General features: G+C 33.8%; 21 protein-coding genes, 2 long non-coding RNA genes and 5 pseudogenes across 36 annotated transcripts; 7 read left to right on the top strand and 21 right to left on the bottom strand.

Annotated features, from left to right (window-relative positions):
* Nucleotides 1–4712: 4712 nt before the first annotated feature.
* Nucleotides 4713–8618, bottom strand: LOC144555039 (disease resistance protein RPP13-like). Its single transcript, XM_078303239.1, has 3 exons — nt 7938–8618; nt 6657–7424; nt 4713–6068 (listed from the first exon to the last, which is right to left on the bottom strand). The coding sequence occupies exons 1-3, from the start codon at nt 8552–8554 to the stop codon at nt 4877–4879; spliced, it is 2577 nt and encodes an 858-aa protein (XP_078159365.1). The 5' UTR covers nt 8555–8618; the 3' UTR covers nt 4713–4876.
* A 1869-nt stretch (nt 8619–10487) lies between these two features.
* Nucleotides 10488–15606, bottom strand: LOC144556146 (uncharacterized). Its single transcript, XM_078304636.1, has 9 exons — nt 15427–15606; nt 14809–15064; nt 13981–14232; nt 13599–13714; nt 12953–13017; nt 12590–12831; nt 11745–11895; nt 11149–11189; nt 10488–10774 (listed from the first exon to the last, which is right to left on the bottom strand). The coding sequence occupies exons 1-9, from the start codon at nt 15529–15531 to the stop codon at nt 10653–10655; spliced, it is 1350 nt and encodes a 449-aa protein (XP_078160762.1). The 5' UTR covers nt 15532–15606; the 3' UTR covers nt 10488–10652.
* Nucleotides 15607–16816: 1210 nt separating this feature from the next.
* LOC144555270 (putative disease resistance RPP13-like protein 3) lies at nt 16817–20549 on the bottom strand. The gene is made up of 3 exons (XM_078303548.1): nt 20201–20549; nt 18721–19400; nt 16817–18143 (listed from the first exon to the last, which is right to left on the bottom strand). The coding sequence occupies exons 1-3, from the start codon at nt 20507–20509 to the stop codon at nt 16949–16951; spliced, it is 2184 nt and encodes a 727-aa protein (XP_078159674.1). The 5' UTR covers nt 20510–20549; the 3' UTR covers nt 16817–16948.
* On the bottom strand, nt 19424–20166 carry LOC144555848 (uncharacterized). Its single transcript, XR_013512139.1, has 2 exons — nt 19992–20166; nt 19424–19476 (listed from the first exon to the last, which is right to left on the bottom strand). It is a non-coding gene; the product is annotated as an uncharacterized LOC144555848 (long non-coding RNA).
* An 8349-nt stretch (nt 20550–28898) lies between the features above and the next one.
* Nucleotides 28899–32947, bottom strand: LOC144555124 (putative disease resistance protein At1g50180; annotated as a pseudogene). The gene is made up of 3 exons (XR_013511982.1): nt 32294–32947; nt 30853–31621; nt 28899–30273 (listed from the first exon to the last, which is right to left on the bottom strand). The product of XR_013511982.1 is annotated as a putative disease resistance protein At1g50180 (transcript).
* A 13622-nt stretch (nt 32948–46569) lies between these two features.
* LOC144556089 (uncharacterized) lies at nt 46570–48069 on the top strand. Of its 2 annotated transcripts, XM_078304585.1 has the most exons (5): nt 46570–46747; nt 47111–47226; nt 47305–47530; nt 47684–47863; nt 47958–48069. In XM_078304585.1, the coding sequence occupies exons 2-4, from the start codon at nt 47158–47160 to the stop codon at nt 47689–47691; spliced, it is 303 nt and encodes a 100-aa protein (XP_078160711.1). In that variant the 5' UTR covers nt 46570–46747; nt 47111–47157; the 3' UTR covers nt 47692–47863; nt 47958–48069. The 2 variants fall into 2 exon arrangements, 1 of the variants encoding a protein (XP_078160711.1); XR_013512208.1 differs by lacking the exons at nt 46570–46747; nt 47111–47226; nt 47305–47530 and adding an exon at nt 47559–47618.
* Nucleotides 48070–55277: 7208 nt separating this feature from the next.
* On the bottom strand, nt 55278–59587 carry LOC144555114 (disease resistance protein RPP13-like). Its single transcript, XM_078303337.1, has 3 exons — nt 58283–59587; nt 57231–57995; nt 55278–56627 (listed from the first exon to the last, which is right to left on the bottom strand). Exons 1-3 carry the CDS (start codon nt 58909–58911, stop codon nt 55436–55438), a joined length of 2586 nt encoding a protein of 861 aa, XP_078159463.1. The 5' UTR covers nt 58912–59587; the 3' UTR covers nt 55278–55435.
* A 1746-nt stretch (nt 59588–61333) lies between these two features.
* Nucleotides 61334–64674, bottom strand: LOC144555269 (uncharacterized; annotated as a pseudogene). The gene is made up of 6 exons (XR_013512007.1): nt 64563–64674; nt 63939–64196; nt 63065–63297; nt 62704–62817; nt 62058–62122; nt 61334–61936 (listed from the first exon to the last, which is right to left on the bottom strand). The product of XR_013512007.1 is annotated as an uncharacterized LOC144555269 (transcript).
* Nucleotides 64675–65501: 827 nt separating this feature from the next.
* Nucleotides 65502–68552, bottom strand: LOC144555268 (putative disease resistance RPP13-like protein 3; annotated as a pseudogene). Its single transcript, XR_013512005.1, has 3 exons — nt 67924–68552; nt 66864–67636; nt 65502–66287 (listed from the first exon to the last, which is right to left on the bottom strand). The product of XR_013512005.1 is annotated as a putative disease resistance RPP13-like protein 3 (transcript).
* Nucleotides 68553–75792: 7240 nt separating this feature from the next.
* LOC144556145 (uncharacterized) lies at nt 75793–81255 on the bottom strand. The gene is made up of 9 exons (XM_078304635.1): nt 81132–81255; nt 80514–80769; nt 79667–79918; nt 79264–79379; nt 78614–78678; nt 78251–78492; nt 77416–77566; nt 76832–76872; nt 75793–76457 (listed from the first exon to the last, which is right to left on the bottom strand). The coding sequence occupies exons 1-9, from the start codon at nt 81234–81236 to the stop codon at nt 76336–76338; spliced, it is 1350 nt and encodes a 449-aa protein (XP_078160761.1). The 5' UTR covers nt 81237–81255; the 3' UTR covers nt 75793–76335.
* An 8290-nt stretch (nt 81256–89545) lies between these two features.
* Nucleotides 89546–93443, bottom strand: LOC144555267 (putative disease resistance RPP13-like protein 3). The gene is made up of 3 exons (XM_078303547.1): nt 92726–93443; nt 91475–92242; nt 89546–90746 (listed from the first exon to the last, which is right to left on the bottom strand). Exons 1-3 carry the CDS (start codon nt 93331–93333, stop codon nt 89546–89548), a joined length of 2577 nt encoding a protein of 858 aa, XP_078159673.1. The 5' UTR covers nt 93334–93443.
* An 8118-nt stretch (nt 93444–101561) lies between these two features.
* Nucleotides 101562–105240, bottom strand: LOC144555266 (disease resistance protein RPP13-like). Its single transcript, XM_078303546.1, has 3 exons — nt 104384–105240; nt 103328–104092; nt 101562–102747 (listed from the first exon to the last, which is right to left on the bottom strand). Exons 1-3 carry the CDS (start codon nt 105010–105012, stop codon nt 101562–101564), a joined length of 2580 nt encoding a protein of 859 aa, XP_078159672.1. The 5' UTR covers nt 105013–105240.
* Nucleotides 105241–108909: 3669 nt separating this feature from the next.
* Nucleotides 108910–112491, bottom strand: LOC144555265 (uncharacterized; annotated as a pseudogene). Its single transcript, XR_013512003.1, has 5 exons — nt 112137–112491; nt 111511–111770; nt 110636–110868; nt 110210–110322; nt 108910–109507 (listed from the first exon to the last, which is right to left on the bottom strand). The product of XR_013512003.1 is annotated as an uncharacterized LOC144555265 (transcript).
* An 859-nt stretch (nt 112492–113350) lies between these two features.
* Nucleotides 113351–117974, bottom strand: LOC144555803 (toMV susceptible protein tm-2-like). Of its 3 annotated transcripts, none has more exons than XM_078304233.1 (3): nt 117435–117974; nt 115354–116121; nt 113351–114776 (listed from the first exon to the last, which is right to left on the bottom strand). In XM_078304233.1, the coding sequence occupies exons 2-3, from the start codon at nt 115860–115862 to the stop codon at nt 114473–114475; spliced, it is 813 nt and encodes a 270-aa protein (XP_078160359.1). In that variant the 5' UTR covers nt 115863–116121; nt 117435–117974; the 3' UTR covers nt 113351–114472. The 3 variants fall into 2 exon arrangements, with proteins under 3 accessions (XP_078160359.1, XP_078160360.1, XP_078160358.1); XM_078304232.1 differs by lacking the exon at nt 117435–117974 and having other exon boundaries at nt 115354–116205.
* Nucleotides 117975–127994: 10020 nt separating this feature from the next.
* LOC144555264 (putative disease resistance RPP13-like protein 3) lies at nt 127995–137983 on the bottom strand. The gene is made up of 4 exons (XM_078303545.1): nt 137327–137983; nt 136110–136877; nt 134644–135518; nt 127995–128317 (listed from the first exon to the last, which is right to left on the bottom strand). The coding sequence occupies exons 1-4, from the start codon at nt 137941–137943 to the stop codon at nt 127995–127997; spliced, it is 2583 nt and encodes an 860-aa protein (XP_078159671.1). The 5' UTR covers nt 137944–137983.
* A 1953-nt stretch (nt 137984–139936) lies between these two features.
* LOC144555263 (uncharacterized) lies at nt 139937–231672 on the bottom strand. The gene is made up of 3 exons (XM_078303544.1): nt 231552–231672; nt 140201–140403; nt 139937–140119 (listed from the first exon to the last, which is right to left on the bottom strand). The coding sequence occupies exons 1-3, from the start codon at nt 231670–231672 to the stop codon at nt 139982–139984; spliced, it is 462 nt and encodes a 153-aa protein (XP_078159670.1). The 3' UTR covers nt 139937–139981.
* LOC144555183 (uncharacterized) lies at nt 140465–141289 on the bottom strand. The gene is made up of 3 exons (XM_078303427.1): nt 140924–141289; nt 140708–140815; nt 140465–140623 (listed from the first exon to the last, which is right to left on the bottom strand). The coding sequence occupies exons 1-3, from the start codon at nt 141287–141289 to the stop codon at nt 140465–140467; spliced, it is 633 nt and encodes a 210-aa protein (XP_078159553.1).
* On the bottom strand, nt 150584–152595 carry LOC144556150 (uncharacterized). Its single transcript, XR_013512219.1, has 4 exons — nt 152217–152595; nt 151347–151428; nt 151205–151256; nt 150584–150885 (listed from the first exon to the last, which is right to left on the bottom strand). It is a non-coding gene; the product is annotated as an uncharacterized LOC144556150 (long non-coding RNA).
* On the bottom strand, nt 159200–164414 carry LOC144556059 (uncharacterized). Of its 2 annotated transcripts, none has more exons than XM_078304551.1 (9): nt 164227–164414; nt 163610–163865; nt 162764–163015; nt 162380–162495; nt 161716–161780; nt 161353–161594; nt 160507–160657; nt 159916–159956; nt 159200–159545 (listed from the first exon to the last, which is right to left on the bottom strand). In XM_078304551.1, exons 1-9 carry the CDS (start codon nt 164329–164331, stop codon nt 159424–159426), a joined length of 1350 nt encoding a protein of 449 aa, XP_078160677.1. In that variant the 5' UTR covers nt 164332–164414; the 3' UTR covers nt 159200–159423. The 2 variants fall into 2 exon arrangements, with proteins under 2 accessions (XP_078160677.1, XP_078160676.1); XM_078304550.1 differs by having other exon boundaries at nt 159242–159545; nt 159916–159994.
* On the top strand, nt 172972–175493 carry LOC144556015 (uncharacterized). The gene has a single exon (XM_078304484.1). The coding sequence runs from the start codon at nt 173006–173008 to the stop codon at nt 175223–175225; it is 2220 nt and encodes a 739-aa protein (XP_078160610.1). The 5' UTR covers nt 172972–173005; the 3' UTR covers nt 175226–175493.
* Nucleotides 180244–182114, top strand: LOC144555802 (uncharacterized). Its single transcript, XM_078304231.1, has 3 exons — nt 180244–180446; nt 180817–181098; nt 181196–182114. The coding sequence occupies exons 1-3, from the start codon at nt 180273–180275 to the stop codon at nt 181817–181819; spliced, it is 1080 nt and encodes a 359-aa protein (XP_078160357.1). The 5' UTR covers nt 180244–180272; the 3' UTR covers nt 181820–182114.
* On the top strand, nt 196044–200550 carry LOC144555182 (protein RAE1-like; annotated as a pseudogene).
* Nucleotides 201603–203436, top strand: LOC144555785 (uncharacterized). Its single transcript, XM_078304213.1, has 3 exons — nt 201603–201810; nt 202215–202496; nt 202622–203436. The coding sequence occupies exons 1-3, from the start codon at nt 201649–201651 to the stop codon at nt 203237–203239; spliced, it is 1062 nt and encodes a 353-aa protein (XP_078160339.1). The 5' UTR covers nt 201603–201648; the 3' UTR covers nt 203240–203436.
* On the bottom strand, nt 207389–210909 carry LOC144555605 (uncharacterized). Of its 6 annotated transcripts, none has more exons than XM_078303996.1 (9): nt 210804–210909; nt 210357–210497; nt 209941–210005; nt 209474–209527; nt 208804–209055; nt 208534–208596; nt 208257–208325; nt 208105–208150; nt 207389–207665 (listed from the first exon to the last, which is right to left on the bottom strand). In XM_078303996.1, the coding sequence occupies exons 1-9, from the start codon at nt 210835–210837 to the stop codon at nt 207595–207597; spliced, it is 795 nt and encodes a 264-aa protein (XP_078160122.1). In that variant the 5' UTR covers nt 210838–210909; the 3' UTR covers nt 207389–207594. The 6 variants fall into 6 exon arrangements, with proteins under 6 accessions (XP_078160122.1, XP_078160123.1, XP_078160124.1 ...); XM_078303997.1 differs by having other exon boundaries at nt 209941–210002; XM_078303998.1 differs by having other exon boundaries at nt 209941–209999.
* On the top strand, nt 211389–212883 carry LOC144556087 (small ribosomal subunit protein eS21-like). Its single transcript, XM_078304584.1, has 4 exons — nt 211389–211449; nt 211797–211890; nt 212172–212304; nt 212627–212883. Exons 2-4 carry the CDS (start codon nt 211841–211843, stop codon nt 212690–212692), a joined length of 249 nt encoding a protein of 82 aa, XP_078160710.1. The 5' UTR covers nt 211389–211449; nt 211797–211840; the 3' UTR covers nt 212693–212883.
* A 23754-nt stretch (nt 231673–255426) lies between the features above and the next one.
* LOC144556130 (uncharacterized) lies at nt 255427–256355 on the bottom strand. The gene has a single exon (XM_078304620.1). The coding sequence runs from the start codon at nt 256304–256306 to the stop codon at nt 255539–255541; it is 768 nt and encodes a 255-aa protein (XP_078160746.1). The 5' UTR covers nt 256307–256355; the 3' UTR covers nt 255427–255538.
* A 4728-nt stretch (nt 256356–261083) lies between these two features.
* Nucleotides 261084–262514, top strand: LOC144555255 (uncharacterized). The gene has a single exon (XM_078303533.1). The coding sequence runs from the start codon at nt 261084–261086 to the stop codon at nt 262512–262514; it is 1431 nt and encodes a 476-aa protein (XP_078159659.1).
* Nucleotides 262515–280267: 17753 nt separating this feature from the next.
* On the bottom strand, nt 280268–281993 carry LOC144555253 (uncharacterized). Its single transcript, XM_078303521.1, has 3 exons — nt 281862–281993; nt 281180–281461; nt 280268–281082 (listed from the first exon to the last, which is right to left on the bottom strand). The coding sequence occupies exons 1-3, from the start codon at nt 281991–281993 to the stop codon at nt 280459–280461; spliced, it is 1038 nt and encodes a 345-aa protein (XP_078159647.1). The 3' UTR covers nt 280268–280458.
* Nucleotides 281994–288358: the final 6365 nt, after the last annotated feature.

The following is a 288358-nucleotide window of genomic DNA, read 5'->3' as shown; positions in this document are numbered from 1 at the left end:
CTTTCTCAAAAAAATGGTGGATGTCAACTTCACATCCTTCACAAAATGTCAAGAAAGCCTGTTGCAAAATTATCAAAGGGAAAATTTAAATTCAAAAAAGAGCGCGCCTTTACTATTTCTCAATCCACGGCCCAGTTCGGCCCATTTTAATTTTCCCAAGCCTTTGTTTCGGCAATGGAATCGGGTTGTCTGATGGTCTAATGGCAGGTTAGAATGGTCTAGCGGTTTGAAAGAACTAGCCGGTCCAGGACCGGATCAGACCACTGTGGAACCGATCCGTACTGAGTTGAACCCTGATTAATATCCGGTTCCGCTCGGACCGAGGATAAAGAGGGTCCAAATCTGTGCTAGGACCATGGTCTAGATTCACATGCATGGTCCGGTCTGATCCGAGTTCACATCTGGTTCCGCTTCGGTCTGTACTGGTCAACAAATATGTTATTTTATTTTATTTTATTTTAAAGAAAATGTTAAATTGTTAAAAAAAACACCAATTTTGACTACGGTCTGGTCCGATTTTGCTCTGGCTTAGCACAGTTTTGACCATAGGCTAGCACAGTTTTGCATGGTTTAGGCACAGTTAGGTCCGGGTTTAATTGACACGAATCTTAAAGCATTCCTTGAATTTTTGTAAGAGGGGGATTTAAAAAAGGATCAAAAAGCTAGTCGGTACGAATTATATATTTCTGAGCATATCGTGGAATAATGTAACACATTCACTAGCTAGTTGAACTAAATTTGTTTTAATTTTTTTCCTTTTTTTGCTTCAAACAAAACATTTACACTCCTTTTTGCTTCATAAGGAATTCATAAGAATGTACTGAATATTACAAACAATAAAATATTATTAAAAAAATAAACAGGGCAGGGGGGAAGGAAAAGTATGTAGTTGCGGATAGATTTGGCTATTTAACAACTAATAAATACTATCAATATTTCTGAACAGTCACATGTTGTAGCTCAGGAGGTAACTGCAACTTTAAATTCTTCGGATATATTTCGAGGTACGTAAGCATTGGCATGACCCCCTTTTCCACCACCAAATCCCCCAACCAACAATCATGCACTTTCAAGTATTGTAGGACTGGGAATCCTTCTGAACAGATTGCTGAAACCTTCCAGTCCGCCTCCATATATCACATGTTGTAAGGAAAGTTTCTTTAGGTTCTTCAACTTTCCAAGCTCCAGCATAGGATTTTGCCGAAAGTGACACCAGCAAAGTGTCAATTTAATGAGACGTGGTGGAAACAAGCTAGCATCTAAGGTGGTAGTCTCGGACCACCTTCCCCTCAAGTCCAGAGAACGTAAATTCTGATAGTTTGGGAGAGCTTTTGGGTATACAATCTCCATTGGGTATACAATCTCCATTGGGAGAAAAATACTATTATATTGATTCAACATTTGCAAGTACTCTTTTCATACTATCATATTAAAAAATAATAACTCTAAATTATTAGTTATCTAAATTAAAAAATACTATCATATTGATTCAACATTTGCAAGTACTCTTTTCATACTACAGATTTTTTTTTTCTCATTAAAGTCTTCAATAATATTTTGTGGAACTTGGGTAGTATTATTTTCAGAATTTGATTCTTGATTGTTTGGAGTACTCATGGTGTAACAAAAAAATATTAAAAAGTTTTTTTTTTTTGTTAATAGCTTTTGAATTCAGGAGGATGGAGAGAAATAACTTTTGAAAATAAAAATATTGAAGAAGAGATATAATTTTTAAAAAATAAAATATTGGAGATGACGATTTCCTTTTCTATAGTTCAAAAAATATATGAATGAAATACTAATAATTTGTAGAAATGACATATCAATGAGAGCATAAATTTTCATTATTATGCATAGAATATTAAGGCAAATATTGAAAGATGTATTCATAGCAATAAATTTTATTTAAAAAATTAATGCGGCTGTTACGGAAGGAATAAGTTTGACATTCATCTGTGTTTATAAACATAGCGAATATGTGACTGCATTATATTTTCTCACATTGAAGTCATGGAAAAGTACTGGACTCACCACGGCTTATGAAAAAATTAATACGTAAAGTTGCATTTTTATATATTAATATTTATTAATATATGTTTTATTGGGTATTTATATGGGTATTGGGTCGGGTTCGGTTATGGGTTGAATAATTAAATAAAATCCATATCCTACCCATTACAGTATCGATTTTGGTTCGGATCCATATCGAATATTAAATTATTAATTTCGTAATCGTATTCATAATTTAACCGATTATATTTTTTAAACCATACTCTATCCAAATTAATTGGATTTGGATCGGTTTTGGATCGGATCTGGTTCGGTTCCATATCGGGTAAAGTAGCACCTCTACTTGGCGGTACCCTATCCGTCCGACGACCGTATACCGTTATTTACAACACTGGTACAAATTATCAATATTTTTGACTCTTTATGGCTATTTTTTCTATCAACATAGTTTCAAGTATATACGATATATTTTTTAAAACAATTGCACAGAAGGCCATAGCACCTAAACATTACTCGTAATATAATATAAAACACATATTAATATGGAGAACAAGATGAACGGTTCGGATAGACCGTTTGAATTTTGAAAACTCGAATATTGAGTCGTAGCACTGTAGGTCTCTATGCAACCCATAGCACCTTAGCCTTAACCTATAAGGCATATGAGCATTCAATACAGATTTACCTTTTATTCTAATAGAGAATTTTTTTTATTGAAGAAATCACTCTCTAACTGTTTTTGTAACTTTCATTTCAGTTACTTTAACTATTTTTAGTAATAATTATTAACGTAATCGCTTAAAACAATTACAAATTAATTACATGAGTGTAGCAAAATTAACTTAATTTCTACCTTATACTTGACAGCGGTTCTTAAGCCCATAAACTCTCTTCATTTTAATGGCGTTTCTTTCATTTGAAAAGAAAAAAAAAACAGAGAGAGAAGAGAATAAAAAATGGGATTAATCGATAGAACCAGTCCACCTTACAAAAATGTATCAAGGAGACACGTCATCATCAGTGGGGTCCAGGCGTTGTGATAACCACTCATCTATCATTTACAAAATTAAAGAAATACAAATAAATTAATTAAGACCTGAATCCAACTTGTAGATGGTAACTGCATAATGCCTTCATGTAAAATTTTAAAAACAAAGATAATAAAAGATACTATGAATAAAGAGGAGGGTTAAAATGCACCCTCTTTTTGTGCTCCTAACGTGCACCCTCTCCTCATATCTTCATTTTCAAAGTTCAAATAGTTGATTCGAACATTCCAACGTGTTCTTCATATTAAAATGTGCTTGGAAACCAAATTTTACATTTTTTGAAATTTTTTTACTATTTTTTCAGAATTTTTTAAAATCATCACTTTGCTGAATTTTTTATTATTGTTTAGTTTAATCAAAAATTCTTGAAAAATAGTAAAACATTTCTAAAAAATGTAAAATTTGGTCTCTAAGCACATTTTAATATGAAGAACACGTTGGAAGGATCGAATCAACTATTTGAACTTTGAAAATGAAGATACGAGGGGAGAGTGCACGTTAGGAGCACAAAAAGGAGGGTGCATTTTAACCCTCCTCATGAATAAAATAGAAAAATCTAATAAAACAAAAATAGTGTAGAAAAGTTGCATATTTAGCATAAAAATCTACAATGTTACACCAAAATTGGTATTAGGGGCAGAACTGGAAAATTTAGATTGGAAAGTTAAAATCTACAATGTTACATCATTTGAGTGAGGGGATTATTTATTTAATGGTTTCCAATTATTTATTTATGGGGGGACCACTCAATAATTTCCATTTAATCATGGGGGGATGGGGGGACCGCCCACCCCCCATTTATCTCTGCAATAATTTCCAACTAGGGACCGCGTAATAACTCTCATCCCCCATTTAATGGATTAATTGATTTATTCTTTCATAAATAGATATCTTTGCATATGGATTAATATTTGCAAATTCAACATAAATACTTTGATGCTTCAAATTAAACACTAACAATTTATTTATGATTGAGCGGTCCCTCCATCATTATTTTTGAAAGTTTTTACGGGGATAAATGGGGGGTGGGGGGTGCGGGGTTAATTATCTGCTTCCTATATTAAAATGTACATGTAGACCACATTTTATATTTTTTAGAATGTTTTTAATATTACTTTTGATAGGTTGAAAATTATTGTTTTAATTTGGATGGTCCATAATTTTAAAATTAAGTGATTTTTTACTTAAATAAAAAATAGTAAAATAATTCTTATAACAGTAAAATTTGATTTTCAAGTAAATTTTCACATGTAGGTCATATTAAATAGGATACGACTTTAAAAATATAAATACTAGTTCATAGCATAGACAGTTATATAATATACATTACCATATATAGCCTCACTTGAAAAGATAATTATCTAATCAAAGACTTATCAGCTCATTGTAAGAATTCATATCACCTAAGGTACTTCACTGTTTTAAGATTGAATCCGGCCCATACATCCTATATTGACACGAATCTTAAAGCATTCCTTGAATTATTGTAAGAGGGGATTTCAAAAAGGATCAAATTAACAGCTACCGGCAATAATATATTTCTGAGCATATCGTGGAATAATGTAACACATTCATATAGAGCATTAATTGCCCCCACCCTAACTGGAATTAATAATATAACACATTCATAATGTAACACATTCACTAGCTAGTCAAACGAAACATTTACACTCCTTTTTGCTCCATAAGGAATTCATAAGAAATGTACTGAATATTACAAACAGTAAAATATTATTAAAAAAACAAAAAACAAACAGGGCAGGGGGGAAGAAAAAGTATGTAGTTGCGGATAGATTTGGCTATTTAACTATTAAATACTAATAATATGATTCCTGAACAGTCACATGTTGTAGCTCAGGAGGTAACTGCAACTTTACATTCGGATGTATTTTGAGGTACGTAAGCATTGGCATGACCCCTTTTTCCACCACCAAATCCTCCAACTCATCATCAGCCACTTTCAAGTATTGTAGGACTGGGAATCCTTCTGAACAGATTGCTGAAAACTTCGAGTGTATCACCACAAATCGTAAGGAAAGTTTCTTTAGGTTCTTCAACTTTCCAAGCTCCGGCATAGGATTTTTCCGAAAGCTACAATTACAAAGTGTCAATTTAATGAGACGTGGTGGAAACAAGCTAGCATCTAAGGTGGCGGTCTCGGGCCACCCTCCATCCAAGTGCAGAGAACGTAAATTCTGATAGTTTGGGAGAGCTTTTGGGTATACAATCTCCATTGGGATATCTATGATAAACTTGGATAGTTTGATTGCTAGGGAGACCAAAGATGGCAGTTTTCCAAGTAGATTAGTCATTGCCGCCGAATCTTCTAACATATAATAAACACCTAACTTACGCAGGTTGTTTAAAAGGATCAATTTTGTATCTAATGATCTCGGAATCGATACCCATTTCATGGTTTGGAGATTTCTTAGGTCAACAGTTGAGTTTGGTAGTTCGAGATCACCCAGACCAAACTGCACATGCCTCAATGTACTAGATGTCCATGACAAATTAGGGTTTACAATACGAGTTTCACTAGAATATAAGGTTTCGAGAGTCTTCATACGATGAAAGGAAAATAAGGAAAAATTGAAGTAGCATCTTCTAAATCGCAAGTATTTTAAATGAATCAATTTCTCAATTTCCTTGGCTAGGACACCACCAAAGTCCTTGACATCTACAAGGTCTAAAACTTTAAGTAGCCTGAAATTAGAGAACTTGGGCATCTGGATTTTTGTAAAATAGCCTAACCCAAACAGTAGTAAAGAACGGGTATTTGGACCTAAATATTCCATGAGTTGCGGATTTTTCTGTTGTGGTTGAACAAGATATTGAAGCAAAGCACGTCGCATTTCTCTATTGGGCTGGTTGACATCTGATGCTTGTGCAAAAACCATAAGAAAGTTTTGTTGCCTGGCTTCATGCATTGCCAAGTCGCGGAGAAGATCATGCACTCTAAACCTCTTGATCAAACCATATGTGGATCGCCTTGATACTTGAATCATACACCTGAATTAATTTTGGTTTATAAACAAGTTAGAAAACTACTGAAAGTATTGCAACCATAATAAAGGTTTATATATCCTAACCAGATTGTACCATTAATACCAAAATAAAAGATATGATTAATTTTGGTTGACGCAGATTATTAAGATGCACTGAATTTAAAAAAAAATTAATGGAATTATAAATTATGCTCCAGATTTGGAGAGAAATATTTGATTCTACATATATGTTGGTTAAAAATTTGGAATTACATTAAAAATTCGAACTATATTTTTATAATCTAAATTCCTCATGAAAAGTTATAATTGTGTATCCTCCAATCTCCTAAATATCAAATTTCGATTATATTCTTAATCAGGGCCATTTTTTAGTATCAAATTTTATTTACAATTTCCTTTGTAAACTAAGAATACCTAATTTAGAAAGACCTTTTTTCAACATATTTAAAAAAAAAAGATGGATAACACTTGGTAGAAGGTATTTGAAAGACGAAATTAATTATAACAGTACAAATTATAAAATTAGGAGGAGGTATGATACTTGTAATAACATCAGAAGAAATTAAAAAAAAAAAAAAAAAAAACATACTACCTTTCAAAAAGTTCGTCGAGGTACCTCTTAGCCGTTTCCTCTTTTGTTGCCGTTTCTTTGCATGGTATGAACGCCTCAGCTATCCACATTCTGATGAGATCTGTTGCAGAGATCTCATAGTCTTCGGGAAAAATAGCAAGATACATAAAGCATGCCTTGAGATAATAAGGCATATCCTGGTAACTCATGACCAGGACATCCATGCAACCCTTGCAATCTGAATACCAATCAAATGTACGCAACACTCTCTCCCACTCAAGATAGTCTCCTCTTTTCTTTAAAAGGACACCACCAAGTACTATCAAAGCCAGTGGTAAGCCCTTACATTTCTTTGATAGTTGGTTTGCAAGGTCAAGGAGATTGCTAGGACATTCTTCGTCAGGTTTTTTAATGGGGAGAGCCTTTTTGAGAAGGAGATCAAGGCTTTTCTTACTATCTAAGAAGTAGAGTTCATATGGTGGTATTTGAGAGTCTGCTGATTCCGCAACATCGATAATTCTGCTTGTCATGAGAACCCGACTTCCATTGTTGACATCAGGCAATATATCTTTCAGTTGAATCCACAGATCTTCCTTCCACACATCATCTAGAATAATCAGATACCTTCTATCATTTAAGAAACTTTTGAGCATGTGGATTAAATCTCCCAAACCTTGGTTCTCGGGTATAGAATTTTCCAGCTTCAGAAGCATCTTAGTCACCAGATCAATTAGACTGTATTGCTGAGAGATTGATAGCATTATATGGTAGTCGAACTTTTCCTTCGCGCTGGATATAAAAGCCAAAAAGAAATACTATTAGATTGATTTCTAGCACTATTTTTGAACAAATAGTCATCGCTGCAATCATGTATTACTTAGATCTCAGTAACTATTGAGCAATAAATTAATGAAGAAGGTGACGGTTCCATCCAAATATCCAATCATTATCTACATAAATCCACCTACTTATTTCGTATAAATGACTATATCTAATTTGTTTTTCCAAACCACTATATATAACATGTCATTCGCACAACTATTAATTTTTGTACATATCTATATCGATCGTTTAACATCGATCATTGTTGTTATCAGTTCTTTAATTACTATAAACAAACAGATAATCATTATTAAGAACTAAATCATGAGACTGTAGCATTGTAGACATCTAGCAGCGGTCAAAATGATAATGTTGATAATAGCAGCAGCAGCAGCTCTTACTTATTGAAGTCGTTATTATTGCAATAATTTTCTCATTAAAAGATTAAACCATAGTTAAAAAAAGAAAATCTGCTCTTACCTTCGGTATACCATATGTGCAAGAGTAGTCTTTCCTAAACCGCCGGGACCTACTATAGTTATGACGGCGCGCCTAGGTGTTTCCTCAGCGAGCATCAGCTGCAGAATTTTCTTCTTGTCGGCCTCCATGCCTACAACTTCAGTATCGTCTACTTCTTGATATGTCTCTCTTCGAAAAGGCGATATGGTTTCCTCTCCCACAATGTCTTGCACAGCTACGATTCCGTAGTCGTCCCTGCTCTTAGAGATTCGATCGAGTTCGTTTTGAATGTTATCAAGATCAGTGCCAAGCTTGTGGAGGGTTTTTACCTTAATGGTTTTATGGAACATCTTCTTGATCTTATTGAGGTGCTTTACGCGACGATCTTCAACTTCGACAAGGAACGTGTCGGTTGCATCCTCGATGCGGTAGGCCACATCACGGAGCTCATTCAGCCAATTTTGCACCCTCGTATCTCCTTTGTGTTTCGTGTCTGCATCTTTCAGACAGCTCTGGATTCGGATCAGCTCTTTCTGCATCATTTGAACTTTACCTCCAACCCCACCCAAATGCTTCAGTTCATTCGCCGCGAAATTGGCAAGCTTTTCTACCACAAATTTCACAACTGCCTCTGCCATTTCTCTCTCTCTCTCTCTCTTTTGAAGTGTTTACCAGTAGTGTGTTATAAAGAGGATTGTATTAATTGGCGAGTGCAAAGATGGTCTGATTATATAGGCGTGCAGGCCAGAAAGCAAACTGAGATGCTTAGTCTAATTGCAATAATAAATTTGATTATTTATCTTTTTTTTCTTTTTTTATGTTTTGTTCCTTTTGTCTTTAGGTGAATGAAATTGCGTGGAAGCAACCAAAATTTAGAAAGACCTTTGCAGTTGTACTTTTTTTTTTTTTAATGTTTTGTTCCTTTCGTCTTTAGGTGAATGAAATTGCGTGGAAGCAACCAAAATTTAGAAATGTGTAAAGAATAAAGAACAGACTCGTGTTGAAATCTGAGGAGGTAAGGTAAGCTCCTGGAAGTGGCGTGGATAAGACTTTGTACAGTAGTCAATGTTTTTTGACGAGAGTGGATATTACTTTTGTGGAGGGGGGTCATTCTGTCTCTATGGTTTGCTTTTCTTTTGGAAAAATTTTAAGAGTCACATTCATTGGTAATTTGGTACTGTAGCCTCCCACTACTATTCATTCATGGACAGGTACTGAAATGAACTAGGATGATTGAAGGAAGTTGCAATAATTGGAGATTAAGGAATTACTACATCAATAATCTCCACTATAATTTATTACCATTAGAGATTTGTCTTCAAGTACTAACAATTGAACCCAGAGTTTCTCTTTCAGTTGAAGAGGGCACATATTTAACATTTCACAAACCAATAGATTATAAAACCAGACTTTATAATATATTAACTGAGTATGCCAAAAAAAAACAATTAACACCAAAGATTCATCACCTGAAACTTAACTTCATGAGTACATTACAAAGGTCAACAATATAAAACCCAAATTCATTATAATACCATTCAAACCTACACATCATCATAATACCATTCAAACCTACAAATATAAGTCTACCAAAATATATATGCACGTACCCACATCGATCTATACCCGTTTTATTATTACAGCGGAAAATATTGCATGCTTTGAAATTCTTCAAACACCAACTCAACCCCAAATCCCCACCCCAAAAATAACCCAACTGAAGCCCAATTGTTTTTTGCTATTTTCTTGAATTTTTTAAAATCGTATTTTAACATGCGGTCAAGCACATGCAGTTTTGAATATACAAAATTTCATGCAGTCAAGTTCATGCAGTTTTAAATATACAAGCACATATACGGTCCATACGGACTTGAAAAAAGCCTAAAATTCATTCTGCGGTGGAGGAGATTAGAATCTATAACCTTTACAATGTGGTAAAGAGCACAAATCACTAGACTAAACAAGTCTTTAGATATAAATTAGTTTTATTTTATCTATATTTCTTTAACAAAGCATAGTAAAACCGCATATGTACTTCCGCATACAAATCCGCATATGCGGTATGCAGTGGCCTTCTGCATGCATGAACAAAACCGCATTTTAAAACACTGGTGATAACCACTCATTCATCATTTTAAAAATTAAAGAAATACAAATAAATTAAGACCTGAATCCAACTTGTAGATGGTAACTGCATAATGCCTCCATGTAAAATTTTAAAAACAAAGATAATTAAAGATGCTATGAATAAAAAAGAAAATCTAATAACACAAGAACAGTGTAGAAGAGTTACACATTTAGCATAAAAATCTACAATGTAACACCAAAATTGGTATCAGGGGTAGAACTGGAAAATTTAGATTGGAAAGCTAAAATGTAAAGCGTATAATGTGCGGCAACTGAGATTTAAACTCAAGTCTTTACGGTCACAAAATAGAGTTCTAACCACTAAATTACAACCTCACATTTAGTATTTTATAAGAGAGCTAACCCATAAAAACACCGTTATTTTTTTTAATTATAAACGATAAAATTGCTAATTTGTATTTATAAGGTAGGTATTTACCAGTAGAAAACATAAAAGGGATAATTTCAATTAAAAAAGGAAGGTATTTACCAGTGGGCCCTGCTTAAAATTTTGAGGTTGGAGTTTCATTAAAAGATAGAATAACAGATTTTGATCATCTTAACTGGGAAGTTCGATTAACATGTTGCTACTCGAGAGAAAATTGTTAGTCAAAAACTCGGAGTTGATTGCACGAATAATTCCTCATCGTCTTCATCCTCGTCATCATCCTCGGGCCCCACCCAGTTGCTTCGATGGTGTTGCGAATGATGGTTGCTTCCAAACACCATAACTAATAGTTTAAATTGAGAGAAAAAAATGTAAATAGTGATTCCAAAAATTGTAGGAAGTAAACAAAGATGTAGTAAACCTATATTTTATTTTACTCTGGTTTAGATAGAACCTTCTACAAATAAGAACTAACACAATATTTAGACGTAGTTGAAAAAAAATAAACATTTCTCATGTTTCCAAATGTTGAACCATTACAAGATTGGTTTATTGAAATCGTGCCAAGCCAATTTAGACAATCTGGTCTCATTTTCTTAAAATTAGCATTGGTTTGACCGTTGGCTGTTATGTGCTGATAACTGCAAAAATGTTGGTTTAGACACAAACATGAGAAATGTTGAGGTCTAGTTTCAAAATTAATGGTATAAATCAAACCTTGTGGCTCAACCGCCGTATCGGTTTCCATTCTTTGTTGTCTGCCAAATTTCTGTGAAGGAAAGCATCTCTCTTTTTTCTTTTGGAATTTAGACAAATCCATTCTTTAGAGCTAAAAAATAAAAATAAAAATAAGAGTAGGGTTAAAATGCCCCATTGTTTTCATGCCCCAATAATATCTCACATTCTTATCTCCGTTTTCAAAGTCCAAACAGTCGATCCGAACCGCTTACCATGATCTCATATTAAAATGTCAAAATGTCCTTAGAGACCAAATTTTATATTTTTTTGGAAATCTTTTACTATTTTTTAGATAGATACAAAATCACTGTTTTTGGATGGTCTAGAATCTTCTGACTAACAATGATTTTGTCCCTATCCAAAAAAATAGTAAAAAAAAAAAATCCAAAAAGATATAAAATTTGTTTTTCAAGCACATTTTAATATGGAGGTCATGTTAAGCGGTTCGGATCGACTGTTTGGACATTGAAAACGGAGATAAGGATGTGAGGCATAATTCAGACACAAAAACAATGGAACATTTTAACCCCCCTCTTAAATAAAATATAGTAAGATAGCAACAAGTAGAAGGATACGCATTGTCTGTGTTTTGTGGGCCCGAAGCCATTGGAAGAGCATTTACATTAAGATCTCTAATGAGGTGTTGTGAAGTAAAAATAGGGTTCCCCTGTTGCTCTTGTTGGACCTGGTTTTCTCTACTAACTTGAGAGTTTCTTGCACCAGTACCTATAATAGAAGAGAGAGGAAAAAAAATAACTGCCGGCATGAAGAGCCCCGCAAAATTACCGTGGCATTGGTACAGTATGGTACGGCAGTGACATAAACTACCATCTAAAGTCTAAACTGATCAGTAAAGAGTAGTGCAATCTCATGGTGCAAAATATTGAGAGCTAAGCGTATTACCTGACAGATTACGTTTGTAATTATTGCCAACAAACCTGATTGGCAGTACAATACACAGTGGCACTATGGTAATTATTGCAATCTAAACCATTGTTCTTTGCTATTGATTCATGTCTCTGCTTTTTTAAGTCCAAATAGTCAACCGAACTGCTCACCATAATCTCTATGTGATAATGTACTGAGAAACAAAATTTTACATTTTTTAGAATTTTTTTACTATTCTTTTAAATAGGTAGAAATGCACTACTTTTGGATTGTTCCGAATCTTTAGATCAGGTAATTTTTTACTCATCTAAAAAAATTGCAAAAAATGTAAAATTTAGTCTCCAAGTACATTTTGATATGAAGATCATGTTGAGCGGTTTTGATCGACTGTTTGAACTTTGTAATGTGAGATATAGATCCATATCACAGACCGTTCTGCGCTTTGCAAAGTACAGTGGTGTTACTCAAGGCACTGAACTAGGTATAGAGAACAACAGCATATGTTAAAGCAACACTGGTACAACATACGTACCAGAAAGATCTGACCAGATCTTAGTATGGGCAGAGGCATTCTCAACTCCAGTCGGTGTATGAGCTGGCTCACCGGGCTCCTTCTGCGGGGCCCAAGCAGCCTCATCTGTCGGTACACTGTGCTGATCTCTGTTGACCCCTTCAGTGAGTTGCGACACCAGCATAGTGGCAAGAACAAGGCCGGCATCAAAATCTGAACTCGATCCGTCATCTAGTCCAAATCGAGGTGCCATGAGTACTGGTCTGACAAGATGGAAAAATTAATGTTTTGGGTAAGTTGAAATATTAATTCAAATACTCTTGCAAAATTTAGAGATTAACACAGGAGGAGAAAGAATCCAAAAGCTGATACAAGAAAACTAACTCGCCGGCTTTCTCAAAAAAAAGGTGGATGTCAACCTCACATCCTTCACAAAATGCCAAGAAAGCCTGTTGTAAAATTATCAAAGGGGAAATTTTAAATTCAAAATAATTAGAAGTTACATAAATTGATTCCATAGGCACTGTACATATATTGTGTGGTCCCAGAGTTTTGTGGAGTAGTAACTAAATATTGCAATTTGTGTTTTCTTTTTGTCAAATAATGCACAGAAATCCCAGCTAAGGCTGTTGTTGGGATTATTTAAAATTTAAGAAATGAAACGAGGTTTCTATGAATTTTAAAATGACAGCAAAGACAGACTTGATAAAAAACCGCAATGTTTAATTACCAATTTGAATTTTAAACTTCAAAAATAAGGAGGACGATACTTTAGGACACCTACCGCCCCCCACCCCCCAAATTTGTGACACCTCAGGTAACAGAATATATTTCTGTTCGGATCTGTACCGTCCAATCAGAACCTGCGCGACTATTAAAGCGGCCCCGTGCGTTTCACCTTGGGCCGAATTGGCCCAGATTCCGATCAGACGGCCGTGATCCAAACACAGAAATATTCTGTTTCCTCAGAGGATATGGATCCCCCCCCTCACACACACACACACTGAAACAAAAAGAAAAGAGCTCTAACTTTCAGTTCTTTGACCCCAAAGGTGACATCAACCGGGTTGCCTCTATGCGAGTATTGCAAAAACTCCTCTGCAGGGTCTATCCACAGCTGTGTGTGCAACTTAGCATCATTATTATCTGTCATGTAAAAGTTACATTATAAATGTCATGATTACTTGAAACAATTTGTGCTAGAAATCTGAATAGAAAATTTAAACTGTGAAAATTGGTTTTTGTTCGTGCAAGGATAGAACTGCAGCACGGGCCTCAATTGATTTTTAACTGAAGACCATTCAAAAGTAGTGGTTGATCTGTATCTAAAAAAATAGTAAAAAAGTTCTAAAAAAAAATGTAAGATTTAGTTTGCAAGTACATTTTCATATGGAAGGAGAGAGAAAGAGAACCTTGAGCAGGATCAATATAACTACGGAACTCCACGGCCTTGCCACCGATATCTCTAGTCACATCTGGGGTCCCAGTTGCAGGCTCAGTGGCAATTATAGTAATTTCATGTAATGAAGACTGAAAATTGGAGAGAAGGCGAGATAAATCCCTTGGCCGGACCACCAGACTACTGGGAAAGTGGGACCGGTCCAATGACAAATGTTGAATCTCGGGTTCTGAATTGCAAGTGATCCAGTATATCTTCTTCAAACCTGTTTGTTAGGATTCAAATTAAAGGTTTTAATGTTTCCTCTGGGTGCATATGCAAAATTACAAAGTAGTTCCAGTATGTTATCACGTCTTAGATAACATCAGATAAATTTCATGCATGTAATTGATGAACAACGACTGTTTGGTTATTTGCAAAAGAATATTTCACTGTTGATATTAAGTCAAAAGATATAACCAATTTGTTCCTGATATACTGATGATAGGTACGCCATAACTCTGAAATAAGGACATCTAAAGTTATTTGCTTAATTTTAGTTTACTTGGACTAACAAAAAAGAGTGCCACAATTAATAAACATAAATTGTCAACAGTCAACAATAAAAACAATAATCTTTATCCGAGTGAGGCTATGGTACTATGCATACTACGGATCAATATTTTTGTTTTCAAAGTCCAAATATTTTAGTAGGTATGAAACGTTTCGTCGTGATTTTCATATGAGCATGTAATTGCAGACTAAATTTTACATTTTTTAGACTTTGTTTTTACTATTTTTTGAGATATCTCCATTTTCAAATAAGATTGAAAATGGAAAGAAGAAAGAGACAGTTGATCACCATGGAGACAATGGAGAGAGAACTGAATCTTGGCTGCATCAAAGGACGGAAGGGTCACAGCTAGACTGTCAACCGATGTGGGTGGGGTGCGAAGCACAGATATTACCGCCTTGAGAAGAATGCTACATTGCAGAGGATCAGGTGAGGAATCTGACGCACCACTCGAAGAAGAAACTGTGTATATGTCAAAGAAAGACGGGGTGAAAGAAATCGACTGGTATGCGGATCTCGATGCATTCAATGTGTGGAGCTCCAGCTGTCGGAAGAAGAGTGTGTATGAGATTCCGGTACTAAACCCATCTCAAAATGTCTTGATGTACATTTAATTTCTTTACTTTTTTGAAATATTTGTAGTGGTTCGGTTTGTGTTCATCTTAGACTTCAATTGAATCCAAAGTGCCTCTATAACAGTGCTAATTTCAAGTAACCGACTTAGCCAAGTTATCACTTACCAGTATTCCAGCAATGAAGTATTATTTTTTTCTCTCACTTTGCTAATTCTCGCTCAAACATCTTTGGAAACAAATCAACAATACCTAATCATCATATATCCCTTGAGGACCAAAATTTTGAAATGGGGAAAAGGAAAAGGTCTCAAAGAGGAAGAGAGAGGAGAACCTTGGAAGGGGAGGCCTGGAGAACGAGTTCAGAGCCGATGCGTGCTAGGCACGTGATGCAGCGGTTGAAGGTCTTGAGAGCGCTTCCACTGATGGACAGCTCCATTGCTGGAGTGGAGAGAGCGGCACCTGCGACGAGGCGGGGAAGAAAGAGCGCGCCTTTACTATTTCTCAATCCACGGCCCAGTTCGGCCCATTTTAATTTTCCCAAGCCTTTGTTTCGGCAATGGAATCGGGTTGTCTGATGGTCTAATGGCAGGTTAGAATGGTCTAGTGGTTTGAAAAAACTAGCTGGTCTAGGACCGGACCGGACCACCGTGTAACCGATCCGTACTGAGTCGAACCGTGGTCAATATCCGACTTGGCCCGGACTGACGATAAAGAGGGTCCAAATCTGTGCTAGAACCATGGTCTAGATTCACATGGTCCGTCCGGTTCAAGTTCATTTCTAGCTCTGTTCCAGTCAATGGATTTGTTATTTTATTAAAAAAAGGTTAAATTGTTAAAAAAAAAAGCAGTTTTGACTACGGTCTGGTCTGGGTTTAATTAGCACAGTTATAGTCCGACTGGTCCGGTCCAAGAATTTAGAACTGCCCGGATTAGTCCTCAGTCTGGACCGGTCTAGATTTTAACCATAATTTGAGTCAGTACGAATCGGTTCCACAGGTGGTCTGCTTTGGTTCTAGACCGGCCGGTTTTTTTCAAAACACTAGTTCAAATAGTTAATTTCAACTATTAAACTTAGACCACATTTTATATTTTTTAGAATATTTTTAATATTATTTTTGATAGGTTGAAAATTATTGTTTTAATTTGGATGGTCCATAATTTTAAAATTAAGTACTTCTAAAAAATAGGAAAAGAGTTCTTATAACTGCAAATTTGATTTGCAAGTAGATTTTCACATGTAGGTCATATTAAATAGTATATATCAACTGTTTAGACTTTAAAAATATAAATACATTACCATAGCTTACCATAGCCTCACTTGAAAAGATAATTATCTAATCAAAAGACTTATCAGCTCATTGTAAGAATTCATATCACCTAAGGCACTTCACTGTTTTAAGATTGAATCCGGCCCATACTTCCTATATTGACACGAATCTTAAAGCATTACTTGAATTTTTGTAAGAGGGGAATTTCAAAAAGGATCAAACAGCTACTGGCAATTAATCAATATATACTCAGGACGAATTATATTTCTGAGCATATCATGGAATAATGTAACACATTCATATAGAGCATTAATTGCCCCCACCCTAACTGGCATTAATAATATAACACATTCATAATGTAACACATTCACTAGCTAGTTGAACTAAATTTGTTTTAATTTTTTTTTCCTTTTTTGCTTCAAACGAAACATTAATTTACACTCCTTTTTCCTCCATAAGGAATTCATAAGAAATGTACTGAATATTACAAACAATAAAATATTATTAAAGAAAAAAAATAAACAGGGCAGGGGGGAAGGAAAAGTATGTAGTTGCGGATAGATTTGGCTATTTAACTATTAATTACTAATAATATGATTCCAGCTGAACAGTCACATGTTGTAGCTCAGGAGGTAACTGCAACTTTACATTCGGACTTATTTTGAGGTACGTAAGCATTGGCATGATCCCCTTTTCCACCACCAAATCCTCCAACCAACTGTCAACCACTTTCAAGTATTGTAGGACTGGGAATTCTTCTGAACAGATTGCTGAAAACTGCGCGACCTTCTCCATCGCATCTTGCAAGGAAAGTTTCTTTAGGTTCTTCAACTTTCCAAGCTCCGGCATAGGATTTTGCCGAAAGTAGCACTTGCAAAGTGTCAATTTAATGAGACGTGGTGGAAACAAGCTAGCATCTAAGGTGGTAGTCTTGGACCACCATCCATGCAAGTATAGAGAACGTAAATTCTGATAGTTTGGGAGAGCTTTTGGGTATACAATTTCCATTGGGAGATTACTGAAAAACTCTACTTTGATCGCTAGGGAGACCAAAGATGGCAGTTTTCCAAATAGATTAGTCATTCCCACCCAATCTTCAAACTCATAATAAACACCTAACTTACGCAGGTTGTTTAAAAGGATCAATTTTGTATCTAATGATCTCGGAATCGATACCCATTTCAAGGTTTGGAGGTTTCTTAGGTCAACAGTTGAGTTTGGTAGTTCGAGAACATACAGATCACACCGCACATGCCTCAATGTACCAGATGTCCATGAGAAATTAGGGTTTCCAATACCAGTTTGTCTAAAATCTAAGGTTTCGAGAGTCTTCATACGATGAAAGGAAAATGAAGAAAAATTGATGTGGCATCTTCTAAATCGCATGTATTTTAAATGAATCAATTTCTCAAATTCCTTGGCTAGGTCACCACCATCGTTCTTGACATTTACAAGGTCTAAAACTTTAAGTAGCCTGAAATTAGAGAAGTTGGGCATCTGGGTTTCACTAAAATAGCCTAACCCAAACAGTAGTAAAGAACGAGTATTTGGACCTAAATATTCCAGGAATTGCGGATTTTTCTGTTGTGGTTGAACATGGTATTGAAGCGAAGCACGTCGGATTTCTCTGTTGGGCTGGTTGACATCTGGTGCTTGTGCGAAAACCGTAAGAAAGTTTTGTTGCCTGGCTTCATGCATTGCCAAGTCGCGAAGAAGATCATGCACTCTAAACCTCTTGATCAAACCATATGTGGATCGCCTTGATACTTGAATCATACTCCTGAATTAATTAATTTTGGTTTATAAACAAGTTAGAAAACTACTGAAAGTATTCCAACCATAATAAAGGTTTATATATCCTAACCAGATAGTATCATTAATACCAAAATAAAAGATATGATTAATTTTGGTTGATGCAGATTATTAAGATGCACTGAATTAAAAAAAAAAAAGTTAATGGAATTATAAATTATGCTCCAGATTTGGAGAGAAATATTTGATTCTACATATATGTTGGTTAAAAATTTGGAATTACATTAAAAATTCGAACTATATTTTTATAATCCAAATTCCTCATGAAAAGTTATAATTGTGTATCCTCCAATCTCCTAAATATCAAATTTCGATTATATTCTTAATCAGGACCGTTTTTTAGTATCAAATTTTATTTACAGTTTCCTTTGTAAACTAAGAATACCTAATTTAGAAAGACCTTTTTTCAACATATTTTAAAAAAAGATGGATAACACTTGGTAGAAGGTATTTGAAAGACGAAATTAATTATAACAGTACATATTATATATAAAATTAGGAGGTATGATACTTGTAATAACATCAGAAGAAAAAAAAAATACTACCTTTCAAAAAGTTCGTCGAGGTACCTCTTAGCCGTTTCCTCTTTTGTTGCCGTTTCTTTGCATGGTATGAACCCCTCAGCTATCCACATTCTGATGAGATCTGTTGCAGAGATCTCATAATCTTCAGGAAAAATAGCAAGATACATAAAGCATGCCTTGAGATAATAAGGCATATCCTTGTAACTCATAGCCAGGACATCCATGCAATCCTTGCAATCTGAATCCAAATCAAATGTATGCAACACTCTCTCCCACTCAAGATAGTCTCCTCTTTTTTTAAAAAGGAGACCACCAAGTACTATCAAAGCCAGAGGTAAGCCCTTACATTTCTCTGATAGTTGGTTTGCAAGGTTAAGGAATTCTTCGTCAGGTCTTTGATTGGGGAGAGCCTTTTTCAGAAGGAGATCTAGGCTTTTCTTACCATCTAAGAACTTGAGTTCGTATGGTTCTATTTGAGAGTCTGCTGCTTTAGCAACATCGAGTTTTCTGCTTGTCATCAGTACCCGACTTCCATTATTGTCATCAGGCAATATATGTTTTAGTTTAATCCACAGATCTTCCGTCCACACATCATCTAGAACAATCAGATACCTTCTACCAATTAAAGAACTTTTGAGCGTGCTGATTAAATCTTCCAAACGTTGGTTCTCGGGTATAGATTTCTCCAGCTTCAGAAGCATCTTAGTCACCACATCAATTAGACTGTATTGCTGAGAGATTGATAGCATTATATGGTAGTCGAACTTCTCCTTCGCGCTGGATATAAAAGCCAAAAAGAAATACTTTTAGATTGATTTCTAGCACTATTTTTGAACAAATAGTCATCGCTGCAGTCATGTATTACTGAGATCTCAGTAACTATTGAGCAATAAATTAATGGAGAAGGTGACGGTTCCATCCAATCATTATGTACATAAATCGACCTACTTAATTATTTCTTAGAAATGACTATATCTAATTTGTTTTTCCAAATCACTATATATATGTCATTCGCGCCATTATTAATTTTTGTACATATCTATATCGATTGTTTAACATCGATCATTGTTGCTATCAGTTCTTTAATTACTATAAACAAATAGATAATCATTATTAACAAATAAATCATGAGACAGTAGCATTGTAGACATCTAGATTGTAGACATCTAGCAGCGGTCAAAATGATAATGTTGATACAATTCTAACTCTTACTTATTGAAGTCGTTATTATTGCAATAATTTATCTCATTAAAAGCTTAAAACATAGTTGAAAAAAGAAAATCTGCTCTTACCTTCGGTATACCATATGTGCAAGAGTAGTCTTTCCTAAACCGCCGGCACCTACTATAGTTATGACGGCGCGCCTAGGTGGATCCTCAGCGAGCATCAGCTGCAGAATTTTCTTCTTGTCGGCCTCCATGCCTACAACTTCAGTATCGTCTACTTCTTGATATGTCTCTCTTCGAAAAGGCGATATGGTTTCCTGACTTTCCTCTCTCACAATGTCTTGCACTACGATTCCGTAGTCGTTCCTGCTCTTAAAGATTCGATCGAGTTCGTTCTGAATGTTATCAAGATCAGTGCCAAGCTTGTGGAGGGTTTTTACCTTAATGGTATTATGGAACATCTTATTGAGGAACTTTTGGCGACGATCTTCAACTTCGACAAGGAACGTGTCGGTTGCATCCTCGATGCGGTAGGCCACATCACGGAGCTCATTCAGCCAATTTTGCACTCCCGCATCTCCTTTGTGTTTCGCGTCTGCATCTTTCAGACAGCTCTGGATTCGGATCAGCTCTGTCTGCATCATTTGAACTTTATCCCCAACCCCACCCAAATGCTTCAGTTCGTTCGCCACAAAATTGGCCATGAAATTGGCAAGTTTTTTTTACCAAAAATTCCACAACTGTCTCTGCCATTTTTCTCTCTCGCTCTCTCTTTTGAAGTGTTTACCAGTAGTGTGTTATAAAGAGGATTGTATTAATTGGAGAGTACAAAGATGGTCTGATTATATAGGCGTGCAGGCCAGAAAGCAAACTGAGATGCTTAGTCTAATTGCAATAATAAATTTGATTAACTTCTGATGATTATTTTGCAGTTGTACTTATTTTTTTTTATTTTTTTTTGTCTTTAGGTGAATGAAATTGCGTGGAAGCAACCAAAATATATAATTTATTAAATTTGTTTTATTGTTCAGACATTGACTTTGTAGTTAATATTGTATAGACAACAGCTGCATGCAATTTCTTTATATGGTTTTCTAATAATATATTAGCGGAGGATATCTACCTCTTGCCTCTTGGCTTCTCTGAAAGCCAAGATCTCACTTTTGTATATATTTGCCATCTCTGAAAGAAAGGACCTCACTTTTAGTTCACTTTTAAATTTTCTTATGCAGTTCGATATCATTGAACGTTATTAATTTTTTTTTTCTGTTTTTATTTTATTTTAAATAGATATACCTTTAGTTTAAACTTAAATATATGATCGATAAAAATGGCCATAACTCAATAAGACGTGAGAACTCTATATACAAAATGGATTATAATGATCGATAAAAATGGATTCTTATTTTTCCCTATTTTTCAAATAGAGGAAGCACATTTATGGGATCTAAATTTAACAAAGTCAATGATTCTTGCTTTCAATTCAGATCTAGCGCAATAGCTGACCTTATGGAATGTGATCTACAGACTACAGTGTCTGTTTTAATCTTACATAAATTATATTCACATGCAACAACGCTGATGGTTTGTTATTTTCTATTCTTGGTTAGTACAGATGAACAGCTGGCCGTGCATATATACGATCTGAACTTGATTAAATCAATTAAATTAAATAAATTAAACGAGTGGACCTCGATATATATTAGCTATTCTTGGTTAGTACAGATGAACAGCTGGCCGGGTTTTGACTAATGAATCATGCATGTACACAAAATAATATGAATGCATCTCGGAAAGAGTAGAGAGTATTGGTCACAAAAGTGTACAAGGATTGAATTCAGAGCGGCTACAATTAATGCTAGTTTGTATTTGTTAGCAGAAACGAATACAAATACAGATAGTAAATAACTGTGAATTTTAAAATCAAATTCGTCTCAGAAGGAAACGAGTATGGAGCAAATAATCCACAAATATATATTTGAATAAGAATATATGAAATGAATAATTATCCAATTGTATATATGAACTTTAAGCTACAAATATTAATTAATAAAATTCAAATAAGAAAATGAATAAATAATTAATTATGTGTTATGTATTTTTTTTTAAAAAAGAAATATTGTTGTTTGGATGTATTAGTTCCACAAGGAGGGAATTATTGAGGGAGATAGTATATAAGTGAGCGGAGAGAGTTTTGTTTGGATATATGAAGGAGAATATAAGAGTAGAACAAGGGTGTTCTTAAATTTATCAAATTTCTCTGTGAAGTGAACACTTAAATTTATTGGATTTAAACAATGAATTTAAATAGTTGAAACTCATCTATCTTACGAGTGATGTGTGTACATACAAAAAAATTAATTTTTTGAATTAATTTAATATAGAGTCAAGTTGTCAAAATTAGAAGGTTTATAATAAATTAATTTTACTGATTTCATTTTTCGATGTTTTTTATCACTTGATTCTATACACAATTAGATTTTTGCATATAGACATATCACTCATAAGGTAGATGAGTTTGAACAGTTTGCGTTCATAGTTTGAAGTCAATCCGATAGATTTCAGAATTGAGTTCACAAAAAAATTTGGTGAACTTAAAAACACCGTAGTTCTACTCGGAGAATAAAACTACGGAAAATAAATGGTGGCTGTGGCTTAGAAAATGGGATGAAACCATTGATTTGATAAATTGATAAAATTGTCCAATACAGATCACTTCTGTTAAAGTTGTTTATATTAACCTTATTATTACCAAAATTACAAAATCAAATTAATGAAATATAAATTAATAAGTTATCTATTAAATACACAGTAGTAAATATTGCTTTCAGTATTCCTTTGTTTTTACCAGTGTTCTAAATAGCACGATATAACAATGCAATAGCAGCGCTATAGCGTTTTCGGACCTTAAACGCTACGCTATAGGATAAAAGTGCACTATTTCAACTACGACCGCTATAGCGGTAATAGCAGTCCGCTATCTGCGCTACAAGCTACGCGCTATAGCGCACGCTATGCTACATAAGCTTTTATATAAAGTCCTAAACTGAAAATTAATTTTAAAGATTAATTTTTTCAAGGTTCAATTAATTTTACTTTTAAATATAAAAAGATAGTTTATTCCATGATGTCTTTGGTTTTTTAATAGAAAAAATATATAACTTATACCATGATGCTTAAGTTATTTTGAATGAAAAAAGATAGATAGTTTATGATGTTATTAGAAATATTATGAATAATCATTTGGACTTTGTACTGGTTCAATATAAATATTCTAATTTCTTAATTAATTTTGTATTACTTATTAATCTATGAGACTTTATATAATGTTGATAATTAGTAGAAATATAAAATATAATTTTTAAACAAAAAACGCTATGTAGAATAGCTTTTGCTATAGCTACACTATTCGCAATAGTTTTTTTTTAGCTTTTCCGCTTTGATGCGATAATCGCTATTTAAAACATTGATTTTTACATCTACTACAAGAAAATGCTGTATAATTTATTTTTAAAAGAAATTAAAAAATATATATATACCTCTAGTTTAAGCTTGATTAAATACATGATCAATAAAAATGGTCATAACTGAATAAGACGGGGGAAAGCTGCATTCCATCTGAAAGCAGATGCACGATACACTTGTCGATTATTATTTTTAATTTTTATATAGGAGACAGTATATTAATGATAGGACCTAGATATGACAAAGTCAATGGTTATTAATTACTTATTAAGTGGTTTAATTCAAAAGAAGGGGAAGATTATTTCCCCTATCCAACTACTCTTTTGGTTAATAATTAATTTCCTATATATTCTTGTTTGGTACACATGAGCAGCTGGATATACGGATATATATATGTGATCTGAACCTGACTAAATCAACCGACTAAACAAATCAAGTGAGTACAATGCAAAAATAGTAAAATATTTTTACTTTTTTCGCATTAATTAATTTATATGAAATTTTTCTTTGAGCGAAAAAAATTAGTCAAGTCATGCCTTTTGTTATCTGCATATATATATATATATATATATATATATATATATATATATATATATATATATATATATATATATATATATATATATATATATAGAGTAAAGCTAGCGTGTGACATGCTCACCAAGAAAGTTTGGTGAGCATAACTCCAAAAGTATATCGGATCGACGTTAAATGTCAAATCCAAACCGTTGAAATCCATGTACTTCATGAGTGATGCATATACATGCAAAATTTTGAAAGTTTCAAGTTTATTTGCTACACGATCAAGTGGTCAAAGAAATGAACATTTTATTATAAGTTATTTTATATATTCAATTTTTATTATTTTTTTGACCACTTGACCGTGTAGCAAATAAACTTGAAACTTTCAAAATTTTGCATGTATATGCATCACTCATGAAGTACATGGATTTCAACGGTTTGAATTTGGCATTTGACGTCGATCCGATATACTTTTGGAGTTATGCTCACCAAACTTTCTTGGTGAGCATGTCACACGCTAGCTTTACTCTATATATATATATATATAGTAGAACTAGGGTGTTCTTAAGTTCACCAAAGTGTTTGGTGAGCTTAACTCTAAAACTCATCAAATTGGTTTCAAATGACGAATCCGAACCGTTGAAATCTGTCTACTTTATGAGTGATTCGTCTACATTTGAAAATTTTAAATATTTGAATTAATTTAGTATAAAGTCAAGCGGTCAAAAAAGTTTCAAAAAACGAATCACTAAAATTAATTTATTAACCTTCTAATTTTGACCGATTGACTTTATACTAAATTAATTGTACCTATCTAAGAAAATACTGTTTTTAGATGGTTCAAATTTACTAATTTTGTACCTATCTAAGAAAATAGTAAAAAAATTTCTAAAAATATAAAATTTGGTCTCCAAATATATTTCAGTATGGAGGTTAGGTTGAGCGGTTCGGATCGACTGTTTGCACTTTAAAAATAATGAAGAGAGATAGAGGCATGATGGAGATACAAAAACATGGAGGCATTTGAATCCTCCTCTAAAAAAAATATATGTGATCAGGCCATCAGGGCGATGATTAAGCAAAAAAAAAAAACCAGAGAGAGAGGAAAGATGGATGGCAAAATTGATATTACAATGAAATCACCAGGGCATGTGTATAGGCCTTATCATTGGCAGCTAAGGAATTACGAAATATTTCCAAGATTAAATGCTTACGATCTGCAACCCGGTACACAAAAAAAAATAGTGTATCAATTATTAATTTGTTCTTATATTTAATGAACAAAATTATTAAACGTTTCTGTTGGAAACACCTAAGCTTTTTAATTTAAATACTTCTGCTTTCGCAATTTGCCAAATTCAAAGTCCAAATGACCGATCCAAGCACATATTAATATGGAGAACAAGATGAACGGCTTGGATCGGTCATTTGGACTTTGAATCGGTGATTTATGGTCCAATGCACAACGGTGCCTATGCATTGCAATGCACCATAGCCCATCTCTCTCTCTATATATATATATATAAATTATACTATTCATCTTATTCATAAATAATAAAATATATCATGCTACATAACACAATAAAAATAATAACTCTAAATTATAAGTTATCTATCTAAATTAAAAAATACTATCATATTGATTCAACATTTACAAGTACTCTTTTCATACTACAGATTTTTTTTTTCTCATTAAAGTCTTCAATAATATTTTGTGGAACTTGGGTTGTATTATTTTCAGAATTTGATTCTTGATTGTTTGGAGTACTCATGGTGTAACAAAAAAATATTAAAAAGTTTTTTTTTTATTTTTTGTTAATAGCTTTTGAATTCAGGAGGATGGAGAGAAATAACTTTTGAAAATAAAAATATTAAAGAAGAGATATAATTTTAAAAAAATAAAATATTAGAGATGGCGATTTTCTTTTCCATGGTTCAAAAAATCTATGAATGAAATACTAATAATTTGTAGAAATGGCATATCAATGAGAGCATAAAGTTTCATTATGCATAGAATATTAAGGCAAATATTGAAAGATGTATTCATAGCAATAAATTTTATTTAAAAAATTAATGCGGCTGTTACGAAAGGAATAAGTTTGACATCCATCTGTGTTTATAAACATAGCGAATATGTGACTGCATTATATTTTCTCACATTGAAGTCGTGTAAAAGTACTGGGTTCACCACGGCTTATGAAAAAATTAATACGTAAAGTTGCATTTTTATATATTAATAGTTATTAATATATGTTTTATTGGGTATTTATATGGGTATTGGGTCGGGTTCGGTTATGGGTTGAATAATTAAATAAAATCCATATCCTACCCATTACAGTATCGGTTTTGGTTCGGATCCAGATCGAATATTAAATTATTAATTTTGTAATCGTACTCATAATTTAACCGATTGTATTTTTTAAACCATACTCTATCCAAATTAATTGGATTTGGGTCGGTTCCGGATCGGATCTGGTTCGGTTCCATATCGGGTAAAGTAGCACCTCTACTTGGCGGTACCCTGTCCGTCCGACGACCGTATACCGTTATTTACAACACTAGTACATCTTTATATAAAAAAAATATATAATTTTAGATTTTTTTTTTTACTTGATTAGATAGTAGAACTGCATTGCTCCTCTCCAATTTGCACTAAATTAATGAATTCGAAGGTCTTATATGAATTTTTAATGGAGCAGTTGAACCAGTTCGAATCAACTTGAATTGGAAGGATATTGTAGGAAATAAACAGTTTACTGGACAGTCCGATGTAAATTGATTGGTCCAAAATTATCTGAAGCATAAAACACATACTATCTATTTTACTTTTTCAGATGTATCATAATTTTTAATTTAGATTTTTTTAAAAATAAATTATTTTCTAACTATTTTTATTGATTCTCGTTCTCGTCGCTCTCTCCTCCGTAATAATTGTTGACGTGATTATAAAAAATAATTAAAAAATAATTTCACAAATTTTAGAATTTAAACTTAACTAAATATATATTTTGTGCTTGACAGTTCTTAATTTTATTGAGGTCAACTCTCAATAAAAAATATATGTGATCAGGCCATCAGGGCGATGATTAAGCAAAAAAAAAACACAGAGAGAAAAGATGGAGGGTAAAATTGATATTACAATGAAATCACCAGGGCAAGTGTATTTGCCTTATCATTGGCAGCTAAGGAATCACTAAATATTTCCAAGATTAAATGCTTACGATCTGCAACCCGGTACACACAAAAAATAGTGGATCAATTATTAATTTGTGCTTATATTTAATGAACAAAATTATTAAATGTTTTTGTTGGAAACACCTAAGCTTTTTAATTTAAATATTTCTGCTTTCGCAATTTTCTGTTGGAAAGCACTAATGATATCTTAACCGGTCATAGACAATTGATTAATGCTCCTGACGTCATAGCCCCACTGTTTGTTTAGCATAGTTAAAGATGTAATTTTTTATAATATTTTATAAATATATTGGTGGTCTATCTTTCACACTTTTTTCAACCTATGATTTGGAGGAAATAAATCAGCTGTTATTCCAAGAGAACAACAGAAATCTGTTATTCCGATCTCAACCGTTAATTTTTTTTATGCGTGAATTTTAATGAAGAATTTTTTCTTATATGATCTCGATGAAAATCAACGGTTGAGATATGAATAACTGTTATTACCTTAGAATAATAGTCTGATTTATTTAATTATTTTCTGATTCGGAAGGCACAAGAGGGAAATGCAATAAAACAAACTAATATATTTTTCAGTGAACGGCCCAGTTCGGCCCATTTTAGTTTTCCCATGCCTTTGTTTCGGCAATGGAATCGCGTTGTCTGATGGTCTAATGGCAGGTTAGAATGGTTTGAAAAAACTGGCCAGTCCAGGACCGGACCACCGTGGAACTGATCCGTACTGAGTCGAACCGTGGTCAATATCTGGCCCGGCCCCGACCGAGGATAAAGAGGGCCCAAATCTGTGCTAGAACCATGGTCTAGATTTAAATAGTTCGGTCCGGTCCAAGTTCATGTCTGATTCTGTTCTGGTATGTACAGGTCAACAAATATGTTATTTTATTTCAAAAAAATGGTTAAATTGTTAAAAAAAAACCAGCAGTTTTGACTACGGTCCGGTCCAGTTTTGCTCTGGTTAGCACAGTTTTGACCACGTGCTAGCACAGTTTTGCTCGGTTTAGGCACAGTCCGATCCGGATTTAATTAGCACAGTTATAGTCCGGCTGGTCCGGTCTAGAAATTTAGAACTGCCCGTGTTCGTCCTTAGTCCAGGCCGGTCTAGATTTTAACCATGATCTGAGTCGGTACGAAACGGTTCCACGGGTGGTCCAATTTGATTCTAGACCGGCCGGTTTTTTACAAAACTCTAGTTCAAATAGTTAATTCCAACTATTAAACTTAGATCTTTATATTAAAATGTACATGTAGACCACATTTTATATTTTTTAAATGTTTTTAATATTATTTTTGATAGGTTCAAAATTATTGTTTTAATTTGGATGGTCCATAATTTTAAAATTAAGTGATTTTTTACTTAAATAAAAAAATATTAAAATAATTCTTATAACTGTAAAATTTGATTTTCAAGTAGATTTTCACATGTAGGTCATATTAAATAGTAGAGGAATTAAAAAATATAAATACTAGTTCATAGCATAGACAGTTATATAATATACATTACCATAGCCTCACTTGAAAAGATAAATTTTCTAATCAAATTAAGACTTATCAGCTCATTGTAAGAATTCATATCACCTAAGGTACTGCACTGTTTTAAGATTGAATCTGGCCCATACTTCCTATATTGACACGAATCTTAAAGCATTCCTTGAATTTTTGTAAGAGGGGATTTCAAAAAGGATCAAACAGCTACTGGCAATCAATATATTTCTGAGCATATCGTGGAATAATGTAACACATTCATATAGAGCATTGCCCCCACCCTAACGTGGAATTAATAATATAACACATTCATAATGTAACACATTCACTAGCTAGTTGAACTAAATTTGTTTTAATTTTTTTTCCTTTTTGCTTCAAACGAAACATTTACACTCCTTTTTGCTCCATAAGGAATTCATAAGAAATGTACTGAATATTACAAACAATAAAATATTATTAAAAAAATAAAAAATAAATAGGGCAGGAGGAGGGAAAAGTATCTAGTTGCGGATAGATTTGGCTATTTAACTATTAAATACTAAAAATATTATTTCCGAACAGTCGTCTGATGTTGTAGCTCAGCAGGTAACTGCAACTTTAAATTCTTCGGATATATTTTGAGGTACGTAAGCATTGGCATGACCCTCTTTTCCACCACCAAATCCTCGAACTTATCATCAAGCACTTTCAAGTATTGTAGAACTGGGAATCCTTCTGAACAGATTGCTGAAACCTTCGAGTCCATCTCCATCACATCTTCTAAGGAAAGTTTCTTTAGGTTCTTCAACTTTCCAAGCTCCGGCATAGGATTTTGCCGAAAGTGACACATGCGAAGTGTCAATTTAATGAGACGTGGCGGAAACAAGCTAGCATCTAAGGTGGTAGTCTCGGACCACCTTCCATCCAAGTCCAGAGAACGTAAATTCTGATAGTTTGGGAGAGCTTTTGGGTATACAATCTCCATTGGGAAATCCATGACAGAATTGTATTGTTTGGTCTCTAGGGAGACCAAAGATGGCAGTTTTCCAAGTAGATTAGTCATTCCTACCCAATCTTCATGCTTATTATAATAAACACCTAACTTACGCAGGTTGTTTAAAAGGATCAATTTTGTATCTAATGTTCTCGGAATCATACCCATTTCAAGGTTTGGAGGTTTCTTAGGTCAACAGTTGAGTTTGGTAGTACGAAAACACCCTGATGACACTGCACATGCCTCAATGTACCAGATGTCCATGGCAAATTACGGTCTCGAATATCAGTTCCTCTAAAATCTAAGGTTTCGAGAGTCTTCATACGATGAAAGGAAAATGAGGAATGATAATTGATGTGGCATCTTCTAAATCGCAAGTATTTTAAATGAATCAATTTCTCAATTTCCTTGGCTACGTCACCACCAGAGTTCTCAACATCTACAAGGTCTAAAACTTTAAGTAGCCTGAAATTAGAGAAGTTGGGCATCTGGGCATTTGTAAAATCGTCTAACCCAGACAGTAGGAAAGAACGAGTATTTGGACCTAAATATTCCATGAATTGTGGATTTTTCTGTTGTGGTTGAACATGGTATTGAAGCGAAGCACGTCGGATTTCTCTGTTGGGCTGGTTGACATCTGATGCTGGTGCAAAAATCGTAAGAAAGTTTTGTTGCCTGGCTTCATGCATTGCCAAGTCGCGGAGTAGATCATGCACTCTAAACCTCTTGATCAAACCATATGGGGATCGCCTTGATACTTGAATCATACTCCTGAATTAATTTTGGTTTATAAACAAGTTAGAAAAATACGGAAAGTATTGCAACTATAATAAAGATTTATATATCCTAACGAGATAGTATCATTAATACCAAAAATAAAATATATGATTAATTTTGGTTGATGCAGATTATTAAGATGCACTGAAATTAAAAAAAAAAGTTAATGGAATTATAAATTATGCTCAAGATTTGAAGAGAAATATTTGATTCTACATATATGTTGGTTGAAAATTTGGAATTACATTAAAAATTCGAACTATATTTTTATAATCCAAATTCCTCATGAAAAGTTATAATTGTGTATCCTCCAATCTCCTAAACATCAAATTTCGTTTATATTCTTAATCAGAGCCATTTTTTATTATCAAATTTTATTTACAGTTTCCTTTGTAAACTAAAAAACCTTATTTAGAAAGACCTTTTTTCAATATATTTTATAAAAAGATGGATAACACTTGGTAGAAGGTATTTGAAAGACAAAATTAATTATAACAGTACAAATTATAAAATTAGGAGGAGGTTTGATACTTGTAATAACATCAGAAGAAATTAAAAAAAAAAAAATACAACCTTTCAAAAAGTTCGTCGAGGTATCTCTCAGCCATTTCCTCTTTTGTTGCCGTTTCTTTGCATGGTATGAACCCCTCAGCTATCCACATTCTGATGAGAGGTGTTGCAGGGATCTCATAGTCTTCGGGGAAAAATAGCAAGATACATAAAGCATGCCTTGAGATAATAAGGCATATCCTGGTAACTCATGGCCAGGACGTCCATGCAACCCTTGCAATCTAAATACCAATCAAATGTACGCAACACTCTCTCCCACTCAAGATAGACTCCTCTTTTTTTTAAAAGGACACCACCAAGTACTATCAAAGCCAAAGGTAAGCCCTTACATTTATGTGATAGTTGGTTTGCAAGGTCAAGGAGGTTTCTAGGACATTCTTCGTCAGGTTTTTGATTGGGGAGAGCCTTTTTGAGAAGGAGATCAAGGCTTTTCTTACTATCTAACAAGTAGAGTTCGTATGGTGGTATTTGAGAGTCTGCTGATTTAGCAACATCGAGATTTCTGCTTGTCATCAGAACCCGACTTCCATTGTTGACATCAGGCAATATATCTTTCAGTTGAATCCAGAGATCTTCCTTCCACACATCATCTAGAATAATCAGATACCTTCTATCATTTAAAAAACTTTTGAGCGTGCGGATTAAATCTCCCAAACCTTGGTTCTCGGGTATATAATATTTCAGCTCCAGAAGCATCTTAGTCACCAGATCAATTAGACTGTATTGCTGAGAGATTGATAGCATTATATGGTAGTCAAACTTTTCCTTCGCGCTGGATATAAAAGCCAAACAAAAATACTATTAGATTGATTTCTAGCACTATTTTTGAACAAATAGTCATCGCTGCAATCATGTATTACTGAGATCTCAGTAACTATTGAGCAACAAATTAATGGAGAAGGTGACGGTTCCATCCAATCATTATCTACATAAATCCACCTACTTATTTTTTTGAAATGAAATGACTATATCTAATTTGTTTTTTCCAAACCACTATATATATGCCATTCGCACAACTATATCGATCGTTTAACATCGATCATTGTTGTTATCAGTTCTTTAATTACTATAAACAAATAGATAATCATTATTAACAAATAAATCATGAGACAGTAGGATTGTAAACATCTAGCAGCAGTCAAAATGATAATGTTGATAGTAGTAGTAGTAATAATAATAATAATAATAATAATAATAATAATAATAATAATAATAAAAATAATAATAATAATAATAATAATAATATTCTTATTATTTGAATTGAGCAGTCAGACTCAGAATTAACTATTAAATCTTAAAATCGTCATTTATAACAATTATAATGCCAATTGATCGGTGCAAATATATCACAATTCGAACTCTCACTTAATGAAGTCGTTATTATTGCAATAATTTTCTCATTAAAAGATTAAACCATAGTTAAAAAAAGAAAATCTGCTCTTACCTTCGGTATACCATATGTGCAAGAGTAGTCTTTCCTAAACCGCCGGGACCTACTATAGTTATGACGGCGCGCCTAGGTGTTTCCTCAGCGAGCATCAGCTGCAGAATTTTCTTCTTGTCGGCCTCCATGCCTACAACTTCAGTATCGTCTACTTCTTGATATGTCTCTCTTCGAAAAGGCGATATGGTTTCCTCTCCCACAATGTCTTGCACAGCTACGATTCCGTAGTCGTCCCTGCTCTTAGAGATTCGATCGAGTTCGTTTTGAATGTTATCAAGATCGGTGCCAAGCTTGTGGAGGGTTTTTACCTTAATGGTTTTATGGAACATCTTCTTGATCTTATTGAGGTGCTTTACGCGACGATCTTCAACTTCGACAAGGAACGTGTCGGTTGCATCCTCGATGCGGTAGGCCACATCACGGAGCTCATTCAGCCAATTTTGCACCCTCGCATCTCCTTTGTGTTTCATGTCTGCATCTTTCAGACAGCTCTGGATTCGGATCAGCTCTTTCTGCATCATTTGAACTTTACCCCCAACCCCACCCAAATGCTTCAGTTCGTTCGCCACGAAATTGGCAAGCTTGTCTACAACAAATTGCACAACTGCCTCTGCCATTTTTCTCTCTCGCTCTCTCTTTTGAAGTGTTTACCAGTAGTGTGTTACAAAGGGGATTGTATATATTAATTTGCGAGTGCAAAGATGGTTTGATTATATAGGCGTGCAGGCCAGAAAGCAAACTGAGATGCTTAGTCTAATTGCAATAATAAATTTGATTAACTTCTGATGCTTATTTTGCAGTTGTACTTTATTTTTATTTTTTTTAATGTTTTGTTCCTTTTTGTCTTTAGGCGAATGAAATTACGTGGAAGCAACCAAAATTTAGAAAGACCTTTGCTAACAATTGACGTGGCTGAAAAGGACTTCTCTTTTTTAAATAGTATGAAAATGAGAAATGTGTAAAGAGTAAAGAGCAGACTCGTGTTGAGATCTGAGGAGGTAAGGTAAGCTCCTGGAAGTGGCGTGATAGGACTTTGTACAGTAGTCAATGTTTTTTGACGAGAGTAGATACTACTTTCGGTGGAGTGGGGTTATTCTGTCTCTATGTTTTGCTTTTCTTTTGGAAAATTTTTAAGAGTCACATGCATTGGTACTGTAGCCCCCCCACTGTTAAGGAAGGTCATTAATTTGACCTATATGGCAGCGCATTATACAGAGGCGCTATATTATTAGTTTCCTTATTTGTTAGATTGATTTGTTTTCTATTTATATAGATTAAGATATTATAAAATAGAAAGAAAATAGAAAAGGCAAGAGATGATTTATTTCCTTCTAGGATAGGCGTGCCCAGTGTTTTAAAATGTGGTTTTGTTCATGCATGCGGAAGGCCACTGCATACCGCATATGCGGATTTTCATGCGGATTTATATATGCGGATTTTAAAATAAAAATCCACGTATATATATATATATATATATATATATATATATATATAGAGATAGTGTGTGACTAATGTGCATTTATATATATATATATACATAGTCCAAATTTAAAATTTCAAAATCCAAAATGTCGATCCGAACCGTTCATCTTGTTCTCCATATTAATATGTGCTTGGAGACCAAATTTTATATTTTTCTGAATTTTTTTACTATTTATTAAGCCACTTTGAAAATTGCTGATCCAACGGTGGCTGCTGATCCGCATGGGAGGACTGCATGGCCGCATATTTGGACCGCATGGCCGCATTTTAATCCGCATATGCATTTTTTTATTCCGCATGGCCGCATATTCGGACCGCATATGCGGCCGCATGCTCAAAACCGCATGGGATGACTGCATGGCCGTTCTGAGCGCAGCTGCCGACCGCATACGCATATGCGGCCCATGCGGCCGCATTTTAAAACACTGGGCGTGCCTAATACATTTCTTGTATTCGGCTATATAGCCAGCAGCTTATTGATGTAATAATTAATTCAAGTTTATATGAAATAAAAAATAAGGGAGGGTTTGTGGGAGTGTGGTGTTGTATTTATTTTTTGTACACCCACTACTATTCATTCATGTACGGGTACTGAAATGAACTAGGATGATTAAAGAAGTTGCAATAATTGGAGATTAAGGAATTACTTTTACATCAATAATCTCCACTATAATTTATTACCATTACCATTAGAGATTTGTCCTCAAGTACTAACAATTGAACCCAGAGTTTCTCTTTCAACTGAAGAGGGCACATAATTAACATTTCACAAACCAATAGATTATAAAACCAGACTTTACAATATATTAATGAGTATGCCAAAAAAAAAAAAAAATTAACACCAAAGATTCATCACCTGAAACTTAACTTCATGAGTACATTACAAAGGCCAACAATATGTATAAAACCCAAATTCATTATAATACCATTCAAACCTACACATATAAGTCTACCAAAATATATAGAGTTTGGCTAATATAACATTAGTGTCATTTTGACCTATATAACACCAACTTTAAAACCTATCAAATCGACTTCGAACGACTAATCCAAACCGTTCAAACCGATTTACATTACGAGTGATGCGTTTACATACAATTTTTTTTATATTTTCGAGTTATTTTAATATCAAATCAAGCGGTAAAAATATTTTAAAATGGATGTATTAAAATTAACTTAAAAACTCACACTTTTGACCGCTTGACTTGATATCAAATAAACTTAAAAACTTATAAATTTTGTAACACTATAAGAAATATTATAAAAAAAATATATATATATATAATGGTATAATTATAAATTTTTGCATTTAAAACTACATAAAGAAATTTCTATAAATAAAACATACATATATAAATATATATATATATATATATATATAAGTTTTTATAATTTTATATATATATATAATTGAGTGAATATATATATATGTTAATAATCAAATTGGAAGGTCTAAGAGGTATTAAAAATGAATAGAAGGTTTTATGTGCAAGATAAACACCTTTTGTAATAATAGAAACTTAGAGGGGCTAATATGCAAAATACCCAAAACCTTGTCATAACCTCCCTCATGGTACCATTCGGTACCATTGTGTACCGTGAGAAACAGAAAAGAAAGAGAGGGGAGCGGGTGAGACGCAAGGGAAAGGAAGAGAGAAAGGGAGAGAAGGAAAATCGCGTGATCGATCGAGCCGTCCGTAGATTCGAGATCAGAACGAAGCCCTCTACGCAATAAAGCAATTAATTTGGTATAAATCTCTAGTTCTCAAATTCTATTTGGAACCCTAGATTTCGAGTTAAATTGCAATTCTTTCGTTTAAAGTTCGTATTTGAGTTTTGATTCGAGATTTCATGTAATTAACCTCATTCCTTGAACAATTGAGTTGAATTTATGAATTTGGGTTTAAGGTTTTTGAAACTAGGGTTTATATTTTGGAAATATTATAAGGGTTGAAAGTATAAAAGTTATGCAAATATTTAAGTTCTTTCGATTGAAACCCGAATTGCTATTTAAAACTAATTACCGAATATGTGTCGAACCTTCGAACTTTGAGTTATGAAATTAGAATTTGATATTAACTTGAATGGTTGTATGGTGTCGAAAACTTGAATGAACCAAGTAGATATACACTTTAAACTGCACCAAAGCATAGCAACCATAAGTCGTAACCGAGCATCGATCGAAACAAGTTCTAACTAAACAATTGAATTCTGCATGTGAATTGCGGGCCGCAATAGAAAGCCCTGCGGGCCGCAACATGATTTGGTACTTAACCAATTCTTTAGCTGTGATGGCTGCGGGCCGCAACAACACCATTACGGGCCGCAATTACTGTGCAGATTTGTAATAATTGAGTATTTTTAAACCTAATCGAAGGGGTATCGAATCGTAATTATATAATGTCAATTATATAGCAATTATAAGCTAATTAAACCCTAATGGTATATATTCTAAATAGAATCGATAAGGCAACAGCGTACGGAACCTCGAGGAGTTTAAGACGTAAGGTTTACTTAAGAACAGCGTACTCAGGTGCGGGATTTCTGGACTTGTCTGATGTTTTATTTTCAGAATTAAATTGTAATTCTATTGACATGTTGAATATTCTTGTTGATTGCATTATATGAATTGTGCATTTGCATTTCATGCCCTAATATTATCGAACTCGAATTTTGGTAAGTTGATTGACTTGCATATTGGTATTGAATACATTTGTGTCGATCTATTATGATCTGATTGTAGATGAAAAGTCACTGGAATTGGAAATGAGATGAAATGGTATGTTATGGATCACCAAAGTGTGACCAATTTGCAAAACCTGGTGCACGGGTTTTGGGAGGATTCTAAAGCTTTAGTCTCTGAGGCTCGTGTAAGTCCCCAGACCGGTTGGGGCAGGAGCAGTATGAAACTAGTTGTGAATGGTAGTAATATGAGTGACTAGTGTGAGATGTCGTATGCATAATTTGATAAGATATGCGTTTGAATGTTCGGTTGAGATTATGATTCTTAATGAATTTTCTGAATATGATCTGTAACTAAAAATTTAGGAAATGTTTAAGCCAAGCACTACCGATGGGTGTCATATACTGTTCAGTAGGGTGGCCTTCGGTAGGTGTCTGGAACCCTACCGTTGTCGACGGGTTTGCGGTACAGCTGGGTGGTACATCGGTAAGTGCTACCAGACTTATTGAAATAATTAAGCCCAATTGTTGTTGATTTGAAATTCGATTTAATACTCTTGTGTTGTAATTCATTCGATTATCTGCTGTCAGGTATGCATTCATGTTTATATAATGTTATACATGTACAATGCGTTGTTGATAATTTCTTTTTGAAAATAAAGTTTAATTGCAAGTCCAGGGGTTCGTATGTGGCAAATTATCGCACTGAGATTTTATTCTCACACCCGTTGGGTTATCCTTTTCAGGTTCTGATGTAGCAGGGAGCGGTGAGGCACGACAGTCTTAGGCCTCGGTATTTGTCCTTCTACCAGAGTTTCTATGATACCTGTTAGATTTTGTTTTTTTGTGGTTGTGATATGTTATCTACGTATATGTGCATATACGTAGTTTTTGTACGATGTGATGTATATTGGTGTCTTTTGAACTGAATCAGGAGTTATGTTTATATTTGTTTTCTCAGAATTGTGTTGAATTGTTTAATTGCTTGTTGAATGGGGTTATATATTTGGGATTTATGGGAATTGAGTAAATGAATCGTAATTGCCTTGTAGGCATACGGGAAACTGTATGTTTACGGCAGGGACCCTGTCGCATTTTTGTACAGGTTGGCTACGGGGTGTGACAAATTTTACATGTAAACGCACAACTAATGAAGTATATCGGTTTGAACGGTTTGGATTCACCATTTGAATTCGATTGGATAGGTTTTGGAGTTGGTGTTATATAGACTGAAATAACACTGATGTTATATTAGCCATACTCTTGATATGCACGTACCCACATCTATACCCGTTTTATTATTACAGCGGAAAATATTGCATGCTTTGAAATTCTTCAAACACCAACTCAACCCCAAATCCCCACCCCGAAAATAACCCAACTAAAGCCCAATTGTTTTTTGCTATTTTCTTGAATTTTTTAAAATCGTTATTTTAACATGGTAAGAAAATTAGTAAAAAATTATTGAAAACAACGATTTCAGAAAATTTTAACAAACAAGAAAAAAAAATTTCAATAAATTTAAAATTTGGTTCCAAGCACATTTTAATTTGGATCCATTTCGTGTAGTAGAATATGATAATATGTCCCCTTTCTAACAGAGGAGCGTTTGTTTTAATTTTTCAGTTTTAGTCTCATCCAACGAAATTTTCTTGCACGAATCTTGAAGTCTATTTGACAGTTGAAAAGTGCATACCACCGAATGACACTATAAGCATAGTACCGTAGCCCAATTCTACACACACACAGAAAGAGAGAGAGAGTTCGGCGATTGTGCTTCACGAAATAAAATGAGTATTTTACTTCACACTTATATTTTGCGGTTTTAAAGTGCAAACAGTACGTCGATTCGAGGTTCAAGCTGATCTTCATAATAAATTGTGCTTGGATATTAAATTTTACATTTTTTTTATTTTTTTACTATTTGCGTTGAATTTTTTAAAATCATTCATTTTTAATGGTCTACGATTTTATGAAAATTAGTGATTTTTAAAAAAATTTAAATTTGGTCTCCAAGCACATTTTAATATGGAGATCATGTTGAAAGATTTAGATCATTTTTTTGGACTTTAGAATTGAAAATATGAGCATGAAGTAAAATCCGATTTTTTTTATTAATTAAAAATAAAGATAGAAAATATCGCGAAAAAAATATATTTTGTAGAAAAATCGAAATCTGTGAAAGACTTGACAATACAGTAGTCAATGCTTACTTAAATTCAACTTTTTCTTTTTCAGTGGAGTGGGGTCGCTATGTCTATATGTTGTGGTTCTTTCCTTTTGGAGGAATTGTAAGAGACATGCATTGGTACTGTGTGTCTGTAGCTACCACTACTCTTCCTTCATGTGCGTGTACAGAAATGAACTAGGATGAAGGTGCAATAATTGGAGATTGTGTTATGCATATGGGAATTACTTTTACTGCAATAATCTCAACTAGCTATAATATGTTACCATTAGAGATTTAGCTTGATATCCTAACGATTGTACTGAAAGTTTCTCTTTCAGTTGAAGAGGGCACATAATTATAATTAGCATTTCACAAGCCAATAGATTATAAAGCTACAGTTTACAATATAAACTGAGTATGCCCCAAAAACAATTAACACCAAAGATTCATCACCCGAAACTTAACTTCACGAGCACATTAAAAGGCCAAGAATATAAATTTGTTTTTTGCTTATTGATAAATTAATAATCAAAAAAATATAAAATCTATTGTTTCAAATATTAATGTGCTATTGATCACGTGAAGTTAAGTTTTGCATGTATATGCATTTCAAGAAATGAATGTTTTATAAATAAATTTAAGTTATTTTATATATTCAATTTTTTTTTTTTGATTATTTGATCGTGTAGCAAATAAATTCGAAACTTTTAAAATTTTGCATGTATATACATCACTCATGAAGTACAATGAATTTCAACAGTTTGGATTCGGCATTTAACGTTGATCCGATATACTTTTGGAGTTATGCTCACCAAACTTTCTTGGTGAGCATGTCACACCCTAACTTTACTCAAATCTCAATTTTGGATCCTTTAAATTGTCTTTTGCTTATTGTCACATGATGGTACCATAATGGACGTAGAAGGACAATTTTGTGCTGAAAAAGATTGCAGGCAGCGATAACTGATTTATAATATGCTTTCAAAATTTTACATTTAGCTACGGGTAACTGATCTATAATATACTTTCAAGATTATACATTTAGTTGTTAAATTAATTTTTTAATAGAATTCTTTCTCTCTTGTTTATATAGTCGCCTTAATTTGTGTATTGATTTTGAGAAAATAAAATGGAGTTCATATTAATGTTTGGTTGAGGAGGTTGCGTCTTCATTGCTCCTTAATTATCTAGTCCTTCGTACTTCTTTCACCTATCATATTAATGTGCTATTGATCACGTGGGTCCGTCCCCACTGCTCCTTATTTAATCCCTTGTATGTATTAATTTCACCTACCATATTAATGTGCTATTGGTCTCATGGGTCCACCATGTGTTATATACACCCCAAGGTCCCAACAGAATTTTTTTTTTTTTTTTGAATAAAAGTAATTTAGCTTGGCAAGATTTATGGTTGGATAACTGTACATTGGTCACTAGATTTCCTGCATTATATAGAGTTTGTATTAACAAAAATATTACCTTAGCTGACATCATATATTCTCAAGAGCAATGTGTTAGATTTAAAGGTGTTATAATAAGAGTCAAGGAACAAGAATGGGGTATCATGTTTCACATAATTAGCCACATTTCTTTTACACATTTGCCTGATAAACTAGCCTGAAGATGAAAAAATACAGGGAAGCATTCAATCAAATCTTTATATCAAATACTCAATCATCCTGGTGTAATACTCCCCTACCCTATGCTATGGTGGAGCCTCCCAATTATGGGTGCACAAAATGCTTATGACTCGAAACTCAGTTCAGAATCAGTTCGGATTCAACACACTATAACTCGAGTTAAAACTAACTCGATTCAAAATTAACTCGAGTTTACTGACTCGGTTGATTTATGAGTCGATTCCAAGTTACCTGAATGGTGTAGAATTTTTTAGATTAAGTGATTTTCTACATATCTAAAAAAATAGTAAATTTTTTTCAAAAAATGTAAAATTTGGTCTGCAAACACATATTAATATGGAAAACAAGATGAACGGTTCAGATCGATAGTTAGGATGGATTTGGCTACAGTGCTATGGGTTGCATAGAGGCATAGAGGGCTACGTACGGTGCTACGGCTCAATATTCAAGTTTTCAAAATCCTAACGGTCGATTTGAACCGTTCATCTTGTTCTCTATATTAATATGTGTTTGGAGACCAAATTTTACATTTTTTTTAAATTATTTACTATTTTTTTTAGATATGTAGAAAATCAAATATCTGAATGGTGCAGAATTTTTTAGATCAAGTGATGTTCTACCTATCTAAAAAAATAGTAAATTTTTTTCAAAAAATGTAAAATTTGGTCTCCAAACACATATTAATATGGAGAATAACAAGATGAACGGTTCGGATCGACAGTTAGGATTTTAAAAACTCAAATATTAAGCCATAGCACCGTAGCCCTCTATGCAACCCATAGCACCGTAGCCAAATCCTTTACTTTAAGCCAAGTAGCAAGGCATATATAAATGTTGCCTATTTTTCTCAAATGGTCCTGTTGGTGTCTGGTATATATTTAATATAATTAAATCGTATGCAAATTGAAATTTATTACAAATATTTAACCACGAATTTTAAACTTTCCCGCTAACGAAATATTGTTACATCATATCATAATGTCTTGTTTTGTCATAAGTTACTTCTCAAAAAGAAAATTTCCTAATATAACTATTATTCCCTCATTTTATAACACGTTTCACCTTTCAAATTAAGAAAAATTATACTCACGAAAAAAAACAAACAAACTAAACGATCAAATTTATTGAATAATACCGAATTTCAGATCATAATACAACGAAACAACGACACTAATCTACTTGGAAAAAAATATAAAAAAAGAGAGAAAATATCCCTCTCTCAAATTTAGATACTCTAAAATAACTAAAAAAAATAAGTTTAAACTGTTTCTTAGAGCATCTCATAAATTATAAATTTCGAATCCGGTGTAACAATTTTTAATTTAATTTTACGAAGGTACACAATTTCTTAAATTAAAATGATTTCTTATTACGGGTGTAACAATTTTTAATTTAATTTTATGAAGGTGCACGATTTCTTAAATTAGAAATATTTCTTATTAAGAAATCGATTCCTAACTACTAGCGTGTCACAAATTATTATTATTTTTTAAATTATCGAAGGGGTTGCGAAGTCGTGAATAGAGCTTGAATTCTCTATCTTTGAGTAGCCATAGTTTTAGGTCATCTTTTCTAACCAGTTGTGCTACCACCCTATCTAACAATTTTTAATTCTTATTCACTAAAATCTCATTCGCAATTTCTTAACAAAATAACAAAATTAGAATAAATTAAAAGAAATTTCATATATGAAACAATTTACAAATTATTTCTATTATTTCCTAAACAGTTGTAATTAATTATTAAGTAATTTATGAAATATAAATGCTTCTATAAATCAGTACTAATTTTAAAACTGCTCATAAAATTCAATGAAATTCGTTATATATATTTGTTCGATTCGATTCCGAAGAAAAAAATTGAGTTGTTCAGAGAATTCGGGGCTCCTCTGGTAGCAAGGCATATTTACTTCTTCAAAATTTAGTTAATAGTTTAAAAAGATGAGCCGGCTCGCGAGCTCACAAGCCGAACCTAGTCGAGCCAACTATTTATATGAGTCTAGTCGATTTTTTTTTCCCGAACCTAGTCGAGCCAACTATTTATATAAATCTAGTCGATTTTTTTTTCTTTCAAAATTGAGCTGAGTCGGGTTTGAGCTTTTTTCAATTCCCATTCTGATTTGTTATGAAATATTAAGCCGCTCAACTCATTAATTTGCGAGCTGGCTCGACTCATTTAGCAGCCCTACTTTCACGTGGGTCCATCCACACTGCTCCTTATTTAATCCCTTGTACGTATTTCACCTACCATATTAATGTGTTGTTTTATCACATGGGCCCACCATGTGTTATATTATACATCCCCGAACATAATTCATGAATTCAGATCCGGAAGACTTGACTTGGGTTCACCATATGTTCTATACACCCCTAATGCCCCAACAGAATTCATGGATTCGGATCCAGTGGACTTGACTTGAGTCCAGCATGTGTTATATACACCCCCAACAGAAAATCATGGATTCAGATCCAGTAGAGTACCCTATGATGTGAAATAATGTGTGGGCCCACCATGTGTTTTATACAACCCCCAACATAATTCTAGTGACAACATAATTTGTTTAAATACGAAATGCAAAGTGCATGGGGTTACAATTTATTCATAATATTTCAATACAGTTGCGAAGTGCATGAAGTTATCTTTTATGAAATCATAATTGGTCCCTATTAACTGCCATTCTTCAGTGTTTTTTGTACATACTCAAAAGATATTTAGAATTTTGTTTCTAATATTGTTCTAAAAATGTAATAATTCATTTCGATGTCACTAGAATTTATTGGAATTAGCCAAATCTCTTGACTCGTTTTTGTTTGTCACTTAAACTAGATGCTTCATGTTGCGGCTACGCCGCAACCGTTCTGAAGCAGTTGTGTGTCGATATTAGTTTGATAGTGCTGGTGTTGTTAATGTAGGAGCACAGATAAACAGATATGTAGATTAGAAGTAGTCACATAATTTCCATCCAGCAATAATCACTACTACAAAAAGGTTAATTACTAACATGTTATTAGCCACGGTTCCGAATTTTTTTTAATGAACCGTGGGTAAACAAGGAATTGAGATGGTCGGAGGACATATATACACGGTTGGACCGTGGTTGTTGTGGTTCAAAAAACTTTACCGTGAGTAAAGAATGAGGATTCTATTTACCAACGGCTTAATTGGATGAACCGTGGGTAATGAGGTGTGAGTAGAAAAAAGTTATGCATTCAACCATAACATGGATCGGTGAGTAAAAGGGGTGTGAGTAAAGGGGTGTGAGAAAAAGTTTGAGCCGTGGGTAAAGAATCAAATAAAATTTTGGTTCCGGCTGTAGGTCAAAAATAAAATTTCTTATTTAAAAAAAATATGATTATGATCTAATTGGACAAGTAAAATGAGCTGTCACCAAATCTAAGCTACATGTGTCACAGCTTTATTCAGACTTAGGTGATTATGTGCTAAATTTTAAAAAATAAAATACAATATATATGATTCATTCGTATATATCATGTCATGTGACATAAATAAAAGAAATTAATGACTTTGATATTATAGCAAACAAATAAATAGAATAATTTTCAAAACTAATAAATTAAGAAAAAAATTACAAAATGGGTCTTGGCCCATTTCAGTAAGAAAATATTTATCTAAAGATATATTTTTTTTGGATATGTCAGATTTTTTTTTTGTATTTTGGTTATTTGCCTATTTTATGTAATTATTTTTTGTAATATGACAAAGTTAATTTTGAAACAAGTTGCAATTTTTCACCGCTCTCATACTTTTTATAGCATTTTTATAAAACAAAAACTTTAAAAAAATAATGAATTGAAAAAGGTTCCCATTTTTAACATATAAAATCCTATATAATTAGAGGGAATGATCAAGTTGTCTTCTATTAATTGGTGATACATAGAGTAAATTTGTGAAAAAAGGTGATTCTCATTATTGTCAAGAAAACTACCATTATATTTCACGGTGAGTTCTTCAATAATTTTTATTATTTTAGCTTTTTAATTGGTAATACACAGTAAATTTGTAAAAAAAAAAAGAGTAATTCTCATTAAAAAAAAAACTACCATTATATTTCAAGGGTGAGTTATTCAATAGTTTTTAGTGTTTTAATTTTTAGTCGAAATTTTTTGTATCCTCCATTTAAAACTTGTTATTTCTAATTAAATTGTTATGTATTTGTAACTTTGATTTTTTCATCAATAATTTTTTTAATATGCACAAAAAAATATATTTTTACATATTTTTTTTAGAAAATTCATGCCTTCCAGTTCTCAAAATAAATAAAATAAGAAACAAAAAATATATAAATTTGTGCAGACGTCTAATGAGAAGAAGAAAATAAATATATCGTTATTTTGAAAATGTGACAAATTAATTTTACAAATATAATATATCATTAATTTTGAAAAATATAATATGTTGTTAATTTTGGAAATGTTACAAGTTAATTTTAGAAATAATATATATATTTATAATTCTAGGAAATATAATATATATATATATATATATATATATATATATATATATATGAGGTGGGCTACGGTGAGTTGCGAAGTAAAACGCGTTTCTACTTCACGCCGTATTTTTATTGTGAAAGTCCAAACGACCGATCCGAACCGTTAGATGTTTAATCCATATTGAAATGTGCTTGGAGACCAAATTTTACATTTTTTGGAATTTTTTTACTATTTATTAAGTATTTTTGAAAATTGCTGTTTTGCTGTGAACAGTAAAAAACAGTAAAATTTTCTGGATCATCAGATCAGCGACTTTCAAAATTGCTTAATAAATAGTAAACAAATTCCAAAAAATGTAAAATTTGGTCTCCAAGCACATTTCAATATGGAGAACAAGATGAACGGTTCGGATCGACGTTTTGAACTTAAAAATCGCAAAATATGATCGTGAAGTAAAATAGTCGCTTTACTTCGCAACTCACTGTAGCCCATCTCTATATATATATATAATTTTTTTTTGTATTTTGGTTCTTGGCCCATTTTATGTAATTATTTATGTAATATGACAAAGTTAATTTTGGAAAGAAGTTACTATTTTTCACCCTCTCATATTATGTTATAGTTTTTTTTATAAAAATTTCCAAAAAAATAAATAATTGAAAAAAGGTTTCCATTTTTAACATTGGAGTTGAAAATGTAGTAGATAAAGAAGACTACGATCATTTTGACGAACTACCCCCATTTTCTATTGGCATACAATCTGACCAACGTTCAAGTGATGATACTAACGAAACAATTTACATGAGATCTGATCACGCAGAAGGAATATGGGTTGATCAATGATCGTGCTTGATGAAGCTTGATAGGTACATTTAATAATAATTTTTATTATAAAATTCAAATATATTTTTAATTTATGAATTTACAATGATTATTTGTTATTGTGTTTTTCAATGCAGACCGAAGAATATAAGCCGCAAAGTATTGTACGTTCAATAAGTGTTAATTCATTTTTCATGTGTTAGACAAGAAAATTTAAAATATAATTTTAAACTCTAATATGTAAATTCAAAAGTGATTTATACTTCTCATTTTATATTTCTTGTAATTTACATTTATCATAATTAAGAAAAATTCAAATTTTCTCCATTTAATACACTTTCATTTTCATATATTTTTTCAATAGTTTCATCTTTAAATAAAAATCAATTGTATTGCGAACAAAATATTACTTTTTTTTTTTCTTAAAATATTACTTTTTGTATAATGGATTGAAACACATGCATAATCGTGTATAGTGACAAACAAATAATTCGGCTATGGTTTGGCGGGGTAAAAAATTTTGTGATTCAGGAATAATTCAGGTATAATTCGGGAATGATTTGGTACCACAAGGAAGCAAAAAAAAAAAACCCAAATAAAACCCCCAAAAAAATATTTCGCATTTTATTGACGAATAATCGTAATTCACGTTTTATCGTGTTTCGTGTTTTTATTCGCCAATAAAACATATTATACGTTTTTTTAAGTGCTATTGAAAATTTGGTTCAAAAATATAAAAAATAAATAAATACAAATAATTTGTCAATATATCGAACCATATTAATATAACTATGTGATTGTATAAAATTTATTTGTTATATAAATGAACCAAATATGCAAATCCGGTTCTATATATGGTCCCTTCGTTTCATATGAATTATTTTATGGTTGATACAGATTTATTGTGAACAAAAAATAAATGCCATTGGTGTAATAGCTGAACACTTTAAATACTTCATTCACTTCACAATGTTTCACAAAATTCTCTTTTCATTTCCCTCTCTCTCCACGCTCTCCACGCAAAAACTGAAAACGAGAGGGTTTTTCAAAATTGATTTCTTTGCCGCTCCACCGCTCAGCAACTTCGGTGTCTCTCTGCGATCAGCGCAAATCGATCCGCCTCCTCACTCTTTGGTACTTAGCAACTTCGCCCCAGCACTCTCCTTCCGCCGCTCAGCGTAAGGCTGCCCCCGTCTCTCTCTTGGTGAGTACCGATTATTTTGTGTTTTCATTCAATAACTGTCTATGTCTGAAGGTTTTAATTTAGATGAAATTCTTGTGTCATTCATTGATTATATGAAAGGTGATTCTTGTTTATTTAGTGTGTGGTAATTCATATTTAGTTGTGTCCTTAAGGTGTTCGATAAAATTCCACAAAGAATAGTTCTGTTATTTTCATGGGGACCTGACACAAATTCCTTCCAGTATATACTTGATTGAGTGCTGGTCAGTATTTAGGCTTGCCGTTATTATTTTTATGGGTTAATTTTCTATGTATCATTCAACTCTAGTTGATTTTTCTTATTTTGTATAATTGGGCACTTATCTCTGTTGATCAAATGTGAAGGTACAAGTGGATTTGGTGATATTCCTCTCCCCGTCCAGAATGATGAAATGCACTATCTTAAGGATGCATTAAACAGTTTTACTCAATGGTCCAAGATTGGAGCTATTTTGGACAAGGTAAAATATGTACAATTCTTACTATCTACTTTTATTTTATATTTCTCATTTTTAAAATATGTACATTTATTAAAGCAGATAGGTACGAATGATCAAGGCAAAACTAAGGCTATCAAAGTAGGCAGAGGAAAAAGAATCAGCAATGATGAGAGGCCAACCTCACATGATCGACCTCTTGTCGAGGAAGATAAATGTACCTTTCTGTCATCCAACTTGAAAACACTTCACACTTGTTTGATGAAGTTACCTGAAGATCGGAGGTCCTTTGTTGTTGAAGTTCCGCAAGGAGAATTATACCATGACGGTGGGCCAATTCTAGTTAATTACAATGGCATCAATCTTTTTCTAACATGTGGATGGCTCGATATCTCGATTCTGACTGTTTTCACAATGTAAGTTTGTTAAGTTGTTGTCAAGCATTTTTCTCTATTTTAATTAATTATCTAATCATTTGCAGGCACTTAAGCAAGTTGTGTTCAACAATGGAACAAAACTTTTGTGCTTTTCTGGATCCCGGACGCATTAATGAGGTCTCTCTTGATATGGCGCCCAAACAAGCAATAGATTAGATGTGTGGTGCCCTCCTTCAATCCCAAGCCCAAGGGAAGCCATTTGTCCTCGCACCACTCTTTCAAGAGTCAGTTGATTAGACTTATATATATTACTTCAACTTTTTTATATTTAATTAATCTTATTTGTTGATTATATATTAAAATTATTTAAAACTACAGTAAACACTGGATCTTCTTCTTCTTTTGTCCTTGTAAAAATAGTGTGTTTATGATGGATCCAAACCAGCCAACAGATAAAACATATTATAAGATCATGAAGTATTACAAGCAGTAAGCAATCATTCCTCGCAAGGCATCAAAAAACATTTCCAAATAATGTATGTTAGTTCTATTATACATTATTTTATCTAAGGGCATGCAGTGGCCTTGCTGTTGCACAATATCTCTCTTTAGTTCATACTTAGGTTTTCCAAGAAAATTATGGGATTTTTCTAAATTACTTGAGTTCATTTAACATTTTATAATTTTGCATGCAGTTTCTCTAACCAGGTGTTGTGCCTCTTCCGATGGATCAGCTCCATGAAATAAGAGGCATGTGGGCTAGAGTACTTCATGGATGAGCACTTCAAGTGATTAGTTGTAAATAGTTAATTCTAGTTATAGTTCTAAATACTTTGTAATTCTTACTGTTTAACTGTGTCTAGTTTAGGTATGTGGGTTATATAATGTAGGGCAGTGTTGATGGAAGTGCAATTATGATGTGATCTTGATAATTGTCTAACTCTAAATAGTATTATGTAGTGATATTTTGTTCAAATGGTGTGATTTTTGGTATTTGCATTTGTTACTAAATATTGATATTGTTAGTCATGAAAAATGGATATTAATATTAAAACTAAATTTGAGCTAAAAGAACAACCACTATTAAGGGTGTGGCTAAAAGGGTGAAATGAGTTAGAAATGAATTAGTCGTGGGTGAAGGGTGTGGCTAAAAGGGTGTAAGGGTATAGCTAAAATGGTGAAAAAAGTTAGCTGTGGGTGAAGGGTGAAATGAAACGCTAATCAGGTTGGAGAAAGGGTGTGGCTAAAAGGTGAAATGAGTTAACTGTGAATAAATGGTGTGGCTAAAAAGGTGAAATGAAACGCTAATTCGTGGGTAATCAGATTGGAGCGCTAATCTTGTCACGGTTCGGCAACCGTGGTTGTAAACCTTCACTTTTACAAACGCCCACATTACTCACGGTAGAGAATCCGTGAGTAATTTTAATTTTTGACCGTGGTTAATTTGTTATTCTGTACTAGTGAATCAAAAGAAAAATCACAGGAGAAAATTGTGTGTATTTCTGTATTGATGGCACATGTTTGAGTTATATTTAAAAAGAATGGAATTTTTTCTTAGAAAGATGTGGGATCTATTTACATATTCTTTTGAAAAAGAGCATTATTGCTCATCCCTTCCATCTGCAATCCTTGCCACATTTTAACCATATTGAAATGCAATTTTTTCTTAAAAAAAAAAAAAATGCAATTTTGGTGTTTAAGATTGCTAGTATTGACTGAGCAAAATGGCTTTGCTTTTGACTTAGTTTATATTCAGAGGTGTTCATTAAATTTTTTCAAAGTTGGCATCTGTAGCTTCTTTGCATTTAGCAACCGGATCTGCGAAAATAATTTTGCAAGAAAAATATTTGCGAAAGAATGCAAAATTATATGAAATTGAGAATGAAGTAATTAGTTAACAAATAATAATATTTTGGCTTATCCAAAGCGACTTTACCCCAATACAAGATAAATCTCAATATAATAATATTTTGGCTACGTTTCAAATATTTTTTCAATTATGAGCTTTACTTCGAGTGAAATAAAATTTTCAAGTATTTGAAAACTAGGATGCTACAATTTCATGACATGGAAATCAAAATTGCTATTAGAAAAAAGATACTTTCTTTCAAATTAAATAATTCACCACGTGTTTGAAAACTAGAATGTTACAACATTGACAGCATATATCCTGACAATGACCGGATGTGTTTATTATTTTTTTTTCTAGTTTAAATTCTGTATGCATAATTTGATTTTTTTTTTTTTTTGTGAATTGAAATCATAAATCAACAAATGTCAAAAAAAGAAAAATAATAATAGGACTCGACCTAACTCAGTCTTAGTCGAACTTGAATTGGCCTGAAAATCGGATAACTCAGACTAGTCAAACATTATTCAACCGAGTTTTAATGAAAAAATCGTATAGGCGCAAGATCAGGTGATTTTCTACTTATCTAAAAAAAGTCGCAAAAAATGTAAAATTTAGTCTCCAAGTACATTTTGATATGAAGATCATGTTAAGCGGTTTGGATCGACTCTTTGAACTTTGTAAAGAGAGATATAGATCCATAGCACAGACAGTTCTGCGCTTTGCAAAGTACTGTGGCGTTACTCAAGGCACTGAACTAGGTACAGCGAACAACATCATATGTTAAAGCAACACTGGTACAACATACGTACCAGAAAGATCTGACCAGATCTTAGTATGGGCGGAGGCATTCTCAACTCCAGTCGGTGTATGAGCTGGTTCACTGGGCTCTTTCTGTGGGGCCCGAGCAGCCTCATCTGTCGGTAAACTGTGCTGATCTCTGTTGACCCCTTCAGTGAGTTGCGACACTAGCATAGTGGCAAGAACAAGGCCAGCATCAAAATTCGAATTCGACCCATCATCTATATTCCAAATGGAGGTGCCATGAGTTGAAATATTAATTCAAATACTCTTGCAAAGTTTAGAGATTAATAAAGAAGGAAAAAGAAACCAAAAGCTGATCGAGAAAACTAACTCGCCGGCTTTCTCAAAAAAATGGTGGATGTCAACTTCACATCCTTCACAAAATGTCAAGAAAGCCTGTTGCAAAATTATCAAAGGGAAAATTTAAATTCAAAAAAGAGCGCGCCTTTACTATTTCTCAATCCACGGCCCAGTTCGGCCCATTTTAATTTTCCCAAGCCTTTGTTTCGGCAATGGAATCGGGTTGTCTGATGGTCTAATGGCAGGTTAGAATGGTCTAGCGGTTTGAAAGAACTAGCCGGTCCAGGACCGGATCAGACCACTGTGGAACCGATCCGTACTGAGTTGAACCCTGATTAATATCCGGTTCCGCTCGGACCGAGGATAAAGAGGGTCCAAATCTGTGCTAGGACCATGGTCTAGATTCACATGCATGGTCCGGTCTGATCCGAGTTCACATCTGGTTCCGCTTCGGTCTGTACTGGTCAACAAATCTGTTATTTTATTTTATTTTATTTTAAAGAAAAGGTTAAATTGTTAAAAAAAACACCAATTTTGACTACGGTCTGGTCCGATTTTGCTCTGGCTTAGCACAGTTTTGACCATAGGCTAGCACAGTTTTGCATGGTTTAGGCACAGTTAGGTCCGGGTTTAATTGACACGAATCTTAAAGCATTCCTTGAATTTTTGTAAGAGGGGGATTTAAAAAAGGATCAAAAAGCTAGTCGGTACGAATTATATATTTCTGAGCATATCGTGGAATAATGTAACACATTCACTAGCTAGTTGAACTAAATTTGTTTTAATTTTTTTCCTTTTTTTGCTTCAAACAAAACATTTACACTCCTTTTTGCTTCATAAGGAATTCATAAGAATGTACTGAATATTACAAACAATAAAATATTATTAAAGAAAAAAAATAAACAGGGCAGGGGGGAAGGAAAAGTATGTAGTTGCGGATAGATTTGGCTATTTAACAACTAATAAATACTATCAATATTTCTGAACAGTCACATGTTGTAGCTCAGGAGGTAACTGCAACTTTAAATTCTTCGGATATATTTCGAGGTACGTAAGCATTGGCATGACCCCCTTTTCCACCACCAAATCCCCCAACCAACAATCATGCACTTTCAAGTATTGTAGGACTGGGAATCCTTCTGAACAGATTGCTGAAACCTTCCAGTCCGCCTCCATATATATCACATGTTGTAAGGAAAGTTTCTTTAGGTTCTTCAACTTTCCAAGCTCCAGCATAGGATTTTGCCGAAAGTGACACCAGCAAAGTGTCAATTTAATGAGACGTGGTGGAAACAAGCTAGCATCTAAGGTGGTAGTCTCGGACCACCTTCCCCTCAAGTCCAGAGAACGTAAATTCTGATAGTTTGGGAGAGCTTTTGGGTATACAATCTCCATTGGGAGAAAAATACTATCATATTGATTCAACATTTGCAAGTACTCTTTTCATACTATCATATTAAAAAATAATAACTCTAAATTATTAGTTATCTAAATTAAAAAATACTATCATATTGATTCAACATTTGCAAGTACTCTTTTCATACTACAGATTTTTTTTTTCTCATTAAAGTCTTCAATAATATTTTGTGGAACTTGGGTAGTATTATTTTCAGAATTTGATTCTTGATTGTTTGGAGTACTCATGGTGTAACAAAAAAATATTAAATTTTTTTTTTTTTTGTTAATAGCTTTTGAATTCAGGAGGATGGAGAGAAATAACTTTTGAAAATAAAAATATTGAAGAAGAGATATAATTTTTAAAAAATAAAATATTGGAGATGACGATTTTCTTTTCTATAGTTCAAAAAATCTATGAATGAAATACTAATAATTTGTAGAAATGGCATATCAATGAGAGCATAAATTTTCATTATTATGCATAGAATATTAAGGCAAATATTGAAAGATGTATTCATAGCAATAAATTTTATTTAAAAAATTAATGCGGCTGTTACGGAAGGAATAAGTTTGACATTCATCTGTGTTTATAAACATAGCGAATATGTGACTGCATTATATTTTCTCACATTGAAGTCATGGAAAAGTACTGGACTCACCACGGCTTGTGAAAAAATTAATAGGTAAAGTTGCATTTTTATATATTAATATTTATTAATATATGTTTTATTGGGTATTTATATGGGTATTGGGTCGGGTTCGGTTATGGGTTGAATAATTAAATAAAATCCATATCCTACCCATTACAGTATCGGTTTTGGTTCGGATCCAGATCGAATATTAAATTATTAATTTTGTAATCGTACTCATAATTTAACCGATTGTATTTTTTAAACCATACTCTATCCAAATTAATTGGATTTGGGTCGGTTCCGGATCGGATTTGGTTCGGTTCCATATCGGGTAAAGTAGCACCTCTACTTGGTGGTACCCTGTCCGTCCGACGACGGTATACCGTTATTTACAACACTGGTACAAATTATCAATATTTTTGACTCTTTATGGCTATTTTTTCTATCAACATAGTTTCAAGTATATACGATATATTTTTTAAAACAATTGCACAGAAGGCCATAGCACCTAAACATTACTCGTAATATAATATAAAACACATATTAATATGGAGAACAAGATGAACGGTTCGGATAGACCGTTTGAATTTTGAAAACTCGAATATTGAGCCGTAGCACTGTAGATCTCTATGCAACCCATAGCACTTTAGCCTTACCCTATAAGGCATACGAGCATTCAATACAGATTTACCTTTTATTCTAATAGAGAATTTGTTTTATTGAAGAAATCACTCTCTAACTGTTTTTGTAACTTTCATTTCAGTTACTTTAACTATTTTTAGTAATAATTATTAACGTAATCGCTTAAAACAATTACAAATTAATTACATGAGTGTAGCAAAATTAACTTAATTTCTACCTTATACTTGACAGCGGTTCTTAAGCCCATAAACTCTCTTCATTTTAATGGCGTTTCTTTCATTTGAAAAGAAAAAAAAAACAGAGAGAGAAGAGAATAAAAAATGGGATTAATCGATAGAACCAGTCCACCTTACAAAAATGTATCAAGGAGACACGTCATCATCAGTGGGGTCCAGGCGTTGTGATAACCACTCATCTATCATTTACAAAATTAAAGAAATACAAATAAATTAATTAAGACCTGAATCCAACTTGTAGATGGTAACTGCATAATGCCTTCATGTAAAATTTTAAAAACAAAGATAATAAAAGATACTATGAATAAAGAGGAGGGTTAAAATGCACCCTCTTTTTGTGCTCCTAACGTGCACCCTCCCCTCATATCTTCATTTTCAAAGTTCAAATAGTTGATTCGAACATTCCAACGTGTTCTTCATATTAAAATGTGCTTGAAAACCAAATTTTACATTTTTTGAAATTTTTTTACTATTTTTTCAGAATTTTTTAAAATCATCACTTTGCTGAATTTTTTATTATTGTTTAGTTTAATCAAAAATTCTTGAAAAATAGTAAAACATTTCTAAAAAATGTAAAATTTGGTCTCTAAGCACATTTTAATATGAAGAACACGTTGGAAGGATCGAATCAACTATTTGAACTTTGAAAATGAAGATACGAGGGGAGGGTGCACGTTAGGAGCACAAAAAGGAGGGTGCATTTTAACCCTCCTCATGAATAAAATAGAAAAAAATCTAATAAAACAAAAATAGTGTAGAAAAGTTGCATATTTAGCATAAAAATCTACAATGTTACACCAAAATTGGTATTAGGGGCAGAACTGGAAAATTTAGATTGGAAAGTTAAAATCTACAATGTTACATCATTTGAGTGAGGGGATTATTTATTTAATGGTTTCCAATTATTTATTTATGGGGGGACCACTCAATAATTTCCATTTAATCATGGGGGGATGGGGGGACCGCCCACCCCCCATTTATCTCTGCAATAATTTCCAACTAGGGACCGCGTAATAACTCTCATCCCCCATTTAATGGATTAATTGATTTATTCTTTCATAAATAGATATCTTTGCATATGGATTAATATTTGCAAATTCAACATAAATATTTTGATGCTTCAAATTAAACACTAACAGTTTATTTATGATTGAGCGGTCCCTCCATCATTATTTTTGAAAGTTTTTACGGGGATAAATGGGGGGTGGGGGGTGCGGGGTTAATTATCTGCTTCCTATATTAAAATGTACATGTAGACCACATTTTATATTTTTTAGAATGTTTTTAATATTACTTTTGATAGGTTGAAAATTATTGTTTTAATTTGGATGGTCCATAATTTTAAAATTAAGTGATTTTTTACTTAAATAAAAAATAGTAAAATAATTCTTATAACAGTAAAATTTGATTTTCAAGTAAATTTTCACATGTAGGTCATATTAAATAGGATACGACTTTAAAAATATAAATACTAGTTCATAGCATAGACAGTTATATAATATACATTACCATATATAGCCTCACTTGAAAAGATAATTATCTAATCAAAGACTTATCTGCTCATTGTAAGAATTCATATCACCTAAGGTACTTCACTGTTTTAAGATTGAATCCGGCCCATACATCCTATATTGACACGAATCTTAAAGCATTCCTTGAATTATTGTAAGAGGGGATTTCAAAAAGGATCAAATTAACAGCTACCGGCAATAATATATTTCTGAGCATATCGTGGAATAATGTAACACATTCATATAGAGCATTAATTGCCCCCACCCTAACTGGAATTAATAATATAACACATTCATAATGTAACACATTCACTAGCTAGTCAAACGAAACATTTACACTCCTTTTTGCTCCATAAGGAATTCATAAGAAATGTACTGAATATTACAAACAGTAAAATATTATTAAAAAAAAAAAAACAAACAGGGCAGGGGGGAAGAAAAAGTATGTAGTTGCGGATAGATTTGGCTATTTAACTATTAAATACTAATAATATGATTCCTGAACAGTCACATGTTGTAGCTCAGGAGGTAACTGCAACTTTACATTCGGATGTATTTTGAGGTACGTAAGCATTGGCATGACCCCCTTTTCCACCACCAAATCCTCCAACTCATCATCAGCCACTTTCAAGTATTGTAGGACTGGGAATCCTTCTGAACAGATTGCTGAAAACTTCGAGTGTATCACCACAAATCGTAAGGAAAGTTTCTTTAGGTTCTTCAACTTTCCAAGCTCCGGCATAGGATTTTTCCGAAAGCTACAATTACAAAGTGTCAATTTAATGAGACGTGGTGGAAACAAGCTAGCATCTAAGGTGGCGGTCTCGGGCCACCCTCCATCCAAGTGCAGAGAACGTAAATTCTGATAGTTTGGGAGAGCTTTTGGGTATACAATCTCCATTGGGATATCTATGATAAACTTGGATAGTTTGATTGCTAGGGAGACCAAAGATGGCAGTTTTCCAAGTAGATTAGTCATTGCCGCCGAATCTTCTAACATATAATAAACACCTAACTTACGCAGGTTGTTTAAAAGGATCAATTTTGTATCTAATGATCTCGGAATCGATACCCATTTCATGGTTTGGAGATTTCTTAGGTCAACAGTTGAGTTTGGTAGTTCGAGATCACCCAGACCAAACTGCACATGCCTCAATGTACTAGATGTCCATGACAAATTAGGGTTTACAATACGAGTTTCACTAGAATATAAGGTTTCGAGAGTCTTCATACGATGAAAGGAAAATAAGGAAAAATTGAAGTAGCATCTTCTAAATCGCAAGTATTTTAAATGAATCAATTTCTCAATTTCCTTGGCTAGGACACCACCATCGTCCTTGACATCTACAAGGTCTAAAACTTTAAGTAGCCTGAAATTAGAGAACTTGGGCATCTGGATTTTTGTAAAATTGCCTAACCCAAACAGTAGTAAAGAACGGGTATTTGAACCTAAATATTCCATGAATTGTGGATCTTTCTGTTGTGGTTGAACATGGTATTGAAGCGAAGCACGTCGGATTTCTCTGTTGGGCTGGTTGACATCTGATGCTTGTGCGAAAACCGTAAGAAAGTTTTGTTGCCTGGCTTCATGCATTGCCAAGTCGCGGAGAAGATCATGCACTGTAAAGCTCTTGATCAAACCATATGTGGATCGTCTTGATACTTGAATCATACTCCTGAATTAATTTTGGTTTATAAACAAGTTAGAAAAATACTGAAAGTATTGCAACCATAATAAAGGTTTATATATCCTAACTAGATAGTATCATTAATACCAAAAATAAAGATATGATTAATTTTGGTTGATGCAGGTTATTAAGATGCACTGAAATTAAAAAGAAAAAGAAAAAGAAGAGTTAATGGAATTATAAATTATGCTCCAGATTTGGAGAGAAATATTTGATTCTACATATATGTTGGTTGAAAATTTGGAATTACATTAAAAATTCGAACTATATTTTTATAATCCAAATTCCTCATGAAAGGTTATATTTGTGTATCCTCCAATCTCCTAAACATCAAATTTCGATTATATTCTTAAACAGAGCCATTGTTTTGTATCAAATTTTATTTCCATTTTCCTTTGTAAACTAAGAATACCTAGTTTAGAAAGTCCTTTTTTCAACATATTTTAAAAAAATATATGGATAACACTTGGTAGAAGGTATTTGAAAGACGAAATTAATTATAACAGTACAAATTATAAAATTAGGAGGAGGTATGATACTTGTAATAACATCAGAAGAAATTAAAAAAAAAAAAAAAAAAAAAAATACAACCTTTCAAAAAGTTCGTCGAGGTATCTCACAGCCATTTCCTCTTTTGTTGCCGTTTCTTTGCATGGTATGAACCCCTCAGCTATCCACATTCTGATGAGATTTGTTGTAGAGATCTTATAGTCTTCGGGAAAAAAAGCAAGATACATAAAGCATGCCTTGAGATAATAAGGCATATCCTGGTAACTCATGGCCAGGACGTCCATGCAACCCTTGCAATCTGAATACCAATCAAATGTACGCAACACTCTCTCCCACTCAAGATAGTCTCCTCTTTTTTTTAAAAGGACACCACCAAGTACTATCAAAGCCAGAGGTAAGCCCTTACATTTCTTTGATAGTTGGTTTGCAAGGTCGAGGAGATTGGTAGGACATTCTTCGTCAGGTTTTTGATTGGGGAGAGCCTTTTTGAGAAGGAGATCAAGGCTTTTCTTACTATCTAAGAAGTTGAGTTCGTATGGTGGTATTTGAGAGTCTGCTGATGCAACATCGAGATTTCTGCTTGTCAGCAGAACCCGACTTCCATTCTTGACATCAGGCAATATATCTTCTAGTTGAATCCACAGATCTTCCTTCCACACATCATCTAGAATAATCAGATACCTTCTATCATTTAAAAACTTTTTGAGCCTGCTGATTAAATCTCCCAAACCTTGGTTCTCGGGTATAGAATTTTCCAGCTTCAGAAGCATCTTAGTCACCAGATCAATTAGACTGTATTGCTGAGAGATGGATAGCATTATATGGTAGTCGAACTTTTCCTGCGCACTGGATATAAAAGCCAAAAAGAAATACTATTAGATTGATTTCTAGCACTATTTTTTGACAAATAGTCATCGCTGCAATCATGTATTACTGAGATCTCAGTAACTATTGAGCAATAAATTAATGGAGAAGGTGACGGTTCCATCCAATCATTATCTACATAAATCCACCTACTTATTTCTTAGAAATGACTATATCTAATTTGTTTTTCCAAACCACTATTATTGTAATAATTTATCTCATTAAAAGCTTAAAACATAGTTGAAAAAAGAAAATCTGCTCTTAATTACCTTTGGTATACCATATGTGCAAGAGTAGTCTTTCCTAAACCGCCGGGACCTACTATAGTTATGACGGCGCGCCTAGGTGTTTCCTCAGCGAGCATCAGCTGTAGAATTTTCTTCTTGTCGGCCTCCATGCCTACAACTTCAGTATCGTCTACTTCTTGATATGTCTCTCTTCGGAAAGGCAATATGGTTTCCTCTCCCACAATGTCTTGCACAGCTACGATTCCGTAGTCGTCCCTGCTCTTAGAGATTCGATCGAGTTCGTTTTGAATGTTATCAAGATCGGTGCCAAGCTTGTGGAGGGTTTTTACCTTAATGGTTTTATGGAACATCTTCTTGATCTTATTGAGGTGCTTTACGCGATGATCTTCAACTTCGACAAGGAACGTGTCAGTTGCATCCTCGATGCGGTAGGTCACATCACGGAGCTCATTCAGCCAATTTTGCACCCTCACATCTCCTTTGTGTTTCATGTCTGCATCTTTCAGACAGCTCTGGATTCGGATCAGCTCTGTCTGCATCATTTGAACTTTATCCCCAACCCCACCCAAATGCTTCAGTTCGTTCGCCACGAAATTGGCCATGAAATTGGCAAGTTTTTTTACCACAAATTCCACAACTGTCTCTGCCATTTTTCTCTCTCGCTCTCTCTTTTGAAGTGTTTACCAGTAGTGTGTTATAAAGAGGATTGTATTAATTCGCGAGAGCAAAGTTGGTCTGATTATATAGGCGTGCAGGCCAGAAAGCAAACTGAGATGCTTAGTCTACTTTTGATGCTTATTTTGCAGTTGTACTTCGTTTTATGTTTTTTTTGTAATGTTTTTTATGTTTTGTTCCTTTTGTCTTGAGGTGAATGAAATTGCGTGGAAGCAACCAAAATATATAGTTTATTAAATTTGTTTTATTGTTCAGACATTGATTATTTCGATCATGTAAGGTATCTCATTCGTTCATTATATATGGACACGAATCTTAAAGGGACACCGTGCTTATAAATTTGGGTCAGATTGATCCGAACTCTTGTGATGAGACGTACGGGTCGGATTAAAACTCAAAAAGTGAGATAATGCAGAGAATCCGAACTCACATTATTTTCACATCCAATAAACGCTGATGGCTTGTTATTTTCTATTCTTGGTTAGTACAGAACTACAGATGAACAGCTGGCCGTGCATCGGTGCATGTATGCGATATTGCGATCTGAACAGCATCCAATTCAAAATTTTGGCTCAGAGTCACATGCATATTTAATATATTATTAATATATTATGAATAAGTGCTCTGACAAGATGCCTAGCTACTACGCCCTAAAAAATTGGAAATATAACAGCTAAAATCATCGGAAAATGTGCGAGTGCGAAAGATGCGCCTATATGCACGAATTTTCAAAAAGAAAAGTGTTTTCTGACCATGCGAACATGCCAAGGGAAAATACAAACAACTTTTCTACCGTTCACAAGGGGAAGCAGTGGGCAGTGGTTTGCAAACGGACTGGGCCAGGCGGTCCGGGCAAAATTCGAGCACGGAAACGGGTAGACACGGACACAGGCATCACGGGCACACGGGTATAACGGGCTGGGTATCACGGATTTTTTTTTTCAAAAGTCCTGCTCTGCCCGTTTAATACCCGTGCCCGTCACGGGTTCGAGGGCAGGGCGGTCCGGTCCGGGTCCGGTTTTTTTTTTCTGTTTTTTTCTTTCTTTGAAAACCAATAAATTATAAATTCAAATTCATACCTATTAAAATCTAACATATTTAAATATGAATCTAATATGTAAAATCAAAATATATGCGAATTTGAAAAATAAAATTTAAGCTATCCAAAAAATGAATCTAACCTATTTTTTTAACTTATTAAAAATAAATTCAAATTTGAAAAATAAAATATAACCTATTCAAAACAAATCAAATTACTTCACATATTTACAAAAATAAATCTAACATATTTTTATAACCTATTAAAAATAAAATTTAACATATTCAAAACAAATACAATTACTTAACATATTCAAAAAAATGAATCTAACCTATTTTTTTAACCTATTAAAAATCAATTATAAGCAATAAAATTAACCATTCATTCTTATATATTATTTATTTTGAAGAATCAAATATAAGCAATTAAATTAATCATCCATCTCTAACATACTAGTTAAGCAGACAGCTTGCTTTCCTATTGATGATGTACATTAAAATATATAGATGTCTTTGCACCTATACCAAGCACCAAAGTTGGCTTTGCATATTAATTTTAAAAAAAAAAATTTGGATAGTTAAATATAAGAAAATAATTTAGTGGCCACTGTCAAGAGTTTCAAAAAAAAAAAAACTTAGTGGCATCCTAAAGATTTTCTCCTTAATATGTTCATTAGTTAACTTTATATAGTTAATTTACATTTTTATGGATTATTAAATTGGAATTACGAGCTTCTATAAAAATCAATTATAAGCAATGAAATTAACCATTCATCTCTTCTATAATATTTATTTAGGAGAATCTTGACTTAATAATAGTAGCCCATATACAAGATCTTTCTAGCCTATTTGTAAAATTAATTATGCTTCATAAGGTTTTTATTTAAGTCTTTCTAGAATGAAATTTTAATGATACATGAACTTATAAGTTAATATACATTTTCATTGTCATGGTAATGTATTTAAATGATTATTCGAATGTACTGAAATGATTATTTGATTGTACTTGAATGATTATTCGAATGTACTGAAATGAATATTTGATTGTACGAAAATAATCATGGGAAATCAAAATTTTCTTTTGAAAATGTATAATAGTCAATATAATTATTCTTATTGATAATTCTTAATATAATTAAATAAAAGGGATCAAACAATAACATAACAATAATATTATATTTCATAACTAGAATTTTGTTCGTAATCTGTTATCCAATCACTGAAAAAAATCGACTAAAAATTAAATTAGCAAAATAATTATTATAGTGATTAACAACAAAAATGAATATAGATTTGAATCTACTAGGGGTCCGGTTGAGGAGAATTTTGAAAACTTTCACCATAATCTGAACTGCTCACCATAATCGCTATGTGATAATGTACTCAGAAAAAAAATTTACATTTTTTAGAATATTTGTACTATTCTTTTAAATAGGTAGAAATTTACTACTTTTGGATAGTTCCGAATCTTTAGATCAGGTGATTTTCTACTTATCTAAAAAAATTGCAAAAAATGTAAAATTTAGTCTCCAAAAACATTTTGATTTGAAGATCATGTTGAGCGGTTTGCATCAACTATTTGAACTTTGTAAAGGGAGATATAGATCCATAGCACAGACCGTTCTGCGCTTTGCAAAGTACCGTAGCGTCACTCAAGGCACAGAACTAGGTGCAGAGAACAACAGCATATGTTAAAGCAACGCTGGTACAACATACGTACCAGAAAGATCTGACCAGATCTTAGTATGGGCAGAGGCATTCTCAACTCCCGTCGGTGTATGAGCTGGCTCACCGGGCTCCTTCTGCGGGGCCCGAGCAGCCTCATCTGTCGGTACACTGTGCTGATCTCTGTTGACCCCTTCAGTGAGTTGCGACACCAGCATAGTGGCAAGAACAAGGCCGGCATCAAAATCCGAACTCGACCCGTCATCTAGTCCAAATCGAGGTACCATGAGTACTGGTCTTACAAGATGGAAAAATTAATGTTTTGGGTAAGTTGAAATATTAATTCAAATACTCTTGCAAACTTTAGAGATTAACACAGGAGGAGAAAGAATCCAAAAGCTGATACAAGAAAACTAACTCGCCGGCTTTCTCAAAAAAAAGGTGGATGTCAACCTCACATCCTTCACAAAATGTCAAGAAAGCCTGTTGCAAAATTATCAGAGGGAAAATTTTAAATTCAAAATAATTAGAAGTTACATAAATTGATTCCATAGGAACTGTACATATATTGTGTGGTCTCAGAATTTTGTGTAGTAACTAAACATTGCAATTTGTGTTTTCTTTTTGTCAAATAATGCTAAGAAATCCCAGCTAAGGCTGTTGTTGGGATTATTTAAATTAAAAAATGAAACGAGGTTTCTCTGTATTGTTTGACTAAAATGACAGAAAAGACAGACTTGACAAAAACCGCAATGTTTAATTACCAATTTGAGTTTTAAACTTCAAAAAATAAGAAGGACGATACTTTAGGACACCTACCGCCCCCCGCCCCCCGAATTTGTGACACCTAAGGTAACAGAATATATTTCTGTTCGGATCTGTACCGTCCAATCAGAACCTGCGCGACTATTAAAGTGGCCCCGTGCGTTTCACCTTGGGCCGAATTGGCCCGGATTCCGATCAGATGGCCGTGATCCGAACACAGAAATATTCTGTTACCTCAGAGGATCCTCCACCCCTCCCTCCACACACACACACTGAAACAAAAAGAAAAGAGCTCTAACTTTCAGTTCTTTGACCCCAAACGTGACGTCAACCGGGTTGCCTCTATGCTAGTATTGCAAAAACTCCTCTGCAGGGTCTATCCACAGCTGTGTGAAACTTAGCATCATTATTATCTGTCATGTAAAAGTTACATTACAAAAGTCATGATTACTTGAAACAATTTGTGCTAGAAATCTGAATAGAAAAAAAATTTAAACTGTGAAAATAGGTTTTTGTTCGTGTGAGGATGAAACTGCAGCACAAGGCCTCAATTGATTTTTAACTGAACACCATTCAAAAGTAGTGGTTTTCTATGGATCTAAAAAAAATAGTAAAAAAGTTCTAAAAAAATATAAGATTTAGTTTGCAACTACATTTTCATATGGAAGGAGAGAAACAGAACCCTGAGCAGGATCAATATAACTATGGGGCCCCAGTTGCAGGCTCAGTGGCAATTATAGTAATTTCATGTAATGAAGACTGAAAATTGGAGAGAAGGCGAGATAAATCCCTTGGCCGGACTACCAGACTACTGGGAAAGTGCGACCAGTCCAATGACAAATGTTGAACCTCAGGTTCTGAATTGCAAGTGATCCAGTATATCTTCTTCAAACCTGTTTGTTAGGATTCAAATTAAAGGTTTTAATGTTTCCTCTGGGTGCATATGCAAAATTACAAAGTTGCTCCAGTATGTTATCACGTCTCAGATAACATCAGACAAATTTCATGCATGTAATTGATGACGATGACTGTTTGGTTATTTGCACAAGAAAATTTCACTGTTGATATTAAGTCAAAAGATATAACCAATTTGTTCCTGATATACTGATGATAGCTACACCATAACTCTGAAATAAGGACATCTAAAGTCATTTGCTTAATTTTAGTTTACTTGGACTTACAAAAAAGAGTGCCACAATTAATAAACATCAATTGTCAACAGTCAACAATAAAAACAATAATCTTTATCTGAGTGAGGCTATGGTACTATGCATAGCACATATTGGTCCGTACTACGGATCAATATTTTTGCTTTCAAAGTCCAAATAGTTGGTATGAACCGTTTCGTTGTGATTTTCATATGAACATGTAATTGCAGACTAAATTTTACAATTTTTTAGACTTTTTTTTTTTTTACTATTTTTTGAGATATCTCCATTTTCAGAGTTCATGGAAGGATGTACCAAAAAGATGTACTACATTGGAGATGTACCATAAATAAGCTTGAAAATGGAAAGAAAAGAGAGTTGGTCACCGTGGAGACAATGGAGAGAACTGAATCTTGGCTGCATCAAAGGATGGAAGGGTGACAGCTAGACTGTCAACCGATGTGGGTGGGGTGCGAAGCACAGATAATACTGCTTTGAGAAGAACACTACATTGCAGAGGATCAGGGGAGGAATCTGACACACCACTCGAAGAAGAAACTGTGTATATGTCAAAGAAAGACAGGGTGAAAGAAATTGACTGGTACGCGGATCTCGATGCATTCAATGTGTGGAGCTCCAGCTGTCGAAAGAAGAGTGTGTATGAGATTCCGGTACTAATTACTAAACCTATCTCAAAATGTCTTGATGTACATCTAATTTATTTACTTTTTTGAAATATTTGTAGTGGTTCGGTTTGTGTTCATCTTAGACTTCAATTGAATCCAAACTGCCTCTATAACAGTGCTAATTTCAACTAACCAACTTATCCAAGTTATCACTTACCAGTATTCCAGCAATGAAGTATTATTTTTTCTCTCACTTTGCTAATTCTTGCTCAAACATCTTTGGAAACAGATCAACAATACCTAATCATCATATATCCCTTGAGGACCAAAATTTTGAAATGGGGAAAAGAAAAAGGTCTCAAAGAGGAAGAGAGGAGAAGCTTGGAAGGGGAAGCCTGGAGAACGAGTTCAGAGCCGACGCGTGGTAGGCACGTGATGCAGCGGTTGAAGGTCTTGAGAGCGCTTCCACTGATGGACAGCTCCATTGCTGGAGTGGAGAGAGCGGAACCTGCGACGAGGCGGGGAAGAAAGAGCGCGCCTTTACTATTTCTCAATCCACGGCCCAGTTCGGCCCATTTTAATTTTCCCAAGCCTTTGTTTCGGCAATGGAATCGGGTTGTCTGATGGTCTAATGGCTTGAAAAAACTAGCTGGTCTAGGACTGGACCGGACCACCGTGGAACCGATCCGTACTGAGTCGAACTGTGGTCAATATCCGACTTGGCCCGGACTGACGATAAAGAGGGTCCAAATCTGTGCTAGAACTATGGTGTAGATTCACATGGTCTGTCCGGTCCAAGTTTATGTCTAGCTATGTTACAGTCTGTATAGGTCAATGGATTTGTTATTTTATTAAAAAAAAGTTAAATTGTTTAAAAAAGAAGAAGTTTTGACTACGGTCTGGTCCGGGTTTAATTAGCACAATTATAGTCCGACTGGTCCGGTCAGGAATTTAGAACTTGCCGGATTAGTCCTCAGTCCGGGCCAGTCTAGATTTTAACCATAATTTGAGTCGGTACGAATCGGTTCCACAGGTGGTCTGCTTTGATTCTAGACCGGCCGGTTTTTTTCAAAATGCTAGTTCAAATAGTTAATTTCAACTATTAAACTTAGACCACATTTTATATTTTTTAGAATATTTTTAATATTATTTTTGATAGGTTGAAAATTATTGTTTTAATTTAGATGGTCCATAATTTTAAAATTAAGTACTTCTAAAAAATAGGAAAAGAGTTCTTATAACTGCAAAATTTGATTTGCAAGTGGATTTTCACATGTAGGTCATATTAAATAGTATATATTAACTGTTTAGACTTTAAAAATATAAATACATTACCATAGCCTCACGTAAATTATGATAGCACTGATCGCGAGGGAGACCAAAGATGGCAGTTTTCCAAGTAGATTAGTCATTCCCACCCAATCTTCAAACTCATTAAAAACACCTAACTTACGCAGGTTGTTTAAAAGGATCAATTTTGTATCTAATGATCTCGGAATGGATACCCATTTCAAGGTTTGTAGATTTCTTAGGTCAACAGTTGAGTTTGGTAGTTCGAGATCAGCTGCATTACACCGCACATGCCTCAATGTACTAGATGTCCATGACAAATTAGGGTTGTCAATATCAATTCCTCTAATATCTAAGGTTTCGAGAGTTTTCATATGATGAAAGGAAAATGAAGAAAACTTGATGCTGCATCTTCTAAATCGCAAGTATTTTAAATGAATCAATTTCTCAAATTCCTTGACTAGGTCACCACCACCATTCTCGACATCTACAAGGTCTAACACTTTAAGTAGCCTGAAATTAGAGAACTTGGGCATCTGGGTTTCTGTAACATAGCCTAACCCAAACAGTAGTAAAGAACGGATATTTGGACCTAAATATTCCATGAATTGTGGATCTTTCTGTTGTGGTTGAACATGGTATTGAAGCGAAGCACGTCGGATTTCTCTAATGGACTGGTCGACATCTGATGCTTGTGCGAAAACCGTAAGGAAGTTTTGTTGCCTGGCTTCATGCATTGCCAAGTCACGAAGAAGATCATGCACTGTAAAGCTCTTGATCAAACCATATGTGGATCGCCTTGATACTTGAATTATACTCCTGAATTAATTTTGATTTATAAACAAGTTAGAAAAATACGGAAAGTATTGCAACCATAATAAAGGTTTATATATCCTAACTAGATAGTATCTCATTAATACCAAAACAAAAGATATTATTAATTTTGGTTGATGCAGATTATTAAGATGCACCGAAATTTAAAAAAAAAAGTTAATGGAATTATAAATTATGCTCAAGATTTGAAGAGAAATATTTTTTTCTACATATATGTTGGTTGAAAATTTGGAATTACATTAAAAATTCGTACTATATTTTTATAATCCAAATTCCTCATGAAAAGTTATATTGGTGTATCCTCCAATCTCCTAAACATCAAATTTCGATTATATTCTTAATCAGAGCCATTTTTTTGTATCAAATTTTATTTACAGTTTCCTTTGTAAACCAAGAATACCTAATTTAGAAAGACCTTTTTTCAACATATTTAAAAAGAAATATGGATAACACTTGGTAGAAGGTATTTGAAAGACAAAATTAATTATAACAGTACAAATTATAAAATTAGGAGGAGGTATGATACTTGTAATAACATCAGAAAAAAAAAAAAAATACAACCTTTCAAAAAGTTCGTCGAGGTACCTCTCAGCCATTTTCTCTTTTGTTGCCGCTTCTTTGTATGGTATGAAACCCTCAGCTATCCACCTTCTGATGAGATCTGTTGCAGAGATCTCATAGTCTTCGGGAAAAAAAAGCAAGATACATAAAGCATGCCTTGAGATAATAAGGCATATCCTGGTAACTCATGGCTAGGACATCCATGCAACCCTTGCAATCTGAATACCAATCAAATGTATGCAACACTCTCTCCCACTCATGATCGTCTCCTCTCTTTTTTAAAAGGACACCACCAAGTACTGTCAAAGCCAGAGGTAAGCCCTTACATTTCTTTGATAGTTGGTTTGCAAGGTCAAGGAGATTGCTAGCTAGGACATTCTTCGTCAAGTTTTTTATTGGGGAGAGCCTTTTTGAGAAGGAGATCAAGGCTTTTCTTACTATCTAAGAAGTAGAGTTCATATGGTGGTATTTGAGAGTCTGCTGATTTCGCAACATCGATAATTCTGCTTGTCATGAGAACCCGACTTCCATTGTTGACATCAGGCAATATATCTTTCAGTTGAATCCACAGATCTTCCTTCCACACATCATCTAGAATAATCAGATACCTTCTATCATTTAAGAAACTTTTGAGCATGTGGATTAAATCTCCCAAACCTTGGTTCTCGGGTATAGAATTTTCCAGCTTCAGAAGCATCTTTGTCACCAGATCAATTAGACTGTATTGCTGAGAGATTGATAGCATTATATGGTACTCGAACTTTTCCTTCGCACTGGATATAAAAGCCAAAAAGAAATACTATTAGATTGATTTCTAGCACTATTTTTGGACAAATAGTCATCGCTGCAATCATGTATTACTGAGATCTGAGTAACTATTGAGCAATAAATTAATGGAGAAGGTGACGGTTCCATCCAATCATTATCTACATAAATCCACCTACTTATTTCTTAGAAATGACTATATCTAATTTGTTTTTCCAAACCACTATTATTGTAATAATTTATCTCATTAAAAGCTTAAAACATAGTTGAAAAAAGAAAATCTGCTCTTAATTACCTTCGGTATACCATATGTGCAAGAGTAGTCTTTCCTAAACCGCCGGCACCTACTATAGTTATGACGGCACGCCTAGGTGTTTCTTCAGCGAGCATCAGCTGCAGAATTTTCTTCTTGTCAGCCTCCATGCCTACAACTTCAGTATCGTCTACTTCTTGATATGTCTCTCTTCGAAAAGGCGATATGGTTTCCTCTCCCACAATGTCTTGCACAGCTACGATTCCGTAGTCGTCCCTGCTCTTAGAGATTCGATCGAGTTCGTTTTGAATGTTATCAAGATCAGTGCCAAGCTTGTGGAGGGTTTTTACCTTAATGGTTTTATGGAACATCTTCTTGATATTATTGAGGTGCTTTACGCGACGATCTTCAACTTCGACAAGGAACGTGTCGGTTGCATCCTCGATGCGGTAGGCCACATCACGGAGCTCATTCAGCCAATTTTGCACCCTCGCATCTCCTTTGTGTTTCATGTCTGCATCTTTCAGACAGCTCTGGATTCGGATCAGCTCTTTCTGCATCATTTGAACTTTACCCCCAACCCCACCCAAATGCTTCAGCTCGTTCGCCACGAAATTGGCCCCGAAATTGGCAAGCTTTTCTACCACAAATTGCACAACTGCCTCTGCCATTTTTCTATCTCGCTCTCTTTTGAAGTGTTTACCAGTAGTGTGTTATAAAAAGGATTGTATTAATTCGCGAGTGCAAGGATGGTCTGATTATATAGGCGTCCACGCCAGAAAGCAAACTGAGATGCTTAGTCTAATTGCAATAATAAATTTGATTAATTTCTGATGCTTATTTTGCAGTTGTACTTTTTTTTAATTTTTTTAATGTTTTGTTCCTTTTGTCTTGAGGTGAATGAAATTGCGTGGAAGCAACCATAATATATAATTTATTAAATTTGTTTTGTTGTTCTGACATTGATTATTTCGATCATGTAAGGTATCTCCTTCGTTCATTATTTATATATCGACACGAATCTTAAAGGGACACCGTGCATTATAAATTTGGGTCAGATTGATCCGAACTCTTGTGATGAGACGTACAGGTCGGATTAAAACTCAAAAAGTGAGATAATGCAGAACTGCTGAAGGAGACTGTGAAGCTTCATTATTTTTTGAAGGTGTTTTGAAGGAGTGCTTCATGAAATGGAAAATAACTTAGTGTTATCACTGTTTCTTTCAGCAGTTTGAGCAATTTTTGAGAGCCGATATCTCACGATCTGTTTTGAGATTTTGTATGAAACTTCACAGTCTTATTCTATAAAGTCAAGAATGCATATCGGTAAATTTTCATGATTTTTGAAGGTGTTTTGATATGTTAACCAGAGGTGCAAATTTGGGCCAAAAAAACAATATTTTCTTTCTCGATACTCTAAAAAAAAAATAATATATCCGGGCCGCGAATTTTTTCCGCTGCCCAGAATAAAAAATCCGGGGTGCGGAAAAAATCTGCAGCCTGGATATTTTTAAAATTCCACTCAGAACCTGATTATTTTTAATAAAATAATTTTTGTTTTGAATATTTTAAAAAAAATCGGAAAGATGAGCCTATATGCACGAATTTTCAAAAAGTAAAGTGTTTTCCGACCATGTGAACATGCCAAGGGAAAATACAAACAACTTTTCTACCGTTCACAAGAAGGGGAAGCAGTGGGCTCAGAGGGCTTACAACTTTTCTCCTGTTTTGTATGTAGTTTTAGTGGATCATATCTTAAAAAAATAAGCACTTGACTCACTATTCCATTCCTAATCACCTCTCATATTAGAATATTGGATCAAAGAAGACTAAGAGTCAAAAAACAGAAATTAAGTTTAATATTATCGAACCCACTAGTCCATTCCTAATCCGCTCTCCTTGTCCCTCTCATATTAGAATATTGGATCAAAGAAGACTAAGAGTCAAAAAGGAGAAATTAAGTTTAACATTATCGAACCCACTAGTCTATTCCTAATCCGCTCTCCTTGTCTCTCTCATATTATAATAGGTTAATTATAATTTCCCCCACCTATCCATCCCTCATTTCATCCCCCAACTAATTTTCTATTTTAACTATAACTATAACTACTATTTTTAACAACTTTTATTTCTTTCCTCTTTCTACCTTTCTCTTTCACCATTATTTTTCTCTTTCACCTCCATCTTCTTCTCCCACCTCCTTCTCCCACTTTCGCCTCCGCCTCCCTCTCTCACCTCTACCTCTCCCACCTCCGCCTCCCACCTCCCTCTCCCACCTTCGCCTCCCACACCTCACCTCACCTCCGCCTCTACCTCCCTCTCTCACCTCTGCATCCCACCTCCTCCTCCACCTCCGTTTTTCCATCGATAAGCTCCCCTCCCTCTTCCACCTCGAAATGATAAATACAATAAGCTCACTCTCTCTTACACTTTTGATGTAGATTTATTACTACACAAGTAATAAATCCTAAATTGCACTCAATCCGGTTGCAAGTGTACAACCTTATCAAGTAGTATTTAAGGATCGTCTCCACAGGGACAATTCGGAATATTAAACCTAACCTAATCAATTCAATTTAGTAAAAGGAAATAAAAGGAATTTGTTTGTTTTTATGATGGTTTGGTTTGATTGTGATTAAACTAAAGTTTTTAAAGCAAATTCTGATTTTCAACAAGTATGAGAAATTAGGGTTTGCTTAGGGTTCCTATCCACTAATGTCATGACTAATTGGTTTATAAATTTCTGTTCTTAGGTTTATGAAGGCACAGTTTGGTGTTGTAGGTATAAAGTGATATTTCTATATTAATACCATCTTTAAATTATAATAAACGTCACCTCTCAGTACTTGGCTACTCTAATTTAAAGTCACTAAGTTCTTACTGTCCCAATTGAATTAGAAAACTATCTTTCACCTCTCGGTACTTGGCACAATTCTCTAACCTATTAGGTAAAGCCCGTATAAGACAAGCGTCACCTCTCGGTACTTAGCCTATCAAATGCTATATTCTTTATGGTCTGGACCTAATATCCAATCTCTCAATTGTAAATACCAAATCCTAGGATTTCATGCAATTTCGATTAAGTCCTCACAAGCAATTCAAATAAAGAATAGATCATAACGCAAGAACAAGCATATATCAAGTAAAACCAACTAAATCATAACAAAAGTTTCAAGTACAACCCTAATTAACCCTAGAAAAGCTCTTAGCCAGCCATGGCTAAGATACAAATCAATTCAAAAGAAATAAAAGAGTTCCAAAGGAAAGAAAATAATAAAACCAAATGATCAATGATATCCTCTTCTTCCTTCTTCTCTCTTCTTGTTTTTCCTTTTGCTTTTCCTTGTTTAAATCTCTAAATTCTACCTAAAAAACGTCCTCCATCTGTTCTACAGGTTTCTATATATATACAACTCAAAAACCCAGAAATAACCAATCAAAAATAACCAATTCGGACTCTGAACCGACTTAATTGCGGGCCGCAATAGACTCATTGCGGGTCGCAGTCAATGAAGATTTTTAATTAGCCTGCGCAGAATTTCTGAAGGCCATTGCGGGCCGCAATCACTCTATTACGGGCCGCAATGGGTATGCTGAAATCGCTTGATATTCTTCCTGTTCTGGTTGGTTAATTACGGGCCACAATACATCTCTTCCGGGCCGCAATGGGCATGTCAGATGCTCCATTCTTCGTGCTAATTCGCCCGTTTTGAGTCGTTAAGCTCCATAAACTTGATTACCTGTAGAACAAACATAACTAGGGCAGGAACTTGAACTTTCGTGCTAATTCGCCTCGATTTTTTTTCCCTCTATGCTTGCTGCTCCCGCTCCAGCGAACATTCTGCCAGAGATCATTCGTCACTCCATCCCAATCAAGCACGCCTCTACCAGTAATGAATACTTCAACGTGTATGAATGAATACTTCAATGTGTATGAATGAATACTTGAGCACGTCTCTACCGGGTCAGATCCGTCACTGTCGATCGTATCAAAATAATTTTGTATATGTATATGCAATTAATCCCTTTCATATTTATGTTCTATTTCCTCGTGAAGTAGCGAGTTTTGCAAAGAACAAAGCTTTATTAATGATGAATTAGGCCACTGCGTATTAAATAAATGACATAAAAATAAATTTTGAAAAAAAAATAGAGATATATGAATGAATACTTAATATCTTACAGATGAATACTTCAATGTGTATAAATGAATACTTAATATCTTAGATATTAATACTTGCGTAACAAGATATTAATATTTGTGCAACAGACAACTCGAAAGTATGTCATCATGGATCTCATTTGAAAGATAAAATTGTATAAAAAACGTTCGTGGTTTTAGATTTGCAAAATTCTTCACAGATCGCAGAAATATTAGTTAGATTGAACGAAGAAAAAACCACCTCTAAAAACGTGTAAAAGATGAATGAGTGATATGTACAGTTTTTATATTTGCACTTACACAATGGGAATTAATATTTTCTCGATAAGAGATGAATACTTGTGCAACGAACAACTCGAAAGTATGTCATCATGGATCTAATTTGAAAGATAAAATTGTGTAGAAAACGTTCGTGATTTTAGATTTACAAAATTTCTCACAGAACGTCAGAAATATTGATTAGATTGAACGGAGAAAAAAAAACCACCTCTAAAAACGTGTTAAAAATGGATGAGTGATGTGTCTAGTTTTTATATTTGCACTTGCATGACGAGGATGAATACTTTCTCGATAAGAATGAATACTTATATAACGGACAACTTAAAAGTATATCATCATGGATTTCATTTTAAAGATAAAATTATGTCAAAAACATTCGTGGTTTTAGATTTGTAAAATTCCTTTCCGATCGTCAGAAATATTGATTAGATTGAGCGAAGAAAAAAAATCCCACCTCTAAAAACGTGTCTAGTTTATTTTTTAAAATACTTGATATATTATGTATGAATACTTGATCTGTTATAGATGAATACTTGATGTATTATAGATGAATACGTGCGCGAGCCAGTTGTAAAATCTTTTAAATATTATGTGGTCTCCAAATAATAAGTGGTCCCTTAAGTAGTTAGTAGTTATTGAAGTAGTTAATGACTGGGGGATGAAATGGGGGATTGTTACTGGGGATAGCCAGATGCTCCCATTAGAATATTGGATCAAAGAAGACTAAGAGTCAAAAAGGAGAAATTAAGTTTAACATTATTGAACCCACTAGTCCATTCCTAATCCGCTCTCCTTGTCCCTCTCATATTAGAATATTCGATCAAAGAAGACTAAGAGTCAAAAAGGAGAAATTAAGTTTAACATTATCGATGCTCGGATCCCTCTCATATTGTGAATTGGATCATGTATGCTACCCTTTTAATTTCTATTAACTTTGAGTTCATGTAAACCTTTGATATATATAATAATTTTGGTTTCATAAAAATTTACAAACTTTGGTTAGTCTATTAATTGGAAGCTATACCACTTTATTAAATTCCCACTCTAGTACAAAATTTTTCGGATACAGATACGAATCGAATATTAGTCAAATACGAATACAGATCGGATATTAATCAGATACGAATACTAATAGAATATTAGTCGAATACAAATATGAATACGGATATAAATCAAATTCCTAATTTATATATATATATAGAGAGAGAGAGAGATGGGCTATGGTGCATTGCAATGCATAGGCACCCTTGTGCATTGGATTATAAATCACCGATTCAAAGTCCAAATAACTGATCCAAACCGTTCATCTTGTTCTCCATATTAATATATGCTTGGAGACCAAATTTTACATTTTTTTAGAATTTTTTTACTATTTATTAAGCCACTTTGAAAATAGCTGATCCGGTGGTCCAGAAATTATTATTGTTTTTACTGTTCATCTAGATTTTCAGATTTTCAATAAATCTAAATAAATAGTAAAAAAAATTCCAAAAAATGTAAAATTTGGTATCCAAGCACATATTAATATGGAGAATAAGATGAACGGCTTGGATCGGTCATTTTGGACTTTGAATTGGTGATTTATGGTCCAATGCACAAGGGTGTCTATGCATTGCAATGCACCATATCCCATCTCTCTCTCTCTCTCTCTCTATATATATATATATATATATATATATATATATATAAATTATACTATTCATCTTATTCATAAATAATAAAATATATCATGCTACATAACACAATAAAAATAATAACTCTAAATTATTAGTTATATATCTAAATTAAAAAATACTATCATATTGATTCAACATTTGCAAGTACTCTTTCATACTACATATTTTTTTTCCTCATTAAAGTCTTCAATAATATTTTGTGGAACTTGGGTAGTATTATTTTCAGAATTTGATTCTTGATTGTTTGGAGTACTCATGGTGTAACAAAAAAAATATGAAAAAGTTTTATTTTTATTTTTTGTTAATAGCTTTTGAAGAAAACATTTTTTCTGATGCTTATTTTGCAGTTGTACTTTTTTTTTATTCTTTTAATGTTTTGTTCCTTTTGTCTTTAGGTGAATGAAATTGCGTGGAAGCAACCAAAATTTAGAAAGACCTTTGCAGTTGTACTTTTTTTTTATTTTTTATGTTTTGTTCCTTTTGTCTTTAGATGAATGAAATTTTGTGGAAGCAACCAAAATTTAGAAAGACCTTTGCTAACAATTGACGTGACTGAAAAGGACTTAATTATCTTTTTCAAATAGTATGAAAATGAGAAATGTGCAAAGAGTGTTGAGATCTGAGAAGGTAAGGTAAGCTTCTGGAAGTGGCGTGGATAAGACTATGTACAGAAGTCAATGATTTTTGACGAGAGTGGATTTTACTTTCGGTAGAGCGGGGTCATTCTGTCTCTGTTTTGCTGTTCTTTTGGAAAAATTTTAAGAGTCACATTCATTGGTACTGTAGCCTCCCACTACTATTCATTCATGTACAGATACTGAAATGAACTAGGATGATTGAAGGAAGTTGCAATAATTGGAGATTAAGGAATTACTTTTACATCAATAATCTCCACTATAATTTATTACCATTAGAGATTTGTCTTCAAGTACTAACAATTGAACCCAGAGTTTCTCTTTCAGTTGAAGAGGGCACATAATTAACATTTCACAAACCAATTGATTATAAAACCAGACTTTACAATATATTAACTGAGTATGCCAAAAACCAAAAAAAAAAAAAAAAAAAAAAAAACAATTAACACCGAAGATTCATCACCTGAAACTTAACTTCATAAGTACATTACAAAGGCCAACAATATAAAACCCAAATTCATTATAATACCATTCAAACCTACACATATAAGTCTACCAAAATATATATGCACGTACCCACATCTATACCCGTTTTATTATTACAGCGGAAGATATTGCATGCTTTGAAATTCTTCAAACACCAACTCAACCCCAAATCCCCACCCCGAAAATAACCCTACTAAAGCCCAATTGTTTTTTGCTATTTTCTTGAGTTTTTTAAAATCGTTATTTTAACATGCGGTCAAGTTCATGCAATTTTGAATAGACAAAATCTCATGCAGTTTTGAATAGACAAACACATATACGGTCCTATAGACTTGAAAAAAGCCTAAAAATTTTTTTGCAGTAGAGAAGATTAGAATCTATAACCTTTATAATGTGATAAAGAACACAAATCACTAGACTAAACAAGTCTTTAAATATAAATTAGTTTTATTTTATCTATATTTCTTAAGAAAGCGTAGTAAAACCGCATATGTACTTCCACATACAAATTCTCATATGCAGCCGCATGCCGCATATGCAGTATGCAGTGGCCTTCTGCATGCATGAACAAAACTGCATTTTAAAACACTGGTGATAACCACTTATTCATCATTTTTAAAATTAAAGGAATACAAATAAATTAAGACCTGAATCCAACTTGTAGATGGTAACTGCATAATGCCTCCATGTAAAATTTAAAAAACAAAGATAATTAAAGATGCTACGAATAAAAAAGAAAATCTAATAACACAAGAACAGTGTAGAAAAGTTACACATTTAGCATAAAAATCTACAATGTAACACCAGAATTGGTATCAGGGGTAGAACTGGAAAGTTTAGATTGGAAAGCTAAAATGTAAAGCGTATAATGTGTGGCAACTGAGATTTAAACTCAAGTCTTTACGGTCACAAAATAGAGTTCTAACTACTAAATTACAACCTCACATTTAGTATTTTATAAGAGAGCTAACCCATGAAAACACCGTTATTTTTTTTAATTATAAACGATAAAATTGCTAATTTGTATTTATAAGGTAGGTATTTACCAGTAGAAAACATAAAAGGGATAATTTCAATTAAAAAAGGTAGGTATTTACCAGTGGGCCCTGCTTAAAATTTTGAGGTTGGAGTTTCACTAAAAGATAGAATAACAGATTTTGATCATCTTAACTGCAAAGTTCGATTAACATGTTGCTACTCGAGAGAAAATTGTTAGTCAAAAACTCGGAGTTGATTGCACGAATAATTCCTCATCATCTTCATCCTCGTCATCATCCTCGGGCCCCACCCAGTTGCTTGGATGGTGTTGCGAATGATGGTTGCTTCCAAACACCATAACTAATAGTTTAAATTGAGAGAAAAAAAATGTAAATAGTGATTCCAAAAATTGTAGGAAGTAAACAAAGATGTAGTAAACCTATATTTTATTTTACTCTAGTTTAGATAGAACCTTCTACAAATAAGAACTAACACAATATTTAGACGTAGTTGAAAAAAAATAATCATTTCTCATGTTTCCAAATGTTGAACCATTACAAGATTGGTTTATTGAAATCGTGCCAAGCCAATTTAGACAATATGGTCTTATTTTCTTAAAATTAGCATTGGTTTGACAGTTGGCTGTTATGTGCTATAACTGCAAAAATGTTGGTTTAGACACAAACATGAGAAATGTTGAGGTCTAGTTTCAAAATTTATGGTATAAATCAAACCTTGTGGCTCAACCACCGTATCAGTTTCCATTCTTTGTTGTCTGCCAAATTTCTGTGAAGGAAAGCATCTCTCTTTTTTCTTTTGGAAATTAGACAAATCCATTCTTTAGAGCAAAAAAATAAAAATAAATAAGAGTAGGGTTAAAATGCCCCATTATTTTCGTGCTGCAATCATGTCTCACATCCTTATCTCCATTTCCAAAGTCTAAACAATTGAACCGAACCGCTCACCATGATCTCATATTAAAATGTCCTTAGAGACCAAATTTTATAATTTTTTTGGAAATCTTTTACTATTTTTTTAGATAGATACAGAATCACTATTTTTGGATGGTCCAGAATCTTCTAAATAACAATGATTTTGTCCCTATCTAAAAAAATAGTAAAAAAAATCAAAAAAGATATAAAATTTGTTCTTCAGGCACATTTTAATATGGAGGTCATGTTGAGCGGTTCAAATTGACTGTTTGGACTTTGAAAACATAGATAAGGATGTGAGGCATAATTCGGGCACGAAAACAATGGGACATTTTAACCCTACTCTTGAATAAAATATAGTAAGATAGCAACAAGTAGAAGGATACGCATTGTCTGTGTTTTGCGGGTCTGAAGTCATTGGAAGAGCATTTACATTAAGATCTCTAGTGATGTGTTGTGAAGTATAAATAGGGTTCCCCTGTTGCTCTTGTTGGACCTGGTTTTCTCTACTAACTTGAGAGTTTCTTGCACCAGTACCTATAATAGAAGAGAGAGGAAAAAAAATAACTGCCGGCATTAAGAGCCCCGCAAAATTACCGTGGCATCGGTATAGTATGGTACAGCACTGACATAAACTACCATCTAAACTGATCAGTAAAGAGTAGTACAATCTCATGGTGCAAAATATTAAGAGCCGTATTACCTGACAGATTATGTTTGTAATTATTGCCACCAAACTTGATTGGTAGTACAACACACAGTGGCACTATGGTAATTATTGCAATCTAAACCATCATTCTGTGCTATTGATTCATATCTCTGTTTTTTTTAAGTCCAAATAGTCAATCCAAACTGCTCACCATAATCTCTATATGATAATGTACTTAGACACAAAATTTTACATTTTTTATAATTTTTTTACCATTTTTTTGAATAGGTAGAAATTCACTAATTATGGATAGTTCAGAATCTTTAGATCAGGTGATTTTCTACTTATCTAAAAAAATTGTAAAAAATGTAAAATTTAGTCTCCGAGTACAATTTGATATGAAGATCATGTTGAGAGGTTTGGATCGACTGTTTGAACTTTGTAAAGAGGATATAGATCCATAGCACAGACCGTTTTGCGCTTTGAAAAGTACCGTAGCGTCACTCAAGGCACTGAACTAGGTGCAGAGAACAACAGCATATGTTAAAGCAACACTGGTACAACATACGTACCAGAAAGATCTGACCAGATCTTAGTATGGGCAGAGGCATTCTCAACTCCAGTCGGTGTATGAGCTGGCTCACCGGGCTCCTTCTGCGGGGCCCGAGCAGCCTCATCTGTCGGTACACTGTGCTGATCTCTGTTGACCCCTTCAGAGAGTTGTGACACCAGCATAGTGGCAAGAACAAGGCCGGCATCAAAATCCGAACTCGACCCGTCATCTAGTCCAAATCGAGGTGCCATGAGTACTGGTCTGACAAGATGGAAAAATTAATGTTTTGGGTAAGTTGAAATATTAATTCAAATACTCTTGCAAAATTTAGAGATTAACACAGGAGGAGAAAGAATCCAAAAGCTGATACAAGAAAACTAACTCGCCGGCTTTCTCAAAAAAAAGGTGGATGTCAACCTCACATCCTTCACAAAATGTCAAGAAAGCCTGTTGCAAAATTATCAAAGGGAAAATTTTAAATTCAAAATAATTAGAAGTTACAAAAATTGATTCCATAGGCACTGTACATATATTGTGTGGTCCCAGAATTTTGTGGAGTAGTAACTAAATATTGCAATTGTGTTTTCTTTTTGTCAAATAATGCACAGAAATCCCAGCTAAGGCTGTTGTTCGGATTATTTAAAATTTAAGAAATGAAACGAGGTTTCTATGAATTGTTTGACTAAAATGACAGCAAAGACAGACTTGACAAAAACCGCAATGTTTAATTACCAATTTGAATTTAAAACTTCAAAAAATAAGGAGGACGATACTTTAGGACACCTACCGCCCCCCGCCCCCCAAATTTGTGACACCTCAGGTAACAGAATATATTTCTGTTCGGATCTGTACTGTCCAATCAGAACATGCGCGACTATTAAAGCGGCCCTGTGCGTTTCACCTTGGGCCGAATTGGCCCAGATTCCGATCAGATGGCCGTGATCTGAACACAAAAATATTCTGTTACCTCAGAGGATCCTCCACCCCTCCCCCCACACACACACACTGAAACAAAAAGAAAAGAGCTCTAACTTTCAGTTCTTTGACCCCAAAGGTGACGTCAACCGGGTTGCCTCTATGTGAGTATTGCAAAAACTCCTCTGCAGGGTCTATCCACAGCTGTGTGTGCAACTTAGCATCATTATTATCTGTCATGTATAAGTTAGATTAAAAATGTCATGATTACTTGAAACAATTTGTGCTAGAAATCTGAATAGAAAATTTAAACTGTGAAAATTGGTTTTGTTCGTGCAAGGATAGAACTGCAGCACGGGCCTCAATTGATTTTTAACTGAATACCATTCAAAAGTAAAATTCTAGACCATTCAAAAGTGGTGGTTGATCCGTATCTAAAAAAATAGTCAAAAAGTTCTTAAAAAAAAATGTAAGGTTTAGTTTGCAAGTACATTTTCATATGGAAGGAGAGAGAGAGAACCTTGAGCAGGATCAATATAACTACGGAGCTCCACGGCATTGCCACCAATATCTCTAGTCACATCTGGGGCCCCAGCTGCAGGCTCAGTGGCAATTATAGTAATTTCATGTAATGAAGACTGAAAATTGGAGAGAAGGCGAGATAAATCCCTTGGCCGGACCACCAGACTACTGGGAAAGTGGGACCGGTCCAATGACAAATGTTGAATCTCAGGTTCTGAATTGCAAGTGATCCAGTATATCTTCTTCAAACCTGTTTGTTAGGATTCAAATTAAAGGTTTTAATGTTTCCTCTGGGTGCATATGCAAAATTACAAAGTAGTTCCAGTATGTTATCACGTCTCAGATAACATCAGACAAATTTCATGCATGTAATTGATGAACAACGACTGTTTGGTTATTTGCAAAAGAAAATTTCACTGTTGATATTAAGTCAAAAGATATAACCAATTTGTTCCTGATATACTGAGGATAGCTACACCATAACTCTGAAATAAGGACATCTAAAGTTATTTGCTTAATTTTAGTTTACTTGGACTTAAAAAAAAGATTACCACAATTAATAAACATAAATTGTCAACAGTCAACAATAAAAACAATAATCTTTATCTGAGTGAGGCTATGGTACTATGCATACTACGGACCAATATTTTTGTTTTCAAAGTCCAAATAGTCGGTATGAAATGTTTCGTCGTGATTTTCATATGAACATGTAATTGCAGACTAAATTTTACATTTTTTAGACTTTGTTTTTACTATTTTTTGAGATATCTCCATTTTCAAATTCCATGGAAGGATGTACCGTAAATAAGCTTGAAAATGGAAAGAAGAAAGAGACAGTTGATCACCATGGAGACAATGAAGAGAGAACTGAATCTTGGCTGCATCAAAGGACGGAAGGGTGACAGCTAGACTGTCAACCGATGTGGGTGGGGTGCGAAGCACAGATATTACTGCCTTGAGAAGAATGCTACATTGCAGAGGATCAGGTGAGGAATCTGACGCACCACTCGAAGAAGAAACTGTGTATATGTCAAAGAAAGACGGGGTGAAAGAAATCGACTGGTATGCAGATCTCGATGCATTCAATGTGTGGAACTCCAGCTGTCGGAAGAAGAGTGTGTATGAGATTCCGGTACTAAACCCATCTCAAAATGTCTTGATGTGCATTTAATTTCTTTACTTTTTTGAAATATTTGTAGTGGTTCGGTTTGTGTTCATCTTAGACCTCAATTGAATCCAAAGTGCCTCTATAACAGTGCTAATTTCAAGTAACCGACTTAGCCAAGTTATCACTTACCAGTATTCCAGCAATGAAGTATTATTTTTTTCTCTCACTTTGCTAATTCTCGCTCAAACATCTTTGGAAACAAATCAACAATACCTAATCATCATATATCCCTTGATGACCAAAATTTTGAAATGGGGAAAAGGAAAAGGTCTCAAAGAGGAAGAGAGAGGAGAACCTTGGAAGGGGAGGCCTGGAGAACGAGTTCAGAGCCGATGCGTGCTAGGCACGTGATGCAGCGGTTGAAGGTCTTGAGAGCGCTTCCACTCATGGACAGCTCCATTGCTGTAGTGGAGAGAGCGGCACCTGCGACGAGGCGGGGAAGAAAGAGCGCGCCTTCACTATTTCTCAATCACCGGCCCAGTTCGGCCCATTTAAGTTTTCCTAAGCCTTTGTAGTTCGGCCCATTTTAGTTTTTCCCAGGCCTTTGTTTCGGCAATGGAATCGGGTCGTCTGATGGTCTCATGCAAGGTTAGAATTAGAGTGGAAAAACGCCGATTTTTTTAAAAATACCCATTTAATAAATAAATTAAATTAAAATATCCAAGTTTCAACAAAATTTATAAAAATACTCCAACCGCGGATTTTATCCGCGCTCCGAAATTTTTATTCCGGGGCGCGGATAAAATTCGCGCCCCGAAAAAAAAAAAAAAAAAAAAAAAAAAATTTTTTTTGGTCCCGAGCGCGGATAATATCCGCGGGCCGAATTTTAAAATAATTTTTTTTTTTTTTTTTTTTTTTTTTTAGAGTCTGGAGAAAAAAAAATTATTTTTTTGGTCCAACTTTGTACCTCTGGTTAACATATCAAAACACCTTCAAAAATCATGAAAATTTACCGACATGCATTCTTGACTTCATAGAATAAGACTGTAAAGTTTCATACAAAATCTCAAAACAGATCGTGAGATATCGGCTCTCAAAAATTGCCCGAACTGCTGAAGGAGTGCTTCTGACCCCAACTTTGCACCTCTGATTAACATACCAAAACACCTTCAAAAATCATGAAAATTTACCGACATGCATTCTTGACTTCATAGAATAAGACTGTAAAGTTTCATACAAAATCTCAAAACAGATCGTGAGATATCGGCTCTCAAAAATTGCCCGAACTGCTGAAGGAGTGCTTCTGACCCCAACTTTGCACCCCTGATTAACATATCAAAGCACCTTCAAAAATCATGAAAATTTACCAACATGTATTCTTGATTTCATAGAACAAGATTGTGAAATTTCATACAAAATCTCAAAGTTTTTGAGAGCCGTTACATACAAAATATCAAAGCACCGTTACATCAAAGCACCGTTACATCTTCGGGCAATTTTTGAGAGCCGATATCTCACGATCTGTTTTGAGATTTTGTATGAAACTTTTAAGTCTTATTCTATAAAGTCAAGAATGCATGTCGGTAAATTTTCATGATTTTTGAAGGTGTTTTGGTATGTTAATCAGAGGTGCAAAGTTGGGGTCAGAAGCACTCCTTCAGCAGTTCGGGCAATTTTTGAGAGCCGATATCTCACGATCTGTTTTGAGATTTTGTATGAAACTTTACAGTCTTATTCTATGAAGTCAAGAATGCATGTCGGTAAATTTTCATGATTTTTGAAGGTGTTTTGGTATGTTAATCAGAGGTGCAAAGTTGGGGTCAGAAGCACTCCTTCAGCAGTTCGGGCAATTTTTGAGAGCCGATATCTCACGATCTGTTTTGAGATTTTGTATGAAACTTTACAGTCTTATTCTATGAAGTCAAGAATGCATGTCGGTAAATTTTCATGATTTTTGAAGGTGTTTTGATATGTTAACCAGAGGTACAAAGTTGGAACAAAAAAATAATTTTTTTTTCTCCAGACTCTTAAAAAAAAAAAAAAATAAAAAAAATAAAAAAAAAAATAAAAAATTATTTTAAAATTCGGCCCGCGGATATTATCCGCGCTCGGGACCAAAAAAAATTTTTTTTTTTTTTTTTTTTTTTTCGGGGCGCGAATTTTATCCGCGCCCCGGAATAAAAATTCCGGAGCGCGGATAAAATCCGCGGTTGGGGTATTTTTATAAATTTTGTTGAAACTTGGATATTTTAATTTAATTTATTTATTAAATGGGTATTTTTAAAAAAATCGGGGAAAAACGGGTTATGTTGTGTCGTGACTAATATACTATAATTTTGATCTCGTACTGTATCATAATTAAGTTAAATTTTTACTTGCCGTGTTGTGTCGTAACTAAAATATTAAAAGATAATCACAGCACACGAATGGTTATGCCACGTGAGTCACGTCATGTCCAAACATACCGTGACCAAACGTGCCTCGCGTGACCATTTGACCATAATTTAAGCTAGTTAATTCAAGATTCACCATTTGATCAATATCTAATGGTCCTAATTATACGTGACTAACATGATCACGTGTCGTGCCGTGATTAGATTTTTCATGTGTTGTGCTGTGCCAAAGTTTTAAAAGATGATTACGGCACGGGATACGCGAATCACTGCACATAAACTAACACACATACCTACCGTTCCGTGCTGTAACCGTGCCGTTCAGTGACGGAGTCGATTCCGCTGTGCCATTTTTCCCATTCTACTTAGAATAATTATATCCGCATCAAGATTCATACAGATAATTTTATTTTATTAAAATTTATGCAGATAATTTTAAGTTTTGTACTAAGATTTATCCGCATCAAGATTTTTCTGGCTACCTTTTCTTCATATATTTTTACATCAATATTCATATGATGTTGTCTTTACAAGTATCCGCGAGCGTATTTTATTAATTTCATTTAGATAGTTCGATTATATATTCATGTGTCCTCGTTCACGGTAGATTTTCAACTTTCAAATAATATTAGATTAACCATACTCTTGAAAGTTTGACCTTATAATAATATTACATAAAAAACCATATACTAACCTTATAAAAATATTACATAAAAAAACATATACACTTATCGAGATTGTCAAAGTCATATGTGCGCTAACATGCTCCATTACTGTATTTTTCAGTAATTATTGTCTTTATTTTTTTTTTCTAGCTCTAGACGAATTCAGCATACTACAGGGTATGGTAGTTCTACTCTAAAATTTCAAAATTAATTTTAAAGTACTTAGTTTTGGATTCTCACTTCATCCTAAAAAAAAACAAATGCTCTATCATGTTGAATTTATGTTTCTCATTCTTCATGTACAAATAATTAGATTTTAGCAATCAATTTCGTCCTCTCTTTTCTCCTATGTGATTTTTCATTTATCGTGATTTTTTGTTGATTTTTTGGAGAAGAGACAACTCATGTGCATAAATGTAGAATACATGAGCCAAGATATTTACACTTCTCCGTTTTCATAAACCGCACGTTGCACGGAAAAGGAAGAAATAACTTATCCTGATTGGCTCGGATATGTGGGCCCCGAATAAAATTAAATAAAAGAAAGGAAGGGGGTGGGCAACAGCTGTGATACGCACCGAATTCGTATCCTCTGCATTAACTCAAAAGGAATCTTTTGAGTTATTGTATCTGGACTGTCTGATTAGCTTTGAGATGCGTGCCAATTTAGATCTGCACTAAAGTTAAAGACCCTATGTTTTAAGCGGGGGGTCAGATGTGCTCTGTTTATAATCGGAAGGTTGATATCTATTAACTCAAAAGATGCTCTTTTGGGTTAATGCAGACTCGATTCGCATCTCCCCTTTTTCCATTGTTTTTTCTTTGCTTTTGCTATTTCTTCTTCATCGGTTACAATTACTGGATGCCTCCATTTCTGATAGTTGTTTTACATTTTTATGTTTTTTTTCCCATTTATTTATTTCATGTTAGGGGTTAACACACGTACACGGATGATATTACCAAACTTCTTGATATGTATGTCGTGCTTAGATTCAATTTTTTTTGTCATGTTGATTATTTTTTTATTAATATCCAATTAGCTAATAGGCATACATCCGATTAGCTACTAAACTATGTATAGTTATTTTTTTGCTCTATCCTGATAGAAATTCTGGATATGCTTCTGGCTCAAATCAACAATACATGTGATCAAGCACATAGATAGACTTTAAGTTATGAGGATCAACCGATCAAACACATATTGAATAATAATTATATAGATTTTCACATAAAGTATGGGGGCTTCAATATTTTATTCTAAATTATAGAAAAATTATGTGTAAGTACAGAAATTTTGAAAATAAATAAGAATCAATTAATCACCATTCATCTTTACTGGATCCGCTTTTTGTGGGTGGTCAAGACTAATGACCCCATACTCCTCGAATATCCCTTCAAATACAGATATACACACACACACACACATATATATATATAGAGTATGGCTAACGTGCTTCCTCTAGCATATGGGCCGAAATGCTTCCGGTGGAAAGTTGAAATTTCAAAATCCAAAAAGTCGATCTGAACCGTTCATCTTCTTCTCCATATTAATATCTGCTTGGAGACCAAATTTTACATTTTTCTGAATTTTTTTACTATTTATTAAGCCATTTTGAAAATCGCTGAACGGTTCAGATCGACTTTTTGAATTTTGAAATTTCAACTTTTCACCGGAAGCATTTCGGCCCATATGCTAGAGGAAGCACGTTAGCCGTACTCTATATATATATATATATATATATATATATAAAGGAAAATTGCTAGTGTACCCATACAAATTTTCAAAATAGCCAATATCTCCATAAAAATAACATAATATCCAACATCCCTATACAAACTTAATTTTATTTCTTCTATTCCCTTTCTTTTATTAAACCTTTTATTTACTTATTTTGAAAATAAAATAGACAAATGTACACTCCTCTCTCCTTTCTCTCTCCTTCCTCCTCTACCTTTTCTCATCTTTAACCCATGGTGTTTTATTTGTGGAGGCAGAATGAAATTATAAAGTCCAAGTTAATGAATAATTTTTATTTGTAAATAATTTTTTACTGCTTTACATTTTCAAATTATTTTGGCCCTCTGTAGTGAGTGAAGTAGCCTGATGAACTCCGCGTTTTTCTTTTGACCTTCTTATATATTTAATTACCTAATGAATCTCTTTGACCATCACATTACATCTTGAGACTTCTCAATGACAGAAATTGGATGAACATTACAAGAAACAAGTAATAAGAGCGTAACTTCTTCTCTACGAAGGTTTTCATAACTTATTTTTATTGTAATTTGAAAATTGTGTATTTTTCTTGAGCAAATTAAATAAGGAAATTTTAAAATAAAATTGAGGCATGCATCAAATTAAGAAGAGACTACTAAAAGAACATGGGCACATATGTTCATCCTTACACAACAATTTAAGCTTGTATTTAGTGCTGGTACATGTCCAGTACCTATACTCTTCACCTTGTCTTTCTAGCAGCAATTCCATAATACAAGGAACAGTGTCGTGTATTAATCTTTTAATCTTTCTAGCAACAATTGTTCATTACTGACACAAACACGTCCTTGCTCTGCCATTCATTTGCCTAATAACAGTCTACATGTAGAAACTAACTATTGCTCAAATGATCACATTTTTATAAAAAATATATATATTCATATTCTTTGGGTGCTCTCAGAAAATGATTGATACCTTGCCATCTCATTTGGATTTATCTTTTAATCGCATCTTCAAATTTGAACCATCTAGAGTGACATTTCTCTTTTTGTAGTTAAGAAATAATTCTTTTTTCCAAATTGCCTCTTTCCATGATATATAATATTCTAATGGTGTCAATCTTTTCGAAACCATGCCTAAGAATTCAGAAATAGTCACAAGAACACTGTTCAAAAGCACTAATTTTTGCCTCCAGAGACAAAACTATGTTTTCCCATAGAATCTAATTTGTTCTCTATATAGCCTAATTTTTCCTAACACAAACGTCCTCTGAAATAGGCTAGATTTTGACCGCATGCATAGCCATTTGTCTTTTATTAAAACCTAAATAGAAACGCCGGATACTTTCCGCTCGAGTGACAGAGAAGATTGGAGGAGGGTATATTTGTCTATTTTATTTTTAAAATAAATAAATAAAAGGTTAAATAAAAGAAAGGGGATAGAAGAAATAAAGTTAAATTTGTATGAAGATATTAGATGTTATGGTGTTTTCATGGAGATATTGGCTATTTTGAATGTTTGTATGGGTACACTATAAATTTTCCCCTAAAAAAAAGCATTATGATGTTGGTATAAAATTTACTGCATCACTGATAGCATTAAAATTTCCAGAGACATCTTTGACAACTCTCGAACGACACTGTGCAGGAATAGTAGAAATTTTTATCAATACCATTTAAAATAAAAAAAATCAAAACACTCCTGAAATTGGGGAATTCCAAAAATACCTGAGTTGCCAATTAAATCTGCGATTTCATTGTTAGGGGGCCGCAGATTGAATTGGAGGCCTCAAAAAAAAAATGCAATGTATAGAGCCGCATATTGAATTGACTTCTCGGATATTTGTGAAATTTTTCAAAAACGTGGTTTTTTTTGTTTTTTTTTTAATATGATATAAATAAAAGTTTCAGCAAGAATAGTGTATATCTCCTCATGCGGTCTCCATGATTGGATATATTTGTAGGCTCCGTATATTTCAAGTCTTTTAGGGGACTATCTTGAAAAGTTACATTCAAAAGTCAATAATAATAAAATAAGAGATGAAGTGTAAGAAATAAAATATAGAAGGTTGACCCCACTCTGTAGCTATATATAGCCAACGCAAGAGACGGTTCTAATAGATACGAAAACAGAGAACAAGCATCAGAAGCTTCAATCTGTATCATACATATGCTTTAATGGCAACTAGAATTGCAGTGTACTATTTCTTCCTTGTTCTCCTCCTCTCTGTCATTTTGATTGCCGACTCGAGAGTTCTAGAAAAGATCGAGAAAGCCAATTTTGTTAAAACCTCAGAAGCAATCAAAACAACTGTTGTTGTCACTCATCCGTGGATCGAGATCACCGACTTCTTTGCTCGGCCGTGGATGAGAGACAACAACAGTTGCTTTGATTGCTTCTGAGGTTTTAAAAAAATTGGCTATCTCGATCTTTTCTAGAACTCTCGAGTCAGCGATCAAAACAACAGAGAGGAGGAGAACAAGGAAGAAATAGTACACTGCAATTCTAGTTGCCATTAAAGCATATGTATGGTACAGATTGAAACTTCTGATGATTGTTCTCTGTTTTCGTACCTATTGGAAGGGGAGGCCTGGAGAACGAGTTCAGAGCCGATGCGTGCTAGGCATGTGATGCAGCGGTTGAAGGTCTTGAGAGCGCTTCCACTCATGGACAGCTCCATTGCTGGAGTGGAGAGAGCGGCACCTGCGACAAGGCGGGGAAGAAAGAGCGCGCCTTTACTATTTCTCAATCACCGGCCCAGTTCGGCCCATTTTAATTTTCCCATGCCTTTGTTTCGGCAATGGATCTGTTATTTTATTTTAAAAAAAACCAGCAGTTTTGACTACGGTCCGGTCCGGTTTTACTCTGATTTAGCACGGTTTTGCATGATTTTGCACGGTTTAGGCACAGTCCGGTCCAGGTTTAATTTGCACGGTTATAGTCCGGCTGGTCCTGTCCAGGAATTTAGAACTGCCCGGATTAGTCCTCAGTCCGGGCCGGTCTGGATTTTAACCATGATCTAAAGTCGGTACGAATTGGTTCCACGGATGGTTCGGTTTGATTCTAGACTGGCCGGTTTTTTTCAAAACACTAGTTCAAATAGTTAATTTGAAATATTAAACTTAGATCTTTATATTAAAATGTACTTGTAGATAACATTTTATATTTTTTAGAATGTTTTTAATATTATTTTTGATAGGTTGAAAATTATTGTTTTAATTTGGATGGTCCATAATTTTAAAATTAAGTGATTTTTTACTTAAATAAAAAATAGTAAAATAATTCTTATAAATGTAAAATTTGATTTTTCAAGTAGATTTTCACATGTAGGTCATATTAAATAGTACATGACTTTAAAAATATAAATACTAGTTCATAGCATAGACAGTTATATAATATACATTACCATAGACTCACTTGAAAAGATAATTATCTAATCAAAGACTTATCAGCACATTGTAAGAATTTATATCACCTAAGGTACTTCACTGTTTTAAGATTGAATCCGGCCCATACATCCTATATTGACATGAATCTTAAGCATTCCTTGAATTTTTGTAAGAGGGGGATTTCATATCACCTAAGGTGTACTTCACTCTTTTAAGATTGAATCCGGCCCATACTTCCTATATTGACACGAATCTTAAACCATTCCTTGAATTTTTGTAAGAGGGGAATTTCAAAAAGGATCAAACAGCTACTGGCAATTAATCAATATATACTCAGGACGAATTATATTTCTGAGCATATCGTGGAATAATGTAACACATTCATAATGTAACATATTCACTAGCTAGTTGAACTAAATTTGTTTTAATTTTTTTTTCCTTTTTGCTTCAAACGAAACATTTACACTCCTTTTTGCTCCATAAGGAATTCATAAGAAATGTATTGAATATTACAAAAAATAAAATATTATTAAAATAAAAAAAAATAAACAGGGCAGGGGGGATGGAAAAGTATGTAGTTGCGGAAAGATTTGGCTATTTAACTATTAAATACTAATAATATGACGTATGACCCACTTTTCCACCAGTTGTAGCTCAGGAGGTAACTGCAACTTTACATTCTGACTTATTTTGAGGTACGTAAGCATTGGCATGACCCCCTTTTCCACCACCAAATCCTCCAACTGATGATCAGCCACTTTCAAGTATTGTAGGACTGGGAATCCTTCTGAACAGATTACTGAAACCTTCGAGTCCATCTCCATCACATGTTCTAAGGAAAGTTTCTTTAGGTTCTTCAACTTTCCAAGCTCCGGCATAGGATTTTGCCGAAAGAAACACCAGCAAAGTGTCAATTTAATGAGACGTGGTGGAAACAAGCTAGCATCTAAGGTGGTAGTCTTGGACCACCTTCCATCCAAGTACAGAGAACGTAAATTCTGATAGTTTGGGAGAGCTTTTAGGTATACAATCTCCATGTTTATTAAATTGAATAGGACGATCGCTAGGGAGACCAAAGATGGCAGTTTTCCAAGTAGATTAGTCATTCTCACCCAATCTTCAAACCCATAAATAACACCTAACTTACGCAGGTTGTTTAAAAGGATCAATTTTGTATCTAATGATCTCGGAATCGATACCCATTTCAAGGTTTGGAGATTTCTTAGGTCAACAGTTGAGTTCGGTAGTTCGAGAGCACCCGCATCACACCGCACATGTCTCAATGTACTAGATGTCCATGACAAATTAATACGGTATTCAATATCAGTTCGTCTAAAATCTAAGGTTTCGAGAGTCTTCATACGATGAAAGGAAAATGAGGAAAAATTGATGTCGCATCTTCTAAATCGCAAGTATTTTAAATGAATCAATTTCTCAAATTCCTTGACTAGGTCACCACCATAGTTCCTGACATCTACAAGGTCTAAAACTTTAAGTAGCCTGAAATTAGAGAACTTGGGCATCTGGGTTTTTGTAGAAAACCCTAACCCAAACAGTAGTAAAGAACGGATATTTGGACCTAAATATTCCATGAATTGGGGATTTTTCTGTTGTGGTTGAACATGGTATTGAAGCGAAGCACGTCGGATTTCTCTGTTGGGCTGGTTGACATCTGATGCTTGTGCAAAAACCGTAAGCAAGTTTTGTTCCCTGGCTTCATGCATTGCCAAGTCGCGGAGAAGATCATGCACTCTAAACCTCTTGATCAAACCATATGTGGATCGCCTTGATACTTGAATCATACTCCTGAATTAATTTTGGTTTACAAACAAGTTAGAAAAATACTGAAAGTATTGCAACCATAATAAAGGTTTATATATCCTAACTAGATAGTATCATTAATACCAAAATAAAAGATATGATTAATTTTGGTTGATGCAGACTATTAAGATGCACTAAAAAAAAAAAAAAGTTAATGGAATTATAAATTATGCTCCAGATTTGGAGAGAAATATTTGATTCTACATATATGTTGGTTGAAAATTTGGAATTACATTAAAAATTCGAACTATATTTTTATAATCCAAATTCCTCATGAAAAGTTATAATTGTGTATCCTTCAATCTCCTAAATATCAAATTTCGATTATATTCTTAATCAGAGCCATTTTTTAGTATCAAAATTTATTTACAGTTTCCTTTGTAAACTAAGAATACCTAATTTAGAAAGACCTTTTTTCAACATATTTTAAAAAAAAGATGGATAACACTTGGTAGAAGGTATTTGAAAGACGAAATTAATTATAACAGTACAAATTATAAAATTAGGAGGAGGCACAACAAGAATGAGACACTTTTCGCGAAGATAAAAAATGACCTTTTGCGACGGACTACCTTCATTGTTCAACTTTTTTTTTTGCGACGGTCGACCGTTAAAAATGCGTTTTTTCCCTCGCAAAAAGTATCTATTTTGTCGTAGTGAGGTATGATACTTGTAATAACACCAGAAGAAATTAAAATTAAAAAAATACAAACCTTTCAAAAAGTTCGTCGAGGTACCTCTCAGCTATTTCCTCTTTTGTTGCCATTTCTTTGCATGGTATGAACCCCTCAGCTATCCACATTCTGATGAGATCTATTGCAGAGATCTCATAGTCTTCGGGAAAAAAAGCAAGATACATAAAGCATGCCTTGAGATAATAAGGCATATCCTGGTAACTCATGGCCAGGATGTCCATGCAACCCTTGCAATCTGAATACCAATCAAATCTACTCAGCACTCTCTCCCACTCAAGATAGTCTCCTCTTTTTTTAAAAAGGAGACCACCAAGTACTATCAAAGCCAGAGGTAGGCCCTTACATTTCTCTGATAGTTGGTTTGCAAGGTCAAGGAGATTTTTAGGACATTCTTCGTCAGGTTTTTGATTGGAGAGAGCCTTTTTGAGAAGGAGATCAAGGCTTTTCTTACTATCTAAGAAGTGGAGTTCGTATGGTGGTATTTGAGAGTCTGCTGATTTAGCAACATCGAGATTTCTGCTTGTCATCAGAACCCGACTTCCATTGTTGACATCAGGCAATATATCTTTTAGTTGAATCCATAGATCTTCCTTCCACACATCATCTAGAATAATCAGATACCTTCTATCATTTAAAGAACTTTTGAGTGTGCTGATTAAATCTCCCAAACCTTGGTTCTCGGGTATAGAATAATTCAGCTTCCGAAGCATCTTAGTCACCAGATCAATTAGACTGTATTGCTGAGAGATGGATAGCATTATATGGTAGTCGAACTTCTCCTGCGCACTGGATATAAAAGCCAAAAAGAAATACTATTAGATTGATTTCTAGCACTATTTTTGAACAAATAGTCATCGCTGCAATCATGTATATATTACTGAGATCTCAGTAACTATTGACAATAAATTAATGGAGAAGGTGACGGTTCCATCCAAACATTATCTACATAAATCCACCTACTTATTTCTTAGAAATGACTATATCTAATTTGTTTTTACAAACCACTATATATATGTCATTCGCACAACTATATATATCGATCGTTTAACATCGATCATTGTTGTTATCAGTTCTTTAATTACTATAAACAAATAGATAATCATTATTAACAAATAAATCATGAGACAGTAGCATTGTAGACATCTAGCAGCGGTCAAAATGATAATGTTGATACAATTCTAACTCTTACTTATTGAAGTCGTTATTATTGCAATAATTTATCTCATTAAAAGCTTAAAACATGGTTGAAAAAATAAAATCTGCTCTTACCTTCGGTATACCATATGTGCAAGAGTACTCTTTCCTAAACCGCCGGCACCTACTATAGTTATGACGGCGCGCCTAGGTATTTCCTCAGGGAGCATCAGCTGCAGAACATTCTTCTTGTCGGCCTCCATGCCTACAACTTCAGTATCGTTTACTTCTTGATATGTCTCTCTTCGAAAAGGCGATATGGTTTCCTCTCCCACAATGTCTTGCACAGCTACAATTCCGTAGTCTTTCCTGCTCTTAGAGATTTGTTGGAGTTCGTTTTGAATGTTATCAAGATCGGTTCCAAGCTTGTGGAGGGTTTTTACCTTAATGGTATTATGGAACATCTTATTGAGGAGCTTTCGGCGACGATCTTCAACTTCAACAAGGAACGTGTCGGTCGCATCCTCGATGCGGTAGGCCACATCACGGAGCTCATTCAGCCAATTTTGCACCCTCGCATCTCCTTTGTGTTTCGTGTCTGCATCTTTCAGACAGCTCTGGATTCGGATCAGCTCTTTCTGCATCATTTGAACTTTACCCCCAACCCCACCCAAATGCTTCAGTTCGTTCGCCATTAAATTGGCAAGCTTTTCTACCACAAATTGCACAACTGCCTCTGCCATTTTTCTCTCTTGCTCTCTCTTTTGAAGTGTTTACCAGTAGTGTGTTATAAAGAGGATTGTATTAATTGGCGAGTGCAAAGATGGTCTGATTATATAGGCGTGCAGGCCAGAAAGCAAACTGAGATGCTTAGTCTACTTCTGATGCTTATTTAAGGTGAATGAAATTGCCTGGAAGCAACCAAAATATATAATTTATTATATTTGTTTTATTGTTCAGACATTGATTATTTCGATCATGTAAGGTATCTCCTTCGTTCATTATATATATATTCACACGAATCTTAAAGGGACACCGTGCATTATAAATTTGGGTCAGATTGATCCGAACTCTTGTGATGAGAGTACATTATTTTAACATCCAACAAACGCTGATGGTTTGTTATTTTCTATTCTTGGTTAGTACAGATGAACAGCTGGCCGTGCATGTATGCGATTAGTGTTTGGTAAATGCCCGGGGGCTCAACCCGGACCGGACCGTGCCCGTGCCACGGGTATGCACGGGTACACGGGCATGGGTATTAAACGGGCCGGACCCGGTTTTTTTTCCAAAAACCCTTGAGAACCCGGACCCCATACCCTTGAACCCATACCCGTGAGCCCGTGCCCGTGAACCTGTACGCCCGTGCTCATGACCATGTACCCATACCCGTTTTTTTCAAATTTCAATTTTTTTGAAAATTCCCTCCAAACCAATACATTTTCACATAAAAAATAATACTTTAAACTAATTATATTAGACATGCATAAATTTATTTTATATAAAGTGACTAAAATATATAATTTAAATGACAATTTCATTTGCAATTTATTTGTTTTCAAAGAAAAAAAAACAGAAAAAAATAGGAAAAAAAAAAACAGAAAAAAAAATAGGAAAAAAAAAACCGGATAAGACCGGACCGCCCGGGCCCCCAACCCGGACCGTCCTGCCCTCGAATTCGTGACGAGCACGGGTATTAAACGGGCAGGGCAGGATTTTTGAAAAAAAAACCCGTGATGCCCGGCCCGTTGTATCCGTGTGCCCGTGTGCTCGTGATGCCCGTGACCGTGTCTACCCGTGCCCGTGCCCGGATTTTGCCCGGACCGCCCGACCCGGACCGTTTACCAAACACTATATGCGATATTGCGATCTAAACTTGATTAAATAAATTAAACGAGTGGATACGAAAACAGCATCTAATTCAAAATTTTGGCTCAGAGTCACATGCATATTTAATATATTATGAATAAGTGCTCTGACAAGATGCCTACTACGCCCTAAAAAATGAATTTTTTTCATAAACCATAATTAATAAAACTTATTTTACGGAACCAATATGATTGTTTTTTTTTTTTTTAAAACATAAGGACCGTGGGGTTCCCACGGTCTCAAATATTTTTTTTTTGTATTAAAATATTAGAAATGTTGAATATATTTATTTGAAAATAGATGAAATACAATATAATTTGATTTATTAGAAAGAATGCAATAAATAACTCGGATCAATATTTTTCAGGACGGGTTTTTCGCGCCTGTAAGAAAAATTAATATATTTCTTTATGTGTTATTAGAAAAAAAATAAAAATGCTTATATTCTGAGTTATTGATTCCGGCTCAAAAGTCATTTCTAGGTAATCCAGAAAATATTGTGATCCTTTTAGTACATTTAATTTATGAAAAGTTGTATCTATTTTTGAAAAAAATAAAAACTTTTAAGTTATTTAATGATTGTTATTCAAAAATAATTCTCAAAATAGATATAACTTTTTATAAATTAGATGTAAGGATCACAATATTTTATGGATTACCTAGAAGTAGAGGTTGAATAATACCCTTAACGGGTATACCCGCCCGTACCCGCCCGTACCCGCCAGCTAGGGTACCCGTGCCCGAGCCCGGGTATGGGTCGGGTACTCGGGTACGCGGGTACGGGCAAAAACCGGACCGGACCCGTTATTTTAGACCAAAACCCGAGTTTACCCTACCCGAGTTAACCCGTACCCGACTACCCGAGTACCCATACCCGTATACCCGAGTACTGTTCATCACAGTTCAAAATTCAAAAAATTTGATTTTTCCCCCCAAAAAAATAAGAAAAAAACAGAAAAAACCAGAAAAAACCAGAAAAAACCAGAAAAAATCAGAAAAAACCAGAAAAAACCAGAAAAAAAACAGCAAAAAATAAAAATAAAAAAAAATACCCGTACCCGCCTTACCCGTACCCGTACCCGCCTTACCCGTCAAGGGTACACGGGTAAGGGTATAGGACGGGTAGGGTATGGGTTTTGAAAATTATACCCGCCATACCCGTACCCGAATACCCTTGTACCCGAGTATACCCGTACCCGAGACGTACCCGTACCCGAGACGGGTATACCCGGGGTATCCGTACCCGCCCGAGTTGCAAACCACTACCTAGAAGTGACTTTTGAACCGGGATCAATAACTCAGAATCTAATCATTTTTATTTTTTTTCTAATAACACATAAAGAAATATATTAATTTTTCTTACAGCTGCGAAAAACCCGACCTGAAAAATATTGATCCGGGTTATTTATTGCAGTCTTTCTAATAAATCAAATTATATTGTATTTCATCTATTTTCAAAGAAATATATTCAACATTTCTAATATTTTAATACAAAAAATAAATTTTTTTAAAAAAAATCTGTTTTATAAAAAAAAAAAAATTTGAGACTGTGGGAACCCTACGGTCTGGAAAAAAAATCTTGTTAAAAAAAAAAAATTTGAGATCGTGGAAACTCCACGGTCCTTATGGTTTTTGAAAAAAAATTCCAATCATATTTGTTCCGTAAAATTCGTTTTATTAATTATGGTTTATGAAAAAAATGGAAATATAACAGCTAAAATCATAGGAAAATGTGCGACTGCGAAAGATGCACCTATATGCACGAATTTTCAAAAAGCAAAGTGTTTTCTGACCATGCGAACATGCCAAGGGAAAATACAAACAACTTTTCTACCGGTCACAAGGGGAAGCAGTGGGCTCAGAGGGCTTACAACTTCTCCTGTTTTGTATGTATTTTTAGTGTATCATATCTTAAAAAAATAAGCACTTGACCCACTAGTCCATTCCTAATCACCTCTCATATTAGAATATTGGATCAAAGAAGACTAAGAGTCAAAAAGGACAAATTAAGTTTAACATTATCGAACCCACTAGTCCATTCCTAATCCGCTCTCCTTGTCTCTCTCATATTAGATTATTGGATCAAAGAAGACTAAGAGTCAAAAAGGAGAAATTAAGTTTAACATTATCGAGCCCACTAGTCTATTCCTAATCCGCTCTCCTTGTCTCTCTCATATTAGAGTATTCGATCAAAGAAGACTAAGAGTCAAAAAGGAGAAATTAAGTTTAATTAACATTATGGATGCTCGGGTCCCTCTCAAATTGTGAATTAGATCATGTATGCTACCCTTTTAATTTCTATTAACTTTGAGTTGATGTAAACCTTTGATATATAAAATAATTTTGGTTTCATAAAAATTTACAAACTTTGGTTAGTCTATTAATTGGAAGCTATACCACTTTATTAAATTCCCACTCTGGTACAAAATTTTTCGGATACAGATACAAATCAGATATTAGTCGGATATGAATACGAATCGAATATTAGTCGAATACAAATATGAATACGGATATAAATCGAATTCCTAATTCGGATATATATATATATATATAGGAGATGTGCTATGGTGCATTGCAATGCATAGGCCATGGTGTGCATTGGACCATAAATCACCGATTCAAAGTTCAAATGACCGATCCAAACCGTTCATCTTGTTCTCCATATTAATATGTGCTTGGAGACCAAATTTTATATTTTTTGGAATTTTTTTACTACTTATTAAGCCACTTTGAAAATCGCTGATCCAACGGTGACTGTTTGGAACAGTAAAATCAGAAGCCACCGTTGGATCAGCGATTTTCAAAGTGGCTTAATAAATAGTAAAAAAATTTCAAAAAATATAAAATTTGGTCTCCAAGCACATATTAATATGGAGAACAAGATGAACGGTTTGGATCGGTCATTTGGACTTTGAATCGGTGATTTATGATCCAATGCACACCATGGCCTATGCATTGCAATGCACCATAGCCCATCTCTCTCTCTCTATATATATATATATAGAGAGAGAGAGATGGGCTATGGTGCATTGCAATGCATAGGCCATGGTGTGCATTGGACCATAAATCACCGATTCAAAGTCCAAATGACTGATCCAAACCGTTCATCTTGTTCTCCATATTAATATATGCTTGGAGACCAAATTTTACATTTTTTTGGAATTTTTTTACTATTTTTTTAGATTTATTGAAAATCTGGATGAACAGTAAACACAGTAAAAATTTCTGGACCACCGGATCGGAAATTTTCAAAGTGGCTTAATAAATAGTAAAAAAGTTTCCAAAAATGTAAAATTTGGTCTCCAATTACATATTAATATGGACAACAAGATGAACGATTTGGATCAGTCATTTGAATTTTGAATTGGTGATTTATGGTCCAATGCACAAGAGTGCCTATGCATTGCAATGCACCATAGCCCATCTCTCTCTCTCTCTCTATATATATATATAAATAAATTATACTATTCATCTTGTTCATAAATAATAAAATATATCATGCTACATAACACAATAAAAATAATAACTCTAAATTATTAGTTATCTATCTAAATTAAAAAATACTATCATATTGATTCAACATTTGCAAGTACTTTTTTCATACTACAGATTTTTTTTTCTCATTAAAGTCTTCAATAATATTTTGTGGAACTTGGATAGTATTATTTTCATAATTTGATTCTTGATTGTTTGGAGTACTCATGGTGTAACAAAAAATTATTAATTTTATTTTTATTTTTTGTTAATAGCTTTTGAATTCAGGAGGATGGAGAGAAATAATTTTGAAAATAAAAATATTGAAGAAGAGATATAATTTTTAAAAATTAAAATATTGGAGATGACGATTTCCTTTTTTATGGTTGAAAAAATCTATGAATGAAATACTAATAATTTGTAGAAATGACATATCAATGAGAGCATAAATTTTCATTATTATGCATAGAATATTAAGGCAAATATTGAAAAATGTATTCATAGCAATAAATTTTATTTAAAAAATTAATGCGGCTGTTACAGAAGGAATAAGTTTGACATCCATCTGTGTTTATAAACATAGAGAATATGTGACTGCATTATATTTTCTCACATTGAAGTCGTGAAAAAGTACTGGGTTCGGTTATGGGTCGAATAATTAAATGAAATCCATATCCTACCCATTATAATATCGGTTTTGGTTCGAATTCAGATCGAATATTAAATTATTAATTTTGTAATCGTACTCATAATTTAACTGATTGTATTTTTTAAACCATACTCTATCCAAATTAATTGGATTTGGGTCGGTTCCGGATCGGATCTGGTTCGATTCCAGATCGGGTAAAGTAGCACCTCTACTTGGCGGTACCCTGTCCGTCTGACGACCGTATACCGTTATTTACAACACTAGTACATCTTAATATAAAAAAATATATAATTTTAGATTTTTTTTTTTTTACTTGATTAGATAGTAGAACTGCATTGTTCCTCTCCAATTTGCACTAAATTAATGAATTTGAAGGTCTTATATGAATTTTTAATGGAGCAGTTGAACCAGATCGAATCAACTTGAATTGGAAGGATATTGTAGGAAATAAACAGTTTACTGGACAGTCCGATGTAAATTGATTGGTCCAAAATTATCTGAAGCATAAAACACATACTTTCTATTTTACTTTTTCAGATGTATCATAATTTTTAATTTAGATTTTTTTAAAAATAAATTATTTTCTAACTATTTTGATTGATTCTCGTTCTCGTCGCTCTCTCCTTCTCCGTAATAATTGTTGACGTGATTATAAAAAATAATTTCACAAATTTAAAATTTTAGAATTTAAAATTAACTAAATATTTATTTTGTGCTTGACAGTTCTTAATTTTACTGAGGTCAACTCTCAATAAAAAAATATATGTGATCAGGCCATCTCAGGGCGATGATTAAGCAAAAAAAAAAAAAAAAAAAAAAAAAAAAAAAAAAAAAAAAAAAAAAGAGAGAGAGAGAGAAAAGATGGAGGGCAAAATTGATATTACAATGAAATCACCAGGGCGAGTGTATTTGCCTTATCATTGGCAGCTAAGGAATCACGAAATATTTCCAAGATTAAATGCTTACGATCTGCAACCCGGTACACAAAAAGAAAAAAAAAAAAATAGTGTATCAATTATTAATTTGTGCTTATATTTAATGAACAAAATTATTAAATGTTTCTGTTGGAAACACCTAAGCTTTTTAATTTAAAAATTTCTGCTTTCGCAATTTTTTGTTGGAAAGCACTAATGATATCTTAACCGGTCATAGACAATTGATTAATGCTCCTGACGTCATAGCCCCGCTGTTTGTTTAGCATAGTTAAAGATGTAATTTTTTATAATATTTTATAAATATATTGGTGGTCTATCTTTCACACTTTTTTCAACCTATGATTTGGAGGAAATAAATCAGCTGTTATTCCAAGAGAACAACAGAAATCTGTTATTCCGATCTCAACCGTTAATTTTTTTTATGCGTGAATTTTAATGAAGAATTTTTTCTTATATGATCTCGATGAAAATCAACGGTTGAGATATGAATAACTGTTATTACCTTAGAATAATAGTCTGATTTATTTAATTATTTTCTGATTCGGAAGGCACAAGAGGGAAATGCAATAAAACAAACTAATATATTTTTCAGTGAACGGCCCAGTTCGGCCCATTTTAGTTTTCCCATGCCCTTGTTTCGGCAATGGAATCGCGTTGTCTGATGGTCTAATGGCAGGTTAGAATGGTTTGAAAAAACTGGCCAGTCCAGGACCGGACCACCGTGGAACTGATCCGTACTGAGTCGAACCGTGGTCAATATCTGGCCCGGCCCCGACCGAGGATAAAGAGGGCCCAAATCTGTGCTAGAACCATGGTCTAGATTTAAATAGTTCGGTCCGGTCCAAGTTCATGTCTGATTCTGTTCTGGTCTGTACAGGTCAACAAATATGTTATTTTATTTCAAAAAAATGGTTAAATTGTTAAAAAAAAACCAGCAGTTTTGACTACGGTCCGGTCCAGTTTTGCTTTGGTTAGCACAGTTTTGACCACGTGCTAGCACAGTTTTGCTCGGTTTAGGCACAGTCCGATCCGGATTTAATTAGCACAGTTATAGTCCGGCTGGTCCGGTCTAGAAATTTAGAACTGCCCGTGTTCGTCCTTAGTCCAAGCCGGTCTAGATTTTAACCATGATCTGAGTCGGTACGAAACGGTTCCACGGGTGGTCCAATTTGATTCTAGACCGGCCGGATTTTTACAAAACTCTAGTTCAAATAGTTAATTCCAACTATTAAACTTAGATCTTTATATTAAAATGTACATGTAGACCACATTTTATATTTTTTAAATGTTTTTAATATTATTTTTGATAGGTTCAAAATTATTGTTTTAATTTGGATGGTCCATAATTTTAAAATTAAGTGATTTTTTACTTAAATAAAAAAATATTAAAATAATTCTTATAACTGTAAAATTTGATTTTCAAGTAGATTTTCACATGTAGGTCATATTAAATAGTAGAGGAATTAAAAAATATAAATACTAGTTCATAGCATAGACAGTTATATAATATACATTACCATAGCCTCACTTGAAAAGATAAATTTTCTAATCAAATTAAGACTTATCACCTCATTATAAGAATTAATATCACCTAAGGTACTTCACTGTTTTAAGATTGAATCCGGCCCATACATCCTATATTGACACGAATCTTAAAGCATTACTTGAATTTTTGTAAGAGGGGATTTAAAAAAGGATCAAACAGCTACTGGCAATCAATATATTTCTGAGCATATCGGCGAATAATGTAACACATTCATATAGACCATTGCCCCCACCCTAACTGGAATTAATAATATAACACATTCATAATGTAACACATTCACTAGCTAGTTGAACTAAATTTGTTTTAATTTTTTTTCCTTTTTGCTTCAAACGAAACATTTACACTCCTTTTTGCTCCATAAGGAATTCATAAGAAATGTACTGAATATTACAAACAATAAAATATTATTAAAAAAATAAAAAATAAATAGGGCAGGAGGAGGGAAAAGTATCTAGTTGCGGATAGATTTGGCTATTTAACTATTAAATACTAAAAATATTATTTCCGAACAGTCGTCTGATGTTGTAGCTCAGCAGGTAACTGCAACTTTAAATTCTTCGGATATATTTTGAGGTACGTAAGCATTGGCATGACCCCCTTTTCCACCACCAAATCCTCGAACTTATCATCAAGCACTTTCAAGTATTGTAGAACTGGGAATCCTTCTGAACAGATTGCTGAAACCTTCGAGTCCATCTCCATCACATCTTCTAAGGAAAGTTTCTTTAGGTTCTTCAACTTTCCAAGCTCCGGCATAGGATTTTGCCGAAAGTGACACATGCGAAGTGTCAATTTAATGAGACGTGGCGGAAACAAGCTAGCATCTAAGGTGGTAGTCTCGGACCACCTTCCATCCAAGTCCAGAGAACGTAAATTCTGATAGTTTGGGAGAGCTTTTAGGTATACAATCTCCATGTTTATTAAATTGAATAGGACGATCGCTAGGGAGACCAAAGATGGCAGTTTTCCAAGTAGATTAGTCATTCTCACCCAATCTTCAAACCCATAAATAACACCTAACTTACGCAGGTTGTTTAAAAGGATCAATTTTGTATCTAATGATCTCGGAATCGATACCCATTTCAAGGTTTGGAGGTTTCTTAGGTCAACAGTTGAGTTTGGTAGTACGAAAACACCCTGATGACACTGCACATGCCTCAATGTACCAGATGTCCATGGCAAATTAGGGTCTACAATATCAGTTCCTCTAAAATCTAAGGTTTCGAGAGTCTTCATACGATGAAAGGAAAATGAGGAATGATAATTGATGTGGCATCTTCTAAATCGCAAGTATTTTAAATGAATCAATTTCTCAATTTCCTTGACTAGGTCACCACGAGAGTTCTCAACATCTACAACATCTAAAACTTTAAGTAGCCTGAAATTAGAGAAGTTGGGCATCTGGGCTTTTGTAAAATCGTCTAACCCAGACAGTAGGAAAGAACGAGTATTTGGACCTAAATATTCCATGAATTGTGGATATTTCTGTTGTGGTTGAACATGGTATTGAAGCGAAGCACGTCGGATTTCTCTGTTGGGCTGGTTGACATCTGATGCTGGTGCAAAAATCGTAAGAAAGTTTTGTTGCCTGGCTTCATGCATTGCCAAGTCGCGGAGTAGATCATGCACTCTAAACCTCTTGATCAAACCATATGGGGATCGCCTTGATACTTGAATCATACTCCTGAATTAATTTTGGTTTATAAACAAGTTAGAAAAATACGGAAAGTATTGCAACTATAATAAAGATTTATATATCCTAACGAGATAGTATCATTAATACCAAAAATAAAATATATGATTAATTTTGGTTGATGCAGATTATTAAGATGCACTGAAATTAAAAAAAAAAGTTAATGGAATTATAAATTATGCTCAAGATTTGAAGAGAAATATTTGATTCTACATATATGTTGGTTGAAAATTTGGAATTACATTAAAAATTCGAACTATATTTTTATAATCCAAATTCCTCATGAAAAGTTATAATTGTGTATCCTCCAATCTCCTAAACATCAAATTTCGTTTATATTCTTAATCAGAGCCATTTTTTATTATCAAATTTTATTTACAGTTTCCTTTGTAAACTAAAAAACCTTATTTAGAAAGACCTTTTTTCAATATATTTTATAAAAAGATGGATAACACTTGGTAGAAGGTATTTGAAAGACAAAATTAATTATAACAGTACAAATTATAAAATTAGGAGGAGGTTTGATACTTGTAATAACATCAGAAGAAATTAAAAAAAAAAAAAATACAACCTTTCAAAAAGTTCGTCGAGGTATCTCTCAGCCATTTCCTCTTTTGTTGCCGTTTCTTTGCATGGTATGAACCCCTCAGCTATCCACATTCTGATGAGATTTGTTGTAGAGATCTTATAGTCTTCGGGAAAAAAAGCAAGATACATAAAGCATGCCTTGAGATAATAAGGCATATCCTGGTAACTCATGGCCAGGACGTCCATGCAACCCTTGCAATCTGAATACCAATCAAATGTACGCAACACTCTCTCCCACTCAAGATAGTCTCCTCTTTTTTTTAAAAGGACACCACCAAGTACTATCAAAGCCAGAGGTAAGCCCTTACATTTCTTTGATAGTTGGTTTGCAAGGTCGAGGAGATTGGTACGACATTCTTCGTCAGGTTTTTGATTGGGGAGAGCCTTTTTGAGAAGGAGATCAAGGCTTTTCTTACTATCTAAGAAGTTGAGTTCGTATGGTGGTATTTGAGAGTCTGCTGATGCAACATCGAGATTTCTGCTTGTCAGCAGAACCCGACTTCCATTCTTGACATCAGGCAATATATCTTCTAGTTGAATCCACAGATCTTCCTTCCACACATCATCTAGAATAATCAGATACCTTCTATCATTTAAAAACTTTTTGAGCCTGCTGATTAAATCTCCCAAACCTTGGTTCTCGGGTATAGAATTTTCCAGCTTCAGAAGCATCTTAGTCACCAGATCAATTAGACTGTATTGCTGAGAGATGGATAGCATTATATGGTAGTCGAACTTCTCCTGCGCACTGGATATAAAAGCCAAAAAGAAATACTATATATTAGATTGATTTCTAGCACTATTTTTTGACAAATAGTCATCGCTACAATCATGTATTACTGAGATCTCAGTAACTATTGAGCAATAAATTAATGGAGAAGGTGACGGTTCCATCCAATCATTATCTACATAAATCCACCTACTTATTTCTTCGAAATGACTATATCTAATTTGTTTTTCCAAACCACTATTATTGTAATAATTTATCTCATTAAAAGCTTAAAACATAGTTGAAAAAAGAAAATCTGCTCTTAATTACCTTTGGTATACCATATGTGCAAGAGTAGTCTTTCCTAAACCGCCGGGACCTACTATAGTTATGACGGCGCGCCTAGGTGTTTCCTCAGCGAGCATCAGCTGTAGAATTTTCTTCTTGTCGGCCTCCATGCCTACAACTTCAGTATCGTCTACTTCTTGATATGTCTCTCTTCGGAAAGGCAATATGGTTTCCTCTCCCACAATGTCTTGCACAGCTACGATTCCGTAGTCGTCCCTGCTCTTAGAGATTCGATCGAGTTCGTTTTGAATGTTATCAAGATCGGTGCCAAGCTTGTGGAGGGTTTTTACCATAATGGTTTTATGGAACATCTTCTTGATCTTATTGAGGTGCTTTACGCGATGATCTTCAACTTCGACAAGGAACGTGTCAGTTGCATCCTCGATGCGGTAGGTCACATCACGGAGCTCATTCAGCCAATTTTGCACCCTCGCATCTCCTTTGTGTTTCATGTCTGCATCTTTCAGACAGCTCTGGATTCGGATCAGCTCTGTCTGCATCATTTGAACTTTATCCCCAACCCCACCCAAATGCTTCAGTTCGTTCGCCACGAAATTGGCCATGAAATTGGCAAGTTTTTTTACCACAAATTCCACAACTGTCTCTGCCATTTTTCTCTCTCGCTCTCTCTTTTGAAGTGTTTACCAGTAGTGTGTTATAAAGAGGATTGTATTAATTCGCGAGTGCAAAGATGGTCTGATTATATAGGCGTGCAGGCCAGAAAGCAAACTGAGATGCTTAGTCTACTTTTGATGCTTATTTTGCAGTTGTACTTCGTTTTATGTTTTTTTTGTAATGTTTTTTATGTTTTGTTCCTTTTGTCTTGAGGTGAATGAAATTGCGTGGAAGCAACCAAAATATATAATTTATTAAATTTGTTTTATTGTTCAGACATTGATTATTTCGATCATGTAAGGTATCTCATTCGTTCATTATATATGGACACGAATCTTAAAGGGACACCGTGCTTATAAATTTGGGTCAGATTGATCCGAACTCTTGTGATGAGACGTACGGGTCGGATTAAAACTCAAAAAGTGAGATAATGCAGAGAATCCGAACTCACATTATTTTCACATCCAATAAACGCTGATGGCTTGTTATTTTCTATTCTTGGTTAGTACAGAACTACAGATGAACAGCTGGCCGTGCATCGGTGCATGTATGCGATATTGCGATCTGAACAGCATCCAATTCAAAATTTTGGCTCAGAGTCACATGCATATTTAATATATTATTAATATATTATGAATAAGTGCTCTGACAAGATGCCTAGCTACTACGCCCTAAAAAATTGGAAATATAACAGCTAAAATCATCGGAAAATGTGCGAGTGCGAAAGATGCGCCTATATGCACGAATTTTCAAAAAGAAAAGTGTTTTCTGACCATGCGAACATGCCAAGGGAAAATACAAACAACTTTTCTACCGTTCACAAGGGGAAGCAGTGGGCAGTGGTTTGCAAACGGACTGGGCCAGGCGGTCCGGGCAAAATTCGGGCACGGAAACGGGTAGACACGGACACAGGCGTCACGGGCACACGGGTATAACGGGCTGGGTATCACGAATTTTTTTTTTCAAAAGTCCTGCCCTGCCCGTTTAATACCCGTGCCCGTCACGGGTTCGAGGGCAGGGCGGTCCGGTCCGGGTCCGGGTCCGGTTTTTTTTTTTTCTGTTTTTTTCTTTCTTTGAAAACCAATAAATTATAAATTCAAATTCATACCTATTAAAATCTAACATATTTAAATATGAATCTAATATGTAAAATCAAAATATATGCGAATTTGAAAAATAAAATTTAAGCTATCCAAAAAATGAATCTAACCTATTTTTTTAACTTATTAAAAATAAATTCAAATTTGAAAAATAAAATATAATCTATTCAAAACAAATCAAATTACTTCACATATTTACAAAAATAAATCTAACATATTTTTATAACCTATTAAAAATAAAATCTAACATATTCAAAACAAATACAATTACTTAACATATTCAAAAAAATGAATCTAACCTATTTTTTTAACCTATTAAAAATCAATTATAAGCAATAAAATTAACCATTCATTCTTATATATTATTTATTTTGAAGAATCAAATATAAGCAATTAAATTAATCATCCATCTCTAAGGGGGCGTTTGGTTGGCACTTTTGGGAGATGATTCCCTGGCATCTTAATTCCATTCCCGTGTTTGGCAGAAATAGTATGGAATGGAAATGGCAATATAGGATGCCCTCTACAATCACGATTCCCAAGTTAATGGCTATCCCGCTAGCCAAAGAAAAGGTGGATTTTCCGAATTCCCGCTAGACGGAAATCCCTCCTTAGCATTCTCTCTGGCGCTCTTTCTAAAAAAAATTCTTATTTTGTTCGCTCCCAGTCATTACGACTCGACTTCTCTCTTGTGCTCTCCTCTCTGTCTCCGTCTCTTGTGCTCTCTGGCTCTGGCTCCTGTGCTCTCTCCTTCTCTGACTTCACAGGTTTGATATCTCTCTCTCTCTTCTCGGATTTCCTCTTTCTCTCCTCCAACTTCATATCTTATACATAAATTTTCTTTTATGAAAGATACGACTCTATCCAAGTCAGGCATTCCTATTAGTCTGATTCAATCAATTGATTTAACAAATATATTATTGAATTTACATTCGAAGGTTACATATATTTATTTAATTTGAAAGATACGAAAGATACGACTTTCGTAACCAAGTTGAAAGCAGCAAACAATAAAAATAAGTGTAATTGCAATAAAAGAAAGTTCATTGAGAAAATTCATCATGAAAAGGAAAAAAGTTACATATATTTATTCCAATTATAATTGTGAATTAGTTAACACATTTATATATGTTCAGACCCCCCTGTGAACTCGTTCCATTTACCAGTACTATCTTCTTCAAGTATATAAGGCATGATAAAGTGGCTCAGTGAAGTGTAAATAATAAAAACCGATTGTACTGGCACCTGTATTATCTAATGTTAAAAGCTACCTTATTATACTGGCACCTGTTAAAACACTTTTTTTTTATCATTTCTTCAAGCTTAAAAAAGGTAATGGATTAGTACTGGAATAGTTTGATGCAAATTTTAATTTACAATAGTGACATGTATTTTTATTGAATTACCCTTTAATTGTGCAGGACCCTTTAATTGTACCAGTATGTTGTTAGGAGTTGGAATTATTTGCTTAAGAGAGAACCAATGGAATGTGATGATGTAAACTTATTTTTCAATTTTAATCTATGCCAACGGGCTTTCAATAAAAATGATAATTAAAAAAAATTCAATCGTTACCTTATGAGTCACTCAATTAAAAAAAAAAATTACTTTTATTGAAATGACACATTCTGTAAAATACTACTCAATAAAAAAATATTTACTTTTATTGAAATGACACATTCTCAAAAATACTAAAAAGTATAGTTATGTGCAAACCAAACATAATAATAGCATATTCATTGGAATCTTGAAACAATAGCCATACGCGAACCAAACATGGTAATGACACATTCCTTAGAATGTTATTCCTTGGCATTACATTCCCAGGAATCCTTTCATTCCCTGGCATGGTCTATAGCACAAACCAAACGCCCCCTAACATACTAGTTAAGCAGACAGCTTGCTTTCCTATTGATGATGTACATTAAAATATATAGATGTCTTTGCACCTATACCAAGCACCAAAGTTGGCTTTGCATATTAATTTTTTAAAAAAAATTTGGATAGTTAAATATAAGAAAATAATTTAGTGGCCACTGTCAAGAGTTTCAAAAAAAAAAAAACTTAGTGGCATCCTAAAGATTTTCTCCTTAATATGTTCATTAGTTAACTTTATATAGTTAATTTACATTTTTATGGATTATTAAATTGGAATTACGAGCTTCTATAAAAATCAATTATAAGCAATGAAATTAACCATTCATCTCTTCTATAATATTTATTTAGGAGAATCTTGACTTAATAATAGTAGCCCATATACAAGATCTTTCTAGCCTATTTGTAAAATTAATTATGCTTCATAAGGTTTTTATTTAAGTCTTTCTAGAATGAAATTTTAATGATACATGAACTTATAAGTTAATATACATTTTCATTGTCATGGTAATGTATTTAAATGATTATTCGAATGTACTGAAATGATTATTTGATTGTACTTGAATGATTATTCGAATGTACTGAAATGAATATTTGATTGTACGAAAATAATCATGGGAAATCAAAATTTTCTTTTGAAAATGTATAATAGTCAATATAATTATTCTTATTGATAATTCTTAATATAATTAAATAAAAGGGATCAAACAATAACATAACAATAATATTATATTTCATAACTAGAATTTTGTTCGTAATCTGTTATCCAATCACTGAAAAAAATCGACTAAAAATTAAATTAGCAAAATAATTATTATAGTGATTAACAACAAAAATGAATATAGATTTGAATCTACTAGGGGTCCGGTTGAGGGGAATTTTGAAAACTTTCACCATAATCTGAACTGCTCACCATAATCTCTATGTGATAATGTACTCAGAAAAAAAATTTACATTTTTTAGAATATTTGTACTATTCTTTTAAATAGGTAGAAATTTACTACTTTTGGATAGTTCCGAATCTTTAGATCAGGTGATTTTCTACTTATCTAAAAAAATTGCAAAAAATGTAAAATTTAGTCTCCAAGTACATTTTGATTTGAAGATCATGTTGAGCGGTTTGCATCAACTATTTGAACTTTGTAAAGGGAGATATAGATCCATAGCACAGACCGTTCTGCGCTTTGCAAAGTACCGTAGCGTCACTCAAGGCACAGAACTAGGTGCAGAGAACAACAGCATATGTTAAAGCAACGCTGGTACAACATACGTACCAGAAAGATCTGACCAGATCTTAGTATGGGCAGAGGCATTCTCAACTCCCGTCGGTGTATGAGCTGGCTCACCGGGCTCCTTCTGCGGGGCCCGAGCAGCCTCATCTGTCGGTACACTGTGCTGATCTCTGTTGACCCCTTCAGTGAGTTGCGACACCAGCATAGTGACAAGAACAAGGCCGGCATCAAAATCCGAACTCGACCCGTCATCTAGTCCAAATCGAGGTACCATGAGTACTGGTCTTACAAGATGGAAAAATTAATGTTTTGGGTAAGTTGAAATATTAATTCAAATACTCTTGCAAACTTTAGAGATTAACACAGGAGGAGAAAGAATCCAAAAGCTGATACAAGAAAACTAACTCGCCGGCTTTCTCAAAAAAAAGGTGGATGTCAACCTCACATCCTTCACAAAATGTCAAGAAAGCCTGTTGCAAAATTATCAGAGGGAAAATTTTAAATTCAAAATAATTAGAAGTTACATAAATTGATTCCATAGGAACTGTACATATATTGTGTGGTCTCAGAATTTTGTGTAGTAACTAAACATTGCAATTTGTGTTTTCTTTTTGTCAAATAATGCTAAGAAATCCCAGCTAAGGCTGTTGTTGGGATTATTTAAATTAAAAAATGAAACGAGGTTTCTCTGTATTGTTTGACTAAAATGACAGAAAAGACAGACTTGACAAAAACCGCAATGTTTAATTACCAATTTGAGTTTTAAACTTCAAAAAATAAGAAGGACGATACTTTAGGACACCTACCGCCCCCCGCCCCCCGAATTTGTGACACCTAAGGTAACAGAATATATTTCTGTTCGGATCTGTACCGTCCAATCAGAACCTGCGCGACTATTAAAGTGGCCCCGTGCGTTTCACCTTGGGCCGAATTGGCCCGGATTCCGATCAGATGGCCGTGATCCGAACACAGAAATATTCTGTTACCTCAGAGGATCCTCCACCCCTCCCTCCACACACACACACTGAAACAAAAAGAAAAGAGCTCTAACTTTCAGTTCTTTGACCCCAAACGTGACGTCAACCGGGTTGCCTCTATGCTAGTATTGCAAAAACTCCTTTGCAGGGTCTATCCACAGCTGTGTGAAACTTAGCATCATTATTATCTGTCATGTAAAAGTTACATTACAAAAGTCATGATTACTTGAAACAATTTGTGCTAGAAATCTGAATAGAAAAAAAATTTAAACTGTGAAAATAGGTTTTTGTTCGTGTGAGGATGAAACTGCAGCACAAGGCCTCAATTGATTTTTAACTGAACACCATTCAAAAGTAGTGGTTTTCTATGGATCTAAAAAAAATAGTAAAAAAGTTCTAAAAAAATATAAGATTTAGTTTGCAACTACATTTTCATATGGAAGGAGAGAAACAGAACCCTGAGCAGGATCAATATAACTATGGGGCCCCAGTTGCAGGCTCAGTGGCAATTATAGTAATTTCATGTAATGAAGACTGAAAATTGGAGAGAAGGCGAGATAAATCCCTTGGCCGGACTACCAGACTACTGGGAAAGTGCGACCAGTCCAATGACAAATGTTGAACCTCAGGTTCTGAATTGCAAGTGATCCAGTATATCTTCTTCAAACCTGTTTGTTAGGATTCAAATTAAAGGTTTTAATGTTTCCTCTGGGTGCATATGCAAAATTACAAAGTTGCTCCAGTATGTTATCACGTCTCAGATAACATCAGACAAATTTCATGCATGTAATTGATGACGATGACTGTTTGGTTATTTGCACAAGAAAATTTCACTGTTGATATTAAGTCAAAAGATATAACCAATTTGTTCCTGATATACTGATGATAGCTACACCATAACTCTGAAATAAGGACATCTAAAGTCATTTGCTTAATTTTAGTTTACTTGGACTTACAAAAAAGAGTGCCACAATTAATAAACATCAATTGTCACCAGTCAACAATAAAAACAATAATCTTTATCTGAGTGAGGCTATGGTACTATGCATAGCACATATTGGTCCGTACTACGGATCAATATTTTTGCTTTCAAAGTCCAAATAGTTGGTATGAACCGTTTCGTTGTGATTTTCATATGAACATGTAATTGCAGACTAAATTTTACAATTTTTTAGACTTTTTTTTTTTTTTACTATTTTTTGAGATATCTCCATTTTCAGAGTTCATGGAAGGATGTACCAAAAAGATGTACTACATTGGAGATGTACCATAAATAAGCTTGAAAATGGAAAGAAAAGAGAGTTGGTCACCGTGGAGACAATGGAGAGAGAACTGAATCTTGGCTGCATCAAAGGATGGAAGGGTGACAGCTAGACTGTCAACCGATGTGGGTGGGGTGCGAAGCACAGATAATACTGCTTTGAGAAGAACACTACATTGCAGAGGATCAGGGGAGGAATCTGACACACCACTCGAAGAAGAAACTGTGTATATGTCAAAGAAAGACAGGGTGAAAGAAATTGACTGGTACGCGGATCTCGATGCATTCAATGTGTGGAGCTCCAGCTGTCGAAAGAAGAGTGTGTATGAGATTCCGGTACTAATTACTAAACCTATCTCAAAATGTCTTGATGTACATCTAATTTATTTACTTTTTTGAAATATTTGTAGTGGTTCGGTTTGTGTTCATCTTAGACTTCAATTGAATCCAAACTGCCTCTATAACAGTGCTAATTTCAACTAACCGACTTATCCAAGTTATCACTTACCAGTATTCCAGCAATGAAGTATTATTTTTTCTCTCACTTTGCTAATTCTTGCTCAAACAACTTTGGAAACAGATCAACAATACCTAATCATCATATATCCCTTGAGGACCAAAATTTTGAAATGGGGAAAAGAAAAAGGTCTCAAAGAGGAAGAGAGGAGAAGCTTGGAAGGGGAAGCCTGGAGAACGAGTTCAGAGCCGACGCGTGGTAGGCACGTGATGCAGCGGTTGAAGGTCTTGAGAGCGCTTCCACTGATGGACAGCTCCATTGCTGGAGTGGAGAGAGCGGAACCTGCGACGAGGCGGGGAAGAAAGAGCGCGCCTTTACTATTTCTCAATCCACGGCCCAGTTCGGCCCATTTTAATTTTCCCAAGCCTTTGTTTCGGCAATGGAATCGGGTTGTCTGATGGTCTAATGGCTTGAAAAAACTAGCTGGTCTAGGACTGGACCGGACCACCGTGGAACCGATCCGTACTGAGTCGAACTGTGGTCAATATCCGACTTGGCCCGGACTGACGATAAAGAGGGTCCAAATCTGTGCTAGAACTATGGTGTAGATTCACATGGTCTGTCCGGTCCAAGTTTATGTCTAGCTATGTTACAGTCTGTATAGGTCAATGGATTTGTTATTTTATTAAAAAAAGGTTAAATTGTTTAAAAAAAAAGAAGTTTTGACTACGGTCTGGTCCGGGTTTAATTAGCACAATTATAGTCCGACTGGTCCGGTCAGGAATTTAGAACTTGCCGGATTAGTCCTCAGTCCGGGCCAGTCTAGATTTTAACCATAATTTGAGTCGGTACGAATCGGTTCCACAGGTGGTCTGCTTTGATTCTAGACCGGCCGGTTTTTTTCAAAACGCTAGTTCAAATAGTTAATTTCAACTATTAAACTTAGACCACATTTTATATTTTTTAGAATATTTTTAATATTATTTTTGATAGGTTGAAAATTATTGTTTTAATTTAGATGGTCCATAATTTTAAAATTAAGTACTTCTAAAAAATAGGAAAAGAGTTCTTATAACTGCAAAATTTGATTTGCAAGTGGATTTTCACATGTAGGTCATATTAAATAGTATATATTAACTGTTTAGACTTTAAAAATATAAATACATTACCATAGCCTCACTTGAAAAGATAATTATCTAATCAAAAGACTTATCAGCTCATTGTAAGAATTCATATCACCTAAGGTACTTCACTGTTTTAAGATTGAATCCGGCCCATACTTCCTATATTGACACGAATCTTAAAGCATTCCTTGAATTTTCGTAAGAGGGGAATTTCCAAAAGGATCAAACAGCTACTGGCAATTAATCAATATATACTCAGGACGAATTATATTTCTGAGCATATCGTGGAATAATGTAACACATTCATAATGTAACATATTCACTAGCTAGTTGAACTAAATTTGTTTTAATTTTTTTTTCCCTTTTTGCTTCAAACGAAACATTTACACTCCTTTTTGCTCCATAAGGAATTCATAAGAAATGTACTGAATATTACAAACAATAAAATATTATTAAAAAAAATAAACAGGGCAGGGGTGAAGGAAAAGTATGTAGTTGCGGATAGATTTGGCTATTTAACTATTAAATACTAAAACTATGATTTCCGAACAGTCGTCACATGTTGTAGCTCAGGAGGTAACTGCAACTTTATATGAGGACCTATTTCGAGGTACGTAAGCATTGGCATGACCCCCTTTTCCACCACCAAATCCTCCAACTCAAGATCAACCACTTTCAAGTATTGTAGGACTGGGAATCCTTCTGAACAGATTGCTGAAACCTTCGAATCCATCTCCATCTCCATCACATATTGTAAGGAAAGTTTCTTTAGGTTCTTCAACTTTCCAAGCTCCGGCATAGGATTTTGCCGAAAGCCACACCTGCTAAGTGTCAATTTAATGAGACTTGGTGGAAACAAGCTAGCATCTAAGGTGGTAGTCTTGGACCACCTTCCCTTCAAGTGCAGAGAACGTAAATTCTGATAGTTTGGGAGAGCTTTTGGGTATACAATCTCCACTGGGAGAACGTAAATTATGATAGCACTGATCGCGAGGGAGACCAAAGATGGCAGTTTTCCAAGTAGATTAGTCATTCCCACCCAATCTTCAAACTCATTAAAAACACCTAACTTACGCAGGTTGTTTAAAAGGATCAATTTTGTATCTAATGATCTCGGAATGGATACCCATTTCAAGGTTTGTAGATTTCTTAGGTCAACAGTTGAGTTTGGTAGTTCGAGATCAGCTGCATTACACCGCACATGCCTCAATGTACTAGATGTCCATGACAAATTAGGGTTGTCAATATCAATTCCTCTAATATCTAAGGTTTCGAGAGTTTTCATATGATGAAAGGAAAATGAAGAAAACTTGATGCTGCATCTTCTAAATCGCAAGTATTTTAAATGAATCAATTTCTCAAATTCCTTGACTAGGTCACCACCACCATTCTCGACATCTACAAGGTCTAACACTTTAAGTAGCCTGAAATTAGAGAACTTGGGCATCTGGGTTTCTGTAACATATATAGCCTAACCCAAACAGTAGTAAAGAACGGATATTTGGACCTAAATATTCCATGAATTGTGGATCTTTCTGTTGTGGTTGAACATGGTATTGAAGCGAAGCACGTCGGATTTCTCTAATGGACTGGTCGACATCTGATGCTTGTGCGAAAACCGTAAGGAAGTTTTGTTGCCTGGCTTCATGCATTGCCAAGTCACGAAGAAGATCATGCACTGTAAAGCTCTTGATCAAACCATATGTGGATCCCCTTGATACTTGAATTATACTCCTGAATTAATTTTGATTTATAAACAAGTTAGAAAAATACGGAAAGTATTGCAACCATAATAAAGGTTTATATATCCTAACTAGATAGTATCTCATTAATACCAAAACAAAAGATATTATTAATTTTGGTTGATGCAGATTATTAAGATGCACCGAAATTTAAAAAAAAAAGTTAATGGAATTATAAATTATGCTCAAGATTTGAAGAGAAATATTTGATTCTACATATATGTTGGTTGAAAATTTGGAATTACATTAAAAATTCGTACTATATTTTTATAATCCAAATTCCTCATGAAAAGTTATATTGGTGTATCCTCCAATCTCCTAAACATCAAATTTCGATTATATTCTTAATCAGAGCCATTTTTTTTGTATCAAATTTTATTTACAGTTTCCTTTGTAAACCAAGAATACCTAATTTAGAAAGACCTTTTTTCAACATATTTAAAAAGAAATATGGATAACACTTGGTAGAAGGTATTTGAAAGACAAAATTAATTATAACAGTACAAATTATAAAATTAGGAGGAGGTATGATACTTGTAATAACATCAGAAAAAAAAAAAAAATACAACCTTTCAAAAAGTTCGTCGAGGTACCTCTCAGCCATTTTCTCTTTTGTTGCCGCTTCTTTGTATGGTATGAAACCCTCAGCTATCCACCTTCTGATGAGATCTGTTGCAGAGATCTCATAGTCTTCGGGAAAAAAAGCAAGATACATAAAGCATGCCTTGAGATAATAAGGCATATCCTGGTAACTCATGGCTAGGACATCCATGCAACCCTTGCAATCTGAATACCAATCAAATGTATGCAACACTCTCTCCCACTCATGATCGTCTCCTCTCTTTTTTAAAAGGACACCACCAAGTACTGTCAAAGCCAGAGGTAAGCCCTTACATTTCTTTGATAGTTGGTTTGCAAGGTCAAGGAGATTGCTAGGACATTCTTCGTCAGGTTTTTTATTGGGGAGAGCCTTTTTGAGAAGGAGATCAAGGCTTTTCTTACTATCTAAGAAGTAGAGTTCATATGGTGGTATTTCAGAGTCTGCTGATTTCGCAACATCGATAATTCTGCTTGTCATGAGAACCCGACTTCCATTGTTGACATCAGGCAATATATCTTTCAGTTGAATCCACAGATCTTCCTTCCACACATCATCTAGAATAATCAGATACCTTCAATCATTTAAGAAACTTTTGAGCATGTGGATTAAATCTCCCAAACCTTGGTTCTCGGGTATAGAATTTTCCAACTTCAGAAGCATCTTAGTCACCAGATCAATTAGACTGTATTGCTGAGAGATTGATAGCATTATATGGTAGTCGAACTTTTCCTTCGCGCTGGATATAAAAGCCAAAAAGAAATACTATTAGATTGATTTCTAGCACTATTTTTGAACAAATAGTCATCGCTGCAATCATGTATTACTGAGATCTCAGTAACTATTGAGCAATAAATCAAGCTTCTAAATAGCGTTTATAGCGGTGTAGCGGGGAGACAAAAAAAAAAAGCTTTAGCGAATAGCGGAGCTATAGCGAAAGCTATTATAAATAGCGTTTTTTTATTTCAAAAATTATATTTTATATTTCTACTAATAGTAAAAAGAGTGATGCTTCTATGGACATAAGGGCCTATTTGTAAAATGAATATATTTTTATTTTCAAAGTTCAAACAGCCGATCCGAACTGTTCATCCTGTTCTCCATATTAATATATCTTTGGAGACCAAATTTTACATTTTTCTGAATTTATTTACTATTTATTAAGATGGGTATAAAAAATATCAAATTCAGACCATTGAATTTTGTACCCATCTTAATAAATAGTAAAAAAAATCAGAAAAATGTAAAATTTGGTCTCCAAGCACATATTAATATGGAGAACAAGATGAACGGTTCGGATCGACTGTTTGAACTTTAAAAATAAAAATATGTTCATTTTACAAATAGGTCCTTATGTCCATAGAAGGCTTTGCCTAGTAAAAATGTCTCATCAAGAAAAAAAAAATCAAATTAATTAAGAAGTTCTAATATTATTCATATTAAACCAATACAAAGTTCAAATTGTCATTCAAAATATCCCTAATTCAAAAACTATCGATATATTTTATATTCAAAATATACCACTATCATATATTAATGCATGATACAAAATTTAATTGATATAGCGGTATAGCCCGCACATGTTCCATTGTATTGATATAGCTTAATAAAGTAAAAAAAAAAAACCAATCTAGATATTAAGGCCCATTAAAATTGCAAAATCATGTTTTCACAAAAAAAAAAATTGTAAAATCATAACCCATGTAGCATAGCGGACCGCTATTGCCGCTATTGCCGCTACGCGCTACGCGCTATAGCGGACCGCTATTACCGCTATAGCGGTCGTAGCTTGATTAGCGCAGTTTTAGCCCGTAGCTTAGCTTTTTGGGTCCAAAACCGCTATAGCTTCGCTATAGCTAGCTATTTAGAAGCTTGCAATAAATTAATGGAGAAGGTGACGGTTCCATCCAATAATTATCTACATAAATCCACCTACTTATTTCTTAGAAATGACTATATCTAATTTGTTTTTCCAAACCACTATTATTGTAATAATTTATCTCATTAAAAGCTTAAAACATAGTTGAAAAAAGAAAATCTGCTCTTAATTACCTTCGGTATACCATATGTGCAAGAGTAGTCTTTCCTAAACCGCCAGCACCTACTATAGTTATGACAGTGCGCCTAGGTGTTTCCTCAGCGAGCATCAGCTGCAGAATTTTCTTCTTGTCAGCCTCCATGCCTACAACTTCAGTATCGTCTACTTCTTGATATGTCTCTCTTCGAAAAGGCGATATGGTTTCCTCTCCCACAATGTCTTGCACAGCTACGATTCCGTAGTCGTCCCTGCTCTTAGAGATTCGATCGAGTTCGTTTTGAATGTTATCAAGATCAGTGCCAAGCTTGTGGAGGGTTTTTACCTTAATGGTTTTATGGAACATCTTCTTGATATTATTGAGGTGCTTTACGCGACGATCTTCAACTTCGACAAGGAACGTGTCGGTTGCATCCTCGATGCGGTAGGCCACATCACGGAGCTCATTCAGCCAATTTTGCACCCTCGCATCTCCCTTGTGTTTCATGTCTGCATCTTTCAGACAGCTCTGGATTCGGATCAGCTCTGTCTGCATCATTTGAACTTTACCCCCAACCCCACCCAAATGCTTCAGCTCGTTCGCCACGAAATTGGCCCCGAAATTGGCAAGCTTTTCTACCACAAATTGCACAACTGTCTCTGCCATTTTTCTCTCTCGCTCTCTCTTTTGAAGTGTTTACCAATAGTGTGTTATAAAGAGGATTGTATTAATTTGCGAGTGCAAAGATGGTCTGATTATATAGGCGTGCAGGCCAGAAAGCAAACTGAGATGCTTAGTCTAATTGCAATAATAAATTTGATTAACTTCTGATGCTTATTTTGCAGTTGTACTTTATTTTTATTTTTTTTAATGTTTTGTTCCTTTTTGTCTTTAGGCGAATGAAATTACGTGGAAGCAACCAAAATTTAGAAAGACCTTTGCTAACAATTGACGTGGCTGAAAAGGACTTCTCTTTTTTAAATAGTATGAAAATGAGAAATGTTTAAAGAGTAAAGAGCAGACTCGTGTTGAGATCTGAGGAGGTAAGGTAAGCTCCTGGAAGTGGCGTGATAGGACTTTGTACAGTAGTCAATGTTTTTTGACGAGAGTAGATACTACTTTCGGTGGAGTGGGGTTATTCTGTCTCTATGTTTTGCTTTTCTTTTGGAAAATTTTTAAGAGTCACATGCATTGGTACTGTAGCCCCCCACTGTTAAGGAAGGTCATTAATTTGACCTATATGGCAGCGCATTATACAGAGGCGCTATATTATTAGTTTCCTTATTTGTTAGATTGATTTGTTTTCTATTTGTATAGATTAAGATATTATAAAATAGAAAGAAAATAGAAAATGCAAGAGATGATTTATTTCCTTCTAGGATAGGCGTGCCCAGTGTTTTAAAATGCGGTTTTGTTCATGCATGCGGAAGGCCACTGCATACCGCATATGCGGTATGCGGACGCATATGCGGATTTTCATGCGGATTTATATATGCGGATTTTAAAATAAAAATCCACGTATATATATATATATATATATATATATATATATATATATATATAGATAGAAATAGTGTGTGACTAATGTGCATTTATATATATATATATACATAGTCCAAATTTAAAATTTCAAAATCCAAAATGTCGATCCGAACCGTTCATCTTGTTCTCCATATTAATATGTGCTTGGAGACCAAATTTTATATTTTTCTGAATTTTTTTACTATTTATTAAGCCACTTTGAAAATTGCTGATCCAACGGTGGCTGCTGATCCGCATGGGAGGACTGCATGGCCGCATATTCGGACCGCATGGCCGCATTTTAATCCGCATATGCATTTTTTTATTCCGCATGGCCGCATATTCGGACCGCATATGCGGCCGCATGCTCAAAACCGCATGGGATGACTGCATGGCCGTTCTAAGCGCGGCTGCCGACCGCATACGCATATGCGGCCCATGCGGCCGCATTTTAAAACACTGGGCGTGCCTAATACATTTCTTGTATTCGGCTATATAGCCAGCAGCTTATTGATGTAATAATTAATTCAAGTTTATATGAAATAAAAAATAAGGGAGGGTTGGTGGGAGTGTGGTGTTGTATTTATTTTTTGTACACCCACTACTATTCATTCATGTACGGGTACTGAAATGAACTAGGATGATTAAAGAAGTTGCAATAATTGGAGATTAAGGAATTACTTTTACATCAATAATCTCCACTATAATTTATTACCATTACCATTAGAGATTTGTCTTCAAGTACTAACAATTGAACCCAGAGTTTCTCTTTCAACTGAAGAGGGCACATAATTAACATTTCACAAACCAATAGATTATAAAACCAGACTTTACAATATATTAATGAGTATGCCAAAAAAAAAAAAAAATTAACACCAAAGATTCATCACCTGAAACTTAACTTCATGAGTACATTACAAAGGCCAACAATATGTATAAAACCCAAATTCATTATAATACCATTCAAACCTACACATATAAGTCTACCAAAATATATAGAGTTTGGCTAATATAACATTAGTGTCATTTTGACCTATATAACACCAACTTTAAAACCTATCAAATCGACTTCGAACGACTAATCCAAACCGTTCAAACCGATTTACATTACGAGTGATGCGTTTACATACAATTTTTTTTTATATTTTCGAGTTATTTTAATATCAAATCAAGCGGTAAAAATATTTTAAAATGGATGTATTAAAATTAACTTAAAAACTCACACTTTTGACCGCTTGACTTGATATCAAATAAACTCAAAAACTTATAAATTTTACATGTAAACGCACAACTAATGAAGTATATCGGTTTGAACGGTTTGGATTCACCATTTAAACTTGATTGGATAGGTTTTGGAGTTGGTGTTATATAGACTGAAATAACACTGATGTTATATTAGCCATACTCTTGATATGCACGTACCCACATCTATACCCGTTTTATTATTACAGCGGAAAATATTGCATGCTTTGAAATTCTTCAAACACCAACTCAACCCCAAATCCCCACTCCGAAAATAACCCAACTAAAGCCCAATTGTTTTTTTGCTATTTTCTTGAATTTTTTAAAATCGTTATTTTAACATGGTAAGAAAATTAGTAAAAAATTATTGAAAACAACGATTTCAGAAAATTTTAACAAACAAGAAAAAAAAATTTCAATAAATTTAAAATTTGGTTCCAAGCACATTTTAATTTGGATCCATTTCGTGTAGTAGAATATGACAATATGTCCCCTTTCTAACAGAGGAATCCGTTTGTTTTAATTTTTCAGTTTTAGTCTCATCCAACGAAATTTTCTTGCACGAATCTTGAAGTCTATTTGACAGTTGAAAAGTGCATACCACCGAATGACACTATAAGCATAGCACCGTAGCCCAATTCTACACACACACACAGAAAGAGAGAGAGAGTTCGGCGATTGTGCTTCATGAAATAAAATGAATATTTTACTTCACACTTATATTTTGCGGTTTTGAAGTGCAAACAGTACGTCGATTCGAGGTTCAAGCCGATCTTCATAATAAATTGTGCTTGGATATTAAATTTTACATTTTTTATTTATTTTTTTACTATTTGCGTTGAATTTTTGAAAATCATTCATTTTTAATGGTCTACGATTTTATGAAAATTAGTGACTTTTAAAAAATTTAAAATTTGGTCTCCAAGCACATTTTAATATGGAGATCATGTTGAAAGATTTAGATCAACTTTTTGAACTTTAGAATTGAAAATATGAACATGAAGTAAAATCTGACTTTTTTATTAATTGAAAATAAAAATAAAAAATATTGCAAAAAAAATTTATTTTGCAGAAAAATCGAAATCTGTGAAAGACTTGACAATACAGTAGTCAATGCTTACTTAAATTCAACTTTTTCTTTTTCAGTGGAGTGGGGTCGCTATGTCTATATGTTGTGGTTCTTTCCTTTTGGAGGAATTGTAAGAGACATGCATTGGTACTGTGTGTCTGTAGCTACCACTACTCTTCCTTCATGTACGTGTACAGAAATGAACTAGGATGAAGGTGCAATAATTGGAGATTGTGTTATGCATATGGGAATTACTTTTACTGCAATAATCTCAACTAGCTATAATATGTTACCATTAGAGATTTGGCTTGATGTCCTAACGATTGTACTGAAAGTTTCTCTTTCAGTTGAAGATAGCACATAATTATAATTAGCATTTCACAAGCCAATAGATTATAAAGCTACAGTTTACAATATAAACTGAGTATGCCCCCAAAAACAATTAACACCAGAGATTCATCACCCGAAACTTAACTTCACGAGCACATTAAAAGGCCAAGAATATAAATTTGTTTTTTGCTTATTGATAAATTAATAATCAAAAACATATAAAATCTATTGTTTCAAATATTAATGTGCTATTGATCACGTGAAGTTAAGTTTTGCATGTATATGCATTTCAAGAAATGAATGGTTTATAAATAAATTTATAAGTTATTTTATATATTCAATTTGTATTATTTTTTTTTATCACTTGATCGTGTAGCAAATAAATTCGAAACTTTCAAAATTTTGCATGTATATACATCACTCATGAAGTACATGGATTTCAACACTTTGGATTCGGCATTTAACGTTGATCCGATATACTTTTGGAGTTATGCTCACCAAACTTTCTTGGTGAGCATGTCACACCCTAACTTTACTCAAATCTCAATTTTGGATCCTTTAAATTGTCTTTTGCTTATTGTCACATGATGGTACCATAATGGACGTAGAAGGACAATTTTGTGCTGAAAAAGATTGCAGGCAGCGATAACTAATTTATAATATGTTCTCAAAATTTTACATTTAGCTACGGATAACTGATCTATAATATACTTTCAAGATTATACATTTGGCAAGATTTATGGTTGGATAACTGTACATTGGTCACTAGATTCCCTGCATTATATAGAGTTTGTATTAACAAAAATATTACCCTAGCTGACATCATACATTCTCAAGAGCAATGTGTTAGATTTAAAGGTGTTATAATAGGAGTCAAGGAACAAGAATAGGGTATCATGTTTCACATAATTAGCCACATTTCTTTTACACATTTGCCTGATAAACTAGCTTGGAGATGAAAAAAATACAGGGAAGCATTCAATCAAATCTTTATATCAAATACTCAATCATCCTGGTGTAATACTCCCCTACCCTATGCTATGCTATGGTGGAGCCTCCCAATTATGGGTGCACAAAATGCTTATGACTCGAAACTCAGTTCAGAATCAATTCGGATTCAACACACTATAACTCAAGTTAAAACTAACTCGATTCAAAATTGACTCGAGTTTACTAACTCAGTTGATTTATGAGTCGATTCCAAGTTACCTGAATGATGTAGAATTTTTTAGATTAAGTGATTTTCTACCTATCTAAAAAAATAGTAAAATTTTTTTTAAAAAATGTAAAATTTGGTCTCCAAATACATATTAATATGGAGAACAAGATGAACGGTTCAAATCAACAGTTAGGATGGATTTGGCTACGATGCTATGGGTTGCATAGAGGGCTATGGTGCTACAGCTCAATATTCAAGTTTTCAAAATCCTAACGGTCGATCCGAACCGTTCATCTTGTTCTCTATATTAATATGTGTTTGGAGACCAAATTTTACATTTTTTTAAAATTATTTACTATTTTTTTTTTAGATATGTAGAAAATCAAATATCTGAATGGTGCAAAAAAAATTAGATCAAGTGATTTTCTACCTATTTAAAAAAATACTAAAAATTTTTCAAAAAATGTAAAATTTGGTCTCCAAAAACATATTAATATGGAGGACAAGATGAATGGTTCGGATCGACAGTTAGAATTTTGAAAACTCAAATATTAAGCCGTAGCACCGTAGCCCTCTATGCAACCCATAGCACCGTAGCCAAATCCTTTACTTTAAACCAAGTAGCAAGGCATATATAAATGTTGCCTATTTTTCGCAAATGGTCCTGTTGGTGTCTGGTATATATTTAATATACTTAAATCGTATGTAAATTGAAATTTATTACAAATATTTAACCACGAATTTTAAACTTTCCCACTAACGAAATATTGTTACATCATATCATAATTTGTCTTTTTTTTGTCATTAGTTACTTCTCAAAAAGAAAATTTCCTAACATAACTATTATTCCCTCATTTTATAACACGTTTCACCTTTCAAAGTAAGAAAAATTATACTCACGAAAAAAAAAAAAAAAACTAAACGATCAAATTTATTGAATAATACCGAATTTCAGATCATAAAAAAACGAAACAACGACACTAATCTACTTGGAAAAAAATATAAAAAAAAGAAAATATCCCTCTCTCAAATTTAGATACTCTAAAATAACTAAAAAAAATAAGTTTAAACTGTTTCTTAGAGCATCTCATAAATTATAAATTTCGAATCCGGTGTAACAATTTTTAATTTAATTTTACGAAGGTACACAATTTCTAAAATTAAAATGATTTCTTATTACCGGTGTAACAATTTTTAATTTAATTTATGAAGGTGCATGATTTCTTAAATTAGAAATATTTCTTATTAAGAAATCGATTCCTAACTACTAGCGTGTCACAAATTATTATTATTTTTTAAATTATCGAAGGGGTTGCGAAGTCGTGAATAGAGCTTGAATTCTCTATCTTTGAGTAGCCATAGTTTTAGGTCATCTTTTCTAACCAGTTGTGTTACCACCCTATCTAACAATTTTTAATTCTTATTCACTAAAATCTCATTCGCAATTTCTTAACAAAATAACAAAATTAGAATAAATTAAAAGAAATTTCATATATGAAACAATTTACAAATTATTTCTATTATTTCCTAAACAGTTGTAATTAATTATTAAGTAATTTATGAAATATAAATGCTTCTATAAATCAGTACTAATTTTAAAACTGCTCATAAATTTCAATGAAATTCGTTATATATATTTGTTCGATTCGATTCCGAAGAAAAAAATTGAGTTGTTCAGAGAATTCGGGGCTCCTCTGGTAGCAAGGCATATTTACTTCTTCAAAATTTAGTTAATAGTTTAAAAAGATGAGCCGGCTCGCGAGCTCACAAGCTGAACATAGTCGAGCCAACTATTTATATGAGTCTAGTCGATTTTTTTTTCCCGAACCTAGTCGAGCCAACTATTTATATAAATCTAGTCGTTTTTTTTTTCTTTCAAAATTGAGCTGAGTCGAGTTTGAGCTTTTTTCAATTCCCAATCTGATTTGTTATGAAATATTAAGCCGCTCAACTCATTAATTTGCGAGCTGGCTCGACTCATTTAGCAGCCCTACTTTCACGTGGGTCCATCCACACTGCTCCTTATTTAATCCCTTGTACGTATTTCATCTACCATATTAATGTGCTATTTATCACATGGGCCCACCATGTGTTATATTATACATCCCCGAACATAATTCATGGATTCAGATCCGGAAGACTTGACTTGGGTTCACCAGATGTTCTATACACCGCCAAGGCCCCAACAGAATTCATGGATTCGGATCCAGTGGACTTGACTTGAGTCCAGCATGTGTTATATACACCCCCAACAGAAAATCATGGATTCAGATCCAGTAGAGTACCCTATGATGTGAAATAATGTGTGGGCCCACCATGTGTTTTATACAACCCCCAACATAATTCTAGTGACAACATAATTTGTTTAAATACGAAATGCAAAGTGCATGGAGTTACAATTTATTCATAATATTTCAATACAGTTGCGAAGAGCATGAAGTTATCTTTTATGAAATCATAATTGGTCCCTATTAACTGTCATTCTTCAGTGTTTCTTGTACATACTCAAAAGATATTCAGAATTTTGTTTCTAATATTTGTTCTAAAATGTAATCATTCGATTTCGATGTCACTATAATTTATTGGAATTAGCCGAATCTCTTGACTCGTTTTCGTTTGTCACTAAAATTAAATTCAACTAGGCTATGTTATATATAGCTCAATCCCTCGCGATGCAACTTTGGGTTCTCTCATGAACAGTTGGCATGGGCTTGAGATTGGTCTTGGGCCTTACATTGCTCCATTGATGCATAATGATGTATAAGCAAGCTTCTAAATAGCGTTTATAGCGGTATAGCGGAGAGACGAAAAAAAAAAGCTTTAGTGAATAGCGGAGCTATAGCGAAAGCTATTATAAATAGCGGTTTTTATTTCAAAAATTATATTTTATATTTCTACTAATAGTAAAAATGTCTCATCAAGAAAAAAAATATCAAATTAATTAAGAAGTTCTAATATTCATATTAAACCAATACAAAGTTTAAATTGTCATTCAAAATATTCCTAATTCAAAAACTATCGATATATTTTATATTCAAAATATACCACTATCATATATTAATGCTGATATAGCTTAATAAAGTAAAAAAAAAATCAATCTAGATATTAAGGTCCATTAAAATTGCAAAATCATGTTTTCAGAAAAAAAAAATTGCAAAATCATAACCCATGTAGCATAGCGGACCGCTATTGCCGCTACGCGCTACGCGCTATAGCGGTCGTAGCTTGATTAGCGCAGTTTTAGCCCGTAGCTTAGCTTTCTGGGTCCAAAACCGCTATAGCGGCGCTATAGCTAGCTATTTAGAAGCTTGTGTATAAGCAGTACTTGTCCAATTCAGCACGACTATTGATAAAATCTGAGAGAAAGAGAACCTTGAGCAGGATCAATATAACTACAGAGCTCCACGGCCTTGCCACCGATATCTCTAGTCACATCTGGGACCCCAGTTGCAGGCTCAGTGGCAATTATAGTAATTTCATGTAATGAAGACTGAAAATTGGAGAGAAGGCGAGATAAATCCCTCGGCTGGACCACCAGACTACTCGGAAAGTGGGAGCGGTCCAATGACAAATGTTGAACCTCGGGTTCTGAATTGCAAGTGATCCAGTATATCTTCTTCAAACCTGTTTGTTATGATCAAATTAAAGGTTTTAATATTTCCTCTGGGTGCATATGCAAAATTACAAAGTAGCTCCAGTATGTTATGACGTCTCAGATAACATCAGACAAATTTCATGCATGTAATTGATGAACAGCGAATGTTTGGTTATTTGCAAAAGAAAAATTCACTGTTTATATTAAGTCAAAAGATATAACCAATTTGTTCCTGATATACTGATGATAGCTACACCATAACTCTGAAATAAGGACATCTAAAGTCATTTGCTTAATTTTAGTTTACTTGGACTTACAAAAAAGAGTGCCACAATTAATAAACATAAATTGTCAACAGTCAACAATAAAAACAATAATCTTTATCTCAGTGAGGCTATGGTACTATGCATAGCACATATTGGTCCGTACTACGGATCAATATTTTTGCTTTCAAAGTCCAAATAGTTGGTATGAACCGTTTCGTCGTGATTTTCATATGAGCATGTAATTGCAGACTAAATTTTACCTTTTTTTAGACTTTTTTTTTTTTTTACTATTTTTTGAGATATCTCCATTTTCAGAGTTCATGGAAGAATGTACCAAAAAGATGTACTACATTGGAGATGTACCATAAATAAGCTTGAAAATGGAAAGAAAAGAGAGTTGGTCACCGTGGAGACAATGGAGAGAGAACTGAATCTTGGCTGCATCAAAGGATGGAAGGGTGACAGCTAGACTGTCAACCGATGTGGGTGGGGTGCGAAGCACAGATAATACTGCTTTGAGAAGAACACTACATTGCAGAGGATCGGGGGAGGAATCTGACCCACCACTCGAAGAAGAAACTGTGTATATGTCAAAGAAAGACTGGGTGAAAGAAATTGACTGGTACACGGATCTCGATGCATTCAATGTGTGGAGCTCCAGCTGTCGAAAGAAGAGTGTGTATGAGATTCTGGTACTAATTACTAAACCTATCTCAAAATGTCTTGATGTACATCTAATTTATTTACTTTTTTGAAATATTTGTAGTGGTTCGGTTTGTGTTCATCTTAGCTGCCTCTATAACAGTGCTAATTTCAACTAACCAACTTATCCAAGTTATCACTTACCAGTATTCCAGCAATGAAGTATTATTTTTTCTCTCACTTTGCTAATTCTCGCTCAAACATCTTTCGAAACAAATCAACAATACCTAACCATAGCCTCACTTGAAAAGATAATTATCTAATCAAAGACTTATCAGCTCATTGTAAGAATTCATATCACCTAAGGTACTTCACTGTTTTAAGAATGAATCCGGCCCATACATCCTATATTGACACGAATCTTAAAACATTCCTTGAATTTTTGTAAGAGGGGGATTTCAAAAAGGGTCAAACAGATACTGGCAATGAATATATACTCAGGACGAATTATATTTCTGAGCATTTCCCCCACTCTAACTGGAATAATATAACACATTCACTAGCTAGTTGAACTAAATTTGTTTTATTTTTTTTTTCCTTTTTGCTTCAAACGACACATTTGCACTCCTTTATTCTCCATAAGGAATTCATAAGAAATGTACTGAATATTACAAACAATAAAATATTATTTAAAAAAAAAAAAAAAGGGCAGGGGGGAAGGAAAAGTATGTAGTTGCGGATAGATTTGGCTATTTAACTATTAAATACTAAAACTATGATTCCTGAACAGTCACATGTTGTAGCTCAGGAGGTAACTGCAACTTTACACTCGGATATATTTGGAGGTATGTAAGCATTGGCATGACCCCCTTTTCCACCACCAGATCCCCCAACCGACTATCATGAACTTCCAAATATTGTAGGACTGGGAATCCTTTTGAACAGATTGCTGAAACTTTCGAGTGTATCTCCATCACATGTTGTAAGGAAAGTTTCTTTAGGTTCTTCAACTTTCCAAGCTCCGGCATAGGATTTTGCCGAAAGTCACACCAGCAAAGTGTCAATTTAATGAGACGTGGTGGAAACAAGCTAGCATCTAAGGTGCACTAGTGGAAAAACAGGAATCAGGATCGGCCTATCTGGATCGGTTATATGGACACCCGATCCTAATAAGTATCTGGATCGGTTTATTTAAAAAAACCGATCTTAAAAACTATTCAGATCGGTTTTTAGTAACAACTGATCCTAGTTTATTACTATTAGGATCGGTTTTTTGTGGAAACGGATCCTGATACTATCAGGATCGGTTTTATTTTAGAACCGATCCTAATAGTTCAATCATTTGGATCAGTTTTTAGTAAAAACCGATCCTGATAGTATCAGGATCAGTTTCCAACAAAAACCGATCCTGATAATTAAAATATCTCAAATAAATCTTATTAATTGAAATATATCATAAAATAGCATCTGGATCGGGTCTATACATAATAACCGATCCAGATAACTTAAATACATCTAACAAATTAAAATATATCAGAAAATATCATCTGGATCGGTTCTGTACATAAAAACCGATCCAGATACATCCTGATAGTATCTGGATCGGTTTTATTGCTAAAAACCGATCCAGATAACTTAAATACATCTAACAAATTAAAATATATCAGAAAATAGAATCTGGATCGGTTTTTAGCAATAAAACCGATCCAGATACTATCAGGAACGGTTTTATTGCTAAAAACCGTTCTTGATAAATTTTTTTTTTTTTTTTTTTTTTTTTTTTTTTCTAAGTAGCATGGTACTTATCTCTACATTTTCTCTTTAATTATGAGCTTTTGTTTTTGTACTAATTTCACAACTTGTTCAGTTTATATATATATGCTGATGACTAGATGTTATAAATAATTGTGTCGGGAGATTTGTTAGTTTCATATGCCAGAGTGTGTGTCAAGATGCATCTCAACCGTACCCAAGCCAAATGTATAACCTATAAACTCCTACAAATAGCAAGGAGTATTAATTAATTTTCAAATTTAAGGTACAAACACATATATGAATAAGGAGACTTAGTTCTTTTCTTGGATTCCATTGACATGGAATATATATATAGCTAGGTTTCTTTAACTAAGATGCATTGTCTAATTGGAGTGAGAAAAAGGCAGGGAGAGAATCCATATGTACTATATATCTTCAAGCAATACCAATCCTACTTGCTTTACCTTAGAATATATTAATGCCTTAATTTGCTTGTGAAGCAGGTTAGGGACGTATTTTTCAATCTAATTATAAGCATATTTTATTTAATACTAATTCTTATTTTTCCAAATCGTAATTGCAATACCCAGATCTTAGTGGATCGATCTATTTGTGAATTGTTGTGAATTCATATCCATCGTGTGCATATATTTTGTTTTTTTCTCTATTTTTAGAGATGATATTGCATAGTAATTGGTTACTTAATTTGGACCTGTTATGTAGGCGGTTATCCATTAATTACTAATATTTAATTTCCGTTGAATTAGTGTAGATCATTTTAAGATTGAATGATGATTTGATTTCTAGTTTAATATCAATCTTTAGTATCTAATTAAGAGTGGAAAAGCTGGCTCTACTTTTGGTAAATTCATTCTTGAGCAATTCCCTTACATTAGTTTGACATGTAAACACATCACTCGTGAAGTTGATCGGTTTCAACGATTTGAGTTAGTCCTTTGAAGTATATCTGATATGTCTTTTAGTTAAGCTTATCAAAGACTTTAATGGTTCAAAATACCATATATATTTTGTTATCTCAGGTAATATGAATTTGTTTCCATTTGTTCATGACATCAATTAAGCAATTAATTTTATGGTATTAATTTATAAATAACAAATAAATAATTAAACAAACAATTATACAAACACAAACAAGTTGTTTATTTTTTTTAAATAATCTCTGGTTATATATATATTTCTCAGATAACTTAAATACATCTAACAAATTAAAATATATCAGAAAATAGCATCTGGATCGGTTTTTAGCAATAAAACCGATCCAGATACTATCAGGAACGGTTTTATTGCTAAAAACCATTCTTGATAATTTTTTTTTTTTTTTTTTTTTTTTTTTTTTTCTCTTTTCTAAGTAGCATGGTAAAATCTGGCCAGCTATCAAGTACGTTTTTTTTCTTTTAAAAGAGGTTTATAATTGAATTAATTTCTTTAAAGAGGTCAAATGAAAGATATTTCATTCCATATGTACGTCCTATATATGAACCGTCTGATCATATTCGAATCAATATGGTCTTGGTCTAACCATATATATTTTGTTATCTCAGGTAATATGAATTCGTTTCCATTTGTTCATGACATCAATTAAGCAATTAATTTTATGGTATTAATTTATAAATAACAAATAAATAATTAAACAAACAATTATACAAACACAAACAAGTTGTTTACCATAGAACCGTTCCAGATTGCAGAAATGACATACACATGCACTTACATATACACATACACATACACATTTTTATACAATTCACTTGTACAGTTATTTATATTCATGTTGAATGTAAATTTTTAAGTTTATCTTTTAATTTTGTAAAAATTTATCTTGTAAAATTAATTTTATATGTTTTTGTTTTTACATAAAGCAGAATTTAGCATACACATATATATATATACACGTACACATGCACATTTTTTTTTTACATACACATATTTTTTTAAGATACAAAAATTATATTTGAAATTGCTATATAAATCATTTTAGAAATTGTTTTATAAATTTTCTTATATAATTTTTATATTTTCATTCCATAAAAATTAAAATTTACTATCTGGAACGGTTCTACAGGTAAAAACCGTTCCAGATACCTATCTGGAACGGTTTTTACCATAGAACCGTTCCAGATTGCAGAAATGACATACCCATGCACATACATATACACATACACATACACATTTTTATACAATTCACTTGTACAGTTATTTATATTCATGTTGAATGTAAATTTTTAAGCTTATCTTTTAATTTTGTAAAAATTTATCTTGTAAAATTAATTTTATATGTTTTTGTTTTTACATAAAGCAGAATTTAGCATACACATATATATACACGTACACATGCACATTTTTTTTTTACATACACATATTTTTTTAAGATACAAAAATTATATTTGAAATTGCTATATAAATCATTTTAGAAATTGTTTTATAAATTTTCTTATATAATTTTTATATTTTCATTCCATAAAAATTAAAATTTACTATCTGGAACGGTTCTACAGGTAAAAACCGTTCCAGATACCTATCTGGAACGGTTTTTACCATAGAACCGTTCCAGATTGCAGAAATGACATACCCATGCACATACATATACACATACACATACACATTTTTATACAATTCACTTGTACAGTTATTTATATTCATGTTGAATGTAAATTTTTAAGCTTATCTTTTAATTTTGTAAAAATTTATCTTGTAAAATTAATTTTATATGTTTTTGTTTTTACATAAAGCAGAATTTAGCATACACATATATATACACGTACACATGCACATTTTTTTTTTACATACACATATTTTTTTAAGATACAAAAATTATATTTGAAATTGCTATATAAATCATTTTAGAAATTGTTTTATAAATTTTCTTATATAATTTTTATATTTTCATTCCATAAAAATTAAAATTTACTATCTGGAACGGTTCTACAGGTAAAAACCGTTCCAGATACCTATCTGGAACGGTTTTTACCATAGAACCGTTCCAGATTGCAAAAATGACATACCCATGCACATACATATACACATACACATACACATTTTTATACAATTCACTTGTACAGTTATTTATATTCATGTTGAATGTAAATTTTTAAGCTTATCTTTTAATTTTGTAAAAATTTATCTTGTAAAATTAATTTTATATGTTTTTGTTTTTACATAAAGCAGAATTTAGCATACACATATATATACACGTACACATGCACATTTTTTTTTTACATACACATATTTTTTTAAGATACAAAAATTATATTTGAAATTGCTATATAAATCATTTTAGAAATTGTTTTATAAATTTTCTTATATAATTTTTATATTTTCATTCCATAAAAATTAAAATTTACTATCTGAAACGGTTCTACAGGTAAAAACCGTTCCAGATACCTATCTGGAACGGTTTTTACCATAGAACCGTTCCAGATCTTTCCTTGGGCGCCATTAATACTCAAACCCACTCAAATCCGTGACCTAAACGGCCCCTTCATCTCCTCAAACTCACTCAAACTCACTCAAACTCTCTCAAACTAAAACCTAGCCGGCCACTTCCTCAAACCTAGCCGGCCCCTTCATCTCCGTCGGCTCCTCCCTCTCCTCCGTCGCCTCTTTCTCCTCCGTCGGCTCCTTCCTATTCCACTCCTCCGTCTCCGTCGGCTCGGTGGCCCCACCTCCCGCCTATATCTCCCTCTCAAGTCCGGCCCTCTTTCTCAAATTCGGGTATGTCCCCTCTCCCTCTCCCTCTCCCTCTCTAAAATCGATTTATTAGATTTCGGATTAGAAATTATTTTAAATTCGGATTAGAATTGTTGCTAAATATTTCGGTTTATTACAAATTGTTGCGAATTCAGTTTATTACAAATTGTTAAGACTTGTTGCTAATTATAAATTGTTGCTTGTTAGAATTTGTTAACCTTAGTTACTCGATCAAGTGTACTTGGTACCGATCCATTGTGGGAATTTTATTTGGTATTTCATAATGTATTGGTTAGATTGGCATATGTGTATTCTCATTACAAATATATTATAGTTGCTAACAAACCTTAATTCGGTTTATTACCAATTGTTAAGACTTGTTGCTAATTATAAATTGTTGCTTATTAGGATTTGTTAACCCTAGTTACTCGATCAAGTGTACTTGGTACCAAGGCATTGTGGGAATTTTATTTGGTATTTCATAATGTATTGGTTAGATTGGCATATGTACATGTATTCTCATTACAAATATATTATAGTTTCTAATAAACCGATCATAAAATGGTTAGATTGTGCATGGTTTAGATTATGTATGGATTAGTAGATTAGATCAATTTTGTGGTCTCATTTTAATTTTATGCATGGATTGGATTATATCCTCTTTATTGCATTGTATAATCGGGTAATTGCATTGCTATTAATTGTTGACATACAATTCAATTTTTTCAAACTTATTATGTAGTGCCCACAACAACCAGCCGGCTGGGAATGTGCATATTATGTCATGTTGCTCATGCAAGACATAATAAACGAACACATATATACTTTTCCGAACTCAAAGGTATGCATTTATATATTTTCAAAAAGTAATTAACCATTGTTGCTTCAAATATAATAAAATACACAATTAATTGTGCATGCTCTTCTATCTTTTAAAAAATGCAGGACATTCCCGCTAAACATACTGTACAACGCTTGACCGACTTACGAAAAATGTGGGTTCAAATTTTCTTGAAAGAGGTACGGTAGACATAAAGTACAACAATTTAGGATGTGTATGTTTATGATTTTTAATTTCGGACTTTATTGTGATTTGTATGTGTAAACATAATTTAGGATATGTAAACTTAATTTGTAGGATGTGTTTGATATCAATCTGTGATTTGTATGCATATATATTTATCAATCTGTGATTTGTATCGGTAGCATATTAATTGGGCCAGCATATATATATAAATGGGAGCTGGCCAAATAATTAAAATTACATTTTTTACATTCAACAAAACATCTGGATCGGTTTTTATTCAAAAACTGATCTAGATATGAAATTTTTAATAAAAAAAAATATTCGAAAATATTATCAAGAACGGTTTTTATATAAAAACTGATCTTAATAGTTCCTATCTGGATCGGTTTTTATTCAAAAACTGATCTAGATATGAAATTTTTAATAAAAAAAAATATTCGAAAATATTATCAAGAACGGTTTTTATATAAAAACTGATCTTAATAGTTCCTATCTGGATCGGTTTTTATTCAAAAACTGATCTAGATATGAACTTTTTAATAAAAAAAAATATTCGAAAATATTATCAAGAACGGTTTTTATATAAAAACTGATCTTAATAGTTCCTATCTGGATCGGTTTTTATTCAAAAACTGATCTAGATATGAAATTTTTAATAAAAAAAATATTCGAAAATATTATCAAGAACGGTTTTTATATAAAAACTGATCTTAATAGTTCCTATCTGGAGCGGTTCGTATTCTAAAACGGATCTAGATAACTACTATTAAGATCGGTTTTATGAAAAAACCGATCCTATTAGGTTCTATTTGGAACGGTTCTTTAAAAAATATAAAACCGATCCTGATATTATCAGTATCGCCTTCATCAGGATCGGTTGGATTCCGTTACTGATATGTGTATATAACCGATCCTGATTCCATATTTTCCACTAGTGGTGGCAGTCTCAGGCCTCTCGACCCATGGTCCATGCAAGTATAGGGAACGTAAATTCTGATAATTTGGGAGAGCTTTTGGGTATACAATCTCCATTGGGATATCCATGCTAAACTTGCATCGTTTGATCGCTAGGGAGACCAAAGATGGCATTTTTCCAAGTAGATTAGTCATTCCCGCCCAATCTTCATACACACAAACACCTAACTTACGCAGGTTGTTTAAAAGGATCAATTTTGTATCTAATGATCTCCGGATCGATACCCATTTCAAGGTTTGGAGATTTCTTAGGTCAACAGTTGAGTTTGCTAGTTCGAGATTATACTGATCACACCGCACATGCCTCAATGTACTAGATGTCCATGACAAATTAGGGTTTTCAATTTTAGTTTTTCTAAAATCTAAGGTTTCGAGAGTCTTCATACGATGAACGGAAAATGAGGAAGAATTGATGTGGCATCTTCTAAATCGCAAGTATTTTAAATGAATCAATTTCTCAAATTCCTTGGCCAGGTGATCACCACCATCGTTGTTGACATCTACAAGGTGTAAAACTTTAAGTAGCCTGAAATTAGAGAACTTGGGCATTTGGGTTACTGTAAAATAGCCTAACCCAAACAGTAGTAAAGAACGGGTATTTGAACCTAAATATTCCATGAATTGCGGATTTTTCTGTTGTGGTTGAACATGGTATTGAAGCGAAGCACGTCGGATTTCTCTGTTGGGCTGGTTGACATCTGATGCTTGTGCGAAAACTGTAAGAAAGTTTTGTTGCCTGGCTTCATGAATTGCCAAGTCGCGGAGAAGATCATGCACTGTAAAGCTCTTGATCAAACCATATGTGGATCGTCTTGATACTTGAATCATACTCCTGAATTAATTTTGGTTTATAAACAAGTTAGAAAAATACTGAAAGTATTGCAACCATAATAAAGGTTTATATATCCTAACTAGATAGTATCATTAATACCAAAAATAAAATATATGATTAATTTTGGTTGATGCAGATTATTAAGATGCACAGAAATTAAAAAAACAAAAGTTAATGGAATTATAAATTATGCTCCATATTTGGAGAGAAATATTTGATTCTACATATATGTTGGTTGAAAATTTGGAATCGCATTAAAAATTCGAACTATATTTTTATAATCCAAATTCCTCATGAAAAGTTATAATTGTGTATCCTCCAATCTCCTAAACATCAAATTTCGATTATATTCTTAATCAGAGCCATTTTTTAGTATCAAATTTTATTTACAATTTCCTTCGTAAACTAAGAATACCTAATTTAGAAAGACCTTTTTTCAACATATTTAAAAAAAGAGAGAGATGGATAACACTTGGTAGAAGGTATTTGAAAGACGAAATTAATTATAACAATACAAATTATAAAATTAGAAGGAGGTATGATACATGTAATAACATCAGAAGAAATTAAAAAAAAAAAAAAACATACAACCTTTCAAAAAGTTCATCGAGGTACCTCTCAGCCATTTCCTCTTTTGTTGTCGTTTCTTTGCATGGTATGAACCCCTCAGCTATCCACATTCTGATAAGATCTGTTGCAGAGATCTCATAGTCTTCGGGAAAAAAAGCAAGATACATAAAGCATGCCTTGAGATAATAAGGCATATCCTGGTAACTCATGGCCAGGACGTCCATGCAACTCTTGCAATCTGAATTCCAATCAAATGTACGCAACACTCTCTCCCACTCAAGATAGTCTCCTCTTTTTTTTAAAAGGACACCACCAAGTACTATCAAGGCCAGAGGTAAGCCCTTACATTTCTTTGATAGTTGGTTTGCAAGTTCAAGGAGATTGCTAGGACATTCTTTGTCAGGTTTTTGATTGGGGAGAGCCTTTTTGAGAAGGAGATCAAGGCTTTTCTTACTATCTAAGAAGTAGAGTTCGTATGGTGGTATTTGAGAGTCCGTTGATTTAGCAACATCGAGATTTCTGCTTGTCATCAAAACTCGACTTCCATTGTTGACATCAGGCAATATATCTTTTAGCTGAATCCACAGATCTTCCTTCCACACATCATCTAGAACAATCAGATACCTTCTATCATTTAAAAAACTTTTGAGCGTGCTGATTAAATCTCCCAAACCTTGGTTCTCGGGTATAGATTTTCCCAGCTTCAGAAGCATCTTAGTCACCAGATCAATTAGACTGTATTGCTGAGAGATTGATAGCATTATATGGTACTCGAACTTTTCCTTCGCGCTGGATATAAAAGCCAAAAAGAAATACTATTAGATTGATTTCTAGCACTATTTTTGAACAAATAGTAATCGCTGCAATCATGTATTACTGAGATCTCAGTAACTATTGAGCAATAAATGAATGGAGAAGGTGACGGTTCCATCCAATCATTATCTACATAAATATCCACCCACTTAATTATTTCTTAGAAATGAAATAACTATATCTAATTGTTTTTTCCAAACGACTATATATATGTCATTCGCACAACTATTAATTTTTGTACATATCTATATCGATCGTTTAACATCGATCATTGTTGTTATCAGTTCTTTAATTACTATAAACAAATAGATAAGCATTATAAGCACCCGGCTAAGTCTTACTTAATGAAGTCGTTATTATTGCAATAATTTATCTCATTAAAAGCTTAAAACATAGTTGAAAAAAGAAAATCTGCTCTTACGTACCTTCGGTATACAATATGTGCAAGAGTAGTCTTTCCTAAACCGCCGGGACCTACTATAGTTATGACGGCGCGCCTAGGTGTTTTCTCAGGGAGCATCAGCTGCAGAATATTCTTCTTGTCAGTCTCCATGCCGACAACATCAGTATCATCTACTTCTTGATATGTCTCTCTTCGGAAAGGCAATATGGTTTCCTCTCCCACAATGTCTTGCACAGCTACGATTCCGTAGTCGTCCCTGCTCTTAGAGATTCGATCGAGTTCGTTTTGAATGTTATCAAGATCAGTGCCAAGCTTGTGGAGGGTTTTTACCTTAATGGTTTTATGGAACATCTTATTGATCTTATTGAGGTGCTTTACGCGACGATCTTCAACTTCGACAAGGAACGTGTCGGTTGCATCCTCGATGCGGTAGGCCACATCACGGAGCTCATTCAGCCAATTTTGCACCCTCGCATCTCCTTTGTGTTTCGTGTCTGCATCTTTCAGACAGCTCTGGATTCGGATCAGCTCTTTCTGCATCATTTGAACTTTACCCCCAACCCCACCCAAATGCTTCAGTTCGTTCGCCATTAAATTGGCAAGCTTTTCTACCACAAATTGCACAACTGCCTCTGCCATTTTTCTCTCTCGCTCTCTCTTTTGAAGTGTTTACCAGTAGTGTGTTATAAAGAGGATTGTATTTATTCGCTGGTGAAAAGATGGTCTGATTATATAGGCGTGCAGGCCAGAAAGGAAACTGAGATGCTTAGTCTACTTCTGATGCTTATTTAAGGTGAATGAAATTGCGTGGAAGCAACCAAAATATATAATTTATTAAATTTGTTTTATTGTTCAGACATTGATTATTTCGATCATGTAAGGTATCTCCTTCGTTCATTATATATCGACACGAATCTTAAAGGGACACCGTGCATTATAAATTTGGGTCAGATTGATCCGAACTCTTGTGATGAGACGTACGGGTCGGATTAAAACTCAAAAAGTGAGATAATGCAGAGAATCCGAACTCACATTATTTTCACATCCAACAAACGCTAGCTGATGGTTTGTTATTTTCTATTCTTGGTTAGTACAGATGAACAGCTGGCCGTGCATGTATGCGATATTGCGATCTGAACTTGATTAAATCAATTATATTAAATAAATTAAACGAGTGGATACGAAAACAGCATCTAATTCAAAATTTTGGCTCAGAGTCACATGCATATTTAATATATTACTAGTATCATACCCGTGCGTTGCAACGGAGACATATTATAAGAAACAAATATATCAATGAAAATAATAATTATCTAAAAATTAAAACACATGTTAATAGAAAATTTATATGATTCTGTATTTTTAATTAACTTTAATCGTTATCTCTGATAACAATTTGATGATGTGGTGATTTTTTATTTTTAAGTACCAATGATATCAAATAATAGCTCGATTCAAACATAATATCAAATATCATACAACAATTCAATATCAACATATAATATGATATCAAAAAACATAAATAAAAAGTGTTATCGTGTGTATGTATCTCCATTCTATTATTAAGCACGTTGGGTGTCCGATCCGCCAATGACTACGATTGAGAGATGAAACTTCGGATTTGATCTCAGCTCTCCAATTACATAATTTGTCTTCTTTTGATTAAATGCATCTCTTTTATGTATAGAAGTCTAAATTTAGTTAAAAACATACCCACCACATGTGTTGCCACACGATACGTTACAACTAAAATTGAATAAATTCTGAAATTTAGCGATATATTTATCTGTTTCCTTATTCCTTTATTTCCTTATTTCTCCTCTTCAATTGAGAAGACTCCACCTTCCATTTTCTTATTTATTGTTTCCTTACTTCTTCGTTTCTATACGAATCACATTTTTTTTAATTTCCTTATTTCTCTTTCTTTGTTTCTATACATATTGGTGTGGGCAATTTAGAATATATTTACAATATATAATATATCAATGTGTGCATGTGTGTGTGTGTGTATTCTAAATTGGAAACAAAGAAAAATATAAATTGGAACGTGTGTGTGAATATATTTTTTTCTTATAATATGTGTGTGTATATATATATATCCTATACATCACTACAACAGAACCTACTTTCAGCGACCGGAATTCCGGTCGCTGATAATAATTCCGGTCTCAGAAAGTCAAAACCGGTCGCTGAAAGCCTCGTCGCAGATACTCTTCCGATGACGTCGCCGGTCGCTGAATGACGTCATCCGGTCGCTGAAACTTTTTCTGCGACCAAAGGTTTTTCCTCGCTGTTGTTTTTTGCTGACGTCATGTAACGTTATCAGAGACCGTAAATAACGGTCGCTGATAGTCTATTCCGGTCGCTGATACTTATTTATCAGGTTTTTAGGATTTTTGTTATTATTTACATTTGCACCATTTAATAATTGGTATCACACGTACCAACATACAACATACAAACAAAAATAAATATCGATACACACTCAACATACAACACAAGCATACAAACAAATATAAACATAAAGATCTGAAAATAGTATATCATCTCATCAAACATAAACAGTAAGTATAAATGCCAACTGTCCCATCAACACCATAAACATAAATATCGAGTACATAACTGTGCCAGTAACATAAACAATATCATATGACAAGTCATAAATATATAAAAAAACCTAAGCAGTACCATCACCGCCAACATCCGACCAATGCTCCTCGTCATCAGTGTCGTCGTCATCCTCGTCATCCTGAGGAACGGGCGGCGAGGCCTGGTGTGAGCCCGAACCTCCTGGCTGTGAGCCTGAACCTCCGGCCTATGAGGTTGTAAGAAAGTAGTTAAATAATTAGGAATAGTTTACGGTTCACAATTAAAACATACTTATCGAATTTTATACCTGAGTAGCTCTCAACCGAGCCTCCAACCGAGCATCCACCCGAGCCTCGATCTGAGCCTCCATCTGACGAAGTATCCGAGAAGATATCCTGTCGATATCTTCTTCTGAGAGACGCTGACTTGGCGGCATAGAGGAATATGACTGTGAAGAATGCGATTGAGAACCGCTAGACCCTCCGAAGCGAAACATGCCTCTCGTCTTGCCTGGAACATTAAAAGTAAGACAATTAGTACAAAATGACAAAACTAAAATAAATTTCAAATTTCAAAGAATGTTTATTTTACCTAAAGCACCGAGACCATAGTTGTCGCCGTGGACATTCTGATCATCAATGCCCGTAGAGTACCAGAGGTCGGCGTCGTATGCGGGCCATGCGCCTCTATCCGCTCCATACTTCTCCGTCATAGCTTTCTCATATTTTAGCTGCAAATTTTTTAAAATATAACAATAATGTTATGTACAACTGGAACCAATTGGTGTAATCTAAAGATTCAAAAGTATTATTACCTGTGCGTTTTTAGCCTTGACATTAATGTATTCCCCCGTTTCCTTTCTCGTATGAGTAGGCTGAAACAACTCATCCGACCATCTGGGTTCGCGTCCTTGTGTTTGCTCCTATTAAGAATTTGAAAAATCATTTCATTTAAAAAAAGATTATCAAGGTTAGATCAATTAGATTCAATTCGAATGAAAATAAATAAATTTAATAAAAAAGCAACTTACGAAGCGCTGTTTGTGAACAAGCATGTTCACAGAGCCCGTCGTGGCACCTGAACCTTCGGCATTGGCCCTATTTTCTGCATTCCGCTTGCTCCTACTGGTAAAATCGTCGCTGCACCAATGATCAACGAGTCCGGGCCAGTATGCCGGCGTGATCCATTCGCAGTAGGGGTGAGGAGCAACCCCACGCTCCTTCCACTCAACCATTGAATCTCCATACTGTTTGGTTGCTGCCCCCTTGCACTTATTCAGCATATCCTTCAGCCGTGCATTAGCTATCTTTTTAAATGTAGACCATGCCTCACGCTCATCTACATCAGGTGCAAACTGATAGTGCTTCTGCAATGCATAGTAGATAATTAATATCATATGTTAGCTTTGAAAAAAAAAAGAAATAAGTAATTATTAGAGGTTTTGTTTCAGAAAATTTTAGTTACCAAAAACTCTGCCTCGATAATATCCTTAGTATTCTGAGGGAAATCATTGTATCTGTAGTACGGGCCAGGATAATTATTTCGTACTTCCTGCGAAATAATTTTTGCAACATCCTTCGTCTTCTCCGAGTGCCCTGCATCAAAAGTCCTGCAAATAAAAATAATTATTACAATCACTACAATTAAAGCATAATTACAACATACCAAAAAATTGAACATTACTTGAAACCCGCCAACCGAAGCACTGGTCGCAAACTCAGATCTGAAGGCGGCGCTTTGTATGCATTTCGACCGCGAACATTTTTCGAACTTGACTCTCCTTCGTTTTCCGCCGGTGCCTTTCCCTTTCCTTTTCTACTTGGTGCCATATCTAGAATTGAAATGATAAAAATCAATTAGTTTCACTCAAGCGAATTGAAAAAATACAAGTAAATATAAAAATTGCTGCAACTTAAAGAGAAAGATATTAACCTAATGTTCCAATTTACGTTCTTTTTTTCTTTTTTCTTTTTTTGCTACAGCAATTAGATTCAGCATCAGCAGGATGAACCATGACTCCTTCCTTTTCCCGCTTTCCTTCTTTATGCCAACGCATTTGTTCAGCGGTAGTAGAAGTTAAAAAGAGTCTTAGCAACCTCGGACCGATTGGAAGATACCGCACTTCTTTGTACGGCAAACGTTTCGTGGTGTTTTCACGGTTGCCGGGTTTGAAACGATTATGTCCACAAACATCACACTTCTCTTTAGAAATGTTATCATCACCGTAATATAACATGCAATCATTCGGACAAGCATGGATCTTCACGTGGCTTAATCCCAACCCTTTCACCAATTTCTTGCATTGATATTGATTTGGAGGCAACCTATTCTCTTTCGGAAGCCACTTCTTCACGGCCGATATGATGCGATTGAATCCCTCCTTGGTTATGCCGCAGTCGGCTTTAATGCTGAGAAGTTCGGTAACACATGCAAGGACAGTATGTTCCTTGTCACAACCATCCCATAGCGGTTCGTCTGCCGCTTTCATCATGTTGTAAAACTCTTGAGCTTGTTGATTCGGGGGCTCGTCCGCAGTCCATTCGAAAGACGAACCTGCAGCATCAACAAGCATGTCCACCATAGCATTTGGCGACTCCACCTCGGGTTGGCTCTGTTCGGGTTGGCTCGGTTCGGGTTGGCTCTGTTCGGGTTGGCTGTATGCCTCACCATGCATGAACCAATTGGTGTAGAAAGGTCGGAATCCAGATTTCATCAGGTGTTTTCCGATAGTTTCTTTATCCAACCATCGGGTACACCCACACTTGGCACATGGACACCTAATGCGATCACCACTGGTAATATTTTCTTGAATACTAAATGCATATTCAAAAAAACCCTCAACACCCTTAACAAATGTGGGATTCATTCGCTTATTCACGTAACGAGGACCGTACATCCAACTACGATCACCCTCCATTTCTCCTAATCATGACATACACATTTATAATTAAGACATTGTATATATACTTTAAGACTCAAACAAAAAAAGAAGTCCAGATCTATACTTTAGACCCTCCAGATATCATCAATTGATAACGGACCCTCTAAAGCAAGTCATGGAAGAAATCACAATCAATTGTTGCATCATCCATGCAACAGGACTTGTATACAGCCATACAAGCGGCTTCTACACTACATAAACTATGAATTTAAACATACGTACCAGATAGAGAGAGAGGACGCTTCGCTTGCCTTGCCTTGACTTGCCTTGCCTTAATTAGGTCTACATAAAATTAAATGCACACGAGGTCAAAACTGAACTTGACGTTATGATTTCTTTATATTCTGACACTTCAATGAAATAATGACATTAAATATAAACAGGTCCAAAGTTGTTAGTCTTTTGGGGCTTACGAAGGGCCGGTGTACAATCCTATCCCACTCTTTGAATGCTATGTCTCAATAGTGAAGAACTGTTTGTGGATTTAGTATTTAAGAAAAATTCGGCAGCATTTCCCCTTAGTTCCCCGAGTACGCGTTAGAAACACATCATTTTGGACATGTTTCAATACGTACTCGTAGGAACAACAAGGGAAAATGATACCGAATCTTTCTTAAATACTAGATCCACAAACAGTTCTTCACATCCTAAATGAGACAAAGCATTCAAAGAGCAGTCCCAAAACGGGGACTATTCAAAATTAATCCCTATTGGATTAATTTTGAACGGGTATGAGCCTAAAAGGCATACTAAATGTTCCGGTTTTGTTGGATCATAAAACAGTACTATACTAATAACTAACGAATTGTACTACACAATTAATAATATAATTAAATACCATTTCATTAAGAGGGAGAAAACTTGTCTGACTACAAGCAATTATTCTGCTTCTTCCGCGTACCTCTCTTTGAGCCTTTTTTCTTTTGCACCTTTTAATTCAACATGCTATAAAGAATTTAATATATATTATTAGTACAATTGATTACTAAAATTGTTGGATAACATAAGAGAGACCATAAAGAATTTAATCGTTATATCATGCTATAAAGAAGCTCATTATATCATGCTTAATTTGCAGTTTTTTAATAATTATTAAAAGAGAAGTCTCATCATATTCCTATTCTTGAAACTTGAAACTTTTGAGTTTTGACATTTTAATATACTAGCTATATCCTAATTTCTTTTTATATATCAGCACTAAACTAATAGACTATTTGTCTAGTGTTCCATAATATATAATAGAGTTAGGCTGGGGTGCTATGGATAGCATAGTGGCATCTATGCTACGGCTCAATATTCGAGTTTTCAAAATCCAAACGGTCGATCCGAACCGTTCATCTTATTCTCCATATTAATATCTGCTTGGAGACCAAATTTTATAATTTTCTGAATTTTTTTACTATTTATTAAGCCACTTTGAAAATAGCTAATCCAACGGTTTTATTGTTTTGTGCAGCCACCGTTGGATCAACAATTTTGTAAAATACTTAATAAATAGTAAAAAAATTCAGAAAAATGTAAAATTTGGTCTCCAAGCAGATATTAATATGGAGAATAAGATGAACGGTTCGGATCGACCGTTTGGATTTTGAAAACTCAAATATTGAGCCGTAGCATAGAGGCCACTATGCTATCCATAGCACCCCAGCCTAACTCTATATAATAGAAGCAATTATAATAAACATGAAGCCTATGAATTATTGCCTAGAAAATTTTTCAAATTGTTTAGTGCTTAATTGTTTAGTGCCCAACAATGATTTCAAATTGTTTAAATAGTGCCCAACAATGATTTCAAATTGTTTAGAACAAATCTTAATAAATGTTAAAATAAAAAAAAATTTACTTACTGCACTATCGATCTGAGTTTCATAAAAGATGGGGATTCCAATACCGACAGCAACACTGGCAATCCCAACTGCAATTGCCACAGCCTATGCCAAGACAATTGAAAACGATCGAATATAAACAAAAAGATTATAATTATGAGATTTTCTGATTTGCATTTCTCGTTCAAAGTTAGTACCCCCACACAACTGAGGTACTTGCTTATATAACTTTATTTAACAGAAACAACCATACCCATTGAAGTAACAGAAAAGCCTATTCAAACCCTTACTGAAATACTAATGCAGATTTTACAGGTGAAGATGTGCTTCTCAATTCGAGGACTTGGAAAAAAAAAAAAAAACCAGAAAAATCATTGACACCAGAAAAATGCATAGTAGATAATTATTTTATTGCAGGTGTAGTTCCAAAAACTGAAATTCTGGATAGTGATGAATCAGATCTAATGGCCCAGATTTCGGTACATTTTCTTTTTTATTAATTTACTTGCTGTATTTTTATCTTCTTTCCAAACTATATACTTATTGATTCTAACTCTTCTATATTTATTGTTAAATTTTTCATTGATTGCAGAAATATATGAATGATGACAATTTCCAAGGTATGTAAATACTTCGTCACTGTTTTAGGTATGCTTCTTAGGATTGAGAAGCTGATTGGTGGAGATTCGGCACTGTTTTAGGTGCTTTTAAATGCACAGCTCTAAAGGAAATTGATAAAATCAACAAAAACCATCCCTGGTTATGTTCAACTGTGATTACGCAGAGAGGCTAAAACCACAAATGAAGAGAAAAATTGATATGTTAACCAGAGTTCATCGATTTCCCAAAACGAATATAATAGATAGCCCAGCAATTTCATCCACCAACCGGATAAATCGTAAATGGGATGCTACATCTTAATAAAAGACAGCAAATCTAGTGAAATTAAACAAACCTCAAAACGCCACGTGGCAGCCTCGAGGGCGAGAAAACGCGAGGCGATGCGCTCGGAGCCGAAGCCGGAGGCTGCTCTCCTTCCCTCTACTGGTTCACCTATTTTTCAAAAAGAAGAGGACAGTTAGTTGATGAGAAGATCAAGACGAGAGAAGAGGGGTTAAATTGGTCGATGAGAAGAAGAGGATATAGGAGAGAACCGGCAGTTTCGACGGAGACGACGGCTCTGGCGCAAGGCTAGGGTTTTTGGGTATGGTGAAGAAATGGAGACGAAGACGACGGCTCTGGCGCGAATGGGTTTTGGGGCGAAATTTTCGCAGAAAAAAATTTTCAGCGACCGGCGAGGGCGCCGGTCGCTAATACTGTCGCTGAAAGTTATCCTCGCCATTGGTTTTAGTTTTTCTTTTTTTTTCCGGGCGGGGGGGACTTTCTGCGACCGGCGTCAGCACCGGTCGCTGATACCGGTCGCTGAAAAACCATTTTGTTGTAGTGCATACACACGATAACACTTTTTATTTATGTTTTTTGATATCATATTATATGTTGATATTGAATTGTTGTATGATATTTGATATTAGATTCGAATCGAGCTATTATTTGATATCATTGGTACTTAAAAATAAAGAATTACCACATCATCAAATTGTTATCAGAGATCCCGATTAAAGTTAATTAAAAATACATAATCATATAAATTTTCTATTAACATGTGTTTTAATTTTTAGATAATTATTATTTTCATTAATATATTTGTTTCTTATAATATGTTCCCGTTGCAACGCACGGGTATGATACTAGTATGATATATATACACACACATATTATAAGAAAAATATATATTCACACACATGTTCCAATTTATATTCTTCTTTGTTTCCAATTTAGAAAACACACACACACACATTGATATATTCTATATCGGAAATATATTCTAAATTGCCCACACCAATATGTATAGAAACAAAGAAAAAGAAATAAGGAAATAAAAAAAAATGATTTCCATTGTGATCCGTATAGAAACGAAGAAGTAAGGAAACAATAAATAAGAAAATGGAAGGTGGAGTCTTCTCAATTGAAAAGGAGAAATATGAAAACAAAAAAATAAAGAAGCAGATAAATATATCGCTAAATTTTAGAATTTATTCAATTTTAATTGTAACGTATCATGTGGTAGCATATGTGGTGGGTATGTTTTTAACTAAATTTAGACTTCTATACATAAAACATATGTATTTAATCAAAAGAAGACAAAATATGTAATTGGAGAGCTGAGATCAAATCCGAAGTTTTATCTCTCAATCGTAACCGTTGGTGGATCGGACACCCAACGTGCTTAATAATAGAACTAGTATCATACCCGTGCGTTGCAACGGGGACATATTATAAGAAAAAAAATATAACAATGAAAATAATAATTATCCAAAAATTAAGACACATGTTAATAGAAAATTTATATGATTCTGTATCTTTAATTAACTTTAATCTTGATCTCTGATAACAATTTGATGATTTGATGATTCTTTATTTTTAAGTACCAACGATATCAAATAATAGCTCGATTCGAATTTAATATCAAATATTCGTACAACAATTCAATATTGACATATAATATGATATCAAAAAACATAAATAAAAAGTGTTATAATGTGTATGTATAGGATATATATACACACACACATATTAATTATAAGAGAAATATATATTGACACACACGTTCCAATTTATATTATTCTTCTTCTTCTTCTTTATTTCCAATTTAGAATATATACACACACACATTGATATATTCTATATTGGAAATATATTCTAAATTGCCCACAACAATATGTATAGAAACAAAGAAAGAGAAATAAACAACTAAAAATAAATTGATTTCCATTGTGATCCATATAGAAAGGAAACAAAGAAATAAGAAGATGGAAGATGGAGCCTTCTCAATTGAATATGAGAAATATGGAAACAAAAAAAATAAGAAAATAAATAAATATATCGCTAAATTTCAGATTTTGTTCAATTTTAATTGTAACGTATCGTGTGGCAGCACATGTGGTGGGTATGTTTTTAACTAAATTTAGACTTCTATACATAAAACATATGGATTTAATCAAAAGAAGACAAATTATGTAATTGCAGGACTGAGATTAAATCTGAAGTTTCATCTTTCAATCGTAGCCGTTGGCAGATCGGACACCCAACGTGCTTAATAATGAGTATGGCTAATATAACATCAGTGTCATTTCAGTCTATATAACACCAACTCTAAAACCTATCAAATCGAGTTCAAATGGTGAATCCAAACCGTTCAAACCAATTTATTTTATGAGTGATGCGTTTACATGCAAACTTTTTATATTTTCAAGTTATTTTAGTATCAAATCAAGCGGCAAAAAAATTGAAAAATGAATGTATTAAAATTAACTTAAAAACTCAAACATTTGACCGCTTGACTTGATATCAAATAAACTCAAAAACTTATAAATTTTACATGTAAACGCACAACTAATGAAGTAGGTCGGTTTGAACGGTTTGGATTCACCATTTGAACTCGATTTGATAGGTTTTGGAGTTGGTATTATATAAACTGAAATGACACTGATGTTATATTAGCCACACTCCTTAATAATAGAATGAAGATTAATATATTATGAATAAGTGCTCTGACAAGATGCCTACTACGCCCTAAAAAATTGGAAATATAACAGCTAAAATCATCGGAAAATGTGCGACTGCGAAAGATGCACCTATATGCACGAATTTTCAAAAAGCAAAGTGTTTTCTGACCATGCGAACATGCCAAGGGAAAATACAAACAACTTTTCTACCGTTCACAAGGGGAAGCAGTGGGCTCAAGGGCTTACAACTTTTCTCCTGTTTTGTATGTATTTTTAGTGGATCATATCTTAAAAAAATGGGTAATTATAATTTCTCCCACGTATCCATCCCCCATTTCATCCCCCAACTAACTTTCTATTTTAACTATAACTAACTACTATTTCTAACAACATTTTTTTTCTTTCCTCTTTCTCCCTTTCTCTTCCACCTCCATTTTTCTCTTTCACCTTCATCTTCTTCTCCCACCTCCCTCTCCAACCTCCGCCACCTACACCTCACCTCACCTCCGCCTCTACCTCCCTCTCCCACCTTCGCATCCCACCTCCTCCTCCGCCTCCGTTTTTCCTTCGATAAGCTCCCCTCCCTCTCCTACCTCGAAATGGTAAATACAATAAGCTCCCTCCCTCTTACACTTTCGCCTCGGTTTTTTCCCTCTACGCCTGCTACTCCTGCTCCAGCGAACGTTTTGTCGGAGATCATCCGTCACTCCATCCCAATCAAGCACGCCTCTGCCAGGAATGAATACTTCAACGTATATGAATGAATACTTCATTGTGTATGAATGAATACTTTAATGTGTATGAATGAATACTAGAGCACGTCTCTACCGAGTCAGATCCGTCACTGTCGATCGTATCAAAATAATTTTGTATATGTATATGCAATTAATCTTTTTCATGTTTATGTTCCATTTCCTCATAAAGTAGCGAGTTTTGCAAAGAACAAAGCTTTATTAATGATGAATTAGGCCACTGCGTATTAAATAAATGACATAAAAACAAAATTTTGAAAAAAAAATAGAGATATATGAATGAATACTTGATGTCTTAGATATGAATACTTCAATGTGTATAAATGAATACTTAATATCTTATGTATGAATATTTGCGTGACAAAATATTAATACTTGTGCAACAGACAACTCGAAAGTATGTCATCATGGATCTCATTTGAAAGATAAAATTGTGTAGAAAACGTTCGTGGTTTTAGATTTACAAAATTCTTCCCATATCGTCAGAAATATTGGTTAGATTGAACGGAGAAAAAAAAAACCACCTCTAAAAACATGTAAAAAATGGATGAGTGATGTGTCCAGTTTTTATATTTACAGTTACACGATGAGGATTAATACTTTCTCGATAAGAGATAAATTCTTGTGCAACGGACAACTCGAAAGTATGTCATCATGGATCTCATTTGAAAGATAAAATTGTGTAGAAAACGTTCGTGGTTTTAGATTTGTAAAATTCCTCATAGATCGTCAGAAATATTAGTTATATTGAACGGAGAAAAAAAATCACCTCTAAAAACGTGTAAAAGATGGATGAGTGATGTGTCCAGTTTCTATATTTGCACTTGCACGACGAGGATGAATATTTTCTCGATAAGGATGAATACTTGTACAACGGACAACTCGAAAGTATATCATCATGGATTTCATTTTAAAGATAAAATTATGTCAAAAACATTTGTGGTTTTAGATTTGCAAAATTCCTCACCGATCGTCAGAAATATTGATTAGATTGAACGAATAAAAAAAATCTCACCTCTAAAAACGTGTCCAGTTTTTTTTTTTAAATACTTGATATATTAGGTATGAATACTTGATGTGTTATAGATGAATACTTGATGCATTATAGATGAATACTTGCGCACGCCAGTTGTAAAATCTTTCAAATATTATGTGGTCCCCAAATAGTAAGTGGTCCCCCTAAGTAGTTAGTAGTTATTGAAGTAGTTAATGACTGGGGATGAAATGGGGGATTGTTACGGGGGATAGCTAGATGCTCCCTAAAAAAATAAGCACTTGACCCACTAGTAGGGGTGTACAACGGGCGGGTCAATGATATTTTATTAAAATTTGAATCCAACCCGATTACACCGGGTTAAAAAAAAATGTTACTTGACCCACCCATAACCCAACCCAACCCATCTATTTTTTTATATACGGGTTATTACGGGTTATGCGGGTTAGACGGGTTATTAATTCAAGCAGAATTTCTGATATTGTCAAATAGCCCTTATTCTATAGTAGCTATACTTTTTTTATGTTCATCTGTGTATGGACCAATAGCAACGTTGCACTTGAATGCATAGCGTTAAAAAAAATTCAAAGAAACAGAAAGGCAAAAATACATCCAGGAGAAACTTATAGTGGGCTCCACAATTCAGTGACTTACTGACTTGTCTAATATTAACCTAGGTATTAAGCAACATACCCTAAAAAAAAAAAAAAAAAACCAGTGCAGCAAACCTAATACAAAGCAAAACAACATAGCAATCCTGATTCAAAAGAGCAAATCATAGCAAATTGAAAAAAATCCAAACTGACAACTAAAGTATATTAAGCATAAAACCCCCTTGTAAACTTCAAAATCAGCACTCAGCAGTTCAGCACCCATATGCCTTAAGCTTTAACCTGTTCATCAGATATTGTCTCTATACCAAGGTAGCATAAAAATCAGTTTAGAACATGCATCATACTTCTGGTTTTTGCACCAGAATTGAACGAGACATTTTACATAAAAATAAATAAATTAAGGAAAACTAATTTCAGATCAAGTGAAAACCAGAAGTATAAACTCTAGGACTAGGAGTATGATGCAAACAATCATTAAGATCAAAGAGCAAATAATTACCAGAAGTATAAAAACCAGAAGTATAAAAACTAGAAGTATAAACTCATTTCTGGTGCCATTTCTAGAAATAGATGTACCAGTTCTATTATACATAAAAAACTTGAATATCAAATAATTACCTTTAGCCTTGAATTGTAACCCCAGCATTAGATGACTTTGGTGCTGCATGTTCTGAAAAAAAAATTATGAATGTAAAATTGTATGTCCAGCAAGATTAAAACACAATTTAATTCCATCACAATAAAAATATAAAGTACTTACCATTTGTTGTTATATCATATTTCTCTACATCTTCCATCTCCTCACGAGGATCATAATGGATTTTTGAAGACCGCAGCCAATTCTGACCACAATGAAATCCATGTCATTAGTACAATGAAAACATGATGCCGGTTTAATAACTGTATGTTAACTACAATGAAATCCATGTCATTAGTACCAAAGAACATGATGCCGGTTTAATAAAAACACTACATAATGATAAAAAGAAAACAAAAAAAGCAATAATAAGATACTGGTACAGTGGTACCAGTGTAGTCGTACCAGTACATATACTGATACAGTGGTACCAGTGTAGTCGTACCAGTACATGTCAGTGATTGCTGGATCTTGTGGATACATCGCACCAGGTATGAATTGATTACATTAGATACGGTGGCTTTCAAGAAAGTTACTCAAATGATTTGATTAATTAACAACGCCAACCCTAAGATATAGAGCTAATTATCCATCTAGAAAGTTACTTTTTGAAATGCTAACGCCCGAATGATTATTTAGCCTAATAAAATACGGTACCGCTTCTATAACATGCCCAAAAGCAGCTTGAATTTGTATTGTATTTCCTTTTTCTTACTTTTTGAACAGTCCTTTTGTTCGGGTTGGGCATGGCGTACAAAAAGAACAACTAATAAAAGAAAAGAGCAAAAGAAAAATACAACAAAATATAAAGCTGGGAAAGTTGATCGATGCTCATTGACTGAGAACTTGTCATTGGCTTTAATCATTTAGCATGGCTTTAGTGAAAATCTTTTTTGCACATTTCAAATGGTATCAGTCCTCAACGGAAGGTAATGAAGAGATTCTCAGAAATCAGAATGATAACCTCGCAAGAAAGACCAAAAAAAAAAGTACCTTTGGCTGAGCCTGAGTATTTCGTGGTGGTACTGGTCTCTCTGAGGTCGCCATTAAAATTGAAATGATTGAAGACGGATTTGCAATCGAAAGGTAGAGATGGCTGAGTATTTTGAGTGGAGGATTGTGGTCGTCAGTCTCGGATTTGAGGCATATTGAAGACGGAAAGGAACCATTTTCCCAGGCGTCGTGGGAGAGAGAGAGCGCGCCGCAGAAAGGAGATCGAGGCGTCAAGAGTGAAGGAGATCGAGGCCGCCTGTGGAGAGAAGGAAGGAGATAAGGATTGCGGGATTTAATGGAGATTTAATGCGGGATTTAATTGAGGCCGGGTCGCTTCGGAAGGAAATAAGGACTCTGGGTCGGGTCCGGGTATAAACGGGTTAGTAAGAGCAAACCCGTGACCCGACCCAGAGTAACGGGTTTGTCCAAAATTCAACCCGTACCCGATCCAATTAAATCTCAACCCGGTAAAAAACGGGTCGGGTCGGACGGGTTTGACGGATCGGGTGGGTCTCGGATTTTTTTGTACACCCCTACCCACTAGTCCATTCCTAATCACCTCTCATATTAGAATATTGGATCAAAGAAGACTAAGAGTCAAAAAGCAGAAATTAAGTTTAACATTATCGAACCCACTAGTCCATTCCTAATCCGCTCTCCTTGTCTCTCTCATATTAGAATATTGGATCAAAGAAGACTAAGAGTCAAAAGGAGAAATTAAGTTTAACATTATCGATGCTCGGGTCCCTCTCATATTGTGAATTGGATCATGTATGCTACGCTTTTAATTTCTATTAACTTTGAGTTCATGTAAACCTTTGATATATAAAATAATTTTGGTTTCATAAAAATTTACAAACTTTGGTTAGTCTATTAATTGGAAGCTATACCACTTTATTAGTCGGATACAGATACAAATCGGATATTAGTCGGATACGAATACAGATCGGATATTAATCGGATATGAATACGAATAGAATATTAGTCAAATACAAATATGAATACAGATATAAATCAAATTCCTAATTTATATATATATATATATAGAGAGAGAGAGAGAGATGGGCTATGGTGCATTGCAATGCATAGGCACCCTTGTGCATTGGATTATAAATCACCGATTCAAAGTCCAAATGACCGATCCAAACCGTTCATCTTGTTCTCCATATTAATATATGCTTGGAGACCAAATTTTACATTTTTTGAAATTTTTTTACTATTTATTAAGCCACTTTGAAAATAGCTGATCCGGTGGTCCAGAAATTTTTACTATTTTTTACTGTTCACCCAGATTTTCAAATTTTTAATAAATCTAAATAAATAGTAAAAAACATTCCAAATAATGTAAAATTTGGTATCCAAGCACATATTAATATGGAGAACAAGATGAACGGCTTGGATCGGTCATTTGGACTTTGAATCGGTGATTTATGGTCCAATGCATAAGGGTGCCTATGCATTGCAATGCACCATAGCCCATCTCTCTCTCTCTCTATATATATATAAATTATACTATTCATCTTATTCATAAATAATAAAATATATCATGCTACATAACACAATAAAAATAATAACTCTAAATTATTAGTTATCTATCTAAATTAAAAAATACTATCATATTGATTCAACATTTGCAAGTACTCTTTTCATACTACAGATTTTTTTTTTCTCATTAAAGTCTTCAATAATATTTTGTGGAACTTGGGAAGTATTATTTTCAGAATTTGATTCTTGATTGTTTGGAGTACTCATGGTGTAACAAAAAAATATTAAAAAGTTTTTTTATTTTTTGTTAATAGCTTTTGAATTCAGGAGGATGAAGAGAAATAACTTTTGAAAATAAAAATATTGAAGAAGAGATATAATTTTTAAAAAATAAAATATTGGAGATGACGATTTCCTTTTTTATGGTTCAAAAAATCTATGAATGGAATACTAATAATTTGTAGAAATGACATATTAATGAGAACATAAATTTTCATTATTATGCATAGAATATTAAGGCAAATATTGAAAGATGTATTCATAGCAATAAATTTTATTTAAAAAATTAGCGCGGCTGTTACGGAAGGAATAAGTTTGACATCCATCTGTGTTTATAAACATAGCGAATATGTGACTGCATTATATTTTCTCACATTGAAGTCGTGAAAAAGTACTGGGCTCACCACAGCTTATGAAAAAATTAATACGTAAAGTTGTATTTTTATATATTAATAGTTATTAATATATGTTTTATTGGGTATTTATATGGGTATTGGGTCGGGTTCAGTTATGGGTTGAATAATTAAATGAAATCCATATCCTACCCATTACAGTATCGGTTTTGGTTCGGATCCAGATCGAATATTAAATTATTAATTTTGTAATCGTACTCATAATTTAAACGATTGTATTTTTTAAACCATACTCTATCCAAATTAATTGGATTTGGGTCGGTTCCGGATCATATTTGGTTCGGTTCCAGATCGGGTAAAGTAGCACCTCTACTTGGCGGTATCCTGTCCGTTCGACAATTGTATACCGTTATTTACAACACTGGTACATCTTAATATAAAAAAATATATAATTTTAGATTTTTTTTTTTTACTTGATTAGATAGTAGAACTGCATTGCTCCTCTCCAATTTGCACTAAATTAATGAATTTGAAGGTCTTATATGAATTTTTAATGGAGCAGTTGAACCAGATCGAATCAACTTGAATTGGAAGGATATTGTAGGAAATAAATAGTTTACTGGACAGTCCGATGTAAATTGATTGGTCCAAAATTATCTGAAGCATAAAACACATACTTTCTATTTTACTCTTTTCAGATGTATCATAATTTTTAATTTAGATTTTTTTTTAAATAAATTATTTTCTAACTATTTTTATTGATTCTCGTTCTCGTCGCTCTCTCCTCCTCTGTAATAATTGTTGACGTGATTATAAAAAATAATTTTACCAATTTAAAATTAACTAAATATTTATTTTGTGCTTGACAGTTCTTAATTTTACTGAGGTCAACTCTCAATAAAAAAAAATGTGATCAGGCCATCAGGGTAGGGCTGCAAACGAACCGAACCGAATCGAATCGGGCTTAGTTCGAATTCGAATTCGAAATTATTTCGAACCGAATCCAATTCGAAATTGAAATAGATTTCAAACCTAAAAGCTCAATTCGAATTCGATTCGGTATAATTCGAACTAGTTTGATTTGATTCGAAATTAGTTCGAAATTGAAAGCTTAAGGGAAAGAGAAATCTTAAATTGAAAGCTTAAAGAGGGAAATAAATCTGCTGCGATTTCATGAAAGACGAGCGATAAATTGAAAGCTTAAACGAATTGGGCACGCAGGAAGGGGAGAAGATCGAAATTGAAAGCTTAAGGGAAAGAGAAAGCTTAAATTGAAAGCTTAAAGCTTAAAGGAAAATAAATCTGCTGCGATTTCATGAAAGAAGAGCGATAAATTGAAAGCTTAAACGAATTGAGCACGCAGGAAGGGGAGAAGATGAAGAGAGGGGAGAAGACGAAGGGCCACGCGTAAACTGATTGAGCACGCACGAAACACGTGTAAACGAAATTGCATTGTTCATAAAAGAATTGGGCCACGCGTAAATAAAAACTATTGTTCTATTCATCTTTTTTTCACATCACTTTTTCACACCTCCGCTTCATAAATGAAATCAATCCGCACGTAAACGAATTGGGCCTGCTTTAAACGAATCGAACTGGGCCAGATTCGCGAACCACACGAATCGAATTGGGCCTGGTTCGAATTCGAAATTGAATTAATTTCGAATCGAACTGGTTTGAATTAATTTCGAACCGAATTACTTTCGAATCGATTTTTTTTCGAACTTTTTCGAATCGAACTCGAATCGAATCACGAATCTCGAATTTTTTGTGCACCCCTACATCAGGGCGATGATTAAGCCGAAAAAAAAAAGAAAAAAAAAGAAAGAGGAAAGATGGATGGCAAAATTGATATTACAATGAAATCACCAGGGCAAGTATATTTGCCTTATCATTGGCAGCTAAGGAATCACTAAATATTTCCAAAGATGAAATGCTTACGATCTGCAACCCGGTACACAAAAAAAATAAAATAAAAAATAGTTTATCAATTATTAATTTGTGCTTATATTTAATGAACCAAATTATTAAATGTTTCTGTTGGAAACACCTAAGCTTTTTAATTTAAATATTTCTGCTTTCGCAATTTTCTGTTGGAAACAACTAATGATATCTTAACCGGGCTCCTGACAGCCCAACTGTTTATTTAGAGTTTAGAACAGTTAAAGATATAATTTTTTAATATTTTCTAATGTATTTTTTAGTGCTATCAACTTACAATGGAACATAATTTTGACAACTATTTGTAACGAATGATAATAATACAATACAAGGCAATGAGCATCAATACAGATTTATTTTTTTTATTCTAAACGCTGGCATTTCCTATTCTACTTTTTGAATTATAGAGTAATTTTATTATTTAGAAAAAAATATATTAAAGAAATTACTTTCTAAATGTTTCTATTATATTTCATTTCCGTCCCTCGTTTTTGTAATAATTATTGATGTAGCCGCTAAAAACAATTAATAGTTAATTGCAAGAGTGTAGAAATTTAGAAATTAAAATTAACTTGATTTCTACCTGAAACTTGACCGCGGTTCTTAATTTTTTTCTTAAATTTGCTAATGTAGTTGCTTAAGCCCATAAACTCTGTTCATTTTAATGGCGTTTCTTTCATTAGAGAAAAAAGAGAGAGAGAGAGAGAGAGAAGAGAATAAAAAATGGGATTAGTCGATAGAACGAGTCCACCTTACAAAAATGTATCAAGGGGACACGTCATCATCAGTGGGGTCCAGGCGTTGTGATAACCACTCATTTATCATTTTCAAAATTAAAGAAGTACAAATAAATTAAGACCTGAATCCAACTTGTAAATGGTAACTGCATAATGCCTCCATGTAAAATTTTGAAAAACAAAGATAATTAAAGATGCTATGAATAAAAAAGAAAATCTAATAACACAAGAACAATGCGGAAAAGCTGCATATTTAGCATAAAAATCTACAATGTTACACCAAAAGTGGTATCAGGGGTGGAATTGGAAAATTTAGATTGAAAAGTTAAAATGTAAAGCATATAATGTGCGGCAACTGAGATTTAAACTCAAATCTTTACGGTCACAAAATAGAGTTCTAACTACTAAATTACAACCTCACATTTAGTATTTTATAAGGAGAGCTAACCCATAAAAAACACCTTTAAGACGAGCTTAATGGGTGGTGATGAGAAGGGGAGCTCGCGTCCCTAGGCGATTGGGGAGGCGATTTTGGCAAATCTGAAAAACCACAAAAAAACCTCAAAAAATCAAGAAAAATCCAAATCTCTCTTGTAGTTGTAGATCGAGAAGGAATACCTCGATCCATTCCTCTCTCTCGATTCCGTTCTCAGCCCCGTTCTTGTGCAAAGATTAGAGACACGAAGAGACTCAATTACCACCATAGATTCCGATCTCCAATCTGTCTTCTCCTCCTCTCAAACTTCGAATTTCAGGTGAGCGCTAGTAGGCGATTCAACAGGAGACTGAAGGAAAAACGAAAATCAACACAAAATGGCTAATCCGTTTGAGCCACTGGCGGATCTCAAACCATCTCTCTGCGCAATCTCACACGCTGTGGCAACTATAGTGGAGAAGATCCAGAGGCCATCTCAACAGCTGTACAAGCAGCCACCACTTCACCCAGTCAAATCGGAGGATCCAGTGAAAGTTTTCTGGAGGAAATCCAATTCTCAAGGTGAGCAACAGTGTAGACTTGTTCGAACTGAGATTGTGAGCTCTAAAATAGAGGAACTTAGGCGCTTATCTTCTCCCTCACAGCCCTTCTGTTTCAGATGCGGCAATTGCGAGCATCGGGCATTAGATTGCTGTAATGCGGTCTTATGCTATGCTTGTAATAGGTTAGGTCATCAATTGTCGCAGTGTCGTGCGGTGATTGAGAGACCCCCACACAGCCCACCAAAACTTGCTATGACAGAACAACCACAGCCAAAAGCATTCATACCCCCTGACGTCGGATCCAGGTCACAGCAGTCCATACCCATTTACTATGAGGTCTCGATCATGGATTCAATCAAAAGGCTAGAGACGGAGTTAGCTGAGATTAAGCAAGAGTTGGCGCTGATGAAACAGAGAAGTACTGAACCAGATTACCATGAACCTCACAAAGAATCTGGTATCGCTTTAACAGATCCTCCAACTGTTGAGATTTCTTGTGCAAGACCTGCTGGTAAAGGTACGAATACGAATTGTCGGACAGTCCCTGCTCAGTGGGTAGAGGGGGATGTGAGTAAAGATGTAGTACCATTAACCCCAGTGGATCAAGGTTCTTGGTTAAGTCAGATTGCTAGAACCAACATCAAGAAAGCCCAATTGGGTTCCGTAGATTTGAACAGAGTGGCACTTCCTAGGGATACAAGAACCAAATTCCAACGGGATCAGAGTTCTTGGTTAAGTCCTATTGCTAGAACCAACATCAAGAAAGCCAACTCAAGTTCCACAGATGTGCATCGAGTGGCACTTCCTAGGGAAACAAGCAAATTCAAACGAGCCGCATCAAAAGATAGAGAGAGCAGAGGTGTGAGGTTGAAGCCTGCGGAGATAGCGGCTATACACCTTGCGTTATTACTTGCCGTGGCTACAGATAATACAAATTGCTTTACTGTTTGCCGTGTTTAGATGCGAGCAGTGCGAGAGATTTACTAGAGGTGCATTCATTTGTGTAGTATAGTAGAGTTCTTTCTTGAATGGAGACATTAGGTAGAATTCTGTGTTTTTGGCATAAGAGTTGGGTGACAAAGAGTTGTCTAATACAGAGGGTTTTTTTTCTTTTTTTTTCTTCTTTGTAAATTGTAATAATATTTGTTTCAGTCAATGAAACGGGCATTTTTTGCCTTTTTTCAAAAAAATAAAAAACACCTTTAAATTTTTTTAAGTATAAACGATAAAATTGCTAATTTGTATTTATAAGGTAAGTATTTACCAGTAGAATACATAAAAGGGATAATTTCAATTAAAGAAGGTAGGTATTTACCAGTGGGCCCTGCTTAAAATTTCGATGTTAGAGTTTCACTAAAAGGTAGAATAACAGATTTTGATCATCTTAACTGCTAAGTTCGGTTAACATGTTGCTACTCGAGAGAAAATTGTTAGTCAAAAACTCGGAGTTGATTGCACGAATAATTCCTCATCGTCTTCATCCTCGTCATCATCCTCGGGGCCCACCCAGTTGCTTGGATGGTGTTGCGAATGATGGTTGCTTCCAAACACCATAACTAATAGTTTAAATTGAGAGAAAAAAATGTAAATAGTGATTCCAAAAATTGAAGTAAACAAAGATGTAGTAAACCTATATTTTATTTTACTCTGGTTTAGATAGAACCTTCTACAAATAAGAACTAACACAATATTTAGACGTAGTTGAAAAAAAATAAACATTTCTCATGTTTCCAAATGTTGAACCATTACAAGATTGGTTTATTGAAATCGTGCCAAGCCAATTTAGACAATCTGGTCTCATTTTCTTAAAATTAGCATTGGTTTGACCGTTGGCTGTTATGTGCTGATAACTGCAAAAATGTTGGTTTAGACACAAACATGAGAAATGTTGAGGTCTAGTTTCAAAATTAATGGTATAAATCAAACCTTGTGGCTCAACCGCCGTATCGGTTTCCATTCTTTGTTGTCTGCCAAATTTCTGTGAAGGAAAGCATCTCTCTTTTTTCTTTTGGAATTTAGACAAATCCATTCTTTAGAGCAAAAAAATAAAAATAAAAATAAGAGTAGGGTTAAAATGCCCCATTGTTTTCATGCCCCAATAATGTCTCACATTCTTATCTCCGTTTTCAAAGTCCAAACAGTCAATCCGAACCGCTTACCATGATCTCATATTAAAATGTCAAAATGTGCTTAGAGACCAAATTTTATATTTTTTTGGAAATCTTTTACTATTTTTTAGATAGATACAAAATCACTGTTTTTGGATGGTCTAGAATCTTCTGACTAACAATGATTTTGTCCCTATCGAAAAAAATAGTAAAAAAAAAAAATCCAAAAAGATATAAAATTTGTTTTTCAAGCACATTTTAATATGGATGTCATGTTAAGCGGTTCAGATCGACTGTTTGGACATTGAAAACGGAGATAAGGATGTGAGGCATAATTCAGACACCAATGGGACATTTTAACCCCCCTCTTAAATAAAATATAGTAAGATAGCAACAAGTAGAAGGATACGCATTGTCTGTGTTTTGTGGGCCCGAAGCCATTGGAAGAGCATTTACATTAAGATCTCTAATGATGTGTTGTGAAGTAAAAATAGGGTTCCCCTGTTGCTCTTGTTGGACCTGGTTTTCTCTACTAACTTGAGAGTTTCTTGCACCAGTACCTATAATAGAAGAGAGAGGAAAAAAAATAACTGCCGGCATGAAGAGCCCCGAAAAATTACCGTGGCATTGGTACAGTATGGTACGGCAGTGACATAAACTACCATCTAAAGTCTAAACTGATCAGTAAAGAGTAGTGCAATCTCATGGTGCAAAATATTGAGAGCTAAGCGTATTACCTGACAGATTACGTTTGTAATTATTGCCACCAAACCTGTTTGGCAGTACAATACACGGTGGCACTATGGTAATTATTGCAATCTAAACCATCGTTCTGTGCTATTGATTCATATCTCTGCTTTTTTAAGTCCAAATAGGCAATCCAAACTGCTCACCATAATCTCTATGTGATAATGTACTGAGAAACAAAATTTTCCATTTTTTAGAATTTTTTTACTATTCTTTTAAATAGGTAGAAATGCACTACTTTTGGATTGTTCCGAATCTTTAGATCAGGTGATTTTCTACTTATCTAAAAAAATTGCAAAAAATGTAAAATTTAGTCTCCAGGTACATTTTGATATGATGATCATGTTGAACGGTTTTGATCGACTGTTTCAACTTTGTAAAGTGAGATATAGATCCATATCACAAACCGTTCTGTGCTTTGCAAAGTACCGTGGTGTTACTCAAGGCAATGAACTAGGTATAGAGAACAACAGCATATGTTAAAGCAACACTGGTACAACATACGTACCAGAAAGATCTGACCAGATCTTAGTATGGGCAGAGGCATTCTCAACTCCAGTCGGTGTATGAGCTGGCTCACCGGGCTCCTTCTGCGGGGCCCGAGCAGCCTCATCTGTCGGTACACTGTGCTGATCTCTGTTGATCCCTTCAGTGAGTTGCGACACCAGCATAGTGGCAAGAACAAGGCCGGCATCAAAATCCGAACTCGACCCGTCATCTAGTCCAAATCGAGGTGCCATGAGTACTGGTCTGACAAGATGGAAAAATTAATGTTTTGGGTAAGTTGAAATATTAATTCAAATACTCTTGCAAAATTTAGAGATTAACACAGGAGGAAAAAGAATCCAAAAGCTGATACAAGAAAACTAACTCGCCGGCTTTCTCAAAAAAAAGGTGGATGTCAACCTCACATCCTTCACAAAATGCCAAGAAAGCCTGTTGCAAAATTATCAAAGGGAAAATTTTAAATTCAAAATAATTAGAAGTTAGATAAATTGATTCCATAGGCACTGTACATATATTGTGTGGTCCCAGAATTTTGTGGAGTAGTAACTAAACATTGCAATTTGTGTTTTCTTTTTGTCAAATAATGCACAGAAATCCCAGCTAAGGCTGTTGTTGGGATTATTTAAAATTTAAGAAATGCAACGAGGTTTCTATGAATTGTTTGACTAAAATGACAGCAAAGACAGACTTGACAAAAACCGCTATGTTTAATTACCAATTTGAATTTTAAACTTCAAAAAGTAAGGAGGACGATACTTTAGGACACCTACCGCCCCCCACCACCCAAATTTGTGACACCTCAGGTAACAGAATATATTTCTGTTCAGATCTGTACCGTCCAATCAGAACCTGCGCGACTATTAAAGTGGCTCCGTGCGTTCCACCTTGGGCTGAATTGGCCCGGATTCCGATCAGACGGCCGTGATCCAAACACAGAAATATTCTGTTTCCTCAGAGGATATGGATCCCCCCCGCCCCCCCAAGCCACCCACACACACACACTGAAACAAAAAGAAAAGAGCTCTAACTTTCAGTTCTTTGACCCCAAAGGTGACGTCAACCGGGTTGCCTCTATGCGAGTATTGCAAAAACTCCTCTGCAGGGTCTATCCACAGCTGTGTGTGCAACTTAGCATCATTATTATCTGTCATGTAAAAGTTACAATAAATATGTCATGATTACTTGAAACAATTTGTGCTAGAAATCTGAATAGAAAAATTTAAACTGTGAAAATTGGTTTTTGTTCGTGCAAGGATAGAACTGCAGAATGGGCCTCAATTGATTTTTAACTGAAGACCATTCAAAAGTAGTGGTTGATCCGTATCTAAAAAAATAGTAAAAAAGTTCTAAAAAAAAAATGTGAGATTTAGTTTGCAAGTACATTTTCATATGGAAGGAGAGAGAAAGAGAACCTTGAGCAGGATCAATATAACTACGGAGCTCCACGGCCTTGCCACCGATATCTCTAGTCACATCTGGGGCCCCAGTTGCAGGCTCAGTGGCAATTATAGTAATTTCATGTAATGAAGACTGAAAATTGGAGAGAAGGCGAGATAAATCCCTTGGCCGGACCACCAGACTACTGGGAAAGTGGGACCGGTCCAATGACAAATGTTGAATCTCGGGTTCTGAATTGCAAGTGATCCAGTATATCTTCTTCAAACCTGTTTGTTAGGATTCAAATTAAAGGTTTTAATGTTTCCTCTGGGTGCATATGCAAAATTACAAAGTAGTTCCAGTATGTTATGACGTCTCAGATAACATCAGACAAATTCCATGCATGTAATTGATGAACAACGACTGCTTGGTTATTTGCAAAAGAAAATTTCACTGTTCATATTAAGTCAAAAGATATAACCAATTTGTTCCTGATATACTGAGGATAGCTACACCATAACTCTGAAATAAGGACATCTAAAGTTATTTGCTTAATTTTAGTTTACTTGGACTTAAAAAAAAGAGTGCCACAATTAATAAACATAAATTGTCAACAGTCAACAATAAAAACAATAATCTTTATCCGAGTGAGGCTATGGTACTATGCATACTACGGATCAATATTTTTGTTTTCAAAGTCCAAATAGTCGGTATGAAACGTTTCGTCGTGATTTTCATATGAACATGTAATTGCAGACTAAATTTTACAATTTTTAGACTTTTTTTTACTATTTTTTGAGATATCTCCATTTTCAAATTCCATGGAAGGATGTACCAAAAATAAGCTTGAAAATGGAAAGAAGAAAGAGACAGTTGATCACCATGGAGACAATGGAGAGAGAACTGAATCTTGGCTGCATCAAAGGACGGAAGGGTGACAGCTAGACTGTCAACCGATGTGGGTGGGGTGCGAAGCACAGATATTACCGCCTTGAGAAGAATGCTACATTGCAGAGGATCAGGTGAGGAATCTGACGCACCACTCGAAGAAGAAACTGTGTATATGTCAAAGAAAGACGGGGTGAAAGAAATCGACTGGTACGCGGATCTCGATGCATTCAATGTGTGGAGCTCCAGCTGTCGGAAGAAGAGTGTGTATGAGATTCCAGTACTAAACCCATCTCAAAATGTCTTGATGTACATTTAATTTCTTTACTTTTTTGAAATATTTGTAGTGGTTCGGTTTGTGTTCATCCTAGACTTCAATTGAATCCAAAGTGCCTCTATAACAGTGCTAATTTCAAGTAACCGACTTATCAAAGTCATCACTTACCAGTATTCCAGCAATGAAGTATTATTTTTTCTCTCACTTTGCTAATTCTCGCTCAAACATCTTTGGAAACAAATCAACAATACCTAATCATCATATATCCCTTGAGGACCAAAATTTTGAAATGGGGAAAAGGAAAAGGTCTCAAAGAGGAAGAGAGAGGAGAACCTTGGAAGGGGAGGCCTGGAGAACGAGTTCAGAGCCGATGCGTGCTAGGCACGTGATGCAGCGGTTGAAGGTCTTGAGAGCGCTTCCACTCATGGACAGCTCCATTGCTGTAGTGGAGAGAGCGGCACCTGCGACGAGGCGGGGAAGAAAGAGCGCGCCTTCACTATTTCTCAATCACCGGCCCAGTTCGGCCCATTTAAGTTTTCCTAAGCCTTTGTAGTTCGGCCCATTTTAGTTTTTCCCAGGCCTTTGTTTCGGCAATGGAATCGGGTCGTCTGATGGTCTCATGCAAGGTTAGAATTAGAGTGGAAAAACGGGTTGTACCATGTCGTGACTAATATACTATAATTTTGATCTATATCATAATTAAGTTAAATTTGTACTTGTCGTGTTGTGTCGTAACTAAAATATTAAAAAGTAATCACAGCACACGAATGGTTATGCCACGTGAGTCACGTCATGTCCAAACATACCGTGACCAAACGTGCCTCGTGTGACCATTTGACCATAATTTAAGCTAGTTAATTCAAGATTCACCATTTGATCAATATCTAATGGTCCTAATTATACGTGACTAACATGATCACGTGTCGTGCCGTGATTAGATTTTTCATGTGTTGTGCCATGCCAAAGTTTTAAAAGATGATTACGGCACGGGATACGCGAATCACTGCACATAAACTAACACACATACCTACCGTTCCGTGCTGTAACCGTGCCGTTCAGTGACGGAGTCGATTCCGCTGTGCCATTTTTCCCATTCTACTTAGAATAATTATATCCGCATCAAGATTCATACAGATAATTTTATTTTATTAAAATTTATGCAGATAATTTTAAGTTTTGTACTAAGATTTATCCGCATCAAGATTTTTCTGGCTACCTTTTCTTCATATATTTTTACATCAATATTCATATGATGTTGTCTTTACAAGTATCCGCGAGCGTATTTTATTAATTTCATTTAGATAGTTCGATTATATATTCATGTGTCCTCGTTCACGGTAGATTTTCAACTTTCAAATAATATTAGATTAACCATACTCTTGAAAGTTTGACCTTATAATAATATTACATAAAAAACCATATACTAACCTTATAAAAATATTACACAAAAAAAACATATACACTTATCGAGATTGGCAAAGTCATATGTGCGCTAACATGCTCCATTACTGTATTTTTCAGTAATTATTGTCTTTGTTTTTTTTCTAGCTCCAGACGAATTCAGCATACTGCAGGATAGGATAGTTGTTCTACTCTAAAATTTCAAAATTAATTTTAAAGTATTTAGTTTTGGGTTCTCACTTCATCCTGAAAAAAACAAATGCTCTACTATGTTGAGTTTATGTTTCTCACTCTTTATGTACAAATAATTAGATTTTAGCAATCAATTTCGTCTCTCTTTTCTCCTATGTGATTTTTCATTTATCGTGATTTTTTTGTTGATTTTTTGGAGAAGAGACAACTCATGTGCATAAATGTAGAATACATGAGCCATGATATTTACACTTCTCAGTTTTCATAAACAGCACGTTGCACGGAAAAGGAAGAAATAAATTATCCTGATTGGCTCGGATATGTGGGCCCCGAATAAAATTAAATAAAAGAAAGGAAGGGGGTGGGGAACAGCTGTGATACGCACCGAATTCGTATCCTCTGCATTAACTCAAAAGGAATCTTTTGAGTTATTGTATCTGGACTGTCTGATTAGCTTTGAGATGCGTGCCAATTTAGATCTGCACTAAAATTAAAGACCCTATGTTTTAAGCGGGGGGTCAGATGTGCTCTGTTTATAATTGGAATGCTGATATCTATTAACTCAAAAGATGCTCTTTTGGGTTAATGCAGACTCGATACGCATCTCCCCTTTTTCCATTTTTTTTTCTTTGCTTTTGCTATTTCTTCTTCATCGGTTACAATTACTGGATGCCTCCATTTCTGATAGTTGTTTTACATTTTTATGTTTTTTTTTCCCATTTATTTATTTCATGTTAGGGGTTAACACACGTACACGGATGATATTACCAAACTTCTTAATATGTATGTCATGCTTATATTCAATTTTTTTTTGTGATGTTGATTATTTTTTTAGTAGTATCCAATTAGCTAATAGGTTTAAATTCGATTAGCTACTGAACTCTATATAGTTATTTTTTTGTCTTATCCTGATGGAAATTTTAGATCCGCTACTGGCTCAAATCAACAATACATGTGATCAAGCACATAGATAGACTTTAAGTTATGAGGATCAACCGATCAAACACATATTGAATAATAATTATATAGATTTTCACATAAAGTATGGGGGCTTCAATATTTTATTCTAAATTATAGAAAAATTATGTGTAAATACGGAAATTTTGAAAATAAATGAGAATCAATTAATCACCATTCATCTTTACTGGATCCTCTTTTTGTGGGTGGTCAAGACTAATGACCCCATACTCCTCGAATATGCCTTCAAATACAGATATATATATATATATATATATAAAAGAAAAATTGCTAGTGTACCCATACAAATTTTCAAAATAACCAATTTCTCCATAAAAATAACATAATATTCAATATCTCTATACAAACTTAACTTTATTTCTTCTATCCCATTTCTTTTATTAAACCTTTTATTTACTTATTTTGAAAATAAAATAGACAAGAGAAAGGGGAGGTAGCACAATTGGCTAGAAAAATATTCTAGAGTTGTTATACCCAAAGGTCGAGAGTCCGATTCCCTCTCACGAACCTTGGTAGCTACTAACAAGTTTTCAAAAAAAATAAAAAAAAATAAAATAGACAAATATAACTTCCTCTCTCCTCTCTCTCTCTCCTTCCTCCTCTACCTTTTCTCATCTTTAACCCATGGTGTTTTATTTGTGGAGGCAGAATGAAATTATAAAGTCCAAGTTAATGAATAATTTTTATTTGTAAATAATTTTTTACTGCTTTACATTTTCAAATTATTTTGGCCCTCTGTAGTGAGTGAAGTAGCCTGATGAACTCCGCGTTTTTCTTTTGACCTTCTTATTTGCCTAATGAATCTCTTTCACCATCGCATTACATCTTGAGACTTCTCAATGACAGAAATTGGATGAACATTACAAGAAACAAGTAATAAGAGCGTAACTTCTTCTCTACCAAGGTTTTCATAAAGAGTGTAACTTATTTTTATTGTAACTTGAAAATTGTGTGTTTTCTTGAGCAAAATAAGGAAATATTAAAATAAAATTGAGGCATGCATCAAATTAATGGAGTTTCTATATATCTGGTACCACAGTGGGTCTTACTTTCTGTACAATTCATTTTCTAAATGATCACGGATCACTAGATAAATAGATTCTTTTCCATTATTCAGAAATAATCGAGCTTGCATTTTTCGATTTTTTTTTTTATAAACGATAATTAATTAAATTAATTTTAGCAAAGTAGTATGATTACTTTTTTTTTTCCAAAACCATAAGGACCGAATTTCAAATTCGGTCTCCATATTTTACTTTTTTTTCTGGACCGAGTTGGAGATTCGGTCTCCCTTTATTTTGAAACAGGAGGCTGTCCCTGGCAGAAACAACTTGTTTTAGAGGAAACATAGACTGTCCCTAGCTGAAACAGCTTATTCCTGGCAAAAACAGGTTCGAAAATAATCACAGAAATACAGACCGTTCATAAAAAGCCGAAACAGAGGAAAATGTGGAGACTGAATTCCCAATTCGGTCTCTCCAGAAAGTAAAATTTGGAGACCGAATTGGAGATTTGGTCCTTACGGTTTTTGTAAAAAAAAAAAATAATCATGCTGCTTTGCTAAAATTAATTTAATTAATTATGGTTTATAAAAAAAATTTCTCATTTTTGTCATATCCCCTAGATTTACCACATATATGGCAACTAAAACCTCATAATTTTTATCTATCATCAAAAGCATAAGCACAATGAAAGTTTCAGGTTCTCCAAAAGAAGAGACTACTAAAAGAACCTGAGCACATATGTTCATCCTTACACAACAATTTAAGCTTGTATTTAGTGCTGGTACATGTCCAGTACCTATACTCTTCACCTTGTCTTTCTAGCAGCAATTCCATAATACAAACATTTTTATAACAGTCTACATGTAGAAACTAACTATTGTTCAAATGATCACATTTTTAATTATAAAAATATTCATATTCTTTGGGTGCTCTCAGAAAATGATTGATACCTTGGCATCTCATTTGGATTTATCTTTTATTCCCATCTTCAAATTTGAACCATCTAGAGTGACATTTCTCTTTTTGTAGTTAAGAAATAATTCTTTTTTCCAAATTGCCTCTTTCCATGATATATAAAATTCTAATGGTGTCAATCTTTTCGAAACCATGCTTAAGAATTTAGAAATAGTCACAAGAACACTGTTCAAAAGCACTAATTTGCCTCCAGAGACAAAACTATGTTTTCCCATACAATCTAATTTGTTCTCTATATAGCCTAATTTCTCCTAACACAAACATCCTCTGAAATAGGCTAGATTTTGACAGAGAAGATAGGAGGAGGGTGTATTTGTCTATTTTATTTTTAAAATAAATAAATAAAAGGTTAAATAAAATAAAGGGAATAGAAGAAATAAAGTTAAATTTGTATGGGGATATTAGATATTATAGTGTTTTTAAAGAGATATTGGCTATTTTGAATATTTGTATGAGTACACTAGAAATTTTTCCTAAAAAAAAAAAGCATTATGATGTTGGTATAAAATTTACTGCATCGCTGATAGCAATAAAATTTCCAGAGACATCTTTGACAACTCTCGAACGACATTGTGCAGGAATAGCCGAAATTTTTATCAATACCATTTAAAATAAAAAATCAAAACAATCGTGAAATTGGGGAATTTCAAAAATACCTGAGCTGCCAATTCAATCTGCAGCTTCATTCTTGGAGAGCCGCAGATTGAATTGGAGGCCCCCAAAAACAAAAAAAATGCACTGTATAGAGCCGCAGATTGAATTGACTTCTCGGGTATTTGTGAAATTTTCCAAAAACCATGGGTTTTTTTTTTTGGAATATGATATAAATAAAAGTTTCAGCAAGAATATATAGTCTCCTCATGCGGTCTCCATGCATGATTGGATATATTTGTAGGTTCCGTATATTTCAAGTCTTTTAGGGGACTATCTTGAAAAGTTACATTGCAAAGTCAATAATAATAAAATAAGAAATAAAATATAGAAGATTGACCCCACTCTGTAGCTATATATAGCCAACGCAAGACACGGTTCTAATGCCACTCTCTCTCAGTCAATATTCCTCTGCTCCAATAGATACGAAAACAGAGAACAAGCATCAGAAGCTTCAATCTGTACCATACATATGCTTTAATGGCAACTAGAATTGCAGTGTACTATTTCTTCCTTGTTCTCCTCCTCTCTGTTGTTTTGATTGCCGACTCGAGAGTTCTAGAAAAGATCGAGATAGCCAATTTTGTTAAAACCTCAGAAGCAATCAAAGCAACTGTTGTTGTCTCAAATCTTGCTCGGCCGTGGATGAGAGACAACAACAGTTGCTTTGATTGATTCTGAGGTTTTAACAAAATTGGCTATCTCGATCTTTTCTAGAACTCTCGAGTCGGCGATCAAAACGACAGAGAGGAGGAGAACAAGGAAGAAATAGTACACTGCAATTCTAGTTGCCATTAAAGCATATGTATGGTACAGATTGAAGCTTCTGATGCTTGTTCTCTGTTTTCGTATCTATTGGAAGGGGAGGCCTGGAGAACGAGTTCAGAGCCGATGCGTGCTAGGCACGTGATGCAGCAGTTGAAGGTCTTGAGAGCGTTTCCGCTCATTGACAGCTCCATTGCTGGAATGGAGAGAGCGGCATCTGCGACAAGGCGGGGAAGAAAGAGCACGCCTTTACTATTTCTCAATCACCGGCCCAGTTCGGCCCATTTTAGTTTTCCCAAGCCTTTGTTTCGGCAATGGAATCGGGTCGTCTGATGGCCTAATGGATTAGGTTAGAATCGGACTATCCGCATCAAGATTCGTAAAGATAATTTTATTGTATTAAGATTTGTGTGGATAATTTTAAAATTTGTACTAAGATTTATCCGCATCAAGATTTGTACTGGTTTATGCGGCTACCTTTTCTTCCTTTTTTTTTTATATCAATATTCATATGATGTTTGTCTTTACAAGTATATATACGCGAGCGTATTTTGTTAATTTTATTTAGATAGTTTGATTATATATTCATGTGTACTAGTTCACGCTAAATTTTTAGCTTTTAATTACTATTAGATTAATTATGCTCTTGAAAGTTTGACCTAATAATGATACTAGAAAAAATAAAAAACACAAAAAAGTAGGAATATCTTAGCCCCTTTCTCTCTGCCTTCTTCCGTCCTGACTGTAATTGTATGGTAACTTGGATCGTAGGTGATAAATTATCACCAATTTTGATGTGTGTATATATAATAAGACTTTATATATATATAGTAAAATGCGTTTCTACTTCACGCTGTATTTTCATTTTGAAATTCCAAACGACCGATCCAAACCGTTAGATGTGATCTCCATATTGAAATGTGCTTGGAGACTAAATTTTACATTTTTTGGAATTTTTTTACTATTTATTAAGCAATTTTGAAAACTGTTGTTTTGCTGTGAATAGTAAAAATTTCTGAACCATCGGATCAGCGATTTTCAAAATTGCTTAATAAATAGTAAAAAAAAATTCAAAAAATATAAAATTTGGTCTCCAACCACATTTCAATATGGAGATCATGTTAAGCAGTTCGGATCGGTCATTTGAATTTTCAAATTGCAAAATATGAATGTGAAGTAAAATAGTCGCTTTAATTCGCAACTCACCGTAGCCCATCTCTCTTTCTCTCTCTCTCTCTCTCTCTCTCTATATATATATATATATATATATATATATATATAGAGTTAGGCTGGGGTGCTATGGATAGCATAGTGGCCTCTATGCTACGGCTCAATATTCGAGTTTTCAAAATCCAAACGGTCGATCCGAACCGTTCATCTTATTCTCCATATTAATATATGCTTGGAGACCAAATTTTATAATTTTCTGAATTTTTTTACTATTTATTAAGCCACTTTGAAAATCACTAATCCAACGGTTTTACTGTTTTGTGCAGCCACCGTTGGATTAACAATTTTGTAAAATACTTAATAAATAGTAAAAAAATTCAGAAAAATGTAAAATTTGGTCTCCAAGCAGATATTAATATGGAGAATAAGATGAACGGTTCGGATCGACCGTTTGGATTTTGAAAACTCGAATATTGAGCCGTAGCATAGAGGCCTCTATGCTATTCATAGCACCCCAGCCTAACTCTATATATATATATATATATAGAGGTAGGCTAATATACAATCGATTGTTCCTAGCCTCCCGTGCAACCAAGTCGTTTTTCAATTCGTAGCTTCTGATTTTACTGTTTGGTTAAGCCATCGTTGGATCAGCGATTTTCAAAGTAGCTTAATAAATAGTAAAAAAATTCCAAAAAATATAAAATTTGGCCTCCTTGCACATTTTAATATGAAGATCACATCTAACGGTTTGGATCGATCATTTGGACTTTAAAAATCAGAAAACAACTTGGTTGCACGGGAGGCTAGGAACAATCGATTGTATATTAGCCTACCTCTATATATATATATATATATATATATATATATATATCTGTGTGTGTATGTATATACATACAAAGAGAGAAGTTTTCCATTTACACTGTTTTTTGGTGACATCAGATTACACCCTATATTTTCGAAGTTTAAACAGACGATCTAAACCGTTCGATATGATGAATATATTAAAATGTGCTTGCAGATCAAATTTTACATTTTTTAAAAATTTTTTTTACTATTTATTAAGATGGATACAAAAATTCAATTGTCTGAAAACAACGATTTTATAAAATACTTAATAAATAGTAAAACAATTAAAAAAATATAAAATTTGATCTGCAAGCATATTTTATTATATTTATCATATTGAACGATTTGAATCGACTGTTTGAACGTTAAAAAATTTAAAAATATAAAGTGTAATGAGGTATCATAAAAAAACGGTGTAAGCGTATCCACCTCATATATATATATAATTCACACACACCAAAAATTTATTTCAAAATTAATTGGACTCTCCCTTGAGATACTTTATTTTTCTCTGTAAATTTATTAACAAGAAGTGGTGGTGAATTGGGTCTCACTTTGCATAGACTATTGACTAAACGACCGATGTGAATTTAATTTGGTGTGGGCAAATAGTCTCGATCCCTGACTTAATATTCAACAACTGTGCGTATTATTACCGGCCGCAATATATCTTTCTTTCATTCATTTACTAACAATCAGATATGAATCCTCATATCTATGTCTGTTTCTAACATATTTTCAATGTTAGTCAAGAAGTCAAAGAATCAAAGCAATACAATTCTAACGCAATTCTTTGTCGATATCTCGCATCTTCTCGAATTATTTTGATTCAGTCAAATGTATTGACTAGTTTCTGAACTTGAACGCGTAGTATCAATTGACAAATTTAACAACGTGTAAGATCATTTTCCTTACCACGTAGCACGAGATAGAAGTCGTGGAACGGCTAATATTAACAAAAAAACAAATTAATTAAGAACCATATTTTAATTACGTACAGTTTATACTAACGAGGGAAAGCAATTAATAGCCCTCTCTCTATATATATCTCTATTTAAATCGAAGCTTTGCCACGGATATATATGTACCACCAGAGGAAAACCATAACAAAAAGTGTGCATCATACAATGGTTACACTTACACTGTGTTGCATTTTGCATCTTCTCTTTTTATGCGTATTATCAGTCATGGCCGAAGATGTTGATCATCTAATTTCCTTCAAAAATTCTCTTCCAAATCCTAATTTGTTACCCAACTGGAACCGAATGAATAGAGTGTGTGAATTTCAAGGCGTAACATGTAAAGGAAGCAACGTGTCTTCTCTGACCATTGAAGGTCTACCACTCGATGTAGACTTCAATTCAATCTCAGCTCATATCCTCTCTCTTGAAAACTTAGAAGCGCTCTCTCTCCGTTCTACTAATCTCACTGGATCCATCTCAGCCCTTGAAAACTGCACCATGCGACTCAAAGAACTGGACCTATCCAGTAACAACCTTCGAGGGTCTGTCGCTGATACAACTTCTCTGGCGGCCTCCTGTCATTCTCTTCAGTCACTCAACCTCTCCAATAACTACATTGGCCAGGCCTTCAATCATTCATCTCCAGTTCTCGCTCACCTGAAGATGCTTGATCTCTCCAACAACAAGATCACAACCAACAAAGATATTCAGTGGTTATTCTCTAAATTAAGGTTACTCAAACATTTAGATCTCTCCAATAACACCATTAAAGGCACCATACCACAAATTACCAATTGCACCTCTTTGCAATATCTTAACCTATCTTCCAATCAACTCACTGGTACCATACCGGCTGGTACGTTCTCAGGCTGTCTAAATTTAACTTATCTAAACCTCTCATCTAACCATTTTACCGGTATGGCCCCGCCAGACATAGAGGCATGCACAAGTCTTGTCACACTAAGCCTCTTCAAGAATAATTTTTCTGGTGTATTTCCCATCTTGCCCATGGTTGCCATACCTAGACTACAGGTCCTAGAGTTGGCATTTAATAACTTCAATGGTAGTTTACCCAAATCTATTTCAAATCTTACAAGTCTTGAGTTATTGGATCTTAGTGCGAACAAGTTCTCGGGTTTGATACCACGACCTTTGTGCACCGGTAGTATGTCTAGATTAAAAATATTATACTTACAAGATAACTATTTTACCGGGTCCATACCTCATTCCCTAAGTAATTGTACTTACTTAATCACACTTGATCTGAGCTTGAACTTGCTTTATGGGTCCATACCTAGTTCTCTAGGGTCTCTCCTCAACTTAAAGGATCTTATAATGTGGCAAAATAACTTGAATGGTGAGATACCCTCCGAGATCTCATCCCTTAAGTCACTTAGAAGCCTACTCTTGGACTACAATAACCTGACTGGTACAATACCAGATAGGTTAACAAATTGCACCAACCTCAACTGGATTTCTCTAGCAAGCAACCGTCTTTCGGGTTCGATACCCATTTGGATTGATAAGCTAGAAAAACTTGTGATTTTAATACTAAGAAATAATTCCTTCACTGGGTCGATACCACAAGGGCTTGGTGACTGCAAGAGTCTGACACTTTTAGATTTGAGCAGCAACCAACTTAATGGGTCCATTCCACCTTCTTTGGTAAAACAATCTCGTAAATTTGTGGCGGGCCTTATGGATGGTTGGTCATACTTCGCCGAGAGAATTACTGACAATAAGTTATGCCACCGTATGTTTATCTTTTTGGAGTTTGGTGGTATCAGATATAACGACCTCATGCGCATGCCGACTACAAGTCGTTGTAACTTAATGGGAGGTAATCCGGCTCACATTAGCAAATTTGGCCAAGAAATTGTAGACAATCAGCTTTTCTTATCATTGAGTTTGCTTGATTTGTCATACAATCAGCTCGATGGCCAAATTCCATCCGAGATTTCTACAATGCAATCTTTGATCGCCTTGTACCTCGAGCATAATAACCTAACGGGACCATTGCCACAATTGGGAGACATGCCAAGCTTAATGATACTTGATTTATCACATAATATCTTACAAGGGAGGATACCCTCTTCCTTTTCAACCTTGTCCTTGTTCGAGTTGGATTTGTCAAACAACCAGTTAAGCGGGCCCATACCAGAAGATGGTTCTTTGATTACATTTCCAGAATATGCATTTGCGAATAATTCAGGTTTGTGCGGGTTACCATTGCCACCTTGTAACAACAGGTCCATGCCAAAGGAAGACGGGTCTCGGCAGTCATCAACAAATCATGGGTCCTCTCAGATCTGGTGGCTCGTACTAGGGTTACTTATCTTTATCTTCTTGATTATTGGGTTTGTAATCGGTCAATTTATAAGATAGGCCACATATGTCTTTGATGTAACTAGTTATCTGCAAGTATATGTTAGGAGTTTTGCTTAGATTAAATCGGATTTGCATAACTCATAAATGTCTGGGGGTTATCAATTTTAATTTCAGTTACAAACTTCATATATGAATAATTGGTTTTATTCCTTGTCAAAAGAGCTGTCAGCATGTTCTTTCTTTCGTTGTGTCTTTAATTTGTTTATTTGAGCATCCATATAGTAGGATTTTACCTCCTATTTATGTGTGTGACACTATTCAAATAAGAAAGGAGAAGAAAACTTGAAACCAGTACCATTAATTCCTGCTTGCCTGGTATGGGCAGAAAAATATATGTATTGAAAAAATAACCACAAGGATCATAATAGGTGGTCTGAAACCAAAAAAACGACGTAAAATGACTTGATAATAAAAAGAAAAACACAGAAAATTAAAGTCGGTCATCATACTATACCATTCAAAAATGGCCATACAAGTTAGTGATAATTGGTCCAAGAAGAAATATTTAAGAACCAGATTGTAACTTCTTCTTTTTCCTTTATAAGCAGGGCCTTTTTTTCTGTGAAGGAATTACCCTTTTCTTTAGTCACCTTGATAATACTAACAATGACTTCTCAGTCACATCTCAACTCATTGAGAAGAATACATTTTGGGATAACATGGTGTCCCAATAATACATGAAAATCATAGATCATTGTCTTATTAACTCATAGACATAATAAAACATAACGTGTTTTACAATTAGAATACGTAATTTAGAATCCGTAAATCCAAAATAAAATAGCAAAGGAATTTAAATCTTACAGTTCTGAACTGAAGACATCTTTAGGCAGAAGCGTTGGTACTGATTTCAATGATTTTTGCTCAGATCTGATGATGAAGACTTTAGAAGTTTTCTTTATTTCTCTTTTTCAAAAATGGATGAAACTTTTCAGAAGGAGATCCCTCAAAAACAGTAAGTCTTGAAACATTTCTAGAATTGAATCCGTCCAAATAGAGAAGAGGTTTCTTTATATTATCTGTGGTAACATTTGGAACCGGTACATTTATTAATAGCAATCCGAATTTTTCCATAAAAAATTCAGATGTCTTCTCGTTAATTTCTTTAAATAAAATTGATACACAGTAATAACATATGCCACATAATAAAATAAAACTAACATTAACTCATTAGTGTCACATAAAATGTTGTGAGTAACAGTAAAAAGTAACAATTGAGTAAGAGAAGCTGTCCAAATTAGCTCGGACTGGACAATATTGAATAGTCAACCTTAATTGATACGGTAGATATATATATATAAAGGTCTCTGGTCTCAGTCAATCCGTCTTTCTCCGTTCAGTACTGACAAAAATATACGGGTCCCACATGTGGAATTTTTTTAAAAACCAAAAATAAAAATATATATTTTACCAAACTAACTTGAATTTTTTTATTTTTTTGTGAAACTGAAATGATATCTTGGTCTGAGGTGTTTTCACAAGTTTTTACATCATTTTTTTTTATCAAAATATATGAAAATGGCTCGGACCGAAATGTAATTTCAGTCCCAAAAAAAAATTCGGACCAAAATAACATCTTGATTCTTATGATTTTGTAAAAATTCGGAGGACCAAAATAATTTATATCTCATTGGATTTAAACCGGCAAAATCGAGACAATACTTTGAATTTAAGAATTCGGAATGTATTAGTAAATTCCATTAAGTTAAGATTTGGGGATAGTTACCTTAATTTGACTGATCTAGGGAAGCATGCTTTTAATGACAGTACCTTAATAAATGCTGTTCACTTTTTATCAAATTATGAATTTGGTGTAGATGATGAAAAAGCAAAAAACAGTCTCGCGACATTAATCATTCTCATATGTGAGGCAATCCGATTTGAAAATGTAACAACTTTTATTTATAAACAATTAAAAAATTCTGCATCCAAAACACTTGGATCAGAAAATCTAGATGAGACGATACGCTCTTGGGCAGAAATGTCCCGCAACCTCTTAGATCGTAGGAAACCGTTAGAAAATAAAAAGGTTCAGGAGTATAAAAGTGTAATTAAAATGGTTAAAGGAATTCTCCCTAGTGTGCAAATGGGGCGCTACCGACTTGAAATTGACGATCCACCTCTGCGTGCACCAAGGCATAGTTAAATGATCCTCCAACTCTGGAAAAACATCATTGCTTCTGGCTTTTTTTTTTGGTTGCCTGTAGTTGCTTAAAAATTAGGTGCAATCTTCACCAAGTGATTGTGTGCAGTGGCGGAGCCACAGTGGCACAGGGGTAGGCATAGGTTCTTCGATATGTCTTGCCTACTCTTGAATTTGATTTTGCCTACCTCTAGATTCAATTCAGAGATGGTTTGTGAGTTGTTTAATCTAATTAGGAAAGAAATATATTTTTAAATCTTTGTTCATTCGGCAATGCACATGCAATTTTACAACCGATTTGATAGGCAGAATGCAATTTGGTAGGCGGACGAAGGCGGAAAGAGAATTATGAAGGCGATTTGAATCCGAACCCGTTTAAAAAAAATATTCGAATCCGATTTCTGCCCACCCCTGACTCAAATCCTGGCTACGTCACTGATCGTGTGTCGACCCTTAGCTTCAGCCCAACAACAAATCATCTTGTGGCGACATCTTTGGATAAACAGGTTATTGCCTTTTCATATATTTCATGTTATACATGAAATATTCAAATCTTTATGTTATATATTTGAATATTTGCAAACCTTCTTATATTATAAAACTGGAGATGAAGAAGGTGGGAGAGCTTCAGATAATTGAAGAGTTCTCTCAGACACGTAAGAAGACAGCAAGGCTTTAGAAGCTGATGTGTCATAGCGATAGCCGATAGGGATTACAAGCATTCCTTAATCGTTTTCTGTTATTTTTGTTGGAATGAAATCACTTTTATAAGGCCAATGTAGGATCTGATCGGAACCTCAACCCTTATAGAGTTCAATTGATTTCAATTGATCTCCAATATCATACATAAATCATGCTGCTCTCCCTTAATTAGACCCTCTGAGATTGATAAATTTTTTTTTTTTTTTTTTTTTTTTTTTTTATATAAGAGGATTTGGTATGGTGTCCAAGGCTTTTGGCACTCAATCAGATGGTGTGAGTTCGAATCACGCACGAAACATTTTTTTTCCTTGTTGTTTTGTTTAGAGTTGTATTAGTTGATGTTTTTTTTATTGATAGTCGATGGTACCAGAAAGAGCACAGTGCTTGTGGGGTTGTTTATTTAGAACTGGTATGGGAATTGATACGGTGGTCTGCGTACCAAGTACTGATGTATTTTTCTCTTTTCTATTATGTACAACCTGATAGTCTCTATTGGGTTTTTCAAAAAAAAGAGATTGAGAAACTTTTGAGTGATACAAAATTTGGACCACTTTAATAAAACTGCCCCCTCCTAGCATTTTTTTTTCTTTTTATTGCAAAACTGATACGTATGGTAACATAGAACGAAGTACGACTTCTGAACTGAATTGATTTGTAAAAATCGAACCAAAGGAAGAGAATGGGGCAAAGGATTTATATATGGGGAAAATTTTCAGTGTACCCATGGAAACTTCTTAAATAGCCAATATCCTCATGAAGACATCATAATATCCTACATACCCATGAAAACTTACAAAAATTTCTTCCATCCTCATTTATTTATTTAATCTTTTATTTAGTTATTTTAAAATTTGAATGGACAAATATATCCTCATCTCTTTCAAATGACCCATGCCATTTTCAAAAATCATGTAATGTTCTTTTATGCTTCTTCAACTACTCGATTTGAGGAATTAAAAAACAACGGGGGGATCTTCATTTCATAATTTGAGCCGCATCTTGCGTGTGAAATAGTTCATTAGGGATCCGAAATGTCTTCATTTCTCGGGCGCATATGCATATGTTCAATATAGATGGTGGCTTCTAATCCTATACGAACTGGAAGGCATTTACGTATGTCACAGAAAATCCAAGATAATATTGAGTGACTCAAGTCATCAATCAACTTCTTTGCACAATTCCATTTTGGTGGCAGTGGTGCGGATTTCACTAGCCAGAATCTCTGGTAGATGATGCATGTTCCCAGGGGCGGAACCAGGGGGGGTGCAAGGGGGGGGCCAGGCACCCCCCAACTGAGGCGGAAGTGCTTACTGGAGTGGTTATTTTTATGTGGTTTTTTTTACAGATACATACCGATTGGCATCCCCCATGCAGTTGTTCTTTCGTCTTTCGGCAGCTCCCCCCCCCCCCCCCCCCCCCCCCCCTCCAAGTTCAAGTCCTGGTTCCGCCCCTACATGTTCCATGAGTACTACTAGTTTTAGGCATCGAGATAGGTAGATAGCACATATGCATACTCCTAATATATTCTCATTGTACAGAATAAAAGTAATTCAGCAAAATCAGATATTTGAGATTTTTTTACAATGGCATAGATCATTTGAAAGAGATGAGGATATATTTATCCATTCAATTTTTAAAATAACTAAATAAAAGATTAAATGAATAAATGGGGAAAGGAGAAATTTTTGTAAGTTTTCATGAGTATATAGAATATTATGATGTTTTCATGAGAATATTAGCTATTTAAGAAGTTTTCATGAGTACACCAGAAATTTTCACTTATATATGAAGAGCGGCGACACGACACGACACGTAGAAGAGTTGACTGCTACGTGTCTGGCAGAGTACAAGCCGAGTGTAATTGTTTCATTTTTTTGATAGTTCATGGGCTGAGTTTTCAAACATTGGGCCGGTATATCTTCATCTGATAAAGCCCATCTCATGAACTATTATGATTATCCCTTTGCAAATCCGAAGATATCATAGACATTTTTTTTCGCGTTTTGTCAATACGTGCACCAAAAAAAAAGTTTCTATTAACAAATATTAATTTAATTGGGCTGTAGAGCAATTTGGTTGGGCCGAAAGACTAATTTCAGAAAAAAATTATATTTATATTGAAGGTATCGTGTGTCTAATTTAGTAATTCCGCCTCGATCTATCTCCTCAATCCCCACGGCCAGGACTAGGAGGAAGAAGATGAAGACAGAAACGGGATCGCATCTCCCCGAAGGAGAAGGAGGAGGAGCAGGAGGAGGAGGAGGAGGAGGAGGAGATCATGAAGAAGAAGAAAGCAGGTATTCCGAGTTAGAAAGCGACCCATCTGAAAACCTCATTTGTGATTTATCCTTCGAAATTGAGAAGCATCCTGAGGTCGCTTTCTTTCTCTGCACATATATATATATATATATATATAGCTAATTAAGCTGATTGGGATTGATTATTATTAATTAGATGGCCTCAAATTAATCTTGATATACCACAAACAGACAGACTCTTAATTGTTTTGGTAAATTAATATCAAAGTTCAATTCAATTTTTAAGCCCTTCAATTTCCCTCTAAATAGCTTCTTATTTGGCATTATATTATCTGTTTCACAAAACAACCTAAAGTATGACATATTTTAATTTATCATACTTCCCTTTAGATTGACTGACTAGTTTGTTTAAGAGTGTGCATTAATTAATGATTTCATTTTTAATTTGCTGCTAATTAATTTTCAACCTTTCTAATATCCTGTAGGATTATTATTCTGACTCTGAGGGAGGAGATGCACAACCATCATGGAAACCTCCAATTCCTATAGAAGATGGCATTTGGAAACCAATCCGTGTTGAGACAAATGGCGAAGGCAGGGAGAGACTCGTGTATCCAGATCCATTAGTCGAGATTTTTGATGTGAAAGTGGACCTATGCGGGAGGGAGTACGGAAAGATCCATGGCAAGATCCTCTTCGACTGCACTACCCACGGTACATACATCTTTGATCACGACAAAGAAAGTGCAATCATGATTCACAAAAAGGTTACATACAGATATATATTACACTTCTCTCACTCTCTCTCTACATATATACCCCTTCTCTCACTCTCTCTCTCTCTCTCTACATTTATTTCTTTAGGGTTCCTTGCCGTTGAATGGTCCTGATGTAGCCCCTTTGGGTTATGATCGCGTCGTGTTCCTAGTGGACCTCAACATAGATGACGACAAACTATGTAAAGATTTTGTGTATTGGAATGCTCTTAACAGTCCCATCAACGAGTGGTTGTGTAGCAAGGTTGAAGGACAGAATGGTTCCGTGCAGGTGATCTATAATGGGATGAGGGGTGCTTGGCTTGGTGAGATAGATGTGAAACTAATCAACTCAACTGAACAAACAATAGGGTTCAGAATTCATGGTGATATTATTGTTTACATCAACGATATGCCGTATGTGAGAAGCTTCATTTTCAGTAAGAAAAGCGGTGACGGCTTCACTATCGAGTCTTTGGAGTCCATCCCCTTGTCTAAATCCTTGTTTTGTTGTCATTATGGATCATCCCTAGTTGTTAAGGTTGATCTGTGGAATTCTGACACAAACCAACCTCTTGCCCGTGGCGCATTGCTTTTTCCGCCCGAGTATTATGGCGACTCTGTGGGGAAACTCAACAGTCCGTATGGTGAGATTCAAGTAAAAGTTAATTGGGTGGAATATGCCAAACATTCAAAAACACGCAAGGCCCTACGAATTTACGACAGGTATTAGCAGAGTTAATTGGTTGTTCCAAGGTCAACCTCACCACCAAACTAAAGAAAAACGACTTCTATATATATATATGGTTATTGTGTCAGTGCAAGTTGCAATATATACTTTTGATGGCTGTGCTATTTTATTGACCTTTGCTATTTGCAATGCTATTGTAATCGTTGAAGTACCTTTGTTGGTTCAGGACATGCCATGCTTAGTTAGACTTAAAGACTATAATGAGATAAAAACGCTGAGAGTTGGGAGAAGAAAAAATGTATGAGAACTGCATGCACTTGGTTTAGTGCGTTTTTTATTGATTTTAATCCATTTTGAAATTGCATTGTGGCCTTGATCAATGTATGTTTTTGCTTTCGTCTTATTGCAGCGAAATTCAACAAACAATTGTTAAAATCAAGTTTAATTAGGACTTTGACAAACAAAACAAAAAATAATTTCTTGTAAATTATCCAACTATAAGTACAAATATATCTAATGCTTCGGAGATGCATTTTTTTTTCTCTCTAAAACTATTATCTAATAAAGTATGAGATTGTAGATATCATCTGCCCATACCATGATATACCCGGTTCCAAAGCAAGATGTACCAAATCTCACCCAAATTTATCTATTGCTCAAGTAAGCTCCTTGAAAAATCAACAAATTAAACTTTAAAAGCTAGCTAGCTAGACAAACATAGGTAAGGGTCATAAAATTGTCTTTTTTTTTTCTTTTTCTTTTTTTAACTTAGGCAGTGGCTGTCAAGTATAATTTTTATTAATTAAACATAAATTACATTTATTATTTTATATCCAGAACGTCATTCACGTCGAATTCATCAACATCAACATCCGAACATTAACATCTAAACTTCAACATCTAACAACTAAAATAACAAAAGAAAATAAACTCTCACCATTAGTAGTAGACATCGACTGGCCAATGATTGGAGGAAAGGGAGCATCATTTTTTTTTTCTTTTTTTTTTAGGGTGGAAGAGGCTGGTGCAGCCTCGGCCTCCCCTTCCCAATCAAGAGTTTTGTGTAGGGGTGTTGGTGGGAGGGTTGGAGGCGTTAGGAGACGGGAGGGATGGCGGCTAGGGCTATTGTCGCCGACTCTCTCTTCTCCCAAAGAGTGTAAAGGTCAACGAGAAGGTGCAGAAGTTCCGACTTTTAAATAGGTATCTCAAAATAACTTGAATAGGTAGAAATAACTACCGTGTAATTAATGACCCTGTTAATTACTAGTTATATGTAAATTTAGTAATTACCTAATATCATTAAAACCTAAAATTGAACATAGGTGGGATACAACAAATTAATAAAAATGGTATAAATTTAGCAAGGAATAGAATTTCAGAAAAAAAAAATTGTTTAACAAAGAAAAAAAAAATCAGGAGAAAGACAATTAGTTTCATACTATTTTTTGGATAGCACCAGGATCAGGATTATACATGATTCTGATCTCATACAAAGTCCTATATATCTTAATTAGCTGTATTGATTTACTCTTTCAACAATTAAAATTTTCATAATTAATATATTGTAGTAATTTTGAGCATATAGATAATTCAACAATGAAATTTCATAAATTTTCAATATTATTGAGTGAGGTTATGGTACTATGCATTAGTGGTTGGATACTCGGGCGGGTACGGGTACCCCGGGTATACCCGACTCGGGTACGGGTACGACTCGGGTACGGGTATACTCGGGTATAAGGGTATTCGGGTACGGGTATGGCGGGTATAGTTTTCAAAAACCATACCCTACCCGCCCTATACCCTTACCCGTGTACCCTTGACGGGTAAGGCGGGTACGGGTACGGGTAGGGCGGGTACGGGTATTTTTTTTTTTTTTTTGGTTTTTTTGTTGTTTTTTTTTGTGTTGTTTTTTTTTTCTTTTTCTTTTTTTTTGCCGGTTTTTCTGATGGTTTTTTTTTGTTTTTTTTTGCTGTTTTTTTTTGGGTTTTTTTGTTGGTTTTTTGTTGATGTTTTTTTTTGTTTTTTTTTGCCGATTTTTTTGTTTTTTGCTGTTTTTTTTTTCTGTTTTTTTTTATTTTTTGCTGTTTTTTTTTTTAACAATGTCGTTTAAATGTTATTACGTGTTTATAATTCGACTTTTAAAATATGAATAATTCAATATCAAATAGTGTGTGTATATATACATAAAATTATCAAGTCACATCTTTATAATTCCTAAATAATTAAAATTTGTAACTTATATATATAAATTATTCTTGCCAAAATTTGTTTGTTTAGTCGCCTAAGTACAAATGTATTTATTTATTTCTTTACACGAGTCATTTTATTTTATTTTTAAATTCTCGTTCTAATTATATAGTTTCATAATTTATTTATATCTCGAAATTTTTAAAACAATAGAAGTTACCCTCCTCCTTTATTCCGGGCTTGGGACCGGCTATGTAAAAACACATAGGCGGAGTTCTAACTTTTTTTTTGTTAGTAATTCTTCTTTAAAATGAATAATTTAAAAACTAATTGAAATATTTAGAAATTTATAATTTAAAAAATAACAATAAAGACTAAAAGAGGTTAGAAATTTATACCGACACTACCTATCTAGAAGTTCTCATTCCTATACCATTCTTCGCTCTCTTCCGCACCGTCTGAATTCGAATTAGCCTGGTGCTGCGCCTCGGTACCGCTTTCTTCAGTGTCGACTTCGGATGATGATGCTTCAGGCACATGTTGCCTGCGCTCTTCAGCTTGAATCCAATCTTTCAAGCACACAAGTCTTTCAAAGACATGTGGACCCAACTTACTACGTTTATCGGAGAGGATCCTGTTCGCCGAACTGAAACAACTTTCGGAAGGGACGGTTGAGACAGGCACGGCAAATACATCGCGGGCCATCATCGCCAGTGTTGGAAAGGCCCTTTGATGCCTCCTCCACCATGCCATGACGTCAAGTCCATGTTCACTTTCGTTCATCATCGATACATAGGTCACTAGCTCGCTTGTTGTTTGTGGTTCGATCTCCGACTGAAAATCTGCTAACAAACCACCACTGCTAGTGCTCCTGGAAGTGAAACTATTAAAAAATTTAAAAAAGTTAGTGGACAAATAATGTATATATTATAAATAATAAAGATTAAAAAATACATGTATATTTATATTCATACCTAGGGGTGGCACGGGACGAAGACGGGTTTTGGTTGGCACTCATTCTTGAGTTGTATATGTTAAACATCTCTTCGAATTTCGAATCCACGTATACCTCCACCCTGGTATTGTCTAAACGTAGATTATCTTTGTACCTTTGAACTACTTTGATCGTGTAAAACTTCTTGTATGCCGGGTTGAGGCAGTTCGCGATAATCGCGACGAGCGGTACATCTTCCCAATATTTGAGAAACGTTTGTTTCATGGCATCTACGATTGGTGTGAGAGATTTATCGTGGATTTCAGCTTGTTCCAAATGACAATACACCTTGGAGATGTCATAGAGATGTCTGAGCAACTGAAATGACGTCGGTGTGGATAATTTTGTGGATAATTAGGTGGTGGCATTTGGGAGGAAGAACTATCAAGATAATTAGGTGGATAATTTTGTGGATAATGAGATCGTGGCATATCGGGGCCAAAAAATGAGGCCGACAATCTCGAGGCAAAATCTTCTTCCCCGTCCCGAGGAGGAGTTGTCATATTTTAAACCTATTCAAAAAATAGAAACAAAAAAACAGAAATTAAAAAACAGAAATAAAAAAACAGAAATAAAAAAACAGAACTAAAAAAACAGAAATTAAAAAACAGAAATTAAAAAACAGAAATAAAAAAACAGAACTAAAAAAACAGAAATTAAAAAACAGAAATCTAAAAAACAGAAATCTAAAAAACGGAAATTAAAAACGGAAATTAAAAAACAGAACTAAAAAAACAGAAATAAAAAAACAGAACTAAAAAAACAGAAATAAAAAAACAGAACTAAAAAACAGAAATTAAAAAACAGAAATCTAAAAAACAGAAATCTAAAAAACAGAAATAAAAAACCGAAATTAAAAAACAGAACTAAAAAAACTGAAATAAAAAAACAGAACTAAAAAAACAGAAATAAAAAAACAGAAATAAAAAAACAGAACTAAAAAAACAGAAATTAAAAAACAGAAATCTACAAAACAGAAATAAAAAACAGAACTGAAAAAACAGAAATTAAAAAACAGAAATTAAAAAGAGAAATAAAAAAACAGAACTACAAAAACAGAAATTAAAAAACAGAAATTAAAAAACAGACATAAAAAAACAGAACTAAAAAAACAGAAATTAAAAAACAGAAATCTAAAAAACAGAAATCTAAAAAACAGAAATAAAAAACCGAAATTAAAAAACAGAAAATAAATCTAACGTATTCAAAATAAATCTAACATTTTCAAAAATAAATCTAACATTTACAAAAATAAATCTAACATATTCAAAATAAATCTAACATTTTCAAAAATAAATCTAACATATTCAAAATAAATCTAACATTTACAAGAATAAATCTAACCTATTCAAAATAAATCTAACATTTACAAGAATAAATCTAACCTATTCAAAATAAATCTAACATTTACAAAAATAAATCTACAAAACAGAAATAAAAAAAACAGAAATTAAAAAACAGAACTAAAAAAACAGAAATTAAAAAACAGAAACAAAAAAACAGAAATTAAAAAACAGAAACAAAAAAACAGAAATTAAAAAACAGAAATTAAAAAACAGAAAATAAATCTAACCTATTCAAAATAAATCTAACATTTTCAAAAATAAATCTAACATTTACAAAAATAAATCTAACCTATTCAAAATAAATCTAACATTTACAAAAATAAATCTAACCTATTCAAAATAAATCTAACATTTTCAAAAATAAATCTAACATTTACAAGAATAAATCTAAAAAACAGAAATTAAAAAACAAAAATGAAAAACACAAATAAAAAAACAGAAATAAAAAAAAACAGAAATAAAAAAACAGAAACAAAAAAACAGAAATTGAAAAACAGAAATTAAATCTAACCTATTCAAAATAAATGTAACATTTTCAAAAATAAATCTAACCTATTCAAAATAAATCTAAAAAACAGAAATCTAAAAAACAGAAATTAAAAAACCGAAACAAAAAAACAGAAATTAAAAAACAGAAACTGTCACACCCCGGGACAGGGGGTCGCGCAGTTTCGTTTTAAAATGCGGTTTTGTTCATGCAGATCTATATATATATATATATATATATATATATATATATATATATATATATTGATATATGTTTATGTGGGTGGGCCTCATTCTATTAGTCTGCGGGGGGTGGCAGGGGGGGCGGCAGCCCCCTGCGAGCGTTGTCTGAGGTTACGAAGCACCGCTCAATAGAGCCCGGAGAATTTTATTTGGGAGAAGTCAAATGGTATGCAAATCCTTTAACCGACGGCCCAAATTAGTCAAATTTCACATAATTTTCATTGAAATTCAATCCCATTATCATATGATTTGATTTAAAACAAGTTTGGTTCAAAACCGATTTGATTTGACTAAGTTATACCCAAAATAGCATTTTTCAGAATCCCCATTGCGGCCCGCAATAGGGCTATTGCGGCCCGCAACACTCCCAAAATTTCCAGCCTCTGTAATTCGCCTCTGCCTCCATTCATTGCGGCCCGCAATGGCCTGGTTGGCTGCTAACCTGCGAACTTCCCTCTGTCTACTCTCATTGCGGCCCGCAATAGGGTTATTGCGGCCCGCAATAGGGTTATTGCGGCCCGCAATAAGGGTACTGATTTTCATTCCTTTGCCCATTTTCGTGAAATTTCACCCCGTTTTCAAACCCGATCAAATCCCCGTATAACTAAACAATTATTCCCCATTCACTAGCAATTTTAATGACATTTAAAATGCAATTTCAACATTTAAATCATAACAACCATTTAAAACATACCGTTAGGGTTTTATAACATAATACGGTTCGATAACAACCTATACATCAAAATAACCGACTACGGGTTCAACTACACATTCAAAATGGGTACAAAAAGGGTTTGGCATAACCTATTAGCCCGGCCAACACTCACGTGTCGAGCCCGAGTCCCACTTCACTCGCGTTTACCTGCACATATCAATTCAAAGGGAAAAATTCCCCGAGGGGAGGGGGTGAGAAAACCTGTCATCCGTTTTCTCAGTGCGGAATTTAAAGGGCTACTGGATTTGTGCGAAATCCATCACCGGAACTAAATACACTAGCAATAGGGCATCGAGTTATTTATTTACCAATAACAATAAATGCACATGTACCAGGAATAGATTCAAACGGATTTCAATTCACATTTCATCAACATCAATCAACGAATTTCCAGAAAGATTTGGTTTCACAGATATAATATATATAAGTCTGGTTATGAGGTACAGATATCAACTATCTATCGCCTCCGGCTTAACAGTTCTATTTTCTGGTTTCAAGTCATACAATCTCATCAATTCATCACTTAAAATAAACACGGGCATATTCCGCGAATATGCAACAGAATACCACTTTTCTCAAAAAGAAATCACTGACACTATCACTGAATCACTGAATCACTGAACCACAGTTCTACCTAAAATTACACTGCACTTCCCTTACCCAACCGGTACTGGGTTCACTAGGGCCATTCTCCAGATGCGCATAAGGGTCCTGGATGAAAGTCTAGTAGCGAGCTAGACTTTCCACTATGATACACTGTTCACTTCACACAATCAATCCAAGTCATACTGTGGTTCCACTCACTTATTCAAAACGACAGATCAACAATCGATAAACCGTACCAACATGAGAATCATAACAGTTATGCAATTCAATCACGCTAATATCACAATTAATGCAATGCGGCAACAAATGCTTTCAATCAGAGATTCAACATGCTATGCACAGTTTATTTAAATCAAGCAAACAACATAAATATAATAATATGCACCGTTATTTAGTTCTACGAATAAACCCCAAAACAGATCCCGTGAACCCCCGCACCTGGTTACGTAGGGCACGCAGAGGGTCCGCGATCTCGCGACTCGGTAAGCTCGTCAATCCCGCTAGCCGTGCTCGTTAGGATCTATACATAGGTCAATTTATTAAATTCCGGCATTTTTACAATTTAAACCCTCAAATCAATTTTTTTGGGAAAAATCCGTAAATTGGAATTTGGTTGCACTTTGGAACACGGAATCAGTCAATTTACACTATATAAACAACAAAGGCACGGAATAATCAATTTGGTACGATTCTACGGGTTTTCACCGAAACCCTAAAAACAAGGAATCACGAAATGAGAGAGAAATAGGAAGGGGAATTACCAATGGAACGGATGGATGTGCGAGATTTGAGCTCCTCTTCCTAAATCTCCGTTTTCGCGCAATACGGTCACCGGGGTGTCTCTCTCTCACTCTCTCTCTCTCTCGTTCTTTCTCTCTTGGCGGAAACAAAGGAAAAGAGGAAAAGAAAAGGAAGGGGTGGGGACGCAGGAAGGGAAAGGAAGGAGGGGGAAGGAAAGAATGACAAAGGGGCCCCACTTGTAAGTGGTATTTTTGCAAAATAAACCCTCCACTTATTCGATATTGATTAAATGATTTATATAACACCTATTGCTCATCTTTCTTAACACAATTAATCGTATAATTATTGTTCACCATCCACGTCACTAATTTCGTATATACGTATATATATATTATTCGATTTAACCACATATTATTTTCATTAATCTGAATTTTAAAAGTTCACAGTGTTACAGAAACAAAAAAACAGAAATTAAAAAACAGAAATTAAAAAACAGAAAATAAATCTATCCTATTCAAAATAAATCTAACATTTTCAAAAATAAATCTAACATTTACAAAAATAAATCTAAAAAACAGAAATTAAAAAACAGAAACAAAAAAACAGAAATTAAAAAACAGAAACAAATTGAATTATTTTACATCTAACAAATCTAACATAAACTAAATAAATCTAACATATTCAATAAATCTAACATATTCAATAAATCTAATAAATCTAATTACTTAACAAATCTAACATAAAATAAATCTAACAAATCTAAATATCTAATTACTTAACATCCAATAAATCTACATAAACTAAATTTACTCTACAAAAATAAATTAATCTAACATGAAATAAATATAACCTTTAAATCTCGCGGAAAAATCTTGCGGAAGCTCCCGAACTTCGTAATTCCGTTTGCTTATTTGTAGAAGGAATTAAATGAACAACTATATATTTTTTTAACAATAAATTTAAAATTTGAGAATTATAGAAATTTAGATTAAGAGAATAAGAGAATAAGAGAATGAGAGAATGAGAATTGAGATGGAGATGTAAAAATGAAGGGAGGAAGAGGGGTATTTAAAGAAATTTTGGTTGGAGGGATAAAATTTAAATTTTTAATTTTTAAAGAATAACAGTAACAGTAAACAGAAAACAGAAAACAGAAACAGAAACAGAAAAAAAAAAAAAAACCGTCCCATCCGGTCGGTCCGGTCCGGTCCGAGTGGGTCCGGCCGGTCGGGTCCGGATGGGATGGCACCGGTTTGGGGGGGAAAAATCAAATTTTTTGAATTTTGAACTGTGGTGAACAGTACTCGGGTATACGGGTATGGGTACTCGTTTAGTCGGGTACGGGTTAACTCGGGTAGGGTAAACTCGGGTATTGGTCTAAAATAACGGGTCCGGTCCGATTTTTGCCCGTACCCGCGTACCCGAGTACCCGACCCAAACCCGGGCTCGGGCACGGGTACCCTAGGCGGCGGGTACGGGCGGGTACGGGCGGGTATACCCGTTAAGGGTATTATCCAACCACTACTATGCATACTACAAATTGATCCGTACTATGCATCAATATCTTAACAGTTCAACATGATCTTGATATGACATTGTACCTGTAGATCAAACAAAAATAGTGATTTTCTATCTATCTAAAATGATAGTAAAAGAAATTCAATAAAGAGGAGTGTTCCAATTTAATACCTCATGTTTTTCATACCTCATTATACCTTATACTTTATATCTTTATTTTCAAAGTTTAAACTGTTGATCCGAACCGTTCAATATGATATCCATACTAAAATATGCTTGGTGATGAAATTTTATAATTTTTGGAGATTTTTTACTATTTTTGAAGATATATAAAAAATAACTGTTTCTGAACCGTTAAAAAATAGTGATTTTCTAACCATATGAAAAAATAGTAACAAATTTTCAAAAATTATAAAATTTCATGCCCAGGCATATCTTAGTAAGGATATCATGTTGAACGGTTCAGATCGACAATTTGGACTTTGAAAATAAAGATATAGAATATAAGGTATGATGAGATATTAAAATGCACGAGGTATTGGAACCCTCCTGTTCAATAGATATAAAATTTAGTTTGTGAGTACATTTTCATATGAAGACCATATTAAATGTTTTAGATCAACAATTTAAACTTTGAAAATAAAAATATTAATCCATAGTACGGACCAAACCGTGCTATTAATAGTAAACAATTTCTTGTACCTTCATGCATTTTTTGAGATCCATTGAACTCGGTATGTCTAGGAAAGTTGTTTCAATTCCTAGGGTTTCAAGGTGGTCTAATTTGTCTCTATTAATGCATACTTGTAATTCGTATCTCTCTAATTTCTGATAAAGTTTATAATCTTCCATAATTCATGGCATCCAATTTTGTAAAATAAGAGGAGAAAGAAAATAAAAATACAAAAACTTTTCAAGCAGAAATTATTAAGCCATGTTTCATTTTAGAATATTAGAAGCACGAAGTTGATGAAGTGTAAATTATCTTCGTTTACTCGTTCACACAATAAATTAGCAATTAATAATTACGATTGGGTTGGCAAAAAAATTCGTACCTCGTGGTTTGATTGCGATTCACACTTGATTAAAATCTCATTCGTTATTGGACTGAGCTGTTAACGAGTCAGCTCAATTCAGAATTAATGAGTTGAAGCTGGGGCCTAGCTTGCTCATTAGCTCGCGAACTAGCTCAGCTAAGCATCAATTTATCAATTTGTATGAATTTGTATGCATTTTATATTGTCTAGCTTGGTTCAGCTATGTTCAACTCGATCCAAAAAGTTTGTAGAATTCATTTTCTTCTTAAAACAATATCCAGTCAGATCTAGGGAGTAACTTAAAAGTTTGTAGAATTAAGCCACCTAGTTGCCACCCCTAATTACGAACTTAGCAATGATTCCATATGTGAGTAACTTAAAAGCTTAATCAAGTGGTTCAAATCTCGAAATGTTTCATACAAATAACAGAAACAATTTCAAATTTTGTGACAACAATTAAGACATATTTATATAAATTCATATAAATCTATAAGTTACATTTTTATCATTTATTAAAAAATAAAAATATGTAGTATGTATAAGATAAATATCCAATCTTCAGATTCGTGATAATTCAATGAAAATATGAATAAATATTCTTTACACAAAAAGAGAGCAAATTCTGTATATATCCGAAAACATTCGGGTTTTCAATCCAAAACCCGTATGCAATCCTAGATTCAATTCGGAGCCAGTATCGAACACTGATCCTAGTGGGACTAATTGTACATCACTTCCGCTCAGTACCGGACAGGCTACGTTGTTCCATTTCTCCATGACTAGCAAAATCAAAGTAGCTAAATTCTGTTCAATGGATGAATTTTTTTTCTCCATTATAAGCGTAAATGGAGAGACCGATTAAGCTAGAATTCAAGCCACCTCCCGTCGATCTTCATTGCAACATTTTTTATTTTATTTTAAAGAAGCGATCGTGTTAAAACAATACAAAATATATAATGTCTAAATTAGAAAGTGACCATGTTATATTAAATCTAAGGACTTGGAATTATTCATTTATTTTGATATTTAAAATTTATTAATTAGTATTTTTATCTTAATGTTCATATGTTTTAATTATTTCATAATTATTCGTTTCGTATCCTTATTTATGGATTATCCGTTTCATATTTGTATATGTTTAAGGTGGATTTAATTTTGAATTTGAGGGAATGCTATTACCAATCTTGGATATGCACAAGGGTGGTATTTCATATTCTTCACATTGTTACAACCAATATATTTAGTGAAGATTGATTTACAAAGATTATGAATATATAAAACAAGAAAAGAGACATGACAGTAGGAGCGGAACTAGAAAATTGAGACAGGGAGACTGGATCAATAAGCGTCATATAATTTTATTTTATGAGATAGGACTAATAGTAATGTTTGTTTATAAAAATTAAAATTTGAAAGTGTTATGAATATAGTGGATAGTATATTTATTTGTAACTCTCAATATTAATCCCCACTACTCCACTACCATTGGAATTTATATCTCGCTAATATTTATAATTCATTTTCATATTTATTATTGTAATGACTTTTCATTTACAATTGGTAGCTTATAAATAGAGGCATTGTAATCTCGTATTAATTGTACACATGAGAAATATATAAATAAGAGATGATCATTCTTTACATTCTCTCTATCTTGTTTTATGTTTGTTTTTCTTTGCATTATAACTGAAAGATCAAAATATAAAATTTTCATTAATAAGAGGGGTTTAGCCACCTTTTCCCAATATGTAACTACGCCCCTGCATGGCAGAAAGTTCTTTTTTTTGAAAAGCTGGCAGGAGCTGCCATACGCTTTATTGACGAGAAATTAATACAGCACAGTACAAGGATCCCATCTCCCTTTGAATTGGGTCTCAGCCTCTCAGGCACTCCCAACAAATATCTCTAGTGGCAAACAGCGCCAAAAATTAAAAAAATCGAAACTAAACCATATCAAACAGAAAAATTAACAGTACTCCAACCAAAGCTTCATATCCTGTATACATCTATTCGTCAATACACTTGCCTCTAATCTCTCATTTCTAAAGATTATGCTATTTCGGTGCTTCCAGATATGCCACGATGTACAGATAAATCGACCTGTATACATCTATTCGGCAGAAAGTTCTTATTCTAGGCAACTGTTACTTTTTCAATGCTCATAAAATTAATTGACTAAGTTCTTAGTCATTAATCATTTAGAGTGATAAAATTAAAAATTAACAAGTTTAAAGTGGCATTAGGATGATTTCTAATTTCGGGATGGTATTTTTCAAATTTTAAAGTTTTAGAGTGGCTAATAACCAATTTTCCCTTTCTATTTCCTTCTCTCCTTTTCTGTGTGACATCAATTTTATTTTCTGTTGTAGTTAGAATTATTTATTATTTTTAAGCAGTACACAAATTGTTTTCAGAATATACATGTATTGAAATTCATAGACGTGAAATACATTATAATTTAATTATGGAAGCTCACAAGTACAGAAACACGTGAAAATTATAAGAAAAAAAAACGTTCGGATGTAATACAAAAAAAATTAAGGAGAATTTTTTTAAACTATTACTGTTTTTTTAGGCAATGTTGTAATAACGAATTACATGTCAGAAAATAAATAGTTAGATTTACTAGTTATCATTTTTTTTTTTTGCATCTTTATATTATTTGGGTTCAGTTCAAAAAAGAACGTCAAATATTTAACGTGATCCTAAAATCTATTCAATATTAAACTTGTTTTGCTCGCAAGGATGATAAAAATATTTTTAGATCATATTTGACATGTCTAAAGTTCTAAACAAACATAGCATATATACATTCAAAATTTTAAATCATGCTATGATATTGTTTTTTATAATTAACAATTTATAGGGATCAATATGAAAAATAAAAATACGATCGAATGGTGGGTTTATTTTAACTATTGAACCATACGATGATATATGTTTGTTTGATGAAATTTTTTTTTTATAATTGTTAGAAAAATAAATGTTTATTTTTAACTAATTAAAATATAACCATTGATGTATATCTTGTACTTATAATTTGATAATTCTCAAGAAATTATTGTATGTTTTGTTAGTCAAAGTCTTAAACTTTGAAAACATTTAAATGAACAATATTTGAACCTAAAAAAAATGAAAATATAACAAAAATAAAATCTAAATCTGAGACTTCATATATTTAAATGAACAATGTCTAAGAAAAAAAGCACACACTATTAGTTACATAAATAACATTATAATTTAAAATAATAAAAATAACATAAAAAATTATAGATTTGAGACTTATTTTAGATAGGAACATGAAATAAGTTTAGTTTTTGTTATTATATATATTGAGCAATTTAATTTTTAAATTGAAACAAATACTATCAAAATAATTTAAATAATTATATATATTGCAAGACGTAATTAAATTTACTTCATACATGGAAAAACAGATATCTATTAACCATATATGAATAAGTTATACTTAATTAATAATAAATTTATTGATTAAAATTATTAATCTTGACCGTTATGGACATATCTATATCTATAATAAAACAACGATAAATAGGTAGGAAGAGCCTTGTTAGCGCACTTATCAGAAGTTTAACTCAATCAAAAAATATTCCTTTCCTTTTCTCTCTCTCTCTCTATCCCATTCTGACGTGCGGGTCCGTGGGTCCAGTCCAAGAACTGAAAGAAAGCGCGAACCAAGAACCGAAAGAAAGCGCGAAACGAATTGTTGGATCGCATTTGCGTAAGCAAATCCCAGTCGCAGAAGGCAGAGGGGCAGCGGGAGTGCGGTGGTACGGGGCGGCGAGCGGCGGGGCTGGCTGCGAGCGCGAGCGCGAGCGGGATTGGAAGTTTTTGTAATTTGTAAGAAAGTATTAGCTAATTGTTTTTTCTTTGATTAAATAGCGTTTAAATAACTTTCTTGTCCCCACATTAGTTCTTGGGATTGAAAGTTTGTTCTTGTAAGAAACTATTAGGTAATTCTTTTTTTTCTTTTTTTTTAATGTAGTGTTTAAATCTCTTGCTTGTAAGATTCTGCATTTGCACAATAGTTTACCAGTTAATCGTTCTAGCTAATTTGTTCTTTCTACATCCCACCCTTGCCTCTGTACATTGATCAAATTAACAATTCCTGCAAGCTAATTGGTATAAGAACTAACTTAAATCATCAATCCTCGCTTAGCAAGTTTTCTTTCTTTTTAATAGTTATTGTCTATCGCCTCTTTTTCTTTTTATGTCCAGTGTTGTTCATTACTAGCAATTTGGTGAGGCGTGCCGGGCAAAATCAGATAGCAAAACCATACAAACCATAGAAAGAAATTAAGTTCTTTTATTTGCTTTTTATAATATCTGTGATTTTATATTTTCCATCTGTATTATTTCTCTCTCAGTAATGGCTTTTAGGATCTGTGAACCAAACCTTAAAACCTACAACTTTCGAGTTATAAAAATCGCTGGTTATAAAGACCGTATAGAGTATATTAGAAAAGACTTAATAAATCACAACAGATTCAAATATGGTATTCCAGTATTACCCCCAGAAAAACTTGTACCAAATTACCCGGACGACCTATTTGAGGTACATATTACTCCAGGAACAAATTTTGGAGTTGATGTGTTAATAAGAAAGGATAATTTATATCTCATTGGATTTAAACCGGCAAAATCGAGACAATACTTCGAATTTAATGATTCGCAGAATGTAATAGTAAATTCCATTAAGTTAAAATTTGGGGGTAGTTACCTTAATTTGACTGATCTAGGGAAGCATGCTTTTAATGACAGTACCTTAAGAAATGCTGTTCACTTTTTATCAAATTATGAATTTGGTGTAGATGATGAAAAAGCAAAAAACAGTCTCGCGACATTAATCATTGTAATATGTGAGGCAATCCGATTTGAAAATGTAACAACTTTTATTTATAAACAATTAAAAAATTCTGCATCCAAAACACTTGGATCAGAAAATCTAGATGAGACTATACACTCTTGGGCAGAAATGTCCCGCAACCTCTTAGATCGTAGGGAACCGTTAGAAAATAAAAAGGTTCAGGAGTTTAAAAGTGTAATTAAAATGGTTAAAGGAATTCACCCTAGCGTGCAAATGGGGCGCTACCGTCTTGAAATTGACGATCCACCTCTGCGTGCACCAAGGCATAGTTAAATGATCCTCCAACTCTGGAAAAACATCATTGCTTCTGGCTTCTGTTTTTTTTTTTTTTTTGGTTGCCTGTAGTTGTTTAAAAATTAGGTGCAATCTTCACCAAGTGATCGTGTGTCAACCCTTAGCTTCAGCCCAACAGCAAATCATCTTGTGGCGACATCTTTGGATAAACAGGTTATTGCCTCTTCATATATTTCAGGTTATACATGAAATATTCAAATCTTTATGTTATATATTTGAATATTTGCAAACCTTCTTATATTATAAAGCATTGATTGGAAATAGGTCAGATGCTGGGAGATCTCTTCTGAGAGCAGCCGACCTGTGGCCGCCATATCACATGCTGCACCGGTACTACTTGATTTTAAAAAGCTTTTTAGATTTTGTTTGTTTTGGTAATATGCATGTCCTGTGTGCCATATTTGCATATACCTCCAACACTTCTGTCTTTTTTACCCCCAATAACATGATACATTTTGGGGCTATTTGCAAATATACCCAACCATTAGAACTAACTTGAGCAAGAATTAACCATTTTACCCCTAGCATCCAAACGTGCTTGTTCTTGTTCAGATCTGAGAACTAGGAGGATTTTATTTAAGGTCATTTCACGATTCTTAGCACAATCCTTCCCACTTGATTTATTTTCTGAATTATTTTGGCCCTGCCTGGAAATTGAAAGCTTGTGCATTGCGGATTTAATTAAATTTTTGGGAAAAATTATGAACATTTGAAAATGAAGTTGCATGCTACATTTTTGATACAAAATCCAGGGACTCAAGGTAATTTATTATAATTTGTGCAACTCGATTTGTGGAAGAGAAAATGGAGTTCAGTTTTAATAGCAAATTCTTTTTTTCAAAACTGACGTAATGGTTTAAATCAAGAAAACCTTGAACAATATTGGTTTAGATGGATCATGCATGCATGATAAAGTGATAAACTATTGATTGTCATTTGGAAAAAAAGATTAAACTGTCACCAACAGCACAGTAAAAGTTTTTTCACGCTGTAGGTGCTATGTTCGACATGGGCACACAATGGCACTGTTGTGTTCTCAGGTGGATGTGATATGCAAGTTAAGATGTGGCTCATTGCGGAAGGTGTTCAGCCAATAACTGTTGCTGTGCATGATGCACCTGTAAGGAACGTCGCGTCGCTTGGATTCCTCAAATGGATCTCCTTGTACTGAGCAGCTGGGACAAGACAATCAGGTTTATTTTTTTATTTTATAGGCAATCATGAAATATATTCTAGAGTTGTGTTTCATCAATTTATTTATATGATGGCGAAACTGCTATATCCAAATGGTTTTAATATCTAAAAGTCAGTAGTGAGAATAAAAGAATAAGTAAATGATTCTGGAGTGGTGTTTCATATTTGCCATATTTTTAGGCATGATTTGCAGGATTTTAATATTTATTCTTTTAATAACAAAATATTCTTTTATTACATCGATGCAACTTCAATTTTTGATAAGTTATAGATTGATTTTCAGATGGTCTTCAACATTTCCAATTCAATGTGCATGTTCTTAGAGCATTAAATTCAATGCTTATTTTTGAAAAATATAATGGATGCCCCTTGAAAACATCATATACACAGGCCCTTACCTATTTCACTAGAACTATCATCTTTTGCAAGGTATCTGCGTTATTTTTAGCTCTTATTGGGACATACATGACATCTGTTTTGAATTTTTGAATTCATGATCATTTATTAAAAAAAAAAAAAATAGGTACTGGGACTGTAGGCAAGCAAAAGCTGTTCATATTCAACAGCTACCTGACAAGTGCTATGCTCTGTCAGTAAACTATCCCCTCATGGTTGCCGGAACTGCCGATCGTAATATTATTGTCTTCAACTTGCAAACTCCCCAGGTATTTATTCCCTTCTCTTATAAATCGGTATATGTTGGAAGTTACAGTTCAATATTACACAATTGTAACTTGGCTAGATGTCATAAAAATATTAGCATGCAGTCATATCTAATTAGATTTTCAGGTTATCAATTCTTTTCACGATTCAAGTTGTTTGGTTGTTATCTTGGAAATTTCTTTTAGCATATGCGATTTTTGTTGTTTCCTTCCCATTTCAGATAGAGTTCAAGAGGATACAGTCCAGTTTGAAACGTCAGACCAGATGTGTGGCCAACTTCCCTAATCAGCATGGTTTTCTGGTAAAGCAAAAAGTTCTGATAAAAGCCCACTGGCCCTGTGGAAAGAACTCTATCAATAGAAGACTATTTAGCCAGCAGCAGCGAACCGTTCAGACATTGGTCAATTCGGCCAGGGAAGAGGCGCTACATTGGTACCGGATACTGTAGTTAGGAACATTAAATACTTGTGTGTAAATAAATAAAATTAGGTATAATCTCTGTAAATAACTTTTTTTATATCAATGAATTGACAGTGCCTTTGATACACTGTCCTTCAAAAAAAAAAAGCCCACTGGCCACATTTTTTTTAATTTTTTTGGGATCAATTGTCTTCTAAATTTGCTCTTTCTTTCATGTAAGGTTGGGTCAATAGAGGGAAGGGTCAGTGTGCACCACTTGGATGACTCAAAAGCCAGCAAGAATTACAATTTCAAATGCCATCAAGATGGGCAAAAATTTTGCTCTGTCAACACAATAAACTTTCATCCGGTATGGTCGTCGTATTTTCTGTTATTTTATTTTATTTTATTGTGATTATAGGGGCTTGCTTACTCTGTTATTAGTGGAGTTGTATTCTCTTTTTGTGGAAGCTGGTAATTTTGGACCCTTCAAAAACAAAAGGGGAATAAAAAGGTTATTTTCAAAGTAGATTGTTCATTATGTGGTTTATTACAGAGTTTCATTTTTCTTTCTATCAATTTGATTTGTTGTGCAGGTGCATCACACATTTGTATCTACTGGAACTGATGGTACAATTAGTTTTTGGGACAAGGATAGTAAACAAAGACTCAAGGTTTGCTATTCCTTCATTCCTTTTATTTTCTTTTATTTTCTTTAATATACTGGAAGATAGCCTTTACTAATATCAGTAATACATGTTGAATTTCATTTTATACTGTCCAGTATTTTCTTTATACCTACTTCCTACATAGGATTACAGTATTTACCATTTACAGAAATGATTTTTGTTTATTATTTCATATCTGCTCAGTTAACCCTTATCTCCTAGCAATGTATTTATGATAATCATATTTTTGTGCAAATTATAGTTTCTTCCCAAATGTCATCCTCCTATTCCATGCGGTACATTTAATGCTGATGGTTCAAAGTTCGCCTATACAGTAAGTCTTACTTTGTAACCTTCAAATTTCACATGCTCAAAATTTTATTGATAACATGTATATAACAGTGCAATGAAATATATATGCAGGTTTACTATGACTGGAGCAAAGGTGCTACACATCAGGACCCATCTACAGCCACATCACAAGTCTATATATATGACATCCAGGTTGTTATGCTAATATGCACACATTTATCTTGATTTATTTAAATTTTTTAAGAATTACAATTTTCTGCAAATTTCATCTACAAATGAATAGTTCCATTAACAGTGATCCTTAAAGAATTACAGTTTGCTTGTATTTTGCTTTTTCACCTTGTAAAGGCTTGGTACAATGGTACTCAATTTTTGTTCATTTTCTTTGAGCAGGATATTGATGTGGAACCAAGACCCAAAAAATAGTAGTCATTGAAATCTACTTTGAAGGGGAGAAAAAATAGTAGTCAAGCTCCTCCTCGATCGGGGCTACACCGTGTGTGCCTCCCTTCGCAACCCTGGTTGACAATACTTTCTCGGAAAGTGAATACAAGACTTGTTGTTGTTGTTGTTGCTGCTGAGAAAACTTCTATTTTTTCAGAAAATGCACAATCGTAATATTTGTAAGAATATCCAGCTAAAACAAAGCCATTCATTTAACAAACAGGACAAATATTGTATTCTGCATTTAAATCACAAACTGGAGACGTCAGTGAAGCTTACAATTGGAGATGAAGAAGAAGGGAGAGCTTCAGATAATTGAAGAGTTTGCTCAGACACGTAAGAAGACAGCAAGGCTTTAGAAGCTGATGTGTCATAGCGATAGGGATTACAAGCATTCCTTAACCATTTTCTGTTATTTTTGTTGGAATGAAATCCCCTTTACAAGGCCAATGTAGGATCTGATCGGAATTCAATTGATCTCCAATATCATACATAAATCATGCTGCTCTCCCTTAATTAGACCCTCTGAGATTGAGAAACTTTTGAGTGATCATCATGTGCAAAATTTGGACCACATTCCTCCTAGCATTTTTTGTCTTCTTTTTATTGCAAAACTGATACGTATGGTTACACAGAACGAAGTACGACTTCTGAACTGAATTGATTTGTAAAAATCGAACGAGAGGAAGAGAAAGAGAATGGGGCAAAGGATTTATATATGAAGAGCGGCGACACGACACGACACGTAGAAGAGTTGACTGCTACGTGTCTGGCAGAGTTGAAGCCGAGTGTAATTGTTTCATTGTTTTGATAGTTCATGGGCTGAGTTTTCAAACTTTGGGCCAGTATATCTTCATCTGATAAAGCCCATCTCATGAACTATTATGATTATTCCTTTGCAAATCCGAAGAAATCATAGGCATTTTTTTTTGCGTTTTGTCAATACACACCACCAAAAAAAAAGTTTCTATTAACAAATATTAATTTAGTTGGGCTGTAGAGCAATTTGGTTGGGCCGAAAGACTAATTTCAGAAAAAAATTATATTTATATTGAAGGTATCGTGTGTCTAATTTAGTAATTCCGCCTCGATCTATCTCCCCAATCCCCACGGCCAGGACTAGGAGGAAGAAGATGAAGACAGAAACGGGATCGCATCTCCCCGAAGGAGAAGGAGGAGGAGGAGGAGCAGGAGGAGATGATGAAGAAGAAGAAAGCAGGTATTCCGAGTTAGAAAGCGACCCATCTGAAAACCTCATTTGTGATTTATCCTTCGAAATTGAGAAGCATCCTGAGGTCGCTTTCTTTCTCTACATACATATATATATATATATAGCTAATTAAGCTGATTGGGATTGATTATTAATTAGATGGCCTCAAATTAATCTTGATATACCACAGACACAAAAACAATCTTAATTGCTTTGGTAAATTAATATCAAAGTTCAATTCAATTTTTAAGTCCTTCAATTCCCCTCTAAATAGGTTCTTATTTGGCATTATATTATCTGTTTCACAAAACAACCTAAAGAATGGGTTTAAAATTGCCTGTTTAGGAACCAAAAGCACAAGGACCTGATTTTAATTTATCATACTTCCCTTTAGATTGACTGACTAGTTTGTTTAAGAGTGTGCATTAATTAATGATTTCATTTTTAATTTGCTGCTAATTAATTTTCAACCTTTCTAATATCCTGTAGGATTATTATTCTGACTCTGAGGGAGGAGATGCACAACCATCATGGAAACCTCCAATTCCTATAGAAGATGGCATTTGGAAACCAATCCGTGTTGAGACAAATGGCGAAGGCAGGGAGAGACTCGTGTATCCAGATCCATTAGTCGAGATTTTTGATGTGAAAGTGGACCTATGCGGGAGGGAGTACGGAAAGATCCATGGCAAGATCCTCTTCGACTGCACTACCCACGGTACATACATCTTTGATCACGACAAAGAAAGTGCAATCATGATTCACAAAAAGGTTACATACAGATATATATTACACTTCTCTCACTCTCTCTCTACATATATACCCCTTCTCTCACTCTCTCTCTCTCTCTCTCTCTCTCTCTCTCTCTCTCTCTCTCTCTACATTTATTTCTTTAGGGTTCCTTGCCGTTGAACGGTCCTGATGTAGCCCCTTTGGGTTATGATCCCGTCGTGTTCCTAGTGGACCTCAACATAGATGACGACAAACTATGTAAAGATTTTGTGTATTGGAATTCTCTTTGCGATCCCATCAACGAGTGGTTGTGTAGCAAGGTTGAAGGACAGAATGGTTCTGTGCAGGTGATCTATAATGGGATGAGGGGTGCTTGGCTTGGTGAGATAGATGTGAAACTAATCAAGTCAACTGAACAAACAATAGGGTTCAGAATTCATGGTGATATTATTGTTTACATCAACGATATGCCGTATGTGAGAAGCTTCATTTTCAGTAAGAAAAGCGGTGACGGCTTCACTATCGAGTCTTTGGAGTCCATCCCCTTGTCTAAATCCTTGTTTTGTTGTCATTATGGATCATCCCTAGTTGTTAAGGTTGATCTGTGGAATTCTGACACAAACCAACCTCTTGCCCGTGGCGCATTGCTTTTTCCGCCCGAGTATTATGGCGACTCTGTGGGGAAACTCAACAGTCCGTATGGTGAGATTCAAGTAAAAGTTAATTGGGTGGAATATGCCGAACATTCAAAAACACGCAAGGCCCTACGAATTTACGACTAGTGTTTCCTTAAATAGACAGGTATTAGCAGGGTTAATAGGTTGTTCCAAGGTCTATCTCACCTCCAAACTAAAGAAAAACGACTTCTATATATATATATGGTTATTGTGTTAGTGCAAGTTGCAATATATACTTTTGATGGCTGTGCTATTTTATTGACCTTTGCTATTTGCAATGCTATTGTAATCGTTGAAGTACCTTTGTTGGTTCAGGACATGCCATGCTTAGTTAGACTTAAAGACTATAATGAGATAAAAACGCTGAGAGTTGGGAGAAGAAAAAATGTATGAGAACTGCATGCACTTGGTTTAGTGCGTTTTAGATTGTTTTTAATCTATTTTGAAATTGCATTGTGGCCTTGATCAATGTATGCTTTTGCTTTCGTCTTATTGCAGCGAAATTCAACAAACAATTGTTAAAATCAAGTTTAATTAGGACTTTAACAAGCAAAACAAAAAAAAATTTCTTGTAAATTATCCAACTTCAAGTACAATCTATCTAATGCTTCGGTAATACATTTTTTTTTCTCTAAAACTATATCTAATAAAGTATGAGATTGTAGATATCATCTGCCCATACCATGATATACCCGGTTCCAAAGCAACACATACCAAATCTCACCCAAATTTATCTATTGCTCAAGTAAGCTCCTTGAAAAATCAACAAATTAAACTTTAAAAGCTAGCTAGCTAGACAAACATGAGTAAGGGTCATAAAATTGTCTTTTTTTTTTTTTCTTTTTTTTTAACTTAGGCAGTGGTTGTCTAGTATAATTTTTATTAATTAAATATAAATTATATTTATTATTTTACATCCATAACGTCATTTACATCGAACTCATAAACATCAACATCCGAACATTAACATCTAAACTTTAACATCTAACAACTAGAATAACAAAATAAAATAAACCCTCTCCATCAGTAGTAGACATCGACGACTTGCAGCATCGACCGGCCAGTGATTGGAGGAAAGGGAGCATCATTTTTTTTTTCTTTTTTTTTAGGGTGGAAGAGGCCGGTGTAGCCTTGGCCTCCCCTTCCCAATCAAGGTTTTTGTGTAGGGGGTGTTGGTTGGAGGCGTTAGGAGATGGGAGGGATGGCGGCTAGGGCTATTGTCGCCGACTCTCTCTTCTCCCAAAGAGTGTAAAGGTCAACGAGGAGGTGCAGAAGTTGCGGAGGAACCGTGGAATGCATGGAAAGGAGGAGATGACTTGGTGGCGAGAACAACGGAGCTAGGGGTGGCTTACTGTCGATCTCCGCCTGGATGGAGGACGGAAAGTGAGTTGCTGGCAGAGATGGTCAAGCGAAGACGAAGGAGGAGGGATGTGGTACTTGTACGCAAATGTACATCCTTAACACATGAAACTAGGGGTGTCAACAAGTACGGTAAGGATCGGGTGAAAGTATTTTCATTTGGGATGTATTTTCATTAGGTACAGGATGTAGATTCATTTGGGACGTATTTTTATTCGGGTGGAAGTATTTTCATTTGGGACGTATTTTCATTAGGTGTCAATAGATACGGTAAGGATCGGGTGGAAGTATTTTCATTAGGTACAGGATGTAGGCTCATTTGGGACGTGACCACAACTTTGTTCATTTGGGATGTGGTACTTGTACGCAAATGTACATCCTTAATACTTGAAACTAGGGGTGTCAAAAGGTACGGTAAGAATCAGGCGGAAGTATTTTCATACTTGTACCTGCTACAAATTATTATTATCTGTATTCTATCTTTACTTGCTACGAATTAGCTTATACGTACTCTATCTTTATTCATTATTGTTGTCGGATAACTAAAACGGTAACAGATAAATAATAGATAATGCTATTATAATAAAAAAAATATTATATCTATATCCATCTTATCGAATACAATACAACGGATAAAAAGATGCCATTGACAACCCTACTTGAAGCTTGCACATCTTTATAACAATAATACATATCATCCTTTATAAATATTGTGACACAGGCGATAGTGACAATTTGAGAGCAATAGAGCATTATAAAAATTGTAACATTTGAGTTTAATGGGGTTATATTAAATTGCAATTTGGCCCAACTTTAATATGTATGACGTATTATCTAAATATTTGATAACACATCTAAAATTTTAGGTTTTAAGTTTGAAAAATATTTTTGATAATTCTGAGTTTTTTTTTTTTTTTTTTTTTTTTTTGCTAATGAGAGGTTTATTATTAATCATACTAAAATGTTGCAGTAACTAAAATAACTTTTATGATATTTAGGCTCAAGTGATTCGGTAACCACCTTCCAAGTTTTTATATAAAACTAAATTATTCCATTTGTTTATTTTTTAAAATGTATGTACCAAATTTTAGTATAGAAAGTCCTGTAGATGATATATATTAAATGGATTAATTTTCACTTTTAGTATTTTAATATCAAAATTATTGAATTTTTTGAAATAATGATTTTTTATTGAACCTTCAAAAAATGAAAAAGCAATATATTCCTCATATTTCAGAAAGCACTATAAATATTTTAAATATGAGCAATTTATTCGGAAAAATGACATGTTATGTTGGATTATGTTGACAGTTAAGCTGCATGTCTTGAGATTATGTTACTTAAAATGATTAAAAAAAATAAACATACATAATCAAAATACAGAAATACATTCTAATATAGTTTAATACATATAAGTTGTATTTATTTAATTTAGTAAAGATAAGTGAACTTAGATGTACGACACATAATTTGTAATTTTGTAGTTTATCTAGAAAGTCTGATAATATATATCCTTGTCCCATGGAAGAGGGCATACAACCAAAGGTCATGTTTAGTTGTGGAGTAAAGTTAAACCGGATTAAATTTCTTACTTCAAGCTAAACCGGAATAAGTTAATCATGTTTGGTGGAGTAAGCTAAACCACCTCTCTAGGTGGTGTAAGTTACTCTGATTTAACTCAAATCTTACTCCATCTTAAACCGCCTATGTTACTCCTCGTTTGGCTCCTTAAACGTGGAGTAAGGAGTTTACTCCACCTCTTACTCCACAACCAAACATGACCAAAAAGAGTAAAAATTTTCATAAAAGAAGTTTAATAAAGCACCTCATAATAAGTAGGCAAATTGGTTTAATCATCTCCAATTAGCAATTTCAGTACATAAATTAACAAGTTCTTCCCTTCATTGGCAGCTTAGTACAGTTCATTAATTTGTTCAATTTGTCCCTTACCAGCATAATATATATAGTACAGTACATGAATTTGCTATGCATTGTTCATTTTAACCATACCCGAAATTAATTAGGATTCTGTACCATAAATATATTGACTAGGATTTTCATAAACCAAAAACAAACCAGAAATATAAAAAATGTAGAGGAATGAAAGCACTAGAGGCGCGACGCACGAGACGCGAACAGGTAGGAGCTCGACGTGCAAGAAGCGAACAGGCTAGAGCTCGTCTAGCACTAATCTAAAAACCAAAGAGACGAGAGAAGTTTTATTTTATTGAAGCTTTTTAGGTAGAGAGAAGAAGTTAACGGAGACGGAGAGGTTGATTTTCTATTTTGCGATTCCGTTTAAGCGCATCAGCGCTTTCATCCAGCACTAATTCAGATAGCACTGTATATGAATAGCACCGTAGCCTAATTCAGATATAAATTGAATAATAAAAAAAAATAGATAAAAATATAATTTAGCAAAATTTTATAATTTATGCATAGTATATTTTTTTTCTATTTGATTTAGTATGAAAAAAATTACACATGCAGAAAGACAACCTAGAGTTGATTTGTCTGTTTTAATTAATTTAAAATCTGCCTACGTGCTTTTGATTAAAAAAAATATTTTAAAATCACTAATGAGACTTCAATTGATTAAAATTGAGTTGATTTGTCTGTTTTAATTATTTTAAAATCACTAAATGAGATCTTAATTGATTGAAAACATTAACAGATACATCTAACAGCATATTATTCATAATATTTATTGTATCTGTTTGATATATTATGAATAAATTTATTCCCATGTAAAAAAGCATAAATTAAAGTTTTTAAAAGTTAAAATGATTTTACAATGATATTTATCCTAAATTGATTAAAAACATGAACAAATACACCTAGAACAAATTACATACGAGTTCATATTTCTAATTACTCGGAAAAGATGAGCGCAAATGTCAGCCCATAAAGCTAAAATGCAAATGCAAACAAATAATGCAGTATCACATTTTCATATTTATGCTCCTTGATATGACAACAAAATGGTAGTTTTCACATAAGAGGAAAATATTTGAACAGAATCAAGTTCTATTCTTGTAATGAACTCCAACTTGAATCAAACAACGGCTTGGAATTAATTTAAGAAATGTCAAAAACTTGATTTATAGTCCGATCTCATTTCCATGGAATGACGGTAAAACAGCAAGTAGGGGATCTCCATAGCCCACAGGTTCTGCAAATATTATAGAAATGTACACATAATTTTAATTTAAGGATTACACAGTTAACATTTATGTTGCATTCATGACCAGCAAGAGTCTGTATATGGTTCACACTTTACACAATTTTGGTTGCCACTATTTCTAGTACCGATTCATATCTTACAAGCTATTTTTTATGGTTGATTACTTAGAAAGACTTGAGCAATTTAAATTTGCACGTGGCATGCTTCTCTTACCAGGCAAGCCCAGGGCAAATTTGTCCTTGCAAGTCATATCATTCCTGTTCTTAGTAAGGGATTTTATAAGTTGGGATTCTAACATACTGTACTAATACAACGTTCAACTTTTGGCACTTGACGGTTGCTAAGAATCCCTTTTATGTGTCTTTGGTAACCTAAAAGTAGTATGCCAAGTAATGTGCTTAGCACTAAATTATAAAAAATATATTACCTCCGTCCTTGCATAGGAAGGTTATTACTTCGCCGGCAATGTTAGACTGCACAAAAAGAAAAATGCACAAATTCATATTTATGCCTGATACACCTTTCTATGTTACACTATGAGGAATACAAAAAATTTAGCCTAAAAAGACAGAAACTTACTCTAATTGGCAAAGTATTTTGGAATTGAGTTATAAAGCCAATGACCTGTCCTTCTTTGATGACCATTCCCTGATAAGAGAGAGAGAGGTAAACTTTAAGCTGCCACTTTTTTTCTGAAGAAGAAAACTACTAAATTGATGCCAAATTGAGGTACTGTTTATCGACACATCATTAATATTTGTAAATTTGGAAGTAAATACAATTTGTGCAGTTCAAGAGGACAAAAATGAGTGGGAACAGATTCTGCAGACCAGATTTTGTAATAAATAAACTTCACCTCTTTGCACGCAGGAGGAAGCTGTTGCCCTTTTCTGGTTCTTGACCTCAAAAATACGCCAACCTAAAATAATATGATAACAAAAGAAAATAGCAAATTATCAAATTTGCCTTATAGAGTGTTGAAAATCAGTCAGTCCCAGTGTTACGGGGCATGTTTTGTACCTGTACTGGTACCGCATGAGTCGGTACCTGTACTGGTACCGCATGAGTCGGTACCTGTACTGGTATAAACAAGTTGGTGTGTTTAATGTAAAATGTAACTACATACTGTAGGTGCCGAGACTATTTCGAATGAGCTTGCATCATTATCCTTAATAAGAGCGAGTTTTGCTTCATTGCCAGAGGTGTTCTCAAAGGGGTTGCGGTCTTCAGAGTATTTCTGGATTGCCTCTGTTTGAGATGACTCGCTCAAGCTTGCACTAGAGACCGGCGGAGCTATGGCAACTGAATGTGGAGGGGGATGTGACTCAACTGACGATGATTCAACTTCCCTTTTCACATACATCTGAAAGTTCCCCACCTGAATATATATGGAATTTTAACTACATTACCAATTAGAATCAGACAAACCAAACATGGGCATTTTAGCATCTCGAAACATATGCATAGGGGTGGTTATTGGATCCAGTTTATTTGGTTTTCAACTGAACCGACAAACTTTGGATTAAATGGTTCGGTTCGGTTCAGTTGAATTTTTTTATTACTTCAGTTTTATATATTTGATTTGGTTTAATCTTTCTAATTTCGGTTCAACCAAACAAACCGAGATTTACTTGATATTTACTTGATTACTTCAGTTTTTTGTATTTGGTTCGGTTTAATCTCTCTTATTTCCAGGGATCAGTACCAATACCAATGGAGAAATCCTTGACAACAGTGTACCATACAAAGTTGAGCAAGTGATAAAGAATTTCTCAAATTCTATACAAAAAACACACCTTGAGCTTGACCTCAGCAACTGTGGTTCCATCACAGATCTCCCGTAACATACCCTGACAGTCAGAGGGAAACAAATAAGTTAGAAAACATTCCAAAAACAATTCTCAAATTTCACCAGTATGGTCTGATTCAAATAAACCAGTTGACAATCTATACTTTTGAAGAATGGATTACACTCAAAATGTATTGTTTTCTAACAATTGAGATGACAGAATAACAAACTTATACATGTAAACATGACATAACATATCCTCAAAATAAATTAAATATATATATCATTTGTAGTTAAAAACTTTTTTCGAATCAAAATTTGATTTTCAACTTAATGCTAAGCTGCCAGATTAATTAAATTCATGAAGGGAACTTACTTGTACATACCATAAAATCTAGAGAAAAAGTATAACAGTACGTCTAGAAGACAGAAAAAAAAAATTGCAAAGCATGTAACGAAATTGCAATACATCACCTCGACACCAGCAGGGAAAGTTGCCTTTTGCACATCCTCAGTTTTCTCAGAAGCGGAAACTGCTCCTGCAATATAAAACTTACTTTGTTATGAAAAGAACATTTGATTAACTGACAGGATATGTTGGTTTAGTTTATCAAGAAATGTAGTACTAACTAGGATCAATACTACGAGCAGTATTCACCAGCTGATATAACTTCCTTTTTTTTTTTTGTTATTTGATCATGTAACATTATTAATTTTTACCTTTTTTGTTTATAACAGCCTACATGACCATCCAAACTCAATTCAAGTTGAAATAATAAGATTTTCCTAATTACTGAAATATAAAGGTACCCATACCAGTAGCACACTGTACCAGTATGTATAAGCTGGTGTTTCAAAAATTCAAGCACAATAGAAGAACAGTAACTAACCATCAGATGTTAACACTGAAGAAGTTTCACCTGCTTTCAAGCATGGTAAGATTGATTTCTTTTTTCCGATTGCTACCCGTGAAAACTGGGCTGGTAAAATGAGCTTCTTTGAGAAAGAACTTTTGGCACCCACTATGGTCCCTGTTAAAATGTGGTTTTCTACATTAGCTTAATTGTTAACTGGTTCATCTTCATAATTGAATAGAGCAAAAGTGTAATGGACCGGGTACATGGAATTTGTATTGAATAAAAGAAGTAACCTTGTCAGAAAGGTATCACAAATCAGAACAATTTGATCAACAACAAGCTAAAACAAACTAAATACAGCTCAAATCCTCTCCATTAAGAGCAGAGATTGGACCCGTGGGTCCATCACATTAGACAAACAGCACCTATGTTGTCTGCCGGGAATGGAGAGGATCCGGATCCGAGATGGAAGTTGCTTACCGGGGAAGGAACGAGCGAGCGCTATGGCGTCCATTGGAGAGGGCCTGATCGAGAGAAATTTTTTGATGTCGAGTGTGAAGAGAAGAGATTATGCGCAAGGGCTTTCTCTCTCTTTGTTATATCCGCCATGGGCATTTTGGGCATCGGTTTCTCCGCACAGGTGGGTCCCAGTTCTCCACTCCCTGACTCTTGAAAAAAAATGCCTGGTACGGATTAAATAACCGTGTAGCAAGTTCTAACACTGTTCTAAAGTGACTCGCTGCACGGTTTCATGTTTTGAATTATCCTATAATCAGGTACGCCACCTCTAGACTTCGGCGAGTTCGTATTATTTGTGCTCTGAGATTCGTGCAGATCGTATTTTAACGGTTGAGATTTTCCATACAAACACGCAAAAGTTGAGATATCTCAGAGGATGCGAATTCGATTTCGCCTCGGCTCTGTAATAGTAGGCCCAATTTAGGTCCCGTACCAGTTCTCTGACTAGACTTCTTTTATGGGCCGAGGAGAGCCCAAAATGGACAATTTGCTCTCTAAAAAATTTCTCTAGGGTTTTAAAGGAGCTGAGGAGGTATATATAGTTGTTCGTCTGTTTAACTTCTCTTTTTCTTCGGATACGCCGTCTTTTGCAAAGGGAGAGAACAAGGTATTTTTTTCAGGTTTTCTTTGGGAAATATAGAATCACAGGAGGTTCTCTTGGATCGGGTAAACCTTTTGGGAATTACCAAATTGATATTCCCGTTCCCATTCTCATAAAATTTTTTCCCGTTGCCGAACCGATTAGACCTTTGTTTATATCATAAATCATGTGTGATTTGACTATGTAACATTCATTGGGAAGTTTGGTTCATATCATAGCCTGTAGTTAGCATTTTTGATTGGTATGTTGAATTAAATTAGCGTATCTCTTCCAGTCCCATTTGGTGTTGATTGCAAATTTGTTCGATATGATCACAAGTTGGAATTACAATGTTTTTTTTTTTTTTTACTTAGGATATCACTGCAATCTAACTGTCAGATCAGATTTTTGAGGCAAGATGCAAAACGAAGAGGGGCAGATTGTCGATCTCTACATCCCGAGGAAATGGTATATTTAAATGCTCTATCATAGACATTTAAAAAAAACATCTCCTAAAGATCTAATTTAGAATAGGAACAAGTATTCATTTTAAATACTACCAATTTTATGGTATACAAGCACATAAACTGTTCTGTGGTCTTTGCTTTTATGACATATAACTGGTACCTGTTTAATACTTGTACTGTGTAATCCAATCCAATAAATTAAATTTAAGAAAAATGAAAGAACCACATATTCTGGTGAGCTATATCGAGTACTTGATCAAAATATTTTTTTTTTGTTTGTAGTTCAGCAACTAACAGGCTGATAACAGCAAAGGATCATGCATCAGTGCAAATCAACATTGGCCACCTTGACGAGAACGGCATCTACACTGGACAACACACCACCTATGCTCTCTCTGGTTCCATTCGTTCTCAGGTTTATTTTTTTTTCTATGAAATCATTCTCAGGGTTCCAAATTAAAGTGTATAATCTTTTTGTTGGTCTTATTATACCCCACATTTTAATATTGTCACAGTATTTCATGTTTATTAGAGGTTTTATGTGCTAGCCCCAAATGAAAGTCTATATTCTGTGTTCGCCTTATTATACCCCACATTTTAGTGCTGTTACAGTGCTGTCATGACCAGTCCATTCTGAGGTTTTATGCACAATGTAAACAAAACCATGAAGTAAAATAGTTAGCACTTGCAAAATATACTGCTTGTTAATTTTACTACATACCTGTGCTGTCAAACAGGGTGATGCTGACAGTGCACTGGACAGGCTATGGCACGCGCAGAAAACCAAGTTGGGTCAGGAATAGAGATCTATGATACGATTATTTTTGTTTGTCAAACCCATTATGAGTTTTGTACCAGCAATGACTTGAGGTGTGATTTTTCTTGAGGGAGGGGTCAGTATAGGTGTTCCTTTTGCAATCGTATAGACATCTGCTTTCTTCTAGTGTTTCCTTTGCTGTCATGTTTTTGTTGAAATTAAAATTCTAAATTGTCAGACCTGGTTAGTTTTTTGTCTTTTAATATTTCAGCCCCATTTACATTTACATCATTTATTGAACCTCCAATGCTCCAAATTTGGCTTTTTATTTGAAGTTCCCCTTGTTGGGAGATTTTTAAATTTAACATGACAGTAATTATGTTAATTGTAAAAATTTGAACCAAGTTATCTTAAATTATGTAATACTTGAATTGATAATTACCAATAATAACTAAATAATTTATAACCATACATGTACATCCAATAAGCACTTTAGAATTTAGATGCATTACTAAATTATTACAAAAAGAACTTGCAAATTACAATATATACAACATAATTTACAGAGTTTCATTATGGTTCAAACATACTGATTTATTCTCGCTGGCTTAGATGAAATTGTTAGGTTCGTGAGGATTAGAGAAGAAAGAAGAGACCAAGAGATACAATAGAGACTAAAAGAAATTGTTATGGTTCATGATGTGTATTTTGATACTTTATCTAGTGATTTTGTGGTTGATAAAAATATTTTGTGATGTTGTGATTGTTAATATTTATAGCTAGCTACATTTCTAATCATATTACAAAAACAAATTCTTAAAATAATATCATCAGGGACGGATTGTTACGGGTTCAATTAGTCATTGATAACACTTTACAATCGTTACCGTATTTTTTTTTACTAGTGTCTTATCTTAAAATTCGGCAATCTTCGTTTCAAACTTAGTACGATTATGATTATACAATTTTCTTTTGAGGGTTTTTCCTTTTTTATCCCCATTTGTTGATAGCACTAGCACGTGTATATAGTAAACTTAGTATGATAATAACCAAAAGAAATAAATGGAGAAGAGGCAATTTCTTTTTTTATTTTTATTTTTGAGAGATAAAAATGAAAGTCAAGCCTTCAAGTTCCATTAATAGAACACTAGAGATGCCACGGTTTTACAAAAGATTGCCAAGGCAATAAAAGAAAAAATAAATATTTAGGAAAGCTACATAAAACATACAAGGGAAACACAACCATTGAAAGAGTTTTGACAGAACTGAGAAAACCCTTCAATCTCTTAATTCTTGCACCTTTAGCTTTGAAGTGTCTGATTAGGCCATCTGAAACCAACTTCTGTATTCTGCACTTGTTTCTTTTACCAGCATTCTCGATTATTTGTTTTCTTCGCTAAAAATTCTTCTGCATCTCTCTCTCCATAATATAAAACAGATAACCACATGTATTCTTCTTGATTTGAGTGCACCGAGTGAACAATATTATCCTGAATTTGTGTGAGCGAAAACTGCATTGGTACTGCATCTGTCAGTTCTATCATCACATGCTGTCTTACCTGAGTCATGCAAATGCATTCCTTAAATAAGTGTTGTACAGATTCCTATGCTATTTTGCAAAGGCAGCATCTATTTATCACTTACCATCCTTTCTTTACGGGCGTGTTCGGATGTCAATTTCCTATAGAAATTTTAATGGGTTTGGGCCAGATTGGATTATAAATATTTCCTGCGGTTGTACCCATTCATGTCATTTTCAATGCAATTGAGTGGGAACATTTTTTTTTCCAAAATATTTCCTGCGGTTGTACCCATTCATGTCATTTTCAATGCAATTGAGTGGGAACAAAAAACGGAGCTCATACTTCATTTTTTTCTACCCAATCTTCTCTCTCCTGCTGGGAGCCACTCTCTCTCCTTTTCTTTTTCTGCCTCCACCCCACGTGGCTCTCTTTCACTTCTTTTAAATTTCTCAATCACCCAAGTGCTAGCCTATGTATATATAAAGAACCACTCACCCATTTGATTTTGAATTGTGGGACTAATTCTATGTTCCGGCTTCGGATTCTTTTTTCTTTTGTAATTACATGTGTTTTAGAGCATAAAAATTATATATTTTAATGTTAACTATTTTAAAGCAAGAAATTGTATGCTATATATTAGATTAAATGTTTGTTTTTTGTAAATGTTTCTGATATATATATATATATATATATATATATATATATATATATATATTTTTTTTTTTTTTTTTTTTTAAATGTTTGTAAACTGTTTTTTATTTTATTTTTGTCATTAGATATTTTAAATGTTTATTTTTTAAAACGTTTTTAATTGTTTTTTCTTATTTTGTTTGTACCATTTTAGTAATATTTTTTTTATTAGAAACAGTTCATCTTTTTAATATTATTATTTAATTAATTTAATTTAATTGATATAATTTAAAAAAAAATATGTTTATCAAATGTTACAATTTACAATCCATAAAATATTAAATTTACAATATATTATTGGTCTAAATAAATAGATGGTGGCATGACAGTTTTTTTCATTGTAATTTTATATTTAATTACTTTTTTATATTAAGCTAACTTTAACTTAATTGATTAAAATCAATATTGAACGCTATACTATTTAAAAAAAATAATTAAATAAAAAAATCATTTATAACTAAACTAAACTAAAACAATTAAATAAATATACATATTTTAAAACAAATAAAGATTTCCCACAATTAATTTCATGATACAAACGAACACTCATTTTCTCATATTCCCATAATCAATCCCGTGCATTCCGTACCCGTGGGTTCCCACTTTTTCAAAAGTGAATTCCCATTCCGTAATCCCGTGACATCCGAACACGCCCGTACTAGATTGTCAACTGTTAGTAACCCGTTTCTCAACATCAATCATATGAAAATCCCTACTCTTGGTGGTGCTTTGATGCTCCAAATTGTAGCTCTCGGATCATCAATGATAGAATGCTCTTCCGTAATCCTGTAAAAACTGCTTACATAGTAGGTTTTTGTTTTATTGGGAGCTGATATTAACACTATAAAATTTGTTACTAACACAACCCAATTCAAAAAAATTTATTTGATGGACAAAATTGCCCTTCGTAAGCATTACTTCTTTTTGCTCTCTTAAATAGTAAACTATTTAATGCCTATTAAAAGATAATATACTTTCGAAATCTGTTTATCTTCTTCATTGAGAAAAAAAAAACAGATTGGAGCTATCAATAATTATATTATTATTTAATTATCAAGCTCTTAGAAAGTCTTTTTTTTTTTGCATCTTCTTCTATTTTTTTTTGAAATAAACTGATTTCTATGGATCACCTTCTATTATTCAAATTGAAGCATTGTTTATTAGATAAAGAACATGCAACACACATATCCTCCCCTCACCACACCCGAAAAAACAAAAAACAAAAACTGTATATATATTCATCCCTGATAACAAAATAATTGTTTCACAGATTAAAAAGTTTAATTATAACACAAATCTTCAAAATATTTCAACATAGCGCATGAAATCTTCATTTATAGGATATACCAAGTATTTCGCATTTTTCTTGATTTTCGTTCTCATTATATCAAATGAGTTTTATTATGTATAAAAAATATAGTAAGTGATATAGAGTAGAACTAGGGTGCTCTTAATCTCACCAAAGTTTTGGTGAGCTTAACTCTAAAAGTCATCAAATCAATTTCAAATGACGAATCCGAATCGTGGAAACCCGCCTACCTTACGTGTGATGCATCTACATGTGAAATTTTTAAACATTCGAATTAATTTAGTATAAAGTCAAGCGGTCGATATAGGGGTTTCTTAACAATCAGTAAAGAGGTTTTTTGTACTAGAGTTGGATAGACATTTCAAGGTCAACCACTCCTCAAAACTAAAGAAAAACGACTTCTATATATAGGTATTATCTTAGTACAAGTTGCTATAAGTATTAATTTTGATGCCTGTGCTCTTAGACTTCGGTATAAATTTTTGTATTGTCCTTTGTTATATATTGCAATGCTATTTGTAATGGTTAGTCCCTCTGCTTATAATTTCTTATAGTGTTTTCTGTGGTGTCATGTTTTGTTGAAATAAAAATTCCAAATTGTTAGATTTTTTTTTTTTTTTAAAATATTTCGAGCCCCCATTTACATCATTTATTGAACCTCTAAATGATAAATATTGTGTGAGTGTGTTGGGAGGGGCGGGTGGGGAGAGATGGAAAGCAATAGCTCATGATTTTGCTTTTTATGTGAAGTTCTCTTTGAGGAAGATTGGGCTCCAACAAACTGTTGTTTATGGTTTTAAATTTAATATGACATTAATTATGTTAATTATGAAAATGTGTATACCATTATGCAACCCCAGTGTGTACTCGATCGTATTTGAAGCTGAGTATAATATTATCTAAACTCAACAAAAATAACTGAACCAAACTTATCTTAAATTATGTAATACAAACTTGATAATTATCTAATCTGGGTTAACTCAGATTAAACTTTGACCAATAATAACTAAATTGTTTAAAACCATTAAATCATGCATGTACCCCCATGAAGCACTTTTACATGCATACTAAATTATTACAAAATTTATATAGTTCCATTAATTGTAGTTAGTTCAATGATACTGAATTATTCTCGCTCTCCGTCTCGGTTTATCAAACAAGTTATGATATTATATACTTTATATGAAACCTTTAGGGTTCATGAGGTTTAGAGAAGAGGGAAGAGAACAAGAGACACAATAGAGACCAAAAGAACTTGTTCATTTTTATACTTTAATTGGTTGCCATGAAATACAGAAGATTAGAAACTTTATCACAAATTAGAGAGATACGAATTACAATTATGCATTAATAGAGACAAATTTGATCACTTTAAAACCCTAGGAATTGAAACACTTTCCTAGAAATTGTTTACTATTAATAGCATGGTTTGGTCCATACTGTGGATTAATATTTTTATTTTCAAACTTCAAATTGTCGATCTAAAACATTTAATATGATCTTCATATGAAAATGTACTCACAAACTAAAATTTATATTTACTGAATTTCTTGTACTATCTTTTTAGATATATAGAAAATCACTATTTTTGTTTGATCTACAGGTACAATTTCATATCAAGATCATATTAAACCGTTAAGATTGACTGTTCGAACTTAAAAAATAAAGATATTGATCTATAGTACGGATCAATCCGTGCTATGCATAGTACCATAACCTCACTCAGTAATATTTAAAATTTATGAAATTTCATTGTTGAACTATCTATATGCTCAAAATTACTACAATTAATATATTAATTATGAAAATTTTAATTGTTGAAAGAGTAAATCAATAAAGCTAATTAAGATAGGACTTTGTATGAGATCAGAATCATAATCCTGATCCTGGTTCTATCCAAAAAAAATAGTATGAAACTAATTGTCTTTCTCCTGATTTTTTTCTTAATTTGTTAAACATTTTTTTCTTCTGAAATTCTATTCCTTGCTAAATTTATACCATTTTTATTAATTTGTCGGATCCCACCTATGTTCAATTTTAGGTTTTAATGATATTAGGTAATTACTAAATTTACATCAAGCTGGAAATTAACAGGATCATTACAAGGTAATAATTCTAGCTAGCTAGCTTTTAAAGTTTAATTTGTTGATTTTTCAAGGATCTTACTTGAGCAATAGATAAATTTGGGTGAGATTTGGTATATGTTGCTTTGGAGTCGGCTACACACACACACACATATATATAGAGAGAGAGAGAGAAAGAGGGGTTGGCTAATATCAAATTGATTGTTCCTGAGATTCCGTGCAACTAAGTCGTTTTTTAATTTTCAAAGTCCAAAAAGTCTATCCAAACCGTTAGATGTGGTCTCTATATTAAAATGTGCTTGAAGACCAAATTTTATATTTTTCTTAATTTCACAGGGCCACAAGCTGTAGTTGATCTTTTTAATAGGGGATATTTTATGTATCTCTTTAACAAACTTCAATATTATGTATTTTCTCTTTTAAAAAATATAATATATTAATTTTATATATTAAACTGAATTCGAATAAGCAACAGAAAAAGTGATTTCTGCTAATCAAATATCTGAGAATTTAAACATAATTATTTTTCCCATATATTCATACAATTTTTGTTTTCTATACGATTCCAATCGTTTTGTGGGCATCGATCGATTCCATTGTCTTTCATGTCAGCCATCGATCTTGGGTACAATTTGGAGGTCTAAGGCAAGACATATACTAGCAACAACTTGTTTAAGGGAAGACATCGATCTTGGGTCTCCAATGTAAATAATGTGAAAAATGTAGTTGAGAAGTATATACATCAAAACAATGAAATATACACAAGCTTATGAAAGTACAATTAATTGGCCATCAACTACCCAAGCATGGGCAAAGAATATGAATTTCCTACAAAAAAAGTTACAAGCAAGAATATGAATAATTGCTTTTGAGACTCCAACTGTTACTTCACATGGGGAACATATATACAAAAATCCAAAAGTAGATCTTTATTCCAAAAGTTAGACATTAGCCAAAGTATTTTACCTTGCGTGCAACACACTTTGGAGTATTCACTCTTTGAATCTCCTTATATATATATATCTGTTTTGAATGATGTAGAGGAACTTATGTATTAATTCAAAAAATTGTTTATCTACTTCTATATATAATTCATCCCCTTCCCTCAGTTACCCTCTCTTTCCTCTCTTTTCTCTTGCCGAGTCCCTCAGATCAATCCTCCTCTCATAAAAGAACAACGGTACCAGGTGAGAGTCTCATGTCTCCTCTCTGAATTTCACTTACTATCTCTCATTGATTTCTTTCATTATAGTTTAATTAACCTCTGTTTAGTACGAATTAAATTAGCCACCAGTAAACCTTTAATTTTCAGTTGTGTGGTTGAGCTTCTCTCTGCCTGTATCTATCTGCACTTAGGTAATACCTTTGTTTTTATTATTTATATTATCCTTTAATTGACATATTTAATATGTGACATTATATTTGACACTCTAAATAGTTTGTTTTAGCTTTATAATTTAATCAGAATATATTAAAATGAACTTAATCACATTTAATCTTCAAAATAGTAAAAAATCACATTAATTATCTCTAAATTATCTGTCTAATTCTCACCCAACTTGTTATTTCCACCTATCGGTTAGTTTTCGCAAGAGATTCAGTGTATGCTCACTTGATATGTTATGTTATAGTTGTTGTTAGTTTCATATCCGAGAGATGGGGTTTTTTTTTTCTTTTTTCTACGTTTTCAGCTCATAGTAAATGGTTACATTATATCTGTTACTCCGGCCGTCATCCATTATATTAGTAAGATTTAATTTCTGTTGAATTTGTAGTTTATAGTATTAGGCAGAGTGCTTCGGTAAAAAAATTATCTAGGCTTAATAATGGTTCTACTGTTAGTCAAATGGCATATTAATATATAGAATAAAATATTTATTATTACAATTTGGTCAAAACGGAAAATAGTATTATTCATACGTACTTGTATTTTACATACTAAAATGTGACTGACGAATTATATATATAATTAATCTGACATCTCATATTGCTATTGCATGGCCATTAATAGTTAAGTGTTTTATCTCTGTACATTGATCAGTTTTCACGTCAAACTAAGCAACATTTTATCTAATGAACGCTTAACTTTTGACTAACCGGCCAGCATGCTTATTCGATTAGCAGCTAAAGCGATCAATATTTCATAATATTTAATCACGTTTAATATTATTTCAGAAGAGCTTGAGCCTGATTAATTTGTGGATTAATCGATCAGCCGGAAGGGGGTCAGAAATGAGTAATGGTGTCGTACAACCAGGAGACGAAATATCACAAGAATTGAAAGATTGGGTAGTGAACATAAAAGCTCGACTACACAACAGTACTGAAGAAATACCACCAACCAGACCACCAAATGAAAAAATACCATCAATATTTGGTAATTGGAAACGTTTGGATGATCATTTTCAGAACGTCCCTTTCTTACCTGAAACCAACATGTGGCGATTTGTTGCATATATGGAGAATTATAATCTCAACGTACAATCATACCTTAAAGATTTACAAGAGAAGGAAGATGAGTTATGGAGCTACTATGAGGGGGTCGATGAGCAATTTCGTCCTGAAAATGGCAAACGCTTCATAGAATACCTACTGGCCAATAGTTGTTTCTTAATATTTGCGTTGGTTATAATATCAGGTGAGTGGTTAGTATTTGAAAATTTTCATGAATCTGCCGAAAATGATGATTCAAAAATGCGAACCTTCAATGAATTTAAAAACTTACAAAAGTTAATATGGGGTCAAGAAAGGGGGATCCAGCGCTACATGTTGACCATGGACTACCAGATACCGTGGTTTGTTGTCGAGGCTGTATATACAAAGCATTCCAACATAAGCAGCAAGCTTAATACCCCAATCCACGAACTTGTGATCTCAACCTTTGATTTCATCCATCCAAGAGTGCCCAAGTCCAAACTGCATAATAATAGCATTACCGTCCCCCAAGATGGCTTCCAACATCTACTACACATATTCCATTGGTCTCGAACCCCCCAAAGGAAGTTTCATGAAATACTTCCATCTGCTGATATGAGAATGGTCGATATTCCTAGTGCAACAGACCTGCAATTACGTGCAACTGTTTTCAACCAGCATTACACCAGTGGCTTTGACGTGACTTTCTATGAGAGGAGATTATCTGGAGTGGTGCAATTACCACACATGGACCGTTTTCTATATGATAATGAAATTTATAAAGATCTTTTAGCATTTGAACGGGGGTACGGCAAAGTTTGTGGGTTCTCCGTCACGTCCTATCTTACATGCATTGTGTCCTTGGTACAAACAGAAGAAGATGTTAAACTATTGCAAGTCAATCGTCTCCTACCAACTGCGAAAATGGATCTTTTGATGTGCTCTCTACAAGAGTACCAAACTATACTACTTTCCCATAATATCCCTATATCATGGGACCTTGTTGGCGTGATGGCAGAACTGCGATCCCATTATAACAAAAGATTCAGTAAAAAAAAATGCTACGCAGATTTCAAGAGACGTTACTGCTCGAATCCATGGATAACCCTCTCCGTTGTGGGCGGCATCTTATTGTTTATCCTTACTTTTATTCAAACCGTACTCTCTTTTATTCAAACCAAATATAGTGTGCTTAGCTACAAAAACCAATGATTGCACTCAGCTAAGTATACACCTATGTTTGTACATCATCTTGTAACCTTATTTGATTTTCTTTTATTTCATTATGTCATGCACGCTATTTGTACATCATCTATATGTTGTGCTATGATGTATGTATGTTGTACCTTATTTTCAATGTAATTCAATTGTCATTTTTATGTGGGACCATGTGTGATGTTTATCTTTTCTCTTGTCGTGCAGTATTAATTCATTTTGTTAGTATTCAAATATATATTAATCATGTATAAATCTTTATCTAAACATAAAGGCGTCATTAAAACATAGTAAATAAATGAGAACAAATAATGAAAATAAAAAGAAAAAATATTAATGCTTATCAAACACGTACGTCCATATATATAGGGTATTACCTCGACACAGACATGGATAATCCTAACAAGTAGAAAAAATGTTGTTCGTTTCTATTTGAAACATTAGCTTTGGAATCTAAAGCGAGTCGACAGATGGGACCTGCACAGTTTCTTAAAAGACTCAACTTACTTATCACGTACATGCCACACGAAGTGTTGAGCCACGGAGAATTGGAATTCTGAGGATGCAGCAAGGAAGGTGGATTATAGGAATTCATATCACCTGAGGTAACATAAACTTTCATTTTAGACCCGGACCGTCCGATTAGAATTCGCACGAATATTAAAGGGAAGCCTTGCATTCCACCGCAGGCCGGATTGGTTCGTATTCTAATTGGAGAAACAAGATCTAAACTAAAATGTTCGGTTATCTAATTGGAGTCGGATCTGGTGAAGGTTAGCACTCCGAAGTCAGTATTTTTGGGTTGAGATTTTCAAAAACCCATAAATTTAATTTGCAATTAAGCAAATGGCCCAACATATCTCATAGCTACTGCTCCTGTATTTTTTACATCCAGGTTAGGGTTGCTAATGAGTCGAGCCGGCTCGCGAATCAATGAGTTGAGTAGCTCAATATTTTATAACGAATCGGATTCGAAAGTAAAAAATGCCCTAACTCGACTTGGCTCGACTCATGTAAACACTTAGCTCGACTCGGCTCGTGAGCCGCCTTATATTACATGTTAAAAAATTGATCATTTAATTATTTTAAAGAAATGATTGAAGTGGAATAGAGATATTCTTATGACTTTAAATTATATGTTGAAAGACTTTAATTATTTTTTAAAGAAATGTTCTAAAGAAATTTGAAAAAAAGATCATTTTTTTAAAATAATTTCAAAATGCCAGCTCATATGACATGTTGAAAACTTTGAAATTTAAAAAATGAAAAATTTGAAATTTGAACAAATTTGAAATCTGAAAAATTTGACATCTGAAAAAATTTGAAATTTGGAATTTGAACTTTTTTCAAATTTCAAATTTTTTCAGATTTCAAATTATTTCAGATTTTAAAATTTTTAAAATTTCAAATTTTTCATATTTCAAATTTTTCCTTTTTCAAATTTCAATGTTTTTCCACATGTAATATGAGTTAGCATTTTGAAATTATTTTAAAGAAATGATCGTTTTTTCAAATTTCTTTAGATCATTTCTTTAAAAAATAATCAAAATTTTTCAATATGTAATTTGAAGTTACAAGATTATCTCTATTCCACTTCAATAATTTCTTTAAAATAGTTAAATAATCATTTTTTTAACATATAATATGAGCCGGCTCGCGAGCTCACGAACCGAGTCGAGCCAAGTGCTTATATGAGCCGAGCTGAGTTTTTTTCTATTAAAAGTGAGCCGAGTTAAAGCTGAATCATTTTGCTTCTCTCATGGAGCCGTGCAGAATATGAGTCCAACATTAATCATTAGCAGCTCTAATTCCAGGTCCGCAATTTATGGAGTATTCTAATGTGGATTCATTGGTCCGCATAATGCCTAGATTTCTGGGTTCAACAAAACAAATTTGGAGCGTAGCTATTTAGTGGATATTTTTTAGGCTGAATCTTAAAAAAAAAAAAAAAAAAAATTGTAAAATTTGAGAGCAACAAACCCAAATGCAAAGATGGGCTTTTCTGTGCCCAACACGATCTTTAATTAAATGCTGAATTTACACCTCACTACTAGTCAATATATTATAGATTCCGGCCCGATCCTGTCAGATTTACATTTTCATTTATGAATCCGTTGGAAATTAATAAATAATTCTTATAAAACAGTAAGTATATAGAATAAAATAGGGAATATAAATTTAAATAGTAAAATTGTGAAGTCTAGTCGGTTATATATTATTCAAGCTAGCTAGCATTCCATAATTTCATCAAAATTGAGATGCATTATCAAAGATGAACTCAGCCGAAGCCCAATTTATAGCTTATAAAGTCCTAAAAAATAGGAGCATTGTCCAACCAAGAAAAATTGACAACTTGCCGTAACACCTATATCAAGCGGTCAATAACAGTACACCTGATTAGATGTCACAAGGCACAAAAATGCATCAGGTTATGGCAAATACCATGCTAAACACTGCCATGCTGCAATATAATCTTTAAATGGAAAATAACACATATATATAAGTTTACAGTCCCTTGTTTCGATATTTAAAAAGATAACTTTCTGCACATTATAAGCTAAAAGATAATCTACATACGAGAAGTAATCATGTATCACGGACAGCAACAAAATGACTGCACACTAACATATATATATTTATGTAAAGATTATACCAAAATCTATACAATATGGCAGTCACTACTTTTGTCGTCTAGTCCATATGTTGCTCCGTGTTGTCTTTTATATCCGGATCGCTCAAAGCGAAAAGATAAGAGATTTTCAATCTCTCAGTGCAGTTTTTAGTTTTAAATAAGAATACTCATATTTAAATAAAAGAATCAATCCACATTGTTCAACAATACGTGCAATGCCAAAGAAATAAAATCTGACAAAAATTAAATCAATTATCATGAATCTCACATGATATGAATAACCAAATGCAATGCTTACGAATCTTACGTTCAATGCATAAAGTTCTAGTAAAGCAATTTATATGATTTACTTGTATGGTTTGCTTTATGCGCAACAAGTTTGCTACTACATTAATTTGATTATATGCTACCACGAATACGGCACCTACACAATTTCTGCTATGCGCATAACCTGAAATTGTGTGCTTACCACTAGTACGGTGCCTACGAGACTTCAGTTATGCCCTTCTACAAATTAACGACGCCTACATAACTGAATCATGAGCTACCACGAAAATAGTGCCTACATAATTTCCATTATGCACTTCCACGAATTAAAGGCGCCTACGTACTTTTATTCTATAGAAAATCATTGTAGTGGCAGTTGTGTATAATAATTTAAAGGAGTGGTTCTTCCTTCAATGTATTGTCATTTTTAAGCATAAATGAAGGATGGATGCATTTAATTAGTTTGGGAACTCGTGCTGTTGTTCATAATTTAATCCGACATTTTATTTTTACTCCATAAAAAAATTATTTTAATAATAATAACCAAAGTTTAGCAAAAGTTTTAAAAATACCCCACCCGTGGAAATTTTCCACGGGCAGGAACTGAAATTCTTTTTTTTTTTTTTTTTTTTTTTACAAAACAGAATTTTTTTTATTGAAATATTAGAAATGTTGGATATATTTCTTTGAAAATAGATGGAATACAATATAATTTGATTTATTAGAAAGACTGTAACAAATAACCCGGATCAATATTTTTCAGGTCTGATTTTTCGCGGCTGTAAGAAAAAATTAATATATTTCTGTATGTGTTATTGGAAAAAAATAAAAATGCTTAGATTCTGAGTTATTGATCCCGGTTCAAAAGTCACTTCTATGTAATCTAGAAAATATTGTGATCCTTCTATGACATTTAATTTATAAAAAGTTGTATCTATTTTGAGAATTCTTTTTGAATAATAATTATTAAATAACTTAAAGTTTTTGTTTTTTTTCAAAAATAGATATAAATCTTTATCTAAACATAATTAAAGGCGTCATTAAAACATATTAAATAAATGAGAACAGATATTGAAAATAAAAAGGAAAATATTAATGCTTATCAAACACACCCATATATATAGTGTATTACCTCGACGCAGACATGGATAATCCTAACAAGTAGAAAAAATGTTGTTCGTTTCTATTTGAAACATTAGCTTTGGAATCTAAAACAAGTAGAAAAAATGTTGTTCATTTTAGACCCGGACCGTCCGTATTCTAATTGGAGAAACAAGCTCTAAACTAAAATGTTCGATTACTTCATTGGAGTGGGATCTGGTGAAGGTTAGCACTCGGGAGTCATTATTTTTGGGTTGAGATTTTCAAAAGCCCATAAATTTAATTTGCATTTCAGCAAATGGCCCACCCTATCTCATAGCTACTGCTCCTGTATTTTTTACATCCAGGTTAGGGCTGCTAATGAGTCGAGTCGGCTCGCGAATCAATGAGTTGAGCAGCTCAATATTTTATAAGGAATCGGATTCGAAACTAAAAAATGCCCTAACTCGACTCGGCTCACTTTTGAAAGAAAAAAGCTCTACTCGGCTCGACTCAAGTAAACACTTAGCTTGACTCGCGAGCTCACCAGTCGACAAGTGAGCCGGCTCATATTACATGTTAAAAAAATGATCATTTAATTATTTTAAAGAAATGATTGAAGTGGAATAGAGATATTCTTGTAACTTTAAATTACATGTTGAAAAACTTTGATTATTTTTTAAAGAAATGATCTAAAGAAATTTGAAAAAAAGATCATTTTTTTTAAATAATTTCAAAATGCCGGCTCATATGACATGTTGAAAACTTTGAAATTTGAACAAATTTGAAATCTGAAAAATTTGACATCTGAAAAAATTTGAACTTTTTTCAAAAAAATTTCAAATTTCAATTTTTTTTTTGAAATTTCAAATTTTTTCAGATGTCAAATTTTTTCAGATTTCAAAATTTTTCAGATTTCAAAATTTTTCAGATTTCAAAAATTTTCAAATTTCAAAATTTTCATATTTCAAATTTTTCCTTTTTCAAATTTCAATGTTTTTCCACATGTAATATGAGCTAGCATTTTGAAATTATTTTAAAGAAATTATTGTTTTTTCAAATTTCTTTAGATCATTTCTTTAAAAAATAAGCAAAAATTTTCAACATGTAATTTGAAGTTACAAGAATATCTCTATTACACTTCAATCATTTCTTTAAAATAGTTAAATAATCATTTTTTCAACATGTAATATGAGCCGACTCGCGAGCTCACGAGCCGAGTCGAGCCAAGTGCTTACATGAGCCAAGCCGAGTCGAGCCAAGTACTTACATGAGCTCCGCCAAGCTGAGCTTTTTTCTATTAAAAATGAGCCGAGTTAGAGCTTAATCATTTTGCTTCTCTCATTGAGCCGTGCCGAATATGAGTCCAACCTTAATCATTAGCAGCTCTAATTCCAGGTCCGCAATTTATGGAGTATTCTAATGCGGATTCATTGGTCCACATAACGCCTAGATTTCTGGGTTCAACAATACAAATTTGGAGCGTAGCTATTTAGTGGATATTTTTTATGCTTAATCTTAAAAAAAAAAAAAAAATTGTAAAATTTGAGAGCAACAAACCCAAATGCAAAGATGGGCTTTTCTGTGCCAAACATGGTCTTTAATTAAATGCTGAATTTACACCTCACTACTGGTCAATATATTAATAGATTCCGGCCCGATCCTGTCAAATTTACATTCTCATTTATGTATCCGTTGGAAATTAATAAATAATTCCTATAAAACAGTAAATATATAGAATAAAATAGGGAATATAAATTTAAATAGTAAAGTTGTGAAGTCTTGTCGGTTATATATTATTCAAGCTAGCATTCCATAATTTCATCAAAATTGATGCATTATCAAAGATGAATTCAGCCGAAGCCCAATGTATAGCTTATAAAGTCCTAAAAAATAGGAGCATTGTCCAATCAAGAAAAATTGACAACTTGCCGTAACACCTATATCAAGTAGTCAATAACAGTACACAAGATTAGATGTCACAAGGCACAAATATATATGCATCAGGTTATGACAAATATCATGCTAAACACTGCCATGCTGCAATATAATCTTTAAATGGAAAATAACACATATATATAAGTTTACAATCCCTTCTTCCAATATTTACAAAAGATAACTTTCCGCACATTATAAACAAAAAGGTAATCTACATACGAGAAGTAATCATGTATCATGGACAGCAACAAAATGACTGCACACTAACATATATATATTTACGTAAAGATTATACCAAAATCTATACAATATGGCAGTCACTACTCTTGTCGCCTAGTCCATATGCTGCTCCGTGTTGCCTTTTGTACCTGGATCCCTCAAAGCGAAAAGATGAGAGATTTTTAATCTCTCAATGAAGTTTTTAGTTTCAAATAAGAATGCTCATATTTAAATAAAAGAATCAATCCACATTGTTTGACAATAAGTGCAATGCCAAAGAAATAAAATCTGACAAAAATTAAATCAATTATCATGCATCTGACATGATATGAATAACCAAATACAATGCTTATGAATCTTACATTTAATGCATAAAGTTCTAGTAAAGCAATTTATATGATTTTCTTGTATGGTTTGTTTTATGTGCAACAAGCTTGCTACTGCGTCACGTGCTACCACGAATACGGCATCTACACAATTTTTGCTATGTGCATAACTTGAAATTATGCGCTTACCACGAGTACGGCGCCTACGAGACTTCGGTTATGCACTTCTATGAATTAACGACGCCTACATAAATGAATCATGCGCTACCACGAAAACGGTGCCTACATAATTTCCATTATACGCTTCCACGAATTAAAGCGCGCGCCTACGTACTTTTATTCTATAGAAAATCATTGTAGTGGCAGTTGTGTATAATAATTTGAAGGAGTGGTTCTTCCTTCAATGTATTGTCGTTTTTAAGCATAAATGAAGGATGGATGCATTTAATTAGTTTGGGAACTCGTGCTGTTGTTCATAATTTAATGATTGGGCCCCAACGTGCTAATGTGAGAAACACAGGAGTTGGTGCAGATCTTATTAATTTCCTACCCATTAGATTTCTGTAACAACTCATTTATAATATACTAGTACGGAAAATTTATGTACACCTTCAAAACTTACGAAAATAGGGAGGTGCTATTCTAATGGCAATAATTTCAATAATGAGAGCTGAGAGAAATTGTTTTATACTAATACCCAATTTGTCCTTCTCTTTTAATACTACATCTGAATATGTAATCAATGGATAGCTAATATAGAAATTATTCAAATCTCAAAAATCTTTCATCTGTCTTGTATGTATAGAATGGAAACCAATTAAATGAAAATTTTATTTTATAACCACTTCATTATAAATATACTTTTTTTTTGTCATAAGGTGGCGATGCAATCTTGTGCCCATAAAATGTTGCATTGCATAGAAGTTTATCTATTTTTTTTTAATGTTTGAAATCAATTCCTATACTTCATGTTAAATAAATTAAAATATAACTTCACTTTAGAGTGCATATATCTAAACAAAATCAATGATATCCATATGTTGTAAATAACAACTTATCTAAACTTAATGTATATTGTACTGTATAATCTGAACATATTTTGTATTTTATTTACTAAAATTTTTTAATGAGTCAGTCAATATTCACTAATGATATAGAGCATGAAAATGTTCTAATTGATTGGCTTAAACTTTGAGACTTACGATGAACTTTGTCATGAGTGTTATATATGCATATTTGGTTTATACTTTGAGACTTACGATGAAAATATTCTTAATAATGTATTATAAAGTTTATAACTAGTTTTCATACAGTTAAACAAGATGTTTGGTTTATTGGGTTTGCTTTGTTCGTTTGGTTTATTTGGTATGTTTGAGTGTTGTTTAGGTTACTTGGTTTATTTTGGTTTATTTGATATGTTTGGGTATTGTCTGGTTTATTTGGTTTATTTTGGTTTATCTCTAAGTGTTGTTTGGTTAACTTGGTTTGTTTTGATTTATTTAGCAGGTTTGGGTATTGTTTGGTTTATTATGTTTGATTGGTTGGTTTGGTTGATTTATTTTATTTTAAACGTAATGCTCACTGCTCAGCTTGATATTTGAATCATTTCCTTATTAGCCATTAATTAATTACGTACTTATATGGTATTAAGAGAGAAGGGAAAGTTAGGTATTAGTATAAAAAAGTTTCTCTCAGCTCTCATTATTGAAATTATTGATCTTAATATAGCACCTCCCTGAAAATAAGTATTTGCCCTTCTTAATTTAATATTATATCATATTTATTTTCCATATATTACAACTCTTTTTAAATTTATACCGTTCCCATTTCACCGTTTATTATATAAAAATATAAAATATGTAGCATGTGTAAGATGTGTTACGTTTTCTAGTTGGTTGGATTGTGAGGATAAACAAATCTAATCTTATTTTTTTTGGCCAAAGATGCCCTCAGGCTAAATCTAATCATTTTAATATTAGCAGTTCATATTACGCTGTCAAACCACCACAGCAGAAAGTGGTGTTGCCAATCTCAGATAGAGATAACGGTCGCTGATAGAATTTTTCGGTCACTGAAAGTTCAGTCGCTGTAAGCTTCGTCGCAGATACTCTTCTGCTAACGTCAACAGTCGCTGAATAACGTCTGCCGGTCGCTGATAATCTTTTTGCGACCAATTTTTTTTCGTCGCTGTTTTTTTTGCTGACGTCAGGAAAAAATATCTGCGACGAGACAAACGGTCGCTGGAACTTAAAAAACGGTCTCTGAAAGTTTTTTTGGTGACGTCAGAAAAGAGTGTCTGTGACCAACAAAACGTTCAGAAAACAGTCACTGATATAATATTCCGGTCGCAAATACTTTTTTTAGGTTTTTGATATTTTTTTTGTTATTTATATTTGCACCATTTAATTAATTGATACTACACGTACCAACATACAACATACATCATAACATAAAACATAAAAATCGATACACAAACAACATAATGATCGCATACAACATACATCATAACATAAACATAAAAATCGATACAAAAACAACATAACAATCGCATACAACATAAACATCGCATATAACATAAGTATACAAACAAATATAAACATAAAGATCAAGAAACTGTATATCATCTCATCAAACATAAATATCCGAGTAACCCAAGCAGTAAACCGTACCATAACCAATAAACAGTATCATCTAACAAGATATAAATATATAAAAAACCCTAAGCAGTACCATCGCCAGCGACATCCGAGTAATGCCCCTCGTCATCATCGCCGTCATCATCCTCGTCATCCTGAGCGGGCATCGAGGCCGGCTGCGAGCTCGAACCTCCCTGTGAGATTGTAAGAAAGTGTTTTAGATAATTATGATTTAGGGTTTAGAGTTCACAATTAAAAAAACATATTGAAATATCGAATTTCGTACCGAAGAAGCTCTAAACCGAGCCTCCAATCGAGCCTCCACCTGAGCCTCGATGCAAGCCTCCATCCTATCAAGTACCCGGGAAGATATCCTCTCAATATCTTCTTCTGTGAGATGCGTCGATGGCGGCATAGAAGAATATGACTGTGACAAGTGCGACCGAGCACTGCTAGACCCACCAGAGCGAAACATGCCTCTTGTCTTGCCTGAAACATTAAAAGTAAGACAATTAGTATTATCTGATAAAACTAAAAATAAATTTCAAATTTCAAATAATGTTTATTTTACCTAGAGCACCGAGACCATAGTTATCGCCGTGGGCATTCTGATCATCAACGCCCGTAGTGAACCAGAGATCGCCGTCGTATCTGGGCCATTTCTCTTTATCCTCTCCATACTTGTCCTTCATAGTTTTCTCATATTTTAGCTGCAAATTTTGTAAAATATGATAATAATGTTACGTACAACATGAACCATGATATTTTATATAACGATTCAAAAGTATTATTACCTGTGCATTTTTAGCCTTAGTACTAACGTATTCTCCCGTCTTCTTGTTCGTATGGGTGGGCTAAAACAGCTCATCGCTCCATCTGGGTTCGCACCCTTGTGTTTGCTCCTGTTAAGAATTTGAAAGTCAATTTCATTTAAAAAAAGTTATCAAGGTTAGTTCAATTATATTCAATAAGAATGAAAATATATTAATTTAATGAAGAACAACTTACGAAGCGTTGTTTGTGAACAAGCATGTTCACAGAACCCGTCGAAGCCCCTGCACCTTCAGCATTGGCCCTATTTTCTGCATTTTGCTGGCTCCGACTAGCAAAGGTGTCATTGCACCAATGATCGACGAGTCTGGGCCAGTACGCTGGCTGGATCCAGGCGTCGTAGGGGCGAGGAGCAGCCCCACGCTCCTTTCACTCAAGCATTGGCTCTCTGTATGACTTTTTTGCTGCCACCTTGCATTTATTCAGCATATCCTGAAGCCGTACATCAGCTATCTGTCAAACAAATAAATAGACTCATTATTTTTATAAATAAGATAATAAATAAATAGCAACAACAAACATTAATTTAATTTTGTGGCTTGATAATTCACTGCCTATAGCTAGCCCCTGATATTTTAAAATTAAGTCAATAGTGATGGCCGTCACTCACGAAAGAATTAATTCATGTTACTCACAACATTTTGTGGGCCTTAATAAATGAAAGTTCTGCATCCGAACAAAGTATCCACATAATTTCTTTTCCTTTTTCTTTGACAATAGTGGAGAATTCCCACATAATATTATATTAGATTAAATAATACTAATAAATTTACTTTTAAATTATCAATTTTATATCATTTTTTATAATTTATTTTAAAATTGTCAAAATAGCCATTATCAAGTGATCATCTTCTCAAATTATATCAAACTAGGACTGTCATTCAAAGATGTTCTGCATGAATCTAAAAGCTTAAATATTACTGCCCCCCCTGCCTATCACCGAATAGGTACTCCCAAAAATGAGATATCTCAGAGGATATGCACTCCCAAAAATGACGCCTTTTTATAAACTTGCCTTGATGATGCATGGGGTTATGAAACTATTTAATAATTATAATCTTCCCCTAATTGTGACCAGAAAAAATGCTGATATGATCAGAAAAAATGCTAACATAAATCAGAACTGGAGCTATAACCAGTGACAAAACATGCCATTTTACCCTCAAAATCAGAACCAACGACATTCAATTTACGTTGCAATGACATTCAATCAAATTCTCAAATTATGCTCAAAATCAGAGTAAAAGGAGCTACCATACCTCGCTACAGTAGAGGCAGCACAGGTGGAGGCGCAATCCTTCTTCTTCGCGCAGGCAGAGGCGGAGGTGACTGGCACCGGAGGAGGCGACTGGCACCCTAGCTATCTGGTGGTTGCTCCTTTTTCGCAGAGAGGAAAAGAAGGGGAATCAATGAAATGGGAGAGATGGGAGAGACAGAAAGACAGAGAGGAGGCTAGGGTTTAGGCTGGCGAGGCTGTCTAGAGTTCTTCGATTGGGTTCTGGCGCGGCGAGAAGAAGGTGCGATTTCTATTTTTTTTACCAAAAAACTTCAGCGACCGGGGAGGACGCCGGTCGCTGATCGGTCGCAGAAAGTCGCTGTAGATCTGGTTGCCGTTTTTTGGTTAATTTCTTTTTTTTTCGGCAGAAAAATAGTTTCTGCGACCGACGTCATCCCCGGTCTCTGATACCGGTCGCATAAATTATGTTCTGCTGTAGTGAACATGTTACATAGAACTATGGATTATTCATGGCTCCTGGGTGTTCACAGGGAGTGCGTATCCTCTAAGATATATATCTCATATTTTGCGTGACCGACCTATCCGGTGCCTATTCAGCAAACCGTAGGGGCCCAATGTTATTAGAGCTTTGAGATTCGTGCAGAACTTATTTGAACAATTGAGATTTTTCAAAAAGACACGCAAAATATGAGATATCTCAGAGGATGTGAATTTTTTCACAGGGCCACAAGCTGTAGTTGATCTTTTTGATGGGGATATTTTATGTATATCCCTAAAAAACTTCAATATTATGTATTTTCTCTTTTAAAAAATATAATATATTAATTTTATATATTAAACGGAATTCGAATAAGCAACAGAAAAAGTGATTTCTGCTAATCAAATATCTGAGAATTTAAACATAATTATTTTTCCCATATATTCATACAATTTTTGTTTTCTATACGATTCCGATCGTTTTGTGGGCATCGATTCCATGTCTTTCATGTCAGCCATCGATCTTGGGTACAATTAATTTGGAGGTCTAAGGCAAGACATAATACTGGCAACAACTTGTTTAAGGGAAGACATCGATCTTGGGTCTCCAATGTAAATAATGAAACCAAACAATGAAATATACACAAGCTTATGAAAGTACAATTAATTGGCGATCACCTACCCAAACATGGGAAAAGAATATGAATTTCCTAGGAAGAAGTTACAAGCAAGAATATGAATAATTGCTTTTGAGGCTCCAACTATTACTTCACAAATCCAAAGTATCGCACTTTGCTTGCAATACACTCTGGAGTGTTCACGCTTTGAATCTCCTTATATATATATACCTGTTTTGAATGATGTAGAGGAGCTTATGTATTAATTTAAAAAATTGTTTATCTATTTCTATATATACTTCATCCCCTTCCATCAATTACCCTCTCCTTCCTCTCTTTTCTCTTGCCGAGCCCCTCAGATCAATTCTCCTCTCGTAAAAGAACAACGGTACCAGGTGTGAGTCTCATGTCTCCTCCCTGACTTTCACTTACTATCTCTCATTGATTTCTTTCATTATAGTATAATTAACCTCTGTTTAGTATGAATTAAATTAGCCACCAGTAAACCATTGATTTTCAGTTGTGTGCTTGAGCTTCTCTCTGCCTGTATATATCTGCACTTAGGTATTACTTTCTTTTTTATTATTTATATTATCTTTTAATTGACATATTTGATATGTGACATTATATTTGACACTCTAAATAGTTTGTTTTAGCTTTATAATTTAATCAGAATATATTAAAATGAACTTAATCACATTTAATCTTCAAAATAGTAAAATATCACATTAATTATCTCTAAATTATCTATCTAATTCTGATGTGTAATTGTTTTTTTTTATCTCTGTACATTGATGAGTTTTCACGTCAAACTAAGCAACAAATTATCTAATGAACGCTTAACTTTTGATTAACCGGCCAGCATGCTTATTTGACTAGCTATCAACTAAAATGATCAATATTTCATAATATTTAATCACGTTTAATATTATTTCAGAAGAGCTTGAGCTTGATTAATTTCTGGATTAATCAGCCGGAAGGGGGTCAGAAATGAGTAATGATGTCGTACAACCAGTAGATGAAATATCACCCGCATCGATCAGAAGAATTGAAAGCGTGGGTAATGAACATAGAAGCTCGACTACCACCAACCAGACCACCAAATAAAAAAATACCATCAATATATGGTAATTGGAAATGTTTGGATGATCATTTTCAGAACGTCCCTTTCTTACCTGAAACCAACATGTGGCAATTTGTTGCATATATGAAGAATTATAATCTCAACGTACAATCATACCTTGAAGATTTACAAGAGAAGGAAGATGACTTATGGAGCTACTATGAGGGGGTCGATGAACAATTTCGTGATAAAAATGGCAAATGCTTCATAGAATACCTACTGGCCAATAGTTGCTTCTTAATATTTGCATTGGTTATATTATCAGGTCGTAGGTACGTATTTGAAAATTTTCATGAATCTGCCGAAAATGATGATTCAAAAATGCCAACCTTCAATGAGTTTAAAAACTTAGAAAAGTTAATACGTGGTGAAAGATGCGGGATCCGGCGCTACATGTTGACCATGGACTACCAGATACCGTGGTTCGTTGTCAAGGCTGTATATACAAAGCATTCCTCCCTAAGCAGCAAGCTTAATACCCCAATCCACGAACTTGTGATCTCAACCTTTTACTTCATCGATCCAAGAGTGCCCAAGTTCAAACTGCATAATAATACCATTACCGTCCCCGAAGATGGCTTCCGACATCTACTACACATCTTCCATTGGTCTTGAACCCCCGAAGGGAAGTTTCACGAAACACATCCATTTGCTGATATGAAAAGCTTCCATATTCCTAGTGCAACATACCTGAGATTGCGTGCAACTGAGCATTCCACCAGTGGCTTTGACGTGACTTTCTATGAGAGGATATCTGGAGTGGTGCAATTACCATCCATGTCCCAGTTTCTATATGAAAATGAAATTTTTAAAGATCTTTTAGCATTTGAACGCGGGTACGGTATAGTTTGTGGGTTCTTCGTCACGTCCTATATTACATGCATTGTGTCCTTGGTACAAACAGAAGAAGATGTTAAACTATTGCGAGGCAAAGGTCTTTTGAGCTCTGTACAAGGGTACAAAACTATACTACTTTCTAATGATATCCCTATATCTCGTGACCTTTATCACATGGTGGTAAAACTGGGATCCCTTAATCCCGAAAGACCCCGTTCGCCATGGATAACCTTCTCCGTTGTGGGCGGCATCTTATTGTTTATCTTTACTTTTAACCAAACTGTACTTTCTTTTATTCAAACCATACTTTCTTTTATTCAAACCAAATATAGTGTGCTTAGGTACAAAAACCAATGATTGCGCTCAGCTAAGTGTACACCTATGTTTGTACATGATCTTGTAACCTTATTTGATTTTCTTTTATTTCATTATCTCATGTACGCTATTTAAATTGTGCGTGTACCGGTGGTTTATCTTTATTCAATTCACTATATATGTTGTGCTATGATATATGTTGTACCTTATTTTCAATGTAATTCAATTGTCATTTTTATGTGGGACCGTGTGTGATATTTATCTTTTCTCTTGTCGTACAGTATTAATTTACCTAACAAAACAAGTATTCAACTATTAATCATGTATAAATCTTTATCTAAACATAAAGGCGTCATTAAAACTTATTAAATAAATGAGAACAGATAATGAAAATAAAAAGGAAAAGATTAATGCTTATCAAACACGTTCATATATATAGGGTATTACCTCGATGCAGACATGGATAATCCTAACAAGTAGAAAAAATGTTGTTCGTTTCTATTTGAAACATTAGCTTTGGAAACTAAAGCGAGTCGACAGGTGGGACCTGCACAGTTTCTTAAAGACCCAACTTATCACGTGCATGCCACACGAAGTGTTGAGCCACGGAGAATTAGAGTTTTGAGGATGCAGCAAGGAAGGTGGATTAGGAATTCATATCACCTGAGGTAACATAACCTTTCATTTTAGACCCGGACCGTCCATTAGAATTCGCACGAATATTAAAGGAAACCCTTGCATTCCACCACGGACCGGATTGGTCCGTATTCTAATTGGAGAAACAAGATCTAAACTAAAATGTTCGGTTACCTCATTGGAGTCGGATCTGGTGAAGGTTAGCACTCGGGAGTTATTATTTTTGGGTTGAGATTTTCAAAAGCCCGTTAATTTAATTTGTATTTCAGCAAATGGCCCACCATATCTCATAGCTACTGCTCCTGTATTTTTTACATCCAGGTCCGCAATTTATGGAGTATTCTAATGTGGATTCATTGGTCCGCATAACGCCTAGATTTCTGGGTTCAACAAAACAAATTTGGAGAGTAGCTATTTCGTGGATATTTTTTAAGCTTAATCTTAAAAAAGAAAAAAATTAAAATTTAAGCAACAAACCCAAATGCAAAGATAGGGTTTTCTGTGCCCAACATGGTTTTTAATTAAATGCTGAATTTACACCTCACTACTAGTCAATATATTATAGATTACGGCCCGATCCTGTCAGATTTACATTTTCATTTATGAATCCATTGGAAATTAATAAATAATTCCTATAAAACAGTAACTATATAGAATAAAATAGGGAATATAAATTTAAATAGTAAAGTTGTGAACTCTTGTCGGTTATATATTATTCAAGCTAGCATTCCATAATTTCATCAAAATTGATGCATTATCAAAGATGAATTCAGCCGAAGCCCAATGTATAGCTTATAAAGTCCTAAAAAAATAGGAGCATTGTCCAATCAAGAAAAATTGACAACTTGCCGTAACACCTATATCAAGTGCTCAATGACAGTACACAAGATTAGATGTCACAAGGCACAAATATGCATCAGGTTATGGCAAATACCATGCTAAACACTGCCATGCTGCAATATAATCTTTAAATGGAAAATAACACATATATATAAGTTTACTATTGACCGTTCCTGCTTTTGAATTTTATTTTAAAATATCTGTCGGCACCATTTCTTTATTTCTTATTAGCGTATATTTTAGAGTAGAACTAAGGTGTTTTTAAGTTCATGAATTTATTTTGTAAGTATAATTTTAAAATTTAATGAATTGACTTTTAACAACGAATTCAAACTGTAGAAACCGAATTACTCTACAAACTATGTGTCCACAGGCAAAAAAATTGAATTTTCAAATTAATTTTATATAGAGTCAAATGTTCAAAAAATAAAGCATTAAATTAATTTATAAATCTTTTAATTTTGACCGCTTAATTCTATACTAAATTAATTTTAGAGAAATGTTCTGATACCCCGAGCCATCATACCCGAGCGCGTCCCCCAAGTAGTTTAACAGAAAAAACTTTCAATGTTGTTTAACTTTTATTTCCAGTGATAATATCAAAACATTTAAAGCTATGTTTATAACATTTTATAATATTACTTGCAAGCATGTAAACCTCTGTCTGAAAGTATTAAAATTCTAAATCTGCATAGTTTTAACTCTTAACTACTTTTGTCTTTAAGCCAAAAACAGAAAGATTATTTTTACCTACTCTTTTTTATTTTTTCTTTGATCATTATAATTTATTTTTCCGATGATCTGTGATGAATTTTACGAATCTAAAAATACGAACATTTTATATTCGATTTTATCTTTCAAAAAAGATCTATGAAGAAATATTTTTAAATAATTTTAAAGTCATTTGTTTTTTTTTAAAGTAAAACTCATGAGAACTTTAAATTTTCAAGTTTTTAAATTTCAGTCTGCAACCATTAAAATTTTCAAGGCTTTGTACATGAGGTTTATATGTTTTGTAAATGCAGTGTTATTGTTGAGGTTTATATGCTTTGAAATGTTATTGTTGAGGTTTTAATTCTTTGTACATGAAGTTTATATGCTTTGTAAATGCAGTGTTATTGTTGAGGTTTATGTGCTTTGAAATGTTATTGTTGGGGTTTTAATTCTTTGTACATGAGGTTTATATGATTTGTAAATGAGCTTTGTAAATGCAGTGTTATTGTTGAGGTTTATATGCTTTGAAATGTTATTGTTGAGGTTTTAATTCTTTGTACATGAGGTTTATATATTTTATTCTAGAGATTTAAAGTGTTATTAATGAGGTTTATATGCTTGTACATGAGGTTTATATGCTTGTACATGAGGTTTATGCTTGTAAACAGAGGTTTAAATTATTTTGAAGCAAAATTAAAAAAAAAACTGAAAATTACAAAGATTTAAAGTCGTAAAAAAAAATACAACACAAATATAACTCGAAAGTTATTCTTCATGGATCTCATTTGAAAGAGAAAATCGGATAAAAAAACGTTCATATTTTTAGATTCGCAAAAGTAATCATGAATCGTCGAGAAAATGGATGATAATGATTAGAGGAAAAAAAAAAGTTGATGAAATGAATCTTTTCATTTTTGGCTTGAAAACAAAAGTAGTTAGGAGTTAAAACTATACATATTTAGAATTTTAATGCTTGCAGACAGAGGTTTAAATGCTAGCGAGTAGCATTATAAAATATTATAAACAGAGCTTTAAATGTTTGGATATTAGCGCTGGAAATGGAAGTTAGATAACATTGGAAGTTTTTTCTGTTAAACTACTTAGGGGACACGCTCGGAGATTTTGTTTGGGGTACAATTATCAGGCTCCTTAATTTTAAATTTTAAATTTTCACATATAAACATATCACTAGTAAGATAGGTTTAAACGGTTTGTAAGATTATGCAAAGTTAAGATTTCCATACTTTTAAGCATCAAACTCAAATATCGACACACAAAAAAACGGGAAATTTTTTTTTAATTATACGTGAAATTTAAAATTGTAATTCGCATTCTGAACATCAGAATGTTCAACAATTCTTCATGTTTAAATTAAGGGAACAATTACAACCAATTTTTTTTAATCTCTTTTTTTTTGAAATTTTTGTTTTTTTTTCTCTCAACACCATAAATGCACATATGGACACTTAATAGATTTATTTTTAGCATGTAGAGTTTCTGATCTTAATATCTAGATTTTTTTTAAATAATGAGAACTATGCCAAATTTTACAAATATATATATATATAGAGAGAGATGGGCTATGGTGCATTGCAATGCATAGGCCATGGTGTGCATTGGACCATAAATCACCGATTCAAAGTCCAAATGACTGATCCAAACCGTTCATCTTGTTCTCCATATTAATATGTGCTTGGATACAAAATTTTATATTTTTTGGAATTTTTTTACTATTTATTAAGCCACTTTGAAAATCGCTGATCCAACGGTGACTGTTTGGAACAGTAAAATCAGAAGCCACCGTTGGATCAGCGATTTTCAAAGTGGCTTAATAAATAGTAAAAAAATTCCAAAAAATGTAAAATTTGGTCTCCAAGCACATATTAATATGGAGAACAAGATGAACGGTTTGGATCGGTCATTTGAACTTTGAATCGGTGATTTATGGTCCAATGCACACCATGGCCTATGCATTGCAATGCACCATAGCCCATCTCTCTCTATATATATATATATTTGTAAAATTTGGCATAGTTCTCATTATTTAAAAGAAATTGTTATGGTTCATGATGTGTATTTTGATACTTTATCTAGTGATTTTGTGGTTGATAAAAATATTTTGTGATGTTGTGATTGTTAACATTTATAGCTGGCTACATTTCTAATCATATTACAAAAACAAATTCTTAAAATAATATCATCAGGGACGGATTGTTACGGGTTCAATTTGTCATGGATAACAGTTTACAATAGTTACCGTATTTGTTTTACTAGTGTCTTATCTTAAAATTCGGCAATCTTCGTTTCAAACTTATTACGAGTATGATTATACAATTTTCTTTTGAGGGTTTTTCCCTAAAAAAAAAAAAAACCAAAAAATATTTTCTTTTGAGGGTTTTTCCTTTTTTTTCCCCCATTTGTTGATAGCACAAGCACATGTATATAGTAAACTTAGTATGATAATACCAAAAGAAATAAATGGAGAAGAGGCAATTTCTTTTTTCTTTTCTTTTTTTTGAGAGATAAAAATGAAAGTCAAGCCTTCAAGTTCCATTAATAGAACACTAGAGATGCCATGGTTTTACAAAAGATTGCCAAGGCAATAAAAGAAATTAATCAAGTCAACTGAACAAACAATAGGGTTCAGAATTCATGGTGATATTATTGTTTACATCAACGATATGTCATATGTGAGAAGCTTCATTTTCAGTAAGAAAAGCGGTGACGGCTTTACTATCAAGTCTATGGAGCCCATCCCCTTGTCTAAATCTTTGTTTTGTTGTCGTTATGGATCGTCCCTAGTTGTTAAGATTGATCTATGGAATTCTGACACAAACGAACCTCTTGTACTCGGCGCATTGCTTTTTCCGCCCGAGTATTATGGCGACTTTGTGGGGAAACTCAACAGTCCGTATGGTGAGATTCAAGTAAAAGTAATTAATTGGGTGGACTATCTCAAACATTCAAAAACACGTGAGGCCCTACGACCTAGTGTTCCTTGGATAGACAAGTATTAGCAAGAGTTAATTGCTTGTTCCAAGGTCAACCTCTTCTCCAAACTAAAGAAAAACTATTGTTTTAAAGAGCTTGAGAGCTGGGATACAGCAAGAGACTGTTTAAATAAATCGTCAGTGTTGGGTATGTACAGTGACTGTTTTTTGCCCGTCAGTGTTGGATACTTATACTGGCGGCGCCATCACTGACACCTCAAAAGCAGTCGGTATAGGGGTTTTTTAACAATCAGTAAAGAAGTTTTTTGTACTAGTGTTGGATAGACATTTCAAGGTCAACCACTCCAAACTAAAGAAAAACGACTTCTATATTTCAAGGTCAACCACTCCAACAAACTGTTGTTTATGGTTTTAAATTTAATATGACATTAATTATGTTAATTATGAAAATGTGTATACCATTATGCAACCCCAGTGTGTACTTGATCATATTTGAAACTGAGTATAATATTATCTAAACTCAACAAAAATAACTGAACCAAAGTTATCTTAAATTATGTAATACAAACTTGATAATTATCTAATCTGGGTTAACTCAGATTAAACTTTGACCAATAATAACTAAATTGTTTAAAACCATTAAATCATGCATGTACCCCCATGAAGCACTTTTACATGCATACTAAATTATTACAAAATTTATACAGTTCCATTAATTGTAGATAGTTCAATGATACTGAATTATTCTCGCTCTCCGTCTCGGTTTATCAAACAAGTTATGATATTATATACGTTATATGAAACCTTTAGGGTTCATTAGGGTTAGAGAAGAGGGAAGAGAACAAGAGACACAATAAGACCAAAAGAACTTGTTCATTTTTATACTTTAATTGGTTGCCATGAAATACAGAAGATTAGAAACTTTATCACAAATTAGAGAGATACGAATTACAATTATGCATTAATAGAGACAAATTTGATCACTTTAAAACCCTATGAATTGAAACACTTTCCTAGAAATTGTTTACTATTAATAGCATGGTTTGGTCCATACTGTGGATTAATATTTTTATTTTCAAACTTCAAATTATCGATCTAAAACATTTAATATGATCTTCATATGAAAATGTACTCACAAACTAAAATTTATATTTACTGAATTTCTTGTACTATCTTTTTAGATATATAGAAAATCACTATTTTTGTTTGATCTACAGGTACAATTTCATATCAAGATCATATTAAACCGTTAAGATTGACTGTTCGAACTTAAAAAATAAAGATATTGATCTATAGTACGGATCAATCCGTGCTATGCATAGTACCATAACCTCACTCAGTAATATTTAAAATTTATGAAATTTCATTGTTGAACTATCTATATGCTCAAAATTACTACAATTAATATATTAATTATGAAAATTTTAATTGTTGAAAGAGTAAATCAATAAAGCTAATTAAGATAGGACTTTGTATGAGATCAGAATCATAATCCTGATCCTGGTTCTATCCAAAAAAAATAGTATGAAACTAATTGTCTTTCTCCTGATTTTTTTCTTAATTTGTTAAACATTTTTTTCTTCTGAAATTCTATTCCTTGCTAAATTTATACCATTTTTATTAATTTGTCGGATCCCACCTATGTTCAATTTTAGGTTTTAATGATATTAGGTAATTACTAAATTTACATCAAGCTGGAAATTAACAGGATCATTACAAGGTAATAATTCTAGCTAGCTAGCTTTTAAAGTTTAATTTGTTGATTTTTCAAGGATCTTACTTGAGCAATAGATAAATTTGGGTGAGATTTGGTATATGTTGCTTTGGAGTCGGCTACACACACACACACACATATAGAGAGAGAGAGAGAGAAAGAGGGGTTGGCTAATATCAAATTGATTGTTCCTGAGATTTCGTGCAACTAAGTCGTTTTTTAATTTTCAAAGTCCAAAAAGTCTATCCAAACCGTTAGATGTGGTCTCTATATTAAAATGTGCTTGAAGACCAAATTTTATATTTTTCTTAATTTCACAGGGCCACAAGCTGTAGTTGATCTTTTTAATAGGGGATATTTTATGTATCTCTTTAACAAACTTCAATATTATGTATTTTCTCTTTTAAAAAATATAATATATTAATTTTATATATTAAACTGAATTCGAATAAGCAACAGAAAAAGTGATTTCTGCTAATCAAATATCTGAGAATTTAAACATAATTATTTTTCCCATATATTCATACAATTTTTGTTTTCTATACGATTCCAATCGTTTTGTGGGCATCGATCGATTCCATTGTCTTTCATGTCAGCCATCGATCTTGGGTACAATTTGGAGGTCTAAGGCAAGACATATACTAGCAACAACTTGTTTAAGGGAAGACATCGATCTTGGGTCTCCAATGTAAATAATGTGAAAAATGTAGTTGAGAAGTATATACATCAAAACAATGAAATATACACAAGCTTATGAAAGTACAATTAATTGGCCATCAACTACCCAAGCATGGGCAAAGAATATGAATTTCCTACAAAAAAAGTTACAAGCAAGAATATGAATAATTGCTTTTGAGACTCCAACTGTTACTTCACATGGGGAACATATATACAAAAATCCAAAAGTAGATCTTTATTCCAAAAGTTAGACATTAGCCAAAGTATTTTACCTTGCGTGCAACACACTTTGGAGTATTCACTCTTTGAATCTCCTTATATATATATATCTGTTTTGAATGATGTAGAGGAACTTATGTATTAATTCAAAAAATTGTTTATCTACTTCTATATATAATTCATCCCCTTCCCTCAGTTACCCTCTCTTTCCTCTCTTTTCTCTTGCCGAGTCCCTCAGATCAATCCTCCTCTCGTAAAAGAACAACGGTACCAGGTGAGAGTCTCATGTCTCCTCTCTGAATTTCACTTACTATCTCTCATTGATTTCTTTCATTATAGTTTAATTAACCTCTGTTTAGTACGAATTAAATTAGCCACCAGTAAACCTTTAATTTTCAGTTGTGTGGTTGAGCTTCTCTCTGCCTGTATCTATCTGCACTTAGGTAATACCTTTGTTTTTATTATTTATATTATCCTTTAATTGACATATTTAATATGTGACATTATATTTGACACTCTAAATAGTTTGTTTTAGCTTTATAATTTAATCAGAATATATTAAAATGAACTTAATCACATTTAATCTTCAAAATAGTAAAAAATCACATTAATTATCTCTAAATTATCTGTCTAATTCTCACCCAACTTGTTATTTCCACCTATCGGTTAGTTTTCGCAAGAGATTCAGTGTATGCTCACTTGATATGTTATGTTATAGTTGTTGTTAGTTTCATATCCGAGAGATGGGGTTTTTTTTTTCTTTTTTCTACGTTTTCAGCTCATAGTAAATGGTTACATTATATCTGTTACTCCGGCCGTCATCCATTATATTAGTAAGATTTAATTTCTGTTGAATTTGTAGTTTATAGTATTAGGCAGAGTGCTTCGGTAAAAAAATTATCTAGGCTTAATAATGGTTCTACTGTTAGTCAAATGGCATATTAATATATAGAATAAAATATTTATTATTACAATTTGGTCAAAACGGAAAATAGTATTATTCATACGTACTTGTATTTTACATACTAAAATGTGACTGACGAATTATATATATAATTAATCTGACATCGATCTCATATTGCTATTGCATGGCCATTAATAGTTAAGTGTTTTATCTCTGTACATTGATCAGTTTTCACGTCAAACTAAGCAACATTTTATCTAATGAACGCTTAACTTTTGATTAACCGGCCAGCATGCTTATTCGATTAGCAGCTAAAGCGATCAATATTTCATAATATTTAATCACGTTTAATATTATTTCAGAAGAGCTTGAGCCTGATTAATTTGTGGATTAATCGATCAGCCGGAAGGGGGTCAGAAATGAGTAATTGTGTCGTACAACCAGGAGACGAAATATCACAAGAATTGAAAGATTGGGTAGTGAACATAAAAGCTCGACTACACAACAGTACTGAAGAAATACCACCAACCAGACCACCAAATGAAAAAATACCATCAATATATGGTAATTGGAAATGTTTGGATGATCATTTTCAGAACGTCCCTTTCTTACCTGAAACCAACATGTGGCGATTTGTTGCATATATGGAGAATTATAATCTCAACGTACAATCATACCTTAAAGATTTACAAGAGAAGGAAGATGAGTTATGGAGCTACTATGAGGGGGTCGATGAGCAATTTCGTCCTGAAAATGGCAAACGCTTCATAGAATACCTACTGGCCAATAGTTGTTTCTTAATATTTGCGTTGGTTATAATATCAGGTGAGTGGTTAGTATTTGAAAATTTTCATGAATCTGCCGAAAATGATGATTCAAAAATGCGAACCTTCAATGAATTTAAAAACTTACAAAAGTTAATATGGGGTCAAGAAAGGGGGATCCAGCGCTACATGTTGACCATGGACTACCAGATACCGTGGTTTGTTGTCGAGGCTGTATATACAAAGCATTCCAACATAAGCAGCAAGCTTAATACCCCAATCCACGAACTTGTGATCTCAACCTTTGATTTCATCCATCCAAGAGTGCCCAAGTCCAAACTGCATAATAATAGCATTACCGTCCCCGAAGATGGCTTCCAACATCTACTACACATCTTCCATTGGTCTCGAACCCCCCAAGGGAAGTTTCATTGGAGACTTTCACTTGGTGATATGAGAAGCGTCGATATTCCCAGTGCAACAGACCTGCAATTACGTGCAACTGTTTTCAACGAGCATTCCACCAGTGGCTTTGACGTGACTTTCTATGAGAGGAGATTATCTGGAGTGGTGCAATTACCACACATGCACCATTTTCTATATGAAAATGAAATTTTTAAAGATCTTTTAGCATTTGAACGGGGGTACGGCAAAGTTTGTGGGTTCCCCGTCACGTCCTATATTGCATGCATTGTGTCCTTGGTAAAAACAGAAGAAGATGTTAAACTATTGCAAGTCAATGGTCTCCTACCAATTGAGAAAATGGATCGTTTGATCTGCTCTCTACAAGAGTACCAAACTATACTACTTTCCAATAATATCCCTATATCATTTGACCTTTATCTCATGATGGGAAAACTGCGATACCATTATTACAAAAGATTCAGTATAAAAGAATGCTACGCAGATTTCAAGAGACGTTACTGCTCCAATCCATGGATAACCCTCTCCGTTGTGGGCGGCATCTTATTGTTTGTCCTTACTTTTATTCAAACCGTACTTTCTTTTATTCAAACTAAATATAGTGTGCTTAGCTCCAAAAACCATTGATTGCACTCAGCTAAGTATACACCTATATTTGTACATCATCTTGTAACCTTATTTGATTTCCTTTTATTTCATTATCTCATGTACGATATTTAAATTGTGCATGTATCGGTGGTTTATCTTTATTCAATTCACTATATATGTTGTGCTGTTTTGTATGGTGTACCTTATTTTCAATGTAATTCAATTATCATTTTTATGTGGGACCATGTGTGATATTTATCTTTTTTCTTGTCGTACAGTATTAATTCACCAGTATTCAACTATTAATCATGTATAAATCTTTATCTAAACATAAAGGCGTCATTAAAACATATTAAATAAATGAGAACAGATAATGAAAATAAAAAGGAAAATATTAATGCTTATCAAACACGTACGTCCATATATATAGGGTATTACCTCGACACAGACATGGATAATCCTAACAAGTAGAAAAAATGTTGTTCGTTTCTATTTGAAACATTAGCTTCGGAATCTAAAACAAGTAGAAAAAATGTTGTTCATTTTCGACCCGGACCATCCGATTAGAATTCGCACGAATATTAAAGGGAACCCTTGTATTCCACCATGGGCCGGATTGGTCCGTATTCTAATTGGAGAAACAAGATCTAAACTAAAATGTTCGGTTATCTCATTGGAGTCGGATCCGGTGAAGGTTAGCACTCGGAAGTCAGTATTTTTGGGTTGAGATTTTCAAAAGCCCATAAATTTAATTTGCATTTAAGCAAATGGCCCAACATATGTCATAGCTACTGCTCCTGTATTTTTTACATCCAGGTTAGGGCTGCTAATGAGTCGAGTCGGCTCGCGAATCAATGAGTTGAGCAGCTCAATATTTTATAACGAATCGGATTCGAAACTAAAAAATGTCCTAACTCGACTCGGCTCACTTTTGAAAGAAAAAAGCTCTGCTCGGCTCGACTCATGTAAACACTTGGCTCGACTCGCGAGCTCACGAGTCGGCTCGTGAGCCGGCTCATATTACATGTTAAAAAATGATCATGTAATTATTTTAAAGAAATAATTGAAGTGGAATAGAGATATTCTTGTGACTTTAAATTACAAGTTGAAAAACTTTGATTATTTTTTAAATAAATGATTTAAAGAAATTTGAAAAAAATATCATTTTTTTAAAATAATTTCAAAATGCCGGCTCATATTACATGTTGAAAACTTTGAAATTTGAAAAAGGAAAAATTTTAAATCTGAAAAAATTTGAAATTTGGAATTTGAACCTGTTCCAAATTTGAACTTTTTTCAAATTTCAAAGTTTTTTGAAATTTCAATTTTTTTTAAATTTCAAATTTTTTTTTAAATTTCAAATTTTTTCAGATTTCAAATGTTTTCAGATTTCAAAATTTTTTCAAATTTCAAAATTTTCCTTTTTCAAATTTCAATGTTTTTCCACATGTAATATGAGCTGGCATTTTGAAATTATTTTAAAGAAATGATCGTTCTTTCAAATTTTTTTAGATCATTTCTTTAAAAAATAATCAAAGTTTTTCAACATGTAATTTGAAGCTACAAGAATATCTCTATTCCACTTCGATCATTTCTTTAAAATAGTTAAATGATCATTTTTTCAACATGTAATATGAGCCGGCTCGCGAGCTCACGAGCCAAGTCGAGCCGAGTGCTTACATGAGCCGAGCCGAGTCGAGCCAAGTACTTACATGAGCTCAGCCGACCTGAGCTTTTTTCTATTAAAAGTGAGCCGAATTAGAGCTGAATCATTTTGCTTCTCTCATTGAGCCGTGCCGAATTTGAACCTTAATCATTAGCAGACCTAATTCCAGGTCCGCAATTTATGGAGTATTCTAATGTGGATTCATTGGTCTGCATAACGCCTAGATTTCTGGGTTCAACAATACAAATTTGGAGCGTAGCTATTTAGTGGATATTTTTTAGGCTTAATCTTAAAAAAAAAAAAAAAAATTGTAAAATTTGAGAGTAACAAACCCAAATGCAAAGATGGGCTTTTCTGTGCCAAACATGGTCTTTAATTAAATGCTGAATTTACACCTCACTACTGGTCAATATATTAATAGATTCCGGCCCGATCCTGTCAGATTTACATTCTCATTTATGAATCCGTTGGAAATTAATAAATAATTCCTATAAAACAGTAAATATATAGAATAAAATAGGGAATATAAATTTAAATAGTAAAGTTGTGAAGTCTTGTCGGTTATATATTATTCAAGCTAGCATTCCATAATTTCATCAAAATTGAGATGCATTATCAAAGATGAATTCAGCCGAAGCCCGATGTATAGCTTATAAAGTCCTAAAAAAATAGGAGCATTGTCCAACCAAGAAAAATTGACAACTTGCCATAACACCTATATCGAGTGGTCAATAACAGCACACAAGATTAGATGTCACAAGGCACAAAAATGCATCAGGTTATGGCAAATACCATGTTAAACACTGCCATGCTGCAATATATTCTTTAAATGGAAAATAACACATATATATAAGTTTACAATCCCTTTTTCCAATATTTACAAAAGATAACTTTCTGCACATTATAAACAAAAAGGTAATCTACATACGAGAAGTAATCATGTATCATGGATAGCAACAAAATGACTGCACACTAACATATATATATTTATGCAAAGATTATACCAAAATCTATACAATATGGCAGTCACTACTCTTGTTGCCTAGTCCATATGCTGCTCCGTGTTGCCTTTTGTATCTAGATCTCTCAAATCAAAAAGATGAGAGATTTTTAATCTCTCAATGCAGTTTTTAGTTTCAAATAAGAATGCTCATATTTAAATTAAAGAATCAATCCACATTGTTCGACAATAAGTGCAATGCCAAAGAAATAAAATCTGACAAAAATTAAATCAATTATCATGCATCTGACATGATATGAATAACCAAAGGCAATGCTTATGAATCTTACCTTTAATGCATAAAGTTCTAGTAAAGCAATTTATATGATTTTCTTGTATGGTTTGTTTTATGCGCAACAAGCTTGCTACTACATTAATTTGGTCATGTGCTATCATGAATATGGTATCTACACAATTTCTGCTATGCGCATAACCTAAAATTGTGCGCTTACCATGAGTACGGCGCCTATGAGAATTCGGTTATGCACTTCTACGAATTAACGACGCCTACATAACTGAATTATGCGCTACCACGGAAACGGTGTCTACATAATTTTCCTTATGCGCTTCCACGAATTAAAGGCGCCTACGTACATTTATTCTATAGAAAATCATTGTAGTGGCAGTTGTGGATAATAATTTGGAGTGGTTCTTCCTTCATTGTATTGTCGTTTTTAAGCATAAATGAAGGATGGATGCATTTAATTAGTTTGGGAACTCGTGCTGTTGTTCATAATTTAATGATTGGACCCCAACGTGCTAATGTGAGAAACACAGGAGTTGGTGCAGATCTTATTTCTTACCGGCCCATTAGATTTCTGTAACTCATTTATAATATACTATTACGGAAATTTTATGTACACCTTCAAAACTTACGAAAATAAGTATTTGCCCTTCTTAATTTAATATTATATCATATTTATTTTCCATTACAACTCTTTTTAAATTTATACCGTTCCCATTTCACCGTTTATTATATAAAAATATAAAATATGTAGCGTGTGTGTAAGATGTGTAACGTTTTCTAGTTGGTTGGATTGTGAGGATAAACAAATCTAATCTTATTTTTTTTGGCAAAAGATGCCATCAGGCTAAATCTAATCATTTTAATATTGGCAGTTGATATATTACGCTCTCAAACATGTTACAGAGAACTATACATATATGGATCATTCATGGCTCCTGGGTGTTCACAGGGAGTGCGTATCCTCTAAGATATATATCTCATATTTTGCGTGACCGACCTGTCCGGTGCCTATTCGGCAAACCGCAGGGGGCCAATGTTATTTGAGCTTCGAGATTCGTGCAGAACGTATTTGAACGATTGAGATTTTTCAAAAAGACGCGCAAAATATGAGATATCTCAGAGGATGTGAATTTTTTCACAGGGCCACAAGCTGTAGTTGATCTTTTTAATGGAGATATTTTATGTATATCCCTAAAAAAACTTCAATATTATGTATTTTCTCTTTTAAAAAATATAATATATTAATTTTATATATTAAACGGAATTCGAATAAGCAACAGAAAAAGTGATTTCTGCTAATCAGATATCTGAGAATTTAAACATAATTTTTTTTCCCATATATTCATACAATTTTTGTTTTCTATACAATTCCGATCGTTTTGTGGGCATCGATTCCATGTCTTTCATGTCAGCCATCGATCTTGGGTACAATTAATTTGGAGGTCTACGGCAAGACATAATACTGGCAACAACTTGTCTAAGGGAAGACATCGATCTTGGGTCTCCAATGTAAATAATGAAACCAAACAATGAAATATACACAAGCTTATGAAAGTACAATTAATTGGCGATCACCCACCCAAATATGGGCAGAGAATATGAATTTCCTAGGAAGAAGTTACAAGCAAGAATATGAATAATTGCTTTTGAGGCTCCAACTATTACTTCACATGGGGAACATATATACAAAAATCCAAAGTATCGCACTTTGCTTGCAATACACTCTGGAGTGTTCACTCTTTGAATCTCCTTATATATATACCTGTTTTGAATGATGTAGAGGAGCTTATGTATTAATTCAAAAAATTGTCTATCCATCTCTATATAAACTTCATCCCCTTCCCTCACTTACCCTCTCTTTTCTCTTGCTGAGGCCCCCAGATCAATCCTCCTCTCGTAAAAGAGCAACAGTACCAGGTGAGTCTCATGTTTCCTGTCTGAGTTTCACTTACTATCCCTCATTCATTTCTTTCATTATAATTTAATTAACCTCTGTTTAGTACGAATTAAATTAGCCACCAGTAAACCTTTGATTTTCAGTTGTGTGCTTGAGCTTCTCTCTGCCTGTATCTATCGACACTTAGGTATTACCTTCTTTTTTATTATTTATATTATCTTTTAATTGACATATTTGATATGTGACATTATATTTGACACTCTAAATAGTTTGTTTTAGCTTTATAATTTAATCAGAATATATTAAAATGAACTTAATCACATTTAATCTTCAAAATAGTAAAAAATCACATTAATTATCTCTAAATTATTTGTCTAATTCTCAGCCAACTTGTTTTTTCCACCTATCGGTTTGTTTTCACAAGAGGTTCAGTGCATGCTCACTTCATAGTATTATTCATACGTACTTTTATTTTACATACTAAAATGTGACTGACGAATTATATATATAATTAATCTGTCATCTCATATTGCTATTGCATGAGACCGTTAATATTTAAGTGCGAATTATCCATCAAGTTCTCTTTTAAGTGCGAATACATTGATGAGTTTTCACGTCAAACTAAGCAACAAATTATCTAATGAACGCTTAACTTTTGATTAACAGGCCAGCATGCTTATTCGACTATCAGCTAAAATGATCAATATTTCATAATATTTAATCACGTTTAATATTATTTCAGAAGAGCTTGAGCTTGATTATTTTGTGGATTAATCAGCCGGAAGGGGGTCAGAAATGAGTAATGATGTCGTACAACCAGTAGATGAAATATCACCCGCATCAGAAGAATTGAAAGAGTGGGTAATGAACATAGAAGCTCGACTACACAACAGTACTGAAGAAAGACCACCAAATAGAAAAATACCATCAATATATGGTAATTGGAAATGTTTCGATGATCATTTTCGGAACGTCCCTTTCTTACCTGAAACCAACATGTGGCAATTTGTTGCATATATGAAGAATTATAATCTCAGCGTACAATCATACCTTGAAGATTTACAAGAGAAGGAAGATGAGTTATGGAGCTACTATGAGGGGGTCGATAAACAATTTCCGTCGTCTGAAAATGGCAAACGCTTCATAGAATACCTACTGGCCAATAGTTGCTTCTTAATATTTGCATTGGTTATATTATCAGGTCGTAGGTACGTATTTGAAAATTTTCATCAATCTGCCGAAAATGATGATTCAAAAATGCGAACCTTCAATGAGTTTAAAAACTTAGAAAAGTTAATACGTGGTGAAAGATGGGGGATCCGGCGCTACATGTTGACCATCGACTACCAGATACCGTGGTTCATTGTCAAGGCAGTATATACAAAGCATTCCCACTACTAGAATCTGCACTTTTTCTGAAAGTAAGTTTAGCTTTTTCTAAGGGTAAGAGAGGCCCTCAGAAATAAAATGGTGTTTTCTGACGCACTTCTGACACACTTAAAATTTTCAACGGTAGGCCGACGGAAATTATTGCCGATGGAAAAGCCCTGTTGTCCACCCTTGGAAATGTCTCATGTCTTCCCTCAGAAATACTTTTGGATGGGCCATGACCCTCCAAACAAATCAAATACTATTTTTTATTGATGGCCCTTGGAAATAGTTGACCCCATGCCCTTGGAAATGATTTGGAAGTTGTAACACATATTATTTCCATGAGCTACCCTTGGAAATGTTTTGGTTATTATATTTATATTAGGTCCACATAAATACTTGGCTACTATACCCTTGTAAATGTTTCATTGACACAGTTAATATTATTTTATAGCTATACTAACTGTTTCCGTGAGGCTACCGTTGAAAATGTTTAGCTCCTGGAGACAGAAGCATTTTCATTTATTTCCGTGAGGCTACCGTTGAAAATGTTTAGCTCCTGGAGACAGAAGCATTTTCATTTATTGAGATCTCCCTTTTAATGTTGAACATTCAATTAACACATAATTTAATCCCAAAATGAGAGGCAGTAATTAATAAAACAAAATAATTTATACAACACATCCTAATTAATAAGGAAAACACTTACTTAGATGACGTACTTTTGTGATATCATCACTATTGTTAACAAAATAATTGTAGCATTACTTGACAATAAAGAGTCTTAAAGCAAACAGTATTCATCACCAAATTAGTACCAAAAACATAAAATATAGGACATAACCTTAACTCATCTAGATTCCAAAAACCAACTTGGTCAACTATATATATAACATTTGCCTAATCCATCTCCACATCCCTAATTAGAACCCTATTTGTGCCTCACTAATTGTCATGTTTTTTTTTTCTTTTGAGGGAAGTATTTGATTCGCTTCCCTCCATTTTTGTTAGTATTTTTCCATATTCTCTTGCTTCTTCTCAAGCGAACCCAAGCCCGGACATGATCAATATCGTATAAAGGTCCGTAAGGCTCTTCATCCTCGGAATCAGATTCATCATCCGAGGAAGATAAGACAATGACCGGTGGCGGGGCTACATGTCGCCACTCGATTATCTGATGGTTTGGATTTGTGAGTGGATTGAATCGATTAGGCGGTGGTATAATCTGGAGTGGGGTGGGGGGTCTCGACGGATTGACTCTAATTACCGCACGTTTTTCATTTCCTCGGGTGTTTTGATTTTCCATATCAAGTAATCTCCTTTATCCCTGTACCTTAGAAAATAACAGATTTGTAAATAAGGTCAATTAAAACCCTTAAAGAAGAGAAATTGTTACACAAGACAAGGGGTTGGATAGGCAATTGGGTTTAATCATAGAATACGAAGGGCAGCAATACTGGTCAGTTGCGATTGGGTTGAACGGGCCAGATATTGAGAAGTTGGGTTTTGGTCAAAATACAGGTCAGTCACAATACTGGTCAGTTGTTGCAGCTCAAAAATTGCAATGGCATTTACTTAAGTGATAATTAAAGGCACTGCCTAGCTAGAAGGTAGAAAATGAAATTGACACCTAATATTCTGAAAAGGTACCCTTTCCAGTACCAGTGATATGCTAATTTCATCTTTAACCACAACAATTACCGATCGGGCTAAATTACCAATTTTCAAGTAGAGCTTACTAAGGTGGTGATTGACCGCTGCCACCTCGCTTCCAAACCGTTCTTGGCAACACAAAGAGCTTGAGCGGGTGAGAGGCACAACACAGAGGGCTTGAGAGCATGGGAGACACAACACAGAGGGCTTGAGGGAGTGACTGAGCGAAAGTGGGGAGGAGAGACGGTGGCTGATCGAAAGTGGCGAGGAGAGACAGTGGATGAGGGAGAAAGAGAGGAGGCGGAGAAAATGGGAGGGAAGATTCGTGTAGAACGTCTTCAAACAGTTAGGATTTTCCATAACATCACGCAAAGTTTGAGATATCTCAGAGGATACGAATTCAAAATGAAGGCCCACGCAGTTACAATTATTTTATATTATTATTTATATTTTCGTGAGGATACCGTTGGAAATGTTTAGCTCCTGGAGACAGAAGCAATTCTATTTATTATCTCCATTTTAATGTTGAACATTCAATTAACATAGGATATAATCCCAAAATAACATGCAGTAAGTAATCAACAAAATAATTTCTATAACACATCCTAATTAATTTGAAGAGAACTTGATTTAGACGGTGATTTAGTAATATCATAACTATTGCTAATATATTTAATTTAGATACAAAACATTAGATCAAATGGTGCACTACATAAGATTTTCCTTTGTGTAAACACCTGTTACAAGCAAAATAAGTGAAAAATGTTAATAAAAGACATTTGACCAATTATGTGAGCATAATTTTGAAGTAAATTGAAATGCAAAAAAGCAATACATATGTGTATTCCTTTACCAATTAATATTCTTCACTGGAATCATCAAAGTCTTCATCAACTTGCTCTTCCTCACCCTCCTCTTCCTCTATGTTGTCTTCGGTCACTACCTCGAACTCGCCTTCTTGTTGGACCACACCCTCCCAATCAAAGTCTTCTCCAATTGTCGGCTCAATTGGATTTTCTGGTCTTTCCTCTTGGTAAAATTCGAGGTTTACATCGTCGCCCTCGGTACAAAACATCGACTTCGGGCTTGCTTTCATTGCCACCCACCAAAGTTTTCTTTCGGCCTTTTGCAATGCATAAGGTAGGTAGCATACTTGGGTTGCTTGAGCCGCTAGTACAAAAGGCTCATAATTTGCAAGGCGAGAAGCATGCTTAACCTCAACAAGACCATATTTTCGGTCCACTTTAACACCGTTTATTATATCAAACCAATCACACCTAAAGAGAACTACCGTGTGTGCATCATATTGTAGCTCACAGACATCTTGGAGAAGACCATAGTAGTCAATTTGTACACCATTTGCATCCCACTCTCCTTTGATGCAAACACCGCTACTTTGAGTTACCTTGTTTTCTCCACATGATTCCGTGTGAAATCGATACCCGTTCACTTCGTACCCATCGTAGAAGTACGCTTGTTTGCTAGGCATGACTCCTGCCATTCGTATGTAGTAATTGCCTTCATCACGAGAATTTATTACCTTTTTCCGTAACCACGGTGCGAAACCATCCTGACGAACTTTTGGCAAATCTTTTGGGCTTGGGGCCACCCCAGAGCTGAGCATGCATGTATCAAACTATCTGCACATTAGATAGAATATGTCTAAACATGAGATTTCGATAGGTTTTAGAATAGATACTTTTGAAAACAATAAAAATATATTTATAAGATTGTACCCCATGTACTTCTCACAGATCTCTGGACAGTTGAGTACGCCGATGGAAAAAGCCATATTTTGACCCTCAGAAAAAGTGCAGATTCTAGTAACATTCCACCCTAGGCAGCAAACTTAATACCCCAATCCACGAACTTGTGATCTCAACCTTTTACTTCATCCATCCAAGAGTGCCCAAGTTCAAACTGCATAATAATACCATTACCGTCCCCGAAGATGGCTTCCAACATCTACTACATATCTTCTGTTAGGGTTTCGACGAAGGAGAGGCAAGAAATAAGAGAAACAATATTATGAGGAAGCTTAATTGTATTCCTTGAACTTCATTCTTACATAGAGTACAAATGACATAATTTATAGCAACATAAATCTCTAAAAGGAGATACTATAAATGACATATCCTAAAATACCCTATACTAAAATACTAATTCTTCCTCCTTAATATAGCCTGTCAAACATAACCTACTATTCCTAACATCCTGCTAAATCAAGCCTGATGAAAATATATTATGAGATGAGAGGCATACATAACATCTTCCATTGGTCTCGAACCCCCGAAGGAAAGTTTCATGAAACACATCCATTTGCTGATATGAAAAGCTTCCATATTCCTAGTGCAACATACATGAAATTGAGTGCAACTGTTTTCAACGAGCATTCCACCAGTGGCTTTGACGTGACTTTCTATGAGAGGATATCTGGAGTAGTCCAATTACCAGCCATGTCCCAGTTTCTATATGAAAATGAAATTTTTAAAGATCTTTTAGCATTTGAACGCGGGTACGGCATAGTTTGTGGGTTCTCCGTCACGTCCTATATTGCATGCATTGTGTCCTTGGTACAAACAGAAGAAGATGTTAAACTATTGCGAGACAAAGGTCTCCTACCAAATGAGGAAAAGGATCTTTTGAGCTCTGTACAAGGGTACAAAACTATACTACTTTCCAATGATATCCCTATATCACGTGGCCTTTATCACATGGTGGTAAAACTGGGATCCCTTAATCCCGAAAGACCCCGCCATGGATAACCTTCTCCGTTGTGGGCTGCATCTTATTGTTTATCTTTATTTTTTTTCAAACCGTACTTTCTTTTATTCAAACCATACTTTCTTTTATTCAAACCAAATATAGTGTGCTTAGCTACAAAAACCAATGATTGTGCTCAGCTAAGTGTACACCTATATATGTTTGTACATCATCTTGTAACCTTATTTAATTTTCTTTTATTTCATTATCTCATGTATGCTATTTAAATTGTGCGTGTACCGGTGGTTTATCTTTATTCAATTCACTATATATGTTATGCTATGATGTATGTTTTACCTTATTTTCAATATAATTCAATTGTCATTTTTATGTGGGACCGTGTGTGATATTTATCTTTTCTCTTGTCGTACAGTATTAATTCACCTAACAAAACAAGTATTCAACTATTAATCATGTATAAATCTTTATCTAAACATAATTAAAGGCATCATTAAAACATATTAAATAAATGAGAACAGATATTGAAAATAAAAAGGAAAATATTAATGCTTATCAAACACGCCCATATATATAGTGAAGGTTATCTAATTGGAGAAACAAGATCTAAACTAAAATGTTCGGTTATCTCATTGGAGTCAGATCTGGTGAAGGTTAGCACTCCGAAGTCAGTATTTTTGGGTTGAGATTTTCAAAAGTCCATTAATTTAATTTGTATTTCAGCAAATGGCCCACCCTATCTCATAGCTACTGCTCCTGTATTTTTTACATCCAGGTCTGCAATTTATGGAGTATTCTAATGTGGATTCATTGGTCCGCATAACGCCTAGATTTCTGGGTTCAACAAAACAAATTTGGAGCGTAGCTATTTAGTGGATATTTTTTAGGCTTAATTTTTTTTAAAAAAATTGTAAAATTTGAGAGCAACAAACCCAAATGCAAAGATGGGATTTTCAGCCTTTTCTATTGAAAATCATTGTAGTGGCAGTTGTGTATATAATAAATTGAACGAGTGGTTCTTCCTTCATTGTATTGTCGTTTTTATGCATAAATGAAGGATGGATGCATTTAGTTTGGGAACTCGTGCTGTCGTTCATAATTGAATGATTGGACCCCAACGTGCCAATGTGAGAAACACAGGAGTTGTGCGGATCTTATTTCCTACCCATTAGATTTCTGTAACAACTCATTTATAATATACTAGCAAGGAAAATTTATGTACACCTTCAAAACTTACGAAACTAAGTATTTGCCCTTCTTAATTTAATATTTTATCATATTTATTTTCCATTACAACTCTTTTTAAATTTATACCATTCCCATTTCACAGTTTATTATATACAAATATAAAATATGTAGCATGTGTAAGATGTGCTACGTTTTCTAGTTGGTTGGATTTTGAAGAGAAATAAATCTAATCTTATTTTTTTTGGCCAAAGATGCCCTCAGGCTAAATCTAATCATTTTAATATTAGCAATTGATATATTACGCTCTCAAACATGTTACAGAGAAAGGTATTTCTGCTGTAGTGATATTATGTATTTTCTCTTTTAAAAAATACAATATATTAATTTTATATATTAAACTGAACTCGAATAAGCAACAGAAAAAGTGATTTCTGCCAATCAAATATCTGAGAATTTAAACGTAATTATTTTTCCCATATATTCATACAATTTTTGTTTTCTATACGATTCCGATTGTTTATTGTGGGCATCAATCGATTCCATTGTCTTTCATGTCAGCCATCAATCTTGGGTACAATTTGGAGGTCTAAGGCAAGACACTAGCAACAACTTGTTTAAGGGAAGACATCGATCTTGGGTCTTCAATGTAAATAATGTAAAAAATGTAGTAGAGAAGTATATACATCAAAACAATTAAATATACACAAGCTTATGAAAGTACAATTAATTGACGATCAACTACCCAAACATGGGCAAAGAATATGAATTTCCTATGAAAAAGTTACAAACAAGAATATGAATAATTGCTTTTGAGGCTCCATCTGTTACTTCACATGGGGAACATATATACAAAAATCCAATAGTAGATCTTTATTTATTCCTAAATTTAGACATGCACTATCCAAAGTATTTTACTTTGAGTGCAACACACTCTCGAGTGTTCACTCTTTGAATCTCCTTGTATATATAACTGTTTTGAATGATGTAGAGGAGCTTATGTATTAATTCAAAAAATTTGTCTATCTATCTCTATATATATACTTCATCTCCTTCCCTCAGTTACCCTCTCATTCCTCTCTTTTCTCTTGCTGAGTTCCCCAGATCAATCCTCCTCTTGTAAAAGAGCAACGGTGCCAGGTGAGAGTCTCATGTCTCCTCTCTGAGTTTCACTTACTTTCTCTCATTGATTTCTTTCATTATAGTTTAATTAACCTTTGTTAAGTACGGATTAAATTAGCCACCAGTAAACCTTTGATTTTCAGTTGTGTGCTTGAGCTTCTCTCTGCCTGCATCTATCTGCACTTAGGTATTGCCTTCTTTTTTATTATTTATATTATCTTTTAGAGTTAGGCTAATATGACATTGGTGTTATTTGAAACTAAATAACACCAAATCTTAAACCCTTAGATCTGCTTTAAGATTCGTACAAAATAAAATGCTTGAACAGTAAAAGCGGATATTACGAATCTTAAAGCAGATCTAAGGGTTTAAGATTTGGTGTTATTTAGTTTCAAATAACACCAATGTCATATTAGCCTAACTCTATCTTTTAATTGACATATTTAATATATGTGACATTATATTTGACACTCTAAATAGTTTGTTTTAGCTTTATAATTTAATCAGAATATATTAAAATGAACTTAATCACATTTAATCTTAAAAATAGAAAAAAAAAATCACATTAATTATCTCTAAATTATCTGTCTAATTCTCAGCCAACTTGTTTTCTCCACCTATCGGTTAGTTTTCACAAGAGGTTCAGTGTATGCTCACTTGATATGTTATCTTATATATAGTTGTTGTTAGTTTCATATCCAAGAGATGGGCTTTTTTTTTTTTTTTCTTCTACGCAGCTCATAGTAAATGGTTACATTAATTATATCTGTTACTCCGGCCGTTATCCATTAGTAAGATTTAATTTCTGTAGAATTTGTAGTTTATAGTATTAGGCTGAGTGCTTCGGTAAAAAATTTATCTAGGCTTAAACTCTACGTTATTTCAATGTTGAGCTATTATAAATTTAAGGGCTTAATAATGCTTCTACTGTTAGTCAAATGGCATATTAATATATAGAATAAAATATTTATTATTACAATTTGGTCGAAAAGGAAAATAGTATTATTTATACGTACTTGTATTTTACATACTAAAATGTGACTGACGAATTATATATATAATTAATCTGTCATCTCATATTGCTATTGCATGTGGCCGTTAATATTTAAGTGTGAATTATCTATCAAGTTCTCTTTTAGGTGTTTAATTGTTTTTTTATCTCCCTACATTGATCAGTTTTCACGTCAAACTAAACAAAAAATTATCTAATGAACGCTTAACTTTTGATTAACCGGCCAGCATGCTTATTCGACTAGCAGCTAAAATGATCAATATTTCATAATATTTAATCACGTTTAATAATATTTAATCACTTTTGATTAACGCTTGAGCTTGTTTAATTTGTGGATTAATCAGCCTGGAGGGGGTCAGAAATGAGTAATGATGTCGGACAACCAGGAAACGAAATATCACCCGCATCAGAAGTTATCATAGAAGCTCGACTACCAGAAGTTAACATAAAAGAGTGGGTAGTGGACATAGAAGCTCGACTACCACCACCAACGACCAGACCACCAACCAGGCCACCAAATGAAAAAATACCATCAATATTTGGTAATTGGAAATGTTTCAATGATCATTTTCCAAACGTCCCTTTCTTACCTGAAACCAACATGTGGCGATTTGTTGCATATATGAAGAATTATAATCTAAACGTACAATCATGCCTTGAAAATTTACAAGAGAAGAAAGATGAGCTATGGAGCTACTATGAGGGGGTCGATAAACAATTTCGTGATGAAAATGGCCAACGCTTCATAGAATACCTACTGGCCAATAGTTGCTTCTTAATATTTGCGTTGGTTATATTATCAAGGCGTACGGAAGTATTTGTAAATTTTCATGAATCTGCCGAAAATGATGATTCAAAAATGCGAACCTTCAATGAGTTTAAAAACTTAGAAAAGTTAATACGTGGTAAAAGATGGGGGATCTGGCGCTACATGTTGACCATGGACTACCAGATACCGTGGTTTGTTGTCGAGGCTGTATATACAAAGCATTCCAACATAAGCAGCAAGCTTAATACCCCAATCCACGAACTTGTGATGTCAACCTTTGATATCATCTATCCAAGAGTGCCCAAGTCCAAACTGCATAATTATAGCATTACCGTCCCCGAAGATGGCTTCCAACATCTACTACACATCTTCCATTGGTCTCGAACCCCCCAAGGGAAGTTTCATGAAACACATCCATTTGCTGATATGAGAAGCGTCGATATTCCTAGTGCAACAGACCTGCAATTACGTGCAACTGTTTTCGACAAGGATTACACCACTGGCTTTGACGTGACTTTCTATGAGAGGAGATTATCTGGAGTGGTGCAATTCCCACCCATGCACCGTTTTCTATATGAAAATGAAATTTTTAAAGATCTTTTAGCATTTGAACGGGGGTACGGCATAGTTTGTGGGTTCTCCGTCACGTCCTATCTTACATGCATTGTGTCCTTGGTAAAAACAGAAGAAGATGTTGGACTATTGCGAGTCAATGGTCTCCTACCAACTGAGAAAATGGATCTTTTCATCAGCTCTCTAAAAGAGTACCAAACTATACTACTTTCCAATAATATCCCTATAACATGGCACCTTTTTGACATGATGGAAGAACTGCGATCCCATTATTACAAAAGATTCAGTATAAAAAAATGCTACGCAGATTTCAAGAGACGTTACTGCTCCAATCCATGGATAACCCTCTCCGTTGTGGGCGGCATCTTATTGTTTATCCTAACTATAATTCAAACCGAACTTTCTTTTATTCAAACCAAATATAGTGTGCTTAGCTACAAAAACCCATGATTGCACTCAGCTAAGTATACACCTATGTTTGTACATCATCTTGTTACCTTATTTGATTTTCTTTTATTTCATTATCTCATGTACGCTATTTGTACATCATCTATCTATATGTTGTGCTATGATGTATGTTGTACCTTATTTTCAATGTAATTCAATTGTCATTTTTATGTGGGACCATGTGTGATATTTATCTTTTCTCTTGTCGTACAGTATTAATTCATTTTGTTAGTCTTCAAATATATATTAATCATGTATAAATCTTTATCTAAACATAAAGGCGTCATTAAAACATATTAAATAAATGAGAACAAATAATGAAAATAAAAAGAAAAAATATTAATGCGTATCAAACATGTACGTCCATATATATAGGGTATTACCTCGACACAGACATGGATAATCCTAACAAGTAGAAAAAATGTTGTTCGTTTCTATTTGAAACATTAGCTTTGGAATCTAAAACAAGTAAAAAAAATGTTGTTCATTTTCGACCCGGACCATCCGATTAGAATTCGCACGAATATTAAAGGGAACCCTTGTATTCCACCACGGGCCGGATTGGTCCGTATTCTAACTGGAGAAACAAGATCTAAACTAAAATGTTCGGTTATCTCATTGGAGTCGGATCCGATGAAGGTTAGCACTCGGAAGTCAGTATTTTTGGGTTGAGATTTTCAAAAGCCCATAAATTTAATTTGCATTTAAGCAAATGGCCCAACATATCTCATAGCTACTGCTCCTGTATTTTTTACATCCAAGTTAGGGCTGTTGAGTCGAGCCGGCTTGCGAATTAATGAGTTGAGCGGCTTAATATTTTATAACGAATCGGACTCGAAATTAAAAAATGTCCTAACTCGACTCAGCTCACTTTTGAAAGAAAAAAGCTCTGCTCGGCTCGACTCGTGTAAACACTTGGCTCGTGAGCCGGCTCATATTACATGTTAAAAAAATGATTGAAGTGGAATAGATATATTCTTGTGACTTTAAATTACATGTTGAAAAACTTTAATTATTTTTTAAAGAAATGATCTAAAGAAATTTGAAAAAAAGATCATTTTTTTAAATAATTTCAAAATACCGGCTCATATTACATGTTGAAAACTTTGAAATTTGAAAAAGGAAAAATTTGAAATTTGAACAAATTTGAAATCTGAAAATTTTGAAATTTGTAATTTGAACTTTTTTCAAATTTCAATTTTTTTTCAAATTTCAAATTTTTTCCTAATTTCAGATTTTTTTCAAATTTCAAATTTCAAATTTTTTTCAAATTTTTTTCAAATTTCAAATTTTTTTTCATATTTCAAATTTTTTCAGATTTCAAATTTTACCTTTTTCAAATTTCAATGTTTTTCCACATGTAATATGAGCTAGCATTTTGAAATTATTTTAAAGAAATTATCGTTTTTTCAAATTTTTTTTAGATCATTTCTTTAAAAAATAATCAAAGTTTTTCAACATGTAATTTGAAGTTACAAGAATATCTCTATTCCACTTCGATCATTTATTTAAAATAGTTAAATGATTATTTTTTCAACATGTAATATGAGCCGGCTCACGAGCTCACGAGCCAAGCCGAGTCGAGCCAAGTACTTACATGAGCTCAGCCGAGCTGAGCTTTTTTCTATTAAAAGTGAGCCGAATTAGAGCTGAATCATTTTGCTTCTCTCATTCAGCCGAGCCGAATATGAGTCCAACCTTAATCATTAGCAGCTCTAATTCCAGATCCGCAATTTATGGAGTATTCTAATGTGGATTCATTGGTCCGCATAACACCTAGATTTCTGGGTTCAACAATACAAATTTGGAGCGTAGCTATTTAGTGGATATTTTTTAGGCTTAATCTTAAAAAAAAAAAATTGTAAAATTTGAGAGCAACAAACCCAAATGCAAAGATGGGCTTTTCTGTGCCAAACATGGTCTTTAATTAAATGCTGAATTTACACCTCACTACTGGTCAATATATTAATAGATTCCGGCCCGATCCTGTCAGATTTACATCCTCATTGATGAATCCGTTGGAAATTAATAAATAATTCCTATAAAACAGTAACTATATAGAATAAAATAGGGAATATAAATTTAAATAGTAAAGTTGTGAAGTCTTGTCGGTTATATATTATTCAAGCTAGCATTCCATAATTTCATCAAAATTGAGATGCATTATCAAAGATGAATTCAGCCGTAGCCCAATGTATAGCTTATAAAGTCCTAAAAAATAGGAGCATTGTCCAACCAAGAAAAATTGACAACTCGCCGTAACACCTATATCAAGCGGTCAATAACAGTACACCTGATTAGATGTCACAAGGCACAAAAATGCATCAGGTTATGGAAAATACCATGCTAAACACTGCCATGCTGCAATATAATCTTTAAATGGAAAATAACACATATATATAAGTTTACAGTCCCTTTTTCCAATATTTAAAAAGATAACTTTCCGCACATTATAAGCTAAAAGATAATCTACATACGAGAAGTAATCATGTATCATGGACAACAACAAAATAACTGCACACTAACATATATATATTTATGTAAAGATTATACCAAAATCTATACAATATGGCAGTCACTACTCTTGTCGCCTAGTCCATATGCTACTCCGTGTTGCTTTTTTTATCTGGATCCCTCAAAGAGAAAAGATGAGATATTTTCAATCTCTCTGTGCAATTTTTAGTTTCAAATAAGAATGTTCATATTTCAATAAAAGAATCAATCCACATTGTTCGACAATAAGTGCAATGCCAAAGAAATAAAATCTGACAAAAATTAAATAAATTATCATGCATCTGACATGATATGAATAACCAAATGCAATGCTTATGAATCTTACCATTAATGCATAAAGTTCTAATAAAGCAATTTATATGATTTTCTTGTATGGTTTGTTTTATGCGCAACAAGCTTGCTACTACATTAATTTGGTCATGTGCTATCATGAATACGGCACCTACACAATTTCTGCTATGTGCCTGAAATTGTGCGCTTACCACGAGTACGGCACCTACGAGACTTCGGTTATGTACTTTTACAAATTAACGATACCTACATAACTGAATCATGCGCTACCACGAAAATGATATCTACATAATTTCCATTATGCGCGCTTCCACGAATTAAAGGCGCCTACGTACATTTATTCTATAGAAAATAGTGGTTCTTCCTTCATTGTATTGTCGTTTTTAAGCATAAATGAAGGATGCGTGCATTTAATTAGTTTGGGAACTCGTGCTGTTGTTCATAATTTAATGATTGGACCCCAACGTGCTAATGTGAGAAACACAGGACTTTGTGCAGATCTCATTTCTTACCCATTAGATTTCTGTACCAACTCATTTATAATATACTATTACGGAAATTTTATGTACACCTTCAAAACTTACGAAAATAAGTATTTGCCCTTCTTAATTTAATATTATATCATATTTATTTTCCATTACAACTCTTTTTAAATTTATACCGTTCCCATTTCACCGTTTATTATATAAAAATATAAAATATTTAGCATGTGTAAGATGTGTTTACGTTTTCTAGTTGGTTGGATTTTGAGGATAAACAAATCTAATCTCTTTTTTTTTGGCCAAAGATGCCCTCAGGCTAAATCTAATCATTTTAATATTAGCAGTTGATATTACGCTGTCAAACATGTTACATAGAACTATGGATCATTCATGGCTCCTGGGTGTTCACAGGGAGTGCGTATCCTCTGAGATATCTCATATTTTGCGTGACCGATGTGTCCGGTGCCTATTCGGATATCTCATATTTTGCGTGACCGATGTGTCCGGTGCCTATTCGGCAAACCGCAGGGGGCCAATGTTATTTGAGCTTCGAGATTCGTGCAGAACTTATTTGAATGGTTGAGATTTTTCAAAAAGACACGCAAAATATGAGATATCTCAGAGGATGTGAATTTTAAAAAAGACAAGCTGTAGTTGATCTTTTTAATGGGGATATTTTATTTATATCCCTAAAAAACTTCAATATTATGTATTTTCTCTTTTTAAAAATATAATATATTAATTTTATATATTAAACGGAATTCGAATAAGCAACAGAAAAAGTGATTTCTGCTAATCAAATATCTGAGAATTTAAACATAATTATTTTTCCCATATATTCATACAATTTTTGTTTTCTATACGATTCCGATCGTTTTGTGGGCATCGATTCCATGTCTTTCATGTCAACCATCGATCTTGGGTACAATTAATTTGGAGTAAGGCAAGACATAATACTGGCAACAACTTGTTTAAGGGAAGACATCGATCTTGGGTCTCCAATGTAAATAATGAAACCAAACAATGAAATATACACAAGCTTATGAAAGTACAATTAATTGGCGATCACCTACCCAAACATGGGAAAAGAATATGAATTTCCTAGGAAGAAGTTACAAGCAAGAATATGAATAATTGCTTTTGAGGCTCCAACTATTATTTCACAAATCCAAAGTATCGCACTTTGCTTGCAATACACTCTGGAGTGTTCACGCTTTGAATCTCCTTATATATATACCTGTTTTGAATGATGTAGAGGAGCTTATGTATTAATTTAAAAAATTGTTTATCTATTTCTATATATACTTCATCCCCTTCCATCAGTTACCCTCTCCTTCCTCTCTTTTCTCTTGCCGAGCCCCTCAGATCAATTCTCCTCTTGTAAAAGAGCAACGGTACCAGGTGTGAGTCTCATGTCTCCTCCCTGACTTTCACTTACTATCTCTCATTGATTTCTTTCATTATAGTATAATTAACCTCTGTTTAGTATGAATTAAATTAGCCACTAGTAAACCATTGATTTTCAGTTGTGTGCTTGAGCTTCTCTCTGCCTGTATATATCTGCACTTAGGTATTACTTTCTTTTTTATTATTTATATTATCTTTTAATTGACATATTTGATATGTGACATTATATTTGACACTCTAAATAGTTTGTTTTAGCTTTATAATTTAATCAGAATATATTAAAATGAACTTAATCACATTTAATCTTCAAAATAGTCAAAAATCACATTAATTATCTCTAAATTATCTATCTAATTCTGATGTGTAATTGTTTTTTTTTTTTTTTATCTCTGTACATTGATGAGTTTTCACGTCAAACTAAGCAACAAATTATCTAATGAACGCTTAACTTTTGATTAACCGGCCAGCATGCTTATTTGACTAGCTATCAGCTAAAATGATCAATATTTCATAATATTTAATCACGTTTATTATTATTTCAGAAGAGCTTGAGCTTGATTAATTTGTGGATTAATCAGCCGGAAGGGGGTCAGAAATGAGTAATGATGTGGTACAACCAGTAAATGAAATATCACCCGCATCAGAAGAATTGAAAGCGTGGGTAATGAACATAGAAGCTCGACTACCACCAACCAGACCACCAAATAAAAAAATACCATCAATATATGGTAATTGGAAATGTTTGGATGATCATTTTCAGAACGTCCCTTTCTTACCTAAAATCGACATGTGGCAATTTGTTGCATATATGAAGCACTATCATAATCTCAACGTACAATCATACCTTGAAGATTTACAAGAGAAGGAAGATGACTTATGGAGCTACTATGAGGGGGTCGATGAACAATTTCGTGCTGAAAATGGCAAACGATTCATAGAATACCTACTGGCCAATAGTTGCTTCTTAATATTTGCATTGGTTATATTATCAGGTCGTAGGTACGTATTTGAAAATTTTCATGAATCTGCCGAAAATGATGATTCAAAAATGCGAACCTTCAATGAGTTTAAAAACTTAGAAAAGTTAATACGTGGTGAAAGATGCGGGATCCGGCGCTACATGTTGACCATCGACTACCAGATACCGTGGTTCGTTGTCAAGGCTGTATATACAAAGCATTCCACCCTAAGCAGCAAACTTAATACCCCAATCCACGAACTTGTGATCTCAACCTTTTACTTCATCCATCCAAGAGTGCCCAAGTTCAAACTGCATAATAATACCATTACCGTCCCCGAAGATGGCTTCCAACATCTACTACACATCTTCCATTGGTCTCGAACCCCCGAAGGGAAGTTTCATGAAACACATCCATTTGCTGATATGAAAATCTTCCATATTCCTAGTGCAACATACCTGAAATTGCGTGCAACTGAGCATTCCACCAGTGGCTTTGACGTGACTTTCTATGAGAGGATATCTGGAGTGGTGCAATTACCACCCATGTCCCAGTTTCTTTATGAAAATGAAATTTTTAAAGATCTTTTAGCATTTGAACGCGGGTACGGCATAGTTTGTGGGTTCTCTGTCACGTCCTATATTGCATGCATTGTGTCCTTGGTACAAACAGAAGAAGATGTTAAACTATTGCGAGGCAAAGGTCTCCTACCAAATGAGGAAAAGGATCTTTTGAGCTCTGTACAAGGGTACAAAACTATACTACTTTCTAATGATATCCCTATATCACGTGACCTTTATCACATGGTGGTAAAACTGGGATCCCTTAATCCCGAAAGACCCCGTTCGCCATGGATAACCTTCTCCGTTGTGGGCGGCATCTTATTGTTTATCTTTACTTTTAACCAAACTGTACTTTCTTTTATTCAAACCATACTTTCTTTTATTCAAACCAAATATAGTGTGCTTAGGTACAAAAACCAATGATTGCGCTCAGCTAAGTGTACACCTATGTTTGTACATCATCTTGTAACCTTATTTAATTTTCTTTTATTTCATTATATCATGTATGCTATTTAAATTGTGCGTGTACCGGTGGTTTATCTTTATTCAATTCACTATATATGTTGTGCTATGATGTATGTTGTACCTTATTTTCAATGTAATTCAATTGTCATTTTTATGTGGGACCGTGTGTGATATTTATCTTTTCTCTTGTCGTACAGTATTAATTCACCTAACAAAACAAGTATTCAACTATTAATCATGTATAAATCTTTATCTAAACATAAAGGCGTCATTAAAACATATTAAATAAATGAGAACAGATAATGAAAATAAAAAGGAAAATATTAATGCTTATCAAACATGTCCATATATATATATATATAGGGTATTATCTCGATGCAGATCACATGGATAATCCTAACAAGTCGAAAAAATGATGTTCGTTTTCTATTTGAAACATTAGCTTTGGAATCTAAAACGAGTCAACAGATGGGACCTGCACAGTTTCTTAAAGGCTCAACTTATCTAAAACGAAGTGTTGAGCCACGGAGAATTGGAATTCTGAGGATGCAGCAAGGAAGGTGGATTGGGAATTCATATCACCTGAGGTAACATAAACTTTCATTTTAGACCCTGACCGTCCAACTAGAATTCACACGAACATTAAAGCAACCGTTGCATTCCACCACAGGTGGATTGGTCCGTATTCTAATTGGAGAAACAAGATCTAAAGTAAAATGTTCGGTTAGGAGTCGGATCTGGTGAAGGTACGTTAGCACTTGGGAGTCATTATTTTTGGGTTGAGATTTTCAAAAGCCCATAAATTTAATGGGCATTTCAGCAAATGGCCCACCATATCTCATAGCTACTGCTCCTGTATTTTTTTACATCCAGGTCCGCAATTTATGGAGTATTCTAATGTGAATTCATTGGTCAGCATAACGCCTAGATTTCTGGGTTCAACAATACAAATTTGGAGCGTAGCTATTTAGTGGATATTTTTTAGGCTTAATCTTTCAAAAACAAAATTGTAAAATTTGAGAGCAACAAATCCAAATGCAAAGATGGGCTTTTCTGTGCCCAATAGGGTCTTTAAATGCTGAATTTACACCTCATCTTGGGTTCAACAATAAAAATTTGGAGCGTAGCTATTTAGTGGAAATTAATAAATAATTCTTATAAAACAGTAAATATATAAAATAAAATAGGGAATATAAATTTAAATAGTAAAGTTGTGAAGTCTTGTCGGTTATATATTATTCAAGCTAGCATTCCATAATTTCATCAAAATTGAGATGCGTTATCAGAGATGAATTCAGCCGAAGCCCAATGTATAGCTTATCAAGTCCTAAAAAATAGGAGGATTGTCACAACCAAGGAAAATTGACAATTTGCCGTAACACCTATGTCAAGTGGTCAATAACAGTACACCCGATTAGATGTCACAAGGCACAAATATGCATCAGGTTATGGCAAATACCATGCTAAACACTGCCATGCTGTAATATAATCTTTAAATGGAAAATAACACATATCTACATACGAGAAGTAATCATGTATCATGGACAACAACAAAATGACTGCACACTAACATATATATATTTATGTAAACATTATACTAAAATCTATACAATATAGCAGTCACTACTCTTGTCGCCTAGTCTATATGCTGCTCTGTGTTGCCTTTAATACCTGGATCCCACAAAGCGAAAAGATGAGAGATTTTCAATCTCTTAGTGCAGTTTTTAGTTTCAAATAAGAATGCTCATATTTAAATAAAAGAATCAATTCACATTGTACAACAATAAGTGCAATGCCAAAGAAATAAAATCTGACAAAAATTAAATCAATTATCATGCATCTGACATGACATGAATAACCAAATGCAATACTTATGAATCTTACCTTTAATGCATAAAGTTATAGTAAAGCAATTTATATGATTTTCTTGTATGGTTTGCTTTATGCGCAACAAGCTTGCTACTACATTAATCTGGTCATGCGCTACCACGAATACGGCGCCTACACAATTTCTGCTATGCGCATAACATGAAATTGTGCGCTTACCACAAGTACGGCGCCTACAAGATTTCAGTTATGCGCTCCTACGAGACTTTGTTTTATGCGCACAATTTCTCCTACGAATTAACGACGCATACATAACTGAATCACGTGCTACCACAAAAACGGCGCCTACATAATTTCCATTATGCGCTTCCATGAATTAAAGGCGCCTACATAATAGAAATTATGCGCTTACCACGAAAACAGCGCCTACAAGACTCTGGTCATGCGCTACCATGAAAAAACAGCGCCTACATGACCGTCAAGTTCTCAAGCATGATATTCAATCAAGTGTTTACATAACATTTATCTCAAAATGCTCAAAATTCATTGAAAGTTTTGTTAATACCAACCCTACGAAAACAACAAAGTTCATCTATAGAAATATCATGGTTCATATATATCAGGTTACATGCAAATCGTAACTGCATAAACTGAGGTTCAGCTTTTGTCTAAAATATTCATGTATGCCAAAAATCTGCTATCCTACATCTCATAACTTATAATGACATATGCTTAATTAAAGTTCAGATTATGTTGTCTGTACTATGCTGTTGGATTTAATAAAGGGTACGCCCATTATGGGAAACTAAAAACCCGACCCGTTATGAATAGATGCGAACCCATTATGAAAAGGTGCATTGGTTTTATATAAACCATCCATACCTGTCTCTCTCTAACTCTAATAATCAGAAAAACGTATGAATAGTAACAGCCAAAATTAGAGAGAAAAGATAGAGAGCACCAAGAAGCACTCTGTTAAGGATTGAAGGTTTTAGGTCGTGGAAAACGCAGGGCTTCCGGCTTCGGCTTGTGATTCCTTGCAGAACCAGTGATACTGCTTCACTCGCAAGATCCGCTTCCGCACGAAGATTAACGAAGTATTTTGTAAGTTCTATCCGTTAATTAACATTGGTATCAGAGCCAGGTTAGCATGTATTCTAGTTTTAATATATAACACGGATTGTTCCGAAAATTCGCCTAATTTGAAATTATAAAATTATTTTTTTCAAAATTATTTTTCTGAAAATTTTGTATAGCAATTTTCAGATTTTTTTTTTTGAGAATTTCCGAAAATTAATTTCATGTTTTAGGAAAAACGAAATAATTTGAAATTATATATTTTTTTTAAAATTATAACGAATTTTCATATTTAATTTACAATTATTTTTTTTGTAAATTTGATCAATTTAAATACGAATTTTATTTTTAAAAAAACGTATTTAATTTTATTCACTGTTTTTGGAGATTTTTTAAATGTATCTTTTGGAGATGCATTGCAAAACAGTGATGTTGTATAGTGGAAATGGGAGATGCAAAGCAAAACCATGCATTTTTAGTTGTTTATGGATCTTATACAACTGGTTGGACAATTTTTTGGTCCAAATGAATCACAACCGTCCAAAGAACCATTTTTTCTCAAGAATTTTCGGATCTAAAACAGTGCAATAAAAGTAAATGGGGGGTTTGTTTGAAAATTGGTTTTGTGGGTTCAATACCCTATTGAGAGTCTAAAGTAAACAAAGCAATTTAAACAAACAAATAAAAGGAGTTTTGTGATTTAATGAGATGAAAGTCTAGGGGTTTTTGGCATACAATCACTTGGTCAAATCAATACTTAGTTGGTTTCTAAATTCATGTTTGCAATTATGGGGTTTCTAAGCCTTAAATATCAAAAAGGGTCACTTTCGTGAATTAATGACGTGCCTAAATAATTCGGATTTCACGATTAAGTCCTTCACCCTAGCTATCTAGACCATAAGCACAGGTTAGCCTAGTTTATCCCTAAATATCAATACTTCACGATTAAGTCCTTCATACCAATATTTGGTTCAATTCTAGGGGTCCCAATCAAATATGAGGCTTCACGGTTAAGTCCTTCACCTCAATTCAACCTTTGTTTCTTGTGGTTCCGAACTAAGAAATAGATTTGGTCATTTCTAATCTTAATCCTAAGGTTATTCATGTATACAATTTGGTACCATCAATTAACGAGCACTTTAAGTTTGTTAGACCTAAACGGGACGCTAATTAACGAGCACACAAATCATACAAGCACATGAATTATAAAATCAACAAGAACAAACATGCAAGCAAACAATCATCATAGAGAAAAATATCCAACTAAGGTAGATTTTAACACAAGTTCATGTTTTAAGCCTAAGCCCCTAGAGAGGAAATCTAGCCTCTCATGGGTGTGTTAACATCCAAGAGAAATACAAGAGTAAACATGATTAAAACTAAGAAAAACAAGAAAGAGAATAGAAAACACCAATCTCTTCGCTCGCTGCCCCTTGTCTTCACCTTTGCTCGCTCGAGAAAACCTTCAATCCTTCTCTTCAATCGCCTTCAATCACTTGGGGAAGATAGAAAAGATGTGGAAAGATGTGTAGAATAAAAGCTAAGTTGAAAGATGTCTTCCCCTGGTGTCTCCCTGCCAATATATAACTATTTATGTGCCTTGGGAAACAATCCCCCGAAATCTGGAAGGAAATCTGAAGAGATATGATGAAATCAGGCCAGACTGGATCTTATTTTTAAAAAAACGTATTTAATTGTATTCACTGTTTTTGGAGATTTTTTAAATGTATCTTTTGGAGATGCATTGCAAAACAGTGATGTTGTATAGTGGAAATAGGAGATGCAAAGCAAAACCATGCATTTTTAGTTGTTTATGGATCTTATACAACTGGTTGGACAATTTTTTGGTCCAAATGAATCACAACCGTCCAAAGAACCATTTTTTCTCAACAATTTTTATACTTCTGGATTGTACAGCATCCATTTCTGGTTCAAGCAGCGCCAATGGATGGGTCCATTACTGTTTGAAATGGAGAGGTTGTATGCATCGGTTCAAACTAAATAGACTTGGTCCATTCCGGGATGGTGAACCGCGAAAAATAAAAGTTTTTCTTGAAGCCGCTGGGGCTAGAACCCATGTCTATTGGGTGGGAGCCAAGTACCCTAACCACTATGCTAGAACAACTTTCTTGTTACCATCTTGATTCTATATATTATATATACTACAAAACAGTTTTTTCTTTGAAACTGAAATTCTTGTTTATATATATTATATATATTATATATTTTTTCTATTAGCCATAAATTTTTTTTATGGCAGTACGGATGTTTATCAAGGTTTATACAATTTTTTTTTATATAATTTTAAATTATATATTAAATGTATAATTTTCAGTGGGAGTTTTGCACAGTGAATAATTAATGGTAATAAAATTTATAGAATTAAATGATGATTGTGAAACTTAGTGATCTTTCGATTTTAATCTATAAGTATTATTATTATTAAATTATTTCACAGTTGTTGTAAAACTAGAATTGTTATGCTAGGTATTAAATAATTTGTATTAAGCCATCAGAATTGTGATATGTCCTAACTTAGTTTAATTGTAAATTCTTAGTGAAATGGCATCTGCATCTAGGAATATTGTGGCAGAACTCAATAAGGGTGAAAAACTGAATGGCGATAATTATGAAATTTGGGCCATGAAAATTCAGTATGTCTTGGAAGAACAAGAGGTTCTTTCGGTCCTGGATCATATTCTAACCGAACCAGAAAAAGGTACAACTGCAAAGCACATTGCTGATAGTGCTGCATATGAGTCCTGGAAAAAGAAGAACTTCATTGCTCGTATTACGTTGCTGAGCAGTATGGATAATGATGTGATGCGTGAGTTTAGGCAACATGAGATTGCAAAAGAGATGTGGCTTGCTTTGAAGCAGAAGTTTGGTGGAACTTCTGTTACAAAACTGAGACAACTCACCATCAAGTTTGACACTTACAAGAAACGTCCTAATCATAGCATGCGGCAACATCTCAGGGAGATGTCAAATATGATTAGTGAGTTGAAGGACGCTGGCCATGTTTTGACTGAAGAGCAACAACTTCAAGCAGTGATTCGTTCACTTCCTCATACTTGGGAACACATGAAGGTGAATCTGACCCACAATGAGAGTATTAAAACTCTCAACGATGCAGCAAGGCATCTGGAACTTGAGGAAGATCGTATTGAGGCATCCAAGCCTCAAGAAACTGAATCTGCTGTGCATTTGGCTGGTTCAAGCTCTCATGGAGGGCAAGGCCAGAAGCGTAAGTCAAATTTTGGTCACAAGGGCAAACAAGAGAAAAAGCATAAGGGGCAGGATCGTGGCAAGGGAAAGGCTTCTCAGAATTTTAAGAAGCATAATAAGGCCAAGATCAAGTGTTTCAATTGTGGCAAGAAGGGTCACTATGCTCGTGAATGCAAACAGCCCCGCAAGGTACAAATTATAGAAAAACTTTCATATTTTTCATATGTTTCCAGTTCTGTTTTTATTGCTGATTCTCATCCTTTGTGGACTGTAGACTCAGGGGCAACAGACCATGTAGCCAAAGACCGTGATTTGTTTGTGGATTTTCGTCGAATTCCGCAAGGTTCAAAATGGCTTTATGTAGGAAACAACTCTCGTGTACCAGTCAAGGGTATAGGCACATGCAAGTTGGATATGCGTGATGGTCGAACCCTCCTCTTACATGATGTTCTCTTTGCACCTGACATTCGACGAAATCTTGTATCTGTAGTAGTTCTTCTTAGATTTGGATTTACTTTGAACATGTGTGGTACTAGTATTAAGTTGTATCTGGATGATGTGTGTTATGGTTATGGATATGTATCGAATGGTTTTATTATTCTGGATGTTATTAATGTGATGACTTCTTATAATACCCATTTTTCTTTATTTACATCATATGCTGATGAAAATGTTGATGTGAATGTATGGCACATGAGATTAGGCCATATTGGACAGCAACGAATGGATAGATTAGCCAAGGAAGGCATGTTAGGCCAAATTGAAAGGGTTAGTCTACCAACATGTGAAAATTGTTTAAAAGGAAAAATGGCAAGAAAACCATTTGGAACAGGAACCAAATCTGAATTTCCATTGCAGTTAATTCATTCTGACATTTGTGGACCAATGAATGTGAGGGCACGACATGGAGGTAGATACTTTATCACATTCATTGATGATTATACGCGATATGGTCACGTCTATTTGATATCTCATAAATCTGACGCTCTTGCTTGTTTCACGAAATTTATAACTTTATGTGAAAATCAATTAGACAGAAAGGTTAAGGCCTTAAGAACGGATCGCGGTCGCGAATATTTGTCTGATGAGTTCAAACAAATGTGCGAAGAAAAAGGAATACTAAGGCAACTAACCATGCCATATACTCCACAGCAAAACGGAGTGGCTGAAAGGAGAAATCGGACTCTTTTGGAAATGGTTAGGTCAATGATGGCTCAAGCAAATCTGCCAATTAATTTTTTGGGTGATGCATTATTGACTGCTGCCTATATTCTAAATCGTGTACCTTCTAAATCTGTTTCTTCAACTCCTTACGAACTTTGGACTAATAGAAAACCAGATCTTAGTAATCTGAGACCTTGAGGATGCACTGCTTTTGTTCATGATTCGTCTCATCAACATGGTAAATTGGGTCCACGAGGTAAAAAGAGTATATTTATACGATACTCTGAATATTCCAAAGGTTATGTGTTCATTGGTGAACAATCGAGTGGGAGTGTAACAGAATTTGAGTCCCGAGATGTCATTTTCTTGGAAAACGAATTTCCAAGAAAGGGTGAGATAGGTCAAGAATTTTCTCTATATGAAGTAGAGGAGGAGCAAGATGATTTGATTGTTGCAAATCGTTTGGTGCATATTCCTGAACCTCCAACAGTATCTCATCCAAGTGGGAGCAAGTCTGTAGATGATGCTGAGCCAAGTTCAGCACAATCACAAATTAGGCATAGCAATCGTGCTAGAGTCCCTAAACGTCATTTTCCAATCGAAAATGAATCTTACATGATTGTCATGCAAGATGAAGAAGAGCCAAGAAATATTCGAGAGGCTCTTACTTGTCCTGCTAAAGAGAAATGGATGAAAGCAATGGAAGAAGAAATGGAGTCAATGAGATCAAATAGTGTTTGGGAATTAGTTGATCTCCCTGAAGGACGCAAGGCAATTGGGAACAAATGGGTTCTCAAGATTAAATGTCTAGCTGACGGCTCAATTGAGAGGTATAAGGCACGTCTTGTTGCTAAGGGGTATACACAGCAAGAAGGGATAGACTACGAAGAGACTTTCTCTCCTGTTGTAAGATTTACTTCCATACGATTGATACTAGCTATGGTTGCCAGTTTAGATTTGAAATTGCATCAAATGGATGTTAAAACTGCGTTTCTAAATGGCAATCTGGAAGAAGAGATATATATGGAACAACCTGTCGGTTTTTTTGCCGAAGGACAAGAGCACAAAGTGTGCAAATTGTTGAGATCCATTTATGGTCTCAAGCAATCTTCCAGACAATGGTACATTCGGTTTCATCAAGCAATCATATCATTTGATTTCGAAATGATTGATGAAGACCATTGTGTGTATGTCAAAAGGTCAAAAGAAAAATTTGTGATTCTATCGCTTTATGTGGATGACATACTGTTGGCTAGTAACAATAAAGAGTATGTACAAATCATTAAAGAATGGTTATCCTTCAATTTTGATATGAAGGATATGGGTGAAGCAGCATACATTCTTAGAGTGAAGATTGAAAGAAATCGTTCCAAGAAGATGTTAGCTCTATCACAAGAGCATTACATCAAGAAAGTACTTGAGAAATTTCATATGCAAGACTGTAAACCCATTGATACTCCTATAGCAAAAGGCGAAGGTCTTAGTTTAAGAATGTGTCCAAAGACTCCAGATGAAAAAGCACAAATGGAAAAAGTTCCTTACTCAAGTGCTGTTGGCAGCCTCATGTATGCTATGATGTGTACTAGGCCGGATATTAGTTTCGCCATTGGGATGGTGAGCAGATATCAAGCCAATCCAGGACAGTCCCATTGGAAAGCAGTAAAAAGAATACTTAGATATCTGAAAGGTACTGCAGATTATTCATTGTGTTTTCAAGGAGAAAATCTGTAACTCATGGGTTACGCAGATGCTGATTGGGGAGGAGATTTAGATGAAAGAAAATCTACCTCAGGCTATGTTTTCTTACTTAGTAATGGAGCTATCTCTTGGAGTAGTAAGAAACAGAGTTGCATATCCTTATCCACAATGGAAGCTGAATTTGTAGCATTTTCAGCAGCAGTACAAGAAGCAGTTTGGCTTAAAAGATTTTTGAATCACTTGGGTTTCGGTGATAATGAAACTAACTCAGTGTTGGTATACAGCGATAGCCAAGCAGCAATCGCTTATACAAAAGATCCCAAGTATCACTCAAAGACCAAACACATTGATACTAAGTATAACTTCGTTAGAGACATGGTGGCGAGAAAGCAAGTTTGCATGCAGTACATATCTACACACAAAATGGTGGCAGATCCTTTTACAAAGGCAATACCTAGAGATGTGTTTATTGGACATGTGAAATCTCTAGGGTTACGTAGATTGTAGTTATATTTTTGATTGAACAGTATATATTATGTATATTTATATTTGTGGGATAAATGCAATGAATGCTATTTTCTTATTCATTTATGTGATAATTGTTACAAATTATTTAATACCAATATATTTAGCATAACACATGAGATATAAAATGAAAGGTATGTCAGACAGTTGATTGGCCTTCTCACACAGGCAATCGCTTCTATGTCTTGGTAGGACATAGAAATAAGATTGATTTTAAGCTAGACATGATACAAAATGTGAGAGCAAGTGCTTAAAATATACATCGCCTTGATAGAGAATCAAGATGAGGTCATATGAATATATTATTATAACCGAAGGTGAAATACCCACTATTCACCTTAACTGTCTTATGCCAAGTGGGAGTCCTGTTATTGAATTTATATGATAAGTAGAGTTGTGGACTCAAGTTAGATATTATGTATATCTGAACTATCACTTGTACGGTATTGGATTTTAAATTAGACATACGCTCCATAAGAAATGGAGAATAATACCGTAACATATGTTTCATACCATATGTGCAATTGACCAACAGGGTAACAGAAGATATGATCTCTTCTTCTTTGTTGTGTGAGACCCGCGAGATCAAAAGGATCTCATAGTACTCTTCGATTTTTTACTAAATACTTGAAGTTTCTTTTCAATTAGTTATTTTGGAATGTTACCAATGATCATGTATGATGCGATCTAATGGAACATATCTGAATAGCAAATTGATTTGGAATTAAGAGATTCTAGATAAAAGAAAAAGATCATTTGAGTGTTACATTAAGTTATATTCACTGGTGCACCAATTATGTTTATGTAACATAATTGTGAATATATAAGTATGGTTGTATCAATAATTAAAAGAGATCATGTAATACTTAAAAATGTAACTTGATGATCTGGGGTACTGCATATTTACTCTACTTAGATGTTGTTATACATACCTAACAGTTGGATAACAACATAGACTCTCAAATTAAGATATGCTGGTCACGGCCTATTTCCTTGTATGAATTTTAACAGAGATTAGAGATTACGTTCTCTTAGTTTATAACGGGTATCCCATTTTGTGCGAGTGGGAGATGTTGGATTTAATAAAGGGTACGCCCATTATGGGAAACTAAAAACCCGACCCGTTATGAATAGATGCGAACCCATTATGAAAAGGTGAATTGGTTTTATATAAACCATCCATACCTGTCTCTCTCTAACTCTAATAATCAGAAAAACGTATGAATAGTAACAGCCAAAATTAGAGAGAAAAGATAGAGAGCACCAAGAAGCATTCTGTTAAGGATTGAAGGTTTTAGGTCGTGGAAAACGCAGGGCTTCCGGCTTCGGCTTGTGATTCCTTGCAGAACCAGTGATACTGCTTCACTCGCAAGATCCGCTTCCGCACGAAGATTAACGGAGTATTTTGTAAGTTCTATCCGTTAATTAACATGCAAAATAACTTGACAACTCACCCAATATGTTTAATTCATTCTTTGTAAGTAGCATGCAAATCAAGTACCAAAATTTAAGTTTCAAATTTCTGGGTCCTTTACTTATGCAAACCAACTAAGCATGGCATGTCCTGAACCAACAAAGGTACTTCAACGATTACAATAGCAAAGGTCAATAAAAGGTCAATAAAAGAGCACAACCATCAAAATTATATATTGCAACTTGCACTAACACAATAACCATATATATATATAGAAGTCGTTTTTCTTTAGTTTGGAGGTGAGGTTGACCTTGGAACAGCCAATTAACTCTGCTAATACCTGTCGTAAATTCGTAGGGCCTTGCGTGTTTTTGAATGTTTGGCATATTCCACCCAATTAACTTTTACTTGAATCTCACCATACGGACTGTTGAGTTTCCCCACAGAGTCGCCATAATACTCGGGCGGAAAAAGCAATGCGCCACGGGCAAGAGGTTGGTTTGTGTCAGAATTCCACAGATCAACCTTAACAACTAGGGATGATCCATAATGACAACAAAACAAGGATTTAGACAAGGGGATGGACTCCAAAGACTCGATAGTGAAGCCGTCACCGCTTTTCTTACTGAAAATGAAGTTTCTCACATACGGCATATCGTTGATGTAAACAATAATATCACCATGAATTCTGAACCCTATTGTTTGTTCAGTTGAGTTGATTAGTTTCACATCTATCTCACCAAGCCAAGCACCCCTCATCCCATTATAGATCACCTGCACGGAACCATTCTGTCCTTCAACCTTGCTACACAACCACTCGTTGATGGGACTGTTAAGAGCATTCCAATACACAAAATCTTTACATAGTTTGTCGTCATCTATGTTGAGGTCCACTAGGAACACGACGCGATCATAACCCAAAGGGGCTACATCAGGACCATTCAACGGCAAGGAACCCTAAAGAAATAAATGTAGAGAGAGAGAGAGAGAGTGAGAGAAGGGGTATATATGTAGAGAGAGACTGAGAGAAGTGTAATATATATCTGTATGTAACCTTTTTGTGAATCATGATTGCACTTTCTTTGTCGTGATCAAAGATGTATGTACCGTGGGTAGTGCAGTCGAAGAGGATCTTGCCATGGATCTTTCCGTACTCCCTCCCGCATAGGTCCACTTTCACATCAAAAATCTCGACTAATGGATCTGGATACACGAGTCTCTCCCTGCCTTCGCCATTTGTCTCAACACGGATTGGTTTCCAAATGCCATCTTCTATAGGAATTGGAGGTTTCCATGATGGTTGTGCATCTCCTCCCTCAGAGTCAGAATAATAATCCTACAGGATATTAGAAAGGTTGAAAATTAATTAGCAGCAAATTAAAAATGAAATCATTAATTAATGCACACTCTTAAACAAACTAGTCAGTCAATCTAAAGGGAAGTATGATAAATTAAAATGAGGTCCTTGTGCTTTTGGTTCCTAAACAGGCAATTTTAAACCCATTCTTTAGGTTGTTTTGTGAAACAGATAATATAATGCCAAATAAGAACCTATTTAGAGGGGAATTGAAGGACTTAAAAATTGAATTGAACTTTGATATTAATTTACCAAAACAATTAAGATTGTTTTTGTGTGTGTGGTATATCAAGATTAATTTGAGGCCATCTAATTAATAATCAATCCCAATCAGCTTAATTAGCTATATATATATATATATGTAGAGAAAGAAAGCGACCTCAGGATGCTTCTCAATTTCGAAGGATAAATCACAAATGAGGTTTTCAGATGGGCCGCTTTCTTCTTCTTTATCTTCTTCTTCTTCGGTGAGATATAATTTTGTTTCTGTCTTCACCTTCTTACTGGCCATGGGGGATGGATTATTGGAAGTTGTAATTTTGTTTCTGTCTTCACTTTCTTATTCTCTAATTATAGTCATTACTCATTAGACATGCGATACCTTCAATATAAATATAATTCCTCCATCTGAGGTTATCATTCGGTTGAGATAAGCCTCAAATAATTGTTCGGCCCATTATAACTTGAGCTCGTTTCTCTAGAATTAGCCTTTTGGCCCAACAAAATTTATTTTTTGCAAAGGGATAATAGTTCATGGGATGGTGTACTGGCCCAAAATATTCAAAATTGAAGGAAAATATTTTTTATTTTGGGCCCAAACAGCGAAGCTGAAAACCCAGCCCATGAACTATCATTGGTGAAAACACAGCTTGAAAGGGCATTAATTACAAACAAATTTAGGAATATGTCAAGGCTTCCTGTTGAAAATTAACAAATAAAACACACAAATTGGAGATGCTATCTTGGATACATAAAGTAAAACTCGAAAGCAAAATATTACAAATATGCTTCTATTTTTTTTGCTCTCCTCTCAATATAATATTTGTCACTTTTGATTATTTACTCGATGGCTCTTTAGCCATTTCTATTTTCATTTATTTTATTAATGACTATATACCTTGTATCACTATAAATAGACTGATAAACCTTTGTAAATGTTATGCTCAATCAATGAAATATTTGTTCGTGAAATATATTTCTCTCCAATTAGGGTTCACTTTTCATGTTGTTAGTGTTTTTGTCTAATTAATTTGTATGTTAGGCTAATGGTTATGTAACCCAATGTTAAGATAATTTTTTAATGCTAAAAATGTAACATCTTGAATAAATAAAGTAAACTCAAAAATAAAATATTACAAAATACCCATTTTTCCTTTTTCTCTACTCTCAATATTTGTCACTTTAATTTGATTATTTACTCAATGGCTCTTTATACATTTCTATTTTTTTTAATGACTATATATATCTTGTATCAATATAAATAGGCTGATAAGCCTTTGTAAATATTATGCCCAATCAATAAAATATGAGGAAGGTTTAAATGCTTCCATCATGTTTCCATTTTAAAAAAAAATAATAACTTAAAATTTAAAACATAAAAGTCAAAATAAACCGTTGGATATGATCTACATCATTTTATCTATGCAAGTGTAAAAATTTATGACATTTCAACTTTGTTTTGGTTGTCATCAAGAGTTTGTAAAAACATACTAATGTGGATAATTTTTAGACGTTGATTTTTCAACTTATTGATTCACATATAAACAAAACCAAAATGTGATAATTTTTTATAAGCACATATAGACAATAGCATAGATCACATCTAACGGTTTTATTTTAATGTTTATGATTTAAATTTTAAAAATGGAGGCATGATAGTGACACAAAAAATAGAGGCATTTGAACCCCCCTCATAAAATATTTGTTCTTCAAATTCTACTACTTCCCGGTTAAGTCATTGCAAGCAATTAGGGTTTACTTTTCATGTTGCTAGTTTTTTTTTTTGGGGGGTCTAATTTGTATGTTAGTTTAATGGTTAATTGAATTAATTCTGTAACCCTATGTTAAGACAATCTTTTTAATGCTAATGTAACGCCTACGTACGCGCCTCTCCTAAAAAAACGGACGTATATAGGCCTACGAGCTATTTGGCGAAAAAAAAAAACGACGTAGGTGTTGTTGCAAAGACATACAAATTAAACATATGATATATATACAACGTAAAAGTGTGAAGTCCTTAAATGCATCAGTATTCTTGCTAATATTTCCGTCAGTAATTGCAATTTTTGTCAGTTTACACTTAGTGGATATAGGAGATGCATGCATCAATGGGTACACTTAGTGGACTATGTCAATTTTACAGTACATAAACATTGTGTTTTTGTTGTGTTTTTGGCACCAAACATCTGGTAGCGTTACCTATTACAAAAATGCATGCCTATCTAGCACCTAGTAAAAGCAGCATAGCTAGCCTAGTTCTACCAATACAAGTATACAACATCCCGAATTCATTATTACAAGACAACTTCTCATAAAAGATTAACGGGTATTATCAGAAACGGGTCCAGACCCAACAATTTATTATAGTAAGCCATGTATCTATGCATTGTACAAATAATGGATTACATTGGGAGCTTTATCTAACAAGTAACATATTTGCCTTTAACCTCTACTGCCGGTTCAAGGTATAATATAATAACCATTCAAAATTTCACACCCATATTTTTCTATTTTTTTCTTTGGTGGGTGGCATCTATGAAATTGTATGTTACATTTATTGAATAGTCAAATAGCACTAATTAGTACTGATTAATAAAGATCCCTTTATTCAATTAAAAGTAAATTGTAATAAATTTCAAGAAAGTAACCAAGAAAAAATGTGTGTCAAGTTTTTAATTAATTACTTTATGGAATTTGTGCATGCATGGGGCCATATTGCACATAAGTCCTCCACTTTATCCCCCTTAAAATTGATGATGAATTAAATAAATAAAAGTTCTAACTAAATGAGGGAATTGGCTGAAACAGTCCAATTTTGGTATGTAATAAGGGGCAGAGGCAGACATTAAAGTAGTGGGAGTCAAAAAAAAACATATAAAGGTAAAATGCTACAAGAACTCAAGTTGTACATATTATATAATATATAGTCTAATTTTTCTTTTAAAAAGAATGGGAGTCAAGCATATAATATTTAGCAAAAAAATATAGGGACCAATTGACCCCTACCATTTGCTCCATATCCCTTCGCCTCTACATGTAACCCACAAACAGAATATAACATCATGTATAATCCTACAAAACAAAACAAAACAAAACAAAAAAACATTGTCCAAAATGCTACAAAAGATTTGAAAGTTATTGTAAATTAAGAACTTTCTGCACTTTTATTGGTTCAATTAAGAAAATTCATTAAAGGAAAATATAAAAGATTGATATTTTGAGTCTCTTAATAAAATGTTTATGTAAAATTAATACTCAGAGTGATGTAATTAACTGCAGGAGCTTGCAAACAAGATTTTGCTTCTTTTACTTTAAGATTGCAACATATTTTTCTACTTTTTTCTTTTATTTTTGTAACAAACAAGATTTTGCTTCTTTTAAGGTTTTGTTGCTCTAGTGATCGATGTACCCTAAAGCAATGTGCAACTAATATTTGTGGGGCTAAAAAAATATATGTCCATGAAACTATGTTACATCTGGATTTTTTGTGATTAGTGATTTTCATAAGACTTGTTGTTTCTATAAATTGTCAGTACATGTAGGTGTAACATGTAAGGTACATTATATTGCACTTGAATTGTCCTTGATAACATTTAAAGGCTGGTGCAAACTTTTCCTAGGCCTTTCCATGTGTCTCCACTGTGTCCCTCTTTTTGTGTCATGCTTTGCTTTGATTAATTATTTTTATTGGCTTGTGTTTGTGTTTGTGTTTGTGTTTGTGTTTGTGTTTGTGTTTGTGTTTGTGTTTGTGGTTACAGTGATAGTTGAATAATTTGGGTTTAGTTTGGCAGAGTCAAAAATTCGTAATTCGAGTATAATTCGGAATATTTATATCAGAGATTCCAGTCTTACAATGGAGCAAAAATTAAAAAAAAATGTTCTGGAAAGAATTTGGAAAAAGTTTGAGAATAATTCGTATAATTTAGGAAAAAAAATCAGAAAATTCGCGAATAATTCAGTCAAAGTTCAGTCAATCGAATAATTCGGCGTTCGGTTCTCCATCACCAAAAAAATGAATTATTCGCGAATAATTTGCGAATCTTGTGGCTGATACATCACATATGTAATCTTCTTTTTAATAATATTGATGATGAGCTGTTTTTTACCAATCATGAAACATTATTAGATTTAAAGTTATCTTAATTGATTCCCAATAAAAAATGTTATTTATTTGCCCAACATTAGTACCCAATCTTTTATTTGCACAGTGATGCATGATAGTTTTAACATTATTATTGAAACCAATTATGAGTGAAGATTCTTTTACAAGGTGAATATATAAAACAAGACAAGGGACGTGGCAGACAGTTCTTATCTCAGCCAACTGTTTTCCCACTTTTTCAATGCTCATAAAAGTGATTGATGCTGACATTTTTTCCCTTTCCTTGTTTTTTTGAGTGCGACGCTAACTTTATTTTATTTTATTTCTGTTGTAGTTTTATTAGTTTTAAGTAGTACGCTAATCGTTTTTAGTATATATGGATTTGATGATGTCATCATTTTCTTAAGCAGTATTAATTATCTAATTATAGGAAATATATATAAAAAAATTAAAACCTAATACCATTACGAAATATATAAATACTACAAAAATATTATATTGGAATTCATATTAAAAAAACTATATATATATAGTGTTGTAAGTCATGCTTTTTTATAGCTCAATTGTTGCATGGTTGTCACTATAGGGAAAAAATGTGTCGTGTCGTGTTGTGCTGGGACGTAATTGATATGTTGTGACTTTAGACTCGTGTTATGTCGTGTCGTGACCAAGTTAATTTTTCACGTGCTGTGTCTACTGTGACTAAAATATCAAGAGATGATCACAGCACGCAAATAGTCACATCATGTCTAAACATGATTCATGTAATCAATTTATCATAATTTAAGTTAGTTTATTCAAAATTCATCATTTTATCAAGATTTAACGGTCCTAATTACACGTGACTCGCCTGACTACGTGCCGTGCCGTGCCATGCCGTGACTAGATCTTTCGCATGACGTGACGTGCTTTGCCATGTCAAATTTCTAAATATGGTCACAGCATAAAATACACGAGTCATGACACGTAACCAACATGCATGCCAAGTCATTATGTATCGTAATCATGCTGTTTCGTGACAGATTCAACTCTGTTGTGCCATTTTTCCCATTCTAGTCGTCACATCGGCAGAAAGACAAAGAGAGTGGAGACGCATGCGAAAGAGAATGAAAAAAAAATAGATTTGAGCTGTGTTTCAAATATCATGGTAATTTCCACCACAGCAAACACCAAACAGATAGCGAAAATTAAATCTCAAATTCTAAAGTTGTACATCAAATCCCACGAGGAAGGTGCAAAACAAAACACCCATTAGTGGCTGATCTCTACACGACAGAGGTCAAACCTCTACATGCAATGTTTTATACATAAGATATTATCTTTGTTAATAGATTGAAAGTCAATCCAACCTTTTCTATTAATTTGGTTTTAACTTTTAATTAATCATTTTCTTTTTCATCCCACAAAGCTATTCCTTCAAAGTGGGCACACGCGGACAAAAAACTAAGGGAGAAGAGAACAGTATGATTTATGTATGATATTGGAGATGAGAATCATATCCGTGCTATATGAGTCAATAAATGAATGCATTGAGTCAATTTCAAATAAAGCTTCTTTGCTTTCATCCCAGGCGTATTCTCGCCGCATCTAATTCCCCCCGCTTTATGAATATTGAATAGTGTGTCTGCATGCGCTACAAACCCAATGCAAACAAAAGCCTACCAGGCAGACACCCAAAAAAAAAATTTCACATCCTCTCCAACACCTGATAAGGGAATCTTTTACAATTACTAGATCTTAACCGTTCTTTTTAACTTAGCACGAGCCCAAAAATACTGCCCCCTATTGCGGCCGAGTACCAAACCGGTTGAAATTTAATCTCAAACCGTAAAGTGAGGGTGATCCTCTGCAATATCGGAGAGGATACGGATTCAAAAAAAAGGGGAGGGGGGGATTTCACATATACCCCTCAAAAACTTCAAAATTACGTATTTCCCTCTCTAAATTCTAAAATTACGCTTTCCCCTCTAAACTTTAAAAACTCACATGCATATATACCCATTTCATTATTTTTTATATTAAAACTCAATTCTAAATTTATAAAATACTTATTTTACCCTTCATTAAAAATATAAAACGCCCCCATCAAACTCAAATTTGAATCTGAAGGGTTCTTCTACCGTCCGATCTGCACACATCGCAATAAAATTATTGCATATTCGCTTCAAGATTCGTGCTAATCTAGCACACATAGATCTCAAAGCAATTTTGATCCGCGTGCATCGTATTAAGATTTGTGCACTTTGCTTCAATATTCGTGCATGTTCGCTTCAAGATTTCTGCTGATCTAGAACACACAAATCTTAAAGCAATTCGGACGGTAGAGAAAATTCATATTCAAATTGAAGTCAGATTGGCGTTTGATGATTTTTAATAAAATGATAAAATAGGTATTTTATTAATTTAGAATGTGTTTTTAATATAAAAGACAGTAAAATGGGTAAATATGTGAGTTTTTGAAGTTTAGAGGGGTAAATATGTAATTTTAAAATTTAGAGGGAGAAATATGTAATTTGAAGTTTTTGAGGGGTATACGTGAAATTCCCCCCAAAATA

This window comes from Carex rostrata, chromosome 6 (genome assembly GCF_964058835.1).
Source record: "Carex rostrata chromosome 6, lpCarRost1.2, whole genome shotgun sequence".
Classification (NCBI taxonomy): Eukaryota; Viridiplantae; Streptophyta; class Magnoliopsida; order Poales; family Cyperaceae; genus Carex; species Carex rostrata.
The sequence above is the reverse complement of the archived record's forward strand: the minus strand, read 5'-3'. Positions and strand labels throughout refer to the sequence as shown.

Excerpts from the sequence above, each read along its gene's own strand:
- LOC144555253 (XM_078303521.1), bottom strand. The coding sequence starts at position 281,993 with ATGGCCAGTAAGAAGGTGAAGACAGAAACAAAATTATATCTCACCGAA. Across the intron at positions 281,462-281,861 it reads AAATTGAGAAGCATCCTGAG|GATTATTATTCTGACTCTGA; the intron begins GTCGCTTTCTTT and ends AATATCCTGTAG. Across the intron at positions 281,083-281,179 it reads CAATCATGATTCACAAAAAG|GGTTCCTTGCCGTTGAATGG; the intron begins GTTACATACAGA and ends TTATTTCTTTAG.
- LOC144556089 (XM_078304585.1), top strand. The coding sequence starts at position 47,158 with ATGCACTATCTTAAGGATGCATTAAACAGTTTTACTCAATGGTCCAAG. Across the intron at positions 47,227-47,304 it reads TTGGAGCTATTTTGGACAAG|ATAGGTACGAATGATCAAGG; the intron begins GTAAAATATGTA and ends TTATTAAAGCAG.
- LOC144555785 (XM_078304213.1), top strand. The coding sequence starts at position 201,649 with ATGAAGACAGAAACGGGATCGCATCTCCCCGAAGGAGAAGGAGGAGGA. Across the intron at positions 201,811-202,214 it reads AAATTGAGAAGCATCCTGAG|GATTATTATTCTGACTCTGA; the intron begins GTCGCTTTCTTT and ends AATATCCTGTAG. Across the intron at positions 202,497-202,621 it reads CAATCATGATTCACAAAAAG|GGTTCCTTGCCGTTGAACGG; the intron begins GTTACATACAGA and ends TTATTTCTTTAG.
- LOC144555264 (XM_078303545.1), bottom strand. The coding sequence starts at position 137,943 with ATGGCAGAGGCAGTTGTGCAATTTGTGGTAGAAAAGCTTGCCAATTTA. Across the intron at positions 136,878-137,326 it reads GCACATATTGTATACCGAAG|CGCGAAGGAAAAGTTCGAGT; the intron begins GTACGTAAGAGC and ends TTTTATATCCAG. Across the intron at positions 128,318-134,643 it reads GCCTGAGACTGCCACCACTA|ATGCTAGCTTGTTTCCACCA; the intron begins GTGGAAAATATG and ends AGTGCACCTTAG.
- LOC144555255 (XM_078303533.1), top strand. The coding sequence starts at position 261,084 with ATGAGTAATGATGTCGGACAACCAGGAAACGAAATATCACCCGCATCA.
- LOC144555263 (XM_078303544.1), bottom strand. The coding sequence starts at position 231,672 with ATGAAGGACAAGTATGGAGAGGATAAAGAGAAATGGCCCAGATACGAC. Across the intron at positions 140,404-231,551 it reads CTATGGTCTCGGTGCTCTAG|GCAAGACGAGAGGCATGTTT; the intron begins GTAAAATAAACA and ends TTAATGTTCCAG. Across the intron at positions 140,120-140,200 it reads CTCGGTTGAGAGCTACTCAG|GCCGGAGGTTCAGGCTCACA; the intron begins GTATAAAATTCG and ends ACAACCTCATAG.
- LOC144555803 (XM_078304232.1), bottom strand. The coding sequence starts at position 114,489 with ATGCCCAAGTTCTCTAATTTCAGGCTACTTAAAGTGTTAGACCTTGTA.
- LOC144555183 (XM_078303427.1), bottom strand. The coding sequence starts at position 141,289 with ATGATATTAATTATCTACTATGCATTGCAGAAGCACTATCAGTTTGCA. Across the intron at positions 140,816-140,923 it reads TTGTTCACAAACAGCGCTTC|GAGCAAACACAAGGACGCGA; the intron begins GTAAGTTGCTTT and ends AATTCTTAATAG. Across the intron at positions 140,624-140,707 it reads TCAAGGCTAAAAACGCACAG|CTAAAATATGAGAAAGCTAT; the intron begins GTAATAATACTT and ends AAAAATTTGCAG.
- LOC144556087 (XM_078304584.1), top strand. The coding sequence starts at position 211,841 with ATGCAAAACGAAGAGGGGCAGATTGTCGATCTCTACATCCCGAGGAAA. Across the intron at positions 211,891-212,171 it reads CTCTACATCCCGAGGAAATG|TTCAGCAACTAACAGGCTGA; the intron begins GTATATTTAAAT and ends TTTTGTTTGTAG. Across the intron at positions 212,305-212,626 it reads CTGGTTCCATTCGTTCTCAG|GGTGATGCTGACAGTGCACT; the intron begins GTTTATTTTTTT and ends GCTGTCAAACAG.
- LOC144556146 (XM_078304636.1), bottom strand. The coding sequence starts at position 15,531 with ATGGAGCTGTCCATCAGTGGAAGCGCTCTCAAGACCTTCAACCGCTGC. Across the intron at positions 13,018-13,598 it reads TTGGGGTCAAAGAACTGAAA|GCTTTCTTGGCATTTTGTGA; the intron begins GTTAGAGCTCTT and ends ATTTTACAACAG. Across the intron at positions 10,775-11,148 it reads TACGGCGGTTGAGCCACAAG|TTATGGTGTTTGGAAGCAAC; the intron begins GTTTGATTTATA and ends TTAAACTATTAG.
- LOC144555114 (XM_078303337.1), bottom strand. The coding sequence starts at position 58,911 with ATGGCAGAGACAGTTGTGGAATTTGTGGTAAAAAAACTTGCCAATTTC. Across the intron at positions 57,996-58,282 it reads GCACATATGGTATACCAAAG|TGCGCAGGAAAAGTTCGACT; the intron begins GTAATTAAGAGC and ends TTTTATATCCAG. Across the intron at positions 56,628-57,230 it reads CTCGACGAACTTTTTGAAAG|GAGTATGATTCAAGTATCAA; the intron begins GTTGTATTTTTT and ends AAATTAATTCAG.
- LOC144555266 (XM_078303546.1), bottom strand. The coding sequence starts at position 105,012 with ATGGCAGAGACAGTTGTGGAATTTGTGGTAAAAAAACTTGCCAATTTC. Across the intron at positions 104,093-104,383 it reads GCACATATGGTATACCAAAG|TGCGCAGGAGAAGTTCGACT; the intron begins GTAATTAAGAGC and ends TTTTATATCCAG. Across the intron at positions 102,748-103,327 it reads CTCGACGAACTTTTTGAAAG|GAGTATGATTCAAGTATCAA; the intron begins GTTGTATTTTTT and ends AAATTAATTCAG.
- LOC144556059 (XM_078304550.1), bottom strand. The coding sequence starts at position 164,331 with ATGGAGCTGTCCATGAGTGGAAGCGCTCTCAAGACCTTCAACCGCTGC. Across the intron at positions 160,658-161,352 it reads GATCTGGTCAGATCTTTCTG|GTACTGGTGCAAGAAACTCT; the intron begins GTACGTATGTTG and ends CTTCTATTATAG. Across the intron at positions 159,995-160,506 it reads CCACAAAACACAGACAATGC|AAAAAAGAGAGATGCTTTCC; the intron begins GTATCCTTCTAC and ends AAATTCCAAAAG.
- LOC144555039 (XM_078303239.1), bottom strand. The coding sequence starts at position 8,554 with ATGGCAGAGGCAGTTGTGAAATTTGTGGTAGAAAAGCTTGCCAATTTC. Across the intron at positions 7,425-7,937 it reads GCACATATGGTATACCGAAG|CGCGAAGGAAAAGTTCGACT; the intron begins GTAAGAGCAGAT and ends TTTTATATCCAG. Across the intron at positions 6,069-6,656 it reads CTCGACGAACTTTTTGAAAG|GTGTATGATTCAAGTATCAA; the intron begins GTAGTATGTTTT and ends AAATTAATTCAG.
- LOC144555267 (XM_078303547.1), bottom strand. The coding sequence starts at position 93,333 with ATGGCAGAGGCAGTTGTGCAATTTGTGGTAGAAAAGCTTGCCAATTTA. Across the intron at positions 92,243-92,725 it reads GCACATATGGTATACCGAAG|TGCGCAGGAGAAGTTCGACT; the intron begins GTAAGAGCAGAT and ends TTTTATATCCAG. Across the intron at positions 90,747-91,474 it reads CTCGACGAACTTTTTGAAAG|GAGTATGATTCAAGTATCAA; the intron begins GTTTGTATTTTT and ends AAATTAATTCAG.
- LOC144556145 (XM_078304635.1), bottom strand. The coding sequence starts at position 81,236 with ATGGAGCTGTCCATGAGTGGAAGCGCTCTCAAGACCTTCAACCGCTGC. Across the intron at positions 79,380-79,666 it reads TTATATTGATCCTGCTCAAG|ATAATAATGATGCTAAGTTG; the intron begins GTTCTCTCTCTC and ends TATACATGACAG. Across the intron at positions 78,493-78,613 it reads TTTTTTGAGAAAGCCGGCGA|ACCAGTACTCATGGCACCTC; the intron begins GTTAGTTTTCTT and ends CCATCTTGTCAG.
- LOC144555605 (XM_078303996.1), bottom strand. The coding sequence starts at position 210,837 with ATGGACGCCATAGCGCTCGCTCGTTCCTTCCCCG. Across the intron at positions 210,498-210,803 it reads GCTCGCTCGTTCCTTCCCCG|GGACCATAGTGGGTGCCAAA; the intron begins GTAAGCAACTTC and ends ACATTTTAACAG. Across the intron at positions 207,666-208,104 it reads CTTCCTATGCAAGGACGGAG|AACCTGTGGGCTATGGAGAT; the intron begins GTAATATATTTT and ends TAATATTTGCAG.
- LOC144556015 (XM_078304484.1), top strand. The coding sequence starts at position 173,006 with ATGGTTACACTTACACTGTGTTGCATTTTGCATCTTCTCTTTTTATGC.
- LOC144555270 (XM_078303548.1), bottom strand. The coding sequence starts at position 20,509 with ATGATGCAGACAGAGCTGATCCGAATCCAGAGCTGTCTGAAAGATGCA. Across the intron at positions 19,401-20,200 it reads GAATCGTAGTGCAAGACATT|ATGCTTCTGAAGCTGGAGAA; the intron begins GTGAGAGAGGAA and ends GTGGTGACTAAG. Across the intron at positions 18,144-18,720 it reads CTCGACGAACTTTTTGAAAG|GAGTATGATTCAAGTATCAA; the intron begins GTAGTATTTTTT and ends TAATTAATTCAG.
- LOC144555802 (XM_078304231.1), top strand. The coding sequence starts at position 180,273 with ATGAAGACAGAAACGGGATCGCATCTCCCCGAAGGAGAAGGAGGAGGA. Across the intron at positions 180,447-180,816 it reads AAATTGAGAAGCATCCTGAG|GATTATTATTCTGACTCTGA; the intron begins GTCGCTTTCTTT and ends AATATCCTGTAG. Across the intron at positions 181,099-181,195 it reads CAATCATGATTCACAAAAAG|GGTTCCTTGCCGTTGAATGG; the intron begins GTTACATACAGA and ends TTATTTCTTTAG.
- LOC144556130 (XM_078304620.1), bottom strand. The coding sequence starts at position 256,306 with ATGCTCAGCTCTGGGGTGGCCCCAAGCCCAAAAGATTTGCCAAAAGTT.